Below are 212,447 nucleotides of genomic sequence, written 5' to 3'. Positions count from 1 at the left end.
TGACACCAATTCTGCCATCTGTTTGCTACCCAGACATTGTAAACTATTTGCTGTTTACACCCAGTGCCTACACTCAGTGTTCGAACTATGCCGATATTTTCGGGGGGTCCCTTTTTTCCCTTGGGGGGGGGGCGCTTGCGCTTGTCTCGGAGCGCGGATCTCCAAACACATGAGAAGCCTTGCGCTTGTCTCGGCGCACGGCTCTCCAAACACATGAGAAGCCTATCTTACGCACATATCACGCGGACTCCACACACGCATCGCGTCTGAAGTCATAACTCATCAGGGGAAATAGTGTCCGCATTGGCATGTTCAAAAAACAACCTCGCGTCAACAATGATACCACACGCAAGAAAAAAAAAACAGTCAGGCTACTCAACAACTAACCTGGCAGCAGCGAGCAAGCCCCAAACCATCCTAAATTATTATTATTATTAAATTGTAGAAGTCTGGGAGGCTTGCTCCTCATACAGTTATCAACTTGGGGCCAATTTAGCATGTTTTAAATCTGAATTTCTTGCGTTTGCTTACCTCAAAGTGTCCACAGATCATGCACAGACTTATCTATTATATCCACAGTTTTTTGCCAAGTCTCACACAGGTTTCTTTCAAGTCTACTGTTGGGCCAATAAATCATAAATAAAACAGCTCAGATTTGTTTGTTTAAGTCGTTTGCCACTCCACTTCATTCTCGTGGGTTCACATACCGCTGCTGTTATTTCCCCCTAATCACGAGTTTGTTGGTCTTCCAAAATGGTGCAGGGTCTGTTTACTTCCGGTTTCGGGTGACGTCAGTGAAAGGGGTCTATAGCAGTGACAATTGCTGTCAGAAATGCATTCCTACATTTTATAAAATGAGATAAATAGAATTTTGATAATAAAAAATTTGCCTTCAGTTCCCCTTTAGTGTCCTGTGCCACCAGCCTAACAGCAGAAGGAAAGAAGCTGTAATACAAGGGGGCCCTATGAGTACTGATGCTTACAGGCCTGTGGTGTCTCAGGTTGTAGTCTGTGTTCACCCACTTGAACAGAGCATAAGCTGGGTGGTGTTTGTCTTCAAGGATGCTCTGTGCGTTCCTTCTGTGGCGCTGGGTATATATAGTGTCAATGGAGGGAAGGTCAGAGCCAGTGACTTTCTCTGCTGTTTTAATTATCCACTGCAGCGATTTCCTCTCAGCCAGGGTGATGTTACCATACCATGCTGTGATACCACTGGTGGGAATACTCTCAACAAGTCCTCTGTAGACTGGGACGAGAGGCTGGCATCTAAGTCTGGCCTTCCTCAGCAGTCTGATGAAGTACAGCCTCCGCCGGGTTCTTTTCACTAAAGTTGCAGTGTTTTTAGCCCAGCTGAGGTCTTCTGAAATGTGAAGGCCTAGGAACTTATAGCTGTCAGTCCGATTCACCTCAGTCCCCCTGATGGTGAGAGGCTGCAGAGGGGGGCTCGGACAAAATCATTGTCCTCTCCATCGACGGTGATCTTGTGAACCAATTCCCTGTATGACGATTCATCCCCCACTCTGATGAGGCCAAGGATGGTTGTGTCATCTGCATACTTGATGACAGTGATGTCCTGGGTGGATGCACAGTCACGTGTGTACAGTGCGAAGAGTTTGGAGCTGAGGCAGCAGCCCTACAGCATCCCTGTGCTAACTGTAAGCTCAGCAGAGACCTTCTTTCCCATCGTCACCACCTGTGGCCTGTCAGTGAGGAAGTCACCTATGGCTATCGATGACTTGCAACCACGTGATCAAAATGTGCTACATCATGAGCGTCCGCCATGATGGTGGATATACAAAGCAACTAGGATGGCAGCCGCTGAAAGCATGTCTGTAAGCAATGCTGAATTTTCTCAGTATTATCACGATTTGAACAGTCAAGTGAAGATTTGATACAAAGAGAAGACAGATATGTGTGGTTTTGACCCATATTATTTAAAAAAGTCGGATTTTTCTGAGGATAAGATGCTTCTACCTACCATCAAGTACCCAGATATCATGTTCTATCTGGTTTGGCAGACTTCATAGGTCGACAAATCTCAAATGAAGGCTTATAAGTATGAAATTTTGACAAGTCTCTAGCTGTATGGCTCACAAATCACATTTCAATTTATTTCAGGTACAATTTTGCTGGCGCGCCTAGAAGCGAAATGGCAATACACATGTTAAAATTATAACAACGACCGAGTGAACCACGACAAGAGAACGCTCATTTTATAGTAAAATTCTAGCAACACGAAATAAAATTCTTTCATGATATTATCGAGAAAGCTTTTGAATCTCACCTGAGATAAAATGATTACTGCAAACATGAGTGTGGCAGCGGGGGCATGGCCAAGCAGCAGTCTGTGAATGGAGGGTGGGGTTGGGGAAGGTAAGTGGCTAGGTCATTACACCTGATGTCAATTTGTGTGTGTGTGTGTTTGTTGCAGGGATGGAGTATAAAGGGAGGGGGAGAGGAGAGAAGATTGATTCACTCCCCGACCACAACACGTGAGTGAGTGAGTGAGTGAGTGAGTGAGTGAGTGAGTGAGTGAGTGAGTGAGTGAAAGAAAGAAAGCTGAAAAGCTCAATAAAGTGTGTGTGAACACAAACTCTCACCTGCCGTGCTTCTGTGCTCCACCCACATCGGGGATTACTACAGTGTTGCCGAAACCCGGGATGCATAGAAGGGAACCACCCCATGGAGTCCTCCCTGTTCAAAGAGCTCATCCTTGCCCTCGCTACCGCCCAGCAGAACCAGCATCAAGAGCTGATCACCCTCCGGAAGGAGCAGCAGCAGCGCTTCGAAGCCTTGATGCTGGCCCAGCAGGAAGATCACCAGGCATTCCAGCACTGGCTCATGTCAGCAGGGCCGCCAGCCACCGCTGCCACCACCCTCACGAAGATGGGACTGCAGGACGATCCGGAAGCGTTCCTTGCTCTCTTTGAGCAGGCAGCCGAGGCGTGGGGGTGGCCGCTGGAGCAGCGTGCGGCACGCCTCCTCCCACTCCTAACTGGCGAGGCGCAGCTTGCAGCACAGCAGCTCCCTGCTGACAGCCGGCTGGTCTATGCGGACTGGAGGAAAGCCATCCTGCAGCGGCTCGGCCGCTCCCCGGAGCAACACCATCAGCGCTTCCAGACGCTGACACTGGAGGAGGTCGGCTGGCCATTTGCATTCGGCCAGCAACTCCGGGACGCCTGCCGGTGGTGGCTGAGGGCGGAAGACCGCGATGCCGAGGAGATCATTGATCTGGTGGCACTGGAGCAGTTTATCTCTCAACTTCCGGAAGGAACAGCGGAATGGGTCCAGTGTCACCGCCCGTGGTCGCTGGAAAGAGCCATCAAGCTGGTGGAGGACCATCTGGAGGCGGCTCTGACGGCAGGCAGACAAGGTGTCTCCCCTCGCTTCTCTTCCTCTCTCTTTCCTGTCTCTGGTCCCCCTCTCCACCCCATTCCCCTGCCACGGAGGCGGCGGCTGGCTCCTCCCCAGCCGGCCCGTCGCACCCGTGGTGTCCTCCCATCTCCCTCTTCTGTGTCTGTGTTGTCTCCCCCTCAGGTGAGTGACACCCATAACACCAGTGCAGAGGGAAAGCCTGGGCCGGTGTGCTGGCGCGGCAGGGAATCAGAGCGTCTCCAGAATCAGAGCCCCACCAGGGAGGTGGGGGCTGTCATCTGGATCCCCGACGCGCCAGAAACCACCCCCGATCGGGCCGGAACGTATCGCGTACCGGTGAGTATTCAAGGGGATACATATCACGCTTTGGTGGATTCCGGTTGCAATCAGACCTCAATTCACCAATGCCTGGTGCAAGGTGAGGCATTGGAGGGAGCACAAGTGGTGAAAGTGTTGTGTGTGCATGGGGATGTTCACCATTATCTTCTAGTGTCTGTCCATATTCTATTCCGGGGCCAAACGCATAAAATGAAGGCGGCGGTTAATCCTTGTCTTACCCACTTGTTGATCTTGGGTACTGATTGGCTGGGATTTAAAGAATTAATGGAGTATTTAACACGTAGTGGGTCATGCCCTAGTAGGTCACGGGAAGATCCTGGTGTGGCGTTGGCTGGAGAAGCTGTCACAGAGCCATCTATGTCAACACCGCGTCAGAGTGAGGAGCACCCCGCTCCTCCTCCCTCTCTCGGGGAGTCCCTTGGGGATTTCCCATTAGAGCAGTCGCGAGACAAGACTCTGCGGCATGCATTTGACCAAGTGAGAGTAATCGATGGTCAAACTCTTCAACCAAGCGCGGCACCAACCTTCCCCTATTTTGCCATTATTAAAGATAGATTGTACCGAGTGACGCAGGACACTCAAACTAAGGAACGAGTAACCCAGTTGTTAATCCCAAAGAGCCATGGAGAACTCGTATTCTATGCGGCTCACTTTAATTCCATGGCTGGACACTTGGGGCAAGACAAAACATTAGCCCAAATAATGGCCCGGTTCTATTGGCCAGGGATTCGTGGGGATGTCCGTCAGTGGTGTGCGGCGTGCCGTGAATGCCAATTAGTAAATCCCGCGGCCACTCCAAAAGTGCCGTTGCACCCTCTTCCTCTAATCGAGACCCCGTTTCAGCGAATTGGGATGGATCTCATCGGGCCTTTAGATCGGTCAGCACAGGGATATCGCTTTATTTTAGTTCTAGTGGACTATGCAACGCGATATCCGGAGGCAGTGCCTCTCCGCAATATCTCAGCACACGGTATTGCGGAAGCGCTCTTCCGCGTTATCTCCTGGGTCGGGATTCCGAAAGAAATCCTGACAGACCAAGGCACCTCGTTTATGTCACGCACACTGCGCGAGCTGTATGGGTTACTGGGGATTAAGTCCATCCGCACCAGCGTATATCACCCACAAATGGATGGATTAGTAAAGCTATTCAACCAGACACTCAAAAACGTAATCCGGAAATTTGTTAGTAAAGATGTGCATAATTGGGATAAGTGGCTCGAACCCCTGTTGTTCACAGTACGAGAGGTCCCGCAAGCCTCCACAGGGTTTTCTCCCTTTGAATTATTATATGGGCGTAAGCCGCGTGGCATTCTGGATGTGCTGAGGGAAAATTGGGAGGAGGGACCTTCACTGAGTAAAAATGAAATCCAGTACGTTCTTGACCTGCGTGCAAAACTCCACACCCTCACGCAATTAACCCAGGAGAATTTATGGCAGGCACAAGAATGTCAAAGCCGGCTGTATGACAGGGGCACGCGCCTTAGAGAATTCACGCCAGGAGAAAAAGTACTCATATTATTGCCCACATCGAGTTCTAAATTAGTAGCCAAGTGGCAAGGGCCCTTCGAGGTCACACGGCGAGTCGGGGACATCAACTATGAGGTAAAGCAAACGGATAGGGGCGGGGCACTGCAAGTCTACCACCTCAACCTTTTAAAATGCTGGAATGAGGGGGTCCCCGTGGCGTTGGCATCGGTAGTCCCAGAGAAGGTGGAGCTGGGGCCAGAGGTAAAAAAGATAACATCTCAGACCACTCCGGTCCCTTGTGGAGACCAACTCTCGCCGACCCAACTCACGGAGGTAGCCAAGTTGCAGAAGGAATTTTCCGACGTGTTCTTGCCCCTTCCGGGTCATACCCACCTCACAGAACACCACATCGAAACGCCCCCGGGGGTGGTAGTGTGTAGCCGCCCTTACCGCTTGCCCAAACACAAGAAAAAGGTGGTTCGGGATGAACTCAAGGCCATGCTCGAAATGGGCATAATCGAGGAGTCCCACAGTGACTGGAGCAGCCCAGTGGTCCTGGTTCCCAAGACTGATGGGTCGGTCCGGTTCTGTGTGGACTATAGAAAGGTCAATGAGGTGTCTAAATTTGATGCGTACCCAATGCCTCACATTGATGAGTTGCTTGATCGGTTAGGTGCTGCTCGCTTTTATTCGACACTGGATCTAACCAAGGGATATTGGCAGATCCCCTTGACTCCTCTATCCCGAGAGAAAACGGCCTTTTCCACACCGTTTGGTTTACACCAATTTGTCACGCTCCCCTTTGGGTTGTTTGGGGCGCCCGCTATGTTCCAGCTGCTTATGGACAGGGTCCTCTGCCCTCATGCTGCCTACGCGGCTGCCTATCTAGATGACATAATAATCTACAGTCATGATTGGCCGTGGCACTTGGAACACCTGAGGGCTGTTCTAAAGTCGCTGAGGCGAGCGGGCCTCACAGCTAACCCGAAAAAGTGTGCGATTGGGCGGGTGGAAGTACGGTATCTGGGGTTCCACTTGGGTCATGGGCAGGTGAGTCCCCAAATTAACAAGACTGCAGCGATTGCGGCCTGCCCGAGCCCCAAGACCAAAAAGGAGGTGAGGCAGTTCTTGGGGCTGGCTGGCTATTATCGTAGGTTTATACCTAACTATTAGGACGTCACCAGCCCGCTAACCGACCTCACTAAAAAGGGGGCTCCAGATCCGGTCCAGTGGACGGAGCAATGCCAACAGGCCTTCTCTGAGGTAAAAGCTGCACTGTGTGGGGGGCCACTTTCACACTCCCCTGACTTCTCTCTCCCCTTTATTTTGCAGACTGATGCATCGGACAGGGGGCTGGGGGCCGTTTTGTCCCAGGAGGTGGAGGGTGAGGAGCGCCCGGTGCTGTACATCAGCCGAAAGCTGTCGATGCACGAAAGCAAGTACAGCACAATTGAAAAGGAGTGTCTCACCATCAAGTGGGCGGTCCTCGCCCTCCGAGACTACCTGCTGGGGCGCCCTTTCACTCTCTGTTTGGACCACGCACCCCTCCAGTGGCTCCACCGCATGAAGGATGCCAATGCGCAGATCACCCGTTGGTATCTCGCTCTCCAGCCATTTAAGTTCGAGGTGATCCACAGGCCGGGGGCACAGATGGTGGTGGCAGACTTCCTGTCCCGTCAGCGGGGGAGTCAGCTTCAGGCCGGACGGCTCCCCGGCCTGAGTCGGGCGGTGGGGGTATGTGGCACGGGGGCGTGGCCAAGCAGCAGTCTGTGAATGGAGGGCAGGGTCGGAGAAGGTAAGTGGCCAGGTCATTACACCTGATGTCAATTTGTGTGTGTGTGTGTGTGTGTGTGTGTGTGTGTGTGTGTGTGTGTGTGTGTGTGTGTGTTTGTTGCAGGGATGGAGTATAAAGGGAGGGGGAGAGGAGAGAAGATTGATTCGCTCCCCGACCACAACACGTGTGTGAGTGAGTGAGTGAGTGAGTGAGTGAAAGAAAGAAAGCTGAAAAGCTCAATAAAGTGAGTGTGTGTGAACACGAACTCTCGCCTGCCGTGCTTCTGTGCTCCACCCACATCGGGGATTACTACAATGAGCTGTTTTGGTTTTCGCCTCTGTTAGATCAGCCCTGCTGATATCGTTCAGCCATGCTCATCTCATCTCCGTACTAAGCCTCAGAGTTTCCTCGCCCTCTTTCCAATTCACAGACGGAATTCCAAAAAAATCGGAACATGCCACAGTCACGAGTACTGCTGTGACCACAACCATATAAAGCACAAAGATATGACATAACTAAAAGAGAGTTGTGCACGTGTGACTATGTTTTGTATGGAATGTCACTTGACCCCACATTTGTATATCCACCAACATGGCCGACATCCAGGTTTCTATTTTGCTTTGACATCACTTGCAAGTCAAGGATAAACACTATACACAGAAAGAATCATTTATGAAGCATTTAGTGTGGAAAGATTACTGAAAACAATGGGGGTTTTTACACATAAATTCTTGAATTGAGCTTAAAAACATAAAAAATGCAAACAATCTGAGTTAGCATGTGTGAAAGCTATGAACCTGGTGTTGTAGTTGTAGAAGAATAAGAACAGTATAATGCAGGTCTAAGAAGGGTTTAATACAGCACTTAATACTGTTTAATACAGTAATAAGAAAGATAATAATGGGCAACTATCTGTTGGGTTTATACCCTCACTGGCCACTTTATTAGGAACACCCATCCAGCTGCTGTTTTATGCTGTTCTCTAATCAGCCAATCTCTTGACAGCAGCACAATGCATCAAATCATGCAGATACAAATCAAGAGCTTCAGATAATGTTCACTTCAAACATCAGAACAGGAAAACTTGTGATCTCAAAGTGCGACTTTCACTGTGGCATGGGATGGGTGTTGGTGTCAGATGGACTGGTTTGAGTATTTCAGAAACTGCTGATCTCCTGGAGATTTCACACAACAGTCTCTGGAGTTTACACAGAATGGTGCGAAAAACAAAAAAACATTGAGTGAGCGACAGTTCTGTGGGTGGAAACAAATGCCTTGTTGATAAGAGAGGTCAGAGGAAAATGGCCAGATTGGTTCGTACTGCCAGGAAGGATATTCTTATTAATATCCTATTAAAGTGGCAGATGAATGTATGTCAATCTATAATCATGACCATTAAACCTGTATAACTGGATAAAAATGGTGGGAAATATTCTTCGTCTATGTACCCCTTACTCTGAATGCTTACTCCTCAAAGAAAAAGTGATTAAAGTGATTAAAAAGTTGCTTCATGTCTGTTAAAAATGGGTGCAGCATCCTATGTGTCATTAGTTCGTATGTAAAGAATAGAACATGACAGAGCAAGCTGTTATGGGAAATAATGGATAAGGATGAGTTGGTGTGCGGAGTTACTGTTACAACAAGAAGTAGATTACTTTTCTATAACCACACGTCCCGAAGTGTTTAATACCCTGCATACTACAGCAATTTGAAACAACTAGAAACAATCAGTCCCTAATATTCTCTTGATGTTAATCAGACAGAAGAAAATGTTGATGATACAGCATCCATAAATGGGAAATAAAGATCTCCTTACAGAAAGCTTCATGTCAATGATTATATGCTTTTTTTATTATTATTAAGTAAAAACACATTTTTTAGATTATGTGAAGCATTCATGAGACATTCCTGTGAATGGGTTGTTTTTGTAGAAGCTACACAATACAGGAAACACATTAATATAAACCTGTTATATTTACAGCTGCACTACTGTCAGAGCTACTATTATTTTTGGGTTTCAATCACGTGAGTTTTCTTAGTGATTTCACTTCTGGTAAAAACAGCTGGTGGTCAAGCAACCCAAAACGGCTGCCATAGTGCAAACAACTAGCACTAGCGATAAATTATCATAGTATGCTCGTAATCTAGAACCCACTGCTCGCTTTAGATATATTCAGAAGATTGCTATGCGCAATGGAATCGACCCCTACAGTCTGGGAAAAAAGGATTTGTCATACGATCTCAAAAACTACCCTTCAGTCAACTTCCCCGACAGCTCAAACTATCTGGTGTTGTAGACATCCTTCTACACCGCAAAACAGATGAAAGTGTGGAAGAGTATGGAGGCTTACAACTTTTTTGTATGTGGCTGGGTAAAGGACCTCGGTATCAAGTCGCTGCTGAATGAATCCTGTATTGTTTTTGCCCGTATAAATAAGGGGGTTTTTTAAGCTTTTCGTTCATGTCTTTACAACGAAGCGCTGCAAGTTGAAGTGTAAACAAACAACAGTTTGCTTGATTCTCACTTGTGTTGGCTCTTATCTCTCAGGTATATCATTCATAAAGATAATCAGAAACCCCTTTAAAGACCTGGATCTTAGTTAAACAAGATGGAGAAGTGATCATGGAACATTGTAACTGTATGGCTGGGTAAGAATTTTGTCGCGACCTTCATGCATATGGACTTTGTGAGGAGTGAGGAGTAAACAAAGAAACAGCTGGGGACTTTAGCACTTCATGACAAAAAAAGTACTGTAAAATAACGACACACAGCAAGAAAAGTACTTGGAAAACACTAAGGACATAGCTAAGAGGGATATACCTGTACAAACCTTTCACGAAGTGATCACTGTAAACTCGAGCATGCTTCAACTCGGCTCCCTTCGATTTCAGTGAAAGGTTCAAAAGCCACCTTTCTCGACGTCTTTTCATGAAATCCTGTGTTTGTTCACCCTTTTTTATTAGTTCACGGGGAACACTGAAGAAACTTTTATCAGTTTCACGGTTTGATCGAGTTGAACAATCTAAAACAACGCAAGCGTAAGGCATTTTTCATGTGAGCAATGCACCTTCTCCGTACAAACACTTTGTCAACTGAGCTTTGGTAGACCACCAGCTAAAGTTTTGAATAACTAATGAAGTGGATGTGACGTCACGTGAAACCCAAGAATAGAAAATTAATCAGCACTTTCTGACCAATCAGTCAGATTCAAGAACTCAACAGTAGCATATTATAACATTTTATTTGTTAAATCCAAAGGAAAATTGGAACTCGAAAATATTAAACTATGAAATTTTATCAAATTGAAGCAAAACTATTTTCGTGTTCATTCTGAGCTAAAAACTGTGAATCACATATGAATAACTCTGAGAGACTTGTTTCTCCGATGAGTCACATCATCCAGTCAGAAAAAGACTTCCCACACAGACATACACACCCTGTGGCAAAGAAGAATGGATAATCTATCATCAGTCTGAGAAAACAGATGCAGTTTCTTGGGGGTGAAAGTCAGCAAAATAACCCATGCATGTTTCAATGAGCTAGTTGTGTGAATACTAAATGAGTGAGGTAGCATCACCAATGAAGTGGCTCCATTTCTGAATGACTAAATATGTGAAATGTTTTCACCAGTTGAGTTCTTGGTGTAAGATGTAAACATACCCAAACACGCCTGCTATGGTATTTGACCAACTGCTCTGGAGTCCAAGAAAGGCAACATGCAGCATTCCTGTGTCAGAGAATTCACAATCCAGGCATGCACACACCACCCTGTATTACAGTCCAGAAAACATTTACTGTATCTCTTTTTTCACTCTCACATCTAAATCATTGTTCAATCTATGGTTGACCTGAGAAAACCTTATTTTTAGATAACTTTTATCACATTATGTATTATTGTATTCTGATGATTATGTCTAAAATGCAATAATGAAGCATTAGTATTAGAGGAAATTTCTATTTCATTTATTTTCTTTTCTGCCAACGGGACTCTCCCTGCACACCAGAATAGACTAAATATTGGGCAAAACCACAAAAAAGAATCAACGTGCCAGAAATATAGCTATAAAAAGCAAGGCCTGGTGACTCAAAGGAACATGCACATGAGCACATGGCCAATATTTTCATAACACCCATGGAACTGGATGAAAAAAAAACACCAATAGACATTCTGCAGAAAGGCAAGCTATGCAGAACCATGGAGATATGCAGAACCATGGCCTCACTTTTTGTTTATAAATGCCTTGAGACCTCAAGAAAGGCATAGGAATAGTTTTAAGCGTGAACAATAAATCTAATATAGTAATTTTTACTATTAAAGTGATTCATATAGGTAGCGGTCTGAGTGAATGACCTTGACATCTGTGGCGTCACAGCAGGAAGTCTATCAGTCTCATTGCCATTTTCGCTATACTAAAACACAGAGCTGACTGCAACTCCGATCCTCCATTTTGAGCTAATTTATTGCCATGCCATGTAGATGTGTTGCTGGCGGGTGCAGCAACACGACAGAAGGTGGATTTACGTTGCATTCATGGCCCAAGAATGTTCAAACTACAAAGATTTGGACGCGTTTTATGAGAAGTTCATGGGCATATTGGGCGCCTACAAAGTGGTCTCTCCTCTGCTCTGCACATTTTACCGAAGACTCGTACGAGACCTCTGATCTGTTGAGGAGCATTGGCTATAAGCCCATACTGAAAGAGGGTGCAGTACCAACAATTAAATAAAACTACAAGAAAAGGAAAGTAAGTTCAGTTGCACCAGTTCTCCCGGAACGTGAGCCGAGGGTTGTTGCTAAAACCCGGGATGGAACAGGACATATTATCACTCGAGCAGTGACCTCTCCACGATTGTTGCTAAAACTGGTGACGTCCCGTCCCATCCCGGGTTTTAGTAATTGCCTGAGCTGAGCAGTAATGGCGGAGTACTCAGTATGGAGAAAATGGAGAATGAGTGGACCAGCCGTCTGATTTCTCCGCCGGATATGCTTTTTTTTTCCTTTTTCTTTCCCCTGCTGGATATGTGTGCCTCAGCAGCAATATCTCGCCCTTACGTGGAAGAAGTGAATGAACGGAGAACTGAATGAACAACTGAAAGTCAGATTGTTTCAAAACAATCGGCCACAAGATTGGCCTTCAAGAAGCAAGAACACAGAGGGGTAAGCTCCAACTCTCATTTGGATACAAAACAACAAAAACAACAACACTCGTTGTTTACCTGCATTTAGATTAATACATGTAACTTGTATTGTGTGTTTACGTTACCGGTATAAGATTATTTAATTTGCTTCAGAATGTGATTGTCTCAGTTCATCTGATTATTTAATTAGCCTTTTACGTTTTATCAGTGAAAATGCATGCATGTACATGTATGTTGCATAAGTTATAACACCTATCCTGTTTTAATGAGAGTCAACCCACAATCAATGAAGTCAAATCAGTCTTATTTGAGCAAGTCGGTAACGGTATTTCTTACTTTCACCATAAATTTTTATTTATATGACTTTGGTCTATAGCTGTCAAAGGCCTCGGCCTTAAAACTGGTTACTGCTGTGATGTCACACACTCAGGGCTGGCTGGCTCAGCGGGGCAGCTGAAATGCTAACTTTGCAGTCGATTTTAACTGTCAAAAATATATATTTTTTAATTCCCATTTATGCAGCAGACAAGAGTCAAGAATGAAGATACTATCCACTCAGAAATGTATTGAAAATAAAGGTTCTGCATATCTGCTTTAATGCTTAGAATGGTTGTACTGTATTTTTGAATGATAGAAAAGAGTAGAAAATGCAGCAGACATTTCTAGCACAGGCCTATCACCTGCATGTTCAGGCTCAGAAACCTGTCCTAGGTCTCTTACCATTTTGTTTAATATAGCAGTTAAACAGCAATAAAAATATACTTCAAAGGGAAAAACTACAAATAGCCATATTGAAGGGGTTTTTTCTGCATTAATCTGATTTTTCCTGGTCTCATGGCTTGACTTGGAACACAGTTTGGATTAGTTGAAAAGTTCGGGGTTAGGGAGGCACGAGGAAGCACAGCCAGGGTCAATTGTCTGTTCTCACACTCTTTCCCAGACACTTTATATTGCTCTGCTTACTAAAAATAGTCTGCTTTTGCAATTTCATTTTACTGTATACTAATCATTAGTCTCGGGACCAGACGGATTTGAAAGCAACATCAACATCCACTGTTAAACCTCTGGATAGGAATTCTGAGGGCTTAAGTAATCAGGTCCCAGGTCTGAGAGTTTTACACGGCTTTTACTTTTTTTTTTTTGTATTTTTATTGGCCTCATGATGCATGCCAGAGTCTTGATTTCTGGCACTTTTGCAACTAGTACAGACAGGAAGAGCTTCAGGGAAAAATTCAAATCTGCACATGTGCACATTAATGGCAGCAGTGAATTATTTGATGCTTATAACCCAAGCAATCCATATATAACGTGAGGGAAACCAAAGAAAAATGAGATTATGTGACTGAGACTTAGATGCTCCAAATGGTTTCTTAAAAACCCATCAAGTGCTGAGTTTGAATGGCAACAACAGCAACAGCACAAGAGAAGAAGAAAAAGAAGCAAAGAAGGTGTTAACACAATCCCTGTGTCCGAAATCACTCCCTACTCACTATATAGTGGACTATATAGTGAATTTGCCATTTTGTAGTGCTGTCTGAATGTATAGTGAGAATTATTACACCCTATATAGTGTACTCAAAGTATCCCACAATGCATCATGAAAAGTAGTGTACAACTGATGGTCACTAACCAACCAATATATACCATCATGCATTGCAGTCGCGCTGAAAGAAATCAACTCAAAACCCTCTAATTTGATTTAATAAAAGGCAGCGGCAAAGAAGAAAGCATTCAGCCTTGATTTAAAAGAACTGAAAGATGCAGCAGACACAAAGTACTTTGTATTTATTAATGTAAGAAATACACTCAGTATAATATATATTTATCACAAAAATACATGCATGTATTTCTTATTTTGAAAACCCACCAGCTGACTGATCTGGCACGTTTTAATTGTGCGACAGTAATCAGAGCATTTTTTAAGGATTTTCCACTAGGAGACCAACTGGTCTGGGCAATACAATCACAGGCCCCAGAGTCCATGCGGCTGCACCGCTGCGGCACATTCTGTGATGCAAAATGGTTCACCAATCACCATACAGACAAACACACTACAGTGACTACACAGCTATCAAGAGCAATTACCAAGCACAAATGTTATGTCAAAGACACTCAAAGTTACACAGTAATGACATCGGATTCTGACATCAGCCATCTCAGTAACCAAATTTAATTTTTGTTTTTCTTAACCAACATGATCTTGTGTGTATACCGTATCTTATAACATAGATCTTCGTTTTCCTTGTTAAATGTATACTTACATGGTACTTGGTTAATTAATTGCAACCAGGGCTTTGAACTAGAATTTTTTTCCTATTGGTTTGATCCGAACAGAAACGGAATTTTAACGTTTCCGGTTTTGGGTTCCACCATTAAATAGACGTTCCCGAACCGGTTAGAACAAAAAAATTTCGTTCCCGGAACGGTTAATTACGTTCCCTGTCAGCTGAATTGTTCCCTGCCACCTGAAATGTAGCCAGGGCCAGTTCTGCCCTAATCTGGACCCGGGTGCAACATCGCGCACCCCCCCCCAAAAAAAAAAACACCAGTCTAAATCGGGACAACCATCACATAACTATAACTATAAACATTTTAGATCAACTATTTTAACTAAATGGGCTTGTGGCAGTGGGGGCGTGGTCAAGCGCCGGTCTGTGACAGGAGGGCGGAGTCAGGGAAGGTAAGTGGCAGAATCACGACACCTGAGAACAATTAACCTGTGTTTGTGTGTCTTCCCAGTGACCGTGCCCTATATCAGGAGGGAGAGCCAGAGAGGAAGCGTCTCTCATCCCTGAACCAGACGCCGGTTGTGTGTGTCTCAATACGAGTGATTATTGTTAAACTGAAAAGTGTGGCAATAAAGCCAAATTATAGACCTGATCTCTGTCCTGCCGTCCTCTGTGCTCCACCCAGACTTAGGGAGTCCTACAGTGGTGCCGAAACCCGGGACAGTGGAGCACCAAACCAGCAGCCCCATGGAATCCTCCCCGTTCGCCAATCTGGTCCACGCCCTCGCCACGGCTCAGCAAAGCCAGCACCAGGCACTCGTCACGCTCCGAAAGGAGCAGGAGCGGTGCTTTGAAGCCCTGGTGCTGGCCCAGCAGGAAGATCGCGAGGCGTTCCGGCATCTCCTCGCGTCGGCGGGGTCCACCAGCGCTCCGGCCGCGGGCCCGTCTCCCCTCTTTGTCACCAAGATGGGCCCGCAGGACGACCCCGAGGCGTTCATCACGTTGTTTGAACAGGTCGCCGAAGCCTCGGGGTGGCCGATGGAGCAGCGCGCAGCGTGCCTCCTCCCCCTGCTCACGGGAGAGGCACAGCTGGCCGCACTACAGCTCCCCGCCGATCGCCGGCTGGCCTACGCGGACCTCCGCCAGGCCGTCCTCCAGCGCGTGGGGTGCACACCGGAGCAACAGCGCCAGCGCTTCCGCGCGCTGCGACTGGAGGAAGTCGGCCGGCCGTTCGCGTTCGGCCAGCAGCTCCGGGACGCCTGCTGGCGGTGGCTGAGGGCCAACAATCGTGATGCCGAGGGAATCGTCGACCAGGTGGTGCTGGAACAGTTCATCGCCCGCTTACCAGCCGGAACCGCGGAGTGGGTCCAGTGCCACCGCCCGGCGTCGCTGGATCAGGCAGTCGAGCTGGCGGAGGATCATCTGGCGGCTGTCCCGGCGGCAGGACAGCAGATGGCATCGTCTCTTCTCTCCTCTTCTCTCTCTCTCTCTCTCTCTCCCTCTCTTCCTGTGTCCCGTCCTCGCCCCATTCCCCCACCACGGAGGCGGGGGCCGGCATCACCCCAGCCGGCCTGCCGCACCCATGGTGCCCTCCCGTTTCTCCCTTCTGTGTCTGTCTCTCCCCCACCTCAGGTGAGTGAGCCCCAGATCACCGGTGCAGAGGGAAAGCCCGGGCCGGTTTGCTGGCGCTGCGGGGAGCCAGGCCACCTTCAACAGCAGTGCACAGCAATGGAAGTGGGCGCGGTGGTTCGGATCCCCGACGAGCCAGAGGCCGCCCTCGATCGGGCCGGAGCGTATCGCATACCGGTGAGTATCCAAGGGGCTACATATCAGGCGTTGGTGGATTCTGGTTGTAATCAGACCTCAATTCGCCAAAGCCTGGTTCAAAACGAGGTATTGGGGGGAGCACAAGGGGTGAAGGTGTTGTGTGTGCACGGGGATGTTCACAGTTACCCTTTGGTGTCGGTCCACATTATTTTCAGAGGGGAAAAATTTATAGTGAAGGCGGCGGTTAATCCTCGCCTTACCCACTCGTTAATTTTGGGGACTGATTGGCCGGGATTTTGGGGTTTAATGACATGCCTAGTCGAGAGTGGGTCCTGCCATTTGACAGGGGGAGGTCCCGGTGTCGCTTTGGTGGGAGCAGCTGTCACAGAGCCGTCTACGTCATCTCCGCGTCAGAGTGAGGAGCCGCCGGCTCCTCCTCTCTCTATTGGGGAATCCCTCGCGGATTTCCCATTAGAGCAGTCGCGAGACGAGACTCTGCAGCATGCGTTTGACCAAGTGAGAGTAATCGATGGTCAAACGCTCCAGCCGAACGCCACCCCATCCTTCCCCTACTTCGCGATTATGAAGGATAGATTATACTGAGTGACGCAGGACACTCAAACTAAAGAGCGAGTCACGTAGCTTTTAATTCCGAAAAGCCTCCGGGAATTGGTATTCCAGGAGGCTCACTTTAATCCTATGGCTGGACACTTGGGGCAGGATAAAACACTAGCCTGAATAATGGCCCGATTCTATTGGCCGGGGATTCGCGGTGATGTCCGTAGATGGTGTACGGCATGCCGCGAATGCCAGTTAGTAAACCCAGCGGCCATTCCAAAACCGCCTTTGCGCCCTCTACCGTTAATCGAGACCCCGTTTGAGAGAATTGGGATGGATCTCGTCGGGCCATTAGATCGGTCAGCACGAGGGTACCGCTTTATATTAGTTCTGGTGGACTATGCAACGCGATACCCGGAAGCAGTGCCTCTGCGCAATATGTCAGCACGCAGTATTGCAGAGGCACTCTTCCGCGTCATCTCCCGAGTTGGAATCCCGAAAGAGATTCTGACTGATCAAGGCACTACGTTTATGTCACGAACACTGCGCGAACTGTATGGGTTATTAGGGATTAAGCCGATCCGCACCAGCGTGTATCACCCACAAACGGACGGTTTAGTAGAACGATTCAACCGCACCCTCAAAAATATTATGAAGAAATTCATAAGTGAGGATGCACGTAATTGGGATAAGTGGCTCGAACCCTTGCTGTTCTCAGTGCAAGAGGTCACCCAAGCCTCCACGGGGTTCTCCCCGTTCGAATTATTATATGGGCGTAAGCCGCGCGGTATCCTGGACGTGCTGCAGGAAAATTGGGAGGAGGGACCTTCACAAAGTAAGAACGAAATTCAGTACGTTATGGACCTGCGCGCAAAACTCCACACGCTCACCCACCTAACTCAGGAGAATTTGCGGCAGGCCCAGGAACGGCAAGCCCGCCTGTACAACAAGGGTACGCGCCTTAGAGAGTTCACTCCGGGAGATAAGGTACTCGTACTGTTGCCCGGTCGCACTAACCTCATAGAGCACCACATAGAGACGCCCCCTGGGGTGGTAGTGCGTAGCCGCCCTTACAGGCTACCCGAACACAAAAAAAAAGGTGGTTCGGGAAGAACTTCAGACCATGCTCGAAATGGGCATCACCGAGGAGTCCCACAGTGACTGGAGCAGCCCGGTGGTCTTGGTACCCAAGGCCGATGGGTCGGTCCGGTTCTGTGTGGACTATAGAAAAGTCAACGCGGTGTCTAAATTCGACGCGTACCCAATGCCTCGTATTGATGAGTTGCTCGATCGACTCGGCACTGCTCGCTTTTATTCGACACTGGATTTGACGAAGGGATATTGGCAGATCCCCTTGACTCCGCTATCCCGAGAAAAAACGGCCTTTTCCACACTGTTTGGTTTACACCAATTCATCACCCTTCCGTTTGGGCTTATTGGGGTGCCCGCGACGTTTCAGCGACTGATGGACAGAGTCCTCCGCCCTCACGCCACGTATGTGGCAGCGTATTTAGATGACATAATCATCTATAGCAATGACTGGCAGCGGCACCTCGAACACCTGAGGGCCGTCCTTAGGTCGCTGAGGCAAGCGGGGCTCACAGCCAACCCAAAGAAGTGTGCGATTGGGCGGGTGGAAGTACGGTATCTGGGCTTCCACTTGGGCAACGGGCAGGTGCGTCCACAAATTAATAAGACGGCAGCAATTGCGGCCTGCCCGAGGCCCAAGACCAAAAAGGGGGTGAGACAGTTCCTGGGGCTGGCTGGCTATTATCGTAGGTTTATACCTAATTATTCGGACGTCACCAGCCCGCTGACTGATCTCACTAAAAGGGGGCACCAGATCCGGTCCAGTGGACGGAGCAGTGCCAGCGGGCTTTCTCAGAGGTAAAGGCTGCACTGTGTGGGGGGCCACTTCTACACTACCCTGACTTTTCTCTCCCCTTTATGTTGCAGACCGATGCGTCGGACAGAGGGCTGGGGGCGGTTTTGTCCCAGGAGGTGGAGGGGGAGGACCGCCCTGTCCTGTATATCAGCAGGAAGCTGTCGGTGCATGAGGGGCACTACAGCACCATAGAGAAAGAGTGTCTGGCCATCAAGTGGGCGGTTCTCGCCCTCCGGTACTACCTGCTGGGGCGCCCTTTCACCCTCTGTTCGGACCACGCGCCCCTCCAGTGGCTCCACCGCATGAAAGATGCCAACGCGCAGATCACCCGTTGGTATCTGGCGCTCCAACCCTTTAATTTCAAGGTGGTCCACAGGCCGGGGGCGCAGATGGTCGTGGCGGACTTCCTCTCCCGTCAAGGGGGGGGGGGGGAGTCGGCTGCAGGCCGGACGGCCGCCCGGCCTGAGTCGGGCGGTGGGGGTATGTGGCAGCGGGGGCGTGGTCAAGCGCCGGTCTGTGACAGGAGGGCGGAGTCAGGGAAGGTAAGTGGCAGAATCACGACACCTGAGAACAATTAACCTGTGTTTGTGTGTCTTCCCAGTGACCGCGCCCTATATCAGGAGGGACAGCGAGAGAGGAAGCGTTTCTCATCCCTGAACCAGATGCCGGTTGTGTGTGTCTCAATACGAGTGATTATTGTTAAACTGAAAAGTGTGGCAATAAAGCCAAATTATAGACCTGATCTCTGTCCTGCCGTCCTCTGTGCTCCACCCACACTTAGGGAGTCCTACAGGGCTATAATAAATAAGCCTGCAGGCAGCCATGGTGGGCTGCCTCAGAAAAGTAACCATTCAATGACACAACTGAAAGCCTGCAGCCACGGCGGGCTGCCTCAGAAAAGTAACCATTTGTCCTACCTTAAAACTCATTTTGCATTTTCTGCCTCCTTTTTTGTATTTTCGACCCTCCGTTTATTTTCTTTCCTTTTCTGAAAACCCAATTTGTGTCCAGACATTTTGTTCTGCTACCAACGAACTAACTCGTCAGGTCTCGTCTCTCGAGCCCGCGATGATTCCCGTGGGAAGGGCAACAATTGATGCATTTTTACAAACAGCCAATAGGGAGGTTGCAACGTTCAGGCTCTTCTTTGCTCAGACACTCAGTAATGCACTTACTCACTTATTATCACATGGAGAAGTGATAGTAGTCCACCTTCCCGCTCTCTCCATTCAGTCAGCGAACATCACACAGGAAGTGAACCCCAGCGGGTCATAGAAACTTGCGCAGGAGAAGAATGACTTTTTATTTGTAGGCTACAGAAACTTTGAGGAATGAAATAAAAACCGGTATTAACCGGTTACCATTATTTTTAATAAGCGTTTCTGTTCCGGAACATAAAAAATAATAAAGTTTCTGGTTTCGTTTCTGTTCCATGTGAAATAGAAAAAGTTCCCAGTTTTCGTTTTCGTTCCTTGAACCGGTTCAAAGCCCTGATTGCAACTGACTGAACCAAATGATAAGACATAACTTGGTTTAAAATTTGGTCTCCCAATGAAGCTGGTTTGGCATTGACTAGGAGACCAAATCTGACCACTGGGAGACCATTTGGTCTCCCAGTAACTATGTTAAAAAATGCTCTGACAGTAATGACGTAAATAACAGCGCGACGGACGAGTGTCCGAAAGCGTTTTTTTTTCATGTTATCAATGAGCTCAGTATATAGTCCTCTATATAGTAATTCCCTATATTGTGAGTAGGGAGTAGTGAATGAGTGAGTGATTTCGGACACAGGGAATGATATTGAACCTACAAGTGAAGTCACATGGGTGTTTAAATAATCTGAGCTTTATGAAGCACCTGTAAGTCAACATTTCTCAGGTTGTCCGAGAGAGGGCCTTACTGCCTTGCATTCTCCACAAGCCTCTTCACCTGGAATCCAACCAAACAGTTTCAACCATGAAGTACTCTAAAACATAGGGAAAGAAAAGAAGTAGGAGTAAGAGTAGGAGGAGTCTTCCATTCCTTGATGGCAGAGAACTCTCTGCAGACCGAATGAGATAATGAATATGCAAAAAGCTAATAGTAGGAGAACAAAAGATGCCTTTTGTGTACATTTAGACTGAAATCTCTTTGGTGGAGGTCTTTGGTTGAGAGACTGTGGTTTCAGGTTAGATGTGTGAAGAAAGCAGGCTCTGTTTTTCAGATCCGGGTAAAACTATGTGGCCATGCAAACCTGTGGCCAAGCCTGAGGTCCTGCTAATATAGTGGTTAAACAAGAAGCATTATACAAGTTTAACTAATCATTCATGCCTGACTCCTGACTGCTGCACTTAAAAGAACTGGCACGATCACTGGAAGGTTACAAGTTTCGAATCCTGATGATGCCACACCTCATTCTCCATCCACGCAAGAATCGGGGCAGCATTCCAAATATGGAATGAGTTAAAGCATGTGTTGACCAACAAGCACATATGGCTGGCAACTAGAGTTAAATTTTTGACAACGTGTGTACGATCACATCTGCTCTATAGTGTCCAAGCATGGGAACTGTCAGAGTATGAGCTTAGCAAAGTGGAAGTGATATGGCTTTCTTAGAAAAATGGTCCACGGAGGTTTTGAGCACAAGAATGCTCCGAGTTGGATTGATCGTAGAAAGGATAAGGATCCGAACACACAAGTGGAGGGTGATATTAACTGGAGCTTTAAGATATCTAATAAACAGCTAGGGGATATAACCAGAACACCTTCAATTCGTGACTTCTGCTATCTGCAACATCTCAAATATATAGGTCACGTATGCCAGCTGGAAAAGGGCGAACCCCAGAAGCAGGTATTGTTCGACATGAGAAATTCAAGAAGGATATGGAATAGAGTAAAAAGGCTGTTGAGCATCAACATGCAGCAGGTTAGAAGGACCATGGTGGATAGAGTGAAATTTTATGTAACTGTTGGATCATGTATTCAGTCAGGAGCACCCCAAGGCTGTGTGTGAGCCAAGAGGGAAACCATGATGATGATGATGATGATGATCCACGGCTGTGTTCTTTGGATGGGAAGGGATACTCTCTCAAGCATAATGACACGAACCAGCTGTGGGCATCTGTGAGCTCATGTATGTGGAAGAGGGCAGATTGCACTTTTTCTTCTGAGTGTCTTGTGCTGCCCTGTGCAGCATGAAGAGTAGCTTGAAAAGATGTGGTTGGCTGGCTTCATGTGTCTTGGAAGAAATGCACAGTAGCCTTCACCATCCCTTGTTGGAAGCTGTTGTATGATGGGGAGAGCTGGGTGGTGGGTGGGAAATGGCATACAAACCAAATTGAGGAGAAAATGTGGGGGTGGTGGGGAATTCTCAGGAGTACAGTGCTGATTCTTTCATGATTGGTTCATGATCATAGTAGCTCTGACACTACTGTTTTTCTTTTTGAATGTGGAAAGTCAGAAGTGTGTGGCATGCTAGATAATTGCATAACAGTGGAATCTCTGAAGCAATGAGAGATGATGTTCTGAACAAGCAACACTACTAGTATAAAAAAGAAGACACCCTATAAATTTTAAGCAATGTTTGATTCACACAAAAAGTATGACAGCTTTGATTTTTATATCATAAGACTCCAACTCCCAAAACCCCATAAAAAAGGAAAGGGTGTAGAGGGACACAGCTGTACACAGCCATCATGAGGAAGAACTCTACATTAAAACCTGCCTAATTAGTCCTCAGGGAGAGATAAGGTATATGGGTGCCCATGAGTCAGGATCACACACACTCTGGTTTGTCAGGCATCCCATAGGGAGTAGAACAGAGCTAAACAAGGCCATTCACATGCTAATGAAAGCAGAGCCCATGTGGTTACAATTCTCAGAATATGACGATATGGATCCAGATCCGACAGAGAGCAAAATCAGGTCTATTAGCCTGCTATTAGTCTCCTATCGCACAACAACAGAGCTGAAAATAATAGTTAATTAGGAATATGGAAACTGAATATCAAGTGATGATTCAGAACACAGAAATATGCTTAGTGCATTAGACAGTATTAAAATCCACATCTGAGAGCTGTGTGATGGCCATCAGTTTTCTGAAAAGGAATAATCTAGAATAAACTTTGAATTGAGATCTGTTGTCTCATATCGGCATAAGGAACACGATCCCATAAAGACAGCCACGAAATGTGTGGATTAAATAAATAAATAGAACTTAAATAATACACTTAAATAATTTCCCAGTAAAGCATAAAGTAAAACGTTTTATTAATGATTAAAGGCATAGCATTCTGGTGCCAATTTGTTAAACAATGGAGTCAGCAGTGCCAGTGTGCATCTGTTTCCATCTCAATGTACTTTTCACTGTGCAGATTTTGTGTGGTTTTAAGTAAACGGCACAGTTGAACAGTTGTTCTTCTGCAAAAGAATAATCAATGGCCCGCTGTCTTCAGCCTGCTTCGGTGAGCAAGCAAGCTTTTAGACAGTACCGTACCATAAAATACCAGCAGGACCTCTATCAGGATACATTTAAGTGTGATTTGGTTGCAGATTTGCATATTAATGAGCCTGCCAAAAGTCATTTTCAATTTGAATAACCAGTCACAGTGGGTGATGCCAGGGCACTCATGCCAAACTGCTGTTACTGGCAAGTCAAACACCAATCATGGATACATTCAAAGGGCTCCCTGGCTCCTAGTGAGGCTCTCTTGCCAGCGAGGTTTCTGCCATGTGATGCAAAAGGTGGATTTAGATTTAAGCAGGTAGCAGTTCTTTCCCAATGGTATGGACGCAACACTAGCAAAAGAGCACAACAGTGGAGGCAAAGGGTTAACTCATTTAAGCTGATCTGCTGTGGACTTGGCACATCGACAGTCCTCCAAACAATCCAACCTACTTTCACAGGAAATCATATTTAGCTCTGGTGTTTGTTTAGAGAAATACCTATTCACACGTACAGCACATGGATTAAAAATGAATAATGAATAGATAACAGAATAAGCACTTAAGCACTGACTGTCTGTCAGGAATCTGGAACATGGTACAACAAAGGACATCAAGGAAAAGTAATATGACCTCAACCATCCCCTCCCACATCACTACTTGTATTTATGTCTCAGTTCCTCTCCTCGCCTCCACACACTCCCCCTCACTCTCTTCCTTTGTCCGTCCATTCAGAGACCATGTCCCTAGGCACCTCTGCTTCGCTGATTTGATGGATTCCTGTGGTAAAGGTGGGCAGCTCTGAAGGTTAACACTTTAAACTCTAGTTCTTGGTGCCACCTTTCAACCATCGCCTGCCAAAAGATGTCACAGTCAGGCAAATGCAGGAACTGGAGTTAAGCCTACTGTATTTTGCAAAGTGCTAAGTTTAATCTATTCTTAACTACACTTGTAACAGCATGCTGTAATAGTTGAATTGACAGAACCAGAGACAGATTTTGTGTGGCAGTGAAAATGGTTCTGATTATTCATTTTTACACAATGGGTTTAGGCACTCTGATAAAGAGATCTGTAAATGTCAAAGTCAAAACCCGTTCCACACCAGGATCTGGTCTTCCTGGGCAGTCTCCTGTCCCAGTACTAACCAGGTGCGGCACTGATCTCCGTTTCCATAGCCCTCGGCCTCTCACCTATACAGCTAGGGTTACAGTGGGGGGCTAGTCCTCTGGTAACCGCGAGAGTTTGACTTCCCTACTTGCATCTATATACCACTACCATTGACATCACCACTACCGGAAGTAATAGCACGCTTCTCCATATTGGAAGACCAACAAACTCGTGGTTAGGAGAAAATAACGCAGTGGTAAGTGAACCCACGAGAATAAAGTGGAGTGGTAAACAACTTAAACAAACAAATCTGAGGTGTTTTATTTATGATCTATAGACCCAACAGTAGACTTGAAAGAAACCTGTGTGAGACTTGGAAAAAAACAGTGACTAGTCTGTGCATGGTCTGTAGACATGGCAGATTATTTCAAAACCCTGAAGCCTGCTGAAAGGAAGTGATATGTAGAGAAACTGACTCAGATTGATGGTTTTGATCTTTACAGTGATGCTGGGGCTGAGTGGGAGCAAGATGTTGACATCCTGCCAGCTGTGACCTATCCAGAAATAGTAAATTATCTGGTATTCTCACCAAGTGCCTACACCATGGACAGTCTAGAAGCCTACAAAAGCCTGGATGCTTATAATCAGTTTGTGTGTGGTTGGGTCCATCATGTGTTTGTCATGATGAAGAATGAAAATTATGTTGTGAAATGCAAGGTAATTTTCGAATGTTTTATTCAGATTAATATCAGTAAAAAGTAAAATAAATTTCCCATGGGAACTAGATTAAATTATTTTTATGCTTGTTGAGAATGCTCAACAAAAATAACCTCCAGTAAAAATAACCACTTCACGTTCATAATACAACTTCCAGTATTCAGTCAACACCAGAGGCCCTGTGAAGAGTGTGTCTCTCGTGCTGGATTTCCAATACGATGGTGCAAACATAAATCACGTGACCTCTGATGTCACGAGGTAGTAGTCTATCGCAGTGTGCCTTGCCAGATGGCAGTAGGTACCATTTTTATGAAGGTCTTTGGTATGACCCAACCACGAGTAGAACTCATGATCTCCCAGTCGAGAGGCGGACACTAGGCCAGCTCGCAGTATAAATATGCCTGCAATATGTTACAAATCGGGGCGGCACGGTGGTGTAGTGGTTAGCGCTGTCGCCTCACAGCAAGAAGGTCCGGGTTCAAGCCCCGTGGCCGACGAGGGCCTTTCTGTGCGGAGTTTGCATGTTCTCCCCGTGTCCGCATGGGTTTCCTCCAGGTGCTCCGGTTTCCCCCACAGTCCAAACACATGCAGGTTAGGTTAACTGGTGACTCTAAATTGACCGTAGGTGTGAATGTGAGTGTGAATGGTTGTCTGTGTCTATGTGTCAGCCCTGTGATGACCTGGTGACTTGTCCAGGGTGTACCCTGCCTTTTGCCTGTAGTCAGCTGGGATAGGCTCCAGCTTGCCTGCGACCCTGTAGAACAGGATAAAGCGGCTAGAGATAATGAGATGAGATGTTCCAAATCATAAAGTTGATTCATAATACATATATTATGGTGCCTGGGACAAATGTGTCATTCATAGTCGCCTGATAGACCAAATATCTATGTTATCCATATATCTAATGTTTAAACAAAATGCCCATAGTACATGCTGGTTGGTCCAAATCTCAAATCTTCCAAATCTTTGTAACCAAAACCTGAGGCTTACCAAGTGTGCTTAAGTTTACCCATTGGGCTTACTAATGACTTTAAGCTTCATCCACCCCTGCTGAATTAGCTCAGTACCAAACAAACCTGACCTTATTTTTTTTCAAGAATGACAAGAATTATACAATACAAGTAATTAATCTGATGACACGGGTCATCATCATCTCAGGAAAATAAACAGTGTGATGTTATTCAACAGACTAACTCTTCAGTGGAGAATGTGTTAATGAGTTCAGCGAAATGCAAATATGCTGAGTGGGAACATGCAGAATGTGAAGTGCAGGTTATTTTGGCTGAGTTCTGCTGAGAGAAGTATCCCTCCAGCTCGATATTAAATTTCTGAACCTTGATAACATTCAGGGATTTGTGTTCAAAGAGGCCTGGATGCATGAAAGGCACGAGTATGAATGCATAGATTACGATTTGATTAGTTAATCAACGATCCAATCATTCACAAATAAGTGCACCCAGTCTGCTCCAAACACCTACCATGCACTAAAATAAACATCACCTCGATACACACTACTCTTCAAATACACACACAGCTACAGTCACCACTGTATTGTGGGCAATAAGGGATTAAGACAACAGCTCTTTTCCTGACCACACACCAATCAAAAACCGAGATATTAGCAAATACAATAGACCGAACTGAAGGGACAGAAGGAAAAATACAGCATCCATACACACAAACACTCTATCTGAGAACCTTTTCCATTAGCATGTGTATTTGTTGTATAATCCTAACCTGTAAGCAAAAGTAATTCCAACAGTTTTTTGGCTAAAAGACTGTGTAACGTTTTTTTTAATGCACACACATGATCATGGAGACTGAAAAAAAAAAATACCCAAAAATGAATACTTAATCACAACGCATACACTTACTCATACATTGTTTGCATATGTAGGGGCTCCATGTTGCCTTGAATGTATAAGACATTTCAATCCCAGTGTAAGCATCACACTACATTCCACTGTGCAGACTGTGTGTCGCACCAGGATGTAAAACATGGCAGGCTTAGAAAACACTGCATTCTCACAAAACCCACATGATTCAAGCCAACATCACAGACAGGAAAAAGAACTAGACAGAGAACCAGAGAGGGAGACAGGTGGTGGCACACTGGGGTTCGGCGAAGGACACATTTGGTGACACAGCATATGCAAAGAGCAATGATCACCACCCAAACATGATCCTTTTCATCAATAGAGGACAAGGTTTCACAGTTTATTATATATTACTCATTGTGCTGCAACAGTAGCGTAATCAATTATTCCCCTGAACCCATTAAACAGCTGTCCATATGAATGGAGAACAGATGAGTCCCCGGATGTCAAAACAGGATCAGTGTGTTAACAACACATGGAGCTTCCAGCATGGCCATTTCAGAGCAGCTTATCCCCCTACCACACACACACACAATCTGGTAATGCTATTATTGTAGGGTATTTCCATTGACATGCATTGGTGTAGCTAAATAATTCTACATCTATGGCTCTTTTTGTTTTCTAGCACTTTTTCCGTTGCATGCCATATGTCCCCAAAATGTCAATATTGTCCTGTATTACAATCATCATGGGAACAGTTGGTCTCCATAAAGCGCCAAATACACTATGTGTCTCTCATACAGGTAAAAATAAAAAATAAAAATAAATAAATAAACATGTTTAATACCCGTACACTAAACCACATCAGCACCACTGACAGCCATTCATGCATACTCACCAGCCACCTGCTCCAAGCTCTCCTCGACGTCTCCGATTACTCGTCTCCAATATGTCCACAAGATTTAAAATCAGCTTCGTACAGCCAGGAGATTATGGCAGTGTGACTCAGACTGTGTATAAGATGGTGAGAGGAAGGAATAAATAGAAGTCTTAGCTGGAAAAAGCAGCAGCCAAGAGATCCAGTGCTGGTGGGTGTGAAGCTTTGGGATGCTGTACAACAACATGCATCCTCCTCTCGGAAAGGGATGAAAGGAGGGAGGGGCCATGCATGGAGGGAGAGGTGGAGTGATGGAGCATTTTCGCTGCAAATCACATGACTCTGTCTGAGCTCTCCATCAGGACAGAGGAAGCGAAGGAGAGGCAGCAAGGAATTTCAGTGCTAATGAGTGCAGTGGTATCATCACAGCTGCAGGTCCATGTTAAAGACAGAGAGCAGGAATCTCCTGCAGCGACTAATAGCAGCAGTGCACTTCTGAATTAATCCCTGGATTCATATATGGTTTCTGAAGGACGTGTAAAACATGCACAAATAAGCTAAAAGCAGACAGACACAGATGTCTCTATGGAGAGAGCTGTGAACATGACTAATGTGAGCCCTTCAAGTCCACCCTACTGCAGTGCATTAAAAATATTTGTGATGTGTTTAGCAATTCTGGTGCTAATTTGTTGGTTGGTACTGTATTTTCAATATTTATATTGAACCAAAAGGGCATGAACCAAAAGGGTATGAACCTCTTTTCTCACTCAGCAATGTTCCATGTCATGTTAATGAGAAATCCAATGCAGAAGTAGTGGAGACATCGGTGCAAATGCTGGACTCAAAGTACTAGAATGCAATGCACTGAGTTACGTCAGAGGCTCGGCTTGGCTTGGCTTGGCTTGGCTTGGCTTGGCTCGGCTCGGTTTGCGAGATGATGAGAACTGACTGTGGTGTTAGCATGAAAGTTAAAGTTTTGGAAGCTGATCTGTTTTGAGCAGAGTGTACAGAGCAGGAGGTGAGAAAACTGGGCAGACTAAAGTACTCAAGTGCTGCTGCATCACTCTTTTAGATAGAGACACGGGTGTCGGTCTCAGCAGGCAGTCGAACACATTGTACAGTAGGAAGCTGTTAGGGCAAAGGGGGCATTAGGCCCCACATTTTTGTTTTTAAAAAAAATTATATGGTATAAAATTTTTACTTTATTAACATTATAATAGAACAAACAACAAACACATAATTATAAATTAACAGGCATCAAATCCTAGGATAAAAGTGCAACAGTTTTCAAATAAGTCTCCCCCCCCTTTTTTTTTTTAGAGCTGATTCCCTACAGGTGTGGGGCAGTAATCCCCCAGCAGGGTTACTTTCAATTCCTTTTTCATTTTACTGGGCACAGGTATCAGGCATTCTGATTGGCTCCTGAGTAACCTGCAGTAGGGGCGCCGCTAGAAATTTTGGGCCCTATGAAAGAATATTACACACACACACACACACACACACACACACCCCCCCCCCCCCCCCCCCCGAAAAAAAAGGGAAAAAAAGACCCTTAGTTTATCCAGAGGAAGTGTTATTAGTGTAATTTTCTAACAAAAACACACATGAATTCAAAAGTCTGAGTTTGTCAAACACCAGTAATGACCCACTAGACCTGAACACCTCTACTGAATTGATCACAGAAGACACATGCCCCTTTTCTACCAAATCAGTTCCAGGGCTGGTTCGGGGCCAGTGCTTAGTTTGGAACTGGGTTTTCTGTTTCCACTGACAAAGAACTGGCTCTGGGGCCAGAAAAACCGGTTCCAGGGTAGCACCAGCTCTTTGCTGGGCTAGAGGAAAGAACTGCTTACGTCAGTGGGGGGGCAGAGTTGTTAAGACCAACAACAATAGCAAGACTGCGAAAGGTCACCATTTTTAAGCGACGAGATATCATGGATGCAGTAAAGCAGCAGTGGTCTGTGGAGGAGACAACCTGTCTCCTAGCGATATGGTCCACAGATGAAGTCCAGGCGAAACTGGAGGGTGGTACGCGGACCAAGCCCGTATTACACCAAATACAAAAAGAGATGGCTGCAGCGGGGTACGAACATACTCTTGAGCAGATCAGCACCAAATTAAAGAAGCTGAAGAAAGACTACAGGGACCAAAAAAAGGACCTCGGTCGAAGCGGCGATGGGCGGCCGAGGAAGAACCCCCACTTCGATATTCTGGACTCGGTCCTTGGTGATAGACCGGCAAATAACACCACCGGAGCCTTAAATTCAGTGATGGCGATGGTGGATGACAAACTGCCGCAGTCAGAGCATGGTAAGTTTCTTTTCAAACATTTTCGCCTTGCATAAAGTTTTTTAGTGAGTGACCATTACTAGCTACTTCAGTTAATGTTTGTTTGTATAATGTTATAATGAAATCTGACGCATAGTTTGATTCACTAGTTCATTTTTGTAACTGTGAACTTAGTTCAAAATTTTTCATGATGAACTATGAACTGAACTAGCTCATTTTAAAATTTGTGAACTGAACTTTGAAATAGTTCATGTAGAAAGTGAACTTTCCCAACACTGGCTGTTTTTATGTGGTTTATAGAGTTGTCCACCATCGGGGACAAGGACCTGATGTCTCCACTCCACTGCAGCTCTCCTGCACCATCCAGCAGCTCAGGACAATCGCAGCAGATCAGACCTGGTACATGAAGTAAATAGCAAAATAACCAAACAAATTACTTGTTCCCTCTGTTAAAGTAGGCCATTAAAGCGGCTCTAATGTCAACCCCTTCTTGACTGCCATGTTCAGGTAATGCCTGAAGAGGAGGCTGGATGTTGGCATGTCTGTCTTGGTGCTCCTCAGTGAAATTGTTGCCATGTTCCTCACAGATGTTATGAAGGACACAGCAGGTCAGCGCCATTTTCTTGCACAGTTCCAGCTTGCAGTCATTTCTTTTTAGTAGGCACCTCCACCGTCCATTCAATCTCCCATATGCCATTTCCACAACCAATCGTGCACTGCTGAGTCTGTAATTGTAGGTGTGTTGTTCAGGGGTCAATCTGCCAGTGTCAGAAAAGGATTTCATCAGCCAGTTCTGCATGGGGTAGGCTGGATCACCTATCAGGTAATGTCCAACCTCACAGCCAGAGATGGTCACTTTGCTTTGACCTAGAAATTCCCCATCACTTAAGACTTCCCACAAATGTGACTGTTTTAGGACTCTTGCGTCATGTACACTCCCTGGAAAGCCAACACACACATCCCAGCAAAGACCTCTGCCATCTACAACTGCTTGCAGAACAACCGAATGCCATCCCTTCCGGTTGTAGTAGTCTCGGGGATACTCTTCTGGTGCTATAATGGGAATGTGGCTTCCATCTATTGCACCAACACACTGTGGCACTCTTCAATGACTCTGAAAGAGAACAGCCATTTCCGCTAACCTCTCAGCATCAGGGCATGTAATGTGGGCAGGGAGCAGCACCTTGATGACTGTGTTACAGAAATCCTGAACGTAATTAAAGACGGTGCTCACGCCTACTCCAAAAAGATGGCAGATGGTCCTGTATTCACCGCCAGTGGCCAGCTTCCAGATGGCAATAGCCACCCGCTTCTGGTTTGGGACACACAAACGGTAATTTGTGTTTCTTCTCCCCAAGACATGCCTCACCCGACTGCAGATATACTCAAACGACTCTCGGGACACACGGAGATTCTGCATGAACTGGTGAGAGGTGAAATCAGGAACAATTGTGTCCCACCAGTAGCGAGATCTTGGGTGTGCCCAGACAACATGTGATCTCCGCCTTGCCATCAGTCGCAAGATTACCTGTAAAGAGAAAAATGTATAGGTAAATAAACATGTTGTGTGGAGAGTCATCAATACTCAAACAAATATTCATCATGGTACTTAACCCTTGTGCCTCTTTTTCCCCTTAGATTCGAGTGGGATGTGTATTGAGAAATAAATGTGCATGTGTGAGTGTTGGAAACATAACAAGTGTTACATTTACTTGTGAAGTTAATGTACAGCACATTTGCCATACTTTATATTCTATTGACCTTATTATATTTCTATATGTATGAACACAGTCAAAATAATAAAGAAAATTAACAACTGACAAGCCAAAAATGTCCTTAGTGAGGCATAATGATTAAAGAAACGAGGTTAAACATAAATCATTCACTTGTATTTCCATGCAGTTTGTTTACATTCACTTCAGTAAGTTAAGTTCATTACAGAGCTAAGCATCCTCATATCTACCGCTGTGGTAGATATGAGCGGCGACTTAAAAATCGCCAGTAATATGTTTGTGAATTTGTAACGATTCCAGCAGGGATATAACACCGGCTAATGTTAGCTCATAACAAAGGCTAACATAACCATCTCACATTCAGTGTAAGTAAGAGTCAAAACGTTATTAGGTTATTACCTGTCTCCTAGAACGTAATCGCCGTCCACTCAAAACCTGTCGATCAACACAAACACATTGGATCTGATCCCAATGAAGCACCGTAAAGCCGGAAGCAGCAGCTGTACAAACACAAAGTCATCCATTATTGTTGTTGTTGTTGTTGCTGCTTCTTCTTCTTCTTCTTCTTCTCCGTGTTGTTGTTGCTTCGATGTTCGCGCCAAGGTTTATGCAAACGCAGCGACGTAACTGACGTATACAGTGACATAATGACATGGCTCCCCTTAGCACCCTGAGCTATGGAAAAGCAAACTGGTTCTCAGCTGGCTCGCAAGTTGAACAAGTTGTGAACCAGCACCAGCACTGGCCCCGAACCAGCCCTGGAACTGATTTGGTGGAAAAGGGGTAACAGACCTTGTTTATACCCTGATATTACTTTTCACCACTAGGTGTCAGTATTTAGTTAGAGACCTGCCCAGGCTGTAGCTAGTAGATAAGCATAAACTTCATGTAGGCTGGCCTTACTGTCGCAAACAGACTTCCAAATTCATCCTTATGCCTCCTATTGTGACGTCATCGTAAACAAATCCGTTCTACTCATCCAGACGACTTCGCAACGGCAATGTTGCCAAATCTTTCCACTCTGGAACCCATTCTCAAAAGATTGCGTTTTGGGGCACCCAAAACGCCGGTTTTAGAAAACGCAGTAAGTACAGTAATCAGTGATGCTGTGAGAAAAACTCAACATTCATCAACTTATTAAATAAAGACTTGAACAATTACAAGAAATATAAATGTAAAAAATGGCAGTAACATCTCATCTCATCTCATTATCTCTAGCCGTTTTATCCTTCTACAGGGTCGCAGGCAAGCTGGAGCCTATCCCAGCTGACTACGGGCGAAAGGCGGGGTACACCCTGGACAAGTCGCCAGGTCATCACAGGGCTGACACATAGACACAGACAACCATTCACACTCACATTCACACCTACGGTCAATTTAGAGTCACCAGTTAACCTAACCTGCATGTCTTTGGACTGTGGGGGAAACCGGAGCACCCGGAGGAAACCCACACGGACACGGGGAGAACATGCAAACTCCACACAGAAAGGCCCTCGCCGGCCCCGGGGCTCGAACCCAGGACCTTCTTGCTGTGAGGCGACAGCGCTAACCACTACACTACCGTGCCGCCCCTGGCAGTAACATTAGTTGATCATATAGGGAAACAAATATCTTAAAAGGGTGATCTTAAAAGTGGCAATGGCATTATTCCCTTTACATCTTAAGTCAAGCTATCTAACAACCTTTTTAGCCAGTTTTTGTCCATTTCATATTTCCAGTTGTTCATTTCATTATTGGAATCTATATGAACGTTATCAGCTAAAATAGTACTTGCTTGCTATAGCTAGCTGCTCACATGGTTAATGCAGCATAAATACTAAAAATTAGTCTGTATGAGCCTTAATCCCAAAGCCCTTTATTCACAGATTGCTCTGTAAATACATCAACAAAATACCGCTCACCTCCTTCTGCTTCAACTGAGAGGAGGGGTTAAGGGAGGGTTTCCTAATCCTGAGGCTGCATCTGTGCATGTTGAGGGCAGACCTCATGAGTGAATAAGTTAGTGATAGCATGCAGCTTAACCTAGCTGGCGCACTAGTTGTATAGTGGACCTACAAATTCACTGAGCTCTTTGCAGACCAAAGTTACATTCATTACTCCTTTTCATTACTGTCTCTCTGTATGTTTCTGGCAGCCCAACTTCTTCATGGTGGTGTCAATTTACCATCAATTCTGCTTGTACCGTGCACAGCTGACGTTAGTGCTGGATTGGAAAGCAACAAACCTAACGCGAGGTCATGCTCTGGCTCCACCTATACAACACTGTACCATGTAATGAATAGGGAGAGGGGTGAAATATAAAGACCATCTATCCTAATAATTTTGCAGAAAATGGAAAACCAAACCAGAAGTTTGTTGTATTTGCTCATTTTAAGAGACAAAATTATTAAAAATATTTTTTTATTAAATTAACTTACACATGGTAATAACAGGCGTGTAGTGGTTAGCGCTGTCGCCTCACAGCAAGAAGGTCTGGGTTCGAGCCCCGTGGCCGGCGAGGGCCTTTCTGTGTGGAGTTTGCATGTTCTCCCCGTGTCCGCGTGGGTTTCCTCCGGGTGCTCCGGTTTCCCCCGCAGTCCAAAGACATGCAGGTTAGGTTAACTGGTGGCTCTAAATTGACCGTAGGTGTGAATGTGAGTGTGAATGGTTGTCTGTGTCTATGTGTCAGCCCTGTGATGACCTGGCGACTTGTCCAGGGTGTACCCCGCCTTTCGCCCGTAGTCAGCTGGGATAGGTTCCAGCTTGCCTGCAACCCTGTAAAACAGGATAAAGCAGCTAGAGATAATGAGATGAGATGGTAATAACATTACTAGAGTGGCAGCTACAATTATCGACACCTTTTCAGATTTACCAATAAAAAACAATTTTACAAAGGTGAAACTCAGTTACAACAGTTATTATTGGTTAACTAATCAACCAAAAGACTCCCCTCGCCCTTTGATCTTGTCGTCTGATGACAGCTCATTACCTGAGATGGAATTTTTTTTAGCACGATCAGCAATTTGAGGAAAACCCAGACATTATTATCGCAGGTAAGCATGGTGGAAAGATCATGGACATGTTTTTACTTATCAAATTCACTGATATTTCATGATATCCTTGTCGAAACCTACTTTGTTTCTTACTCTTTCATTTGACAGTCACCATTTTGTATCTAAACACACGTTTGAGAAGTCACGTGAGGTGTTGATAATAGTGATCACTTTCACCAGTGTCCACCATTATCGACACCCTGTGGAATTAAGTGACATTTACAAGTGCTCAATCTTTGTGTAACATTGTTGAAGTAGATGAAGTACTTTAAAAAAAAAAGTGTTGTGATTTATAATAATTTTTTTTCTGATTCATAACAGAATGGAATGTTTATAGAGTGTTTAGAGAATGTTTATATAATCCTATTGCAATAAATAGAATTAGACCAGAATTAAATTCCTAGCATATAAAAAATGACATGCTTGAAATATTCAGATTTTTCTATTCCATTCAGAATTTTTTTTTTTCAGTTTGTTGTAAATATCTACCACATGTTACAATATCAGTAGACATCTTATATTTTGGTTTTAGGAATGACATGGGATCTTTGACCTGGATGTTCATGTGGTTACAATGTCAATTGCCTTTTGACATTTATTGGTAAACTACAAAACTAGAAATTAATACAAACAACAACGAATTATGAACAAAATATGATCTATGAAAATACTGAGAAAGTGGGTAGAAAGTGGAACAAAAAGATTTTCTGACAGATTAAACATTATCAGTTCATTTGTTTTAGAACATTAGAATTACTTCCTCATTTACGTAAGCACCGACATCTATATATTTATATAAAATATATTTTGTACTAAATATGTCTATGGAAAACAAATTTTAAATAAAAACTACATTTTGTTAACTTAATACCACATACCGATTATTTTTTAAAAAATAAATAATCATCTCGATGTCGATAATGATGGAACGGTGTCGATAACTGTGGACAGAGGTGTTGATAATTGTGGAACGGTGTCACGTGATCTGATACGCTAAGTAATAGGGAATCAACTCTTTTTTTCCAGTAGAAGTTTGAGTAATTATTCATGCACAATTTAGATATTGAAAGTCTTTTCTACTTTTGCAACGGCCAAAAGACCGTTAAGGTGTCGATAATTGTAGCTGCTGCTCTAGTTCCCTGGCTAATGCTTGCATCGTTCTGTGCTCCTGTCTGACTGCCTTAACTAATGTTACTGAGGCCCTGTCCACACGGCAATGGATTCAGGTGAATCCAATACAATTGTTTATCGTTTCGGCCTGTCGTCCACACGGCACCGGCGTTTTGGGTGCCCCAAAACGCAATCTTTTGAGAACGGGTTCCAGAGTGGAAAGATTTGGCAACATTGCCGTTGTAAAGTCGTCTGGATGAGTAGAACGGATTTGTTTACGATGACGTCACAACCACATGACTGTCAGTGCTTCACGCCAGGTAGAAGTGTAACGAACTCGATGCGAGTTGTCAACAAATCCTATAACTTGGTTCATGAAACGTGCTTACAAAATATTTTCACTGTGAATATTTATTGTGTAATGGTGCAAAGTGAGTGAGAGAGAGAGAGAAAATAGCCCTTAGGGCAGAGTCAATCCCGCCAGCAAAAATAGGGAAAAAAAGGAGCGATCTCACCTCTTCAGATGTTGGTTTAAGTCCTACAATACATTCCTCAAAAAGGGCATAGAAGAACAAATTAATCCATCGATGTGTAGCATTCAATTTATTCTGGACCATTAAAGACGCCGCCTTCCACGTAGAATCATACGTCATCCTCGCCGCCATATTGGATAGGTCAAAGCGGAGAATAAAGATGCCTCATTCATGTGCTGCGTTGAACTGTACCAACAGGTTTACCGTCCAAACGAGATCACATGGGATTACCTTTCACAGGTGAGACTGGAAAAATACTTTTCATTGTATTTGGTCATTATAATGTAATTTTACGAACAGATTTTTCTGACTTTGTGGCTAATATGAAGTCTCGCGCATAATAGTTTATGCGCATGCGTCCTTACTTCTTCTATTGTTCTGGTGTCTCCGAAGGGACCGTCTTACAGCGCCCCTAGAGGTGTGGCATGTGTATTGCATCGTTTTCAGCAAGCGTTGCGTTGCCATATGGACCTGATATTTTACTGATCGTTGCCCATTTGGACGCGATATTTTTTTAAATAACATCTCGTTGCCGTTGTCGTGTGGATGTAGCCTGAAACTACTTCAGAGTGTAAATCAGTATTTGCTGCCAAACAGAGATGGCAACCGAACGACTCTTTTTCGGATGAATCACCCATACGAATGACCTGAACTCATCAGTGATTCATTCGTTTGACACTTGCATGCCAACAGTGATGTCACATGCTCAAGGCTCTAGATTGCTCCAGTTGTTCGCAAATGAGTCGACTCTTTGTCCGGCTCTTTCAAGTGAACGCTGGGAGCTGACTCGCATAACTGAAGAGCCATACATATCCTTTTGCTTAAAAATCACCAGTGGGTTCATTTTATGATTATCTAATTCCTTTAACCACACAGAATCCAACTATCAGTTGAATCGTATAAACATCTGAGTTGTTTGGTACAACATAACGATTTATAACCAGTTTCGTAAGAATAGTAAGATGTGTGTGACTCTTTCTGTTTGTGACTTCTGCACTATGAGTGCTGGATTGCACTGTTTATAATGATGGATGTGGTGTAGTGTTCAAAAATCGCCACAATATTTTTAATGACAAGTTCAGAAACAACAGGTGCAATAATACTGATGCAGGCATACTTACTGTAATTTGTCATTACAAAAAAATGTAATTGCTGGTTTTATGTAGGCCTATGATAATATTTTATTAATCAGAAGGTAGAATAAATTTATTAAATAGTTTAAGTTATCGGGGCGGCACAGTGGTGTAGTGGTTAGCGCTGTCGCCTCGCAGCAAGAAGGTCCAGGTTCGAGCCCCGTAGCCGGCGAGGGCCTTTCTGTGCGGAGTTTGCATGTTCTGCCCGTGTCCGTGTGGGTTTCCTCCGGGTGCTCCGGTTTCCCCCACAGTCCAAAGACATACAGGTTAGGTTAACTGGTGGCTCTAAATTGACCGTAGGTGTGAATGTGAGTGTGAATGGTTGTCTGTGTCTATGTGTCAGCCCTGTGATGACCTGGCGACTTGTCCAGGGTGTACCCCGCCTTTCGCCCGTAGTCAGCTGGGATAGGCTCCAGCTTGCCTGCGACCCTGTAGAACAGGATAAAGCGGCTAGAGATAATGAGATGAGAATGAGTTTAAGTTATCGGTCATACCCACTGATTTCTAAGTAAAATGGCTCATAGCCCATTCCCTGCTGTACAGACGAGTGAAGCCATCTGGCCGCCATGTTACCATGCGCATCGCGTATATTTGGTTTATGTGTCAAACTGTCGTATCCGATCAAATTTTCCCCAAGAAAAGTATTTCCTGACTTACCCCCTTTTCATTACCTCCTTTTATTTTCTCAACTCTACCCACATTCCTTGCATATCTTTATAGTGCTCCTCTTCATTCCCCCCCACCCCTGTTCAGTCTCTGGTAATTTTTTGTACAGCTCTTTTACTACTATAATTATTTTAGAGTGGAGTAGAGTCTTTTGGCTGGGTAGGAATTGTACTATTCCAAGTTAAGCAGCTCCCATTTTCAGTTGACTGTCATTTCAGGTCTCTGTGGGTTGTCTAATGCCCTGTGATTATATACCATGGGATGGTCCTCCATATGTTTGTCCAACCGTGCTTTAAATACATTAACATTTGGCGCTGTAACAACTGTCTCAGGCAGGTTGTTCCACCAACAGACCACTCTTTTGCTGAAGAAATACAGTTGTTTGTTGCTCTTGACAGTGTTCTTTTTCAGTTGTAGACTATGCTGTCTTGTCTTGGTGTTTGTCTTCATTCCTGTTATGCATGCCTTTGTATCGTATTTTTCATGTACATATTTGTAGGTGTTTATCACATCGCCTCGTAGTCTGCAGTACACTAATGTAGGTAGCTTAAGAGCTTTCAGACTGTCCTCATATAGAAGATCCCTCAGTCCAGGTACTCGTTTTGTGGCACGTCTCTGAACACTCAATCTGTTCCGCCAATTTCCACGTGTAGGGTGACCATATTGGGGCACCGTACTCAAGATGTGGGCATATCAGTGACTTGTACAGGACAGAGAAGACATCTTTATCCACATATTCAAATGATCTCCACATAAGTCCTGCAATCTGGTTGGCTTTTGAGACTATAGCTGCTATATGGTTCTCTTTTTTTTTTTTTTACCGAGATTATTTCAGGGGTTTTTTTTAAATACAATGTATATTTCTTCTTCCTTTCTATTTACGACAGTTGTTGAAACAGGATTATTTTCTCATGTTATTTGCCATTTTCACTTCATTCTCACAGTCATGTCTTAACAGTATTTATTGGTCACATAATTCACACCACACATGAATCGATCCTGATAGAGTTCAATAACTTCTAGATTATTCCTCGGTGCTCACACTAATCTCTCACATCTCATTTTCTTTACTACACATTGGCTTTTTATACTATTGAATTGTTTTATTGATCTTATTTTTGTTTGATATAGTTATAAATAGATATCGCCTGATGTTGTTTAGGTTTTCTTGAAATGTATGTCAAAAAATGTTAATGTTTTGGAAATATTAATTTGTATGGGAATATGTTCTAATAAATGGAGTATTGGAAGAATTTATTGTTTTGTTATGCAGTAAATTGTAATTAATTTAGGACTTGTTTAATTTTATTATTATTAAATGATTGATTGAGTTATACATAATCAGTATCAATCTGTTTCCAAACAGCTAATTTGCAAGATCTACATGTAACTCTCTGTTCCATCCACTATTTGTATGATTAGTTTTATTTCAGTTTTCATTCTGTGCAATAGAATGTTTTTTTTATTGCTGATCTGCAACAATATATGAGGGTTCACATGACTCCGGGCAACAGGAAATTACTTTATTTTTGTGGACCCTGACCTACATGCTGTCTCCATCTCTGTGGAAACCAGAATTGTTCTGTCATTTTGTAATGTAGGCTATACTTTGTTTTATTTTCTGTTATGCATGTATTGTCTATGCATTTTCTATTTGGTCGAATAAATAATAATAATAATAATAATAATCTGCAGTAAACTTCCTGAATGTGGCCATGATAATATGGTATTGAATACTGTACATTATGATCAAAACACAAACACCCCCACAAAAAACAACCATTCACACACTGACATACATGCACACACACACACACACGTGTATAAATAACAGAGGTGGACGACGATAACAAAGTATATTTACTTGAGTACTGTACTTAAGTACACTTTTTGAGTATCTACTTTACTTGAGTATTATTTTTTGGGAAACTTATGACTTTAACTTCACTACATTTGAAAGGCAAATATCGTACTTTTCACTCCACTACATTTCTGTCAAGGACCTCATTACTCGTTACTATGAAACAGCTTAGAAAGTGGATGTTTTTTCTTTTCTTTTTTTCTAAAACTTGATTGTTTTTTTTTCCCAGGTGACACTGAGACAGGCTATCAGTGATCACTAGGGTCACGTCACATCCATAGACTGTATAAAATCAAGTTCAATGATTTCTCAGCAGCATTATTTGAACACGATCAGTTGATGACAGAATGGAAGGAGGCAGTTCTTTTGGGGAATGCACACACCCATTGGTCATACCTAGAACCCATGTTCCAGTTTTCTGAAAGGATTAAAGACTCGTTTCATTTTAAATGTTTGCTTTGTTTGCCGAAAACGGAGCACATCACAGCCTCCAAAAACTCGCCATCCAACCTGCAAAAGCATCTCGAGGTATATAAATGTTTTGTTCCAAGAGAAAGCTTGCAATGAAGTTATCTGTGCTTTTAGAGCTAGCGATAACGTTGCAATAGCTATCCAGTCCGATTAGTCAAATGACTTTCTATGGATTTGCTCACCAAGTTGCCGTAGCCTTGTCCACAGCTAACGTTAACACATAGCTAGTTAACTTGGACACTGTTAGTTAGCATGTAAAAATGGAGTTACGCTAACATGAATAACATTAATTTATCTGAAGTCCTTTTAGAAATATGTTTTAGCATAATCTTGCCAAATAAACAGAATGTAGAAATCTTTCTTTTCTCGTAGCACTAGCTACCCAATATGATTTCAAGTTTGAAAAGAGTTTGCTAGCATGTCAGGTGGAGCTTCACTGACTAGCTAGCTTAACATTAAAGTGCATATCCTGGACCAAATTCTTTTTTTTTTTATATATATATATGAAAGTATGTCCCTTTATGCAATCATCCAGAAGGGTAATTTTGCACAAGGCCATCTGTCTACAGCAGAAAAAAATAAAATAACAAAACGCATCTGGAAAAATCCCAAGGGAGTCTGGAGCCAGATTCATGACGCCACCTGCGGAAGTGCCAGCAGGCTGCGAGAGCTTTCCATGGTTTCAGTGCACAGCCTGTGTAGACCAAGTTTAGCAGCTAGCAATTTTGCATTGAAATATGGAATTGTCACCTGAACGCAATGTTACTTCACCTTTGGATGAAGAATGTAATGTTGCTACACCCTCCTATGATACATCTGTTAACCGTTTTAATAATTACGTGATAACGTTGAAGAAATTTGCAGAAAACCACCAGGTCATTTTTTCATAAACAAGCCAACACTGACGTAGGATTCAGACGGAGGCGTCCTGCACGTGACATCACGAAAATCAATGTTTGCCGGGAAATCCAAATGCCAAGTTTTCCAGAGGCGGACCAATTCGCTTCAAATGGCTTGATTTCAACTAAATTTTTCTGGTATTGCGCAAGGTAAAACAATTGCACAAAATGCAAAATGTGACAGATATTTGACCAAAGTTTAATATAAAATTGGAGAATTACATTGATCTTGCTCCTGAATTTACCCATGATATGCACTTTAAACCACCAGGATGGCACTGTGTTCATTTTGTGAATTCACATTTCTGTCTTTGGTAACGGCATTAGGTTTTGTAAGCGCTGTGGCAATAATACAACAATGCGTTGACAGAACATGCACTTTTAATCTCATCTCATTATCCCTAGCCGCTTTATCCTGTTCTACAGGGTCACAGGCAAGCCGGAGCCTATCCCAGCTGACTACGGGCGAAAGGCGGGGTACACCCTGGACAAGTCACCAGGTCATCACAGGGCTGACACATACTGTAGACACAGACAACCATTCACACTCACATTCACACCTACGGTCAATTTAGAGTCACCAGTTAACCTAACCTGCATGTCTTTGGACTGTCGGGGAAACTGGAGCACCCGGAGGAAACCCACGCGGACACAGGGAGAACATGCAAACTCCACACAGAAAGGCCCTCGCCGGCCACGGGGCTCGAACCCGGACCTTCTTGCTGTGAGGCGACAGCGCTAACCGCTACACCACCATGCCACCTACTTTTAATACTGAAGTATTTTTAAAAGCAAGTACAACCCCGATTCCAAAAAAGTTGGGACAAAGTACAAATTGTAAATAAAAATGGAATGCAATGATGTGGAAGTTTCAAAATTCCATATTTTATTCAGAATAGAACATAGATGACATGTCAAATGTTTAAACTGAGAAAATGCATCATTTAAAGAGAAAAAATAGGTGATTTTAAATTTCATGACAACAACACATCTCAAAAAAGTTGGGACAAGGCCATGTTTACCACTGTGAGACATCCCCTTTTCTCTTTACAACAGTCTGTAAACGTCTGGGGACTGAGGAGACAAGTTGCTCAAGTTTAGGGATAGGAATGTTAACCCATTCTTGTCTAATGTAGGATTCTAGTTGCTCAACTTTCTTGGGTCTTTTTTGTCGTATCTTCCGTTTTATGATGCGCCAAATGTTTTCTATGGGTGAAAGATCTGGACTGCAGGCTGGCCAGTTCAGTACCCAGACCCTTCTTCTACGCAGCCATGATGCTGTAATTGATGCAGTATGTGGTTTGGAATTGTCATGTTGGAAAATGCAAGGTCTTCCCTGAAAGAGACGTTGTCTGGATGGGAGCATATGTTGCTCTAGAACCTGGATATACCTTTCAGCATTGATGGTGTCTTTCCAGATGTGTAAGCTGCCCATGCCACACGCACTAATGCAACCCCATACCATCAGAGATGCAGGCTTCTGAACTGAGCGCCGATAACAACTTGGGTCGTCCTTCTCCTCTTTAGTCCGAATGACACGGCGTCCCTGATTTCTATAAAGAACTTCAAATTCTGATTCGTCTGACCACAGAACAGTTTTCCACTTTGCCACAGTCCATTTTAAATGAGCCTTGGCCCACAGAAGACGTCTGCGCTTCTGGATCATGTTTAGATACGGCTTCTTCTTTGAACTATAGAGTTTTAGCTGGCAACGGCGGATGGCACGGTGAATTGTGTTCACAGATAATGTTCTCTGGAAATATTCCTGAGCCCATTTTGTGATTTCCAATACAGACACATGCCTGTATGTGATGCAGTGCCGTCTAAGGGCCCGAAGATCATGGGCACCCGGTATGGTTTTCTGGCCTTGACCCTTACGCACAGAGATTCTTCCAGATTCTCTGAATCTTTTGATGATATTATGCACTGTAGATGATGATATGTTCAAACTTTGCAATTTTACACTGTCGAACTCCTTTCTGATATTGCTCCACTATTTGTCGGTGCAGAATTAGGGGGATTGGTGATCCTCTTCCCATCTTTACTTCTGAGAGCCGCTGCCACTCCAAGATGCTCTTTTTATACCCAGTCATGTTAATGACCTATTGCCAATTGACCTAATGAGTTGCAATTTGGTCCTCCAGCTGTTCCTTTTTTGTACCTTTAACTTTTCCAGCCTCTTGTTGCCCCTGTCCCAACTTTTTTGAGATGCGTTGCTGTCATGAAATTTCAAATGAGCCAATATTTGGCATGAAATTTCAAAATGTCTCACTTTCGACATTTGATATGTTGTCTATGTTCTATTGTGAATACAATATCAGTTTTTGAGATTTGTAAATTATTGCATTCCATTTTTATTTACAATTTATACTTTGTCCCAACTTTTTTGGAATCGGGGTTGTACTTCAGTACTTTAAATTTGACTGGACAACTTTCACTTGTATCGGAGTAACATTTGACCAGCGGGATCTGTACTTTGACTTAAGTAATGAAGTTGGGTACTTTGTCCACCTCTGATAAATAACATGTCCAGTTTGTGTTTTTTCTTCAATAATTAGATGAATAACATGTCCAGTTTTGTGTAGCTTCCTTGGCAGAGATATCACCGTACCGATCCGATGTGCGTGGTAATATGGCGGCCAGATGACTTCACTCTGGCGAGTCAATGAGCTATCCAGATTTTTAACGTACAGTTCAGTGGTCATACTTCGGTTAGAATTTGAAATAAAAAAATATGGCTATTATGATTGGCTGTTGGACTTGCTGCGACTCCACTGGTGGGCGGGGAAACATGTATGGTGTCGTTTGAGAACGCGGAAGTGAGCTTGCATCCAGTAGGCGGTGTATTTCAAGTTGTATGTCGATACATAAAGTCATGGTTTAAAAAAATAAATACATTTTTGTGTATTGTTTTGCATCGACGTTTTTGAGTACATCACCGGGACATACTTTATTCCGTACGGGCGTCATTCAGCGCAAATTTTTTTTTTAAATAAATAAATAAAATACACATACTGCCCTCTGGTGGCAAACGGTTCATACTGCAATTATTCAAACTTAAATGTTGGACTCCTCGAACCAATTCAGATGCAGAAATTCATTCAAATACAGGTGCTGGTCATATAATTAGAATATCATGAAAAAGTTGATTTATTTCAGTAATTCCATTCAAAAAGTGAAACTTGTATATTATATTCATTCATTACACACAGACTGATATATTTCAAGTGTTTATTTCTTTTAATTTTGATGATTATAACTGACAACTAATGAAAACCCCAAATTCAGTATCTCAGAAAATTAGAATATTGTGAAAAGGTTCAATATTGAAGACACCTGGTGCCACACTCTAATCAGCTAATTAACTCAAAACACCTGCAAAGGCCTTTAAACTGGTCTCTCAGTCGAGTTCTGTAGGCGACACAATCATGGGGAAGACTGCTGACTTGACAGTTGTCCAAAAGACGACCATTGGCACCTTGCACAAGGAGGGCAAGACACAAAAGGTCATTGCTAAAGAGGCTGGCTGTTCACAGAGCTCTGTGTCCAAGCACATTAATGGAGAGGCGAAGGGAAGGAAAAGATGTGGTAGGAAAAAAGTGTACAAGCAACAGGGATAACCGCACCCTGGAGAGGATTGTGAAACAAAACCCATTCAAAAATGTGGGGGAGATTCACAAAGAGTGGACTGCAGCTGGAGTCAGTGCTTCAAGAACCACCACTCACAGACGTATGCAAGACATGGGTTTCAGCTGTCGCATTCCTTGTGTCAAGCCACTCTTGAACAAGAGACAGCGTCAGAAGCGTCTCGCCTGGGCTAAAGACAAAAAGGACTGGACTGCTGCCGAGTGGTCCAAAGTTATGTTCTCTGATGAAAGTAAATTTTGCATTTCCTTTGGAAATCAAGGTCCCAGAGGCTGGAGGAAGAGAGGAGAGGCACAGAATCCACGTTGCTTGAGGTCCAGTGTAAAGTTTCCACAGTCAGTGATGGTTTGGGGTGCCATGTCATCTGCTGGTGTTGGTCCACTGTGTTTTCTGAGGTCCAAGGTCAACGCAGCCATCTACCAGGAAGTTTTAGAGCACTTCATGCCAGAGCAGTTTTTAAGGATTTTCCACTAGGAGACCAACTGGTCTGGGCAATACAATCACAGGCCCCAGAGTCCATGCGGCTGCACCGCTGCGGCATATTCTGTGGTGCAAATTGCCGCATTACGAATCCTCGTTTCAGCCAGCATAATATCAACATAGTTAATGCAGTGCCAAGTTTTCTTTGTTAAATGTATACTTACATGGTACTTGGTTAATTAATTGCAACTGATTGAACCAAATGATAAGACATAACTTGGCTTAAAATTTGGTCTCCCAGTGAAGCTGGTTTGGCATTGACTAGGAGACCAAATCTGGCCACTGGGAGACCATTTGGTCTCCCAGTGGCCAGATTTGGTCTCCTAGTCAGTACCATTTGGTCTCCCAGTAACTATGTTAAAAAATGCTCTGCTTCATGCTTCCTGCTGCTGACCAACTTTATGGAGATGCAGACTTCATTTTCAAATAGGACTTGGCACCTGCATACAGTGCCAAAACTATCAGTACCTGGTTTAAGGACCATGGTATCCCTGTTCTTAATTGGCCAGCAAACTCGCCTGACCTTAACCCCATAGAAAATCTATGGGGTATTGTGAAGAGGAAGATGTGATACGCCAGACCCAACAATTCAGAAGAGCTGAAGGCTACTATCAGAGCAACCTGGGCTCTCATAACACCTGAGCAGTGCCACAGACTGATCGACTCCATGCCACGCTGCATTGCTGCAGTAATTCAGGCAAAAGGAGCCCCAACTAAGTATTGAGTGCTGTACATGCTCATACTTTTCATGTTCATACTTTTCAGTTGGTCAACATTTCTAAAAATCCTTTTTCTGTATTGGTCTTAAGTAATATTCTAATTTTCTGAGATACTGAATTTGGGATTTTCATTAGTTGTCAGTTATAATCATCAAAATTAAAAGAAATAAACATTTGAAATCTATCAGTCTGTGTGTAATGAATGAATATAATATACAAGTTTTACTTCTTGAATGGAATTACTGAAATAAACTTTTTCATGATATTCTAATTATATGATCAGCACCTGTATAAAGGAAGTAATTTGTTTTCTGTCCGAAACTATTTGCGATGCAAATTAACACTGGTTAATAATTTGTTATACCAGGTCGTTTTCAACATTTCTACTAGAATTTCTTTTGTGCATCACTTAATTAACTGCATTATAACATATATATTTATTGTAATTAATATACAAATTGGCTGGACATGTCGATGGAAACGATTATAAACATATGAAATGTAATAAACAACATAAACGAAATGTGCCTTCAAGTGGAAAACGGGAAATTCCTTTTCATATTTTGTTTAAAAAAAATTCCAATGGTTGCCACTAGATGGCACAACTGCCTGATATTTTATTTCGTGTGATTACTGGAGCAGTTTTGTCTAACAGCTCGGTTGTCCCATTGTGATCAAAATCTTTCTCGCCAGTTTATATCTTCCATTAGAATCTTGGCAAATAACTTAACTAGCCTATATTTAGTCTAAATATAATAGCAGTGGTTACGAAGAGAACTGCTGCTCCTCCACATCGAAAGGAATCAGTTGAGGTGGTTTGGGCACCTTGTTAGGATGCCCCCTGGATGCCTCCCCAGGGAGGTTTTCTGGGCATGCCCCACTGGGAGGAGACCCTGGGGCAGACCCAGGACACACTGGAGAGATTACATCTCTCAGCTGGCCTAGGAACGCCTCGGTATTCCCCCGGAAGAGCTGGCCGGGGAGAGGTAAGGCTGGGCTGCTCTGCTTAGGCTGCTACCCCCATGACCCGGATCACCAGTAGAAGATGGATGGATGGTTACTAGTAGAATTTACAGGCTACATTTCCATACAACGAGTATGATGCAGGGTGGCACAGTAGTGTAGTGGTTAGCGCGGTCGCCTCACAGCAAGAAGGTCCGGGTTCGAGCCCCGTGGCCGGCGAGGGCCTTTCTGTGTGGAGTTTGCATGTTCTCCCTGTGTCCGCATGGGTTTCCTCCAGGTGCTCTGGTTTCCCCCACAGTCCAAAGACATGCAGGTTAGGTTAACTGGTGACTCTAAATTGACCGTAGGTGTGAATGTGAGTGTGAATGGTTGTCTGTGTCTATGTGTCAGCCCTGTGATGACCTGGCGACTTGTCCAGGGTGTACCCTGCCTTTCGCCCGTAGTCAGCTGGGATAGGCTCCAGCTTGCCTGCGACCCTGTAGAACAGGATAAAGCGGCTAGAGATAATGAGAATGGGGATGAGATGAGTATGATGCAAAGTTAAAAGTGAACCATTCAATACTTTGGTATTACCATTCTGGTAAGAAACAGACAACAGTTCAATTTAAACAATAGTTTATTTGTATGTTAAATTGATTAAGACAAAACCCAGAATATATGCTGAATACCTGTACTCCTAAACATTTTAGAAAAATAAAAAGGCTTCCCTGTTAATTTTACAGATTAACCCTATGCTTTAACATTAAGCATTTCATATTTCGATAGATCATCATGCATTTTGCTCCCTGCATTTCTTTTTTTAAGTCATACACACACATCCAGCCACTTGGTCACAGCTGCCACAGTTCAGGCTACAGAGACACGAGCTCTGCTTTAAGACACGATGCACACCACAGTGATTCTCAAGCGCTAGAAAAATCAAGCAGGTTTAGAAGATAATGAAAGCTAGGGCTGTAAGTCTATACAGGACCATGCAAATATGGAGTGCGAAGACCTGCCAGCCTTCAGATGCAGGAACAGATACTGCTTTCAGCTTCAACTCTATAAATACCATGTGTTCACGTGATGATGGTTGATCCTCCACATCACTCCTCGGTGCTGTGGATTCGAACAGAGTTTCCACCAAGTGGTCTCTACAGAACTCAAGCGATATCTTTGGTTTGAAGGTAAATTAGCAAACAGGTTTTACAGCTGCATTTAGAAAGGGCTGAGACATTTGACCCCGACTGATTAACGTCCCTCAAAACTGGTAAGAAAGAAGAGACTTGGCGTGGCTGAAGTGTAATTTGTAAAATTACAAAATAAGGGGGAAAACTCGAACGCATGTTCAAAGCACAATACAAATGATAATTAAACAAAATTCCTTGGCACAAGAGACAAAACACTGACCACCTGCAAAGTTGTATAGAATTAATTTAGAAAACATTCCACATTTCCAAACAAAAAGATGGCCTTGGCAGCTAATTTCATGCCTAAAACATTTTACGATAAAGGATAAAATGCCTACCCATCTAAACACAGCCAAAATAAAATCCTGATTTGTACAATGAAGGCAACAAGTCATTCTAACACTATAAAGGGCAAGATTTCAATACTGCTGCACTAATACAGTAGAGAGGTTCAAATTTAGGACTTTTTTTTTAAGCAGTTCAGAGTTGCAGTTAGTGCATTAGTGGCTTTTAACAAACAATACCTGCAGATAAACTCAGCATTTCAAAGGCGTTTAAAACTTTCCTTTTTATCAAAACTGTGACCTTTTCATTTGCAGACCATCTTGGACATCAAATAAGAAGTCATTACTTCTTTGTGGTGTTCAGGAAGCTGTATTAGCACAAAGAAGCAGCTCTCCACAGAACAGTGGTTCTTTACTGGATGACTCAAGTGAAGTGTGATGAAGCTGCAACACGGGAGTCTTTATGCCTTAACTTTTGCAACACGGGAGTCCTTATGCCTCTTCTTCACCCTGAATTAGACCCGATATGTATATAATTTATCTGTCTCGTGCAATCAAAAATAAATCACTAAATTAGCAAAGCAAAAAAACGTTAATCAGCTATTAGGATGGCGTCTTTCAAAGATGTTAAGGCGGAAACTGGGAGACAGGCAGTAACTGATACTCTCCTCCACTTCCTGAACACGACGCTGGAAGCGACAGCGGTCTCGGGCGTATTCTTCCCACGGGCCGCGCCGCTCCTCGTCACTGCTGGCGTAGAATTCCTCCACCTCCTCTATGAACGTTACCTGTGCCAAACAGTGACAAGGCTGAAAATTTGTATCATTCTATGACAAACACATCAAACTGAAAATCATAACCAGCTTATTGTTTTATCATACATTCATATCAGCCACTATGCCAAAATACCAAGTCTTAATAAAAAGCCTGACAAGTACAGTTCTCATTCGTTCCAAAAGAACAAAATGTACAAGAGTTAAAAGGTAAATGTTTTTCCAGAGGCGGCACGGTGGTGTAGTGGTTAGCGCTGTCGCCTCACAGCAAGAAGGTCCGGGTTCGAGCCCCGTGGCCGGCGAGGGCCTTTCTGTGCGGAGTTTGCATGTTCTCCCCGTGTCCGCGTGGGTTTCCTCCGGGTGCTCCGGTTTACCCCACAGTCCAAAGACATGCAGGTTAGGTTAACTGGTGACTCTAAATTGACCGTGAGTGTGAATGGTTGTCTGTGTGTCAGCCCTGTGATAATCTGGCGACTTGTCCAGGGTGTACCCCGCCTTTCGCCCGTAGTCAGCTGGGATAGGCTCCAGCTTGCCTGTGACCCTGTAGAACAGGATAAAGCAGCTAGAGATGATGAGATGAGATGTTTTTCCAGAGGGCTGTGCTTTCTGCCCATTTTTTTTTTTTTAATCTAAGAGTTAATGAACAGATATTCTGTTAACTGGTAGAAGAACAAAAAAGGCAACGCATCAAACGCTTTACGGAGTTTCAGCTCAATATTTCAGCCCATAGTCATGCTGGAACAGAACTGGTGGGGTTTTGTAAAATGTAACTTGGGGTGAGAAGCCAATAAGAGAACAAGTTTTGATACGGATAACAAAAACCAAACTAGTTTTAGAGGTGTTCAACATTAGATGTAACTAAATGCATGGTTATAAATGCAAGGTTTGATGATGTGTGTCCCGAGATGATTTTCTACTCACTACCGTTGTAAAGAAGGATTATAAGAGTTACGACATCCTTCCTGGCAGCTCGAACCAATGAGACCACTTTCCGCTGATCTCTCTTATCAACAAGACGTTTCCACTCACAGAACTGTGACTCACTGTTTTTGGTTTTTAAAACACCATGTTGTGTAAACTCCAGAGACTGTTGTGAGAGAAAACCCTAGGGGATCAGCAGTTTCTGAAATACTCAAACCAGTCCATCTGGTCCATATGAAATACCAAACTATCTGGCACCAACACCCATGTTACAATCAAAAAAAAAAAAAATCACAGAGTATGCTCTTTCTTCATTCTGATGTTTGATGAAAGCTCTCGGCATGCATCTACATGACTTTTTTTGTGCACTGTGCTGCCCCAATTTTAAGGACTCGAGCACTGATGACTGACTCGTGCATTAACTGCATTCAGACTCGTAAACTGGAGATGAGGACTGGGTTTTTCTTTTTTTTGTAACATGCCATAAGATTTTATATATATATATATATATATATATATATATATATATATATATATATATATATATATATTTTTTTTTTTTTAAAGATTTTTTTGGGGCTTTTTTTTTCACCTTTATTGGATAGGACAGTGTAGAGACAGGAAATGAGCGGGAGAGAGAGAGATGGGGAGGGATCGAGAAATGACCTCAGGTCGGAATCGAACCTGGGTCCCCGGATTTATGGTATGGTGCCTTATCCACGATGCCCCCCATTTATATCTATATTAAAAGTTAATACTAAATTTCATGCAAAAGAATGCACATTCACCTGTTCATACATCATGTTCAGGAAGAAACTAACGTTAACGGCGCTAAAATACCTGGAGAGAACGCCCCTAGGATTGCTGTGTTCCACATGTAGAACAACTATCGAGGAGACGACGGGGATAACCTTGAACTTCAGTCGTCATTTGGCAAGACTCCAATGAACGCTATGTTCATTGCTCTGGTGATAGAGCTTGCTTGCTGACCGATGGACTAGCTAGTGTTAACCCTCTCGTGTTATTTGCCCTGTTGATAGTGGGCGGGGCTTGCTGAGCGACAAACAAGCTTTTTATCTGTAGCCTATTAACGAAAATGGGGCAGTCGAGCAGTAACGTTAGTCCAACACAGTAGCAGAGATGGTTTCACATAAAGGCAGCAACAGCCACCATCAAATGGTGCGGTTGGAGTCTTGTTCTCGGACTCGACTGGAAATTTTCTTTAAATGACTTGGACATGACTCGGACTTGAACATTGGGGACTCGAGACTGGACTTGGAACGACTCAACGACAACACCGCTGGTACAGGTGTATATTATATATGCATATTACTGCTTTCAGCAAAGTTTAATCACAGTATCTATTGCACATTCATTTCAAAAGACTTGACAACCAAAGATTTTGTATCCCACTCATGTTTTTAGAAATCAGACAGGATCTGACATCTCTCTCACCCACCACTATTCACTGTTGCCAAGTAACATTTTACGTTCCTCTATAACGACCTGAAATTAAATCAAAAGGAGAAGGTGTGGAGATGATGGTGGATGGATGGTCCATTGCAATGGCTAGAAGAGCGCATACTTCTACAGTTACAGCCAGTGTCCATGACTAGCGTGGTGTCAAAGATTGAAAAATGGGCCAGAGTGATAATGAGTAATGGGTAGAGTACTCGCCCGTGCCTCTCTGGAGAGCGTAAAATGGAAGTCTTGCATCAGAAGATTGGGGGGGGAAATAATGGTCTGCTTGCACCACCTTACATCATTTCCACAGCTGAGCCTTAATGGTGATGAACTAAATCTAGGCTATGACTACTGATGCGAAGGCCAGTAACCAAATATGGGCTGTCTAAACCGCCATTACAGATTTTTAAATGCATGTCTGTGTTGGGTAAAACGACTGTGCTTATCAACTCACACAAACTTGTTAAACATTACAATAGGAACACTTTCAACGTATTGCGTTGTACAGAACCAGACTAGGTGTATATCGATAACATGTTGAACTGAAGGAAACCTACAGGATTAAAAGCCAAATGCAGTTCAGTGAAATTTAAGTTTATATCTACATAGACATTTTATATTCATTGGGTTACCTAATTAAGGAGCTGTAAAATATGGCTCACATCACTTTCTTATCTTCCAAAGACATTATCTGCTCTGCATCATCACTGTAAATGTAACATTTACTCAAAGTACTCTGCACAACCCTTGTAACAAATCCCTAAAATCACATGTAATGAAACCAGTGACAAACTGACCACAATACACCCTGTGTTATGCAACACAGTATGAGAGTTTCTTGGCCTGCAAAGTAATTGATCAAAATTGCAGATAACCTCACACCAACCTTTTTCAGCCTGACGACTCCAGCACTTCCGACAGAGGCTGCCTCAGAGAATCCGCTATCCATCCTTTCCTCCGCCTCGTCCTTCCTATAGAGCAGAGCCTCAACTGGTGTCTCTTTCTTACATCGCTGCCTGGCTGGCTGGCGAGTCCTGATTGACGCCTGAAAGTTCAGAGGACTGTAGGGATCTGATGAGCAACTGAAGGAGTTCCAAAGTCTCAGGCTCTCAGCTTCGTCCATCGATGAACAGGCCTCCTCGCTGGACTCAATGTCTTTCTGGGTTTCTCCCAGAGGAGAAGGAGGGGACAATGGCGAGGAACACAAAACGGAACTGGGCTCTACTGGAGATCCCGCAGGGGACCAGTTAGCTGTAGATGCGCCAAGTTTCCGGGATGTCCAAATAGGGGCTGTGAAGTTGCGAGGGTTATAGGGGTCTTTGTTTTGGCACATGGAATTCCACAATCTCTCATTCTCCGAGTCGAGTTCATCAGATTCTGATTCGTCCTCATCCTCTTCATCATCACTATCCTCTAGGTCCTCAGAGTCAGAATAGTTGATGTCGCTGTCAAAGCCGTCGTCGTCATCATCGCTATCCTGAACACTGCTGTCTTCCACATCTGACTCGTCGCTGCAGGGGCCGCCCATGATGTACGCGATCGCCTTATTCTGACAACAAGGGGCGGACTGAACTGGCAAAGCCTCGTGTACAATAGCAGGCTCAGTGTTTTGCGCCTTCTCCTCCTCCTCCTTGTTCTCAACCCTTTCACAATGACTAGTCCCTGCAGATTTGTCCTCCTCTCCTCCATGCCCATGATTACCAGCCTGAGCAGCAGCACCATTGTCAAGGTCTAACAATTCACAAACAGCCTTCATATTACACTGTCTCGCACCGGCGCTTTCTTCCTCCAAGCTAGAGTAGCCATTGTCCTGATCCGGGGTCAGAACTGCCACCTCGCTGCAGGCGGCAGCAGCTCTGGTACCGACTTGATGCTCTACAACGCCGTGTTCATGAGCTGACGGAAGGCAGTCCGAGTTTGAGAGGAATTCCAGCCTGGCTGTGTGAAGGCTTGTATGGTCAGCTGACTCTCTGAAGCGTGAAGGTCCAGCACATTCGCTGCATGCCTTGTTGCTGGGTCCTAACGGTTCTACCAGCTTATCAACTGCAAGAGCTGACCTCTGGCAACCTGGTTCACAATGACCGCTACTGTGGTGCTCTTCACAATGCGGGGACTTTGTTTCAGTATGAGCAGAGGCTCTAGTTTGGTACAAAGCAGGCAGCGTGTTTTGAAGGTCGTCAGATCTCCAAAGTCCCTGCCACCCCCGGGTGTTCATGGCTCTCAGGTACCAAATACCCAACTTGGGCTGCATGGGCTCAGTGTGCTTTCCTTCTTTTGGTGCCAGAACCTGGCTGAGAAACCTTCTCGTCGACTTCAGATACCTGGATTCCTCTGGGGCTGTTTGTTGAGCCTTCACATTCGGATTCATCGAGTCCTGAATCCCTAATTCCCTCAGAGAGTCTGCGGTCAACCAGCTCAGAGTTTCTGCCTCGCCGGAAGTGAGAAACCCGCCATTTTCACGCTGACAGTGAACATAAGCTACACGCAGATGAGTGGAGCTCTGCTCAGAAGGCACGAAGTTATCAAGACCGGTCATTAACTGATGTCCAAAATCAACGTTGGATTTTCCTGCCACGCTGGACCAAGGCAGATATTTCTGAAGAAGCGACCATGCAGGCCTCGACACTGCTGATAGCATGCTAATCCAGGAGCTAGCCGAGTTATCGGTCCCCACCTCAATGCTAGCAGTAGTGGTGGGCCCTGAAACCCCCTTCGAGAAGTGTTCCTCTGAGCTCATACTTGTATACATTTTATATATATATATATATATATATATATATATATATATATACTCACTAAATATTAAATAGGGTTATGAAATTTGAAGTGCAAAAATCTACCAGAGCACAACAACTCGTGTTACTGGTAACTCCTTAGCTAGTAAAAGTTTTTTTTTTTAAACAAGCCTACTTTAATACTTAGAAGAAGTGTAAATTAAGACTTTTAGATGTTTAGTTGACTAAAATATCTGTGGTTGGAGTAAGTTAGCCAAAACATTAGCGTTAGCTAGCGAGTGAGTGAATGAGAATCCTTACAATTTCATCATGTGCTGCTAAATATTAGCTACTGAAGAACTAACAAAGTGTCGCAGTTCAGAATACTGTCCGTATTTAATATTGTCAAAACCCCGAAGTGTCCATAGTGTTTAAACGGCAATAGCATGTTGCCGGTTAGCTCTCCATACGAACCAGCAGTGAAGGCAGTCGGCGCCCATATTGTCCCCGGCACTCGCCATGTTCATATTCACAGCAGCTGTATACTGAGACATCAGTAGATTCGTACCCTTAGTGAGGACAGGAGAGAAAAGACAGGACGATGGCATGAAGACGACGGAGTTGACACGTTCCACACTTCCCAAATCGTAGGTCGATATACAAGCCATTTTGAAGTCGATAGTGAAACTAAATCTCTTCGAAGGTCCTCCACTTCCGAGAAGAGTGCTGAACACGAAGATACCAGCCAATTAATAAGCCTTTCTTTTCCACTCGATGAACTGTCTAGTGCTAGAAAAAGCAACCAGCCAGCAAAAATATGCTTTGAAACGGTCCTTATTTGCCGATAGATTCAGCCGTGGTTTCTCTCGTCCCTCCTTTTTCCTTCCCTTCTTCAAGGCTAGTGGAAAAAAAGCCCAATGCAAACAAGGGGAGATTTCATCAGAAAGGCTAAGGGAGTGTCAATAAACTCCGTACTAGTGAAGGCAAAGTTAGGGATCGTCGTAGAAATTCAGTCGCACGTGGTTACGCAACAAGCCCCCCCCCCCAAAGTTACGATGGGAGCCCTTTCAATTATACACACTACCGTTCAAAAGTTTGGGGTCACTTTGAAATGTCCTTATTTTTGAAAGAAAAGCACTGTTCTTTTCAATGAAGATCACTTTAAACTAATCAGAAATACACTCTATACATTGCTAATGTGGTAAATGACTATTCTAGCTGCAAATGTCTGGTTTTTGGTGCAATATAGACCCTTTTCAGTCACGTGACCTTCGTAAACGCAACCGCCATTTTGGACATGTAGTGGACTTCGGCTCGAATCAGTTTGAATGCGAGGAAGGCGACAAATGAAAAACATAAAAGAAAAAGGAGCGAGATGCAGAAAACACCTTCACTATCCAGCGACATAGGGCATTTACAGGGCGAGCAGAGGGAGAGGTATTTGCAAAAATTGAGGTTAGCAGGCTTAGAGAACGACGTTTACCTGCTTCCACCAGGATTGTTCACTGACATACGGAAGTACACGAAGCCCTCGTCTTTACCTGACTTCGGCCCACATGATCTGTATACCTATGTCGTTAAAAACCCATCGCCATGCCATACACATACACGCCAACGTCCGAGGTTCCGGAGCGCGCTCCGGCTTGCTCCAGGAGTGCTCCATCCGAGGTTCCGGAGCGCGCTCCGGCTTGCTCCAGGAGTGCTCCGGCCGAGGTTCCGGAGCGCGCTCCGGCTTGCTCGCCTTCAAATTAAGCAGCGCGCTCCGGCTTGCTCTGGAGGCACGTGCTGCTTAATTTGATGGGGAGCAAGCCGGAGCGCGCTCCGGAACCTCGGCCGGAACACTCCGGGAGCAAGCCGGAGCGCGCTGCTTAATTTGAGGGCGAGCAAGCCGGAGCGCGCTGCTTAATTCTTGGACGTTGGCTCCGGCAGCTATTTACACTGGATCCGGTGTAAATAGCTGCCGGATCATAATTACAGTAAACTAGTAAATACAGTAAAGGAAAAACTTGAGACTGAAAGGTTTTAACAGTCATCCAAATGACTGAACGTAAACATTGCTACAGTAACATACCAGCTATGATGTTGTTGACATTAGCTAGTCAACAATAGCTACTACAGAAGAACAAAGAGGTTACAATGGGTTATTTTAACCTATTTGGTTACACACTCGCCGCCACAGAATGTTAACAGCAATGTAATGCCTTTTCTGGCTAATTTTATTCGTCTTACCTCCAACAAAGTGGTCACTACACAAGCGTTGGTATGCCGAGGGCTGCCAATCTGTTAATGGCTGCTATCCATCTTCTCCGTCGGGATCTGATAAAATGATAACCCTTGCCTTGTTTGTTGATGGTTACTACATTCAGGTGCACAACAATATAGTGGCATGATGGAAGTCTTGCTGAAAATAAACACTTTCTTTGCTGCCGTTCCTCAATGTTGGCTGTGGTAAACTACTGGTAGTACATGTCCAAAATGGCGGCCGCGTTTGTCGTGACGTCACGTGAAAAGGGTCCATAGAGGCCCTTCTAGGTCGTCTTCTTGACGACCTAGAAGGCTTGATAATCGGAGGTGTAAACATCACAAACATTAGGTATGCTGATGACACGGTTTTAATTGCGACATCAGAAGAAAAGCTACAGAGGCTAGTGGATTGTCTAGTAAAAGAAAGTACAGAATATGGCTTGGCTATAAATACAGATAAAACCGAATGCATGGTCCTTTCCAGACAACAACCCAAGAATTGTAAAATCACTGTGAATGGAGTACAACTCAAACAAGTACAGCAGTTTAAATACTTCGGCTCAATCATTACAGACGACGCGAAACCTACAAAGGAAATCAAGTCTAGGATAGCACAGGCAAAACAGGCCTTTTCTTCAATGAAGAGTGTTCTTTGCAACATGAAAATCTCGATTAACACCCGTCTACGAGTTCTTCAGTGCTACATCTGGCCCATTCTGTTGTATGGTGCCGAGTCTTGGACGTTGCGCAAGGCAGACCTGAGTCGAATAGAAGCAGTTGAGATGTGGTTCCTGCATAGAATGCTCAAAATTCCTTGGATTGCGAGGAAATCCAATGTTGAAGTTCTTCAAGAAGCAGAATAGCAACGAAAACTGCTTGCAATAATTCGGGGCAGACAAATAAAATTCCTTGGGCATATCATCCGAAAAGGAAAACTAGAACACCTGGCACTCTCTGGAAAAGTCCCTGGAAAAAGATCACCAGGAAAACAACGGCTGACGTTGATGGACCAAATCAAGCAGTGGTCCCAAAAATCGACCCAAGAATTGTTCCACTTGTTCTACACTAGGCAATTGGTCGCCGATGTCTTTTGATATGGCACCCAATAAAAAAAAAATAGAGGCCCATTTCCAGCAACTATCACTCCAGTGTTCTAATAGTACAATGTGTTTGCTCATTGCCTCAGAAGGCTAATGGATGATTAGAAAACCCTTGTACAATCATGTTAGCACAGCTGAAAACAGTTTAGCTCTTTAGAGAAGCTATAAAACTGACCTTCCTTTGAGCAGATTGAGTTTCTGGAGCATCACATTTGTGGGGTCGATTAAATGCTCAAAATGGCCAGAAAACTGTCTTGACTATATTTTCTATTCATTTTACAACTTATGGTGGTAAATAAAAGTGTGACTTTTCATGGAAAACACAAAATTGTCTGGGTGACCCCAAACTTTTGAACAGTAGTGTAATTTGGGCTTTTTCCGTCACGATACAGGGTAATTTGGGCTTTTCTGCATGCGCAAAGTGCTGTTTTCCCAGTGCTGTGTTTAAACCTGCTGCTGTTTTTTTAGCTACAAAGTTATGAATAAATAAAGAAATCTCATCTCATCTCATCATCTCTAGCCGCTTTATCCTTCTACAGGGCATACGTCAACCTACATGGATTGTCCAGAAATCATACGGATTTTAGCTCATTTCAAGGGCGTACGGGGGTATCAACAAAGTCTTACGGATTTTCAGTATTTTCTGACCTAAATTTATTTTGTGTATCTTACTCGAACATCGTCAGCTGATCGTCGCAAAAACATACAAAAGCTCGATTTATAGACAAAGCACAGTGTGTATGCAGGGGCAGATAACCCAGACTATGTGAAACCGGATGTTTATTCCTCAAGCCTCGTGCAGTATCGCGACTGCGAGATTTCGCTCGTTCTGGTCATGCGCCAAACGGTCATTGTTCGAACGATTTTCTCATTGTGAAGAGCGACATTGTTTACACCTGAGAGATTTTGAATAGTGCCAGTGATTATAATCAAGATCATATGTAAACATGACTGACTGTGGACAAAAATGGTGAAGTTTGAGTGCTTTCTCTGGCTATATGAAAAGTTGACTGTGGGCAAAAATGGTCTCTGTGAAAAGTATCCCATTGAAATGGGAGCAGCCTACACTTTGACTGACAGTGCACAGACAGTGGAGTTTGAGTGTTTTCCCTGAGTCTGTAAAAAGTATTTTCCTTTGGAGTGGGAGCAGCCTACCCTACGTATGAACAATAGGATAGCAGTAAATGTGTATTGTACAAATGTACATCAAAATAAAAGTTTGGTGCGATTCGAAGGCTATAAGGATTTTATGTTGATTTTATGGATTTCTTCCTCTGATACTACAGGTGGACGCCCAAAGGGGTTGACATGTATGACAGGGTCGCAGGCAAGCTGGAGCCTATCCCAGCTGACTACGGGCGAAAGGCGGGGTACACCCTGGACAAGTCGCCAGGTCATCACAGGTCTGACACATATGCCGCTTTTCCACTACAAACGCGGCTGAGTTGGGCTGAGCCGTGCCGTGCTGAGTTGGGCTGAGTGGAGCTGAGTGGGGCTGTTGGAGTTGCATTTCGACTCCAACCGCGCTGAACCGTGCTGGCTGGAAGTGGGTGGACACATTGGGTGGAGTTAGCGAAAGTGGGTGGAAGTCACGTGATGTCGTTAAGCGGCGCAAACAGTGACATCAGTGATCTTTTAAGCGGTACTCTCACGACCCGGATAGTAAACAATAAACATGGAGGACATGGAGTCGTTAGTGTTGCTGGTCTTGGTTCTGTGGCTTGTTGTCACCGACAACGCCAACAGATACTGGCAAGAGCGTATAGATGAGACGAGGCGCATAAGGCTTCAGAAATTCTCGTAATTCTTCTTCTTCCGGGTTTACGGTGTTTACAGATCCCAGCGTGCTCGCGGGGCGTGTGTGGGCATGTGAGGACACTCCTCCTCACCAATCAGTGCACAGGGGAGTGTCTGCTCACGCCCCCAGCCTCACTCAGCTCGGTTTGGCTCGCTTCAGCCCCACTCCAAAACCGTGCGAGTTTTGGGTGCTAAGCAGGGCTGAAGCGAGCTGAGTCGTGCTGTTCTGAGGTAGTCGAAACGCGAGCCGTGTCAGGCTGAAGTGAGCTGCAGCGAGCTGAAGTGAGCTGAAAAAGGGTAGTGGAAAAGGGCTAATAGACACAGACAACCATTCACACTCACATTCACACCTACGGTCAATTTAGAGTCACCAATTAGCCTAACCTGCATGCCTTTGGACTGTGGGGGAAACCGGAGCACCCGGAGGAATCCCATGCAGACACGGGGAGAACATGCAAACTCCGCACAGAAAGGCCCTCGCCGGTCACGGGGCTCGAACCCGGACCTTCTTGCTGTGAGGTGACAGCGCTAACCACTACACCACCGTGCTGCCATAAAGAAATCTATGAATATTATTTTTACCTTTATTGCAAAATGTCTACAGCATTAATCCCTCTTGATGTACATCCATCCATTATCTGTAGCTGCTTATCCTGTTCTACAGGGTCGCAAGCAAGCTGGAGCCTATCCAGGGACGGACTGGGACCAAAAAACGGCCCTGGACTTTCCCCCCAAATAGGCCCACTATACTATAGTATACTATATTATAGTGCTATAGTGGTATATTGTCTGTCATAACAAAACCCACACAGATGAACTATTTATGATTGTTTATTCAAGAACTCAAGAACGCCTAATATTCAAGAACGACTAAACATTACTTGCATCTCCTAAACAAAAATGAACATTGACATTGTCTTTTATACTGCTATTTTACAGTCACTTCTATGCTTGCATTTTAAGGAGAAAAAAAATCTGTATCACTGATATTTGTAACTGACTTTGCCAACAATAATTACACTGAGCAGTCATTCTGAATGTTGGCTATTAAAGGTTGGTACAATTAGTGCTGAGGGAGAAGAAGTTTCCTCAGGAGGTCACTGTTTTCTGCCACTCTGTCAATGATACAGTCACTATCCAGGGACATGAGGATGTCTTTTTCAGTAGCCATTAACATGAAGGCCTCAAGGTATTATTTGGAATGACAGCCTTTAAACCTGTACCTGCCTGTAAACTTATACCTCAAAATTCTATTTTTAAAAACCAGCCAAAACTTTGGATAAACATAGCGTTTGATACCTAGGCTACAGACAAGAAGAATAAAACAGATTTGGAGGTTTTTCCTAAATCCCAATTACATTTTTAGCCTTTTAGGTCTATTCTGTGTAAGAATTAGCCTGCTTGACACATTTTATAGTTTTAATATTATGCAGATTTTTTGGTAGGTAAGCCTGACAAACAGATCTAAAATCAGGCTATTAACAAATTGCACAATGCAATGCTGCTGTGATTAGTTATGATACCATTCAACCAATCATCCTTCAAACAACATTTGTAGCCTATTCCACAGACATTCCACTATGCACCACGAAAGAGAAGACAGATCAATAGTGCCAAAATGGAAAACACTTCTCCGCCTCAAACTTTTGGTTAATGATAGGCTAGAGCTTTGGTTCTCTTGAACGTAAAGAGCCTAATCTGCATGAATTATGCAGAGGTGAACATATGAAATCGTGGCCATTTGTGCTTGCCTATCTATTTATAATTGGCTTGCTTGGTAGTTACGTGTTTGTTTTGACAGCAATAAACCACATATTTCTCATCATCACACCGCAAATCCAGTCAATTGAAGATTGGCCTACTATGAGAGGGGTCTATGAGTGGCCTTTACGTAACTTGTTTTATGCTATGGTTTTATGTCGTTGTCACTTACCGGTACCTCCTCTTCCGGTGAAATTCCCTCAGCTGCCTGCCCCTCATCATGACTATCATCATCAGCAATGTGGTTGGTCAGGTTGGATGTCCACCTGGTTCTCAGTCTCGCTCGGTGATAACGTGACATGAACGTTACTGCTGCCAAAAAGCTCTGTGAGCTTTCTACATTTTGAAGCATCTTCTTCAAGTGACTTCACTTTCTTTTGTTTTAACTTTTCCCATCCACCTTTCTCCTTACGTTTTCTGCTTGCCGTCTTTCTGTTGACAGACACTAACGTTACTCTTCTTTGTTGGCTTTTAGGCCTATGGAATAATGATTGACGGATAAATTATCGTCTTAGCACCACCTGTTGTTAGTTGATAGACTGAAAATTTTGGTTATTGAACAGGGCCGACGGCCGTAGACCGGACAGCCGTTCTGGACTTTTCCAGAACACACAGATTACCAGTCCGCCCCTGAGCCTATCCCAGCTGACTATGGGCGAGAGGCGGGGACAAGTCGCCAGGTCATCGCAGGGCTGACACATAGACAACCAGTCACACCTACGGTCAATTTAGAGCCACCAATTAGCCTAACCTGCATGCCTTTGGACTGTGAGGGAAACCCACGCAGACAGAATTAGAAATTCTTTTTAGAAATCATGGACACCACGTCCTCCAAGCTAAAGAAGAGAGGAGACCATCTGGCTTGTTATCAGTGCACGGTTCAAAAGCCAGCATCTGTGATGGTATGAGGGTGCATTAATACCATATGACATGGGTAGCTTGTACATCTGGGAAGGCATCATTAATGCTGAATGATATATACACGTTTCCAAGTAATATGCTGCTATCTAGACAAAATCATTTTCAGGGTAGGCCTTCCTTCTTTCATCAAGACTATGCCAAACCACTTTCTGCACATATTAAAACTGCATGGCTCCGTAGTAAGAGTCCGGGTGCTAGACTGGCCTGCCTGCAGTCCAGACCCCATTTAAAACATTTGGTGCATTATGAATCGCAAAATACGACAAGAGAGACCATGAACTGTTGAGAAACTGAAATTGTATTTCAGGCAAGAATGGGATAACATTTCTCTTTCAAAACTACAGCAATTGGTCTCCTCAATTCCCAAACGTTTACAGTGTTGTTAAAAGTAGAGGTGATGCAACACAGTGGTAAACATGTCTCTATCCCACCCTTTTTGAAACGTGTTACTGACATCAAATTCAAAATGATTTTTTTTTTCAAAAAACAAAATTTCTCATTTTCAACATTTGATTTGTATCTGCATGATATGCACTGTACTATTCACGTCTTTGTACTATTTTCAATGAAGTATAAGGTTTCCATGATTTGCAAATTCTCGCATTGTTTTTATTTACAGTCTAAACAGCGTCCCAACTTTTTTTTTGTAATTGGGGTTGTAATAGCCATTTCAGATTTCCTTAAATCCTAACATTTTGAACAGTATATCTTGTAGAAAGGAGCCTTTTGTTTGGATAATTAGCAGCTTTGTCATTCATAATTACTCCTCCGAGGGCAGTATTAACATTAATGACTATAATCAAGGTAGCAACAAACACAAAGAGCCAGACATGTGAAAACACACAGGCCTGATGTAATTCTCAACACTGTGGGATGTTGTTAAAGCTGGGTGTGAGCTACGTTCAAGAGGTGAAGGACTTTTCACAAATCCATCAGAAATTAATAGAGGTATGTACTCAGTGTCCATTTTATTAGGAACAACTGTTTTTTTTTTTAAAGCTAATTTATTCAATTTTCAAATCGGTCAATCATATGGAAGCAGCACAGTGCATATCATGCAGATACAAGTCAAGAGCTTCACTTGATGTTCACATGAAAAAACAGAATGGGGAAAATGTGATCTCAGTGACTTTAAAAGCGGTGTGTGGTTTGAGAACTCACCATGGTTCCGGTCAGCTTGAACCAGTCTGACCATTCAGTTGTAACTTCTCTCAGCAACCAGGCATTTCCACCCACAGAACTGCTGCTCACAGGATGGTTTTATGCTTTTTTTTTTCCCTTTTGCACCATTCTGTGTTGACTATTTTGTGTGAAAATCCCAGGAGATCAGCTGTTTCTGAAATACTCAAACCAACCCTTCTAGTACCAACAATCATATCACTGGTAAAGTCAGAGAGATCATAATTTTTCTCTCTTTTTGGTTGTTGATGTGAGCATTAACTGGAGCACGTGACCTGTATCTGCAGGATTTTATGCTTTGTACTGTTGCTGCATGACTAGCTGCATGAAAATGACATGAACATGCAGGTGTGGCCAGTGAGTGTAGATTAAACATTCAACAGGCTAAATGAGGGCTTTCCTTTTGTGTGAATGAAAGCTGATCTTTTGACATACATCAGCTACTACTTTACAGAACTGCCCTTTCAGAAGTTGGGAACTGCAATGTCGCTGAACAAAAGCCCCTGCAGCAGATAGTGAGGACCATTGGGGTTCCTCTCCGAACTCTACAAGAAGCACATCATCTGTGGTGCCAACATCATAGTGCAGGACAAGTCCCACCCATCACATGCACCGCTCTCCTCCTGTCTGGCAGAAGGTGCCAAAGCATCTGAACCGTCACTGCCAGAGACTGCAACAGCTTCTTGCCCCAGGCAGTCAGAGTCCTCAACTCTCTGTTATTCCAAAGAACTGACATTTCAAACTGAAACTACAGTTTCTCAGCATTTCTCCTCCATTTGCGTGCACACATGCATTGTCTTCTGTAATATCCTGATCAAAGTAGTTTCTTTTTGCCAGCATAAAAAAGGATTTGTTTGACAGCACTCATTGGATTGACCAATACTTAGAACCATGGGAAAGTCCAAGGAACTCCGTGAAGATCTAAGAAGGAGAATTGTAGATTTACACAAGTTGAGAAGGTCTCTTGGAGCCATTTCTAAACAACTGCAGATTCCAAGATCATCAGTTCAAACAATTGTACGTTAGTACAAGTTAATCGGATGTGTCACCACTTTGGCAAGGTCTGGAAGAAGACCCAAACTGTCACCCTCAGATGAGAGGAAATTGGTTAGGATGTTCAGGAGCCACCAAGGCTCAAGCCTGCCCTGAACTGGAAACTGCTGGAACACCAGCGTCACTGTCCACAATGAAGCGAGTTTTACATTGCCATGGACTGAGAGGGTGCCAACCAAGAAGGAAGCCCCTGCTCCAAAATCGACACCTTCAAGCTCGACTGAAATTTGCAGCTGCCCACATGGACAAGTCAGATGCCTTTTGGTGAAAAGTTTTATGGTCAGACAAAGATTGAGCTATTTGGCCACAATGACGAGAGGTATGTTTGGAGGAATAAAGGTGAGGCTTTCAAACCTAAGAACACTGTACCAGTGGTCAAGCATGGTGGTGGTAGCATCATGCTCTAGGGCTGTTTTGCTGCCAGTGATATTGGTGCAGTGCACAAAGTGGATGGAATAATGGAGGACTACCTCCAAATTATTCAACTTCACCTCAAATCAACAGCTAGACGGTTGCAACTTGGACACAATTAGGTGTTCCAACAGGACAATGATCCCAAACACACATCAAAACTAGTTTTGGAATGGATAAAGCAGGCTAACATTAAGTTTCTGGAATGGCCTTCCCAAAGCCTTGACCTCAACCCGACTGAAATTTTGTGGACTACTCTTAAAAGCTGGGTTCGTGCCAGGAAACCAACCAATTTAAATGAACTCTACCAATTCTGCCAAGAAGAGTGGTCAAATATCCAGCCAGAATTATGCCAGAAGCTTGTTGATGGCGACCAAAAGCGTCTGGTCAAGGTGCAACTTGCTAAGGGACATTTAACTAAATATTACCGGGGGTGTATGTATATATTTGAGCCTGTACGTATAATTTTGACCCTGTGTGGATTAGAGAAAATCCCAAATAAATTAAAACTTGTGCACTCAATTCTTGTTTTTTGAAGTCATTAAAGATGTATGCTGTACAATCATTCCACCCAGGAAAAAGAACAGTTCAAGGAAATCATTAACAGCCCAAAATTACCATGACATTCATGCCCATGAGGAGTGTAGGTAAACTTCTGACCACAACTGTAGCTAGATGTCCAAGACAGCTAATATTACTTAGATAGCTATATATAGTTATTTATATACCTTGTTTTTTGTAATCTTCTACTTCTCTATAAACACACCATGGGGAGCCTGAAGGAAACTGTATTTCAATGCACTGTATACTTGTATATGGATGTATTGACGATAAAGCTCTCAAATCTTGACAAATACGCAAATGTGAGAAAACAAGATTAACTGTGAGCTACTGCTCACTTATGTATACCTCCACTCTCGCTTATATCAGAATGCAAGTGATCAAAGGAATAGGACACTTATGAATGTTGACTTCAACAAATAATTAACCCTGAAACAAGTAAATAAAGTGTTCTCCCCAGGGATTTCAAATAGCATCCTGGTAAACTGTGATTTTGAAATAGCGTCAAAATCCACCCTATATGTTTCGTAAATACATTCAGTGGGTAAACAGGAAGTCGATGTGCGACAGACCTGAAAATGGTATACACGGCATAGAACCCCAAGCTGAAGCTCGGTACCAAATATCAAGCAGTTGTGATTTGTAGTTGCTGAGAAAAAATGTTACGACAATTTTGTAAATCCATGCTATATGTTTCGTAAATGCATTTAGTCGGTAAACAGGAAGTTGATGTGGGACAGACCAGAAAACAGTATACACAGTATAGAACCAGTATAAACCCCCCACCCCCACCCCCAGAGCAGGAGTATAATAATTAGCCAATACTAAGCAGATTCACATCCTCATAGACATGACCAGACATTTTTCGATTTTGAATTCAAGTTCATTTTATTATTTAGTGCAAATAATATTTAAAAAAAAAAGCATGGTCTAAAAGGAACTATGTCAGGAAATCAAAACAGTGTGACAAAACCATAAAGCACAGACAAATTATATTCTCAATATGTACAAGACACTAAGCGTGTTCTTTTTGAACTTGCATTCTTTCCTATTTTCTCTTGCACAAATGGCCTGTGGTCATTCAAATTGAACTAATTTGGGTTTGTTGGAGTTCTTTGCAAATCTTCTGCATAATCATAGCAAGTCTGAGCCTTCCAACTGCCTCTCTTACAAGGGCGCACAAAGGGCAGCTCACCAGTAATAACATGAACACTTGGTACAATTTACTACTTCAGAAATAAGTTGAATAACCTCAACATTACAGAAGACACATTAATGATAACAGTATAATCTCGGACAACAGCATGATGAGCAAGACAATTGGCATCTCGGGGTAGACTTTGTTGTTTAGAACAGTTCGACTTTTCCTTTGGCTCCAGACAGGTTACAATGTGGTTCATTTAAAGTGATTACAATATCAGAACACCATGTAATACACATCTGTAGCTAAACATACTGGTTATTTACATACATCCTGTACATATTGTTCAAATAACATCTAAAATGTAGGTGAATTTCAAGCAGCTAGTTTCCTTCATTAATGCAATCTTTTACATCTGTTTAACACAATGGGATAGTTATTGAAATGAACAGATCAACAAGTCCGTGTTGCAAAGAAAAAGAAAGTATAAACTTTTACAAGGAAAAAAAAAAAAGCCTTAGCCACAGGTTCAGCTAATCATTTGCATGCACCTACTTCTGGGGGGGAAAGAAATGATCAAAGCTTAAAAGGTTAGATTTAGTTCCCACCAGTTGAATTTTGCAAACAGTTTCAACAGAATTATGAATGAATATTAACAGTGCTTATGTGTTAAGGTTGTTCTTTGCTTCCCTTTCTTCAAATAAATACAAAAAAAAAAAAAAAATCAATTTAAAGAAACTGACTGATGCCAGAAATGTAAGCACAAAATACTTCATAGCAAATAAAGCCAAAAGTGCAACATTTATCCAGTAGCAAATTTCACAGCATGCACATGAACCGTTCACCCACACACACAAAAAAACAAACACACACACACACACACTCACTGGAGAGACTGGTGCTAGGTTGAGGTGCTACGTCCAAACCGAAACTTAAACTGCCTGCTTAGGCTCCTATCATCATGCTTCAACCTTTCATGCTTCACTTCAAGATAAGCTGTTCAGAACACCTGCAAGTCAGGTCTTTCTTGGGTTGTATGCTATACGGCTAGGCGATATATTGAAGTACGTCACTGTCACAATGTGGAAAGCACACATTCTTGGTCTATAAAGTGCCAATGTGATTAAAACAACGTAGTGCTTATTGAAAGCTAAAGGTTTAATTGGTTTGTAGATGCATGATGAATAAAAACCAAGTTTACAATTCACATGGAAACCCAGAATGTTTTATATCGCATGTATTCATGACTGTACATTGGTGGAAATTCATTGCACAAACAGAGAATATAATCAGACTGCTTTTACAGTTCTTTTGTCAAATAATAACCTGGATTTCTGTCCATATCGCCCAGCTATAGCATTTATCAAATCCCGCGTAGGTTCCTTAACAGTATTGGTGACAAAAAGGAGCCATTTTAATTAATTTCTTGCTTATACAGTATATGAGAAGGAGAAAGAGAAGGCATGGTACAATGTAAAGTAACATATCTTAAATTTGGGCTCCGACCTACACGAGTGCAGATTTTTAAGTCAAAGCTCAGGGTTAGTTTTTTTTGAAAATCACTGCATCCTGGATCTACTCAAAGTTTGGCAATTGTTTACAGAAGAAAATAAAACCGTGAACAATAAACCCAAGTCTGTTCCAGAGCCATTTTTGTCATTCACACTACTACAGAAGTTGTAGGACTGAGTTAGAGCTTGCATGACTACACACAAGTTTGCAATGCCACAGAATCTCAAGTGTTTTTGTTTTTCAAGACATGATAGATCCCTGCCACCACCAATGTGAATTTAATCGTTTTATAAAACTCCATAACTCCCTTTTATCCTTATTAGGTAAAACCTGTAATAATCTAAATCACAGAGACATAAAAGTCACAACGAAAGCGAGCTCCAAATCGAGCCAAAATAAAAGAACATCTTAAAAAGAAATAAGTTAACATTTCACTTCCTCTCTCGACAGGAAACTGTGAGGCTGTACAATGGACAAAGCTTTCAGATCCTTTAGGAACGCATTCGTTATCGCAGAGAGTCAGTGTTTCTTATCTCAACCACAGCTATTTCAGCCATGTCCTATTCTCGTTGTCCACGGAGAGGGCAAAAAGACCCAACACGACTAGCACATGTAGTGATGGCTCTCCATCACAGAGTCTACAAGTCTCCAGGGCAGGAGAATCAGCAACAAACACCCCCACTGTGGGGAAAATACATCCTTCTACGCAGCGACTCACAGACCACAGCGCAAAGACAGACACGTCTACATGCTCCTCAGCAGGCTTCCTCTTCCAAGTCAGATCCCTTTACAGGGATGCACCAAATTACACCTGTCGATCAGAATGTAGCAATCACCTAATGTCTGTCTTTGCAACTGTGTGTTTGTGTTAGCGGCTGGCATCAGAGCTGCCTGTGCTCAGCTGGTGCCAGTCCACCCAATGCTGTCCAGGTGTTAGATTCTTTAAGGGAATGATGGCCTCGCCCAACAGTGTGTTTTCCCAGAACGCCCCGTCGCCTAGCACTCGAAGATGGATTGACCTTTGGCTCAGGTCCCCAAGTGGTATCCCATCATACACCAGCTATAGGATGAGAAAACCAAAGCAAACATCAGGGATAATGGTTTTTACAATCTGACTGGTCACAGTGCAAAATTTTATTCATTTTTTTCAGTTTCACAATTATTGGATCCCTTCAAGAGTATGGGCAAAATTTATTGGATAAAACATTTACTTTTCTTGCGAACAAATTCTTTGGTTGCGCGTGATGTCATAGCTAATTACGCATGAGGCTTTGAACCGGAAGTCAGCCATGTTGGACGACATACACAAACTGACGCAGCGCACATTTACGATAGAAGATATGCTCGAGAGGTTGTTACGCCCAAGAATTCCTTTTGCTTCTTCGCTATGTTGACTCTGTGCTGTAATTGGATGTGGGCACAACTCTATTCGAGACAAGGGGACTTATAAGTTCTTTACAATTCCAGCAATTATAAATAATCAAGGAGAACCCCCCCCGCAAAAAAAAAACAACAACAAGAGAGTTGTCCACGGAGCACAGACGTCAATGGCTGTGCAACAGAAACCGGGCTGATCTAAGCGATGAGAAAGCAAAAACCACACGAGTCTGCAGTGAACATTTTATCAATGGTAAGTGCTACAAACCAGTTATTAATGAAAGATTGCAATATATAAGAAATATTGGCCTGTTTAGTAGCCTGGTCGTGCAGAAACTCACTGCTGTCAAACGTTACAAAGCCGTGATCGTCGAGTGCGTGAGCCGACAATCAAAGGCTTCTATGATTATTTCATTTTAAAAAGAGCTGTATGTAATTTTTGATGACGCTGCTTTTATTTTGCTTTTTATTTCCATTAGGGAAACCAGCTGGTCTCTACAATTTTACGGATCCAGACTGGGCTCCAACACAAAATAGGGGCCACAACAAAATCAAAGATGGTACTAAAGCGGTAGCTCGAAATGCTAGCCTTACAGAGTGCAGAAAGAAACGCAAAATTATTGAGCCATCTTCCCAAACGATCACAGAGTCAACCGAACAAGATTCATGTCAATCCACTACCTCAAATACTGCAGCCTCCTCGCCCGGTGAGTGCTCTTTTATAACTAAATGTGTTATATAGTGTGTTTTCAGTTGCAAAGTGTTCACCCAGCCAGAGACATAAAAATGATGAGCCTCCATTGATTTGTAGGCTTGGTACCTTTTCTTGGAAAGGCCATCCAGTGAGTTAAAATAAGTCGAATATGTTATCGCGTGGAACGCTGTTTACAGACGCCTTATTGTTTGATTGTATATCTTCCAACATGGCAGCAGTCAATGACGCAAGAAAAGAATAGGAAGAATAGTTATCCTTTGTTGCAATTGTTCTCATTTTTGCATTCTCGGATGGATCACTAGGTGCAAAGGTATTTTATACCAAAACCTTTGTCTCTACCAGGAGGTTAAGACTTGGCTATGGATAGATGCTTCCAAAACTTAATGATGGACAACAAGAGTAATGGCCATCTCATTCTCCAGATTTGAACCTTACTGAAAAGCTGCAGTTGAACTAAAGACAGTATCCACATATGCAAAAGACAGTCATCAATAAGGAAACTCAAATTGCTGTACAGTGCTCAGCGTAAATGAGTGCACCCCCTTTGAAAAGTAACATTTTAAACAAGATCTCAATGAACACAGTTTCCAAAATGTTGACAAGACAAAGTTTAATACAACATCTGTTTAACTTATAACGTGAAAGTAAGGTTAATAATATAACTTAGATTACACATTTTTTCAGTTTTACTCAAATTAGGGTGGTGCAAAAATGAGTACACCCCACAACAAAAACTACTACATCTACCGTAGTATTTGTATGGCCTCCATGATTTTTAATGACAGCACCAAGTCTTCTAGGCATGGAATGAATAAGTTGGCGACAGTTTGCAACATCAACCTTTTTCCATTCTTCAACAATGACCTCTTTGAGTGACTGGATGCTGGATGGAGACTGATGCTCAACTTGTCTCTTTACAATTCCCCAAAGAAAATAATTTCTTTACACCACAAAGGTGAAGGCTACAAGATGATCAGCAAAGCTTTACTTATCAGTCAGAATACTGTAGCAAAAGTGGTACAAAAATTTAAGAAAGATGGAACTGCAACCATCTCACAGAGACGTCCAGGTTGTTCACGGAAGTTAACACCTCGACAGGAGCGTCTTCTGATGAGACGGGTTGAAGAAAATCGGCATGCAAGTTCACTGCAGTTATCTAAAGAAGTAGAAAGCCAAACTGGGGTGACTATTTCCCGTGACACAATATGGCGTATGCTGCAGAGGAATGGTATGCATGGATGCCGTCCATGAAAGAAGCCTCTCCTAAAGCCCAGGCACAAAAAAGCCCGCCTAGAGTTTGCCAGGGCCCATGCGGACAAAGATGAAGACTACTGGGACTCTATACTTTGGAGTGATGAGACCAAGATAAATGTTTTTGGAACTGATGGCTTCAAAACTGTATGGTGTTGCAAAGGTGAGGAATACAAAGAAAAATGCCTGGTGCCTCCAGTGAAACATGGTGGTGGCAGTGTCCTTATGTGGGGCTGCATGAGTGCTGCTGGTGTCGGGGAGCTGCATTTCACTGACGGCATCATGAACTCACAGATGTATTGCTCTATACTGAAAGAGAAGATGCTACCATCACTCCGTGCCCTTGGTCGTTGTGCACTTTTCCAACATGACTAAACACACATCTAAGGCCACTGTTGGATTTCTGAAGAAGAACAGGGTGAAAGTGATTCAGTGGCCAAGTATGTCTCCTGATCTGAACCCAATCGAACACCTATGGGGAATTCTGAAGAGACAAGTTGAGCATCGCTCTCCATCCAGCATCCAGTCACTAAAAGAGGTCATTGTTGAAGAATGGAAAAAGATTGATGTTGCAAAATGTCGCCAACTTGTTCATTCCATGCCTAGAAGACTTGGTGATGTCATTAAAAATCATGGCGGTCATACAAAGTACTAGATGTAGTAGTTTTTGTTGTGGGGTGTACTCATTTTTGCACCACCCTAATTTGAGTAAAACTGAAAAAATGTGTAATCTAAGTTATATTATTAACCTTACTTTCACGTTATAAGTTAAACAGATGTTATATTAAACCTTGTCTTGTCAACATTTTGGAAATTCTTTGTGTTCATTGAGATCTTGTTTAAAATGTTACTTTTCAAAGGGGGTGCACTCATTTACGCTGAGCACTGTACATGGAGGAGCCATTACTCTCTCAGTACAACACGAACCAATCATGGTCATGTTTGAGCCCATAAATAATACAGAAACCGTAAATAGTACATTAAAAAAAATGATACAGCACTGATACGTTTCAACTTAACGTTAGATACATATTTTTTTTGCCCTTTCTCTAGAAACAGTGCCATTAATTCTGGTTTTGTCTGAAATAGTTTGCAGGTTCTCAGGAAACACAATATTATCATCATAGACATTTGAAAATGCAGTAACTGCCTCTGTTGACCATTCCAAAGGAAGCTTAAAGTGTTCTCTTGTGACATGAATACAGTGTTTACCATTTCATTATACGTGGGGTTGCACGTGCGGCGAGCTGCCTTCGTCTTCCTCTTGCTTGTTTTCTGGGGATCAGGGAGCAGGTAGAGTTTGACATATGGATCAGGATCAGTGCCGTCCTGCAAGGGTTGCTGTTGAAAAACACAGAATTGTTATATCACATTTCGTCTTAATGCAATATATAATGGAAACGCCGCCAATGCCAAAAGACTCACCAGGCCTCGTATGTGCATCACCATAATGAAAAGCTTGTTGCTCTTGTAGGAAATCGACAATTTCACTTCACCAGCCACTTTACCAGGCACAGGAGTCCAAGAACCTTCTGTAATCGCAGAAGAATGTGTTTAGCACAGTGTGTGAGGGTGTATACACAAAACCTGCTTGGTGGAAAGTTAGAAAATGTTACAGTGCCTTGCAAAAGTATTCATCCCCCTTGGTGTTTGTCCTGTTTTGTTGCATTACAAGCTGTAATTAAAATGGATTTTTGGGGGATTAGCACCACTTGATTTACACAACAACATGCCTACCACTTTAACGTGCGCATTGTTTTTTTTTTTTATTGTGAGACAAACAATAAGATGAAAAAACAGGGATCTGGAGTGTGCATAAGTATTCACACCTCCCCCCAAAGTCAATACTTTATAGAGCCACCTTTTGCTACAATTACAGCTGCAAGTCTCTTGGGGTATGTCTCTATTAGCTTAGCACATCTAGCCACTGGGATTTTTGCCCATTCCTCAAGGCAAACCTGCTCCAACTCCTTCAAGTTAGATGGGTTGCATTGGTGTACAGCAATCTTCAAGTTGTGCCACAGATTCTCAATTGGATTGAGGTCTGGGCTTTGATTAGGCCATTCCATGACATGTAAATGTTTCCCTTTAAACCACTCCAGTGTAGCTTTAGCAGTATGTTTAGGGTCATTGTCCTACTAGACCATGAACCTTCGTCCCAGTCTCAAACCTCTGGCTGACTCAAACAGGTTTTCCTCCAGAATTGCCCTGTATTTAGTGCCATCCATCTTTCTTTCAGTCCTGACCAGCTTTCTTGTCCCTGCAGATGAAAAACATCCCCACAGCATTGATGCTGCCACCATCATGCTTCATTGTAGGGATGGTGTTCTCAGGGTGTTGGGTTTGCGCCACACATGGCATTTCCCATGATGGCCAAAAAGTTCAAATTTTGTATCATTTGACCAGAGAATCTTCGTCAATGTGTTTGGGGAGTGTGCCACATGCTGTTGGGCAAACTCCAAACGTGATTTTTTTAAGCAATGACTTTTTTTCTAGCTACTCTTCCATAAAACCCCACTCTGTGGCGTGTACGGCTTAAAATGGTCCTATGGATAGATACTCCCATCTCCACTGTGGATCTTTGCAGCTCCCTCAGCATTATTGTTGGTGTCTTTGTTGCATCTCTGATTAATGCCCTCCTTGCCCAGTCTATGAGTTTTGGTGGGCGGCCTTCTCTCGTCAGGTTTGCAGTGGTGCCATATTCTTTCCATTTTGCTATAATGGATTTAACGGTGCTCCCTGGGATATTCAAAGTTTGGGATAATTTTTTTTTAATCACCAACCCTGATCTATACTTCTCCACAACTCCACAACAAACTCTGACCTGTTTGGAGTGCTCCTTGGTTTTCATGTTGCTTGCTTAGTAGTGTAGCAGAGTCAGGGTCCTTCCAGAACAGGTTGATTTATACAGACATCATGTGACACTTTGATTGCACACAAGTGGATCTTAGTCAACTAATTGTGTGACTTATGAAGTGAATTGGTTGGACCAGCTCTTATTTAGGGGTTTCATACAAAAGGGGGTGAATACTTATGCACACTGCAGATTTCTGTTTTCTCATCTTAATTATTGTTTGTGTCACAATAAAACAATTATTTTCACCTTTAAAGTGGTAGGCATGTTGTGTAAATTAAATGGTGTTAACCCTCCAAAAATCCATTTTAATTAGTTCCAGCTTGTAATGCAACAAAACAGGACAAACACCAAGAGGGATGAATACTTTTGCAAGGCACTGTATGTAGCACTGGTTGTGTACAGTGCCCTCCACAATTATTAGCACCCCTTGTAAAGGTTAGTAAAAAGGGTTAGGGAAAAAAAAAATCCACTTTTTGCTGAAGTAGCTTCATCTCAGGGCGGCATGGTGGTGTAGTGGTTAGCGCTGTCACCTCACAGCAAGAAGGTCCTGGGTTCGAGGGCCTTTCTGTGCAGAGTTTGCATGTTCTCCCCGTGTCTGCGTGGGTTTCCTCCGGGTGCTCCGGTTTCCCCCACAGTCCAAAGACATGCAGGTTAGGCTAACTGGTGGCTCTAAATTGACCGTGAGTGTGAATGTGAGTGTGAATGGTTGTCTGTGTCTATGTGTCAGCCCTGTGATGACCTGGCGACTTGTCCAGGGTGTACCCCGCCTTTCGCCCGTAGTCAGCTGGGATAGGCTCCAGCTTGCCTGCGACCCTGTAGGACAGGATAAAGCGGCTAGAGATAATGAGAATGAGATGAGCTTCATCTCACACTGGGGGGAAAAAAAAAAAAAAGAGAAAAATTCAACCTTGAATTAAAATAAATTTATTCAGAGAAAAACAAATCCCTCATCAAGAAATAATTATTTTCAACAAAAACACACGTGCCACAGTGTAACTGAAGCATGTTTCCCATTTAAATTGTACATTTCTGAGCTGAATGGAGCGTGTAGGAACTTTCAAGCTGTAATCCATGACTTCCTGATTAACTGGGGTACAAATATGAGGGGACACAGAGGCTAAATTTGCTTCGTCATCCATCAACATGGTAAAGATAAGAGAACACAAACCAAATGAGGGAGTAGTGTGTTGACCTTCATAAGTCAGGGAAGGTTTTTTTTTTTAAATTAAAATAAATAAATAAAACCCACTAGCTACTTGCCTGAAAATGGTCATTTCTACTGTTAGGTCAATAATAAAAAAAAAGTAGACACCAGCTGGAACTGTTACAAACTTGCCTGGAAGAGGACCCAGGACACATGCTTCAGATCACTGTCCTGCTGGAAGTGTTTACCTGTGACCTGTTTGCTATCCCCATTAATGTTTAACTAGCTTTATTCAATTTCTGCAGAATAAGGAAGCAAAGTGCGGACACTGATAAGTGACAACTCATGCCACATGATTACAAATTCCCACCATGTGTTGGCTGATTTGAAGCTCAATGGAAATGACTGATAAAGCCCGAACACACCATTGGCCTGTTTCTGGTCATCGCTGTCACACATGCACTCTTAGGCTGAATAGTTTGAGCTTTATGACTCATTAGTGGACTGAGTCACATGATGATGGTGGATGAACATTCACCCTGATGTAGTACATGTCATGCTCACATGCTTGATGAATCACCAATATTTAGCCTCTAAAAAAGAAACACTATATGCAGGTTTTTGGAGGGGTAGCACCATTTGATTTACACTACATGCCTAACAATTTAAAGGTACACATTGTTTTGTTTTTATTGTGACACAAACAATAATTAAGATGAAAAAAAAAAAGAAATCTGGAGTGTGCGCAAGTATCCCCCCCAAGTCAATACTTTGTAGAGCCATTTTTTGCTGCAATTACAGCTGCAAGTCTCTTGGGGTATGTCTCTATTAGCTTAGCACATCTAGCCACTGGGATTTTTGCCCATTCCTCAAGGCAAAACTGCTCCAACTCCTTCAAGTTAAATGGGTTGCGTTGGTGTACAGCAATCTTCAAGTTATGCCACAGATTCTCAATTGGATTGAGGTCTGGGCTTTGACTAGGCCATTCCAAGACATTTAAAGTTTCCCCTTTAAACCACTCCAGTGTAGCTTTAGTCGTATGTTTAGGGTCATTGTCCTACTAGACAGTGAACCTTCGTTCCAGTCTCAAACCTCTGGCTGACTCAAACAGGTTTTCCTCCAGAATTGCCCTGTATTTCGTGCCATCCATCTTTCTTTCAGGGCGGCACGGTGGTGTAGTGGTTAGCGCTGTCGCCTCACAGCAAGAAGGTCTGGGTTCGAGCCTCGTGGCCGGCGAGGGCCTTTCTGTTTGGAGTTTGCATGTTCTCCCCGTGTCCACGTGGGTTTCCTCCGGGTGCTCCGGTTTCCCCCACAGTCCAAAGACATGCAGGTTAGGTTAACTGGTGACTCTAAATTGACCGTAGGTGTGAATGTGAGTGTGAATGGTTGTCTGTGTCTATGTGTCAGCCCTGTGATGACCTGGCGACTTGTCCAGGGTGTACCCCGCCTTTCACCCGTAGTCAGCTGGGATAGGCTCCAGCTTGCCTGCGACCCTGTAGAACAGGATAAAGCGGCTAAAGATAATGAGATGAGATCTTTCTTTCAGTCCTGACCAGCTTTCCTGTCCCTGCAGATGAAAACCATCCTCACAGCATGATGCTGCCACCATCATGCTTCACTGTAGGAATGGTGTTCTCAGGGTGTTGGGTTTGCGCCACACATGGCATTTCCCATGATGGCCAAAAGTTCAATTTTAGTCTCATCTGACCACAGAATCTTCTGCCATGTGTTTGGGGAGTCTGCCACATGCTGTTGGGCAAACTCCAAACGTATTTTCTTAAGCAATGACTTTTTTTTTTTTCTGGCCACTTTTCCATAAAGCCCCGCTCTGTAGCGTGTACGGCTTAAAGTGGTCCTATGGAGAGATACTCCCATCTCCACTGTGGATCTTTGCAGCTCCTTCAGCGTTATCGTTGGTGTTTTTGTTGCATCTCTGATTAATGCCCTCCTTGCCTGGTCTGTAAGTTTTGGTGGGCGGCCTTCTCTTGTCAGGTTTGTAGTGGTGCCATGTTCTTTCCATTTTGCTATAATGGATTTAATGGTGCTCCCTGGGATATTCAAAGTTTGGGATATTTATGACCCAACCCTGATCTATACTTCTCCACAACTTTGTCTCTGACCTGTTTGGCGTGCTCCTTGGTTTCCATGTTGCTTGCTTAGTAGTGTTGCAGAGTCAGGGTCCTTCCAGAACAGGTTGATTTATACAGACATCATGTGACAGATCATGTGACACTTTGATTGCACACAGGTGGATCTTAATCAACTAACTTTTTGACTTATGAAGTGAATTGGTTGGACCAGCTCTTATTTAGGGGTTTCATACGAAAGGGGGTGAATACTTATGCACACTCCAGATTTCCGTTTTTTCATCTTAATTATTGTTTGTCTCACAATAAAAAAAAAAATGTGCAACTTTAAAGTGGTAGGCATGTTGGGTAAATCAAATGGTGCTAACCCTCCAAAAATCCATTTTAATTCCAGCTTGTAATGCAACAACACAGGACAAACACCAAGGGGGATGAATACTTTTGCCAGACACTGTACATCTACAAACAGTCACCTGTTGGTTTGTTGCCCAGTGCGTTTACAGCAGTTCCTACTGGCCGCTCATCTCTTGGTAACGGGTGGAAGAAAGTGTAGACCAGGTCACACTGCAAGCAGGGAGACAGAAACTAAGAATCAACACACCATCTAAAGGCCTCCGTCACACTTATTCGGAATTAGCAGGAATCAAGCAGAACCAGCCGGAATGAAAAACATTTTTCTAAATTTGTGCCACATTTGGGCAGGAATTCCAAACTGATCAACATTCTTACAGCTTTGTAAGAATGCTGTTCGAATACTTAGAATGCACTTTGAACCTGCCTCGAATGATTCTTGCACATTCCGGGTGTATTAGCTTTTGAATGCAGTTCAAATGTAGTTGGAACACAGTAGGAATACCTAGAACGCTGTCAGAATATTAAGGATGCACTTCCAATGCCGTACGAGTGCGGTTCGATTGCTGCCTGAATACCACCAGAAGTCTGGTCGGAAGGTGCCTTGAATGTTGTACGAATTCACCTCAAATGCAGTCAGAATGCTCCCAGAATAGCCACAGAATATGTTTCGAATGTCTAAGAATTCAAAGAGAATGCAGCTCGAATACTTAGAATGTACTTCGCATATCCCGGAATACACAAAGAATTTTCATTCCGACAGGATTTGAAGTGGCTTTCCATTTAAATTTTTCCCTCAAACACGATCAGAATGTTTCGAATGCTGTTGGAATACTGTAAGAATATTTAGAATGCAGTCAGAATACAGTTAGAATACACTTCGAATGCCGTTTGATATTTCTCCTCTTCGAATGCACCTCAAATGTTTTGAGCATGAGCAAAACATTCGGGCCGGCCACAAGAATGGGCCCGAATGTTTGGAATGCACTCAGAATTTTTAGAATGTACTTTGAATATCCCGGAATATACGAAGAATTTTCATTCTGGCGGCATTCCGGCTCATTCCGCCTCTAGTGTGACTATACCCTAAGCACGGCTCGAAATTCGCAGTGGTCCGGCCACATTATCGCCCATTTAAACACGTGTTTTTGTTGTTGTTTACATCTACATCTGCCAAAGCTACGTTGCGATGTGGAATTTTCTGAAAGGTGTACAGAAACCGCCAGAGACGGGGACAAAGCGACCTCGGTCTGAAGAGGAGAAAAAGGCCGCCGATAAAGCGTACGAGAAGGAGAAACGACAAAGGACATATGGCCCTTTTCCACTACCCTTTTTCAGCTCACTTCAGCTCGCTTCAGCCCGACACGGCTCGCGTTTCGACTATCTAAGAACAGCACGACTCAGCTCGCTTCAGCCCTGCTCAGCCCCCAAAACTCGCACGGTTTTGGAGTGAGGCTGAAGTGAGCCAAACCGAGCTGAGTGGGGCTAGGGGCGTGAGCAGACACTCCCCTGTGCACTGATTGGTGAGGAGGAGTGTCCTCACATGCCCACACACGCCCCGCGAGCACGCTGGGATCTGTAAACACCGTAAACCCGGAAGAAGAAGAATTACGAATTACGAGAATTATGAAGCCTTATGCGCCTCGCCTCATCTATACGCTCTTGCCAGTATCTGTTGGCGTTGTCGGTGACAACAAGCCACAGCACCAAGACCAGCAACACTAACGACTCCATGTCCTCCATGTTTATTGTTTACTATCCGGGTCGTGAGACTACCGCTTAAAAGGTCACTGATGCCACTGTTTGCGCCGCCTAACGACATCACCTGACGTCCACCCACTTTCACTAACTCCACCCAATGTGTCCACCCACTTCCAGCCAGCACGGTTCAGCGCGGTTGTAGTCGAAATGCAACTCCAACAGCCCCACTCAGCTCGACTCAGCCCAACTCAGCACGGCACGGCTCAGCCCAACTCAGCCGCGTTGGTAGTGGAAAAGCGGCATTATAAGCAAACGTGGGACCAGGGTAAGCCTTGGCTGAGATACGATTTTTATGGAATAATTAATTTTCTTCAAGTTGATTCCTAGTCAATATGAAGCTCCTAATGCTTTCTCTCTCATAAATGGTCAAGTACAGAAAGCATGTTGGACATATTTGAGGTGCTATAGTCATGATAGTAAGTATATTTGTTTTCAATACTCATACACCAAGTTGCCAAGTTTTCCAATATATTATTATTTGTTGATATTATATTATGGTGCTCTGTGTTGTTCTCATTTATGTATTTAACAACAGTATCAAAATACTCGGGTCTTGAAATAAATGCACATTAGTCATGAACAATGGTAACTACTCTCTTTTGCGTTATTTTTGACAGAAGTAAAATTCATACATGAACAAATTTTGGTTAGTTGGTTTTCTGTTTGGCTAGTTACTTTGGAAGGTAACTAGTCCGGCTGGCTGGTGAAAAAATAATTTCTAGGCCTGCAAAGCGAACACTGAAGTTGGAGACTGACATGCATTCTAAATATATTTGCATAGCATTCTTTTTAGACGCTCCCTAAAGACGACACAGTGGTGGAAGTGTGAATTGTTTGATTCCTCCCAGAGCTGACTAGGAGGGGCAGAAATACTGTCTATCTAAAGCACAAGGGTTGGGTTGTTGTTGTTGGTTTTTTCCCCAGCTTTCTGAGAAACCTGTGGCTGATTTCCAGGAAGCAATACTGTCAAACTGAAATGCAAGCACACAGATCATTTATGAGTTTCCTTACTGCCTAGTGAGGAACCCCTGCTGCATAAGCAGTGACATTCCTTCATCCCATACCATATTTAATCAGTTATAAATACAACAAATAGCATAATTAAACTGTTGTGTGTGACTATACAGGCCAAAACAAACCTGGTTTTCATTCATGTTTTCCTAGTCCTTCGAAACGGACAGTGTTTGATGGAAATAACTGGTGCAAAGTACCTGAGCAACCTCGTTGGCTGAGTGGATCAGATGCCACACGTATGCGTTCAGCTCGTCTTTCCTTCGATCAGCCATGGCTTCTCCACGAGAGCGGCCAATCACAAAACGGCTGGGAAAGCTGCAGAACAGCCGAGTGAGAGATGGACAGAGCTTTAACATGAGCTTGTGTATAATAGCGTAGTGAAGAGGTAGTGCAATGTAAATGTAAAGCATTTGCCTTTTTTAAGCTTCTGTTTATTCAGTGATAAAATACAGGCACAGATAAAAGAGTTTCCATTAAGTTCAGCAGTCAGCGAGTTTAGTATATTATGTTCTGTTTGTCAGTCACACAGGATGATTTTCCCACATCATTTAAAAAAAAAAAAAAAAAAGGCAGGACAATAACTTGGGTTCTAATCCCACATCATTTTGAAAGACATGTACAGTGCCTTGAAAGAATACCCCTTGAACTTTTTCACATTTTTCCACCTTACAACCACGAACTTAAAAGTTTTTTATTGAGATTTTATGTGATAGACCAACACAGAGTAGCACATAATTGTGAAGTGAAACGAAAATGATAAATGGTCTTCAAAATTTTAAACAAATAAAAATCTGAAAAATGTGGTGTGCATTAGTATTCAGCCCCCCGTACTCTGATACCTCTAAATACAATCCAGTGCAATCAATTGCCTTCAGAAGTCATCTAATTAGTTAATAGAGTCCTACTGTGTGTACTTTACTCTCAGCATAAATACACTTGTTCTGTGAAGGCCTCAGTGGTTTGTTAGAGAACACTGAAGAACAAACAGCATCATGAAGACCAAAGAACTCACCAGACAGGTCAGGGATAAAGTTCTGGAGAAGTTTAAAGCAGGGTTAGGTTATAAAAAATATCCCAAGCTCTGAACATCTCAAGAAGCACTGTTCAATCCATCATTCAAAAATGGAAAAAGTACGGCACAACTGCAAACCTACCAAGACATGGCCGTCCACCTAAACTGACAGAGTGAGCAAGGAGAGCACTGGTCAGAGAAGCAGCCAAGAGGCCCATGATCACTCTGGAGGAGCTGCAGAAATCCACAGCTCAGGTGGGAGAATCTGCGCACAGGACAACTATAAATCATACACTCCACAAATCTGGCCTTTTTGGAAGAGTGGCAAGAAGAAAGCCATTGTTGAAAGATAGGCATAAGAAGTCCTGTTTGCAGTTTGCCAGAAGCCATGTAGGGGACACAGCAAACATGTGGAAGAAGGTGCTTTGGTCAGATGAGACCAAAGTTGAACTTTTTGGCCTAAATGCAAAGCGCTATGTGTGGCGGAAAACTAACACTGCTCATCGCCCTGCACACACCATCCCCACTGTGAAACATGGTGGTGGCAGCATCATGCTATGGGGATGCTTTTCTTCAGCAGGGACAGGGAAGCTGGTCAGAGTTGATGGGAAGATGGATGGAGCTAAATACAGGGCAATCCTGGAGGCTGCAAAAGACTTGAGACTGGGAAGGAGATTCACCTTCCAGCAAGACAATGACCCTAAACATACAGCCAGAGCTACAATGGAATGGTTTAGATCAAAGAATATTCATGTGTTAGAATGGCCGAGTCAAAGTCCAGACCTAAATCTCATCGAGCATCTGTGGCAAGACTTGAAAATTGCTGTTCACAGACGCTCTCCATCCAATCTGGCTGAGCTTGAGCTATTTTACAAAGAAGAATGGGCAAAAATGTCAGTGTCTAGATGTGCAAAGTTGGTAGAGACATACCACAAAAGACTTGCAGCTGTAATTGCAGCAAAAGGTGTCACTACAAAGTATTGACGCAGGGGGGCTGAATACTAATGCACACCACATTTTTCAGATTTTTATTTGTTTAAAATTTTGAAGACCATTTATCATTTTCGTTTCACTTCACAATCATGTGCTACTCTGTGTTGGTCTGTCACATAAAATCTCAATAAAAAACTTTTAAGTTCGTGGTTGTAAGGTGGAAAAATGTGAAAAAGTTCAAGGGGTATGAATACTTTTTCAAGGCACTGTAGAACTGGTGCGTCAATGTTAAATTCGACATGTAGGAAGTGCTCGAAAAAACACTTATTTTGACCAGCAACAATATTATTGATGAAAAGGCTTTTAAAAGCCATCGACCATAATAATTTCAGTCTCTTGTTCACCAAAAACAAACAAACCAAAACAGATTGCATGTCCGGCAGTGTTGTAGTCGAGTCACTAAACCTCGAGTCCGAGTCCAGTCTCGAGTCCCCAGTGTTCAAGTCCAAGTCATTAAAAAACAACAACTTCAAGTCGAGTCCACTATTGATCCGAGTCCGAGAACGACTCCAACTGCACCGTTTGACGGTGGCTGTTTAAGTGCCATTAACATAAGTTTGTTCCTGAACATGACGTATAAACAGGTGAATGTGCATTCTGTTTGTCAGGGAGTGCAAAGTATTCTGTCAGAGATGGTTGCAAGACAGATAAGTGCAGAAGGTGTGTTTATTAATACAAATGAAGACAGGTAAACAATCCAGAACGGCAGGCAAAATCGTAAAACGGTGAAATGGGCAATAGGTCCAGCAAAGCACAAACAGGCTATCGTAGACGAGGCAGAATCAAAAGACGAGAAACAGGAAATCAGGGATCAGGAAACCAAACAAGGAAATAAAGTTTGGTAATGTGTCAGCAACGCAACTCAATACTTTGCAAAGTGCGTGCGTTTTCACAGTTTTTATACAGGCGTGCTGATTGCGCCTTAATCCTGTGCAGGTGCGAGTCATTTACAAAAGTCCGCTTGGTGTGCCCAAGAGTCTATCTGATGCGCCAAGGTGCGCAGGTATGACACTCTTATATAAATATCTTATGCTAAATTATTATGGCATGTTACAAAAAATAACGAAAAAAATCAAAGTCCTCATCTCCAATTTAAGAATCCGAATGCAGTTAATGCACGAGTCCGAGTCATCAGTGCTCAAGTCCAAGTTGAGTCACGAGTCCTTAAGAAAGATACGCAGAACCATGGCCTCACTTTTTGTTTATAAATGCCTTAAGACCTCAAGAATGGCATAGGAATAGTTTTAAGCGTTAACAATAAATCTAATACAGTATTCATATAGGTAGCGGTCCGAGTGAATGACCTTGACACCTGTGACGTCACTGCAGGAAGGCTATCGATCTCATCGCCATTTTCGCTAAACTAAAACACAGAGTGAACTGCAACTTCGATCCTCCATTTTGAGCTAATTTATTGCCATGCCATTTAGATGTGTTGCTGGTGGGTGCAGCAACATGACAGAAGGTGGATTTCTGTTGCATTCATGGCCCAAGAATGTTCAAACTACAAAGATTTGAACACATTTTGCGAGAAATTCACGGGCACATTTTACTGATGACTCATACGAAACCTCTGATCTGTTGAGTAATGTTGGCTATAAGCCCGTATTGAAAGAGGGTGCAGTATCAACAATTAAAGGAAAAGAAAACTACAAGAAAAGGAAAGTAAGTTCAGTTGCATCAGTTCCCCTGGAGTGCGAGCCGAGCAGTAATGGCCGAGTACTGAGTATGGAGAAAATGGAGAATGAGTGGACCAGTCATCAGATTTCTCTGCTGGATATGCTTTTATCCCCCCCCCGCTGGATATGCTTGCCTCAGCAGCAATATCTCGCACTTTTGTGGAAGAAGCGAATGAACGAAGAACTGAAAGTCAGATCGTTTCAAAACAAATCGGCCACAAGATCGGCCTTCAAGAAGCGAGAACACAGATGAGTAAGATGTAACCAAACGAGAGTCGCATAACACCACCACCACCAATCGTTGTTTACCTGCATTTAGATAAATACATGTAACTTGTATTGTGTGTTTAAGTTACCGGTATAAGATTACTTAATCTGCTTCAGAATGTGATTGTCTCAGTTCATCTGATTATTTAATTAGCCTTTTACGTTTTATCAGTGAAAATGCATGCATGTACATGTATGTTGTATAAGTTATAACACCTATCCTGTTTTAATGAGAGTCACATGAGACTGTCAGTTCAATTCCATCCAATTCTCTAGACGGATTTGTTCTCTGGCTTTATTGCGTAAGGTGGGGGCCTCCGTGGCCGACGTGTTACTATCGGATTCACTTTCCGATGGTTCGAACTGATACGGTGCTACATGTACAGCAGTAGCATGTACACACACTCCAATTTCAGGACTATCACAGTCAGATGTATTACTACCTGAGGAATCCAAAGAATCTCCAATAAATCCGAACAAAGAGGCCACTGCAACCACTCTCGCCTGCCAAGTCTGGTTTTGGTCTATAGCTGTCAAAGGCCTCAGCCTTAAAACCGGTTACCACGGTGACATCACGCACTCAGAGCTGGCTGGCTCAGCAGGGCAGCTCGAATGCCAACTTTGCGGTTGATTTTAAATCTCAAAAAAATATATTTTTTTTATTCCCATTTATGCAGCATACAAGAGTCAAGAATGGAGATACTATCCACTCAGGAATTTATTTAAAATAAAGGTTCTGCGTATCTCATTTAAAATTAGAGCACGAGTCGGACTCGAGCACTACAAGCCTGATGTGCAGGTTACCAGTTTTGCATTCGTATTTGCTCCATGGATGAGTTGGTTCAGTAGGCTACTGATGCAGTGCTCACCAAGTTTTCTTTCGTTCACTCTGCAAACCACCGAAGGGGAAAAAAAAAAAAAAAAACTACTTCCCATTGACTTGCATGGTACATACTTTTAGATTTCTGGATCTCTAGTTCTAATAGAAGGGCTTTAAAGAATATACAGTATAGATGCTTGATAGTAACCACTGTATTTTCTGTTTGTAGTACAGAAGCTATAATAAAAACCTTCTACAAGGAGTGAAGCTCACTCGTACTGAGTAAAGATTTATTTTTGTATTCGAATTCATAAACTGCCAAAATACTGAGTAAGAGAAACGATTTGCCACTTGTATGTTGCACATTTTGGGCAGTTATTAGACTAAATCAGTTAGACCTTGCGAATAAAAGTTGTTAGAGACATTATTAGTGTACCTGGGTAGTTTCGAAGAAGGGAAGATGAGGCGTAGTTTGCTATGTAGCTCATGGAACTCCTCAAAACTCCTCTGAACCAACGTTGCACCCTGCTGGCCTTCACGCTCCACTTTTATCACATATGTCTAAATAAAAAGGAGAAATTTACACAAGGGCCCTCTTAAATGAAAACATTATAACTATAAAAGTAGCACTGTGTGTGTGTGTGTGTGTGTGTGTGTGTGTGTGTGTGTGTGTGTGTGTGTGTGGTTCATGTTTCATCATGATATCAGAGCTGTGTTATGGGGGACGTACATAACCCTTGTTGGGGCTGTAGGTTTTAATGTGGCGGCACACAAATAGGCTGCGAATGAGGCCATCGCTTTTCAGTGTGTAGACTCGCGGTGCAAAGGACAAAACGGGTCGCTCCTCGGATGAGGCGAACTTCATCTGGGCAAGGTTGTGGATGAAGAAGTTGAGTTTGGTGGCCACACTGCCCAGACTGGACTCTATCAACCTGGCAAGATGAGAACTGTGTTAACTAGATTCAAGGAATTACATTCAGAACTCTATTGTATGGATGCATGTTGTATTTCTTGAAGTCCACTTAATACCTACAGTGGTGCTTGAAAGTTTGTGAACCCTTTAGAATTTTCTATATTTCTGCGTAAACATGACCTAAAACATCATCAGATTTTCACACAAGTCCTAAAATTAGATAAAGAGAACCCAGTTAAACAAATGAGACAAAAATATTATACTTGGTCGTTTATTTATTGAGGAAAATGATCCAATATTACGTGTGTGATTGGCAAAAGTATGTGAACCTCTAGGATTAGCAGTTAATTTGAAGGTGAAATTAGAGTCAGGTGTTTTCAATCAATCAACGGGATGACAAATCAGGTGTGAGTGGGCACCCTGTTTTATTTAAAGAACAGGGATCTATCAAAGTCTGATCTTCACAACACGTTCGTGGACATGCATCATGGCACGAACAAAGGAGATTTCTGAAGACCTCAGAAAAAACATTGTTGATGTTCATCAGGCTAGAAAAGGTTGCAAAACCATCTCTAAAGAGTTTGGACTCCACCAATCCACAGTCAGACAGATTGTGTACAAATGGAGGAAATTCAAGACCATTATTACCCTCCCCAGGAGTGGTCGACCAACAAAGATCACTCCAAGAGCAAGGCGTGTAATAGTCGGCGAGGTCACAAAGGACCCCAGGGTAACTTCTAAGCAACTGAAGGCCTCTCTCACACTGGCTAATGTTCATGAGTCCATCATCAGGAGAACACTGAACAACAATGGTGTGCATGACAGGGTTGGAAGGAGAAAGCCACTGCTCTCCAAAAAGAACATTGCTGCTCGTCTGCAGTTTGCTAAAGATCACATGAACAAGCCAGAAGGCTATTGCAAAAATGTTTTTGCGGATGGATGAGAACAAAATAAAACTTTTTGGTTTAAATGAGAAGCGTTATGTTTGGAGAAAGGAAAACACTGCATTCCAGCATAAGAACCTTATCCCATCTGTGAAACATGGTGGTGGTCGTATCATGGTTTGGGCCTGTTTTGCTGCATCTAGGCCAGGACGGCTTGCCATCGATGGAACAATGAATTCTGAATTATACCAGTGAATTCTAAAGGAAAACATCAGGACATCTGTCCATGAACTGAATCTCAAGAGAAGGTGGGTCATGCAGCAAGACAACGACCCTAAGCACACAAGTCATTCTACCAAAGAATGGCTAAAGAAGAATAAAGTTAATGTTTTGGAATGGCCGAGTCAAAGTCCTGACCTTAATCCAATCAAAATGTTGTGGAAGGACTTGAAGCGAGCAGTTCATGTGCGGAAACCCACCAACATCCCAGAGTTGAAGCTGTTCTGTACGGAGGAATGGGCTAAAATTCCTCCAAGCTGGTGTGCAGGACTGATCAACAGTTACCGGAAATGTTTAGTTGCAGTTATTGCTGCACAAGGGGGTCACACCAGATACTGAAAGCAAAGGTTCACATACTTTTGCCACTCACAGATATGTAATATTGGATCATTTTCCTGAATACATAAATGACCAAGTATAATATTTGTGTCTCGTTTGTTTAACTGGGTTCTCTTTATCTACTTTTAGGACTTGTGTGAAAATCTGATGTTTTAGGTCATATTTATGCAGAAATATAGAAAATTCTAAAGGGTTCACAAACTTTCAAGCATCACACTTCAGGTTGAAGCCAGGACCAGAACACGTGCCAATAATCAGTTATATGACAAACTGCAATTTTCAGTGCGTCTTGATTTTTTAATTTTAGCGTACATTACAACCCCTGCGCTCATTCTAGAAGCTGCTATCTGGATAGACTGCATATTTGCATAGTGATAATAAAAGGCTGTCAAAGTCTGAAAGCAGTACTGCACGCACAGCAATGTCAGTGGAGGAGACAGTTTACTCTAAGATTGTGTTATATGGAGAAAAGAATAAAGTTGACAAATTTGGATATCATGATGGTGATAGGAGATAAATAAATGAAGACTAAAGTTAGAATTACAATGTGTCTCTAGGTGGATGTGCAGCAAAACAAAGACAGTGAAGATTTTTGGTAGTTTTTCAGGTTTATCAAAAAAGTTAACAATAATGGTGTTATTTCTCTCCATCCATTATCTGTCGCCACTTATCCTGTCCTACAGGGTTGCAGGCAGGCTGGAGCCTATCCCAGCTGACTATGGGCGAGAGGCAGGGTACACCCTGGACAAGTTGCCAGGTCATTGCAGGGCTGACACAGAGACAAACAAACAATCATTCACACTCACGTTCACACCTACGGTCAATTTAGAGTCACCAGTTAACCTAACCTACATGTCTTTGGACTGTGGGGGAAACCGGAGCACCCGGAGGAAACCCACACAGACACAGGAAGAACATGCAAACTCCACACAGACAGGCCCGTCGGCTACTGGGTCCGAACCCAGAACCTTCTTGCTGAGAGGCGACGGTGCTAACCACTACACCACCCGATTATGTCTCTCCTTAAAGTGAAAACTATTGTGCAAAAGAAAATCCATAACATCATGAAGCTCTACATGCGGCTCGTAGACAAGCATCCAGTGTTTACTGGAATATTAGATCTGCCAACTTCACCTCATCTACACAAAGGAATGTATTTTTATTCCACAGTTAGGTTCAGTCTCATGTGGATTCCTCTTCATGACATACAATGGGGAAAATAAGTATTTGATACACTGCCGATTTTGCAAGTTTTCCCACTTACAAAGAATAGAGAGGTCTGTAATTTTTAATCTTAGGTACACTTCAACTGTGAGACACAGAATCTAAAAAAAAAAAACCTCCAGAAAATCACATTGTATGATTTTTAAATAATTAATTTTCATTTTATTGCATGAAATAAGTATTTGATCACCTACCAACCAGCAAGAATTCTGGCTCTCACAGACCTGTTAGTTTTTCTTTAAGAAGCCCTCCTATTCTCCACTCATTATCTGCATTAAATGTACCTGTTTGAACTCGTTACCTGTATAAAAGACCCCTGTCCACACACTCAATCAGACTCCAACCTCTCCACCATGGGCAAGACCAAAGAGCTGTCTAAGGACACCAGGGACAAAATTGTAGACCTGCACAAGGCTGGGATGGGCTACAGGACAATAGGCAAGCAACTTGGTGAGAAGGCAACAACTGTTGGCGCAATTATTAGAAAATGGAAGAAACTCAAGATGACTGTCAATCTCCCTCGGTCTGGGGCTCCATGCAAGATCTCGCCTTGTGGGGTATCAATGATCATGAGAAAGGTGAGGGAGCAGCCCAGAACTACATGGGAGGACCTAGTCAATGACCTGAAGAGAGCTGGGACCACAGTCTCAAACATTACCATTAGTAACACACTACGCCGTCATGGATTAAAATCCTGCAGTGCGCGCAAGGTCCCCCTGCTCAAGCCAGCACATGTCCAGGCCCGTCTGAAGTTTGCCAATGACCATCTGGATGATCCAGAGGAGGCATGGGAGGTCGTCATGTGGTCAGATGAGACCAAAATAGAGCTTTTTGGTATAAACTCCACTCGCCGTGTTTGGAGGAAGAAGAAGGATGCGTACAACCCCAAGAACACCATCCCAACCGTGAAGCATTAGATTAGATTAGACTTTATTGATCCCTTTGGGAGGGTTCCCTCAGGGAAATTAAGATTCCAGCAGCATCATTACAGGATAAATAGAGAATATAAAATAGAGAAAAAAAAAACTTATAGATAAATTACATTAAATTATTTACATATACAAATATAAAAAGAATAAGATATGGGGAAGGGGGGAAGAAAAAAAGGGATCAGCAGGAGAGGTATTGCATGGGGGTGGAAACATCATACTTTGGGAGTGCTTTTCTGCAAAGGGGACAGGACGACTGCACCGTATTGAGAGGAGGATAGATGGGGCCATGTATCGCGAGATTTTGGGCAACAACCTCCTTCCCTCAGTAAGAGCATTGAAGATGGGTCGTGGCTGGGTCTTCCAGCGTGACAATGACCTGAAACACACAGCCAGGGCAACTAAGGAGTGGCTCCGTAAGAAGCATTTCAAGGTCCTGGAGTGGCCGAGCCAGTCTCCAGACCTGAACCCAATAAAAATCTTTGGAGGGAGCTGAAACTCCATGTTGCCCAGCGACAGCCCCGAAACCTGAAAGATCTGGAGAAGATCTGTATGAAGGAGTGGGCCAAAATCTCTGCTGCAGTGTGTGCAAACCTGGTCAAGAACTACAGGAAACATCTGACCTCTGTAATTGTAAACAAAGGTTTCTGTACCAAATATTAAGTTCTCTTTTTCTATTGTATCAAATACTTGTATTTCATGCAATAAAATGCAAATTAATTATTTAAAAATCATACAATGTGATTTTTCTGGATTTTTTTTTAGATTGTCTCTCACAGTTGCATTGTAGCTACGATAAAAGTTACAGACCTCTCCATTCTTTGTAAGTGGGAAAACTTGCAAAATCGGCAGTGTATCAAATACTTATTTTCCCCACTGTACGCGCTCGATCTAGGGGATAAATATTGTCTTGTGCATCCTATGCAATGCACCGTATATGTAGGCAATGCCATTTGAGATTCAAACTGCAGATCGTTGAGGGGAAAAGTAAATTTTCCCCAAATTTCTTCTTCAAAAAAAAAAAAAATGTCCTGGTTCGTGGAAATTTAAGAGAGCTTTGGCACATTGCTCAGCACATTTTGCAAAAAAGTTGGGTCTCGGATGTTCCTTCTCAGTTTAAAAATGAAACACCACTCAACTGGAGACGTGCCTTTGTTTTTCCTCCTGATTTACAGTCACGTAATCTGAGCAGACAGACATCTCTCCTGTCTGGTTTTTGAGTCATGTTACAAATGTTCTCATACCAGACATTTTAAGGGTTATATTCTCTTCATACCAAGAGCAACAGGCCAAAGGATTATGGGCCTTAACTAGTCATTATAAAGACAACACACAGAATGTATAGCTTTTGCAAAATAAAATATGGATTAGCTGCAGGAAAGTATATTGGTTTTGTACTGTAACATTGTTTAATACATTAGTGAATAAGTCTTTAGATCCAGGCTTGGCCCATACTGAAACCAATATTCCTAAAATGTTATATAAATTCAATAAAAATACACTTATAGTGTACAGTAGAAAGCCCTTTGGTACTGACTTGCTTGAAAACCTGTCAGTTAACACTAAAACAAACAGCTGTAAAGTATTTTGATGTTGTCAAAATACTTTGTCCTGATAAGCTGTCTGGTCGAAACAACGTCACACAAAAATTGGCAAAGAAATGTGTTTACAAGTGCAAGGTATTTTCCGGTAACATTTGTATTCATAGATGATAATCTATTATCAGCTGTTCTCATGGATAACTTTATCCAGTTCATGTAACATAAACTGTTCGCCAGGGTTAGTGTACCAAGTGTGAGAGATCTCAATTATTCGCCGAAGGTGACATGAATATCGGTGAATAATAACGGAGAGAATATAAGTCGAGTATATTATTCACCGATGTTCACTGAGCCTGAAGCGGATAATTGTTTTTGTATAAATACACAGCTGATTTTTTAAAAATCATTTCAAACTTCAAAAGCAGCATGCAAATGTAATGCGTGCAGGCTTGTGTCACCTGCATAATTATGTTGAATACAAACACAAATCTGGGTGACCAGATTTCCCGAGTCTAAAACCGGGACACTTTGCGCGTGACCGTGATACTCGTGCACACACGTGTTTTGATGTAAACATGCGCCGGCTCAGACAGGTGCTTTTAGCATTTTGTAGAAGCTCACTTTTATAAACATTTCAGAGAATAATCAAGTATTTTCTTGTTATCTACATGTACTTCTATCACAATTCAGTTAAAGTAAGAAAATCAGACAACAGATGTGATGATAGGGAATAGGCCAATAGCCTAAATTTCAACTGATTTATTTCACCTTTGTGAAAACGCCAAGAAAATGCATTGCTTGCATATTAACATCAACATTTTATGCAATGAACTTTGTTTTTTTTAAACAATAGGCTATGCATTGTAACAGGAACGAGCGCATGAGCCTAATCGTTGTCACCTCCGAACCTTTACCCAAAATGCTGCTGTTTAATCTTAACCAGTGTCGGCTATTAACTATTTTGAAAACGTGAACCCTGAGTTGACAACAGCATCAAACAAGTCAAGACAATCTGTGATACAGATTAAAGACACATGAAACAGATGAAAGGCAACAAAAAAATGTTTCAGAAACACAGCCACCCAACCCACCCTAAAGAAGATGCCATTTTATTGCATACAGTATATTTACATGATGAGTGAATTTGCTCCAGTAGCGCTTTATTGCCCGAGAGCCTGCTGTGAAACTGCAAGTAAGTATCGTCAAAATTGGCCCGGGTAATGAGCAAGGCTTTGAGAGTAGGTACGGTCATGGGATTCCTCTCGTCAGTCCAGGTGTTGTGCATGAGTGAAAATATTCGCTCAACTGGAGCATTGGTGCCAGGTAGGCACATGGCAAACTGGCAAAGCTGGCTGACATTGCTGTAAGGAATCTCCCTACTCTTGAAGTGCGCGAACATCTCCGCCCAGCGCTCATCCGTTCGGCATTGTCGCGTAGTAGTTGACAGCCGCTAGCGCAAAAACCGTTATAACGCGGCCTCTATATTGTAACATTGTACAAATAGATACATTGTAAGGTTGACTGAGTACACACGCACATTGATGCTGAATTGCTAGAAGCTTTATTGACATCTCGTTGGCTATACATGATCGCTGTAACCGGGACAGTTTGTTAGTGTTTGGTGTAAACCGGGACATTTCAGCGTCCCAACGGACCTTTGTCAGGACTGGGGACACGCAACTCAAAATCAGGACTGTCCCGGTCAAACCGGGACGTCTGGTCACGCTAACATACATACACACACACGTGTGTGTGTGTGTAAGTTTATCTCCAAGCGGTGAACATATTCACGAATGAGCAAAGCGAAGGAGTGAAAACATTTTCAACACGAGAAGATAAACTTCACATCTTCACGCCACTGTGTAAAGTTCTTTATATCATATGGACTAAGGCTGGCACAATTCACCGATGCATCGATATATCACAATTTCTGCAGCCACGATTCGCGTATCGTGATGTCCACAAATATTGCGATACCTCATCCTAACTGGTCATTTCATTCATTTTTGTTTTAAAACGATTTTCGTTGAAGAAACTCACAATTTTTACTTCTGTTCAGCTCTGAAGTGTCTTGCAATGGGGGCCGCCGTTCTCGATCTCGCAAAATCACGCTCGCTTAAACGGGGATCTGTTGGAAGCGGACGTGAACATGCAAGATTTCGTTTCGAAGCCGGTGCCATGTATCATTTCTGCTTTATGTTTTTAAGGTAGTGTGGTGGTAACTCGCTCGTGGCTAGTTAATCAGAAGTTATTTGACATGCTGTATTTCACAAATCCTATCATATTTGTGAGAAAAGTGAAGGAGGATAAAATGCCCATAGCAAATGCTCCAATTGGGTACACATCTCCAGTTTGGAGATATTTGGGGTTTCTCAAAAAAAAGTGGACATTCTGCTGTTCTTTAAAAAGAACATGTAATTTGTCTCTGTCAAACCAGCTAATAAAAGAAATTAGCATTTTTCAACCATACTTTTCTTGTTTTTGTCTCTTGAATTACACTTTACCAAAATGTCAGATAATATACAGTGCATCACGATACGCATCATATCGGGACCACCGTATCGCGATAAGTATTGTATCTGTATCGTGACCCTACCCCGCAACGCTACCCTTAATATGGACACATCCATTAAAAAACATGCAAGTTAAATCAAAAGAATTTTAATTCTGAACCAGTCTGCCATTTTGAGAATGCGTGTCCAGTCAGCAGGAAAACACTGGGAGTGATGTCATTGGAGTGAAATATCATAAATTATTACACATACAGGACACTTTTTCCATGGAATAAAAACATGTATTCTATTCCCTTCAAGTGGGTTTCATTCATTTGGTTTGACAGCATGCAATATTATCATATTGCTTATCCTCCATGTATTACACCACTCTCCCCAATGGAGAATGAGCAACATGACATCACACATCGGAGCTCATGCGAATATCCAACGACACAACTTTTCTGCTGCGTATGCGCAAAGCCATTTCTTTGTCCGCTGGGAAAGAGAAAAGACGAGGCTAATCCAGTGTTACTTCTAGGATTAGCTATGCTATAATTAAGCACTAAAACACACGCTGAACACCTGAAAGGCTACCAAAACTTCATTGGATATTCTTCTCACATATTTACAAGAGAAAAACATGCCAACGGACATCGAAAAACTGAAAAAGAAACACATCGGAGACGTAAAACTTCCGTTCTAGAAAGTGACTGACAGTTTGTAAACAAACATGGCCGCCAGGTTTGCGTTGTTAAAAGCAGAAGATTTTGAGAGAATTTTGGCTGCCAGGTCGCTCCGTTGTGTGTAGTTGTCAATGTTGATTTTGAACGTAACTAAGTAAATTACATAGAGAAATGAATACTTAAGTATGAGTGAAAGATACTGTGGCGAGCGAGCATGGAAGAGGAGTCTGGAGACAGAGATTGTAGTTTTTCGGTCATTAGCCTGTGCTACTTGCTCTCAATAGCACTGCTTTATTAGCATTCACTAACACTACAGATGAATGCTACACCAGCTGTAGGTGACTTCACTGCTGCACTGACAGCGCTAACTTGCAGCTAAGCTAGTGTTGGCCTTCGCCAGCACTACTCATGAATGTTACACTGGCTGGAAGGTGATTGCACTGCCGCGCTGACAATGCCAACTCACGGGTAAGCTAGCGTTGGCCTTTGAGAATGCTGATATGAAGAGTGTGTATGTACGTATAACAACAACAACAACAATAATAATATTGGCTGGCTTTTTTCGTGGTATATCTGATATATTCCATTCAGCTCGCGTATACTGAACTCGTCTTCGACTCATTCAATATCATGCTAGCTGAATGGAATATATCTAATATACCATGAAAAAAAGCCAGCCAATATTATTTAAATACGTCACTCAGATCTGTGATGTATTTCGTATGAAAAATGTGAATTTTTCAACACGAGAAGGTAATCTTCATATCTTCAAGCCAACGTGTGATTTTCTTTTTGTTACATAGACACGTTCTCAAGCCCTGTGATGACCTGGCGACTTGTCCAGGGTGTACCCCGCCTTTTGCCCATAGTCAGCTGGGATAGGCTCCAGCCTGCCTGCGACCCTGTAGAAGGATAAAGCGGCTAGAGATAATGAGATGAGACACATTCTCAAATAAAAAGTCCCCAAATTTATCAAAACAATTCACTGATATCCTCACGAGTGACACACATATACATACATACATACATACATACATACATATATATATATATATATATATATATATATATATATATATATATATATATATATATAATCACTCAATGTCCTGGATGTAGTTCATATGAAAAACACGAGTAGCGTATTTCCACTCGTATAAAAAAAAAAACGTAGACGACTGCGAATGAACAATTATCTGTACAATTCAGTAAGACAAATCAAATCCTAAATGCTATTCAGTCATAGTTCCTGAAAACGTATTTAAGACAACAATGTGACAATGATGAAGCTTTTGGTGAAATGTTACGCAGTTGTTATGACGACATGCCAGGACTCGTGAAGACTGTGACTCAGATTTCAAAACAGGTTACATTACACTCAGTCCAATATCAAGTGGAGTACACCAAAAAGTAGTTTCAGTGTTTAGTAGAATCAATGACTATAGAAAATGTGGACAGGGACGCAACCACAAGTCTAGCACCCCTGCTGGCTGGCTGCAGTATAACATGTAGCACCGCCCATCCACCATGTGTTTCAATGATGAGGCCTCTATTTCATGTCACTTTTCCTCGTCTAAACTGTCTTTCCATCTCCAGTGTCTAATTCAAACAGTTAGTTTCCCCTATTCTGATATCTGCAAATTTTTTATTTTCACCCAGAAATTCATCTCATCTCATTATCTCTAGCCGCTTTATCCTGTTCCACAGGGTTGCAGGCAAGCTGGAGCCTATCCCAGCCGACTACGGGCGAAAGGCGGGGTACACCCTGGACAAGTCGCCAGGTCATACCCAGAAATTAGTTTTTTAAATCTTATTCTACTATATTTTAAGAAGGCATAGAAGACACTTGGGAATGAAGTGACTGATGTCCTCTGTAATGCACTGGGCCTTGGTGTTGGGAGAAGGCCTACCAAATGGATGGGTGTGCCTGACTTCAATTCTCATCTCTACTGTGCAGGCTCCGGATCCAAACTTGACAACACGGCAAAGGAATTTTGGTTTCATTTTTATTGAACAGAAAGGCACGGAGCCACGCCGTCCATGGTTTTTTTTGTTTTTTTTAACAGGTCATTGAGTTGAATAATAACACATCATCACCTCTTAAAGGCATAGTCCGTGATTTTGGAGAAACCAGCAAGAGTAAGCTAGATTTTGAAAATATCTAACTGAAAAATCTCATCTATTCCTTCCAAAGCCATTCCTCCAAAAATACTGACTATACTGCTGAAGGACAAGTCCATGAGAGAGCACGTGGGGAGAGGAGCGCACCACATCATTGTCATATCGAACTAACACCCCCCCACACACACACAAAAAAAAAAAAACAAAAAATACCACACCACAAACATAACTCCCTCAGCTGTTGCCATTGTTGAAAAGTCATATACCCATGTTCACTCTGATTTGACTTCTTGCTTTAGCTGTGTGCTGGTCTGAAGTTCCCACTGGTGAAGTTGGAGTTATGAATTACAGGTAGAGGTAGGTACAGACAGGTAGGTCATCCCAGGGCTCAACTTTAACAGTAGTCCGACTGTCCGGGACAACCAAATGTTTGGTCCGGACAAATCAAATCTGCCTGTCTAACAGAATGAACTGAATATTTGTTGAAAATCACCATTTTTATAGTAATTATTCAAGAGTCACATCAGTAAAGTTTCAACAAAACTAGTTCAATCCCCTCAGTGATCCGGCCGTGTTAGTTATTGTTTACGAAATTCCGGGGAAGCCGAGTACAGCGGGTGCGTGTGTGAAAATAACCACGTCGTAATATCCAATTATAGATTATTAGACTTTGAATTAATCGAAAATTAGAGAAATGGCGATCAAATACCTCAATAAAATACTTTTCTGTGGTGAATCTTTATCTCATTCATTCAGGACACTCCTTGTGTTTTTCTTTTGCATGGTTCACATTAACCATCACAAATGTCGGAAAATATTTTGCGGGAACTTTACAACAACAGTACCGAACTCGCAGTTTGTTTTTATTCATAACGTGATTCTGTCACCCTTCTCATGTCCAACTTGTTTTCTTTCGGTTTCATTCCGTCGAAAGAAAGCAAAAAAGACGACAATCCCAGCTCGTACACCTGCAGATCAGGTCATGGGTTATAACGACATATGCTCTATAATGGGGCATTGGACAGTTTTTGTTTATTGTTTTATAGTTTTACTGAAAAATTATAAATCATTAAAGCATCATGATTATCTTAACTATACCTGCTTTTTGTTAAACTTTGTTAATCACTTTCCTTTCACTGAACTCGTAAATACATAGTAATAAAAAGGTTATGGTCAGGACAAGTGAACCATCTTACTGCTTGTCTGACTGGATTAACAAGTTAAATGTCGAGCCCTGCATCCAATCATTTCTTTGGGACTGAATGAACGATTGAACGGGATTTTTTTTACTGCCCTGTGACTGCCACAGATGGCAGATTTTTTTTTCTTTTTATTATCGGAGAATTTGATTTATTCATTGCTATCAGGATGTAAAAAGAATACATAAAATCGTCTCTGAAAAAGAATTGCCTACTCTGCCTTTAAATATGTCAATTCATCTGTATTTATCTGAAAGGTGTGTTTTGAATGCACAAATAGACTGAACATATATCACCTACCCAACACATGAACAGACTAATTCATTACCAAATATATTATATATATATATATTCACATTTTGGAACTGAAATGGAATTAATTGGGATTGTGTGTACACAAAAGTATCCATTAAAAAGAAAAAGTTGTCACTGTTGCTGTGAAACACCCAAACTAATTCTTAAGAGAGACATTGCTATGGCATCCTTTTTTTTTTTTAAATCTTGCCAAAGGAACATTCCATGTCATTAGCACTGCATGTCAGTGGGTGACATGTTTATTGCTCTATTTTGCCCCCTAGTGGAATAACCAGGTTTTTTTTTTAATCTTTCAAATCAATCACCATCTGGAAGACTATTTTAATTTAGAACATCTCATCTCATTATCTCTAGCCGCTTTATCCTGTTCTACAGGGTCGCAGGCAAGCTGGAGCCTATCCCAGCTGACTACGGGCGAAAGGCGGGGTACACCCTGGACAAGTCGCCAGGTCATCACAGGGCTGACACATAGACAAAGACAACCATTCACACTCACATTCACACCTACGGTCAATTTAGAGCCACCAGTTAACCTAACCTGCATGTCTTTGGACTGTGGGGGAAACCGGAGCACCCGGAGGAAACCCACGCGGACACGGGGAGAACATCCAAACTCCGCACAGAAAGGCCCTCGCTGGCCACAGGGCTCGAACCCGGACCTTCTTGCTGTGAGGCGACAGCGCTAACCACTACACCACCGTGCTGCCCTAATTTAGAACATGTACACTAAATTCATTTAATATATTCATCGAGCTGGTCCTGGCCCTTTGGCTGTAGGTTTGATAGCCCTGGTCTAACTACAGAAGGAAATGCCACTCCTGAGTATTTTCGGTTTTCTAACCTGGTGAAGTACATGGTGGCATCCGTCTCAGACTCATGTGGCCTCAGGGCATCATAAACATACTTTAAATCCTCTAGATCTGACAGCTCAGGAATGCCACAGGACAACATCTGTAGACACACAGACACAAGCAGATTTAATCATGGAGAGAACATACATGAAAGCATGCACTTTACAAGAAATGCAAGTCACTTTAGGGAAAGTAAAGAAAATTCGTGTCAAACCCCAGCGGCACAAACTGAGCTAGTCAAGTGCAGATGGAAGAACGCTGATGATCTGATTTTTCGCTCACCAGGCCCAGCAGGTTGAGGAACAGATGTGCGTGTTTCCTGATGAGGTTGTATGCCTCACAACACAAATCCACAAAGTCATGAAAGCGACTCGAAGGCTTGTCACCCCCGTTAATCACGTATGCCATGTCAGACGTAAAAACGAAAGGAGCCCGGTCCCTGAACGACACAACATGGAACATGGAAATGCAACTCATAGAGAAAAGTAAATTCATGTTGATGGCTGTAAACGTAGAGTTTGTCAGAACTCTGTAAACTGGGGTACACAGACAGAGGTTTCCCCTCCCCATTCCTTGTCTCACCTTTTGATGTTCCCAAACATCTGCGCGTGGCCCAGGAATTTGCCGAAGTCAATGTGGAACATGTGGCCACTGCTCTTCAGCATGATGTTGTCGTTGTGGCGGTCGCAGATGCCCAGGATGTAGGTGGCCACGCAGCAGCCAGCACAGGAGTAGATGAAGTTCTCTACTGCCTGCAGAAAAATAACGACTGCGTTACTGGTGTAAAGACAGATTGAACACTCGCGGATCTGCGCTGGACTTGAACGTTTCTACGTGAAATAGTTTAAATCAAATGTGAAACCTGTTCTGCTTTTAACAGCAATATTGTAAATCTGCTCAGCAGCTCTGTACAGCTCATGTCGTGAGAAACGATCTGTTGAGTAATTGTAGTAAACCTTTAGTCGCAAAAAAAACCCGTGCATCATATTTACACCAAATGTGCGTTAATGATTTGTGTCATTCATTATTTCACTTGCACTGATCACACTCCGCTCTGCAGGACGTTGCCTTTGAGCTCTCAAGATACAAGGAAAACATTACATTACAGGCACTTAGCAGATGCTCTTATCCAGAGCAATGTACAACATAACTAGAGCAGCCTGGGGAGCAGTTGGGGGGGGTTAGCTGCCTTGCTCAAGGGCACTTCAGCCATTCCTGCTGGTCCAGGGAATCAAACCGGCGACCTTTTGGTCTCAAAGCTGCTTCTCTAACCATTAGGCCATGGCTTCCACCATGCATCAAAACTCTTCTCTGTCCTGGCACCTAGGCAGTGGAATGAATTTTCCCAAAAAGCTGAGTCAATGGATTGATTACTTACAATGCCTTGCATAAGTATTTGACCCCCTAAACTTTTCCATGGCACGGTGGTGTAGTGATCAGCACTGTCGCCTCACAGCAAGAAGGTTCTGGGTTCGAGCTTTCTCACAGTTCAAAGACATGCGGTTAGATTAATACAGGGCCTGAGGTTGGGCTGACGTGCCCTTGAGCAAGGCACCTAACCCACAACTGCTCCCCGGGCGCTGTAGCATAGCTGCCCACTGCTCTGGGTATATGTGTGTGCGCTGATTGCTCACTTGTGTGTGTGATCAGAGGTTAAATTTCACTGTGTGCTTAAGTGCATGTGTGACAAATAAAGGCTTCTTGGCTTGGTTTCTTCTTCACAATATGTAGTATTGTAACCTGAAATTTAAATGCAACTTAAAACTTAAATTTAATCAAAATTATATGACACTAAATCATCATCTTCTTCTTCTGGCTGCTCCCGATTAGGGGTCGCCACAGCGGATCTTTCGTCTCCATTGCTCCCTGTCTTCCGCATCCTTCTCTACCACATCTGCCACTTTCATGTCCTCTCTCACCACATCCATGCATCTCCTCTTTGGCCTTCCTCGTTTTCGTGTGCCTGGCAGCTCCATCCTCAACATTCTTCTTCCGACATGCTCTGCATCTCTTCTCAGGATGTGCCCATACCATCTCAGTCTCGTCTCTCTTGGCTTAATTCCCAAGCTCTCCACATGTGCTGTCCCTCTGATGTGCTCGTTCCTTATCCTGTCCAACCTCCCATCGCAAACCTTAACATCCTCAACTCCACCACCTCCGACTTTGCCTCCTGTCTCTTCGTTAAGGGTACGGTCTCCAATCCATACATCACGGCTGGTCTCACTACCGTCTTATACATCTTACCTTTCACTTTTGCTGGGACTTTCCTATCACAAATGACTCCTGAAATCCTTTTCCAACTGCTCCACCCTGCCTGCACTCTCTTTCTCACCTCACTATCGCAGCCCCCATTTTCCTGCACAGTTGACCCCAGGTACTTGAATTCACCAACTTTCTCTCCTCTCATTCATTCATCTCATTATCTCTAGCCGCTTTATCCTTCTACAGGGTCGCAGGCAAGCTGGAGCCTATCCCAGCTGACTACGGGCGAAAGGCGGGGTACACCCTGGACAAGTCGCCAGGTCATCACAGGGCTGACACATAGACACAGACAACCATTCACACCTACGGTCAATTTAGAGTCACCAGTTAACCGAACCTGCATGTCTTTGGACTGCGGGGGAAACCAGAGCACCCGGAGGAAACCCACGCGGACACGGGGAGAACATGCAAACTCCGCACAGAAAGGCCCTCGCCGGCCACGGGGCTCGAACCCGGACCTTCTTGCTGTGAGGCGACAGCGCTAACCACTACACCACCGCACCAACTTTCTTTACATCTAAAACTTAAATTTAATCAAAATTACAAGACACTAAATAGCCCATAATATCGCGCGTGTGCGGGATGGAGGTGTCATTTGCAAATAAAAATTTAAAAACTGTGACTGCATAAGTATAGCGAATATATCTAAACAAACAGCACCTGCTATAAAAAGATGGTGGGGTTTTTTTGCTGTTAATATTTCTGTTATTTTAATAATTCCTCCCCAAGAGGGGTTTCTTAATAGCGTTCTTGGACCTTAAGCGATTTTTATTTTTTTGAACTAGCATGAGGATGTGTATCTGCAGAGACTACACAGCACTTCTGTAAGTCACTGTATCAGGGAATCTGCTAAATGCCGTAAATGTAAATTCGTACAAGGATGAAAACTCTGGCTGCTCACTTTCTCATACTCGTCCTCAGTGGGGTTGTGTTTCTGCAGCCAGTCAGCCAGTGGGCGGTCCTTGAAGGACCCAGTGACCCCATGCTCTACTTGGATCTTTCTCAAGGTCTCAGCATTCGGGATCATCTCCACCATGCCTAGGATTAAGGAAAAAACATTTAGACAGACCTCACAAACTGTTCAGCCAAAGCCTAGACTACTCTACTGGTTGTGCAACATCCTGTTTGATCTGAAAACTAAAGCACACGTGCGCTGAAGAACAAAATCAGACTTCATGTCACAGATACATACCTCGGCTCCGACCGGTGGAGAAGCAACGGAAGATGACCATCCTCATGTCCAAGCCCTCCTGGATCCAGATTTTGTTCATGATGCGGATGATCTGCAGGGTGAGCATGTCCTGCCGCAGGTCATCTCCTGACTAAATACATTTAAACCATCAGATACAATTCTCGCACCTGCAGCAGCGCTAACAGATTTAGCAAATGAGTAAACACCTTAAAGATGACGTTGATATGGTCTCCCAGAGGGTCCAAGTTCTGGAACGAGAGCTTGAGTGGCACAGCGTTGGAGTTGAAATAGGAGCAAGACTGGAGGGAATGAAGAAGAGGTGGAAAAAGAGAGAAAATGTGAGTAGGAGGGGAGAGAGAGGGAGAAGATATTCAGTTTTCTTGATGTCGAGCCCTGAAGGGTTGCTGGACAACACAGAGAAACATAAAACACCTGTTTTCTTTGTTTATCAGCAGCATTTAGTTTTGGCAAAATATTCAGTAAAATATCTACACCATTTTGGAACTAAAATAATCTCATCACATTATCTCTAGCCGCTTTATCCTGTTCTACAGGGTCGCAGGCAAGCTGGAGCCTATCCCAGCTGACTACGGGCGAAAGGCGGGGTACAACCTGGACAAGTCGCCAGGTCATCACAGGGCTGACACATAGACACAGACAACCATTCACACTCACATTCACACCTACGGTCAATTTAGAGTCACCAGTTAACCTAACCTGCATGTCTTTGGACTGTGGGGGAAACTGGAGCACCCGGAGGAAACCCACACGGACACGGGGAGAACATGCAAACTCCGCACAGAAAGGCCCTCGCCGGCCACAGGGCTCGAACCCGGACCTTCTTGCTGTGAGGTGATAGCGCTAACCACTACACCACTGTGCCGCCCAACTAAAATAATATTTTCCTAAATGTATGCCCGGTCATGTTTTACTTACCATTTAACAACTTCCCATTATGAAAATTATTGCTGTCACCAATATTGAAGAGTTAAAAAATAGCAGCACGTTTACTTGCACACTCATAGCGGACACATTATGTAAAACTGACTTTTTCAGTGCTTGTGCACGTACATTTGGGGATCTAGAGTGCCTACCAACCCACAAACTCTGAAATAAGACACCCAAGTCAGTTTCTTCCAGGCTGCCTGTTTCAGAAAACATGTGCATCAACAAACCGTTCACTCTTTCTATGTCACAAGAGGAGCTCATTAGAATTACGCCGCCCCCTCATCTGAGCATCTCCACTCATGGCTTGGGAACTGCCTTTGCAAAATCAATATTCATGAGGAAGGCGCTACCTGATTGGCTGGTGGGGGGAGCAGTGGCTCTTCATCATTTAAAGGAACAGGCACTCAAATCGGCCGTTTTGAACAGGCCTGTTTGGACAGGGTGGGAAGGGAGCTGTGGTGCTTTATCCTTGTAGTAGTCACAGACATTTCATCAAGACCTCAGGGAATTGTCTCAACTTGTGGAAAAGGGACATGTCATCTTGAAGGATCGATCCAAATACTGCATCAGCAGTGCAACTAAATAAGTCATGAAAAGTTGTGACTGGACTATGTACCTGTATGTTAATGCCCTTAACTAGCAGGCCAGGGTTAAGGGGAAGGCGGCAGCTGCTGTTTATGGAGAAGAACTTCTTGACCTCGTCCAGTCCCTCTCTCAGGAGCGCCTAGAGCCAAACCCACAGGAACAACACTTACCAATCCCATTTTAGAGTCAACAACTTGAACAGTTTTACATCTGCTCAGGGTTCAATGACCAGTACAGGCGATACAGCTTGATAAACATGATGAAAACAAGGAGGAGGTTCTGACCTGTCTCGATGACGGCGAGGCATCTCGGACACGCTGTGCGACTTTCGCCAGGATGCTGATGAGCCAGCACTGGCGGTCAAACTCTTCACGGAGGCCTCGGCCTGAGCAGCAGAGCAACGCGGCTAGCAGGTGCTGATAGCGTACGCTGAACTGCGAGTCCTGCAGAGTATCCTTTAGCAACCTGTGCAGTACAAGTCAGTATTATGAGGCTAATCTGCATTACATTGCATGGCACTGTACAACACACTACACAACTATAACAATCTATATTGTGCACAATATCAGTGTTCTCCCCAGAGTGCTTTTGCATGTCAGGGCCGACACGCTTTAATTTCATGCCAACACACTTTAAATTTGCCAACACGCTATTTTTTTGCTCCGACCCTTGCTGAAAAATCACACCGGATTTCTACCTTGTGATGTTTGGGGCATATTTTGAAGGAAAATCTGCATTTTGGGCCGGTTTGTTACCATGATGCACTCGGGCAGACCGAAAATACCCCTGGGAAATCCCCAATCACAACAAACGCCCTCAATCACTTTGCTGCTGCACTGGTACCATGACGCTTCAGTGCACGGGTGAGCACCCTTGCAATGAGGTCACATTTACCATAGTAACCGTCGCTGCCTTATGTCTGGGGGACAAGCAAACTTTGTTTACACACTGTTCACATACTGAAGCCAAGTGAAGATGTCCGGCATCTGTTGCTCGAATAAATCTACAGCTAAAAAAGCTCTACTACCGGATTACTTGGATAATCCTAGTCAGAAAGAAGCAAAGGATAGATATACGCAGACATTAGTTCATTAACGGTTAAGATCCGTACAAAATTCCTTGAAACGACTGGAGTGACCGTGCAGATTTGTGGCCAAGTGTTAGCGTGTGTTGGTGGCGGTAGCCACAGGGTGACGTGATGTGTCTAGTGCAGTAGTGCTTAACATTTCTGCTTTCAACTGCTGCCACTGGCTAGCCAATTGGCGAATCAGGGAGCTGAGTGCGTAAGCCTACCTTTGCCAGTATACAGCCTCTCCATCATCAAGACTCCTGCAATGTCTTTTCGTGACAACGCACAGTAACTGGATACCTTACGGCTCCAGGCTAAGTTGCAGGGGCTCTCGGAGCAGCATGAGCCCCAGAGATGCAGTGTGCAGGCCCACCGGTGCGTGGACATGCCCTGGCACCCATCAATCATGCCCCAGCTATGAGGAAGTAGCGAAGGGGATGTCTACACGCTTCGGCGGATGAGAGAATAGAATCTCCAACGGCAAAGGGCGTAAGAAGGCAAATCAGCACCTCAACGGCCATGTAGACAAGGTGCTGAGCATGTCGCCTTAAGGGCAGATGAGGGTCACCCCAATGGGCAATATGCTCGGACCAGTTTAGCCAAGGTCAGCCCTCTGGTCCTACATATTCTGACTGCTGCATGCAGCTGCCACAGTGATATGCGTCTCTCTTGAGTCCACTCTGTGGTGCACCTGCTTGCAGGTCATGAGCATGGAAGAGGGCAGCCTGCTCACTAGCACGTCAAAGGTTAGCACCATCTGATGTGTGAAACCCTATACCCGCTACAGACATTGATGAGTGAGCATTAGCCCCGAAGAGTCCCAACACGGAAGAACAGTTAAAAAAAACTGCAAAAGCAAGAAAACTTTTGTGTAAAGACTTTCCTGATATCAGCTTTTGGAAACAAGAATGTTGCAAAAGCTAAAGCATTTACTCTCAAAGGACTCCTACCTGAACTGTGGGCTAGATTGTATTCCCGGCCCTCCATGTCTCAGCAACCACATCTACAGTAGTTACAGAGCTATTTGCACTCTATCATTAACACAGTGATGCTTATTATTGTTAAAACAATATCTGAAGTGTTATTATTTGTAAATTTTCCAGGGGCGGCCCCCCCCAGACTCCCTCAGTGAGAGGGGGGAAACCCCCCCATCATACTCTCCACCCTATGGGCCATGCAGGGTGGCCTGTGGCCACCCAAAAGTTAGGGCTTTATTTTAATCCTGGGGAGAACATTGCAATATGTAACACATAACTATCAGGCTCAGAGTCATGCTGGATCTCAAGCCTATCCTGGGAACACTAGGTGTGATGCAGTAACACTGGATGAGACACCGATTACCACTATACCATGCACAAATATTCACACACTCGTTCACACAACCGTTCACACACCCATTCACACCTAGGGGCAATTTAACATCCATAAACTGACACTACTGTGGATAACTATGTGATACAATACACATGAACAGTCTACAGTCGACAACAAAAAGATCCCGTTCAACACCTATACAATACAATACACTGTAGCACCCTTTGTAGCCTTTTCATACACAATATAGTGTATCTACAGCAGTTGAATCATCACGCGCCAGTGAGACAGACCTTAAGGATGTGTACAGCAGATGGCGCTACAGCTAACTGGGCGAATACACTGAAAGGTGTTGTTATGAATCTCAGATGTAGACTCAACACCATATGTACTGTGCTAGAGGCAACTCAATATGTTTTTTGTTTCAATAGAGTTTATTCATGTCGACCAAGACTGGCGATATGATACTGACCAGTGTGTGCGTGTGTGTGTGTATACAATATCTGATTTCACGGTATCTTAAAATCGCGTGCAAAACAGAAAGTGGACACACCAGAAAAGGCAGTGAGCGACACGGACGTCTCCGATGGCTCTGCGCAACAGGAAGCGCACCAGGGGACTGTCCAGGTAACACTCATACTTCAGCGCCTGATTAAGGGGGGAAAAAAAAAAAAGCTGAAAAAGACTGGCATCAACAGCTATAATAGATCACATACAGAACAAGGAAGACGTGTGTGTGTGTGTGTGTGTGTGTGTGTGTGTGTGTGTGTGTGTGTGTGAGAGAGAGAGAGAGAGCGAGAGAACAGCAAGTCCATGTTATACCTGCACCAGCTGTGGGAGAAAGTCCAGGAGCTCAGGGTCAGAGATGGACTCCATCCACTGGACAGCTGTGCGTCTGCACTCCTGATCTGGAAACCTAAACACACACAGAAAACACATTTGTGTCACAAAGTTTTACTTCGGCCTCAGTCCAACAGGCCAGAAAAATCTTAAAGAACAGCTGCTGGAGGAGTATCTATATGCATCCTAAAGGAAAATGAATTCTTTTTAAATACTTTATTCCACTTGGCAAGACAGCCAGTCAGACACACAGAAATAGAAAAAGGGGGGGAAAAATCTAAAAATAATGAACACAGCACACAGAAAGAAAGGTATCAGATGAGGATTTGAGGAAATCGGATACTGAATAATAAAGCATCAGTGTATAATGGGATGCATTAGAGTTGGTCATGTGGGCTTGACCGGATGCGAACAATGAGCAGGAAATGGAGCTCCTACGTGGCGTGCAGCAGTCCCAATGCATCCAGGTGGTTGGTACATGCCCACTGGCGCAGGAGGACGTAGATGTCAGGCAGACATGCCCACTCCCAGCTGGGGGCACTGGCGAGGATCAGTGGCAAGTGGCTACTCTCAGCGTGGCAGAAGTAACGCTTTTCCCACAGCAGACGCCTGTGCTCCGGAGTCAACCTGTCAAAACGCAGAGAGAGAGGTGACGACGTGCAGTCTTTAATGTATACCTTATTTAATGCCAACCAGTCAACTTGTACAACGTTACCAGTACACACATACTGTTAAGGTATGCAGAATTTTAAAAGTGAGCGAGAGAGAGAGAGGCAGAGCAGAATAATCTATCTAACGGTTTTATCTGACGCGAGAAAAGTGAGACGTTCAAGACACGCAACGTTGGCTTGCGTTGGCTTGTAAGGAGACATTTGAAACAAGATTTTTCAACACAAGTCAGTAATTCCTGTCACACACACAGACTGCAGATACACACTGAAAGTTTATGGTATGAATCCAACCACCTGCAACCTCTCATCTCCAAACCCACGACTCAGGATTTCTACACTTAAAGCCGTATATTATGAAGATATACATATTCATGTTCGTCATGTGATACAGGATGTGCCTCATAGAGTCATCATCATCATCATCATCACTTTCTCTCTGCTTACTCTACGTTCTCAGAGTCTCATAGATAATGCATCCTGTACTGGGTGTGCTGTTCATCTGAAGGAGGAATTTGTTTTCAGCACAAATAGCTGACCACTATTTAGTGGGGAGCTTACGTTCATTTCTGAATTCTTATTTATCTTTCACGCTTGGATGTTCTTCCAGTTGTTGCTTCACTGTGTAAATAGTTAAAACGACAAGAAAGAGAAGTTAAAAAGAAACAGAAACTGAAGTAAGAAGAAAACAAGACCGACAACAGAAATTTACTGTTTGCTCATCAATATTTATATTTAGTCTACTTTCTGTGCAAGATATATCAGTAAATTAAAAAAATCTGAAAGCCACATGATGTGTGATTGCACTCTAAGATATACAGTGTCTTGCAAAAGTATTCATCCCCCTTGGTGTTTGTGCTGTTTTGTCGCATTACAAGCTGGAATTAAAATGGATTTTTGGAGAGTTAGCACCATTTGATTTACACAACATGCCGACCACTTTAAAGGTGCACATTGTTGTTTTATTACGACACAAAATAAGAGCTGGTCCAACCATTCACTTCATAAGTCACATAATTATTTGATTAAGATCCAAATCAAAGTGTCACATGATCGGTCACATAATGTCTGCATAAATCAACCTGTTCTGGAAGGACCCTGACTCTGCAACATGACTAAGAAAGCAACATGAAAACCAAGGAGCACTCCAAACAGGTCAGAGACAAAGTTGTGAAGAAGTATAGATCAAGGTTGGGTTATAAAAAATATCCCAAACTTTGAATATCCCAGGGAGAACCATTAAATCCATTATAACAAAATGGAAAGGATATGGCACCACTACAAACCTGACAAGAGAAGGCTGCCCACCAAAACTCACAGACCGGGCAAGGAGGGCATTAATCAGAGATGAAACAAAGACACCAAAGATAACACTGAAGGAGCTGCAAAGATCCACAGCGGAGATGGGAGTATCTGTCCATAGGACCACTTGAAGTCGTACACCCCACAGAGCAGGGTTTTATGGAAGAGTGGCCAGAAAAAAAAAAAGCCATTGCTGAAGAAAACCTGTTTGGAGTTTGCCCAACAGCATGTGGCAGACTCCCTAAAAACATGGAAGAAGATTCTCTGATCAAATGAGACAAAAATTGAACTTTTTGGCCATCATGGAAAATGCCATGTGTGGCGCAAACCCAACACCCTGAGAACACCATCCCTACAGTGAAGCATGGTGGTGGCAGCATCAGGCTGTGGGGATGTTTTTCATCTGCAGGGACAGGAAAGCTGGTCAGGACTGAAGGAAAGATGGATGGCACTAAATACAGGGCAATTCTGGAGGAAAACCTGTTTGAGTCAGCCAGAGGTTTCAGAATGGGATGAAGGTTCATGCTCCAGCAGGACAATGACCCTAAACATACTGCTAAAGCTACACTGGAGTGATTTAAAGGGAAAAATTTAAATGTCTTGGAATGGCCTAATCAAAGCCCAGACCTCAATCCAATTGAGAATCTGTGGCATAACTTGAAGATTGCTGTACACCAATGCAACCCATCTAACTTGAAGGAGTTGGAGCAGTTTTGACTTGAGGAATGGGCAAAAATCCCAGTGGCTAAATGTGCTAAGCTAATAGAGACATACCCCAAGAGACTTGCAGCTGTAATTGCAGCAAAAGGTGGCTCTACAAAGTATTGACTTTGGGGGTGAATACCTATGCACACTCCAGAATCCTGTTTTCTCATCTTGTTTGTGTCACAAAAAAACAATTTTCATCTTTAAAGTGGTAGGCATGTTGTATAAATTAAATGGTGCTAACCCTCCAAAAATCCATTTTAATTTCAGCTTGTAATGCGACAAAACAGGACAAACACCAAGGGGGATGAATACTTTTGTAAGACACTGTAAAACTCTGAAGAGGTTCACGGCAAAAAACTGGAAACGCACCTGCAGCACACCCAAAGTTTCAGATTCATCATTCATATAAATTTATACTATCCTCTGCCCTCTCCACATACACACAAACATCTCCTCCACAAACGTGGCTATTTTTTGTTCATGATCTCATACGCATATAAATAGAGCTACGATTGTCACATGGTTTCTCTATGATGGTCTCTCCAACACTCACTCGAATTCAGAACACAATTCCAAGAGAACGTCCCGTGGGAACTCAAAACGGCTCAACGGCGAGTCATCGTGAGCTAAAAATTCCTTGTGGTCCATAAAAACACGGTCCCTTCATAGTCTACTATTGGCAATGTCCTCGAAATGTGCCAACGCAACCATCATTACTTGTTCTGCAGCATCACTGAACTACTTTTGACAATGTAAAGTAGTGATGGGTGTGGCTGAGCAAAAATATAAAGGCAACTCATGTATTTTTCAGTATCACTTCTCAAAGCCATGACCTTACTATTTAAAAGAAAATCGCTATCCTTTGTGTGATACTTTAAGCGTGGAAAACACTGCAGTCCAGGCTGTTCAAAAATTCAGGAACTGATGAAAAGTGTTGTGGGTTATTTTGGTTTTTTTTCCCTGAATATGGTTCAGTTTTTATTTATAAACTTATTACTTACCATAGAAATAATCAAATCAGATACCAGTAAAGGGTTCTAGATTATGCATGATGGTACACTTTTGTTTTTATTTATTTCCACAAAGTTTACTTTTTAGAAATCCTGGTGAATAAAAACTGGCATGTGGACTTCTTGAAGACTGTTTTGACCATGAAGGTTTGAGAAGCCCTGCTCCAAATAAAGCAATTCATTCTTTTTCCCCCAAGAATTAAGTTAAAACAAGCATCTGAGCAGAACACGGGGAAAGAACTGACCTTTGCTAGCTTCGATACCTGATTATGAGATAGTGTACAGTGGAGATGCAGGTTTACAATGAAGCTGCAGAAACATCCATCCATTATCCGTAACCGCTTATCCTGTACAGGGTCACGGGCAAGCTGGAGCCTATCCCAGCTGACTATGGGCGAGAGGCGGGGTACACCCTGGACAAGTTGCCAGATCGTCGCAAGGCTGACACAGAGACAAACAACCATTCACACTCACATTCACACCTACGGTCAATTTAGAGCCACCAATTAGCCTAACCTGCATGTCTTTGGACTGTCGGGGAAATAGGAGCACCCGGATGAAACCCACGCAGACATGGGGAGAACATGCAAACTCCACACAGAAAGGCCTTTGTCGGCCATTGGGCTCAAACCCAGAACCTTCTTGCTGTGAGGCGACAGTGCCAAGCACTAGACCACCATGCCGCCCTGAGTAATAAATAATGAATGAATGAATGAATGAATGAATGAATGTACGTTCATAAATGTCCAAGTCCTCAGGCTATCCCTGATAGCTGGCCAGCTAGGTAACTGCTAGTAAACTAGCTTGTGCTTGTTATGGATATACATGAGCTGGATTTCAATATCTGAGTAGATAAACAAGTCAAAATCTACCACAACAACAACGAGAACTATTACTCATAACTAACGTTAGCCAAGTTTGCCAGCTAGCTACCTTAATATGCAATTACTGTGGATAAAAGCTTCTGAATAATGGCAGGTTTCACAGCTTTGTATCCATTTAGTGACACGACAGACTGAGAAAGTCTGTGAAGGATTGTTTTGTTTTGTTTTTTCTTTTAAGTTCATGAGTACTTGTGCGGTGATGATGGCGAGTAAACTATTCCTCAGCAAGAGCTCTCACCAACCCAATGCCCTTCCCTGCTGCCTTAAAAGTCCATATTTTGGGAGCGACTCTCTCCTGGGATACCAGCTGCAGGGCAAGACCCTTGAATCATATTACCATTCATGTGTGCTCAGCCCGATCCATTAGGAAACGCCATGCCACTCCTTCAGCCTCTGGATTTGTGCCAGAATAGTGTAAATGACCAATCCCATACCCTTCATGACTGCATTTCCCAGAGTTCACTTAAGACAGAACAAGCAGTGAGGACTAAGCTAAATATTAGAAAGGAAAAAGGATAATAAATTGTCCGTTTTTGGTTAAACGTGACAATTATACAGGATTTAACAGAAAAAACGTATCCAAAACATTTTGGAGGTTATGGATCTGATCTAGCTCAAAGAAAAGGTTTTAAAAACCAGGATTTCATGTCCTCAGTCCACAGTAGGTGCAACACTGCTGTGACTAAAACACACAGTTTGAAGCTATGTTGTGTGTGTAATTCATTAGCTAATTTCAGGGTGGCCATGCATGGCGCTGTTTCAACAGGACTATAAGTGAAAACACACAGTAACTACCAGAAACAACCATCACCAGGCATACTGCAAAACTGAACCAAAACATATCTGTATCTCGCAGCAGCGGCTGATAAGAGAACACACACCTAGCTCAATCCCTCGACCTTTGGTCTGACCGATATATGACTTAATATTTCCAGGTTAACACGCCTGTAAACCTCACACTCCAGTAAATAGTTAACAGAGTATCCAAGTATCTCAGTAGAAGACCTACGTGGCAAAACGAGGGACAGAAAGCCAGATAGAAAAGGGGTGGAATAGGAAAAAAAAAAGAGAGAGAGAGAGAGAGAGAGAGAGAGAGAGAGAGAAAGAAAAATAGAGATGGAGTAACAGACAAAGGAGTACAGAGGAAGAGGAGTCAGCTGGGAGGATATCCACATCAACTGTTTGAAGCTGAATGTACGGGGGGGGGGGGATATTTACACTTGGGGGGAAAAAGAAAAGAAGATATGGAAAAGGTTTTAAAGATTAAAATATCATCAAATGTCGCTAATGAAGTCCTTGCCATGTTCTTCTGCGCTGGTGAGAATATGCCGACAGGCTGGGAATGGTTTGCCAACTTGGTTTTGGGAATGTGGGAAGCCGAGGCACCATATCGGTAAAATATGAATGGAATGAAATGCTTGGAATTGCCAGAATTATGATAAATCTTGACAGGCTGGGTTTAATAAACCAGTTAATATCGCTTTCCACATTCTACACTGAACAAGCCATGGGAGAAGTCATGGCCTAATGGTTAGAGAAGCAGCTTTGGGACCAAAAGGTTGCTGGTTTGATTCCCGAGACCAGCAAGAATGGTTGAAGTGCCCTTGAGCAAGGCACCTGCTCCCCAGGCTGCTCTGCGTCTACTAAATGCCATTAATGTGATATAATGTAACAAGCATTTCACAACTGAATAAACCTCAGTACTCTGATACACTGAACACGATCCAGGAAATGAAATTGGTTGAATCTAAAAAGACCAAACTACAGAAACAGACTCTTGTCCAAATGACTTACGAGAAGCCATAGAGCGTAAGCAAAATGCTCCAGCTCCTTGCTTCTGTCTGCAAAATTGTTTAGTGCAGAGCTAGCAAAAAACTTGGAATGATTCTCTCCCCTTCCATTTGTGACGTTACGCTCATTGTTTTATTACAGGTGTGGTTCTCACCAGAAGAGAGACTTCTTGTTGAGAATTTCCTGGAGCTGTCTCTGGCTGCTCTGCTCCAGTCGGGAGAACTCGTACTGAGGACTGAACTCGGCAGGTGGAGGGGTGCTAAAACTCACCTCAAACGAGGATGTTGGGAAGTCCACCTGCATAAGTGAAAGGGGGGAGGGGATGGAGGTTAGGAAGATTCATATTGTTTGCATTGAAGAGAGACATAAGGAGACACGTTTTATAAATCAGTAAACCGATATAAAATTATTTCACAACATAAAAATAAAGATACCGTACAGTACCAGTCAAAAATTTGGATACACCTTCTAATTCAATGTTTTTTTTTTATCTGGACTGTTATTAGACACTTCATGTCTTAAAGTAATGATGGACTGTTGTTTCTCTTTACTTAGTCGAGCAGTTTTTGATATAATATGGATTACTAAAGTTGTGGAATAGGGCTATTTAAAGTGCTAGTCTTATGAAAATGACACCACCCCTGGAAATTATACCTTATAAAACTGGACATGTTAAATAGTTTACTGTCGAAATTGTATTCAAATATGAGACCGGGAACATGCTCTATTTAGCCGGTAAAGTTTGGCTCTTAGTCCACCATTACACGAATGAGTTCCTGGTAAGTTATTGTTAATTCAAAGGAAGCGACGTACATTTTGAAAAAGATAAATTTGTCAGGCAGATTCACATAGAAGGATTTGAGCGACGTCGGGGACATGGAACAATTCCTACGATCTGGAAACAAAAGTCGGAAGCGCCATCCCAAAGAGCTCACCGCACAGCAAGTGTCAAACTTGTGTTAGGCACTTTCAGCGCTGGAGCCAGCAGAAGCGGGTGACGCGTTGTTCCATATGCATTACGTGCAGCGAGCAGGCAGCAGCCAGGAATTTGTTAGAGTTCACCTCGAAAACTAAAGTTGCTCATAAAACTACAACCTTTTCTGGTTCTAACAGTACCAATAGGCCATTTGCAGGAATTGGTCACGTGTCAATTTTCCCCACAGCAACAAGCCCATGGTGGGCAAGCTAACTTGACATTCCCTGACAACCATAAGAGTTTGACTGGCGATGCGAAGCAACCCATTTCTATAATAGCTGTTTTTACCTTTTCTACTGTCTTTTTTTGACCCGAATTTTTGTGTGTACTTGGAAAAAGTTTGTGGTTTTAACTTCTGTCATAAGTTAAAGCGAATCATTGGCCGTAAAAGAGAATTTTTTGGACTCAAGTTGGTCGCCGCCGAAAGAAATTCACGTGCGAAATGGCGGATTTCTCAGGTATGTTTATAACTTATAATTTCCCCTTTTCTACCTTTATCATTCGCTTAATGTGTGAAGATTCTTGAAAATAAATACAGATATACAGGTAGTCGTCAAATTACGACCGATCGACTTTACGACCGTCTGGTTATGACTGGCAAGTGTTTCCCAGCTGAGCGTACGACAGTTTCCGCCCCAGCTCCCGGCAGCGCCTCTCGCCGCGTACAACAGTTTCCGCCCCAGCTCCAGGCACATGCGCAGTCTCTCTCTCGCACTCCCTCGCGCACTCCGTCATACAGTTTCCGCCCCAGCTCCAGGTTTATGAAACGAACAAATGCTCCCGCCAGCCCGAGCGCTGCAACAGCTGATGATGACGTAGACGACCCACAGCCACGCACCAGTGATGCCAGCGGTCACTAAGTTTTGTATTTTGCTATGTTTTACATTTGTATTTTGGTATGTTTCAAACTAAAATGTTTTCTATTTTTCACACCTGTATTTTGTATTTTTTGTTTTGCACATATTAAACGAATTGTACTGTACGCAGTGTAGTATGCAGTGTTTGACTTAAACCAAATAATGAGCCAAGGTAATGAAATAAGAAAAATGTTGATAAAATAAGACTTTAAGATGATTACAATATCATTACACATCACAATATACTTACGTTCATTTAACATAGGCCGACTTACGACCAGATCGGTTTATGACCGGTCAGTCGTAACCAAACACAGTCGTAAGTCGACGACTACCTGTATAAATGCAGACATATCCGCCATTTCGCACACGGATCTCTTTCGGCGGCGACCAACTTGAGTCCAAAAAACTTTCTTTTACGGCCAATGATTCGCTTTTACTTACGACAGAAGTTAAAACTACAAACATTTTCCAAGTACACATGAAAATTCAGGTCAAAAAAGACAGTAGAAAAGGTAAAAACAGCTATTACAGAAATGGGTTGCTTCGCATCGCCAGTCAAACTCTTATGGTTGTCAGGGAATGTCAAGGTAGCTTGCCCACCACGGGCTTGTTGCTATGGGGAAAATTGGCACGTGACTAATTCCTGCAGATGGCCTATTAGGACCATGTAACCATGTAGACCCTTTCTATTTTGTGCTATGTTACATAGAGGAGGAGGAGGAGGAGGTGGGGTGTCAGCGCACAATTATCGTTATTGAGTTTTACTAAAAATCACCATATCTCTGCAACTGTAAAAGATTTTTACAACTCCACTCTCTCATTCAAGTACTTTTGCAACTCTCACTCCAGACTTTCCAAGATAGCCATTGCCATCAAATCCACCTCTTTCCTCTAATTTACAGCGTGATAACTGTAACTCTGAAATCAGATAAGAAAGCCCTGCGGTCCAAAATTAAAAGGCTGCAATGAAAAGTAAAAGAAAAGGAAACACAAATACAAGTCAATCACAGCAACTGCGTGAATACAATTAAAACTATGGCTGATTCTGCAATAACTGTTTCAGAAGGTACATATACAGGTTTTATTTCTGCTTTTTTAAATTTCCTTTATTTAACCTGACTTCAAATCCATTGCATTCCTAAGAATGTAATGGATCTGGTGTGCCTAAAGGCCCGGTCCCACAATACTGATAACTATAAATAAATCGGTCTGGTTGGTAGTCACACCAGACCGATAACGATACCTATAGCCCAGGCCTGGGTTTATCAGTATCGGTGAGATTGCTTCTGGAGCAATTTTTCCAGACCTGAACCTGATCTGATAAAACATCTGGCCAATCAGGTAATTGTTTACACATGACGTTGTCTGAGCACGTGCTATTTTTCCCGGGCATCTTTGTACATCCTTGTTGCATTAATGGAGAAGAAGCTGATTATAGAACCGTCAAAAAATCCCATGCTTTATGACAAAAAGCACAAGCTGTACAAAGATACAGCTAAAAAGGAAGACGTATGGAAGATCATCGGCAGTAGAACGGGTATGACTGGTAAATGTGTGTGGCAAAGTGTGTGTATTGTGTGTGGCTGTGCGAGATTAAAACCGAGATCTGAAAACGAGATTTTAGAGCGCGCAGCCGTACACGCTATGCCGCAAATACTACCTGTGGATCATGTAAAAAAGATTTTGCAGCGCAAAGTCTCATGTCTGATATACTTTCCGATGTGCTCACTGCCAAATAGCATTATATTTTTTTAATATTACCTAAATTAGATGAAACATAAAACTTGTCACCTTTCTCGTACCTGAGTCAGAGTGCTGAGCGCCCACTTACGCATTCATAAAAGAATATTCACAAGGTAACGGCATGATGATCACTTTCGCTCTTTTGGTTTCTCTTTCGTGGTGGGAACGTCCACCGTAAACAAGATAAAATCTGTCAGCCATAGTTTAGGCTACCGGTTTGTGTGAAAGGTTCATTTATTCGCACTCTCAAAGCAAAACACACAACATGTGTCTTATGTATGTACAGCGTATAGCTGTGCGTGTCATGCCACCGACTGTCCGAGTGGGTCTGTTACATGTGAGAGTGCCAAGAGTCTGAGATTAGCAGTCATTTATGTGCTGCAGGATTTCATGCACCCAGATTCTCCTTCTCTTCTTCTTTCGGTTTTGCCTTCTGTGTAAAATGAGCATCAAAAGCAGCTCTTCCTTGCTGTCACTGTCAGCCATTGTGTGCTGCCAAGTGCACGGTGTGCACACATACAGCATACAACTGCTATATTTTCCTGTAAAAACCAACTGATAGTCGAGATTATAGTTGCGGTGTGACTGCTCCAGACTGGAACTAAATTCAGGCATAGGTATATAGTCATGGTTATAATTAATTATCGGTGTTGTGGGACCGGGGCATAAAACAGCACTCAATATTCCCTATTATAGGCATCTAAAATACAATTATTAAAATGATAAAAATTATGACACTTGTGTACCATCCCCTTGCAGCTTTCGTCGTCTTTTTCAAAAGAATTAGTATTTTGAAATGCACGCCATTGCATGGCAAAATACCTTGGCACCATTATTGACAACAAGCTCACATTTGAGGTAAACTGTGAAGCTGTTTTTAAAAAGGCCAACCAGCGTCTGCATTGTCGGAGGAAACTGTCTTACTTTCACATTGATCGAACCTTGCTTACCCTCTTTTACTGAATCTCTCTTATCTTTCTGCTTAGCGTGCTGGTTCAACAACCTGTCTTTTAAAAACAAGAATTCCCTTTTTCAAAAATAGTTAAGTGGTCTGGCAGGCTGATTGGAGAGCCACAACTTAGTCCTGAGACCCTGTACACCAGACAGTTGCAGAGGATAGCTGGTTCCATCTTGGAAGATAGCTCTCACCCACTGTATAAGGAATTTCAGCTCCTTCCATCTGGTTACAGATACAACCTACCTGACAAAGGTAGACAAAGCGTTTCAGAGGAAGTTTTGTCCCCTCTGCTATTAGAGAGATTAATAATATAACTTCTAAACATGGGCTGTAATACCACAATTTATTTTATTTGTTTTATAATTAATTTTTAATTTGTTTATATATTTAAGGATCTTATCAGTCTCATTTTATTACATATTCATCAATCTATCATGGCTGGTACATCACTGTTTTTTTTTTTTTTACACAATGTGACACCATGTCACTCTAGGATGCGCTACTTTGGTACTGTCTAACATTTACTGTTTTTAAACATTTCTGTAATATTTCAAATGCTTGTATGTTAAGTGTGTCCTTTGTTTTAAATGTTTTGTATGAGTGGAGATCACTTGGCTGCACACCAAATCTACCTTTGGGTACAAATAAAGTTATCTAATCTAATCTAAAATTGCAGAGAATACAGTGGCAGCGGCAGCGGCGGGAGGCAACCCCCCCCCAAATTATGTTTCGGAGGACTGTGCCCCCCCCCAAGTTACAATGGGAGTCCTTTGACTATTTACAAGGAAGAAGAGGAAAGAGTAGTGTGAATAAACAGCCCGCTGCGCTCCTTTGTTTTCCCTTATTAAATCCCGCTGCGTCCCTTCATCCCGGCGGCATCCCTTTGTACTGTAGGTTGGTAGCACCCATTCGCACCAAAACCGATGCAAATTCGCCTGGCCCTGATGTCACCGATTGCCTTTGCTTTTTGGGATTTGCCTTATTTGGCTTATGCAGAACTGCAAAACCCATCACTTTTAGTAGACAAGCTGATTTATGAATATTCTGTGGACTAATTAATCCGTTGCTGTGGCAACTGTCTAGCCATGTCTGGTCTCCTTGGGTACTCGCGCCAAAGCGTGAACCCTGTGACAGCAAGGCTATGACAGTGTTGCTACGTTTGTATCTGACTGATAACTCGTGTCCTGTCTGGACGGCTAGATAGCGTTCACGAGGTGTACAAGTAGTTTTGGGCGCCCAAAAACTTGATGCTGCTCTAGATCTTTTTTTTTTTTAAGATTTTTTTTGGGCTTTTTTCACCTTTATTATTGGATAGGACAGTGTAGAGACAGGAAATGAGTGGGAGAGAGAGACAGGGAGGGATCGGGAAATGACCTCGGGCCGGAATCGAACCCGGGTCCCCGGATTTATGGTATGGCGCCTTATCCACCTGAGCCACGACACCCCAATGCTGCTCTAGATCTACATGAATTTGCTTGCTGCCCTGACCAAACCCATGGTAAGAAGGTGTTATCCTCTCAACGATACCAAGTAGACACAATTACGTTATAGTATCATTGGTTCTGTTTCGCATAGGAAAAAAAAAAAAACACGTGACCGAAATGTACTCTAATAGAGACATTAAACTTAGCTTTACTCCACCAAAAATTGCCTCTCAAAAATGCAGGAAATAGCGTTTTAGACGGTTAAAAATTCCAAAATTTCCCAGGGGGAAATTTAGATTTCCCCTAGATTTGGTGCGCCTTTGGCGCGTGACACGTCACGCCCCCGTCCAAAACTTCCTGCCACCGCCTCCAAGTCCGTGTGGACACAAAAGAAGGCAATGCGCGCATATGACATCACACATGCAGCGCCGATGACCTATAAATCGCTGCGATCTAATGGCAGACAAGCTTTTAGTGATATTTTTTGGAACAGAACTCCGATGCAAAAAACTTTTTTCGAACCAATTTTTTTTATTTATTGGTGAACTTTACAACCTATCTGAGCATATCACACACAGAAAACCGGGGATTTTATGTCGTCATTTTTGTAAGACTAGCACTTTAATGTATTTTTATTATTTACAATTTGATCTCAAACACATTAAGGCAGCAAGAAATTCCACTAATTAACTTTTGACGAGGCACGCCTGTTAATTGAAAAGCATTCCAGGTGACTACCTCATGAAGCTGGTTAAGATAATGCCAATAGTGTGCAAAGTGTCATCAAGGTAAACGCTGGTTACTTTGAAGAATCTAAAATATGAAACATTTTAACACTTTTTTTTTTGTTTACCACATAATTCCAGATATGTTCCATCTGTTACTTCATAGTTTTGATGTCTTCGGTATTGTTCTACAATGTAGAAACGAGTCAAAATACAGAAAAACCTAAGAATGAGTCATTGTGTCCAAACTTTTGAACGGTACTCTGTACCAAGTCATACTTTAGAATTTTGCTTGCCACGGACTGGGTATAGCTCAACATCAAGTCATATGACTTGTGACACAGGAAAAGGAAGTTGGGAGGAGACCACAAAGCTAGCTTTTAGTGCGTCAACAACACCCCAGAAGTGTTATTTTCATTTACTCATATTTTTAGCTATCATTTTAAACATAGTGTGGATTCTTTTTTTGACTTAATGACATGTGATAGTGAGCATTTTTGTTGACGAGATCGACACTGACAAACTAAACCCTGAAGATTTCCAGAAAAAATTTTTAATTAATTAAATACTTGCTGTGTGGTCTCCTCCTCACTTCCTTTCCCAGAAATCTGGAGATCTTGCAGAAAACTGGTTAGATTCTTCTCCTTAAACAGAACATTGCACTTAATGTAGAGATGTACAAATGGAGAGGTGGGTGTTTCTGTAATGTCAGCGGGAAGGAGCGGCCCGATTTGAAACTAGTGAAGCAAAGAAATGGTCATTAATATGGGTGTGTACTGAGCATACAGTGCTGCATAACCCATTTAGTGCATGCTTTTCCAATCTTTAATAAAATACTTGATCCTGGTCAGAGTAGTTTAGTTTGTAAATCTGTTTATATTTTGGGAAACAATTATATTCGTTAGAAAAGATCATGGGCAGGAGCAAACAACAAGAACAACAACAACAACAACAATAATAATAATAATAATAATAATAATAATAATAATAACTGTGTGAAGAGGTAGGATTGGCTAACATTCCTTCAGAGGCAGATGAGAGTGGGATTAAAAAAAAAAAGTCCCTCACACACACAGTGTACCTGTAGTGAATATTAATTACTAGCAATTTCAAAAGATCACGTACAGTGGTGCGTGAAAGTTTGTGAACCCTTTAGAATTTTCTATATTTCTGCATACAGTAAACATGACCTAAAACATCATCAGATTTTCACACAAGTCCTAAAAGTAGATAAAGAGAACCCAGTTAAACAAATGAAACAAAAATATTATACTTGGTCATTTATTTACTGAGGAAAATGATCCAATATTACATATCTGTGAGTGGCAAAAGTATGTGAACCTTTGCTTTCAGAATCTGGTGTGACCCCCTTGTGCAGCAATGACTGCAACTAAATGTTTCCGGTAACTGTTGATCAGTCCTGCACACCGGCTTGGAGGAATTTTAGCCCATTCCTCCGTACAGAACAGCTTCAATTCTGGGATGTTGGTGGGTTTCCTCACATGAACTGCTCGCTTCAGGTCCTTCCACAACATTTCCATTGGATTAAGGTCAGGACTTTGACTTGGCCATTCCAAAACATTAACTTTATTCTTCTTTAACCATTCTTTGGCAGAACGACTTGTGTACGTAGGGTCGTTGTCTTGCTGCATGATCCACCTTCTCTTGAGATTCAGTTCATGGACAGATGTCCTGACATTTTCCTTTAGAATTCACTGCTATAATTCAGAATTCACTGTTCCATCAATGATGGCAAGCCGCCCTGGTCCAGATGCAGCAAAACAGGTCCAAACCATGATACTACCACCACCATGTTTCACAGATGGGATAAGGTTCTTATGCTGGAATGCAGTGTTTTCCTTTCTCCAAACAAAATGCTTCTCATTTAAACCAAAAAGTTCTATTTTGGTCTCATCCGTCCACAAAACATTTTTGCAATAGCCTTCTGGCTTGTTCACATGATCTTTAGCAAACTGCTGACGAGCAGCAGTGTTCTTTTTGGAGAGCAGTGGCTTTCTCCTTGAAACCCTGTGGAGGTACAGTCCCTTTAAGAAACTACATCAGCCAACTTCCGCATTGGCCTACGTCACGCCTGGGCGGGATCACCAACGTCACATCCTCCAGGAAGGCATAAGTAATGGAACAACGCTTCCATCTCTCTCTCGTCTCGGATTTCAAGCGTCCAGACACAAAGAGATACCCTGCACCAGAAAACCAGATAAAGACGTCTTTTCTTTTCCTCAAGAATCAGAGTTTCGCGCTTTTCTTTCACCTTTGGCCACGGTTGATTCTAGAATCGCGCGATTTTTAACTCAGTCGAGTTACAACCGGTTTTATTCATTATAAGTACGTACAACTGCAGCCCAAGCAGTTAATTTAAGGTTAGAAGCGACCGGATCCTTCTAATTAATTCTCTGTGCACATTGTCTGATCAGAGACTTTCTTTTCATCACGAGCGACCACGCGTCGGACCAAGAAGTTCTCTGTGCTTCATGGAGGTCTCCACAACGGTGAAACTCCAAAAGTCTCGGAACATCATCTCATAATCTCGCGTAGAGGCGAGATACTGAAGTAAGATTGGCATTTGGGCATAAAAGCTAGTCTTAGGAATTTTCTTTTATGAAGCAGTGTGAATTTAAACTCAGGAACGGTTTAATTGTGTACACTGTAGACACTCGGTGTTGAATTGATTGTTCTATTTTGTTTCAATCTCTCAATTGTTTAATAGATAGGCTTTGCATGCTCTCTCTCTATTCCTGGCTAACACTTTAATTTCATTATTACACGCATCTTGACCGCATCAAGATTTCAGTGGATTTAGTACTGTTATACTGTAAGCTAGTGAAATTAGCCTACGGATAATTCTTTTGTCCCATTAGCCTCCAGGGCTAAGGGTATTGTCTCAAGGGAACACGTGGTGGTCCTCCCCCACAGTCACATACACACCTTTTGTTTAAACTCCACGAGGTAGGATCCTTGGGCCTTAGCTAGCCACATACGGCTAATTCTTTTGTCTTGTTAGCAAGCTAGGCTAACCTTTGTTTAGAACACGTGGCCACACACAAACACACCTTAGCTAGCAATCCATGCTAACTTTTTGTTCAGGCCACACACACAGGCTAACTCTTTGTGAGGCCACGTAGCACACACACAAACACACCTTAGCTAGCAACCAAAGCTAACTCTCTTGCTGTACTTAGAAACACGTGGTCATAAGGCCTCTCACACACACACATCTCACTGTTTGCTGAAGATTTCAACTGTTATTATTCATTTTTATATTTGTTATAATAAATTCAATTATTATTGAAACTGTGTGTTTAATTTGTTGTTCCAATACTTTTGAAACCGCCCAAATCTCAAAAGAATTCCAAGGTGCATATGAGTTATGTAATATGGTAAGTGATCATAATAATTTGGAATATACTATAATTTAGCTGTTTGGTAATTTATTATTAAGCACCAAAATTAATGGTATCAATTAATGAGACTGATTTAATGAGACTGATCACTTAATTACCAATTGCACCTACACCTGCCATGCACACTATTGTTGTTCAGTGTTCTCCTGATGGTGGACTCATGAGCATTAACATTAGCCAAATGTGAGGTGGGGTTTACATTAGACCGTATCAGCGGATCATCAGATTAACGTTTTTAAAACGATTAGCGTGCACACAGCAACACCAATACACGGATACGCTCGGCTCCGCAGGCATCCTGCGCTCCAAATCACTCCACCCTGAACAGCGAGTGCCCTCTGGAGGGTGCGCACTCCGGCCCTGCGCAGCTCACAGAGCGCGCGAGTGAAGTGCACGAGCAGTGATTCGGGACTGAGCCGCTGTGTGTGTGATCCTAGTGCATATCGGGCATGCGCGTCACTTACCACTTGCAAGTGGAAGGATGGCAAGCCTAAAGACAATCATAACTACACAATGGGCAGTATTTGCATCAGTATTTGCAGTATTTTCATACTTTTATACTCTTTAATGAAAGGTGATACAAGGCGGAAGTCCGCGCCGTTTTTCAGCAGTCGCGTCACATGACCAACGCCAGCAAATCAGGAAGGTGGATGTTACAGTGACGTTGTCCAATGACGACGCCAGCTAGAGCTCAGCACAGCATATCCGCGTATCTGCGTATTCTCAATGTTTACACAGCACCGGACCAGACACGATCTGGATTGAATACGTGGACCCTGGCGGATTCCCGTTTCCCGGCGTTTCCCGGCGTTTTAATGTAAACGGACAGTGCATCCGCGAAGAAAATGAGACAGATACGGTCTAATGTAAACTTGGCCTGAGAGAGGCCTTCAGTTGCTTAGAAGTTACCCTGGGGTCCTTTGTGACCTCGCCGACTATTACACACCTTGCTCTTGGAGTGATCTTTGTTGGTCGACCACTCCTGGGGAGGGTAACGATGGTCTTGAATTTCCTCCATTTGTACACAATCTGTCTGACTTTGGATTGGTGGAGTCCAAACTCATTAGAGATGGTTTTGTTACCTTTTCTAGCCTGATGAGCATCAACAACGCTTTTTCTGAGGTCCTCAGAAATCTCCTTTGTTTGTGCCATGATACACTTCCACAAATGTGTGTTGTGAAGATTAGACTTTGATAGATCCCTGTTCTTTAAATAAAACAGGGTGCCCACTCACACCTGATTGTCGTCCCATTGATTGAAAACACCTGACACTAACTTCACCTTCAAATTAACTGCTAATCCTAGAGGTTCACGTACTTTTGCCACTCACAAATATGTAATATTGGATCATTTTCCTCAATAAATAAATGACCAAGTATAATATTTTTGTCTCATTTGTTTAACTGGGTTCTCTTTATCTACTTTTAGGACTTGTGTGAAAATTTGATGTTTTAGGTCATATTTATGCAGAAATGTAGAAAATTCTAAAGGGTTCACAAACTTTCAAGCACCACTGTATGATACCAGTGGTTCCGTCATGTCACGTTCGTCATAAGCTCTTGTCAAGTATGCGCAAGTTTTAAGTCACTGCTCCGTCAGTCAGGCATGGTCAGCGACATGTTGCCTCCTTCACAGGCTGTTCCAGCACTGGTAGTGACAGCACAGTGACCCCATGTTGCAAACACCAGTCTAAGATAACATTATCGGTCAGTGCTGGGTTGCGTCCCTGGGACAATGGCAAAGTGTAAAGCTTACGGCTGCACAAACAACAAGCGCAGAAATCCCGGGAAACATTTCTTTTGTATCCCTAAACCAACTGATGACACAAAGTCAGAGTTGGCAAAATGTTGCAGATTCAGGGTGGACGTGATGCAGCCGTCAAAGCGGTCTGCAACAAGTTCACGTTCTTGACAACAGTAGGACTCCATGTCTGTTCTCATGATGGAGCACTGCCCACATCGACACCATGGAGTGGTAACCGTTTTGGATCTACTGTCACACACATTGCTTGTGGCAGTTTCCTCCTCCGAATCACTAGAATGTGATGACTAGCTGTCCTCACACGCTCCCTCTCTGGCTTGAATAGATAACCATTAACACCCATTTCATCAAAGTTGCTAGCCATATTTTGCTTCTTTAACGCCTCTTTTCACCTCAAATCTCGACCCACAGAGCACTGCTTGTTTACTCGCACCCAATAACCTGGAATCAATGACTGTACGTCACTTCCGGCTGGCAATGGCTGCTCCCCGTTGGTTCTGCCCCCGCGGGTAATTCACGGAATAAAATTGTCCACAAAAGTGCTTTTATGGTGTTTTTTTGACCGAATGTGTGTCTTTTGTCTATAAGTAATACATAAAGCACGATTAATGTTGTAAGCATGACCAGTACCGTTACACTTTAACTCAATCTCTCCTAAAATAATAATAATAATAATAATAATAATAATCTCATTATCTCTAGCCGCTTTATCCTGTTCTACAGGGTCGCAGGCAAGCTGGAGCCTATCCCAGCTGACTACGGGCGAAAGGCGGGGTACACCCTGGACAAGTCGCCAGGCCATCACAGGGCCGACACATAGACACAGACAACCATTCACACTCACATTCACACCTACGGTCAATTTAGAGTCACCAGTTAACCTAACCTGCATGTCTTTGGACTGTGGGGGAAACCGGAGCACCCGGAGGAAACCCACGCGGACACGGGGAGAACATGCAAACTCCACACAGAAAGGCCCTCGCCGGCCACGAGGCTCGAACCCGGACCTTCTTGCTGTGAGGCGACAGCGCTGACCACTACACCACCGTGCCACCGTTATTATTATTTTATTTTTAGTTTTTTATTATTATTATTTTCATTTTGATTCTAGTTTTGTTACTCTAAACATTCTCACAGATCAGCTTAAACTAATGTCAATCTCAGGGTTGTTTTTAATGAGAATGTAGCACCAGAGTTTATGGCCGTTATCAGTTGCTAGAGCTCACTGTAAGTCTTGGCAGCTGTGTCAACAGCTGTGCTGGGCAGTAACAGAAGCTCCTGATACAGTATGGCCCCTCTACCAGTGGGAGCTTCCACCTTAACCACGCCAAGTCAAACACTGAAAGATTCACTGCTATCACTCTTTCACATACATACGTGGCCAAGCGATACTGAGTGCATGTGTACTGGAACGAGAGAGAAACACAGATGCAGCCAAGCCACATGAGTAAAGAAAAGAGGAAGGAAGGACAAAAACAAACAGAATATCATTTATTAAAAAAAAAAAACTTGTGATCAACTGAAAACGTTATGCTGCTGGTTTGATGGTGGCGGGAGAAGAATGTGAATAATGGGATGAGAATACTTTTGAGACTTAAATCAGGCCCAGATGTGCAGCAGTGCCAGTCAGGTTGAGGGAAGAAAACCTCGCTGCTGCCTTTCAGAAGGGACAAACCAAAGGTTGGAATAGGGCTGGAACGCTGTAGTCGATCCAAAGACCACTCCATTAGTCTCCGTTGCACAACCCAGTGCCCTCAGACAAAGCTGCAGCCACCAGGCACAAAGCACAGCTGGCACACCTCTGGAGCAGTTCTGAGAATTCAGTCTAAGTCACCATTGTGCCTTTCTACGCAACTGATGGAAATTTCAAAGCATTATCATGAGCTCATTTGACTTTGCCGCACGTCAGCACAAGCCCAGAAGGGTTTGGTGATTTCTTGGCTCGAAATCAAAATGAGTTCAGTTGGGTGTGTGAGAGCAGGGAAATAACCCGACCGTGCTGGACTCTGGCAAGGTAGGACCACAGTTCAAGGGGAAGAACTGCAGAGGAAAGGAGAAGTGCCATTTTCTAAGTGCACTGCAAAAACGTCATGCTCCAATTAATTATAAGGTGTCAAGCCCGCGTGTGTGTGTGTGTGTGTGTGTGTGTGTGTGTGTGTGTGACAGTTTATGTAGTCAATGATTGCGTGCGTGTGCACGCGCACGCGTGTGTGTGTGTGTGTGTGTGTGTGTGTGTAGGGGATGTCCTGCAGTATGAGATATAAAAGTTGTTCATTTTTTTCTGGCCTATTTCCCCCGTGTGCTCTCTCTCTCTTTCTCTCCGAGTGAACTGACCTACTTTCAGTCTTCTTCCACTCTGCAGCAGGACACACCCCTTCTGAACCAAACCTCTGCTAGAGCTCTGCATAGACTGTAACCAAGTTAAACCAAGGCCTATGTGGACCAAATGCATCACTTTTTGACACTGTAAACAACCACCAAACTTCTCTTATATCATGTATTTTTTTTTTTAAAGAGAGAGAACAATCAGAAATCAGTAGCAGTGAGATTTCACTCACACTGACTATGTGCTGTTATTTGTACGTTCAATCAATCAGTTAGTTAATGCTTCGCTGCTGAGCTTCCGCAGAATATCAGCTAGCTAAGACAAAATACTAGAGCGGCAGCTACAATTAATTATCGACACCTTTTCAGATTTACCAATAAAAACAATTACAAAAGGTGAGTCTCAGTTACAACAGTTATTATTGGTTAACTAATCAACTGGAAGACCCCGCTCACCCTTTGATCTCGTCATCTGATGACGCAGGTTGCTACCTGAGATGTCAATTTTTTTTTTTGGCACGATCAGCAATTTGAGGAAAACCCGGACGTTATCAATCATTCACTGCAGGTAATCATGGTGGAAAGATCATGGACATGTTTTAATTTCTCAAATTCACCAATACCAATTCTTTGTTTCTTACTCTCATTTGACAGTCGCCATTTTGTATCTAAACGCGCGTTTGAGAAGTCACGTGAGGTGTCGATAATAGTGATCACTTTCACCGGTGTCCACCATTATCGACACCCTATGGAATTAAGTGACGTTTACAACCGTTATGGATCGATCTTTGTGTAACGTTGTTGAAGTAGATGAAGTACTTTAAAAAAAATAAAAGTGCTGTAATTTATGATATAATATTTTTTTTCTGATTCATAACAGAATGGAATGTTTATACAACCCCGATTCCAAAAAAGTTGGGACAAAGTACAAATTGTAAATAAAAACAGAATGCAATAATTTACAAATCTCAAAAACTGATATTGTATTCACAATAGAACATAGACAACATATCAAATGCCGAAAGTGAGACATTTTGAAATTTCATGCCAAATATTGGCTCATTTGAAATTTCATGACAGCAACACATCTCAAAAAAGTTGGGACAGGGGCAATAAGAGGCTGGAAAAGTTAAAGGTACAAAAAAGGAACAGCTGGAGGACCAAATTGCAACTCATTAGGTCAATTGGCAATAGGTCATTAACATGACTGGGGATAAAAAGTATGACTGGCTCTCAGAAGTAAAGATGGGAAGAGGATCACCAATCCCCCTAATTCTGTGCCGACAAATGGTGGAGCAATATCAGAAAGGAGTTCGACAGTGTAAAATTGCAAAGAGTTTGAACATATCATCATCTACAGTGCATAATATCATCAAAAGATTCAGAGAATCTGGAAGAATCTCTGTGCCTAAGGGTCAAGGCCGGAAAACCATACTGGGTGCCCATGATCTTCAGGCCCTTAGACGGCACTGCATCACATACAGGCATGCTTCTGTATTGGAAATCACAAAATGGGCTCAGGAATATTTCCAGAGAACATTATCTGTGAACACAATTCACCGTGCCATCCGCCGTCGCCAGCTAAAACTCTATAGTTCGAAGAAGCAGCCGTATCTAAACGTGATCCAGAAGCACAGACGTCTTCTCTGGGCCAAGGCTCATTTAAAATGGACTGTGGCAAAGTGGAAAACTGTTCTGTGGTCAGACGAATCAAAATTTGAAGTTCTTTATGGAAATCAGGGACACCGTGTCATTCGGACTAAAGAGGAGAAGGACGACCCAAGTTGTTATCAGCGCTCAGTTCAGAAGCCTGCATCTCTGATGGTATGGGGTTGCATTAGTGCGTGTGGCATGGGCAGCTTACACATCTGGAAAGACACCATCAATGCTGAAAGGTATATCCAGGTTCTAGAGCAACATGTGCTCCCATCCAGACGACATCTCTTTCAGGGAAGACCTTGCATTTTCCAACATGACAATGCCAAACCACATACTGCATCAATTATAGCATCATGGCTGCGTAGAAGAAGGGTCCGGGTACTGAACTGGCCAGCCTGCAGTCCAGATCTTTCACCCATAGAAAACATTTGGCGCATCATAAAACGGAAGATACGACAAAAAAGACCTAAGACAGTTGAGCAACTAGAATCCTACATTAGACAAGAATGGGTTAACATTCCTATCCCTAAACTTGAGCAACTTGTCTCCTCAGTCCCCAGACGTTTACAGACTGTTGTAAAGAGAAAAGGGGATGTCTCACAGTGGTAAACATGGCCTTGTCCCAACTTTTTTGAGATGTGTTGTTGTCATGAAATTTAAAATCACCTAATTTTTCTCTTTAAATGATACATTTTCTCAGTTTAAACATTTGATATGTCATCTATGTTCTATTCTGAATAAAATATGGAATTTTGAAACTTCCACATCATTGCATTCTGTTTTTATTTACAATTTGTACTTTGTCCCAACTTTTTTGGAATCGGGGTTGTAGAGTATTTGGAATCCTACTGCAATAAATAGAATTAGACCAGGATTAAATTCCTAGCATATAAAAAATTACATACTAGAAATATTCAGGTTTTTCAATTCCATTCGGAAATTTTTTTTTTTTGCAGTTTGTTGTAAATATCTACCGCATATATTACAATATCAGCAGACATTTTATATTTTGGTTCAAGGAATGACATGCGACCTTTGACCTGGATGTTCATGTGGTTACAATGCCAATTGCCTTTTGACATTTATTGGTAAACTACAAAACTAGAAATTAATACAAACAACGAATGATTAACAAAATGTGATCTACGAAAACACTTAGAAAGTGGGTAGAAAGTTGAACAAAAAGATTTTCTGACACAGGTTAAACATCATCAGTTCATTTGTTTACAAGCATTAGAATTACTTCCACATTTGCATAAGCACTGACTGATATATTTATATAAAATATATTTTGTACTAAATACAAGTCTATGTAAAACACATTTTAAATAAAAACTAGGTTTTGTTAACTTAATACCACATATCGATTATTTTTTCATAAATCATCTGGATGTCGATAATTGTGGACAAAGGTGTCGATAATTGTGGAACGGCGTCACGTGATCCGATACGCCAAGTAATTGGGAATCAACTTTTTTTTTCCCCCCAGTGGAAGTTTGAGCAACTATTCATGCACAGTTTACGTATTGAAAGTCTTTTCTACTTTTGCAATGGCCAAAAGATCGTCAAGGTGTCGATAATTGTAGCTGCTGCTTTACTACTGCAATTTAATTATTTTTTGTAACAGCCGCTGTTTATCACGAGTCAAAGATTTTATGGCAGTTTGAATTGTGAAGCCCGGTTTCGGATTCTGAGGTAGCTTTTGATTTGATTTCTAGTATTTTAGGTAGTAAATGTTTTATAAATCGCAACAAAAGATTCTAATGAAGTGTGCCCTCATACAAAATAGTGATCATCTTGGCCTGTTGCATTTTGGTTCACTGTTTAATTGCAAAAACTTCTTTAATTGCAAAAACTTCTTCTACTACTACCACTGTAAATAAGAGTTAAATACAATAGTCTTTGTGAGTGCAGCCATGTGAAGAGAAGGGACAGTTAATGAAACACTTCTTCACTGAGGTCAGTGTATATGACGTGGTTGTGTGTGATGTGTTGACGTGAGCACTATGTTGCTGGTTGGAAATGAATGTAGCACAAACAGCACATTTCTGTCAAGACACCCAGAAAGCACCCTCTGACTTAAAGTTAAAATCTTGTTTGGTCTCGTTCAGAAGCTACCAGCACACGCTTTTTAGTATGATGTTATTTTAATGCTATTTTTATCAGGGAATAATAATAATAATAATAATAATAATAATGCTATTTTGGCACAACAATAGAAGAAGTGGACTCTTACAGGAAAAAAGAAAAGAAATCAGCAGGTGTGGGCAGAAAGGGAAGCGATTCTGCATTGTACATGGAGGGGAGGAGAAAAAAAAAAAAGTCCAGTGAAGTAGATGAACACATTGATAACACTGAAAATAGAGGAGCATGAAGATCGAGGTATATGCAGAAGTGTTTGAATGTATCACATACTAACCTGCAGGATGACACTATCCGGCTGGCTGAAGTTGGGAGTGCTGGACCGGGTGTTTCTGCTTCCTGGGGTTGACGGCCAAAGACCCAACAGCTTCCTGCCACATGTCAAAATGCTGCAACACAGGAAAAACACACAGCTCAATCCCACCAGCCCAGCATCCGCTTCTGGATATACAATGACGACTGGGGCTTTGCAGTAATGTTATTACACACAGTGTGCGTGTTTGTCTGCTTTGAGTATGTTCCAAGTGTTACCGCACTGAAAGAAAGTACGTTTCTTGAGAATGATGCTATTTGAATGAATCTGGAAAATACAGGAGGAGATGTTCACATTTCTGCCAGTGCAGAATAAACATTTATGCAGTAATTATACCGTATATCCATAATGGCGGTCAGCAGTGAATCAGAAGACGAAACTACGGCAAGAGGGAAATATTTCTGCTTGGTAGGTTTCACTGGAAGAGCTGTTTACGCTTCTGCGGATAAACAGTCTTCCGAAGACGGTATACGAATGTATTACAGGTGTGATGAGTTACTGACTGTTTTCTCGATTGGAGACTGTTTACATGAAGAGTTTAGTGTGCTTGAGGCATTTTGTTGCGTGTGAAACCCATTCCAAACACAGGCGTGTGTTATAAAACTCATCACTTTTAACTGCACAGCCGCTGTGACGCCACCGGGCAACATCACTCAGAACACCGTATCGAGCACAGAACGCTGGACTACCACTTGCATAGTGAACAAATGGGTTCGGTAGACTGCTAATGGAGTTGTCACCAGTATTTTTCCTTTTATCCAACAACCAGAGGAAAAAAAAAACAAGCAAAAATAAAACTATTGCCTATTGACTTAAGTTTGTGTGTTTCACGGCAGTGCGACAAACCTCAATGTTATAAGTACAGCACATGCTACTTATTCTGAAACCCACCACCTGCTGCACTACACACATCAGCCAAAACACTGATGTTTTGCTATCTTTCTAGTCTTTTTTTATTTTAATTTTTACATCATGACTACACAGTTGTGGTAATTCTTCATTACTCAGCAACATTCACCTGCTACCAAATAGTGGAGTCTGATGGAGCGGACTCTTAAAACGTCACACTTTTTTTTTTTTAAATAGGAAAAACTAGAACTGGCATGAAAAACCACAAACAGGGTAGATAAATTCCAGGCTCCTGGGACAAACAGATTTTATGCTCAGGCTATTCAATTTCATTTTATTTTTTATTATTCATAGCTGAATGACAGAAAAGGAGAAAATCTTACTCATTAAAGGAGAACTGAAGGCAAATTTATCATCAAAATTCTATTGCTCACATTTTATTAAATATAGGAATGCGTTTTTGATAGCTATTTTGTCACCAATATATCAAGTTATGAGTGTTTGAAATATGCTCTGTAATACATCAGTCCATATGTCAAAGCAATGGCCGTAAACGAGATTCGTCGAGACCTGTGCGAGACATCGTAGGACGGAAGTAAAACGTACAGCGGAAATCAAAGTGACCGACATCTGCCAACGTTGTCAAAAGACGCGTGCGCCCTCTTTCGAATGCTGATGTAATCAAGCCGGAAGTTTTGTTGGTTTTGATAGCAATCAGGAAAGTTTGAAAAAAGTAGGCAGTAATCATCATTTAAACTCGTTTTTGTACAATATTTTGTTTGGAAAACAGTTTTCAAAATGGCGGCACTGACACCTGGCTGACACTTGACGTTTCGAAGTCCCGCACAAGTCTCGTGAAGATCGCGCGGATAAGCGACGCCTGCCGTGGACCAAACGAACTACATTCAGCATGGCTAAAAACCGAATAGGCCGATAAGTAGAATATTTAATTGCCAATACGAGTCACGATATAAGGTTACTAAAACCGAAAATGTAATTGAATAACACGTTAATTAAGAAATAAAGCAAGTTTAAAGGAGAACTAAAGTCATTTTTAAAGTCAATCAGAAAAATAAAGCTTTCATTTGGTATGTGCTGTAACTACAGCCTGTTCTTCTGTGGCCCATCACCTGCTGCACTACACACATCAGTCAAGGTGCGAGTTGGTTGACAGTGGAAAAAATAAAAAATTGTACTAGGTGGATGAATTAGAAAGTATGAATGAAAGAAAATCTTTTCAGAACGAGGTATGAAAGGTATGTTTAAACTGACTAAACCAATCACAAAGCCGTCACATAATTCTCCTCCTAGCACAATCCACATGCAGTCACCTGACCATTAAATATACCGTATATAACCAGGGAGAATAAAGTTGAAAAATGTTAGAATGATGTTTTGGGTGTGCGCTGAGAGATAAGGACACCGGATCTCATCGCTAAAGAACTGGCCAACATCTTGCTGCCTTTTTGTCGAGGGTGCAAACACAATAACCCGGTTGCATAGCGGATGAATATATGACTTGTCCACCCGTGCTTTTTCCACTTTAGGAAAGATACAGATGCCTCTGCTAACCAAAGTTAATCTGATAATGCCCATCAGTGCCTAGGATTTCTACAATAAGGCCTTGCCCTAATCTTGGATTAACTCGACTTGGCTAAGGGAAAGACAATCCCTGCCGTTTCATACATTCCTCAGATTGATCTGCAGCTGCTGCAGTCACTTGGCTTTGCTCTCACTCTTCTACAAACTTTTTTCGCACTTGCTCACTCCCACACAAGCCTTGGTTCAGCAAAATTTACCCGCTTATGTACAGTGTGATAGTGCTGAGTCAAAAGCGAATCTACTTTCTGACCACAAAGACATGTTTTTCTTTCGTGCTGCAGGTTGCTTTTGAGCACAGAGGAAATGTTATGCAAAATGAGCACGGTTCTTGTACATTTACCCTTTTAAACTCTTACAGTGCAGCAGTGCACAGTTTTGCACCAGTGGATCTTTGATCTTTTCTGACACTGAGAAAGCATATAGCCATCCAATGTCAAAAAACATGCACAGATAAACTGATATACAGGATCAGTCACAAGTTTGGACACACCTTCTAATTCAGTGGGTTTTTTTCCCCTTTATTAATTAAAAGACACTTCAGGTCTTCAAATAATGATGGATGTCGTTTCTCTTTACTTAAAGGGGAACTGAAGGCAAATTTTTTTTTTATCATCAAAATTCTATTTGTCTCATTTTATTAAATAAAAGGAATCCAATTTTGATAGCTATTTTGTCACCGCTATAGCAAGTTATGACTGTTTGAAATATGCTATGCAGGGCTTTACATTAACTTTTTTGCTCACCGGCCACTGTGGCTAGTGGTTTTCCCGAGTCACTAGCCATTCAGCCTTTTCACTAGCCACAATTTTGTTGCCAGGAAATCGTAGTTTTTTCTTCACCATGATACGTTAAAGTTCGTAAGATCTAGACTTAATTATGAATGGCAGCGTATAATGTATCTCTAGAGTAGCACTCAAGTATTCGGTGCTGTTAAGGTAGTTCCCTATATGAAAACATGCAACCAATTCAGACAAAAATATAAACAGAGTATTCTGTTTATTGAACTCAAATTCAAGCCCCTTACAATATGAAATATTGTATAATATGAAAAATAACATTCAGTACAACTGAACTGATTCTAATATTAAAAGTCCGATTCAAAACATTTATCATTGAAAAACACTTGCATATCAAAACATCAAATATTATCAAGTATTATGTATTATCTATTAATTGTGTGTGTGTGTGTGTGTGTGTGTGTGTGAGAGAACATATGTAGAGAGAGACATTAAATGTCCTCATTACATTCATCATCAGAGGAGTCTGAATGGTCAATGAAAAATGGTCTTCGTGACCTAAGGCTTCCAGCATGCCTAAAGTTGATAACTGGGGCGGGATCAACTTCTTTGCAATCGCCTAAACGTTTCTAAACAGCAGCTCCATCCTCTCCAGCTAAGCCGACTTCATGACAGCCAGGGACTTGAAAGCAATGCTGTCCTGTAGTGAACCAGCCGTCTTCACCGGTTTTGATGTTATAGTACCGATGTGTGCATTTGACTTTTCTTGGTCCTTTATAGTTTCGAGTTTAAAATTACTGGTGCCTGTCTTTGCCAGACTTTCTACAGTCTTTGCAGTACAGGGTATTTTCGGTTTTGCTATGAACTAGACAATCTCACCCGAACTTCCATTTGTCATTGAACTGTCTCATCTTCCTATTAGCATCTTGTTCATCTCCATGGTCGTAGCCAGCTATGAGGCCCCAGAGGTCCGGACCTTGGTCATTTTTAAGAGCTGAAAATACATTTTGTATGCTAAATATTCAACTGGATAAAAAAATAAAGAATAACATTAAAACTTCTCTGTAAAAAGTGCATTGTTAATTATGTTAAACGTTGATTCTGTCTTCTGTGTCTGTTTGGTGCGCGTGGCTCTGAGACCAAGAACACAAAAGCGAATGAGCACACGACTCGGGGGAGGAACGCAGTGCAGGAGACACGGGGTTTCCATGGTAACCATCAGCGCACCGTCCTCATTGCTTGGGCCAGATCAAACCATTAAACAAGCTTAAATTATTCTTACTCTTGCCACATACATGATTTTTTTTTTCAAAACTTATGATATTCAGTTCAAACACCATTAAAAGTAATTTCAGGAATAGATCTCTTGTGTGGCATGTAATTCACCCCTCTCATTTAAATATGTAGAACATTTTTCGGCACGCGCTTTCAGCATCACGGACCTCTGTGATTTTAAAATGCTGCCTATGGCCCTGCTCATCTCTGCCCCTTTTTTCCTGAGCAGCAGGGTTTGAAACTCCAGTGATATACCGCCACATAGTGCACTTGTCAGTCGTCAGCAACTTCGTTGCTTCGTTCATTAACCGCAGGTGACCGTATCACTGATTTTATCTGAGACGTTAACGAACGTTCTCAACAATGTTTATAGAATGTTTATACAGGTGCTCATGGGAGTTGTAGGCGCGTAATATTACATTGCAATGCGTTTATTATATCAGATGCCTTCAGAGAAAACTACAATTAAAATATATTGTCATACCACAGAATAAACCACCCGCCAAAGTGGCTAGTGGGACTAAAGTCATTACTCGCCAAAGTCAAATTTTACCCACATTTGGCGGGTGGGCGGGTGCTAATATAAAGCCCTGATGCTATGTAATACTGTACATCAGTCCATATGTCAAAGCAATGGCCATAAACAAGATTCGTTGAGATCTGTGCGAGACATCGTAGGACGGAAGTAAAACGTACAGCGGAAATCAAAGTGACCGACATCTGCCAACGTTGTCAAAAGACGCGCGCGCCCTCTTTCGAATGCTGATGTAATCAAGCCGGAAATTTTGTTTGTTTTGATAGCAATCAGGAAAGTTTTAAAAAAGTAGGCAGTAATCGTCATTTAAACTAATTTTTGTGCAACATTTCGTTTGGAAAACAGTTTTCAAAATGGTGGCGCTGACACTTGACGTTTTGGAGTCTCACACAAGTCGCGCGGATAAGCGACGCCTGCCGTGGACCAAACGAACTAAATTCAACATGGCTAAAAACCGAATAGGCCGATAAGTATAATATTTAATTGCAATTAGTTGCCAGTACGAGTCACGATATAAGGTTACTAAAATCGAAAACGTAATTGAATAACACGTTAATTAAGAAATAAAGCAAGTGACTTCAGTTCCCCTTTAAGTGAGCAATTCTTGACATAATATGGATTACTACAGTTGTGGAATAGAGCTATTTACTGTATTTTTATTATTCACTATTTACTCTTTGATCTCAAACGCGTTAAGAAGGCAAGACATTTGACGAATTAACTTTTGACGAGGCACCTATTAATTGAAAAGCATTCCAGGTGACTACCTCATGAAGCCGGTTAAGAAAAAGCCAATAGTGTGCAAAGCGTCATCAAGGCAAATGGTGGCTACTTTGAAGAATCAAAAATAAGAAACTTTTTTTTAAACACTTTTTTGGTTTCCTCACATAATTCCATAGATGTTCCATATGTTATTTCATAGTTTTAATGTCTTCAGTATTGTTCAACAATGTAGAAAATAACCAAAATACAGAAAAACCTATGAAAGAGTAGGTGTGTCACAACTTTTGATTGGTACTGTAGATCTGAAGTTTACCCCAGGAACACTGGGCATGAGGCAGGAACACAGTCTAGAAAACCTCCACAAAGTGAGTGAGTAACCCAAGCTTAGTATCAAACCATGGACCTTGGAGCTGTGAGGTACTGCATTACCCTGCTGTCTTATACGAATATCGCTTCTACAAAATAATTTCTTGAGGCACTCACTGTCGGAAATTAAATAGCGGCATTGTGACCCAGCCCAGGGCCTCCATGTTGCGGGCTTTCTGCTTGCTCTTGTCCTCTGCTCCTCCAGGGGGTGGTAGTGGAGTCGCGTACAGAGTCACTGTCAGCTGAGACTCCCGTGGCAGCTGGTTGATCTGCACTGGGAAGCAAATCCTACAGTGTAAAACGAGAAGAAGAGAGGAAAGGGGAAAAAGGATCAATCAGCATTATGGTATCTCATTTAGTGCACCTAGAACAGCAGCTGCTTGAAGCTGAGTGGGTGATAACTGTTCATTCATTACACACAGAAGGTCCTAAAATAGTTATAGAAGTCCCTCTGAAATGAAAGGGATGCCCCTGTATGTACTTCATATTAAAGCAGTACAGCTGGTGTGTAATTGGCTACTGTTGCTAGTGTAACTGTGCTCTCCGAGGCCTAATGAAACACAGCTTCTTATTGGGAAGATGAGGAATATGTATTCTAGGTCTGCTTCCAACAAGTGAGAATATCAGAACAAACTAAACTGGCTGAAACATTAACCATTTACCAGTACGCTTTAAAAACTATCATCAAGTTCAAATGGTCAACAATGTCTGTGCTTACTATATAGGATATATTACGGTACAGTGTGATGCACTTTTGTTTATCGAGAAAGCTCTCAAAGGAGCTGACTAAGGTTCAAGATCAACACCTGGTGCCAACTACGGCCTCAAGTCATGCACATCAAAACGTACTAATACGGCTAATGGGGAAGAGTTACCATTTTATAAGGCAACTGCTTTCATTATAAAAGTAGCTTATGCATATTTAAAATGACGTCTGTAGACCAAAATGCGTGTTATGCTTGCCAGGAAAGTAAACAAAAGTATATTCCTCCCACACCATCCCCAGACAATGCATTAGATACAGAAATGGGGGCGAAAAAAAAAAGCGCTACAGGATGCTGCACTAGCTCCTATTTCAGGTTACAAGCACAACATTGAAAAGATTTCTACCGGAATGTTGTTTGAGGCAGTACAGTGCGGACTATGCAGAGAAAACCATAGCTGTGAGAGCTTCATTTGGCACTCACCTTTGGTCCCAAACCACCAGATGGAAGAGATATTTGCTGACTGACTGTTTGCTTGTGTGTTGGGGGGCACATAGTTCGTCTCCCCCATGGGTGAGAGAACACGACAGAAAGAACCCTTCATAACTGTGAACAAGAGCAAGACAAAGGGAGCAAGTCAGCAAGAAATATTTTGCCAAGTGTATATCTGTTCGCAAAACGATTCCAGTTAAAAATTAAAAGGAGAACTGAAGTCATTTTTAAACTTGCTTTATTTCTTAATTAACGTGTTATTCAATTACGTTTTCGGTTTTAGTAACCTTATATCGTAACTCGTATTGGCAATTAAATATTATACTTAACGGCCTATTCGGTTTTTAGCCATGTTGAATTTAGTTCGTTTGGTCCACGGCAGGCGTCGCTTATCTGCGCGATCTTCACGAGACTTGTGCAAGACTTCGAAACGTCAAGTGTCAGCCAGGTGTCAGTGCCGCCATTTTGAAAACTGTTTTCCAAACAAAATATTGCACAAAAATAAGTTTAAATGACGATTACTGCCTATTTTTTTTCAAACTTTCCTGATTGCTATCAAAACCAACAAAACTTCCGGCTTGATGACATCAGCATTCGAAAGACGATGTTGGTCGCTTTGATTTCCGCTGTACGTTTTACTTCCGTCCTACAATGTCTCGCACAGGTCTCAACGAATCTCATTTACAGCCATTGCTTTGACATATGGACTGATATATTATATAGCATATTTCAGACACTCATAACTTGCTATAGCAGCGACAAAATAGCGATCAAAAATGCATTCCTATATTTAATAAAATGAGAAATTGAATTTTGATGATAAAAAAAAAAATGGCCTTCAGTTATCCTTTAATTCTCCAAATTGATGGTGATCTTTAAAGCATCTCTAATCAATCATCGATATACAGTGGTGGCATGAATCAAAATCCTGAGCAAGAATATTCCCTTGTTCAGCTACAAATCAAACGGCTTGGTTGCATCAAGTTCGCCCAAGTTAACAAGTGCATGTCTATAAGCGACATCCAAGCAAAGCAATAGTCAAAGCTAAACACTGGCAGAATGGTCTCTCAACGGTCTCTTTTCTCTAGCTAATCACATCATATACACTATAAACCTACAGTTCATAAGGAATAAAAACACAACAGGATGTGTTAATAGGAAAATAATCAATGGCAGACTTGTTGGGTCATTACCAACCTGAAGTAGATGATTTTCCAAGAACAGCGTGTACTGATGTCTTTTATTCTTTTTTATAATAGGCATATAAGGTGAAAATTCAAATTCAATCCAAATTGCTTGAAACTGCTCTCACTGAGTTCAGAATTGAATGCTGAACAACATATTTTTTTTACAGAATTAAAATAGGTTTATCCGTTCTTGAGATATTACAAATCAAAGACTGAAGAAACAGCTTAATTTTTAGAATACTGCCGTAATATTATGTACGAGGATCACATGCTCCAAAATGGGCCTCATTTTTTTTTAATAACGGTTTTATTTTTCAAGATATTTACATGGAAATTGGCAGGCACATAGATGGTTGTATACTGAATACAAAATTTGAAAAAAAAAAAAAAATCAGTCAAAACCAATTATGCAAATTAGCATTTAATTAGCATTAATCACACTAATTAGGTAAAAAAAAAAAAAACATTAAATCGGTACACTCTTCTACAAAATTTCACCAAATGGCTTTATTTGTGCAATATAACTGATCTTAACTCTCATTTATACATCACAAAGGAGAGATCAATGTTAATTATAAAATATGCATAAATTAGCATTGAATGTCATTCGCATTTACTATTCTCTATCAAAATAAAAAAGTAATAAAAGAATATTTCTAATATTCCCTCTCTGTGCACTGGAGGCCTTTGTATTTCTAAGTAGGGCCTACAAGTGTTTATATTAAAGAATAAGTGATTCTTATTTCAATTAATATTCACAGCTTTCAAGGCTAACCTCGAAAAAACATCTTGTGATGAAGAGGACAACCTACTGTGCAAAATATTTCCCCCGCTTAAGAAAAACAAGCGTGCTCCGAGAGCACAATATCCCCCGTTGCCAACTATGCTATAACTCTGGTGAAATGCAACTGAATTGAACAAAATTGCAATGTGTGTATTACTGACATATAACAAAGATTCCTGCCAAGTTTTGTGAAATTCCTCCAAAAATTGTCCGAAGATTTGATTTCAGAAGGAGAGTACCCTTCCTGGGACGGACCGACAGACACCGCCATGACATAATCCCCCTTTCGGGCGTTTCGGCCAGTGGGGGATTTAAAACTTTTTTTGCCAAATTACATGAAATTCCTCCAAAAATTATGAGGGAAGTTGATTTCAGAAAGTAAGCACACCTTGATGAAATTGCCAAAAAGTTTGTTAATAATCAAGGGGAAAATTTTGGTAAAATTTGCCCAAATTAAACAAAATTTCAATATGCGTATAACTGTCATATAACAAAGCCTTTTGCCAAGTTTGGTAAAATTCCTCCACAAATTGTGAGAGGAGTTGATTTCAGAAGAACATAAACTCTAATTAAATTGTCAAAGTACAAGTTATTTAAATCAAGGGTCAAAACTCTGGTTAAATTTTCACAAACGAAATTAAATCGCAATATGCGTATTACAGTCAGTCAGAGAACAAGGCCTTTTGCCAAGCTTCGAGAAATTCGTCCAAAAATTGCGAGAGGAGTTGATTTCAGAAGGTGGCCACCCTTTCCTGGGACGGACGGACAGACAGACAGACAGACAGACATCGCCATGACATAATCCCCCTTCGGGTGTTTCGGCCAGCAAGGGATAATAAAAAAAAAAAAAAAAAAAAGCAAAAGCAATCTTCCATTTTTCACGTCTCTCCGACAATGATATGCCAAATGCTTATCGTTCTCACTTACTTGATCCCGATGCTTTCATCAGTGGTGGAACCATGACTTTCTCTTCTCAAAGGTCAGCCTTCTTTCGTATGATAAATCAATATCTCTTTTGTATCGCCTACTCCATCAAGCTGCCACTTTATTTTTTGTTTATTTACTGCCTACCCTTGTATCAGCTGCCTGTGCATGGTGACATGTCTATTTGTTCATTACCCAAGACATTTCATCTCATCTCATCTCATTATCTCTAGCCACTTTATCCTGTTCTACAGGGTCGCAGGCAAGCATTTACAGAAATTTATTTCCCTTAAAGTATAGGTTTTAGTGATATTTATCAAGTCCGAAGCCTGGCAGACTAAAACGGAGATCAAATCCAAGGTGTGTGGGATTAATATAAATAAAAATTAAATGCATTTGATTCTTAAGCACTTGTATAGTGCACTGTATACTTCAAATAAAGTCACCACTTTTTCAGTCATTCCATGTCTCAGAATCTCTGCTTCAGGAAACAGCTGAGAATTTTTTTAAATAATGTTTTGAAAGAAAATCCAGACTGTACGGGTTATGTGTGCTGCTTAGTGCCAGCAAAAGAATAGCTTTCAATCACTGTTTCATCACAAAACACTGAATTTCCAATTTTCCTACAACCAGCATAGCACATGTGAACATAGCATGGAGCAGCCAAAGTCTAAACAAAGTCAGTCCCCTTTGTGTAATCCCAGATTACCGCTGTCTCTCCTGCAGCCTTGATTCAAAACTTGTCCTGGAAAAGTCTTTAAAAGGGAAAGGATTCACAAGAGGCAGTTCAAAATAGAAAGAATAACATTCGCTAGCTCGTTGGAATGCCAGATGCCTGAAATAAACAGCAGCTAGATAGATGTACACTGCTGTGCAGGAGCAAGAAGGATGCTACGTAAATGTTCGGTTAATTCACAACTTCCTGTCCACCCTTTCCTCTGCCCCGTCACCAGATGGCATGCGTCACCGCTGCACAGGTGCTTAGCACCCTGGCTTGCCCTCAACCCTGCCTCCAAAGAGGTCAAAGGTCATGGTAAGTTCCCATGCGGCATCCTTTGTGGCAGCTCCATATGCAAACAGCATTGGTTTCAGAGCAAGACAAAGGACACTGGTCCATCATGGGCAATGGGCGGAAGAGACTATTCATATGTGGGGGGGTGGGGGAGAAGACCGGGCTGAACTATTCTGGGGGCGGGTGAAAGATCATGGCAATGGGTAGTATTCGTTTCCCAGCACCACTGATGATGCATATTCGGTATGTGTGTGTGCTTTGCACTTAGCACTCTGTATGTACACACACACACACACACACACACACACACACACACACACACACACACACACACACACACCAGGAGGCCCAGAGGAAGCAGAAAGGGCTCTGTCTTTTTCAGGGGATCCCTCTACACCTCACAATACCATGTAATCCCAGTGGATTACACCAGGGCAGTGTAACCCAGAACATCTTGCGTGTGTGTGAGTGTATCAGAGTAGTGTTTGCATTTATCTCCAGCATTCCTTGTTAGTTTTCTTCTCCACCTGCTTCTTTTGCTTTATATAAATAAAAGATTCATGGTCAGGGTTCCCACTTGCAATTCATCGAGCAGGACTTTTCCAGGAAGACCGTACATCCTTAGTGTGTGTCCTAATTTTAACCTTGCGTTTGTATTATAAACAACACAGCTGTTGTTAGCGGACTGTCATCTTAAAAATGACTCACGTGTGTTACCGTTGTTTATACGGAAGTTAACAAGACAAAAATTCCTTCCCGACTAACACAAGCGCACCCTACTCCTTTCTCAACCTGATTTTACTGAAATAGCAATGAAGATTTTTGAAGAAAAACTAGAAGTTTGATTTTATTCAAATCGCTATTGAGTCAAACAGAACTTAAAAGGACTGTATGAAAACAAACAGAAATGCAATCTGACACTTGAGGAAATCAAACTATTGTTCATTAAAGCAAACGAAAGGCATAATTTTGAAATAAAAGAGCCAGTCGAGTTCATGACGTGATTTCCTCGGCTTTACGAATGCTAAGGAATGCGAGCATGTGTTTGTGTTACCTGGCGGCCCAGGTGATAGGGACGCGGTGGGCGGCATAAATGTTGAAGGACAATACGTTGGTAACCATGCCCGCCTCCTGGATTGGCGCTGTGGGCCGGCTGCTGTGTGGAGCCGTGTGGAAGTTGGCATTGAACGTGCTGCAATAGAGCTCCACCAGATCCAAGATGGCAGCCGTCAACCTTTCAACTATTTTCTCTGGAAAGGGAACAGAAGCAGGACTAGACGTCAAAGACTTCCGTGTAAACACACTGATGTGCATCTACATCTTGAGCTAGTTGCAGGCACAACACGCACACCCCTACATATCTTGACTTCCTGGATAAAAAGCTGTCTTCATTAAATCAGCATGTATAGGCAGCATGCATACACTTCGTGGAAATAATCTTTACACACAAAAACGTTTGTGTGCACTTCTCCCTGCACTTCTGTAGCAAGATAAATATTACACAACATGCCTCTAATGAAGGGTCAAAGTTAAAACAAATAGGACTGAAATAATGTGTATAAGCTTTTCACAAGATACAAAATAGATTCGCGGAGTCTATAAAAAGTTTAATAAGTAGTGGATATTCTTTCCACCTTCAGAAAAGGGGGTTGCAAATTTTCCTAAGGTACACAACCTTGGCCAACAACTGTACATTTTGCACATTATTACAACTACTACTACACCCTGGATGGATTGCCAGTACATTGCAGGGCAGCATGCACACCCACATTCAAACCTCGGGGAAGTTTCAAGCAGCCAATCCAGTGGGGGAATAAAACCGAGAACAGTGAAAGAACTCCATCCAAACAACAAACAACCTAGGCTCAGGATCGAACTCAGCTGCGAGACAGCAACACCCACTGTGCCCACATGCAGACCATTTATAAAGCTATTTATTTAATAATTTATTTAAAGGAATAATAGCACATTTATTAAATAAGTCCTATATTCACTGCTGTTCTAACTTTCATCGATTACACCTAATAATTGTCTATTTAATGGTCCTACAGTGCATATTTATTGGGACAAATAAAGACTGATTTGATCTAACGGAAGTCGAGCACATGTTTATGGAGTAAAGCACAGAAGGGGAAGGTGAACAGTGTGCATCCTGACGCCAGACATGCATCCTTCCTGTTTATCCCAGTAAAGAAGCAGACAGACGTCCTTCCAGCAGGAGGTCTTTCCACACGAACACACACTGACAACAAATCGCCTCTCACACATACACAATTCTCCCTTTAACCCTCATGTTCATTTTATCGGATCATTAATAGTAAGAATACAAAAAGTATATTTAACGATCAGTGTTGAAACAGACTTTTACGGTATAATACATGGACGTTTAATCGCCATAAAGGCCAAACGGCGTCCATACTAAGCAGAGTTTAAATAAAAGGCAATAGCTAGATTCCTAAGTGGAATTTCTAAGTTGCTGAATAACACTCGGGCCTGATTATTATAAACGTTTGAGTTAGTTTGTTAATGCATATATCAGTTCCATTTGACCGAATCAAGTTACATTTACACAATGTGTTTTTGAACACGTAATTTCAAAGCCCTAGGTTAACCTGGAGACTGCACGCTCACCCAAACTGAAGCGCTAACCTGGATTACTGGCGATATTTTCCTGTGTGCTACACTTCATACGACACTTTTTTTTTTTTTTTTTAAATCAAGTTAATTTTTATACTACGGTATTTCTTTACAGCGGAGCCAACATCCTCATGAGATTTCATGAGGCATCTTGATGACGTTTAATACTACATGAACTGACCACATTCACTCTACATAATTGAAACAAGTAATTACCGTATAAACTTATGCAAATCAATTTAGCATAAACAAATAAGCATGTTTCAATGAAAAACTTAATATTTGTATGTAAACTATGTGCTTTTAAATCTGACCGAACATGTATTTACTTTTTTCAGTGTGGGAACAAATTAGAAATGTCGAAATGTCAGGGATTTCCTGTGGCCTGTAGCTTCTCCTACGCAAGCAAGTCGCAAACCGCTAACTTTCTAGCACGTCTCCTTCAACACAGGAAACCCAAATTAGTTTCAAAAGGATAAACCAATGAAATGCTTTGGTTTTATTTTACTAAAATGTTACTTGGTGCCCTTCCAACAGAAAAATCAAACATTTTCCAGGTATTTATTGACTAGAGTGCTCCGAGAGTACAATATCCCCCACTGGAAACTATGCCATAACTCTGGTAAAATGCGACTGAATTGAATAAAATTGCAATATGCATATTACCGACATATACCAAAGAATCCTGCCAAGTTTCGTGAAATTCTTCCAAAGATTGTGAGAGGAGTTGATTTCAGAAGGTGAGTACCCTTCCCGGGACGGACGGCCAGACATCGCCACGACATAATCCCCCTTCGGGCCTTTCGGCCAGCGGGGGATAAAAACTTTTTGCCTGATTGCATGACATTCCTCCAAAAATTGTGAGGGAAGTTGATTTCAGAAAGCAAGCACACCTTGATGAAATCGCCAAAGTACAAGTTTGTTAATAATCAAGGGCATAACTCTGGTAAAATTTGCCCAAATCAAATGAAATTTCAATATGCGTATAACTGTTATATAACGAACCCTTTTGCCAAGTTTGGTGAAATTCCTCCACAAATTGTGAGAGGAGTTGATTTCAGAAGAACGTACACCCTCATGAAATTGTCAAAAGTACAAGTTATTTAACCAAGGGTCAAAACTGGTAAAATTTTCCCAACGAAATTTAATCGCAATATGCGTATTACAGTCACAGAACAAGGCCTTTTGCCAAGTTTTGTGAAATTCCTCCACAAATTGTGAGAGGAGTTGATTTCAGAAGGAAAACACACTCATGAAACTGGCAAATGATAAATTTTGTTAATCAAGGGCTGTCACTCTTAAAATGTAACCGAATGGAACAAAATGACAATGTGTGTACTACCGACATATAACAAAGAATCCGGCCAAGTTTCATGAAATTCCTCCAAAAATCATGAGAGGAGTTGATTTCAAAAGGTGAGCACCCTTCCCGGGATGGACGGACAGACGGAAATCGCCACGACATAATCCCCCCTTCGGGCCTTTCAGCCAACGGGGAATAAAAGTTAACCACATACTAAATCTTCATTCCATGCGTGTCACGCCACGGGATTTTTGTACCAGATGTGCTGTTTATAGAATGCGTAGAAACGGCATGGAAAAGTGCACGATATTTTTCACCATTTTCGCTGGCTGATCCAGTAACCATCAATGAATAATCACCTCAGTAGCGCCCCTACGAGATACATTTACCGCTTTTAATATCATCCATGACTGAGGCAAACGTAGATCTTTCTTCCGTTGTAAAAATCAGCGAATGACATTTTGATTTGTAGTAAAAATGCGTTGATCATGTCAGCGCAGTTTTCGCGCAACATTCGCTTGGCGGCGCTAAGAGTTCACCACGTGTTTTCTTGACCTTCCGAGCAGCGTTTTGCGGTTTGTTGCTCAACAAATCTGGGAAATTCGCCAATAATCGACAGTCGAGATTGTCTCCTGATGGATTCACAAGGTTCTGTATCATCTGTAGTCAGTGCCTGGAAAATGGACCATCTTGGGTTGCGTGCACATGATTTCATGTCAGATTTACAGTAACTTCCCTTGGGCCAATTTCACTTTGGTTTGTATTTCCTGCATATGGAGGCTTGGTAGTGTAATGCAGCAGGTCTAACTCAAAATCCATCATCTGAGCATCTGGTATGAAAATCTGGTGGACTGACACATTTAGAAAGCAAGAAGTTTTATGTTTTGTGTAACCCTGTATTATAAAACAAAGTCATGACTTTCAGGTCACATTACACCCAATTCTGCAGTCAAGACTCCCTAAGTATATATAATACTATACTGTATTTCCAGAAGTAATGTTTATATTGCTAATGAACGTGCAATATATACTGAGTGTTGCATTAAACCTCATCTCATTATCTCTAGCCGCTTTATCCTGTTCTACAGGGTCGCAGGCAAGCTGGAGCCTATCCCAGCTGACTACGGGCGAAAGGCGGGGTACACCCTGGACAAGTCGCCAGGTCATCACAGGGCTGACACATAGACACAGACAACCATTCACACTCACATTCACACCTACGGTCAATTTAGAGTCACCAGTTAACCTAACCTGCATGTCTTTGGACTGTGGGGGAAACCGGAGCACCCAGAGGAAACCCACGCGGACACGGGGAGAACATGCAAACTCCGCACAGAAAGGCCCTCGCCGGCCACGGGGCTCGAACCCAGACCTTCTTGCTGTGAGGCGACAGCGCTAACCACTACACCACCATGCCGCCCTGCATAAAACCTATTTCTAATAATCTCAAAAAAGATGACCTGGATCATTGAGATGTTCATTTTTAAGTCGTGAATAGAACATAATGGCTACAATAATATACTCCCTAAAAGCAGGTCACAGCAGAAGTATGACACATGGACTACTGGGGATGATGGGGTTTGTACCTCGGTTTTCTCTCTTTGCCAGCACACTTGCATCCTGTGAAACAGAAATACACAGACAGTCAGAAAGCAGATGAGAACTGCATTGGGGGAAATTTCTGCAGCATTAGTGCTTTGGCTTTACAGGTTAACGGTCTGAAAGGCGACGTTGCGTGTACACTTTGTTCGCATGCTGTGCCAACACCAGCATGGTTGTTTATAACAGAGCCTCCAACAGAAATACGGTGCCAGTACAGCAGCATGCAGCTCAGCAGACCAATACATCACTGTTTTCAAATGTATGTATATATATATATATATATATATATATATATATATATATATATATATATATATATATAGAGAGAGAGAGAGAGAGAGAGAGAGAGAGAGAGAGAGTTTGTGCGTTCACCTTCTGCACTCTAGGCTGCAGTCTGCACGGACAAGCAGGCAGCTGATTCAGGGCTGAGGTGATGTCCGGTGTTTCCACGGCAGCAAGTGAGCTGCAGAGAGCCTTGACGGACTGAACCAAGCGCTCCACATGCAACTGCAGGTCAGCCTGGAGAGAAGGGGGGGGGGGGGGGGGGGGGACGGGACAGCACGAGAGAGATGCATCAGCTGAAGTTTTATATTATTAGTGTTGAGGTGCAAGCAAAACTCAACAACTGATATTCATCATGTACTACCGCATCTCAATTCGAATATCGTGAAAAAGTTCTTTTTTTTTAATTTCATTCAAAAAGGTAAACTTTCATATACTCGATATTCATTACATGTAAAGTGAAATACTTTAAAGCCTTTTTTGTTTTAATTTTGATGATTATGGCTTATAGCTCATGAAAATCAGAACTCCGCTATCTCAAATTATTAGAATACTTCCTAGGATCAATCAAAAAAAGGCTTTACAATACAGAAATGTCCAACTTCTGAAAAGTATGTTAATTTATACACTAAATACTTGGTTGGGGCTCCTTTACCACAAATTACTGCATCAGTGCGGCATGACATGGAGGCGATCAGCCTGTGGCACTGCTGAGGTGTTATTGAAGCCCAGGTTGCTTTGATAGTTGCCTTCAGCTCATCTGTATTTTTGGGTCAGGTGTTTCTCATCTTCCTCTTGACAATACCCCATAGATTCTCTACGGGGTTCAGGTCAGGCAAGTTGGCTGGCCAAGCAAGCACAGTAATATCATGGTCAGCAAACTATTTGGTAGTAGTTTTGGTACTGTGGGCAGGTGCTAAATCCTGCTGGAAAATGAAATCGGCATCTCCATAAAACTTGTCAGCAGATGGAAGCATGAAGTGCTCTAAATATCTCCTGGTAGATGGTGCATTGACTTTGGACTTGATAAAATGCAGTGGACCAACGCCAGCAGGTGACATGGCATTCTGAATCATCACAGACTGCGGAAACTTCACACTGAACTTCAAACACCTTGGATTCTGTGCTTCTCCACTCTTCCTCCAGACTCTAGGACCTTGATTTCCAAATTAAATGCAAAATTTACTTTCATCTGAAAAGAGGACTTTGGACCATGGATAAACAGTCCAGTTCTTTCTCTTTTTAGCCCAGGTATGATGCTTCTGACATTGTCTCTGGTTCAGGAGTGGCTTGATATTAGGATTGTGACAGTTGTAACCCTTTTCCTGAAAACGTCTGTGCATGGTGGCTCTTGACGGACTGACACCAGCCTCAGTCCACTCCTTGTGAAGCTTGCCCAAGTTCTTGAACTGACTTTGACAATCCTCTCAAGGCTGCGGTCATCCCTGTTGCTTTTCCACCTTTTCCAACCAGCCTTTTCAGCAGTGACCTTCTGTGGCTTACCCTTCCTTGTGTAGGGTGTCGGCAATCGTCTTCTGGACAACTGACAAATCAGCAGTGTTCCCCATAATTGTGGTTGCGCGTACTGAACTAGACCAAGAGATACATGATATTTATACTGTTTTACTCAAACTCAAAATGAAATATTCTCATATTTTGAGATGTTTTTTTATTATTTGCATTGTAGGCCATAATTATCAAAACTCAAAAGGAAAAATGCTTGAAACATTTTAGTTTCACTTTCTTAAATAACTGATGTAAAATATTTAACTTTTTCATGATATTCTAATAGTTTGAGATGCACGAATACGGGTTCTCAACCTTTTCTGCCTTGAGGGCCCACCTGTTCATACTTGTAACAAGTCGGGGCCCATTAAAAAAAGATCCCCAATTATTTTGACTTATCTATTCTATTAGAATCTAATAACCTATTGTAAAAAGTGCATTAACAGAATGCAACATCACGCCCTGTTACAGATGGGAGCCCAGGAATTAAATAAATGCAATAAAAACAAAGGCTTTTAATTGTAGGTATTGTATTCAAAATTAAATGGATGTGCCAGAAGCCAACATAAAACCATGCATGCAGGGCATTCTCAGTCAAAAGGGATTAATGATCCAAAAGTGGAGTCTGGTTGATTAACACGAGAACTTATTGCCATGTTTGTGTACAGCAAACAAGCAAGTTATTAAAACCAAGAAGTACACTCCAAAGAAGTGGACATAGAAACCACTCAATGGGATAGATCCTTACACGCTAACAAAGAAGGATTTTTCCTACGAGTTGGAAAATTATCTATCCGTTGAGATCCCAGACATCTCAAACTACCTGGTGCTGCAGACATCATTCTATACGGTCAAACAGATGAAAACCTGGAAGAGCATGGAGGCGTACAACTTTTTATACGTGGCTGGGTATATTATCCCTATTTTATCACTAATGAGCAAGCCTGTGGTGATGGTGGCAAGGAAAAACTCCCTCAGAAGACATGAGGAAGAAACCTCGAGAGGAACCAGACTCAAAAGGGAACCCATCCTCATTTGGGTGATGACAGATAATGTGATTATAAATAACTCACTTCTATAACCAGTGTCTTATAGAGTCACAAAGTATAACTGTGTAACCAGAAAAATCATTATAGTTTTAACATGAAGTCTGTTTTGTTGACGTTATAAACTGTTCAGTGATGGAAACTTGAGTGCAAAACTCTTCACGACAACTGCGGTCCTCAGCCATAAATGCATTACTGTAAGTGTCCACAGCCATCTTCCAAGTGTGTGTGTGGGTTTTTTTTGTTTTTGTTTTTTTTACAAAAGCAGAATCATAAAATCAGCATATTTAAACAGTGTTATAAACATGGCTCGAAACAAATGTGACCGTGATGATGATAATACTTCGCAAAGCCTCTGTGAAAACAGCTTCCGTATCTGTGCTTATTGCGCTCAAATCAGCGTCAGGCGTTTCCTATAACGACCGGGTCCCAAGCGCATGCACAACGCTCTCCGTGAGCGCATGCGGCCGCTCGAGCTGTGCCAGACTCAAGCGTGCAAAGGCGCGACAGTCAAGCGTTCACCTACTGTGTGACTACGACTTTTAGCTCACGTGTACTGTATATCGCCATCAAAATGCCTCATTTTTCATCGATAACCCGTCGCAAAGCATCGCGAGCTGTAGTGTGACCGTAGCTTAATGAGGCGGATGCGACATCAAATGCAACCCAGCAATTGTACCCTACTACGAGTAAAAATTAGCTTCAACTTGGGGGGAAGAAAAAAAAAAATCGCGGCTCACTGATGGCGCTTCGCGGCCCAGTGGTTGAGAAACACTGCACTAGTATATACATTAAACACACACCACTTGCACCTATAATACAAATCCTTCATTATATATTCTGATTTGTATACTGTTGGTCCCCACTTTTTTTGCCATTAACCATTTTTTTTTGGGGGGGGGGGGGGGGGGGGGGGGCATCAACATCACACCACTTATTTTACCTCTGAAAGTGCTGACACTGGAGACTCCTTCCAAAAATGCTACATGAATGTCTTCCCATAAAATATGACGCCATATGAACAATTATACATTAGTTTTTATAAATCCGTTTATGGAGATTGTCTGCCATACAAGTCCCTGTGATTTAACTGTTAGTATATGGTAGAACTGCAATAATGAACTGCTTGCACTCAGCGCAAAACGTATACTGTTCTTACTCATCAGGTGACATTGGGCATACCCAACATGTGTTTTCTTCCCCCCCCCCCACCACCACCCTGTCTGTCCCTCTGAGTTATATCGGGTGGGCAGAAAAAAGTGATACCCCTGTTTAATCAAGAATAACTCAAAAACTAGGCTATGCATACAAACTAAATTTGGTACATGTCATGAGCAGCTAGTTTTAGTCAAGTGGTGAAATTTTCAGCCAAAAATATTCATTAACGCAGGAATAATGAGGAAATACAAAATTCAGGTAAAAAAATGCAATGCCAGACGTTCTTATTGTGTCATCCAGTGCATCTACCAGTGCGTCTGCTGCCTGATGACGTAACGTCTGCGCGTGGCAGTCCCTATAACCTAAACATTCTGAACAGCCTGGTTTTGGAGCATTTGATTTTGTAAAGCCCTTGAGAGAAGTCATGGTTTTGAGTGAAGATAAAGCTGTTGTTAAGGCCTGTGTGGAAGAGAAAGGCTGGGGTGCTAAGCGGCTAATAAAGGAGTTCCCTAGGAAACAGTGGAGCATTGCTACTCTTAACAGGTGGATTAAAAGAATTAAAGAAACTGGTTCCACAGATAGGAAGCCAGGCAGTGGACGACCTCGAACAGCTACAACTGATGATAACAAGGCCCGAGTTGAGGAGCTCATCGCATCCCAGGAGGACCAGCCAGGGTCACATAAATCTCAAAGACAAATTGCGCCCGATTTGAACATCAGTCGTACTTCTGTTAGAACCATTACCAAGGAACTTAATTTGAAACCATTCAAGAGAATCAGGGTTTCAAGACGTGATACTAACGTGAAACAGAAGCGAAAGACTCGCAGCCGGAATTTAAACGACAGGTATTCAGCCAAGGATGTAAGACGGATGGTGTTTAAGGATGAAAAGGATTTTACGTACGAAGTTGCACACAATAGACAGAACGATAGGGTTTATGGAAGAAAGAAGAATGACATTCCTCCCACAAGACTCTACCATGAAACTTCAAGGTTTACCAAGAAAGTCATGGTGTCGGCTGGTGTGTCTTGGAATGGAAGAACTAACATCCACTTTATCGATATGAACAAAGTGAAGGTGAACTCTCAATCTTACATGCAGCTGTTGGAAAACGGACTTCTGCTGGATTGCAGACAACTCTATCCAGACGACAAGTACATTTTTCAGCAGGATGGGGCCACCTCGCATACAAGCCGCGTTACCCAGGAATATCTAGAACAGAACACTCCAATGTTCATAAAAAAGGATGAGTGGCCCCCACAGTCACCTGACTTGAATCCAGTGGACTACAGCAGGGGTCTTCAATCCTATCCGCAAAGGGCCAGTGTAGCTGCAGGCTTTCATTACAGCCAAATTGGAGGCTCACTTGATTGTTGACTGGAGACGAGGGTGAAATGATTAAACAAGTGAAATCAGGTGTAGCTCCTGCTTGGTTGGAATGAAAGCCTGCAGCCACACTGGCCCTTTGTGGATAGGATTGAAGACCCCTGGACTACAGTGTTTGGGATTCGTTATCCGAAAAAGTTTATGCCGGAAGGACGGAAAAGTTCACAGAACAGGAACTGAAGGACAAGATAATAGAAAAGTGGGATGAAATATCAGTTGCTGAAATTCGAAAGTCCATATCTTCCTGGAAAAAGAGACTTCGATTGGTTGATTCTGAGGATGGAGGCCATATCGACCATCTTCTCGATTAAAGCCATGGTAAGTAAATAATAAGTCAACGTCTGGCATTGCATTTTTTTTACCTGAATTTTGTATTTCTTCATTATTCCTGTGTTAATGAATATTTTTGGCTGAAAATTTCACCACTTGACTAAAACTAGCTGCTCATGACATGTACCAAATTTAGTTTGTATGCATAGCCTAGTTTTTGAGTTATTCTTGATTAAACAGGGGTATCACTTTTTTCTGCCCACCCGATATATGTCAATCCTGAGATCGAGATGCTGACCTCTTCTACTCCTCTGACTCGCCTGATCCATCCTGATGCCCTACGTCTGGTTGAAGTCTCATCACATCGCTCTTGTACAGGACGGCCCCATACAGACAGTCGAAAGTTGCACTTGGAAGATGGTGCTGGACACTTACAGTAATGCTTTTATGGCTGAGGACTACAGTTGATTTGCTAACTTTAGGACTGCAGTTGCCATGAACAGTTTTGCACTTAAGTTTCCATCAATGAACAGTTTATAACTTCAACAAAACAGACTTCATGTTAAAATGTTATCATCACGCTATCTGTTATCACCCAAATGAGGATGGGTTCCCTTTTTGAGTCTGGTTCCTCTCGAGGTTTCTTCCTCATGTCTTCTGAGGGTTGCCACCATCGCCATAGGCTTGCTCATTGGGGATAGACTAGGGATTAGCTCATGTTTAAAGTCACTAAAATTCTGTAAAGCTGCTTTGCGACAATGTCTACTGTTAAAAGTGCTATAAAAATAAACCTGACTTAATGTAATCACGCAGAGAATAATAACGTTTTAAAACGGGCACACCAATATAAACCTGCTTCGGCTTGCAATCGGCACTGTATCAGAAGGCCGTTTCAGATTGGAGGAACTTTTTATAGTTTTTAGAAGTGTTGGAAGAAGTTGTTCCCCCTTTTTTGAGAGTCTGCACTACAGGAACTGAGAACGATTACAGTTCTTAGAAAGTCATTTTGAGGGACTTTTTTAGCTCCTGCTTCAGGGTAGGTACTCTCCCAGCACAGAGGAACCATGAGTGAAGCTGACTGGTCCAGATGATGGGTTGAACTCATGAAACAATGCAGGCTGCATTATGCAGCACCAGCAACCACCAATTTTCAAAATCTGTGTAAAACATTAGTCTACAGCTCTTAACATTAGCTTTTAATTATTAAAAAAAACCAAACACAAACACGCCACAGACAAATGGACCAACAGTGAAGTCCAGGCTTTATTGAGCATATTTTCCACCATGAAGTTGCTCTTTGTAATGTAAAATAAAGAATTTACTGTCAGCACATAACATTTCCTGGTCTCCCCCATTCTACAGCACAGTGGAATGTTCCATTTCTATAGAAACGCAACCGAAACACGACACACAAAAGTGAACAAGTTTAAATCCTAATGTTACTAGTTTGCAGTTTTCACAGCAAAACAAGAATATTGGTGGATAAGATGCAAATTTTCTATGAAAACAAACTAGTCATGTCGCTATAGCAACTGTCGGACAGCTTACGTTACTTCAGCGTTCCTACTGGTGATGCAAATGCAGACAGAAAAAAGCCCCTGAAGGTATCTAGCTCTCAGGGGGGTTCCCCAGGGGGTAGTTTGTCTCAGTGAGTCCCTAGAACTATTTGGTCCAAAAGTGCCGAGAGCTGGTGTTCTAAGAAACTGATTGTCTTCTGGTGAATCAGGCTTGAGCAGATTTGAGTTCTATGGGTATTTCGAACAGCTCTACTTGCACTGAAAAACCTGCTGATAGAGAATCAGATCATTCGCATTCCAGGAGTGGCTTCAATTGATCCACATGGATTTGAGACCAGCAGTGAGTTTTGACATGAATCCAAACTTATCCTACCTCTGATAATACGAAGGATTCTGCCTCATTATGAAAGGTGTCCAGGAGCAAAGTTAGTGCCTCCCTGTGAAAAAGAACCAAAGTCAGATGTTAGATACAACGATGACTTTTAGACCCCTACATTTTCACCCAGATTTGATCATTTTTCAGTTCCCACCCACGAGGCAGCTTGCACTCTCAGAGGAAATCACTATCTGCACTCCTCCTCATGTATACGCTCACAGATACCCACGATTGGCTTGTGTCACTGTGATTAGAGAGCGCCATCCCACCCAGACAGCATGGCCAATACATGGCAAATTTGGCTCTGTTGGCTGACGGCCACAGATGGCACTGGCCTCACTGGAACTCAAACTCACAACCTCTTGAATATAGGGAGAGTGCTTTTCTGTTGCACCACTTGAAAGCCATAAGCATGTTTTTTTTTTCCTTAAATTATTGATCCTTCTTCCTTCCCTCACCTTGTCACAGTCTGCTTGATGGGCCTCTCCTGCAGCAAGATGCTGTGGTTCAGGGAGGATGGCGTCTCGTCATCCTCTTCCTGCAGTAACAATAAAAAAAAAAAAATCATCCTCCTATTAGATGATTTTCATTACATTACTTTGGAAATACAGGGGAAATGTGGCGTACGGAAGCCCGCATCTCCCGGCGCGGGCCGGGGGCCTGAGTCCTTCTGATGGAGGCTCAGCCCGTGGACGGTGTGAGGCCGGTAACGGCCCCCGCCCCGCCGGGGACGCGGACTTCTCGGAGTCGGGTTGTTTGGGAATGCAGCCCAAAGAGGGTGGTAAACTCCATCTAAGGCTAAATACCGGCATGAGACCGATAGCGAACAAGTACCGTAAGGGAAAGTGTATACTTCACAAATTCTGTGTGACATCTCCTTTTGCATACATCAGGAAACATCCCCCACGTGATAACCGACTACAGGCGCTGAATGGTGCATTGTGTCAGAGACTGGAAGAAGGGTATAGAGCGTACAGCCATTTTCTACAGTTTCTTTCCAGTTATTGAGATAAACAGACACGGATGCATCTCTGTTGGGATCCTTTCCATGTTGTCAGACACTTATAACAATATTATGAGCCTGTGAGTGGCGCAAACAAGCACTTTACTTTGACACGAATGTTTGCCCTATAGAATTATGTTGTCCAGGCATTTTGTGGTTGCTGATTAAAGTGTTCCAGGGCTTGACATTAAGGACTGCCCAATTGCCCGGGGCAAGTGAAACACACATTTGGGCAACTGGGATATGTTCCCAACATGTGTGACGGGCAAGTTGGAATGAGCATATATTACGAACTAGCACCACAAAAATTAGGCTTTTTGATCTTTTATTTCAGTTCCTAAAAGCGTCCCTGACTATGTATCCGCCATTACGTCTTGGCTGTTTTCTTAGTCTTGGTTTCATTTACTGATTTGCAAGTTATTTTGTATACCCCCGCTGTTGTAGTATGGTACACATACTGTTTATAGACCCCTTGTGCATGACATCACGCATCAATTACAGTTGGGGTCAAACAGACACCGTCTTTCATACGAGCAAGGCTTAATCTGTCTTCAATATGGTTAATTTTTGCGCTGTTTTTGCTTGTTCAAACAGAGAAATAGATAAAAGGCATTACCGTCTCCCCGCTATCAAGAAAAATGTTATCAAATAGAAGCAAATGCTTCAAGAACAACGAGGAAATGAGTGATTAAAGAATGCGACAAGAGGAGCTCAACCTGAAAACTCCAGAGAAACTCATGATTGTATTTAAAATGTATTTTACAAAAACAAAAGTCGGAAGTGAGTATGGAAGAGTTTGCTTAAGAATCTCGTTTTATTTTTTTCTGCTCACATTCGAGTTAGCTCCTTCATGAAAGGTGTTTGAAACCAATCTGGGTTTTCTGTGTCGAATAAGGAAGCGGCTTCACAGAAAATCAAACAACTCGGGCATTAAAAAAATAAAAATTAAAAAAACCTCAACAAGGAGCGACATGCGCAATAAATCCTGAAAGAACAGAACAGATTAAGAGCAGAGAGAGCTGGAGCTTTGTTTCTGTTATCAGAGGAACACAGTCCTGTGCAAAATATTTATATATCTTTTTTTTTGTTTTATCATTCACCTCTAGGTTTATTTTAAAAAAAAACTGCACTGATTCAGTTACAGGTTGCCAGACCTGTATAAAACACCCACAACCTATACACTAAATAATTTTAAACTCAAACATTATCCTGTTTGTCATGACGCAGTGCGGGGGGTTTTTTTGTTTGTTTTTTTAACCTAGAGGTGGATGATAAAAAAAAAAAAAAAGAGATAAATATTCTCAAACACCGTACTGTTCAAAAGTCTTGGCACCCTATTGTTTTCTTCATACAAACTTTGTTATAGATTTCTGTTTTATGATTTCTACATTATCGAGTAATGAACCTACAGTCTGACAGAGTTCTACACAAACACACCGAACTTTACAACAGCTGCATGTATGTTCAAATGGAAATAAATTGACTAGGGCAGGAAAAACTATTTTGGATAAAATTATTATTGTCCGTTACACATAAAAAGTAACCAATAACCAAACTTATTAATAATAATAATAATAATAATAATAAAAAAAACAATCAATAACCAAACTTCAATTCAATGTGTGATCTTCATTTTATGTTGCAATTCACAACTATTCTATAGTTTTCCTAAAAAAAAAAATAAATAAATAAATAAATAAATAAAGTTGTATTCAGGGCGGCACGGTGGTGTAGTGGTTAGCGCTGTCGCCTCACAGCAAGAAGGTCCGGGTTCGAGCCCCGTGGCCGATGAGGGCCTTTCTGTGCGGAGTTTGTATGTTCTCCCCGTGTCCGCGTGGGTTTCCTCCGGGTGGTCCGGTTTCCCCCACAGTCCAAAGACATGCAGGTTAGGCTAACTGGTGACTCTAAATTGACCGTAGGTGTGAATGTGAGTGTGAATGGTTGTCTGTGTCTATGTGTCAGCCCTGTGATGACCTGGCGACTTGTCCAGGGTGTACCCCGCCTTTCGCCCGTAGTCAGCTGGGATAGGCTCCAGCTTGCCTGCAACCCTGTAGAACAGGATAAAGCGGCTAGAGATAATGAGATGAGATGAAAGTTGTATTCACAAAATAGGGGGAAAGTGGAAATTTACCCCCACTTTTCCCCCAAGACAAGTGGATTTAAAAGTTAATGTTGAGCCTTGCGTTCTAACTCAATACTGGACTGATTTCAAATATTCCCCCCAGTACATATCTGTATGAACCTTAAGAGACTGGAAAATAGGGCCAAGGCTAAGGAATCCTGGAATTTTCCTTTAATTCATCCATCACAAGTTCTGTTCTTACACAGCTGTGAAAGAACTTTGTTTCAAGTTTTTTGTTTGTTGTTTTTTTTGTAGATTTGTAATCATTACAGAATATTTTTAGAATATTACAGCAGTTTCTATCTGGATTCAGTAAGCGTGTCTATCTATCAGGCATGCTCAAACCCCCCATACACCTTATTTGCCTCCCTATTCCATCTTTTCAATACTGTGATGGCTCTCGTGCAAACACAGGGCTGAAGAAAATGTGTTGCGTTGTGGTACTCACAGTGCGGGCTAACTCCATGTTAACAGAGCTTCTCTTGGTGAGGAAAAGCTGGACATCCCAATCAAACTTCAGGCACTGCTGGATATATTCAAGTCCAGCCAAGGTCTGAGAGCTGAGAGTGACAGAGAAAGAGAACCAAAACAGCTCTTTGAATCTTTGTGTGTCCCTTGTGAAAAAATTTTTTTAATGCCATGTCAGCACCTAAGGCTATTTCATGGCAAGAACATTTCTAAAAGGCACTATAATTTCTTCATGAATAAATAATTAAAACAAATACAGGTACATCAATAAACAAATAACTAAATGAGATGCTTCAGATACACATCATAAAAATTCTAAAAACTTTGGCTTTGACGAGAACTTGCTTTGCTATTCAAATTAACGCAGTTGAAATATGATTTTATCTGTGTTGTTTGAAAACCACAAGCTACAGCGTTTCCTCTATCCACAGCCACTGAACTATAACATTTTACAATAGCTGAAGTTTGTCTACATTCCAGTGTTGGTTATTACCAGCAGTTAAAACCAGAATTGATTGTTTAACCTCAATGAAAAGCAGGCTACTGTTGATTCTGTCAACACTGGTGGAATAATAACAGCGCTACACACAGGAAGTCCCTCCCACTTTGCCCAAGCTCAAGGTTATCAAGACGAGACACATTTCCGGCCAGCTGCACCCTTAGCAAAAACATCCAACTCTTGCACATAATCACACATACTGCTTGCTATTGTACGCTATGCGCTAGGACAGGTTGATTTACTTTGCTGTCAAGTTGTGTAACACATTGCAGTCAGGCATTGCTCTGAACCACACGGATCTTCCCATCAGCCAGTCAGAGCAAATAAGAACATATTAAGCATTACACAGCTTGTTAGAGGTTGTCGCATTTTGGGGGAAACCCACTGTGGTTTTATGCAGCCACAGTAATAAGCACGGCAAGTCTTTTCTTCTTCTTCTTCTTAGCTGCCCTTAGTTGAATGACAAGGCTATTTGTACCACAAACCACTAAGCAGACGCTATTCTTTTGGAATCGCCCCTTCTTCCGGCCACAGCGCTGGCAGCAAACCCTGTCAAGGAAAGAAACTGCCTATATAGCATGCCACTTGTTACATTGTCTGGGAACTACTTTTCATGACTAACCCAACGCACATACTTTCGTGTGTGGGTTTTGTTTTTATTTTATTTATTTATTTTTTAAACACTGAGATCTGGGCTAGATGCCCAGGCCTCTATGCCCAGTGTGAGGTGGGCATTATAGCCAGAGGGAAAAGGGAGAAAGGCCTGGATGCCATGATGATAAAGGAAAGGCATTATAAGAGGCCTCTGCATGGCCTGGTGCCAAACTTTAATCTGGCATTTTGTCCATTTGTATTGTTCACTATGTGCTAGGGGCACACTATTTTGCTACACACAGTACAGGGAAATGACCTGCACTGTATTAAAAGGCTGGCCCACACCTTAAACGGACAATAGTACAGAGCAGGGGTGGTACACTAAACTGGGTAAGGCCTGAATGTACAAACCACATTTCCAGAAAAAGTTGGAATATTTTCCAAAATGCAATAAAAAAAATCTGCGATTTGTTAATTCACGTGAACCTTTATTTAACTGACAAAAGTACAAAGACTTTCATTAGTTTTATTGACCAACTTAATTGTATTTTGGAAATATAAACAAAGTTTAAATTTGATGCCTGCAACATACTCAAAAAAAAAAAAAGTTGGGACAGAGGCAAAACAAGACTGAAAAGTTTATAGGACGTTCAAGGAACACCATTTTGGAAGATTCCACAATAAGCACGTTAATTGGTCACGGGTGAGGGCATCATGGTTGGGTATAAAAGGAGCATGCACCAAAGGCTCAGTCTTTGCAAGCAAGGATGGGTCGTGGCTCACTGCTTTGTGCCAAAATTCATTGGCGAATTGTTAGTCAACTCAAAAACAACATTTCTCAATGCAAGACTGCGGAGAATTTAGGTCTTTCAAAATCCACAGTCCATAATATTGTGAAAAGTTTCAGGGAATTCTAAGACATCTCAGTGTTTAAAGGGCAAGGTTGGAAAGCACTGCTGAATGTGTGTGACCGTCGAGTCCTCAGGCGGCACTGCCTGAGAAACAGTCATCCTAATGTGACAAATATAGCCACATGGTCTTGGTAGTACTTCGGTAAACCAACGTCACTTAACACAGTCCAGAAATGCAACCTGAAACTGTATTACGCAAGGAGGAAGCCATTCATCAATTCTATGCAGCAATGCCACTGATTCCTCTGGGCCCAAACTCATCTCAGATGGACTGAAAGACAGTGGAATCATGTGCTATGAGTCCACGTTTCAGCTCGTTTTCAGGAAAACTAAAAGGTCGAGTTCTCGGTGCCAAAGGTGTACACAACCATCAAGGTGCAAAAGCTAGCATCTGTGATGGTGTGGGGCACATCCGTGCCCGTGGCATGGGTGAGCTGCATGTGTATGTAAAGGTACCATTGACACAGAGACATATATTTGGATTTTAGAGCGACATGTTGCCATCAAGTCTCTTCCCAGGAAATCCATGTTTATTTTAGCAGGACAACGCCAGGTTTCATTCTGCACAGGCTACAAAAACATGGCTTTGTAAACAGTGTGCGCGCGCTTGACTGGCCTAATGCCAGTCCAGATCTTTCTCCTACTGAGAATATATGGCACATCATGAGAAGAGAATCGGACAATGGTGACCACAGACTGTTGAGCAGCTGAAGTCTCATATCAAGCAAAAATGGACAAAAATTCCAAATGCAAAATTGCAACAATTAGTATACTCAAATACTATACAATTAAAGTGTTATTAAAAGGAAAGGTGATGTAATACAATGGTAACTAGACAGGGACACTCTAACGAGTGCAAACCCCGCCTTTTCCCTATTAAAATACATTGGGCGAAAATTTCGAAGTTCTGCCATGACCTTTGACCTCCAAAATTTAATGGTTTCCTTCCTGGGTGATTGGCAACACATGTACAAAATTTGGTCCAAATCGATCCATTGGTTCTTGAGATATCTTGCAGACACACAGACAGACAGACAGACAGACAGACAGATACACACACACACAGACTGACGCAGGTGAAAATAATAACCCCTCCGACTACTGTCGGCGGGGTTAATTATGCCTCTGTCCCAACTTTTTTTTTTTGAGTGTGTTACAGGCATCAAATTCTAACTTTGTTTATATTTATAAAATACAATTAGTTGATCAGTAAAACTATTGAAAATCTTTTCTTTGTACTTTTGTCAATTAAATAAAGGTTCATGTGAATTAATAAATCACAGGTTTTTGTTTTTATTGCATTTTAGAAAATAGCCCAACTTTTCTGGACATGGGGTTCAATTACCAGAGGCTGACATTTTTTCGGGAATCCTGTGGGTCCCAGGATTCCTGTGGGATTCCCGTGGGATGGGAGTCAATTTCACCATTGACAGGACTGAACATTTTTATGGGAATGGAATGAGACAGGAGTGAAATCCACTCCTGTGTCACCCTCTAATGCAAACTCAGCAAAGGATTTCAGCAGGCCAAACAGAGAACTTTAAAAAATACCTTTACCAGAGCCAAAAACTGTAAGAATCATCATTTAGAAGCTTTTAACCATTGCACCCTCTGTAGATCCTGTGTTGAGGCTTGTTGCAGCTTATCACATGCATGTATGGAAATTATTTAGCTGATTTAGACACAGTGGTTAGCACTACTATCTCACAGCAAGAAGGTTCTGGGTTCAAGTCTGGTGACCGATTGGAGCCTTTCTGGGTTGAGTTTGTATGTTCTCCCCATGTCTGCTTGGGTTTCTTCCAGGTGCTCTTGTTTCCACTGATAGTCTGAAGACGTGGTAAAACACCCAGCGTATTCTTAGTGCCGGTCCCAACCCCAGACAGACTGGGGAGGGTTGCACCAGGAAGGGCATCCGGTGTTAAACCTATGCCAAATCAAATTTGCGGATCATAAATTGGGACGAGATGGAAGCAGACGATCCGCTGTGGCGACCCATAAGGGGAACAGCTGAAAGATGATGATTTAGCTGAAGGAAGCTCATGAACCAGAGACTAGCTACAGGAAAAGTTTTATAGAAGATTCTTTTTTATTTACCTATTGTCTGATGCCATTGCTTTTTTTTTTTTATATAAATACCTCTGGTGTAAAGAGTGATTGTGAAACTGTAACCTGTGGGAAGGACTAAGAACTCAGGCTGGAGTTCTTGGCAGCTTCTACTTTGAATTAAACAGCTAGGAAGCACACTGAAGTCATAGGCAAGAGTCAATGGATTATAGGAAGGTGACAAAAAGGCGGTGGATGTGGAAACTCCAGCTCGGGGAATAAAAATAAGTGGCAGGATTTTTTTTTTAGGGGGGGGGTTTACTTTCAGTTGTAGAGGTGGAGTTTCAGTCATGGTTTTTCTTTTTAGCAAACCGATACCATGCTTTATCAGAGAAACTACCTGGAAATTCTGAGATCAGTCAACTGTTCATTTTTATTGCATGCTTCAGCAATATTCAAGGACAATGCTGCAATATCTGTTAAAAACAAATATATTGTGCAACCCTACCAAAATTCTTTCACTTTTCAAAACCGAGAAAAGAAAATGCAGTGGCAAGTTCCGGAAATATACAAAGTAAAGCTGGTTCTGCAAATCACGTGTAGCTCTTACTTGTTTAGATACTCGGCCTGGCCACACACTTTTATGAGGTAGTCATCAACATCGACAAGATCCAAGTCGTCATGGGCGTAGCACAAGGTCTGGTATATTAGCAGGTCAATGGTGGATGAACCTGAGAAACCAGCAAAGGATTATTCAATAAAAAGGTTCAACTGTTCCGATTTCTAATACTGCACAATATCATATCAACAGACAGGGGGAAGGAAGGGGAAAAAGGGGGGGGGGGGGGGTGATTGTGTCTGGCAAACATGACTGGGGGATTAGAAAGTATATAAAGCGGTATTAGGGATAAATAAATTTATTAGAAATAAAATTATAAGTCTTTATTTTTCTGTGAAACTGCTTTGCAACAATGACTCAATCGTTAAAAGAGCTACACAAATAAATTGGCTTGAAGTGACTATTATGCTGGTCTGCAGTACAGACTCCGTTTAATCGACATCGAAGGTTCCAATTGGTGACACATGTACGGCCCTTCCAGTCCACACACACACTTAACCATCTGCTCCATTTAGACGGAACCGCTAGCCAGCAACCTGAAACAAGCCAGTGAATATATCTCTCAAGGAACAAGAGTGCTCTGAAGGCACAATATCCCCTGCTGGCAACTATATCTATGCGATAAGGCCATAACTCTGGTAAACTGCGACTGAATTGAATGAAATTGCAATATGCGTATTAACAACATATATCAAAGAATCTTGCCAAGTTTCGTGAAATTCCTCCAATATTTGTGGGAGGAGTTGATTTCGGAAGGTGAGTATCCTTCCTGGGATGGACGGACATTGCCATGACATCATTCCTCTTCGGGCCTTTCGGCCAGCAGGGGATAAAAATTCTGGGATGAAAAAATTGAGCATTTTCTCTCATTGAAAATAAAAACAGAATGGACAGACCATCTGTCTTATTATATATCTTTGATTAGACAGACAAACTTTTTTCTATCTTTTTTTTTTTAAATTCTCTAATTTCCTCTTTCCCACATCCTACAGTTTTCTTTAAATAATGGAACTACAAGTGACTTTTTCCGAACATTGATTCTTACACGATCGGGCAAAGGCCACCAATTTTTTTTTTTTTTTACACCTCATGTGGAGTTAATACAATAACTGTATTATGGAACTCCAAGGCCAAACCTATTCCATGGATATACAGGCTGAGATAAGCAAACTAAAAGAGAAATGTACAGGTTCCTTGATTTGCTGCTGCTTATTCAGGAAGGCCACCTTCCACGTGTAAACACAGGCATGACTCATGAAGCAAATACACTCCGCTGACAGGAAGGGAGCGGAGGATGGATTGCCAAGTTCACAGAGAGACGTGTCTGTTCCAAAACATGCTGTAATCAATTTAACAGCGAAATAACATGCTTTAAGCTTGCTGATCTGATTATTGTATGATTGTCTTTCTGTAAATATGCCCTTGTTTGTATGAGCTTTTCAAGTCAGAGGGTCTCAAGCCAAAAATGTGCATCATCAGTCCAGTATATAAAACGCATCATTTCACATCAGATTCAAGCAGGTTTTATCATTTCCAAAGAATCAGCTGGAAATTGCATGTGACCTGCAACACTTTAAGCCAAACGCTTTAAGCAATAATTGATACTTGCATCTGGCCAGCTCTGGAAAATGCATTTCGATGCACAAATTAAAAAAAATTTTTACTATCCACTCCCCTTTCTTCTTTTCACAGGCTTTCTTTACTGTAATCCTACTCTCTGTCTTCTCCGCTTGTACAGTACATATATACATATATATATATGTGTGTGTGTGTGTGTGTGTGTGTGTGTGTGTGTGTGTGTGTGTGTGTGTGTGTGTGTGTGTGCTCCTTTTAGCTGGTTGAATGAAAAGCTGGCTTTTTTAATTGAAAACACAAAACAGATGGCTGGCACACTTTATGTTCACTGTAATTTCATTAAGAGGTTTCAGAAGTGAAAGCTCTTGCAGTCTATCAGATGAGATTCTCTCGTCCTGTGCATAAGAGGAAAAAAAAATGGTTCACAGCCCTTCAAGCTATGTACATAAAACAAAGACCCAGTTTGACAAGTTTTATAGATCATGAACCCAAGGCCTATTGAACTGACACTCCCCCCCCGAGAGGCAGACTGAGGGATCTAATACTCCAGACTCGAGTCCTCACAAAAATATCAAGTCAGTGGCAGAGAAACAATGGCAGTGTATAGATGGGTTTTCCAATCCAGCACCTAAGCCAATTTTCCAGAGCTGCTTCAATGACCTATTACAATATCAAATCAAATTAAAGCCATAATTGCATTTAACCAATAGGATTTTCAGAACCCAAATTGTTAATCTGATAACTTTTTGCATGAACATGAATCAGGAATCATGGAAAAAGCTGCTCTGGACCTAAAGAGAGAGACAATAGTACATGCAATTTATCGACTTTAAAGTAAACATTTATGACGAGAGCTTGTTCACTTATTAGTCAGTAGCAACTTAATTGTGATTCCCACAAATTCAGAAATTCATAACTTCATGAATCTTGGAAATATATTATATAATTTATTCCACAGGGCTCCTGGATCCACCCAACCCCAACACTGATTACTTTCCAATAGCAGCATGTCCCAAAGTGTTTTATTCCTCATATTGAGGTATTTCACCCACGTAACCAAGTCAAGTGACGCAGCCATTTTGGACGGCACGCTTAAGTCCTTCAGTGCAAGGCGGTATGAGATGGTGGAGACCTTTGCACATTTTAACAAGAAAGTAAGCTGTGATTCGTGTTAAATTGGATCTGTCTTTTATCACAAACACTGTACCCAGCCTTGGTATGGAGCCAAGGTTGTCGACAGAAGTCAACAGTTTGATGAAGGATGACCCCAGCAGTTTGAAACGGTACAAGGTAGGCTATGTTCACAACACTGTCTTGTTACTCGGGGGATCTGAGATCCCCTGAAACAGACATGAGATCCTTTGAAAACATGATTTGGGAAATGTTGGGGGGTCTCTAAAATATTGGCAAAATGATGTTTATTGACATAGCAATCATGTGTAACGGGAAGCATTTGCATATCCGAAGTGTTGTGTTTACATGACAACGACTCCTGCTGCCAGGTTGGTTGTTGAGTAGCCTGACTGTTTTTTTTTTCTTGCGTGTGGTATCATTGTTGACGCGAGGTTGTTTTTTTGAACATGCAAATGTGGACATGATTTCCCCTGACGAGTTATGACTTCAGACGCAATGCATGTGTGGAGGTGTGGAGTCCGCGTGATATGTGCGTAAGATAGGCTTCTCATGTGTTTGGAGATCCGCGCTCTTTTTTTCTTTTTCTTCTCTTTCTTTCTTTTTACTTAATTTCCCTGTTTATTTCTGTGTCCCGTTTCTTTCTAGCCTCTGTTATTGCGTTTTATGTCTGATGTCTGCTACGTGCAACCCTAGACAAATTAACACTGCCTTGTTTCACTGCTCAGATGGGTTAACTAACACTGACCCATTTACTTTTTGCTATAATATTTTATCAAAATTGCGTTAACTGATAAACTAACCTGAAATTAAATGATCACTGCAAAGTCTGGAGTACTCTGTTGGATCCCAATCCTGTCTCTTCACAGCTGTAATCCCTCTTGTCTGGGTCAGTAGTAAACCGGTAGTGATGTGTCGGTCGCGAACGATCCAGTTCAAAGAGCCGGCTCTTTGAAGTGAACGACAGGAGCCGGCTCTTCGGTGGGAGCCGAGTTTGGGAGCCGAAAGAGCCGGCTCCTTATAGTAAGAAGAGCCAAAAGAGCTGGCTCCCGAAAAAGAGCCGAAATTCCCATCACTAGAAACCGGTAAAAGGAGCGTCCTGCACGTTGTCCGTGTCTGTTGTGGCAGCCCACAGCACAACAAGCAAACACCATGGTTATTTATAGAGTGCTTACTGACAAATTAATCTATTCTAGGTGTCTGTAACACGTTTTTTTTCAAGCCGGTTCTCCCTCTCTGTCTGCAGCGTTAGTATGTAGCTTGACGTTCAAAATGGCGGACACCGGGGCGTCACGTGACCCTGTGACGTCAGGTGAAATACCTCAATACTGTACCACAGCAATTTATGAAGGGGGCGGGAACCCACCTTTGTTTTAGGAAAGTTACCGTAGGTCATGAGGATTTCCCTGTCCATGAAAACTTGAAAAGAACCATTTTATATCAATGTCTTCACACATACAGTGGTGCTTGAAAGTTTGTGAACCCTTTAGAATTTTCTATATTTCTGCATAAATATGACCTAAAACAACATCAGATTTTCACACAAGTGCTAAAAGTAGAAATAGAGAACCCAGTTAATCAAATGAGACAAAAATATTATACAACCCCAATTCCAAAAAAGTTGGGACAAAGTACAAGTTGTAAATAAAAACGGAATGCAATAATTTACAAATCTAAAAAACTGATATTGTATTCACAATAGAACATAGACAACATATCAAATGTCGAAAGTGAGACATTTTGAAATTTCATGCCAAATACTGGCTCATTTGAAATTTCATGACAGCAACACATCTCAAAAACGTTGGGACAGGGGCAATAAGAGGCTGGAAAAGTTAAAGGTACAAAAAAGGAACAGCTGGAGGACCAAATTGCAACTCATTAGGTCAATTGGCAATAGGTCATTAACATGACTGGGTATAAAAACAGCATCTTGGAGTGGCAGCGGCTCTCAGAAGTAAAGATGGGAAGAGGATCACCAATCCCCCTCATTCTGTGCCGACAAATAGTGGAGCAATATCAGAAAGGAGTTTGACAGTGTAAAATTGCAAAGAGTTTGAACATATCATCTACAGTGCATAATATCATCAAAAGATTCAGATAATCTGGAAGAATCTCTGTGCGTAAGGGTCAAGGCCGGAAAACTGTACTGGGTGCCCGTGATCTTTGGGCCCTTAGACGGCACTGCATCACATACAGGCATGCTTCTGTATTGGAAATCTCAAAATGGCTCAGGAATATTTCCAGAGAACATCATCTGTGAACACAATTCACCGTGCCATCCGCCGTTGCCAGCTAAAACTCTATAGTTCAAAGAAGAAGCCGTATCTAAACATGATCCAGAAGCGCAGACGTCTTCTCTGGGCCAAGGCTCATTTAAAATGGACTGTGGCAAAGTGGAAAACTGTTCTGTGGTCAGACGAATCAAAATTTGAAGTTCTTTATGGAAATCAGGGACGCCGTGTCATTTAGACTAAAGAGGAGAAGGACGACCCAAGTTGTTATCAGCGCTCGGTTCAGAAGCCTGCATCTCTGATGGTATGGGGTTGCATTAGTGCGTGTGGCATGGGCAGCTTACACATCTGGAAAGACACAATCAATGCTGAAAGGTATATCCAGGTTCTAGAGCAACATACTGTATGCTCCCATCCAGACGACATCTCTTTCAGGGAAGACCTTGCATTTTCCAACATGACAATGCCAAACCATATACTGCATCAATTACAGCATCATGGCTGCGTAGAAGAAGGGTCCGGGTACTGAACTGGCCAGGCTGCAGTCCAGATCTTTCACCCATAGAAAACATTTGGTGCATCAAAACGGAAGATACGACAAAAAAAGACCTAAGACAGTTGAGCAACTAGAATCCTACATTAGACAAGAATGGGTTAACATTCTTATCCCTAAACTTGAGCAACTTGTCTCCTCAGTCCCCTGACGTTTATAGACTGTTGTAAAGAGAAAAGGGGATGTCTCACAGTGGTAAACTTGGCCTTGTCCCAACTTTTTTGAGATGTGGTGGTGTCATGAAATTTAAAATCACCTAATTTTTCTCTTTAAATGATACATTTTCTCAGTTTAAACATTTGATATGTCATCTATGTTCTATTCTGAATAAAATATGGAATTTTGAAACATCCAGATCATTGCATTCTGTTTTTATTTACAATTTGTACTTTGTCCCAACTTTTTCGGAATCGGGGTTGTACTTGGTCATTTATTTATTGAGGAAAATGAGCCAATATTACATATCTGTAAGTGGCAAAAGTATGTGAACCTTTGCTTTCAGTATCTGGTGTGACCCCCTTGTGCAGCAATAACTGCAACTAAACGTTTCCGGTAACTGTTGATCAGTCCTGCACACCAGCTTGGAGGAATTTTAGCCCATTCCTCCGTACAGAACAGCTTCAACTCTGGGATGTTGGTGGGTTTCCTCACATGAACTGCTCACTTCAGGTCCTTCCACAACATTTCCATTGGATTAAGGTCAGGACTTTGACTTGGCCATTCCAAAACATGAACTTTATTCTGCTTTTACCATTATTTGGTAGAGCGACTTGTGTGCTTAGGGTCGTTGTCTTGCTGCATGACCCACCTTCTCTTGAGATTCAGTTCATGGACAGATGTCCTGATATTTTCCTTTATAATTCACTGGTATAATTCAGAATTCATTGTTCCATCAATGATGGCAAGCTGCCCTGGCCCAGATGCAGCAAAATAGGCCTAAACCATGATACTACCACCGCCATGTTTCACAGATGGGATAAGGTTCTTATGCTGGAATGCAGTGTTTTCCTTTCTCCAAACATAACACTTCCCATTTAAACCAAAAAGTTCTATTTTGGTCTCATCCGTCCACAAAACATTTTTGCAATAGCCTTCTGGCTTGTCCACGTGATCTTTAGCAAACTGCAGATGAGCAGCAATGTTCTTTTTGGAGAGCAGTGGCTTTCTCCTTGCAACCCTGTCATGCACACCATTGTTGTTCAGTGTTCTCCTGATGGTGACCTCATGAACATTAAAGGGCATATTCTGGACCAATTTTTTTTTTTTTTTTTTTAATATGAAAGTATGTCCCTTTACACACTCATCCAGAAGGGTAATTTTGCACAAGGCCATCTGTCTACAGCAGAAAAAAATAAAATAAGACATGTCTGGAAAAATCCCAAGGGTTTCCTCCGAGAGTCTGGAGCCAGATTCATGACGTTAACTGCGGAAGCGCCAGCAGGCTGCGCGAGCTTGCGCAGTTTCAGTGCACAGCCTGTGTAGACGAAGTGCTCCCATTTCTCTCTCATTGTCCGGTCTTTTGGAAAACGATGAGTACTAATCCCATCATGATTGGTGTTGCTACACCCTCCTATGATACATCTGTTAACCATTTTAATAATTACGTGATAACGTTGAAGAAATTTGCAGAAAACCACCAGGTCGTTTTCTCATAAACAAACCAGCACTGATGTAGGATTCAGAGGGAGGCATCCCGCAGATGACGTCACGAAAATCAACGTTTCCCAGGAAATTCAAATGCAAAGTTTTTTCAGAGACGGACCAATTCGCCTCAAATGGCTGGATTTCAACTGAATTTTTCTGGTATTGCGCAAGGTAAAAAAATTGCAGAAAATGCAGAATGTTACAGATATTTGACCCAAGTTTAATATAAAATAGGAGAATTACATTGACCTTGCTCCTGAATTTACCCGTGATATGCCCTTTAACATTAGCCACTGTGAGAGAGGCCTTCAGTTGCTTAGAAGTTACCCTAGGGGGTCCTTTGTGATCTCGCTGACTGTTCACGCCTTGCTCTTGGAGTGATCTTTGTTGGTCGACCACTCCTGGGGAGGGTAACAATGGTCTTGAATTTCCTCCATTTGTACACAATCTGTCTGACTGTGGATTGGTGGAGTCCAAACTCTTTAGAGATGGTTTTGTAACCTTTTCCAGCCTGATGAGCATCAACAACGCTTTTTCTGAGGTCCTCAGAAATCTCCTTTGTTCGTGCCATGATACACTTCCACAAACGTGTTGTGAAGATCAGACTTTGATAGATCCCTGTTCTTTAAATAAAACAGGGTGCCCACTCACACCTGATTGTCATCCCATTGATTGAAAACACCTGACTCTAATTTCACCTTCAAATTAACTGCTAATCCTAGAGGTTCACATACTTTTGCCAATCACAGATATGTAATATTGGATCATTTTCCTCAATCAATAAATGACCAAGTATAATATTTTTGTCTCATTTGATTAACTGGGTTCTCTTTATCTACTTTTAGGACTTGTGTGAAAATCTGATGTTGTTTTAGGTCACATTTATGCAGAAATATAGAAAATTCTAAAGGGTTCACAAACTTTCAAACACCACTGTACAGCGTGATGCGAATAAACAATGCAAAAGTGCAAAAAAAAAAAAGTCACCGATTACATGAATATGCGAGCATTCCACAAAATTAATCGTGTGATGAGATGAGATGTGGATAAGTGGTGATGAACTGGTGCTTATTCTTTTACAAAAAACAGGGGGAAAAAAGAAAATTTTGGCTGCACCCTAACCAGTTTCACTATTTGGTTCAGGAATTGCTAAGACTGATAGCTGGCTTCACCACATCACAAGGTAAGCTACAGACCATGGACTGTACAGCCACCATTTCCATTGACGAGCTTCTCTCCTATGTTTTCCCTCCCAGGCATCGTCTTTAAAGTCTATAATTTTTGTTGCTCTTGTTAAACAGCAACAAAAATGAGAAGGAGAGATACCACCATGCCTGCAGCAGTGTGATGTTTCCACAACCTGCACCCTGATTGGCTGAAAGCGTTTCTTTTGTGGACAAAATATTAGAAAACTCAAACCTGCTGAAAAAAAAAAAAAAAAAAAAAACACACATCTTTTTCCCCCCACACACAAACATTAATTTTTGATGTGAGTGTGTTCATTTATGGGGTAGTTGTTCAAAAAAATATATTATCGGAAAAAAAAATAATCGTAAAGACAAAACACGTTGGATGTGTAAAGACCTGTTACTAAGTGCTGACAGTGGAGACTCCTTACAGAAATGCTTAAAAAAATCCTTTCAGAAAACTTCACCATTATCCATTTATGTGGTGTGTTCACCATACAAGTTGTTGTGGGACCTGTTAGGCATGTAACAATATGTCATGCAGCGATTAATCAAAATAAAAATTGACGATTCAAGTCAATTCAACAAAAAATGAATCATGATTGCCATCAGGCTTGTAGCACTCAAGTCTGACTCGTGCACCAACTTTAAGGACTCGTGACTTGATTTGGACTTGAGCATTAATTGCATTCGGACTCGTAAATTGGAGACGAGGACTTGGATTTTCTTCTTTATTTTTTGCAACATGCCATAATAATTTGGCACAAGATATTTATATCTGCATTAATTTTTATACTAATTTCATGCAAGAGAATGCACATTCACCTGTTCATACGTCATGTTCAGGAACAAACTAACGTTATTGGCGCTAAAATGCCTGGAGAAAACGCCCCAAAGATTGTCCACTTTGCTTATAGAGACTCCTCATGCAGTGGGGAAAATGCACTGCTAAGAGAAGAACTATCGAGGAGACGACGGGGACAACCTCGAACTTTAATCACCATTTGGTAAGACTCCACCCAGAAAAGGAAGTGACATGCTATGTTCATTGCTCGGGGCTTGCTTGCTGACCGATGAACTAGCAAGCGTTAACCCTCTCTCATGTTATTTGCCCTGTTGATAGTGGGTGGGGCTTGCTGAGCGATGAACAAGCTTTTTATCTGTAGCCTATTAAATAAAATGGGGCAGTCAAGCAGTAACGTTCGTCCAACACAGTAGCAAAGACGGTTTCACATAAAGGTCTCAACAGCCACCGTCAAATGCTGCCGTTGGAGTCTTGTTCTCAGATTCAACTCGGATCAATCGTGGACTCGACTCAATTTTCTTTAAATGACTCGGACTTGAACATTCGGGACTGGATTCGGACTCGAGGTTTAATGACTCGGCTACAATACTGATTGCCATCAGTCTGTGTAATCTTAGTTTTCCCTAGCTGTAACTGCGTTGTATAGACAGCAGTGGGCACATGGGAATACATGACTTGACTTCACCGTAGGCGGAAGTAGCACAGGTCTAACGCTGTCAAAAACACACACAGACACACTAAAATGGGAAAGAGCTGTTGAGTGATTAACTGTACAAATAGATTTCATAAGAAATCAGAGCTCTCCCTTTATAAACTGCACAAAGTAAAGAGAAGCAAATGCATGTACCGTAGTATGTTCATAAAAAGTTTATTAAGAAAAGGCCTACTTGTTATTTACTTTTTCACTGTTAATAAAAAGGAATATTTTAGGTAATAGGCTATTATATTTTACTCCAACCACTGCAAATGTGAATACATAGTTACTGTTTGTTATTAAGAAAATGAAACAAAAGTTTTTTTTTTTTAAATATAAACTTATAGCAGTAAAAATATCGTGGGGAAAATTTAATCATGAACCCAATATCATAAACTGAACCGAATGGTGAATTGTTACATGCCTCGTAGCTGTTACTGGAATGATAATGTATTGGAACCAGAACACCGACATAAAGCTGTTATTTGATTTACAGCTGGAACTACTATCAGAGCTGTGGTTATAGGAAGACTAAACCAATTCCTATAACAGCACACTCCATTGTGTTTTATTCCATGCAAATTATATATATATGGCTTCAGTAATTATAGCAAAGCCCAACAAATTTGTCAAAAATAAATTAAATTATTGACCGACTCGATACTTTTTAAACTGCATGTAAATGCACTGATCGAATAATTGCCAAACAAGCATCGCTCACATAGAAACGTGCTGAATATCAGAAAACTCTTACCGTCACAGGTGAAGATGAGTGGCTCACGGATATGTTCACCAATGACGGTGACCTTTATGCTGACCCCGAGTCCCTGCTGCAGTTCCTCCTGCGCCACACATCGGCTCCACACAATCCCCGCATTTTTAGAGCGGTCTGTGCATGGGTAAGCCGAGCGCAACCTGCACACACCAACACTGCACTCAGAGCACATCATACTGGATAATGCTAATATGATCGTTAAATGGGGATGCCCACTGTGTCAAATCAAAAGATTTTTTTTTTTTTAGATCACTGATCTAAATGTCGGTGTCTACCGACAATTATCTCATCTCATTATCTCTAGCCGGAGGCAAGCTGGAGCCTATCCCAGCTGACTATGGGTGAGAGGCGGGCTACACCATGGACAAGTTGCCAGGTCATCACAGGGCTGACACATAGACACAGACAACCATTCACACTCACATTCACACCTACGGTCAATTTAGAGTCACCAGTTAACCTAACCTGCATGTCTTTGAACTGTGGGTGAAACCGGAGCACCCGAAGGAAACCCATGCAGACACGGGGAGAACATGCAAACTCCACACAAAAAGGCCCTCGTCGGCCACTGGGCTCGAACCCGGACCTTCTTGCTGTGAGGCGACAGTGCTAACCACTACACCACCATGCCGCCCCATCTCACAATACCATTTTCTTTTTTAAATATAACTACAAATGTGGTATATCTAGTTACAATTTAGTCTTTGGTATGCTTTTTAAATTTATCATACTGTAACTCATAAAAAGGCAGTTTTATGAAATGGCAATTAAGTTTGTTGTTCCAAGCAAAGTATCACAGCTTGGGTTTCACTGCCTTCAAAGTCAACTTAAATGAACTGGTTTATTTTGTTTAATTTTGCATTTGTTTTTGAGCACACGGTTATGGGCTACCGCCAAAACCAAATGTACTAAGTAGTGTGTAACCTGCGGTTTATACTCTTTAGCAAGAAGCACTGGCTAGCAAACATGCGTTTCTAGTTTCTATGGGAATCAGCCATTGCCTGCGGCAACAGCCAAATCTGCATGTCACTGAACTACCGATCATGTAAAAAAAAAAAAAAAAGTTACATAACCATAGGTTATGAGAATTTGACACAGTAGTATGTTATTTCGAATGGTGACATTTTGCTTTCTTTTATTCTTTTGCAAGTATAGGCTTCTGATTAAACACAATGTTTCTGGAGAAGAAAGGAAGCATAGAGGAGAACTCACACATCGAGCATATGACAGAAGGCAGCCACCTCCTCGTCACGCTCCTCAGAAACCTGGAAGAGCTCATAGCCAAAACCATTGAGCCTGGAACGAAGTGACACCTGCATGACAAGAAGTTCAAACTCAGTCCCAATTCTCACAGTCTTTCACACAGTGGTAAACCCCTCCCCATCTTTACTTCGGAGAGGCTCAGCCTCCCTGGGGTGCTCTTTTTAGACCCAGTCATATTACTGACCTGTTGCCAATAGAGGCTTTGCACAGTCATGTGACCCCATAGCAACGGTAACTAAGGCGCCATGACAGGGGGCATACTTGTAGTGCTTCATTCAGCCGAGTTAGTTGTTACTGATGGGTATGGGAAGGTTTTGCTGCGATTTTTGACATGCAAATCATTTTGAACAAAACAAAGACATCAGATTTTTTTAATTTACCAAAAGTAATTCATCATCAACGGGAAAAAACTAGAGATTTCTAAACGTAGAAGGAAAAAAAAAAAATTCAGCAGGACTCAGTCTCAAACAAAGAGGAGATGGTATGTTCACTTCATTTCCATGAAGGTAAGAATTAAAAGAAGATAATTTCACAACTGCAGCGCAGTGCTTATTCTTATCCAGCGAAGTGAACACAAGTAACAGCACAGTGGCTCTGCAGAGCCGCTTTCAACGAGGTGCATTTACGTTCAGGGGTCCTTCGGAGCATGTTGTGCACGCGCTTGGGACCCAGTCATTATGGGAAACACCTGATACTGATTTGAGCGCAATCAGCACGCTGTTTTCACAAAGACTTTGTGAAGTATTGTCAGGTATGTGACGGTAGATGGGTCTAAGTGTAGGAAGAGTGTTTATTAGCAGGCGTTATATTTACAAAAACAAAACAAGCAAAACCAAAAGCAGAGTCATAAACATGTCTAGAAACAAACGTGACAGTGATAACACTTCACAAAGCCTCTGTGTCCTTACAGAACGTGCTGATTGCGCTCAAATCAGTATCAGGTGTTTCTCATAATGACTGGGTCCCAAGCATGCACGCAACACGCTCTGAAGGATCCGTGAATGTAAATGCACCTTGGTGAAAGCGACTTTGAAGAGCCGCTGCGTTGTTGCTCATGTTCACTTCACTGGATATATATATTTTTTTATTCTTACCTTCGTGGAAATGAAGTGAGCATACCAGAGGGGCTTTGACCCCTCCATTCGACACAGAGTCCGCTGAATGTCCCCCCCCCCCCATTTTTCCCCTTTTATGTTTCGAAATCTCTAGGTTTTTCCCCCCCGATGATGAATTACTTTTGGTAAATTAAAAAAAATCTGATGTCTTTGTTTCATTCAAAATGATTTGCACATCCAAAAATGCAGCAAAACCTTCCCATATCGACCAATAACAACTAACTTGGCTAAAGGAAGCACTACAAGCGTGTCCCCAGTCATGGAGCCCTAATGACCGTTGCTATGGGGTCACGTGACGGTGCAAAGCCTCTCTTAACCAAATTAGGGTTTTTTTGCTTTTAAACATATCTTTTCCAGGCTTTTGCTGCCCCTGTCCCAATGGTTTTTGAAACATGTTACTGGTATCAAATTGAAAACGAGCATATTTTTTTCAAAAAACAATAAGATTTCAGTTTCAACATTTGATATCTTGACTTTGTACTATTTTCAATGAAATACAGGGTTTCCATAATTTGCAAAATCACCACATTGTTTTTATTTACATTTTACACAGCATCGTAACTCCCTACATAAATAATCTTTTTTTAATCATTAGTCTAAGAAGTTACAAATCCTGTGTTTATAATTATTAAAATGACATTATTAAACAATTAACTCTTTCTTGCCTAGCAAAACAGTTCACCCAGTAAATCTGATTTATAATCTATCATGTGAATATTGAAATGATATACCAAACCTGACACTGTTGGCAGAAACATTACTTCTTTGTAGTACGTACCGGATCAGCTGACACCCTACGGTTGTTTCTGACACTCTTTTGCCCAGGCAAGTAGGTGCGAGGTGGCACCTGAGGGGGTAGTGTCTTGCTGCGAGCCACAGGCTTCCCAGTTTGGTCGCCATTAACTTTTTGATGCCTAGGTGACTGCCTACCACCACTGAGCCGCATAAGGGAGTCGTTCAGGTTGTCATAGTTCATGGTTTCTCTAGAGGGAAGCTTGGGTTGGTCCACCTCAGGGCTAAACAGGTTCACATCTCTGGGAGCTGAACCCCTGCAGAGGTGGAACGAGTCTGGTTGAGGTATTGGATTCCTTGGTGGAATTGCTGGAGGAGGTTCATCTGGAGGTGGCAACCCCTTTGAAAGCCCTTCAGTCAACCTCTCATAATCATTCTTTCCAGGATTTTCCAGTATATAGAGGGGCTCCTTGTTGTAGCCATGAGGATCCACATTTGATCTCGATGGGCTGGAAACTCCAGGTTGGATGAGGTTGAGAATCGGATCGGACCCTGATAACCCTTGGCGCAAGTTTGTCCCAGGTGGGCTGGGAATATGTCTAGATTGTGTATTCCTGGATGGCATGGTCTTGGCACTCTCAGACTCTCCCCTTCTAGCAGGATCTTTGTCCTGTTTAAGGCGAGACAGCGCATCGTACTCCATCTGCAAAGCCTCAGCCAGAACCAGCTCTCTGGGACTCAGACCCAGAGATTCCAGGCAGCTCCAATGCTGCTCATTGTCATTCTGAGTCTGTGCTGCAGACATGATCCTGTAGGGAACAATGCCACTACACTGGGTGGTTCGAAAAAATAAGGGGATTTGGATGGAGAAAAGGTTTAAGAAATCCACAGCAGAACCATGGGGCCCTGTTGAGAGACAGGAAAGCAAAAAGGATATTAACAGGTGACGATTCACATCCTTTTGTCTAGAACACCTAATTTAGCCTGGCCATACATACTTTGTCCATAACAGGAAGTGCTCCCCAACTCAACACATCTCTCATTACAGGAGAGGCTAATAGCTGCATGATCAACAAACTACACACAACTAATTACATATCAACACCAAATGCCTTGAAACTTGTGCTCTATTTGGATCAAAGACGACAGCCACAATGCTTTCAATTACAGTCGCTGCATTTATCTAAAGAGAACCCCAGATGGGTTTTGTTTTAGGAGGACAGTCATCTGGCTCCAATTATCTTTGCTTGCTCAGCAAAAGTCAGAGAAAAGCCCGCTGTCTCCTGCCTCGAGTAGGCTGAACATGGCCATCAGCACTCTGCAGGCAAATAAGCTGGGAGTCTTCATCCTGGCCCCAGCAGAACCACAGAACAGTCAGATTCCAGGAGGTCACTGGGTTCTTTATAAATGTGTAAGAATGCTGCTTGGGTTGATGAAATGTTGAATGGGCCAACTATAACCCAGATTCAACATGGGTAACTATCCTACACAAACTATGTAGAATAATAATAATAAATTTGCTTTATATGTTAATCATAGCCAACTTAATAAAATGGCACAAGATCATCTCTGTACCTTTACCCTTATATTTACAGGATCATGAAGATAGATGAACAATTTGTAAACACCACACCATTTGAAATACGTCAGAACAATGGTGACTTTGTTCATCACTAAGCTACACAGCAGGCCCACAAGCTTAAGGAGTAGGACTGCAACAAACGACTATTTTGACCGTCAATTAATCTATTGATTCTTGAAACAAATAATTGATTATTCATCGCCCAATTACCAAATAACTCTTATTTAGCAATCAGCTTTTTAATTTAGCTTGAGGTTGGTTTATGCATGTGCTAACAATGAAGACAATAAAAATGAATACTTCATTCAAAAATTCAATCTTTTAATGAACTTTCCTGCTGATACAAAACATAAATAAGAATTCCACTGTCCATTTTTCCTGAAGTTAAAACTCAAAGATCAGCAAAGTAGCAGAAATAAAATAACAATAAGTCTTTATATGTCACACGTACACTCAAGCAGGCTCGTAGTACTCTGACCAGTGAACTAGCGAGTGTTAACCTTCTCTCATGTTATTTGCCCTGTTGATAGCGGGCTTGCTGAGCGACGAACAAGCTTTAACGTTAGTCCAACACAGTAGCAGAGACGGTTTCACATAAAGGCAGCAACAGGCACCGTCAAATGGTGTGGTTAGAGTCTTGTTCTCGGTAGGGCTGTGCGATATATCGAATATACTCGATATATCGCCGAAAATTCTGTGTGCGATATATAAAATTATTATATCGTAACTATCGAGTATTTTATGGTCATCTTCCAACTTGCGTTCGTTTCGTGTTTGTTTAAAACCTTTCCTGGTGGTTTTCTCCCTGTCCCTCAGGCAGTAACGCGAGAGGCTGCCTAAGGGTAAAGAAAACAATAACGTCACGCACTCGCCAACCAATCCCGGGCGACATCTCGGTGCTGAAAGGAACTTCCGGGAAGATTTTCTAGTTTCGGTTGTGTTGCCAGATTGGGCGGTTTTAAGTGTTTTTTGGCGGGTTTTGAACATATTTTGGGCTGGAAAACGTCAGCAGTATCTGGCAACACTGCCGGCAGGAAGATTTCCTAGTTCCGGTTTACAGCGCTGACTCAGTTCGTGCAATCGCTGATTTTGCACAGGCTACCGTGTAAGCTGTGTCAATTTCAGCGACAAATTAAAAATGGAAGCGGACGAATTGGTTCCTAAAAGAACTAGTAAGCAGGGCTTTGAACCAGAATTTTTTTTCCTATTGGTTCGTTCCGAACAGAAACGGAATTTTAACGTTTCCGGTTTTGGGTTCCACCATTAAATAGACGTTCCCAAACCGGTTAGAACAAAAAAAATTTCGTTCCCTGAACGGTTAATTACGTTCCCTGTCAGCTGTTTAACAAATGGCTATAAAATTATGTCTCTGTCTCATCCAGCTTAAGCCAAATGTAGGCTAATTCTATTACAACCTTCATTAAATAAGACAAGAAATAATTCAAAACAATTATTTCAAATGTTGGCGATTTGGATTCTCAGTATGTCTTCCCATCTACACAAACAGAAAAAGTGCCAAAAATGAAAGATAATTTGTTTAGTGTGTTACCAAAGGCTAGTCAGGCCCTATGCATTGATAGGCCTGAAGTTAACGTCATTTAATGTTCGCGAGCCTCTCATTAACGTGGACAAATATATTGATATCGTGTTTGAAATTGACGTTTTTGAATAACGATAGACTGCAATATTTACCTCTTATTTAAGATGTGGAGACGTGATAGTCCACCCTCCCGCTCTCTCCATTCAGTCAGCGAACGTCACACAGGAAGTGAACCCCAGCGGGTCATAGAAACTTGCGCAGGAGAAGAATGACTTTATTTGTAGGCTACGGAAACTTTGAGGAACGAAATAAAAACCGGTATTAACCGGTTACCATTATTTTTAATACGCGTTTCTGTTCCGGAACATAAAAAATAATAAAGTTTCTGGTTTCGTTTCTGTTCCATGTGAAATAGAAAAAGTTCCCGGTTTTCTTTTTCGTTCCTTGAACCGGTTCAAAGCCCTGCTAGTAAGGGGTCAGTCATCTGGCAGTTTTTTGGATATCGCGAGGAGGACGTGGAACAGCAAATGCCAGTTTGTAAAGTGTTCAAAAAAAAAAAAAAAACTGTCATCACGAAAGGCAGCAGCCAGAATTATACACATCTGAGAGGTAGAGCCAGAAAACATTCAGTTCAAAAGTGTGCAAAGAGAAAAATTATGTTTTGCAGATCTCTCTCTCTCTCTATTGTGAATGTTCCAGTGGTTCTCAGTAGTCAGCTTGGAGATCTATTTTTTTAAATAATTTAATGAATGAGCACTTTTCTTATTTAGGCTAAATGTCTCTCTCAGTGTTGAGCTTGCACTTTATTGATTTGAGCTCTGAGCAGCTCTGTACTGTATTGCCCCTTTGTTGCAATTTTCAAGATTGTTTTTGCAGTTTGTGCGACATCTTTGTTGAATAAAAATAGTCTTATTTCAATTCAGTTGTGATTAATCACTAACATGAAAAATTAAAATGTTGTTGAAAACCACCTGTAAAGTTAACCAAGAATGTTATTTAATCTGCAGGGATTGTAGTGAAAGCAGTAAAGAGTAAAAGTTAGATTTCATGGGGTCCTTTAGAGGAGATTTAAATATATCGAGATACATATCGTATATCGTGAAATGGAGAAAATGTATCGGGATATTCATTTTTTCCCATATCGCACAGCCCTAGTTCTCGGATTCGACTCAAAATTTTCTTTAATGACTTGGACTTGAACACTGGGGATTCGAGACTGGACTCTGGGTTTAGTGACTCGACTAAAACACTGCACTCAAGCACTGATTTAAGCACACAGTGAGACTCCTCCTCTGCATTTAACCCATCTGAAGCAGTGAAAACACACACATGCACACACAAGTGAGCAATGAGCACACGCACATACCCAGAGCAGTGGGCAGCTATGCTACAGTGCCTGGGGAGCAGTTGGGGCTTAGGTGCCTTGCTCAAGGGTACTTCAGCCCAACCTCAGGCCATGGCTGCCCCATGTTAATCTAGCTGCATGTCTTTGAACCGGAGCACCCGGAGGAAACCCACGCAGACACAGGGAGAACACGCAAACTCCACAGAAAAGGCCCTCGGTGGCCACTGGGCTCGAACCCAAAACCTTCTTACTGTGGTGAGTGTGTGTGGAAGAACAGTCTTGGGACAGAAATCTTACTTTCTCAGTCATTAGCCTGTGCTACTGATGAACGCTACAGCAGCTGGAAGGTGACTTCACTGCTACGCTAACAGCGCCAACTTGCAGGTAAGCTAGCACTGGCCTTCAATAATGCTGATATGAAGAGAGAGTGTATATGTATGTAGTATAATAATATTGGCTGGCTTTTTTTCGTGGTATATCAGATATATTCCATTCAGCTAGCATGATACTGAACTCGTCTTCGACGAGTTCAGTATCATGCTAGCTGAATGGAATATATCTATCTGATATACCACGAAAAAAGCCAGCCAATATTATTTAAAATGTTTCCCCTCTATCTGTCCAGTTTCACGATAAATGGAGAGGTTAGTTATTTGAGCGGTCACTTTCCCCCCCCAAAAGCCAGGTTCTGATGAGATCAAATAAACCCATAAATTCTTCATATTGGCCACACGTATAAACAGGTGTAGAATGTTCTTTGCAATTTAGCTCAAAAATATCAAATTCTGACATCTGCAAACTTGTGCAGTCAGCAGCAACACTATCTCCAGCCATAAACATCACCATGACATTGTGACGACAATGCAACGGTGAAAATTTTAAACGTTATTTGGACTGTGAACAGCTTCGTTGTGAAGAACAAGTTGTTCCAACTCCATTAACAATTCAAGAGGATCTGCATTTCAAATAAATGTTACAGCTCAGAGCATGAAGTAAGACAGCGTTTAACATTAGCTAACTAACCGAGATGAATCTTCACGTGAGCCTACCCGCTTCCTTTTCACATGCTCCAACATAAAGGATGTGCTCCCATGCCAACTAAGGTCAGCTTTAAAAATTGTGCAATTCACAATTTTTAGTGTGAAATACTCCCATACTTTGGAGGCTTTTGTTTTTGAAGCTGCCATCGTGCTTTTGTTAGCTTCTCTCCAATAAGCAGTAATGTCAAAGCATTCCTAGTTAGCACGAAAAAGACATGTGATGACATCACCAACTAATCGATGATTAAATTAGTTGGCAACTAATTTTAGTCAACGCAGTTGATTAATCGATGCACCCCTAACACAGAGATTCTGGGGTTCCAGGTCACCTTGTAATTTCAGACATGGTCCAAAGTTGTTGTGTTGCCTTCATGACATAAGCTGAATGTCACACTCTCTAAATCAGTTTTAAATCCGTCTCATTGTAAACTAGAAACTCCACTGTATGAAGTTATGCAGCGGTGAAACGGTTAAAATTCCCAATTCAAATGACTAAGCCTCTCCATTGACTACTTTCGCATACCCATAATGCTTTGCGCCTTGGGGGTAACCAAGCACTACATTTCTTTACCAAGTCAGATAACCTCAGTCATTTCTTTGAATTCACATGGGGGTAAAACGACTTTTCCTGATTTAAAGTTTAACAGAATACCTAAAGAGGCTAAGCGTCGAATAGTATGGTTAAACAGAGTTTGCCGTCAAAATTTTACACTGATAGACAACACACGACTGTGTTCTGCACACTTCAGTGGCGGAAGTAAAGTCTGATGATCCACATCACAAAGCCTACAACCCTTCTGTCTTTGTGTTTAGTCATAAAAAGTGCAAAAACCAAAAAACAAGGACAAAGGTCTGAAAAGGACCATTTTATTAAAGGGTCAACTCCCAAAACAAAGTGCAAACGATGCAGTGTAAGTAAGTTTACATGCACTTCCTCTTTTAGTGTTTACATAGGGAGATCAAGCGTAGTATTTGACCCGGTAGCCCTAACAGCTTCCTCTAACGGTCCAAAGATTGTCGTAATCTGGTAGCGTATGAGCTCCAGGAAAATCAGAGTGAAGGAAATCAAAATCAGCTTAAACTTAAAAAATATATTTGACAGTTCCGCTCTGTTTACAGTACTTACTTGACTGAGTGAATTCCATGCTTGTGTCCCCATGCACGTAGCGTTTTATATTTTCCTACAGCTTTCTCGCCATAACCAGCAAAAATGATTTCACTGTGGATTCTTCTATGATTGGTGTCGATCTTTCTCAGCTCTTCTGCCAATCTTTTAAAATTTCTGCAGGCAAGTAATTGTTGGAACACCCGTGTTGATAGACGAAGAAGGCTGCTGACTCACCATCACCCGAAGTAGAGATGTTCAAAGCGTTCAGTATGATCTTTACAAGCGCTTTTTTACCGAATGATTTCTCGAAGTCCACACAAAAATTTTTTTTTCCTCTCCGTGCTTCCACGGAAGGCGGTCGCATTTTCTGCTCTCCCTCTCCCTCCTTTTTTCCCTGCTTGTGCTTCTGTGTCTTGTCTCGTCTGCTGTACTTTTTGAAGAGACACTCCCTGCATTACTTTCTAAACTAAAAAAAAGCATGGAATTGATAAACGGGTCTCCTAACGAAATTGACACAGTTTTCTCAACGAGAAGTTTGGGTTCGGGGGAACCCGTCTGTCCTGCCGGAACGTTTGCGGCTGGTTACATGATGGACGCGTGGGAGCAGTGGCGGGTCGTGTGCCTGGCGATTCTTTCTGTGGAGGACATTGAAGATATCTACCTATTCGGAACCATGATTACAGGACTTTTGCTGATTGGATTAGGCATTGCCCTGGTATATCGAGGAAATCAGACAACGGTGACAGCTGTTCAAAGCCCCACAAAGCTGCCCGATATGATTGGAGTGGTGGGCAAAGCTGTTGGCACTCGGACTGTGGACATTCAGAACTTTAACCACAAAATGGTTGTTATATCGGAGCAGCTTTCAGCTTTGCAAGGAATACGTTTTTCGGAGATCAATTTGAATAGAATGGACAGAATGGACGAGCGGTGTGGACGTGCAAAGACTGCATCTGGAAAGACCAAACAATTCATATCTTATCGACATTCGGCGCCCTGAGACAGCACCGGCCTTGGCTCAGGCCGTTGCTGAGACAACATTTCCCCCTGAAGGTCACTGCCGGGAGACACTCTCGCATTCCTCCTCTAACTTTCCGCGGTCGCCATTTTTACCCCCAGTGTGACAAGCGGGTGCATGACCAGCGCCTTCATGGCTGCAGGAGCGGACGGCTGCTTGCTTGCGCTGGATTACCTCCTCCCCTCCCCCCACCCCTGATTACCCCCCTCAAGTCCCGTGTTTAAAGTGTACTTGTGGTGTTGTTTGTGTTATTGTGTGCTTGTGCGGAGGTTTTTAAATGCTCCCACACTGTACTCCTGACATTAGCATAGTGTGGGGGTGTTCTTTTTTTCCTCATCTTTCCTCATGTTACTACTGTGTTTCTTTTCTTTTATCCCTGTCTTCCTGTCCTGTTCCCCCTCTGTAAGGACAGGTTGATGGCCAATGTCACTGGTAACAGTGACAATAAAGGGTTCATTCATTCATTCATTCAAAAGGCTTTGTCGATTTCTTTAAGCTTTGATTTGGTTAGTTTTTACACTTCTTTGAAGGTTTTAGGGAGATTTAAATTCGAAAGATTGTCAGTGTGTGATGCCATGTTGTTTTAGTTTGTTTATATTTTGGTTACCCCCAAGGTGCAAAGCATTAAAAGTAATATGAAAGTAGTCAATACAGTGTTCTCTACAAAGCCATGTTCCCAAACCACATGGCCAAGCTAAAACAGCTAACTGGTGCAAGAAGGGGGATGTTCCAAACTGACATACAACATAACTGACAGCAAGTAGACACACCTCCTTGCTTTTTGGCTTGGTTCATATTCCTGTGGCTATGTATTTATAAATACAGCGCCAGTCAAAAGTTTGGACACACCTACTCATTCATAGGTTTTTCTGTATTTTGACTCGTTTCTACACTGTAGAACAATACTGAAGACATCAAAACTATGAAAGAACAGATGGGATGTATATGGGATTTTCTGGTTTAAAAAAAAAAAAATAGCGTTTCACAATTTTAGATTTTTCAAAGTAGCCACCGTTCACCTTGAGGACACTTTGCACACTACTGGGATCATCATATACCCTGTCCACACTAGGGATTTTGTACTACGAAACTACTTTCGTACCGCAACACCTGTCCACACTAGCAACTATACCGGTACTGTAGCGGTATAACTAAAGCGGTACGAAACCCACAAATGTATGGGTTTTGTACCGGTACAGTATCGGTACTGTAGCGCTTCGCGTAGTGTGGACAGATGAAGTGGCTCTGTATCGATACAAATATAATGCGCATGCGCAAAGTCACACACCTCAATCGATGTCTTCGCTGAATAAAATAGTGAAGAACGGAGATTCGTTTTCTTTGTTTCTTTCTCAACTGCCTCGCGCGTTTTATACGATTTGACTGAATAAATGACCACCAAAAATACAAACTGTACATTGACAACAAAAAGCACACACACATTGTTTCATCCATACAGAAGCCGAGAGAGGCCCTTCGTATAATCCTTTTTTTTTTTATTCACCTTGTTATCCCGAGATAACGACATAATTAATTCAGGATCTCGAGAAAACACCACAACTAATTCGAGATCTCGAGAAAACAAAACCGTTATTTCAAGATCTCAAGAAAACAAAATTATTTCATGATCTCGAGTAAACAGTTGAGAAATGTTTCATTCAGGTACGCCAAGAGACTTGTGATATGCTGACTTTGGGGCTATTTCTCATTCTGTATAGACACAACTTTGGTCATTAGAATGTCTGGAATAATCGCTCACCTAATAAGGCAATATTTTGATCAGGGGTTGACACAGGGAGAGATTGCATCAAGTCTTTTAATAAGGGATAATTTCAAAATTAGTCCGCGGCACCGCCACAGAAGACTGGCCCGGCTTCGTCTCTACCGACGGAGATACAGTGATCCAGCTGAGATCATGAAATAATTGTTTTGTTTTCTCGAGATCTCGAAATAACGGATGCCATATATTCTCGGAAGGAAGTTACTCGGTAACCACGGAAACATTTCGCGCACGCGCATTTCAACTACCGTGAAAGAAAACCGCAAACATTTCTCGCTAGTGTGGACAGATGCACTAAACTGTACTGGTATACTTTGTATCGATACAGTTATACCACTTTCGTATCGGTATAAGTGTGAACACAGCATTAACCAGCTTCATGAGGCATGGTCACCTGGAATGCTTTTCAATTAACAGCTGTGCCTCGTCAAAAGTTAATCAGTGCAATTTCTTGCCTTCTTAATGTGTTTCGGAAACAGTTGCGACAATTAATAATGAGAATTGAGATGAGTGCAGTCAGTATAATCTCTCTGAAATTATTAAAAATGTATTTTATACCAGCAGATCATGTTACATCCAAAAGCTGAAACATGCAGGCATCACAGATCCATATAATTTACCCACAAATTTATTTATTTATGATGCTTCCCCCCCATAACCCTACATTCTCCATCTCCTCCTCTCTAACCCCCTCTTCATCCCCATCATACAAGACACGTTCCGTCATGAAAACGTTCTATCGGGACGCCTTCCAGGCAGGGGTGCACCGATCTACGTCATTCCTGGTTTGGGCCATTCTCAGCAGAAGGGAAGGGAATTCCAGGCATCGCTTCATGGAGGGAAGTTTAAATGTTTTATTTTGTTGAGTTTTTCATCTGCACACCTTGTGATTACATTGAAAATTGAAAGTTTGTGTTAAAATGACACTGAGGAGACCTGTTCGTGTCAGTATCACTGTAAGTTTAAAAGTGCCACGCAAATTGCCCAGAGCTAATTGCTACACTCCTCTCCTCTGGTAAACTTAAAGAAAAATACCAATGCTCATTCCAAACTCTACAAGAGAGCAGGTGCTGACCTTTGTTGGTGGCAGATGCCAAATAAGACCAAAACAATCTTTGCCACAGGACACAAGACTTTATAGATCCCGCTAATGGGCATTGTCAAAATAAAAGCCCCCCCACCCAAACCAGTCAACTCTGCCGGCTACACAGGCTCATCTCCACATCTGTTATTACATCCAAAAGCAATACAGGTCTCTGGTATTGTTCTTTTAGATGTAACTTCTACAAGTTTATCTGTTGACTGAATTTGGCTTATAATCATTTGCATACACTTGGGCAAACACAAAGCTCACCAGGCAATATGGCCGGGTAAACAAATCTGCAGTTGTGATGACGTCACATGAAAGTGACCACAATGTTGTGACCTTTTCGTACTGTTCACGTTTGCTTTGTTTGTTAAACAACATAATCTAACAGGTGTGCCAAGGCAATCAGGAGAAATTCTTCAAGTAGGAGCCCTGCATCCCAGGATGCTTTAAAATTCCGAACATGCTTTTTTTGTGTGTGTGTGAAAATGCACAACTTCTGCGTTAATGCGATCCCTGAGTCTTATATTTCATGCAAAATGAGTGGGGAAGATAGAGTGGGGATCAATACTACTTCTTTCTTAATCACAGACAGAAGAAACCACGCTATTAGGAGGGGGTGTAATCATGCACAAAATTATAATTCCATACACCACCATACCATGATATCTCAATATAATAGTCAAAACAACACAAATGAGGATTTTCTGAATATGTGCCTTATGTTTCCCTTTTCAATCAAGTAAAACCTCAAACTTTATGAAAGTACAATAATTGAAACTTAATCTTGACAGTTTTTGTTTGATCCAATCAACTCATAATCAATAGCATATAATGAAACAAAAGCTGTGCATCCGAAAGCAACATAATTAAAACATGGCCAATTAAACATTTGCTCTATGGTCAGGAGAGCTCGTGCACAAGGTTGCCAGGACCCAACAAAATTTCCACCACCAACTGCTTCTCAAAAAAAGAAAAAACCACCACACACAAAAAGACCTGAAGGTAGTCCAAACAATTTTCACATTCTTTACCGTTACCCAAACAGTAAAATCATGCTGTAACTCAGCATTTTGGGGGAAAATTTAAAAATAAATAAATAAATTTAAAGGCACTGGTGCATGAATGTTGGAATCCAGGATACTGATCGGGTAAACATGAAATTTCAAGATGCCAGGGAAATGAACAGTCTTCGCCATTACTCCCAAAGGATAAAGATAATGCTGCATGTGAGATAATAAATGCATAATTTGATTATCTTTTTTTCTGCACTCGGTGATCCAAAAATGCCATGAGATGTCTTTACCGTTACCCAGTGTTGTGTCTACAGGGAAATGATAAAGACATTACTGGTTACAGTAAAGATGACAAGTGGGCATTATTTTTTCATAATGATATATCTCTTGCTTTGTGAATTCATGAAATATGCTTTTTTTGTCTATGAAATATATCTACAGGGATTAACTAAAGTTAGCGTATACAAAATTTTTTAAAATCTCTTTACTGTTACTCGTCACTTTTTCTGAGAATGGCCCTTATACTGACATATAATATCCATACAAAACATGTTCGAGTGCTCACTTGTTCCTACTTGTACCTGTATACTATGTACAGATTTTATTTTAAAAGAAAAACAAAATGTCCCTGGGTGCTAACATCTGACTCTCTCTGAGGTTCAAATATCATGCTCCAAGTACAAATTACAAGAGAGAATCTGAAATTGTGACGTCACTTACCCACCACATGACTTACCGAGGTGGAGAGCTAGTGGATACAACGCTTCTAAAAACTGTTGTAAACAACCCTAAAGATGCCTGAGGGTCAAGCTTTTGGCTTTAAAAATAAGCCCAGTCACTGAAGCAGTGAACAATCGAACACACACACACACACACACACACACACACACACACACACGTAAACAGTCAGCAGACTCTTACCCTGCCAGGAGGCTGTTTGCGGCCTATAAATGCTGTCACTAGCTACTCAGGGGGGTGCCCCCCCAAAATCAAATTTTTTCCTTGTATTTTTATGACATCGTCTTGTTAGCTTTTCTCAGCGAATAAAAACAAATCTTTTTAAACAGCATGAATCGCGTTGCTACGACAACAAGCAATGTTTACTAGTAACAGTGTCAATACTGCATATTGCATTATCTAGCCAAGTGAGATTTAAACTTCATAAAAGTGAAATCTGTTGATTCACGTATTTTGTTGCCAGTAAAAATCACATGGTTACAGAAAATTTCTGATGAGATTTTTAGAATTAGAAGCCGTCTGAAGAATTTAACCCATTTGAAGCAGTGAACACACACACACACACACACACACACACACACACACACACACAGGTAGTCGTCGATTTACGACCTATGCGACTTACAACCGATCAACTTTACAACCATCTGGTTATGACTGGCAAGTGTTTCCCAGCTGAGCGTACGACAGTTTCCGCCCCAGCTCCAGGCACATGCGCAGTCTCTCGCGCTCCCTCGCGCACTCCGTCATACAGTTTCCGCCCCAGCTCCTGGTTTATGAAACGAACAAATGCTCCCGCCAGCCCGAGTGCTGCAACAGCTGATGATGACGTAGATGACCCACAGCCAAGCACCAGTGATGCCAGCGGTCACTAAACTTTGTAGTTTGCTATGTTTTACGTTTGTATTTTGGTATGTTTCAAACTAAAATGTTTTCTATTTTTCACACTTGTATTTCGTATTTTATTGTTTTGCACATATTAAACGAATTGTACTGTACGCAGTGTAGTATGCAGTGTTTGACTTAAACCAAATAATGAGCCAAGGTAATGAAATAAGAAAATGTTGATAAAATAAGACTTTCAGATGATTACAATATCATTACACATCACAATATACTTACGTTCATTTAACATAGGCCGACTTACGACCAGATCGGTTTACGACCGGTCAGTCGTAACCAAACGCAGTCGTAAGTCGACGACTACCTGTATACAGAGAGATCACACATGCAGTGGTGCTTGGTGTTTTTTTTTTAAGACTTAGAAGCCTTTATTTGATGGCTCTGTGTTACCAAGGGAAACATCACAAGCAGATACCCAGTTTCGGTGCAAATGTATACGTCCATGGATAAAATGGATCAATTTTTGTTCTAAAGTTTTATTTACATCAACACATGGGGTTGGGGGCACATCAGGGCACTTGCCGTGATTGGCAAACAGCGGTTGTTCTTGTTTGGCTTTAACGGACTGTGGCACTGAGGGCGTGGTTGAGCATCAGCTGTAGACACAGAGGGGGTGGGTTTAATCGGTAGGTAGTACCTGATGACTCTGTGTCTGATTGCTGTTTGTGTGCGTCTTTGTGCTTTCACTATCGTAATGAGAGAGAACGAGCTTAGCTAGTAGAGTCTCTCTCACACACACACACACACACACACACACACACACACACACACACACACACACACACACAGAGCAGAGCATGAACAAGGAGAATGCCATGAGCTAGTGACGGTCCCTTTTCAGGTAGTTTTTTGTTTCTGAAGGTGCGCCAAGAAGTGCAGTGCAAATAAACGCGAGCCTGGAACTCTGATAAAATTCCACCTGTCTCCTGAGTCTTATTTCGCACCTTTACACATGGTTCTCCACAGACTTAATTTTTCCACCCACAACTAGGAGTGGGCGATCTGGCAAAAGAAATTATACCACAATTTTTTTTTTCCAGGCTAGATCACCATCCACAATATAGCTTAGACTACTCTTGCAAGCCAACTAATTTCCCTATTAATAAAAATATAGCTCACTGATGAAAAAGAATAAGAGAGCACAGACAGTGTTTTTAGAAAATGGTAAATAAAAAGTATAAATCACTTCTAGAAAGGTCTTCAGTGATTAAAAGCATGGTTTTCCCCAAAGCGTTTTAGTGTGTCGGGCCCGATACGCTTGCTCTGCCTGCCGATACGCTTAGTCGCTTTAGTTAAAATCCGATACACTTAGATTTATACCGATACGTTAAATTTCCTACCCACAAGTAACGAGATACATAGGAGAGCAACAGAGGCGGAGCCAAAGAACGTGAACATCCGGGGCTTAGCCCAGTGGGGGGTCTGGGGGGCCTCCCCCAGAAAATTTTGGATTTTTTAGATGCAATTTCCTACGTTCTAGTGCATTTTGGGGTGACCTGCTAGACATGGCAAATCGTAAATCCCTTCTGATTCATACACTCCATTCTCAGCTGCACATTCTGAACAAGACAATACGATTTAATGGAAAGAAATAATAATCACTTAACTCCTGACTTCTGTAAACATCAATGGCAAAATTGAGACTTTTAAATTTGGCAGAACACTTGACGTCCATAAATGGCCTGAGCCAAAATAATCTCTTAGCGTTTAAGTGTTAAACACAACACAGCTCTTTACAATGCTGACGAACGTCCCATTCACTTTGAAGTTATGAATCACAGTCAGACCAAAGTCAGTTCAGCGAACTGTGGCGTCGGACTTTCTGTGCAGCATAACAGAACTAGCCTATTATTTCAGTTTGCAAGCACAAGTAGTAAAACTATTCTTACCTTTTGGTTTTCTTTTTAAAAAAACCCAAAAGTGTCGACTGCTTTTTGCTTGCCATGGTGAGTCGCTCTTCTTTTTGTTAGTTTATTTACGAAACTATGGCGACGCCACAGATCACCGAACTCTGATTCTGACTGGTCGAACTTCAAGGCTGAAATGCTGTAGATTCTGATCAGTGAAGTAGCCTACAATGTATCGGTTGATGAAATTTCTTGTTGCGGTGCATTAAGATAGCAACATTTTGAAAATTAGGGAAATGCGGAATTTGTTGTAGGCTATTTGCCCATTAATGAGTTGTAATGTAATTTAGAGCGAGTGTGACGTCAGGGTTGTCATATTTTTCAGGGCTGCCAACTTTTCAAAATTCCTTGGAGTGAGATTTCTTTTTTTTTTTTTTGGGGGGGGGTGTCGACGGCAAAATTTTTCCACACACCACGCAGTAAGTGGGAATTTTGTATTCAGTTTGATATTCACTTGTCCCCCTGCATTCTGGTGTTTTGTCTGTGGGTCGTCCAGCTGGAGATGGACGGGGGGGGGGGGGGGGGGGGGGGGGGGGATTTTGGATTTAGTAGATGTTCCTGCATTCTGGTGGATTTTTGGAGTGGCCTGCTGTGCCATACCTACATTCTTACACACCCTGACTCCTGACTTGCCAGGCCTTCAGCTTGTGGCCAACAAAAGCACCAAGTTTTGGCTTAAAAGCCCCCACACTAGAAAACTACAGATGACCGCCAATGTTCCTGTAGCCCTATAGACCTGTGTTTCAGATTTAAAGGCAAGTTCATGTTTGAAAATATTTCATCAGCTAAGCCTAAACACCTTCTGAATTGAAACTAGGCTAAACGTTAAGTTTTTAATAACTGTTGCAAAAATAAGATTGTCCCTCACTGACTATTCATTATGCATTTAAGGGCTTTCCCCACCACTGGGTTCAGCAGAAGATTGGCATGGGGAAAAATATCAACAGCAAAAGAACAAATAAAATGCTTAAACAGTAAGCAAAATGTGCATGTGCTACAAGAAACAAAATGATTAAGTTTGAACAGTATTGAAACACAAAAGCTGAACCTTGGCCATAGGTGGGAATGTGCACACAAAGTTGGGCTTAAAAATGTTGGTCATACTTAAATAAGCTATATTAATATATTTCTTATTAATTTATTTCTTATGTTTCTTATTAGTAATAGAGCATTCGTCAGGGCCTGTTATCTGACAAATATTCTCTACCTGTCTTGCCCTCTTTGAAACCCTGTCTCCTCAGTATATTGTTCTGTCTTTTTTTTTTTAATTATTCACAACAAAGTTCAAGCTCTTTGATATTACAGGTGACCATGCTTTATTTACTTTAACTGAGCAATTACATACATCATAAATAATTAAAAATAAATACCCTGTAAATAAACAATAGGTATGGTGGCTAATGGCTCTTCTTGCATTTGTAATATATTATCTCTTCCTTGCTTTATTTTACAACATTTCCAGTATGGCTTCAAATAAAGTCATAAAGTATGATAACATGCAGTAAACAAACTAAAAATGCGCTTAATAAACGTGTGCTAAGGAGGTGCTCTCCCGTGCTGCTTGTTGGGGAAGATAGAGGCTGTGGCACGGCAGTAGGCCGATAATGATTTAGCATGCCTAGTACACAGCTCTCGATATGGCATTAAATATTCCCACAACACACACAGGCTAAAACGATTCAGAAATTTTATATAAGTTCATAATTACGCCAGTAATGCCACACATTGGCGTGCATATGTACAAACCTGTCTGAGACACCCGTCTTCAACTCGGATACCTTCTTCTCTCTCCTCTTCCTTTAAATTGACGGTAGGCAATTATCCAATTTCCGGCGAGTGCAGCATCATTAGATGCGCCACCTGCCATAGGGGAGTGTGTACAGAAGGGAACGCCTCTCTGCCTGTTTAGCCGTGCATAAGGCGTAATTGATCGATCGCAAGTGGTTGGCACAACGCAATGGGTAGCCGAGATCAGACAGATAAACTAGATTTTTTCTAGCGTGAGAAATCGGAGGTATGGCGTGTGAGCGTGTGAAGACAGTCAAATGCGTGTGTCTCACGCTCATTGCGTGAGAGTTGGCAGCCCAGTATTTTTTAACAACTTAAAGGATCCGGGGCTTTGGAAGAAACATTCGGGGCTTAAGCCCCCAAAGCCACCCCCCCGCTCTACCCATGGAGAGCAAATAACAGATCCATTTACATATTGACTGATATTTGTGTTAAACAAGCGGCCTTTTTTCCCCAATGTTTGTGTTGATTCTGTCAAAGTAATATGTCTGCGTGGTATGATGTAAACAAACTAATCTGTTGGCTGTGTCAATATCACGTGTTCAAACCGTCCAATAAAAACATCGAAAGAAAACATCAGACATCCCGGAAGTTTCCGATTCATTATAAGCGATCTCATTGGCTGCCGATGTTGTCCCCCACCAGACGGACGAAGCCGACTGATTTTAAATCACAAAAGTTTGACCGAGTCTATTATCATTCATGAACGTGTTTATAAGTACATAATCTTTCTGCAAACTTAAATGTATGAATTAAGTTTTCTTTTCCTTGAAATATTTTAATCTTAATCTAGCCCATTTAATAAAGTGCAAAAATGTAAACTTTATAATATGCAGCTGCCTTACTTTTCAGTGTATCTTAGTTACACATATATTACAGTAATTGCATCAGAAACATTCTAAACCATTGCAGTTATAGTAATACAGCAACTTATTTTAAAGTGCCATTCCACCATTGGATGTATTTTTTTGGCATAAAATACAATATATTTTATGACAACATGACTAGACAGAGAAATCTTTTAGCTTCAAAATTATATATCAAACAGAATTTTTTGACAACGACAAGTATATTAATTTTGCGACCAAAGTCACCTACCCTTTTAATTTCCGTGCGGTAGTGAAACGTGATGTCATCGGCAGGTTCCCCTTCTTGTGTACCACGTCACGTGTGACGTGGCACAGATTATCAGCAATGGCGGATAGAACGCGATTGTCAGCTTCAGAAAAGAAGCGAAGGAAAATAGCAAGTGATGCCCAAAGGAGACGGTCGACAGTGAATATCGGCACAGCAATCGACAAGTGGAAATCGCGTTCTATCCGCCATTGCTGATAATCTGTGCCACATCACACGTGACGTGGTACACAAGAAGGGGAACCTGCCGATGACATCACGTTTCACTACCGCGCGGAAATTAAAAGGGTAGGTGACTTTGGTCGCAAAATTAATATACTTGTCGTTGTCAAAAAATTATGTTTGATATATCATTTTGAAGCTAAAAGATTTCTCTGTCTAGTCATGTTGTCATAAAATATATTGTATTTTATGCCAAAGAATACATCCAATGGTGGAATGGCACTTTAAGGTGGCAGTTCTTAGGTTCGGATCCCTTTGTGATCAACAGGAGGTCATGATGATCGATTCTCTTCGTTGGATTGCATAAGATGGAGCAAACCACTGTTCATGCACATTTTTGTTACAACACTACTTGATCATAGATAATTAAGGGATCCCCGTAGATTTTCAATCTATCATAAACCTCAGTAATCTATAACAAAACAGTTTAACTTGCATGTTGAACTTTAAGGTGAAATTTCAAATGTGTTTACATTAATACTATTTTAGGTCAGAAATCATTGAAACACTGGTAAAATCTATCCCATAATCATGTATCTAAAACCTCTCAGAGACCCTGAAAATGCACCTGAGAGCATCTATTTTCAAAAAAAAAATTTCCGGGGGGCATGCCCCCAAACCCCCCTAGTTTCATTTCGCGTCATTGGCGCTCAATTGCCTGTGTATTATCATGCCAGAATTTAGGGCTTTAATTTTTTTTCTGGGGAAAACACTGTAAAAGTGAAACAAGTGGAAAGATGATTGACATGTCTGTAAATGTTGAAATACTGAATGCGTTTAGTGGAGTTGGTTTTCACATTTTTAAAATAAGCAATTCATGTTTCATCGTTTTGGTTCTTTACTCCACTTTTCTCAGTGTTCTATGTACAGCTGATGAGTGGCTGTGTTAGAAAAATATTTGCTGCTTGGCAAGACATAAGAATTATCTACTTTTAGGAGTCGCTTATAATTCTCATTTGTGACTGTTTTGCTGGGTATTATATCCTCAGCCAAGTAAAAGCTCATGGTATCAGTAATTTCTTTCCATTGCTTATTTGTTTTCTCATAAATAGTGTCTTTTTTTAAAGGAATTTTATTATTGTTTGTTCTGGCTGTTTCTGGATGTGGTTATCTGGCTTTCACTATACTTTCTGGGGGCTTTCTTGGCAAAATTAAGAAAAATTTGCAATCGATGTTTCAACTGTGTCCATGGTGTAAAATCCAACAGTTTCATGCAATCCTATTGGTTTGTTCCTGCGTCTGGCATGGAGAAACCAAACAGGACTAGCAAACAGATTAAAGACCACTTCATACAAGAAGACATGGTCACCACTATCCCCCACCATGAGCGTTTTAAGAACTCTTAACACTTAATCTGTCCCTCTGAGTTACATGTCAATCCTGGGATCGAGGTGCTGACCTCTTCTCCTTCTTGGACCTGCCTGATCCATCCTGATGCCCTATGTCTGGTTGGAGTCTCATCACATCGCTCCTGTGAAGGACAGCCCCATATGGACAGTTGAAAGTCACACTTGGAAGACACTCTGGACACTTACAGTAATGCTTTTGTGGCTGACTACAGGTGGCTTGCTAACTTTGGGACTGCGGTTGTCATGAACAGTTTTGCACTCAAGTTTCCATTAATGAAGAGTTATAACATCAATGAAACTGACTTCATGTTAAAACTGTTAATTTTATAGTCATGTTGTCTCTTGTTGTCCAGGTGAGGATGGGTCCCCTTTTGGGTCTGGTTCCTCTCGAGGTTTCTTCCTCGTATCGTCTGGGGGAGTTTTTCCTTGCCACCGTCGCCACGGGCTTGCTCATTGGGGATAGATTAGGGAAAAAACTGGCTCATGTCTTGGGTCATTCAGATTCTGTAAAGCTGCTTTGGGACAATGTCTATTGTTAAAAGCGCTATACAAACAAACTGGACTTGACTTACACCCTTACACTCAAAAAAAACCAAACATTGGATTTACTTAACTGAGTTATGGCAACCGGTCCCAAGAAACTGTGTTAATTTAGATGTATTGAATACAGTTATGTTGAGTTTTTCAACACATAACTGTATTCAATACATCTAAATTAACACAGTTTCATTGGACCGGTTGCCATAACTCGGTTAAGTAAATCCAATGTTTTATTTTTTTGAGTGTACAAGCCCATTGATTTGATATTGACTTATGATGTCATAAGTGCTATGACACCATAAAACGCGACACAGCTTTTTTCAGTAGTATGAGCACGCAAAGTTTCATTGATGTAGCTTATGTAGTTTCTGAGAAAACTTAGTCCACTTGTACAAAATCCAATAATGAAAATCAAGGCCATAACTCTGAAAATAATAAATAATCATAAAAGATTTTCAAACTCAACTTAGATCATGAATCGTAATATGAGCACACAACGTTTCATTGATGTAGCTTATGTAGTTTCTGAGAAAACTTGTCCAGATTGAAACGGACTGACGGACTCCATTCCTATATCCCCGTCTTCTTGCGATACATCCAGCTATGCCACCAGACACGTTCCTCACCTCAACCAATCAGTGAGCAGTCGAAGGCTGGCTGACAGCATCTTATACCCCATTCCTACTCACAGTGAAAACCATCATTGTTCTGTTATTATGCTGTAATGGTGTTGTGTGGGAATAGGAGTGAAATGGCAAAGTTGAAACTTTAATCTACACCCCGTCGACCTTGTAACATTTACGGAAATCTTTTGTCATGGCTCCAGTGAGAATCGGAACTACTGGATTACCGTGTGATCAGTCGTGATGTAAATGATGATGGAGTGATATTGCGACAGCACAGCTCATATTGCCTCAGTGTAAAGCAACCGGTGCTGAACTTGAAACAACCAGCAAAGAAAACATTGGCAGGCATAGTGGGAGCGCTGTATCCGCGGAGGATACATTCCAAGATCTAACGCGGATAGCCAAAACAGTGGACAGTAGCTAACCATATACAGTATAAAGCTTTTTCTTTCCATGTACATACATACCCATGATCAATTTTCATTTATAAAAATTACACACACGATGACAGACAGTAACTAAGAATAAAATAAAGCAGTTATACCAATATACTGTAATAGGTTACATGAAAATGTGCATGCTCTCGCTCTCTAATGAATAGGACTTTGATATTTCCATTTCATATTTTTTTCATGGTTGACACAACAACAGAAGTGAGGAACATGATGAACATCGGCATGGAAAATAAAGACAAACACAAGACAAACTAACAGAAGCCGGAGTTTAAATAAGACGAGTAATAAGCAAAAGTGAAAACAGATGTGCGTGGGCAATGCTAAAAACGTTATAAATTAAATCGCCTTTCTTTGAACAAAACAAATGCTCAGAACCAGTCAGAAAACTCCCTCAACAGAGCCGTGATACAGCTCGACTAGTGCCATGTTACTAACGAGCTAACGTCTCAGCTTGGGCTTTTCACAAAAACAAATTTGTCGCTTTATGAATAACACGTCTCGCATGGTTGGTGTTCTGTGGCATTCTGTTAAATACAGTCAGTTGGGAATACACAATATCTGTAAATTTTCCATTTTGGATGACTGATTGGGAAAGAAAATTCGCTATCGAGTCTAGGGCTGCACGATATCAGAAAAATATGCGATATTCGATAACATGACTGAATATCTCGATATCGATATGTATCACGATAATTAAATATATAATGTTTTTCTTACCTCTACTCGCCGTTCTGCCCTGTATCTAGCATTTTAAAAAAAACACCCAATGCATTGCTTCCATTCCAACATTATTTTTTTATTGGAAAAACATGGCTACACCTGCAATGGTGTCCATCAATCATCTTTAAATCTCTTAATTTTTGTGAGCACAGCAGAAAATGTCTTAAGTTGAAATAAACAAAAAACTGAAAACTACATTACATTAACATAAAGCATTCAAAATGGCAATTTCAGCGGCTCCCGGGAGATGAAAGTGAGCGACACAGATTCACCATAAACTCGAACACAATCTGTTAATAACACATGCAGGTGAGAGAGCGGTAGTGTGTGTGTGAGAGTGAGAGGTAGTGTGTGTGTGTGTGTGAGAGAGAGTGAGAGAGAGTGTGGTTTTATGTTTTTATGCTGCTGTACATCAGTGTTTGTCCCAGTGAGCCACCTCACCACTGTTTTACAGGTACATGTCTTGCAAAGTACCTGAGTTTGCAGTACGTCATCCCTCCTGAATCCAAAGTACTTCCAAATAGCAGACGTGCATTTTTTTTTTTTGGAAACCAGTTCCTCCTCACAAAAGTTTGTCTCACCACACTTGCTACCGCTTCCGCCATCACCACAAGGCTTTTACTTGTTTTGCAATAGGGGGTGGAGTTATCCCGCGGCGCTTGTTGACATTCAAATGTGATTGGACGGCACAGAAAAATGTGCCTTTTATCGAAATTTAAGTAATTTTTGCGGTACGTGTATCGCAAACTATGATATCGCGATATCGATACTTTTTCGATATATTGTGCAGCCCTAATCGAGTCCATGTTGTTTTCACCTCATGTAATAACGGGTTGTGTGTGTGAAAAGGGCTTTAGATCTCCAAAGTGATTTTAGGAAGTTGAAGGACGCCACTTCAGTCACTGGAACTCAGAGTTACTGACAATTTGAAATCCGTGATCTGGAAGAATACCACATATTACAAAGAGTACATGAAGGCTTCTTATTAAGTCTTCTAAACATCACAGACACCTGCTTTAAGAACTCTGAAGCAAAAGAACAAATTTCAATATTCAAATAAAATGACCTACAAGGACTTATATGGGACTGAAGTTTACAAATTGGAATTCACACTGCTTTACTGAAGGAGAACTGAAGGCAAAGTTCTTATTATAAAAATTTTATTTATCTCATTTTATTAAATATAGAAATACATTTTTGATAGCTATTTTGTCGCTGCTATAGTAAGTTATGAGTGTTTGAAATAGGCTATGTAATATATATCAGTCCATATGGTCAAAGCAATGGGCGTAAACGAGATTCGTTGAGACCTGTGCGAGACATCGTAGAATGGAAGTAAAACGTACAGCCGAAATCAAAGTGACCAATGTTCCTTGTGTCCATAATCGCTCACTCATTCACTATTCCCTACTCCCTATATAGGGAATTACTATGTTGAGGACTAGTGCGCTATACAGGGAGTAGGGAGCGATTTCGGACACAGGGAGGGGTTGTCAAAAGACGCGCGTGCCCTCTTTCGAATGCTGATGTAATCAAGCTGGAAGTTGTGTTTGTTTTGATAGCAATCAGGAAAGTTTGAAAAAAGTAGGCAGTAATCGTCATTTAAACTCGTTTTTGTGCAATATTTTGTTTGGAAAACAGTTTTCAAAATGGCGGCACTGACACCTGACTGACACTTCACATTTCAAAGTCTCACACAAGTCTCGTGAAGATCGCGCGAAATCAGCGACGCCTACCGTGGACCAAATGAACTAAATTCAACATGGCTAAAAACAGAATAAGCCGATAAGTATAATATTTATTGCCAATAGGAGTCACAATATAAAGGTTCTCATCTCATTATCTCTAGCCGCTTTATCCTGTTCTACAGGGTCGCAGGCAAGCTGGAGCCTATCCCAGCTGACTAGGGGCGAAATGCGGGGTACACCCTGGACAAGTCGCCAGGTCATCACAGGGCTGACACAGACACAGACAACGATTCACACTCACATTCACACCTACGGTCAATTTAGAGTCACCAGTTAACCTAACCTGCATGTCTTTGGACTGTGGGGGAAACTGGAGCACCCAGAGGAAACCCACGCGGACACGGGGAGAACATGCAAACTCCACACAGAAAGGCCCTCGCCGGCCCCGGGGCTCGAACCCGGACCTTCTTGCTGTGAGGCGACAGCGCTAACCACTACACCACCGTGCTGCCCAATATAAGGTTACTAAAACCGAAAACATAATTGAATAACACATTAATTAAGAAATAAAGCAGGTTTAAAAATGACTTCAGCTCCCCTTTAAAGTGCATATCACGGGTAAATTCAGGAGCAAGATCAATGTAATTTTCCTATTTTATATTAAACTTTGGTCAAATATCTGTCACATTTTGCATTTTGTGCAATTTTTTTACCTTGCGCAATACCAGAAAAATTCAGTTGAAATCAAGCCATTTGAGGCGAACTGGTCCGCCTCTGAAAAAACTTGGCATTTGGATTTCCCGGGAAACGTTGATTTGTGACGTCATCTGCGGGACGCCTCCCTCTGAATCCTACGTCAGCGCTGGTTTGTTTATGAGAAAACGACCTGGTGGTTTTCTGCAAATTTCTTCAACGTTATCACATAATTATTAAAATGGTTAACAGATGTATCGTAGGAGGGTGTAGCAACACCAATCATGATGGGATTAGTACATATCATTTCCCAAAAGACCGGACAATGAGAGAGAAATGGGAGCGCTTGGTCTACACAGGCTGTGCACTGAAACTGTGCAAAGCTCGTGCAGCCTGCTTGCGCTTCCGCAGATAACGTCACGAATCTGGCTCCAGACTCCCTTGGGATTTTTCCAGACGCATTTTGTTATTTTATTTTTTTCTGCTGTAGACAGATGGCCTTGTGCAAAATTACCCTTCTGGATGAGTGTGTAAAGGGACATACTTTCATATACAAAAAAAAGGGAATTGGTCCAGAATATGCTCTTTAAGCATGTCCTTTATAACCTTTATAACAGCCAGCCTGCAGGTTTTCCAGGCTCTTTCGATTCATTTGCATTACTAGTTCCTATTGGTTCTTTGTCCTGAATTCCTCTCTATTTCACTTATACCAATTTACGAAGGGCCTGTTCATTAGCTAATTAGCTAGTGGACCAGATCCAGGGAAATGACCAACTATATTGCACAAGGCAACAATCCTTGTTGGATTCAAATTCAGATAAAGGTAGCAAGTCCTGGATCAGCATGGACTTTTCTGAGGAGCATTCTCCATATCGCTGCCCCTTCTCTAAAGAGTACAAGAGAATTCCTGCACATCCATAAAGTTAAACTTGCTCGAAACGATGATATTTTTACTGGCTGTAACTTGGTAAATTGGATTAGCAAAGTACTTGGAAGATAAAGACATCTAGTGCAGACTTTTGATGGAGTATTTAACCTCTCAACCCCCAGCTTCTCGTACTACATGAATAGAATGAGAGGCAACAATTTAATGCCATATGCACACACACATGGGAATTCCTCCTCACGTTGACCCCGGCTTTGACCTGCACCGACAACAAGACTGGCAGTGGGTTTTTCCCCCTCGGCTCATAACAATGCGCAGGAAATTCTCACACACTTCTACCCAAAGTCCTCCAAACAACAAGGACAGACTGCAGGAGAGAAGTGGAGAAAAAGTAAATGAAACAGACATGGGACACATGTTACTCAAGAGCTCCATACTTTGACCTCTTCTTATGTGCACCTCTAAAATTTATGAGCACATGTGCTTCTGGGGTAAACGCCACGTTAAAGTTAGATGCCCTTTCGATTTCATAAAATCGGTGAAATTTAGTTCCCTCTCAAATTTGGTCATTGCGATACATGTTTATTTCTGTAATATCACACAATGCCAAGCGCGAATGGGGAAAGCCCACCACGTGATGCATGACGTAGTATCTTGAATTGGGTCATGTTGAAGCAGGAAAAAAAAAAATAGCGGTGAATTTAGGGTCACATGGCCTTAAATTCATTAATTGTTTTATTTTAAAAAAACTAATACAATTGGAAGTCTGTGATTCAAATTCAGTAGCTTTCAGTCCACTAAGCAAAAATAATTGGGTGTCAGGGAAAATTCTTCCTATGACCTACACTTGAAAAATCTGAAAGGCAGTCTACCTTTAAGAGAGGTCTGTGTTAAAGAACTGCTAGGAACAGAGGGCTACGCTGACTCCTCGGACATGAGCTCTCTTTTGGCTTTTTGTCAACCACCTGTTTCCCCCCCCCCCCATTTGTGCACAGCTGAACATACGCACACATGCAAGGCCTACGCAGGATATGAAAGTCAGACCCGATTCAACCAGGAACAGGGATAATCTCAGTCACAGGTAGGAAAGTGGACTACCAGAGAGATATAATAGGCGCATCAGATTACGGAGATGATCCGGCTCAAACAACTGAAAGGAGATTCACAACCCAGACATGTTTGTAAACAGACAGCCCAGACATCAACAGATGGATTCACAGTGCTATGTGCACGCGACATCATCTTCCAAACGGCATCTCTGTGGCTGCCCCCCCCCCCAAAAAAAAGTGTGCTTCCCTCATCATCTCCCCATTCTGAGCACCGAGGCCTTTTGGCTGCAGGAGTGAGAGGAGGGGTGGGAACAAAGGCGGAGTCTGCATTGTTCCAGCCCTGGGACCCTGGAATCAATCCCCTGCCGAGATATAATCCCATTCAATTAGGGGCGGTTCCCAGATTGGCCAAACAAAGGACACAGAGAGAGGGACAACACGTGAGCCAGAGCCTGCACAGACACATTCACACGCCTCTGAGAAACGAGAGACAAAGAGGCCGCTGTCATCTCAGGCCATGCACCCCCACACATCAACCCCCTGCCCCCAATAACACCCAATCACCAACAACTCAACCAGCACCCTCTTACACACAGCTTCCATTACAACCCGAGCGGGAAGAGACACCCACTGTTGCAAGCCAATAGGCAAGCGTATAAGTGGTATGTATGCCATCTTGAACTTCCCTTAGCTTGTCAGTAAAAAGAAATTGCAGGAGATGCAAGTGCAAAACAAAATAAATCGCAAAACCCACAGGACCTAAAGTGGTACGTCCATATATTCACCTACAGTAGAGGTACAGTGGATATAAAAAAAAGTGTACACGCCCCGTTAAAATGATAGGTTTTTCTGATGTAAAAAAAAAAAAAAAAGGAGACCATGATAAATAATTTCAAAATTTTCCCCACCTTTAGGGGGAAAATCATAAAATATAAAAAACGTACAATAAGCTGGTTGCATAAGCGTGCACACCCTTAAACTAATACTTTGCTGAAGCACCTTTTGATTTAATTACAGCATTCAGTCTTTTTGGGTTCACACCCACCATCAATTAAAATGACTCTGATTAACTCCAAATAAAGTCCGCATCTTTACTCAGTTGCATTCTCAGCTGAAGTAAGAGTATGATACTAAAAGTGAATGCTGAGTTTGACACCAAATCAACTGTAATTGTGATAATCGATTATATAAAGCTCAATGCGCCGTGCATGGCGAACTGGGTAGCGTTTTGTGTCGTGTGTGGCAAGCTGGGCAGTGTCGCATGTAGGGCAGTGTTTTGCGTTGCGTGTGGTGAGCTGGAGAGCGTTTTGTGTGGCAAGCCGGAGAACGTTTCATGTGGCAAGCTGGGCCGTGTTGCCTGTGGCGAGCTAGTGTGTATTTCGTGTCGTGTGTGGCGAGCTAGAGAGTGTTTCGTGTCGCGAGTCAGAGAGCATTTCATGTGGCGAGCCGGAGAGCGTCTCGTGTCGTGTGGGGCGAGTTGGGCAGTGTCTCGTGTGGCGAGCTGGAGAGTGTTTCGTGTCACGCGTGGCGAGCTGGGCAGTGTCTCATGTCACACGTGGCGAGCTGGGCAGTGTCTCGTGTCACACGTGGTGAGCTGGGCAGTGTTTCACATGGCGTGTGGGGAGCTGGGCAGTGTCATGTGTGGCGAGCTGGGCAGTGTTTCACATGGCGTGTGGCGAGCTGGGCAGTGTCACGCGTGGCGAGCCGGGCAGTGTCACGCGTGGCGAGCCGGGCAGTGTCACGTGTCATGCGTGGCGAGCTGGGCAGTGTTTCACATGGCGTGTGGGGAGCTGGGCAGTGTCATGTGTGGCGAGCTGGGCAGTGTTTCACATGGCGTGTGGCGAGCCGGGCAGTGTCACGCGTGGCAAGCCGGGCAGTGTCACGCGTGGCGAGCCGGGCAGTGTCACGTGTCATGCGTGGCAAGCTGGGCAGTGTTTCGCATGGCATGTGGAGAGCTGGGCAGTGTCTCGTGTCATGCGTGGTGAACTGGGCAGTGTCTCATGTCATGCGTGGCGAGCTGGGCAGTGTTTCGCATGGCGTGAGGTAGGGCTGTGCGATATATCGAATATACTCGATATATCGCCGAAAATTCTGTGTGCGATACATAAAATTATATCGTAACTATCGAGTATTTTATGGTCATCTTCCGACTTGTGTTTGTTTCGTGTTTGTTGTGTTCGTTTAAAACCTTTTCCGGTGGTTTTCTCCCTGTCCCTCAGGCAGTAACGTGAGAGGCTGCCTAAGGGTAAAGAAAACAATAACGTCACGCACTCGCCAACCAATCCCGGGCGACATCTCGGTGCTGAAAGGAACTTCCGGGAAGATTTTCTAGTTTCGGTTGTGTTGCCAGATTGGGTTGTTTTAAGTGCGTTTTGGCGGGTTTTGAACATATTTTGGGCTGGAAAACGTTAGCAGTATCTGGCAACACTGCCGGCAGGAAGATTTCCTAGTTCCGGTTTACAGCGCTGACTCAGTTTGTGCAATCGGTGATTTTGCATAGGCTACCGTGTAAGCTCTGTCAATTTAAGCGACAAATTAAAAATGGAAGCGGACGAATTGGTTCCTAAAAGAACTAGTAAGGGGTCAGTCATCCGGCAGTTTCTTGGATATCGCGAGGAGGACGTGGAACAGCAAATGCCAGTTTGTAAAGTGTTCAAAAAAACCTGTCATCATGAAAGGCAGCAGCTGGAATTATACACATCTGAGAGGCAGAGCCAGAAAACATTCAGTTCAAAAGTGTGCAAAGAGAAAAATTATGTTTTGCAGATCTCTCTCTCTCTCTCTCTCTCTCTCAATCTCTCTCTCTATATTGTGAATGTTCCAGTGGTTCTCAGTAGTCAGGTTAATAGCTTGGAGATCTACTTTTTTAAATAATTTAATGAATGAGCACTTTTCTTATTTAGGCTAAATGTCTCTCTCAGTGTTGAGCTTGCACTTTATTGGTTTGAGCTCTGAGCAGCTCTGTACTGTTTTGCCCCTTTGTTGCAATTTTCAAGATTGTTTTTGCAGTTTGTGCCACATCTTTGTTGAATAAAAAGTCTTATTTCAATTCAATTGTGATTAATCACTAACATGAACAATTAAAATGTGTTGTTGAAAACCACCTGTAAAGTTAACCAAGAATGTTATTTAATCTGCAGGGATTGTAGTGAAAACAGTAAAGAGTAAAAGTTAGATTTCATTGGGTCCTTTAGAGGAGATATAAATATATCGAGATATATATCGTATATCGCGAAATGGAGAAAATGTATCGGGATATTCATTTTTTCCCATATCGCACAGCCCTAGCGTGAGGGGAGCTGGGCAGTGTGTTTCGTGTCGTGCGTGGCGAGCTGGGCAGTGTGTTTCGTGTCGTGCGTGGCGAGCTGGGCAGTGTGTTTCGTCTCATGCGTGGCGAGCTGGGCAGTGTGTTTCGTCTCATGCGTGGCGAGCTGGGCAGTGTGTTTCGTGTCATGCTTGGCGAGCTGGGCAGTGTGTTTCGTGTCATGCTTGGCGAGCTGGGCAGTGTGTTTCGTGTCATGCGTGGCGAGCTGGGCAGTGTGTTTCGTGTCATGCGTGGCGAGCTGGGCAGTGTGTTTCGTGTCATGCGTGGCGAGCTGGGCAGTGTGTTTCGTGTCATGCGTGGCGAGCTGGGCAGTGTGTTTCGTGTCATGCGTGGCGAGCTGGGCAGTGTCTCGGGTCATGCGTGGTGAGCTGGGCAGTGTCTCGGGTCATGCGTGGTGAGCTGGGCAGTGTGTTTCGTGTCATGTGTGGCGAGCTGGGCAGTGTCTTGGGTCATGTGTGGCGAGCTGGGCAGTGTGTTTCGTGTCGTGTGTGGTGAGCTGGGCAGTGTGTTTCGTGTCGTGCATGGCAAGCTGGGCAGTGTGTTTCGTGTCATGCGTGGCGAGCTGGGCAGTGTGTTTCGTGTCATGCGTGGCGAGCTGGGCAGTGTCTCGGGTCATGCGTGGCTAGCTGGGCAGTGTGTTTCGTGTCATGTGTGGCGAGCTGGGCAGTGTCTTGGGTCATGTGTGGCGAGCTGGGCAGTGTCTTGGGTCATGTGTGGCGAGCTGGGCAGTGTGTTTCGTGTCGTGTGTGGTGAGCTGGGCAGTGTGTTTCGTGTCGTGCGTGGTGAGCTGGACAGTGTGTTTCGTGTCATGCGTGGCGAGCTGGGCAGTGTCTCGGGTCATGCGTGGCTAGCTGGGCAGTGTGTTTCGTGTCGTGCGTGGTGAGCTGGGCAGTGTGTTTCGTGTCATGCGTGGCGAGCTGGGCAGTGTCTCGGGTCATGCGTGGCTAGCTGGGCAGTGTGTTTCGTGTCATGTGTGGCGAGCTGGGCAGTGTCTTGGGTCATGTGTGGCGAGCTGGGCAGTGTGTTTCGTGTCGTGTGTGGTGAGCTGGGCAGTGTGTTTCGTGTCGCGCGTGGTGAGCTGGACAGTGTGTTTCGTGTCATGCGTGGTGAGCTGGACAGTGTGTTTCGTGTCATGCGTGGCGAGCTGGGCACTGTGTTTCGTCTCATGCGTGGCGAGCTGGGCAGTGTCTCGTGTCATGCGTGGCGAGCTGGCCAGTGTGTTTCGTGTCATGCGTGGCAAGCTGGGCAGTGTCTCGTGTCATGCGTGGCGAGCTGGCCAGTGTGTTTCGTCTCATGCGTGGCAAGCTGGGCAGTGTCTCGTGTCATGCGTGGCGAGCTGGGCAGTGCGTTTCGTGTCATGCGTGGCGAGCTGGGCAGTGTGTTTCGTGTCATGCGTGGCGAGCTGGGCAGTGCGTTTCGTGTCATGCGTGGCAAGCTGGGCAGTGCGTTTCGTGTCATGCGTGGCGAGCTGGGCAGTGCGTTTCGTGTCATGTGTGGCAAGCTGGGCAGTGCGTTTCGTGTCATGTGTGGCAAGCTGGGCAGTGTCTCGGGTCATGCGTGGCAAGCTGGGCAGTGTCTTGGGTCATGTGTGGCGAGCTGGGCAGTGTGTTTCGTGTCGTGTGTGGCGAGCTGGGCAGTGTGTTTCGTGTCGTGTGTGGCGAGCTGGGCAGTGTGTTTCGTGTCGTGTGTGGCGAGCTGGGCAGTGTGTTTCGGGTCATGCATGGTGAGCTGGGCAGTGTCTCGGGTCATGCGTGGCGAGCTGGGCAGTGTCTCGGGTCATGCGTGGCGAGCTGGGCAGTGTCTCGGGTCATGCGTGGCGAGCTGGGCAGTGTCTCGGGTCATGCGTGGCGAGCTGGGCAGTGTCTCGGGTCATGCGTGGCGAGCTGGGCAGTGTCTCGGGTCATGCGTGGCGAGCTGGGCAGTGTCTCGGGTCATGTGTGGCGAGCTGGGCAGTGTGTTTCGTGTCGTGTGTGGCGAGCTGTAGAGTGTTTTATGTCGCGTGTGGTGAGTGGGAGTGTGTTTCGTGTGGTGTGTGGCGAGCTGGAGAGTGTTTTGTGTTGCGTGTCACCGTTTTTGTAACCTGTTCAGCAAGTTTTGGTTCAGCAGATAAGACGGTACATGTTGCATGTCCTAAAAACACAGACAAAGCGGAGACAGACTGAACCTGTGTGAATGTTATGGACACTAGACTGATGCCCTCTGATTGGCTTTCCCTTCCCCCTCACTCACTTTCCACACAGAACAGATTAAAGGGCAAGAACGTGAACAGGTTACTGTTGCAGTGATGGAGCCTGTAATCCTGCATTCAGGAAACAATCTAAATCAAATCAATCAATCAGTCAGTCAGTCACATAACCTGCTATTCCAGCTGCTTCCCGTTTCAAACTTTGTTTACATTACTGATGGACTTAGAAACCATTCAATGCCACCCAAACCGGATTCTGAAAGATCAAGAATTCTCGATCTTTACTCGAAATGGGTTTTATACTGAACTAAACGCAAACTGACTTGCGCCGCATTTCCAGTTTCGCCTGACTGTGAAATTACTGAAAGGAGCACCGACACCAGCGGAAACGGCGTTTAATTCTCCTCCAATCAACATCTTGGATTTACACCAAAACTGTTTGTTGCTTATTTTTATTAAACAAAATCACAGCCAGCCGGGGTGGTGTGTGGATCTGGAGAGGTTCGATGCCCCGACACGAGCTGGAGGTGAAGCGCCGTGTTTAGCGCGAGACTGTAAACAGCGTCGTCACTGCGCACCATCGCGCTCAACTCTGCGACTCTCAGCCAGCGAGTCAAACCCGTCTGATCTGTAGCATTTATGTAATGACAGCCAACACACGTACCTTCTCTACGGCCTTTCTGGAGCCTGGGTCATGTTCTTCAAGCCCCGTTTTCAAATGAATTGATCTCCTATCCTTAGGATGATCAGCTCCGGTGCAGGCACCAGTTTCCGGTCAGTAATGGCTCTAATACATAGCGTTCTGCACACTTATAGCTTTCATATTATGTGAGCGACGACGCCAAATTCCGCATTGTATGCCGAGAGGAGGTTATTCTGTAGCTGACTCGCTGGGGATTTTCAGTTTGGGGTTTTCAGCGTCGAGATTCTCATTTCAGCGCGCTTTGAATGGAGCTGCAGAGGAAAGGTGAAATAGCAACGAGGCCCCCTAGTGGACATGTAGGTGATAACAGGTAGAGTCTCATCTCATTATCTCTAGCCGCTTTATCCTGTCCTACAGGGTCGCAGGCAAGCTGCAGCCTATCCCAGCTGACTACGGGCGAAAGGCGGGGTACACCCTGGACAAGTCACCAGGTCATCACAGGGCTGACACATAGACACAGACTACCATTCACACTCACATTCACATTCACAACTACGGTCAATTTAGAGTCACCAGTTAACCTAACCTGCATGTCTTTGGACTGTGGGGGAAACCGGAGCACCCGGAGGATACCCATACGGACACGGGGAGAACATGCAAACTCCGCACAGAAAGGCCCTCGTCGGCCACGGGGCTCAAACCCGGACCTTCTTGCTGTGAGGCGACAGCGCTAACCACTACACCACCGTGCCGCCCTGTTTTGTCGTATTATAAGTGTTAATTATTATGCTTTAATATTACAACACACATTTGAGAAGCACAACTATCCATCCATTATCTGTAGCCGCTTATCCTGTTCTACAAGGTCGCAGGCAAGCTGGAACCCATTCCAGTTGACTATGGGCGAGACAAGTCGCCGGGTAATCACAGGGCTGACACAAATAACCATTCACACTCACATTCATACCTACGGTCAATTTTGAGCCTAAACCTGCATGTCTTTGGACTGTGGGGGAAACCGGAGCACACCCACACAGACACGGGGAGAACATGCAAACTCCACACAGAAAGGCCCTCGCCGGCCGCTGGGCTCGAACCCAGGACCTTCTTGCTGTGAGGCAACAGTGCTAACCACTACACCACTATCCATCCGTTATCTGTAGCCACTTATCCTGTCCTACAGGGTCGCAGGCAAGCCGGAGCCTATCCCAGCTGACTATGGGCGAGAGGCAGGGTACACCCTGAACAAGTCACCAGGTCATCACAGGGCTGACAGAGCACAACTATCCATCCATCCATCCATCCATTATCTGTAGCCACTTATCTTGTCCTGCAGGGTCACAGTCAAGCTGGAGCCTATCCCAGCTAACTATGAGTGAGAGGCGGGGTACACCCTGGACAAGTCGCCAGGTCATCGCAGGGCTGACAGAGCACAACTATTATAGATATTTTTTCTGTCTATAGCCATGTGCACAGTGGCAGAGCTGTTTGTGAGCGACTAAATAATTTTTTTTGTAATCCTTGAACATCTTAAATACTTTTTAGTACATGTCCTTATTTATTAATTAATTATTTTTTCTTTTAGCAGGGTGATTGGGAAAATCTCGTTAATATTCATGAGGAAAATGCTACTTGATTATGGTTTGGGTTAGTGCTAGGGAATGAAGTCATTCACTGGCCAATCAGGCAGCACTTTCCTCATGAATATTAATGAGACTGATTGTCATTCAGGGTGGCACGGTGGTGTAGTGGTTAGCGCTGTCGCCTCACAGCAAGAAGGTCCGGGTTCGAGCCCCGTGGCCGGCGAGGGCTTTTCTGTGTGGAGTTTGCATGTTCTCCCCGTGT

At 42.5% G+C, this 212,447-nt stretch overlaps 2 protein-coding genes across 3 annotated transcripts; both read right to left on the bottom strand.

The window, feature by feature from the left end:
• Nucleotides 1-47,605: 47,605 nt before the first annotated feature.
• Nucleotides 47,606-55,288, bottom strand: LOC132874677 (protein phosphatase 1 regulatory subunit 15B). Its single transcript, XM_060911037.1, has 2 exons — nt 52,505-55,288; nt 47,606-49,248 (listed from the first exon to the last, which is right to left on the bottom strand). Exons 1-2 carry the CDS (start codon nt 54,365-54,367, stop codon nt 49,057-49,059), a joined length of 2,055 nt encoding a protein of 684 aa, XP_060767020.1. The 5' UTR covers nt 54,368-55,288; the 3' UTR covers nt 47,606-49,056.
• Nucleotides 55,289-67,709: 12,421 nt separating this feature from the next.
• pik3c2b (phosphatidylinositol-4-phosphate 3-kinase, catalytic subunit type 2 beta) lies at nt 67,710-210,926 on the bottom strand. Of its 2 annotated transcripts, none has more exons than XM_060910318.1 (33): nt 210,624-210,926; nt 178,282-179,141; nt 176,338-176,438; nt 175,105-175,265; nt 164,519-164,639; nt 159,842-159,953; nt 156,727-156,806; nt 156,266-156,329; nt 149,099-149,245; nt 148,711-148,744; nt 144,239-144,434; nt 139,269-139,391; nt 138,199-138,369; nt 131,959-132,070; nt 113,841-113,983; nt 107,762-107,950; nt 107,306-107,399; nt 107,037-107,131; nt 104,385-104,565; nt 104,132-104,239; nt 102,774-102,866; nt 102,568-102,697; nt 102,277-102,413; nt 99,696-99,865; nt 99,396-99,552; nt 99,104-99,213; nt 86,071-86,272; nt 85,777-85,901; nt 80,767-80,884; nt 77,917-78,007; nt 72,781-72,887; nt 72,568-72,696; nt 67,710-69,072 (listed from the first exon to the last, which is right to left on the bottom strand). In XM_060910318.1, the coding sequence occupies exons 2-33, from the start codon at nt 179,038-179,040 to the stop codon at nt 68,881-68,883; spliced, it is 4,752 nt and encodes a 1,583-aa protein (XP_060766301.1). In that variant the 5' UTR covers nt 179,041-179,141; nt 210,624-210,926; the 3' UTR covers nt 67,710-68,880. The 2 variants fall into 2 exon arrangements, with proteins under 2 accessions (XP_060766301.1, XP_060766302.1); XM_060910319.1 differs by having other exon boundaries at nt 178,282-179,067.
• Between the last annotated feature and the right edge of the window lie 1,521 nt (nt 210,927-212,447).

This window comes from Neoarius graeffei, chromosome 26, assembly GCF_027579695.1.
Source record: "Neoarius graeffei isolate fNeoGra1 chromosome 26, fNeoGra1.pri, whole genome shotgun sequence".
In the NCBI taxonomy this organism is placed as follows: domain Eukaryota; kingdom Metazoa; phylum Chordata; class Actinopteri; order Siluriformes; family Ariidae; genus Neoarius; species Neoarius graeffei.
The sequence above is the reverse complement of the archived record's forward strand: the minus strand, read 5'-3'. Positions and strand labels throughout refer to the sequence as shown.

Bases quoted from the DNA above. Each gene is read 5' to 3' on its own strand.
- pik3c2b (XM_060910318.1), bottom strand. From the start codon at position 179,040: ATGTCTGCAGCACAGACTCAGAATGACAATGAGCAGCATTGGAGCTGC. The intron at 149,246-156,265 runs GTAGGATAAGTT...CCTTCTCTCCAG, and splicing joins AATCCTTCGTATTATCAGAG to GCTGACCTGCAGTTGCATGT. The intron at 80,885-85,776 runs GTACACTAATAA...GCTGTTCTGCAG, and splicing joins CCTTCTTCGAAACTACCCAG to CTTTCCCAGCCGTTTTGTGA.
- LOC132874677 (XM_060911037.1), bottom strand. From the start codon at position 54,367: ATGTATACAAGTATGAGCTCAGAGGAACACTTCTCGAAGGGGGTTTCA. The intron at 49,249-52,504 runs GTTGGTGTGAGG...TGTTTGGCACAG, and splicing joins GAGTCGTCAGGCTGAAAAAG to GTAACGTTCATAGAGGAGGT.